Source organism: Musca domestica, unplaced genomic scaffold, assembly GCF_030504385.1.
Source record: "Musca domestica strain aabys unplaced genomic scaffold, Musca_domestica.polishedcontigs.V.1.1 201, whole genome shotgun sequence".
Classification (NCBI taxonomy): Eukaryota; Metazoa; Arthropoda; class Insecta; order Diptera; family Muscidae; genus Musca; species Musca domestica.
The window spans coordinates 508,522-780,816 of NW_026712252.1; the positions used below are offsets into that span (position 1 = coordinate 508,522).

The 272,295-nt window shown below is 36.4% G+C and overlaps 6 protein-coding genes across 7 annotated transcripts; 2 read left to right on the plus strand and 4 right to left on the minus strand.

The window, feature by feature from the left end:
• The first annotated feature begins 4,199 nt into the window (after nucleotides 1–4,199).
• LOC101892704 (retinal homeobox protein Rx-like) lies at nucleotides 4,200–12,132 on the plus strand. The gene is made up of 2 exons (XM_059122578.1): nucleotides 4,200–5,845; nucleotides 8,378–12,132. Exons 1-2 carry the CDS (start codon nucleotides 4,701–4,703, stop codon nucleotides 9,336–9,338), a joined length of 2,106 nt encoding a protein of 701 aa, XP_058978561.1. The 5' UTR covers nucleotides 4,200–4,700; the 3' UTR covers nucleotides 9,339–12,132.
• A 144-nt stretch (nucleotides 12,133–12,276) lies between these two features.
• On the minus strand, nucleotides 12,277–15,787 carry LOC131802385 (ribosomal protein S6 kinase delta-1-like). The gene is made up of 4 exons (XM_059122577.1): nucleotides 15,521–15,787; nucleotides 13,995–15,454; nucleotides 13,706–13,922; nucleotides 12,277–12,515 (listed from the first exon to the last, which is right to left on the minus strand). Exons 1-4 carry the CDS (start codon nucleotides 15,614–15,616, stop codon nucleotides 12,300–12,302), a joined length of 1,989 nt encoding a protein of 662 aa, XP_058978560.1. The 5' UTR covers nucleotides 15,617–15,787; the 3' UTR covers nucleotides 12,277–12,299.
• Nucleotides 15,788–17,772: 1,985 nt separating this feature from the next.
• LOC101894427 (14-3-3 protein epsilon) lies at nucleotides 17,773–34,463 on the plus strand. The gene is made up of 5 exons (XM_005181349.4): nucleotides 17,773–17,925; nucleotides 18,078–18,491; nucleotides 31,862–32,331; nucleotides 33,043–33,223; nucleotides 33,310–34,463. Exons 2-5 carry the CDS (start codon nucleotides 18,428–18,430, stop codon nucleotides 33,363–33,365), a joined length of 771 nt encoding a protein of 256 aa, XP_005181406.1. The 5' UTR covers nucleotides 17,773–17,925; nucleotides 18,078–18,427; the 3' UTR covers nucleotides 33,366–34,463.
• Nucleotides 34,464–37,479: 3,016 nt separating this feature from the next.
• On the minus strand, nucleotides 37,480–43,844 carry LOC101894262 (VPS35 endosomal protein sorting factor-like). The gene is made up of 12 exons (XM_011293309.3): nucleotides 43,694–43,844; nucleotides 43,349–43,625; nucleotides 43,109–43,292; nucleotides 42,724–43,054; nucleotides 42,522–42,662; nucleotides 41,937–42,105; nucleotides 41,718–41,884; nucleotides 41,374–41,653; nucleotides 40,986–41,299; nucleotides 40,270–40,928; nucleotides 39,943–40,211; nucleotides 37,480–38,245 (listed from the first exon to the last, which is right to left on the minus strand). The coding sequence occupies exons 1-12, from the start codon at nucleotides 43,705–43,707 to the stop codon at nucleotides 38,135–38,137; spliced, it is 2,916 nt and encodes a 971-aa protein (XP_011291611.2). The 5' UTR covers nucleotides 43,708–43,844; the 3' UTR covers nucleotides 37,480–38,134.
• Nucleotides 43,845–47,968: 4,124 nt separating this feature from the next.
• On the minus strand, nucleotides 47,969–194,999 carry LOC131802389 (uncharacterized). 2 transcript variants are annotated; one of them, XM_059122583.1, is made up of 3 exons: nucleotides 192,707–194,999; nucleotides 50,787–51,278; nucleotides 47,969–50,696 (listed from the first exon to the last, which is right to left on the minus strand). In XM_059122583.1, exons 1-2 carry the CDS (start codon nucleotides 194,227–194,229, stop codon nucleotides 50,912–50,914), a joined length of 1,890 nt encoding a protein of 629 aa, XP_058978566.1. In that variant the 5' UTR covers nucleotides 194,230–194,999; the 3' UTR covers nucleotides 47,969–50,696; nucleotides 50,787–50,911. The 2 variants fall into 2 exon arrangements, with proteins under 2 accessions (XP_058978566.1, XP_058978565.1); XM_059122582.1 differs by having other exon boundaries at nucleotides 47,969–50,717.
• A 71,934-nt stretch (nucleotides 195,000–266,933) lies between these two features.
• LOC101893919 (uncharacterized) lies at nucleotides 266,934–271,128 on the minus strand. Its single transcript, XM_059122597.1, has 5 exons — nucleotides 271,080–271,128; nucleotides 270,134–270,285; nucleotides 269,770–270,050; nucleotides 267,228–267,919; nucleotides 266,934–267,168 (listed from the first exon to the last, which is right to left on the minus strand). Exons 2-5 carry the CDS (start codon nucleotides 270,233–270,235, stop codon nucleotides 266,972–266,974), a joined length of 1,272 nt encoding a protein of 423 aa, XP_058978580.1. The 5' UTR covers nucleotides 270,236–270,285; nucleotides 271,080–271,128; the 3' UTR covers nucleotides 266,934–266,971.
• Between the last annotated feature and the right edge of the window lie 1,167 nt (nucleotides 271,129–272,295).

The following is a 272,295-nucleotide window of genomic DNA, read 5'->3' on the forward strand; positions in this document are numbered from 1 at the left end:
TTTTTTATACCTACAGCCATATGGCTAGAGAGGGAAAATACCATTTGATACGACCAAAACGTGCCTCATCGAAATAACAGTTTTGGACCCCAGGTCTCTTTGGAACAAATCCGTTTCAGGGCATTTGGAGTCGATCTAGTGATGTCCGTCCGTCGGTCTGTCTGGCTGGTGCGCACGATAACTCTGGAAGAGAGTATCCGATTTAGTCCAAACTTGGTACATCGTAATACTATTATCAAACTTAGATCAAATTCAAAGATGGGCAATATCGGCCCACTCCTTCTGGTACCTCCACCACAAAAGGTCGAATTTTTCAAAAAAATATATATATATTTTATTGCACAGAAAAAGAAAGTATAATCCGATTTTGCAACCAACTTTGCAAATTTTGTTCCAAATATTTGCATCAGTGCTAGGTCATGTATGAAAATATACGATATCGGTTCTCTGCATCAAGTACCTCCCCCATAAAGGGTCAAAATTTTTAATAATGGTAACTCTCATGAAATGGGATACCGTTTTTTAATTTCACCCTATATACCTCGTTGTGTCGTTTGGGAATGAACTATGTAATGCAAAGGAACTTTTCCCCCAAGTACCTACCTATTCACACTTAAGGTGAAAACACAAAAAAAACTCTTTTTTGACTGATTTCTGTCATCGGCTGGCTTCTTCGTAGATGAGTTTTAGGAGGTTGACTTAGTTCGATTTTGACCCTAAGTTCCTTTGTTCTTTTTCGAAGCGTGTTATATATTCTCACCTTTAGATATTTTTAGCTAAGCTTATTGGTCTATGACCTATGACCGTACAACTCTGCCTTTGACCCATCCTTGTCGATTTATCCTCACGGTGTTAAAACCAAACCCTCGTTAAAAAAATTTTGCTGCAATAGAAATAATAAATTATTCACATCTCAATATAATTATAAGAATTGAAGAAAACTACCTATTCAAATAGCCCTTATCATTTGTGTGAAACATTTTCTTTATATTCCCCACGCAAAAATATTCACATTTATATTTTCGGACCAGCATATTAAAACAGAGACGACCAGCTAAAGGTCGCGATCATGGCCCCGTAAAAATACTTTTTGGTCACACGCGTGCTAAGGGCACTGATCGTAACATTCAATAAAGTCACCCTCCCCTCATGACCCAGACACATACACACGCACACACATGTGCTCACTGCCAAATCCAACTAGATATCCTTAAAAGTTCGAGAGTCGCACACTTTTGTTTTTTTTTGTCATGCCGTCTGTTCGCGTGACGGCCCACAGTGCTCTCGGGTGGTTGCTATGAAATAGCGATGCTTGAAAGGGGGTTGGTGCACATAACAACACGTGTCCCACATGAGAACAACTGACAGCCGAGAATTCTTATAGGAATGTAAAAAACGGATTGCAGCATTGCAACTATCCGGGCAAGGCATATTTCGACCTAATGAAATTGGTTCACAAGGTTTTTTTTTCTACCCTCAGCCATATGGCTAAAGAGGGTATATATCATTTCATACGGCCAAAACATGTCTCATGGAAATAACGCTTTTAGACCCTAGGTCTCTTTGAACCAAATCAGTTTCAGGACATCTGGCTGGTGTCTTGCTGATAACTCTCGAAGGGAGTATCCGATTTTGATCCAAATTTGGTATATCGTAATATTATTGTCAAACTTAGATCGAGTTCGGAGATGGGCAATATCGGTCGACTTCTTCTAGTACCTCCCCCACAAAATGTCAAAATTTTCATTTACTGCACAGAAAGAGAACGGATAGACCGATTTTGCTCCAACTTTGCAGTTCCTAATATTTGCATCAGTGCTAGGTCAGGTGCGAAAATGGACGATATCGGTTCACTCCATCACGCACCTCCCCCACAAACGGTCAAAATTTGGAATAATTATAACTCTTATAAAATGTGATATAAGAATCCGATTGTCTTCAAATTACACACATCCCAATATTTTTATAAATTTAAGATATGGGGCTAAGATGGAATATATCGGTACACTCCTTCTGGTACCTCCCCCACAAAGGGTCAAAGTTTTGAATAACCAAAACGATCATAAAATCCGAAATAAGAATCCGGTTCACTTCAAATTACACACATCATAATTTTTTTTATTAACCCAAGGTCTGGTGTGAATATGGAATACATCGGTCCACTTCTTCTGGTACCTCCCCCACAAAAGATCGAAATTTTGAATATCCCTCAACCTCATAAAACACGAAACTAACATCCAATTCCGTTCAGACTTGGTACATCTCAATATTTCCAACAACACAAAATCTATTACAAGGAATGTAGAGATCGGACCATTTCTACTGGTACCTTCCCCACAAAGGGTCAAAATTTTGAATAACCAATACGATCATAAAATCCGAAATAAGAATCCGATTCTCTTCAAATTACACACATCACAATATCTTTGTTAACTCAAGGTCTGGTGTGAAGATGGAATATATCGGTCCACTCCTTCTAGAACCTCCCCTACAGAGGGTCAAAATTTTGAGTATCCGTGAATATGATAAAACGCGAATTTAACATCCGAATCCATTCAGACTTGGTTTATCTCAATATTTCCATCAACACAAGATTTGTTATAAAGATGGTAGAGATCGGACCATATCTTCTGGTACCTCCCCCACTAAGGGTTATAGTTTTGAGTAACTAAAAAGATCATAAACCCCGAAATAAGAATCCCGTTCTCTTCATATTTCACACATCCTATTTTTTATACTAACACAAGATATGCTGAGAAGATGGGATACATCGGTCCACTTCTTCTGGTACCTCCTCCACAAACGATCAAAATTTTGACGCTAATAAAACTCGAAATTAACATCCGATCTCATTCGGACTTGGTACATCTCCATATTTCAATCAACACAAGATCTGTTATAAAGACGGTTCAGATGGGTCCATTTCTTCTAGTACGTCCCCCGCATAGGGTTGAAGATTTTGGAAAACAAAACGCTCAAGGAAAGCGAAATAAGCATTCAACTCTCTTCAAATTTCACACAAACATTTTTGCTAACACAAGATCTAATGTGAATATGATAGGTATTTGGAACCCCTTTTGGTAACTAACCCACAAAGAGTGACAATTTTCATAAAACTAGAATAGACTCCAAAAACATATACGAATAACGAAGTAGAAAATAAATGAAACTATTAGGTATATATTAATGATTTTACAATTATGACGACGCCTGCATCACACTAACAAATTCGATATTTTGACAAATAATACATCGATTGGTTTGTCCAATAATTTTCATAAAGAAATTGCGAAGACAAGGAGGCAACAGTAGTAGGAAATAATTTCTTCCTCTCATTACTTACAAAGTAATAGTTTTCTTTTATTATTTAACTTGTTACCGTCGGATGGGACTTTTTGTACTTGTTTCTCTGTTATATGAAAGTACCTTATTGTTGCTTTTCATATTAAAATAAAAATGTATTAACAATTTACGCGTTAAATGTTGTTTTTGAAATGGAGTATTCTCTATTCACAATCAATAAATTCTCTCTCTCTCTCTCTCTCTCTCTTTTGATAAATATTTCCCTGTATTTGTTAGACAGGATTTTCCCATAACTTTTACTTTTTACCGCCAAATAAAAATCTAAATTCTCAGGATAATATTACTTCAATTATGCTGGCTGACGGCTTTCTGTTCCTGGGAACATTTGTGAAAAATGCAGGAAATGTAATAACGGTAAGTTTTCTGCATTGCAAACGAATGCAAAGAGTCAGCAGCCAGCATCGATAAAACTGACACACAACGCATCACAATATACATGGAGGAAGGAAAAAACACACACACACCACTCACAGTGGCCTATGCTGTAAACAATAGCAACAACAATGTTTGCTTGTGTGCTCTCCTTCTCTCTTACTCTGGCTTACTGTACAATGTATTTTGTTTACTCTTCTCTCTTGAATCTCAGTACAGCGCAACAACAGCACACATACACGAACGCACATACACAGCCAATCCAATGCTATGATTCGTGGTTGTTGTTGGGCACACACATTCAGACCTAGCGGGCGAAACGGCCATTGCTGAATTCTGATTGGTGGAAATGTAATTGAAAACGCTGTTCACCTAAATTGGGTATAAAAAGACAATCATCGCCCGTTTGCGATTCAATTAAGGGCCATACGACGCAGAAGAACAACGGTAGAGTGTGGTGTGTAGCCGTCGTCGTTGTTTTCTTTTGAGAATTAAAGTACATAGTGTAAAAATAAGAATAATAATAGAAAAACAGAAAAATCCCTTTGAAAGTGCAAAGATTTTTTGATAATATCATCATCCGTGTGACCACTTTATAAACGTTGTTGCAGTTGCGTTTAATGTAATTAATTAGTTTAGCCACTCAGCCGGACGGACAAACTGAGGCATATCACAATTGTACAAGTGCCGTGCCGCCCCGCCAATATCATCAATTTGATTAATTGATTTAATTTCACATTTTCGCGCACACTTTGATTAAGCAAAATGGATTAAGTTACGCCGCCGCCAACAGACATTTAAATAGTCGTGCGAATTTTCCAATTAAAAAAATAGTAATACGCGTAAATGTAATAATTGCAATTAACAGAAAACTATAAACAAACAATTAAAATACACACACATACATATCTATAAACAAAGTTCCTAGAAAAAAATCAAGTTAAAATCAAAAACAAATTTCAATAATGGAGCACACGGCTTTTGAGGATCAAATATTTAGTGAATTTTCGGGACCCTTAAGTCCTTTGGATGGCAAACCCCTGACACCAACATCTGTGGCCCATGGCATGCATTCGGTAATGTTAAGTTTGCCACCGGGAGCCACTGTTATGCAGCATCCCGGATCCGCCGACATGTGCTCCCAACGTTTGCCCGACTGTCAAACGCTGTTATCCTCAACCTCACCCAAAATGGATCCCTATAAGTCTTCAACGCCCGATTACGACAATAAAATGGAATATGTCACAAAAATGGGTTGTTATTCTCCCACGCAGAAATATGAATACTTGACCACGGCAAATGGTGGTGGATCGGCCCACAAATTGGACCACCATCATCAGCAGTACTCCTCAACGCCGCCACCAACACAACCCGGTAATCATACGCCAAATGGTTTGGCTCATCAGCAGCACAAGTCAATGGCCCACCATCAAACCCATCCCCATCATCATCATCAGCAGCAGCAGCACCAACAAATCCATCATTCCCCCAATGCCATGTTGGACTATGTCCATCATCACCATCAGCAACAGCACCAACTTCACAATGCCAATGGAAAAATGGATTATGATCCCCATGGACATCAACAGCAGCAGCAGCAGCAACAACATCCTCATCATCAACAAACTCACCCCCATCACATCTATGCCACCAGCAGTCCCCATCACAATCACCATGAAATTATTAATGCCAATGAACATAATATGTCGCCATTAACCGCTAATGGCTTAATCGGCAACTCGTCGGCTGTGTCCGCCTCATTGGGGGCCAATCCAAATACCGACGGGAGCCTCTTGCAGCAAACGACCATGCAACCAGCAACGCCTAATAATGTGCTAACTGGCCCAGTACCGCAACAAACCAATGGTGGTCTTAACCCACAACAGCAGCAGCAACAACAACAGCAACAGTCACCAACTGGTTTAACAAATGGTCTGAAACTTAATAAAGGTAAACATGATGAGATGTGCTCCCCACCAAATCCAGACGCCAGTCAAAACAATGGCTCAACATCCTCGTCATCCATGGCCAATAGTAATACACCACCTGCTGTCAAAAAGAATGACAAAAAGAAAGGAGATCCCAATGGCATAAAAAAGAAGAAAACGAGGTAAGTCAAAGACCGTTTTTTGGGACAAATAAAGGGTGAAGGATTTTGGGGTTTCCTTGCTGTTTTTGCAATAACCAATGAGTTTACCTCAAATATATTTGAATATAGTTAGCAATTGGAATTTGTGAAGAAAAATTTCTTTGTGGGGAAGGTACCAGAAGTAGTAGACCGAAATATCCCATCTTCACAGCATTTCTTGAATTAGTAGAAATAATGGGATGTGTGATGTATGAAAAGAACCGAATGCTTATTTGGGATTTTATATTCGTTTTGGTTATTCAAAACTCTGACCCTTTGTGGGGGAGGTACCAGAAGGAATGATCCGATCTATACGAACTTTATAACAGATCTTGTGTTAATTGAAATTTTGGGATGTGCCAAGTCTGAATGGAATCGGATGTTAATTTCGTGTTTTATGAGGTTCATGCATATTCAACATTTTGACACTTTGTGGGGGAGCTACTAGAAGGAGTGGACCGATATATCCCATCTTAATACCAGATCTTGAGTTTATAAAAATATTGGGATATGTAAAATTTTAAGACAATCGGATTCTTATATCACATTTTATAAGAGTTATAATTATTCAAAATGTTGACCCTTTGTGGGGGAGGCATTTAATGGAGTCCACTGATATTGTCCATTTTCTCACCTGACCAAGCACTGATTCAAATATTAGGATTTGCAAAGTTGGAGCAAAATCGGATATTGTTTCTCTTTCTGTACAAAAAATATATTTTTTGAAAATTTCGAACTTTTGTGGTGGAGGTACCAGAAGGTGTGGGCCGATTTATTTCATCTTCACACCATACCTTGGGTTAATGAAAATATTGTGATGTGTGTAATTTGAAGGCAATCGGACTTTTACATCACATTTTATAAGGATTATAAATATTCTAAACTTTGACATTTGTGGAGGAGGTACTTTATGGAGTGGACCGATATTGTCCATTTTCTCACCTTACCTAGCACTGACGCATATATTAGGATTTGCAAAGTGTGAGCAAAATCGGAATATCCTTTCTCTTTCTGTGCAGAAAATAATTTTTTTTTTTTTTTTGAAAATTTCGCCCTTTTGTCGGGGAGGTATTAGAAGGAGTGGATCGATTTTGCCCATCCGCTAACTCGATCTAAGTTTGACAATAATGTTACAATGTATCAAGATTGGACCAAATCGGATACCGGCTTCGAGAGTTATCGTGCGCACCAGCCAGACTGACGGACGAACGGGCGGACGGACATCGCTAGATCAACTCCAAATGTCCTGAAACAGATTTGGTCATTGCCTGAAGCTTTAAAGCATCTTTGCGTCGGCCATAATGCATCTGTTTTTCAATCAGCTGAGGTTACTGGACAAATGTCTCCATTAAACATTTTTTAAATGCTCAGTAACCCAACTGTCAAAATTGCTCTCTTTACTGGTACTTATTTACGGGACTTTATAGAAAATATTAAAAAATACTGGCTTATCGTTCATACCTAATTGCTTTGTTCCAGAACTGCAAGAATGTAAAAGTTTTTAACTACGATAACCGATGTTCCCTCTATGATATCAAAAAAAATTGCGAAACAAGTAGATTTTGGCAGGTTCTGGAACAGAAAATGATAGGTGTACATCATACATTAGGTGTTGACGGGAATAGTCAAACTCACAACAGTCGATCGCCACGGAGTCGGCATCCCTGATCAAGTGGTTACCTGCGCTTCTGCGCTCGGACATGTGTTCTTACTTGGGAAAGGGTTCCTTGGCAGCCTCTCAGCAAGCCTCTCAGATACGGCCTGCTATCACTGTAATGACGCACAAAGGGCAAGTTGTTGTTCGGTACTGGCTTTAAATCAAACGCACAATGGTTTCTCTTTAGTTTTACTTTTACTTAGCGCTTTAAATGATATTGGGGGCACAACTTTATTTCTACGACCTTTTTGGTCAAGTGCAAAAAAAAAAAACAAAAAATCAAAAACTAAAATAAGATTATTCTTCTTCTTCTTATCAAAACATTTGTTTCTCTTTTCATACTCTGAGAGTAAGGGACATCGATCAAAGGCAAAACCAATGATGTGGCATTGCCAGTATAGAAAAAAGGGAGACACGACGTATATGGGAATTGCCTTCAAGGGCGAGTATTAGTGCTGCCCTTGTAGCGCTTTTTCCATGAACATTAGGTCTTTACAAAAACATAATATTTGCACAAAATATTACAAAATTTTGTTCGATAGCCCAAAAGTTCAGTAAATTAAGGGGGAGCAAATGGAGAAATTTTGACAGTTGAGTTACTAAAACGTCTATCTGGTTACTTTTACTGCAGGACTTAATGTCCAGCAGCTTACGATGGCGTACTCACGAGGTTGTTAGATATCGATTATAGGGATATTGTTCTCTGGTGCAGTTACTCGAGTGACCAGCCCGTATTTATTTCCAAGGTAGACTAGTCGTTACTCAAGTACGTAACTCCTTTGCCAAATGCTATTATTCTAACTTTATTTTATGGCTACAAATTTTAATTTCTCTCCTCTTCTTCTTCTTGTTTTCAGAACTACATTTACCGCCTATCAATTAGAAGAACTAGAAAGGGCATTTGAACGTGCCCCATACCCCGATGTTTTTGCTCGCGAAGAATTGGCCATAAAATTGAATTTAAGCGAATCACGGGTACAGGTTTGGTTTCAAAATCGCCGTGCCAAATGGCGTAAACACGAGCCGCCACGTAAGACGGGTTACATTAAGACCAGTACACCGCCCACATCAACACTGAATACGACACTGGCGGCACCGTTCGCCACGTTTCCCCAGACAACGACAGTGACGCCGCCCGGCAGCATGGACAGCTGGACAAGTTATCAACCACCCTATGAGCTAAGCCCACAATTTAGTTTACTTTCACCGGCCGCAAGTCCTTATGGCACCTATACCAGTCAATATGGTACCTATGTCCATGAATCGCAAATATTTCCAATGCGTCATTTTGAATATGGTAGTCCGCCAAGGGTGGAGATGGGCGGTGGAGGTGGTGGCTCGGTTCTGGCTGGTCCTACTCAGCCGGATGATGTACAAAAACTACATAATCATGATGCCACGGGTTATATGACACAGCCGGGAATGATGGCCGAAGATGTGACCACAGCCACCCATTTATCTGATGGTACCACCACCACCACCGTACATTTGGTCCATCAACAAAACGGTGGAAGTTCTAAATATCTGGGTAGCGATGAGACGAAATATTTAAATGTTGGACCCGGAAATGGTCTGGAGCAGCAAAATGGTACCATATGTCATATCACATCACACGATCCGCAGCAGCAGCAGTCGTCGCAACAAGCTTCACATTTAAATGTGGGCACAGCAGCTGGGCCAAATGCCGATGACGCCAATGATGGTGGCGGCCTGCAAACCATAATAAAAAGTGAGGAAGCCAACGCTGCCCATCAGCATCAGTCGCAGCAGAATGGCGCCGTTTCGCATACCTATGTTTTGCCGCCTTTTTTGCATTAAAAGAAATGCTTGCACACCAGCATAAACATCCGTCGGCCACAATTTTGCAGAATCGTCAAGCCCAGCAGGTCCAAAAGCGTTGGCTTTTACGTAGACAACAGCAGCAGCGGCAGCAGCAAGAACAAAGGGAAAGACTACTAAAATGTCGAACTTTTTGTCGACCCTTATGAAAGGGAAGCAAATTGTTGAAAGACCCTATCAGGTACTACTATATTGGCAATTCATTATATTGAGGGTATTTTCGGAACTTCCAAGGTATTTTTAAACCCTCCACCATGCATAGTATGAAGGGTATATTAAGTTCGTCATTCTGTTTGTAAATAATCGAAATAACAACTTTAGACCCAACAAAGTATATATATTCTTGATCAGCGTAGAATTCTGAGACGATTTAGCCCTGTCTGTCCGTCCGTTTGTCCGTCTGTTGTAATCACGCTAGAGTCGAAACGAATAATGATAGGAAGCTAAAATTTGGCACCCATCTGTCTTTTGTCTGCAGGCAGGTCAATTTCGAAGACTCCATCGAAGTGCCCATGTAACGGCACCTCCCGAGCTTCGGTATTTTGATGATTTAAGCCACATTTTTCAATGGAATTATTTGAAAATCCACACAAGTAGTTCCCTCAGAGTACTTTACCCCCTGGCAGAGATTGTCTATATAGGTCTATGATATCGTATAGCCCCCCTATAATTGTACCTCCCTATATTCGGTATTTTGATGATTTTAGTCGCATTTTTCAACGGAATTGTTTGAAAATCTACACAAGGAGTTGTTTGTGAGTACTTTACCCCCTGGCAGAGAATTGTCTATATAGGTCCTCGATATCGTATTGCCCCTATATAACGGCACCTCCCGATATTCGGGTTTTTTTGATGATTTAAGCCAAAATTTTCAATGGAAATGTCTGAAATTCTACACAAAAAGTTCTTCGTGACTACTTTACCCCCTGGCAGAGAATTGTCTATATAGATTCACGATATCGTATAGCCCCCATACAATAGTGCCCCCCGATATTCGGTATTTTGATGATTTTAGTTACATTTTTAATGGAATTTTCTGAAATTCTGCACAAGGAGTTCTTTGTGAGTACTTTATCCCCTGGCAGAGAATTGTCTCTAAAGGTGTACGTTTTAGCATAGCACCCATATAACGCTACTCCAAGATAATCGGTATTTAAAGGATTTTCACGACATTATTCCCCCAGAATTGTGTTAAATTTCGTATTTGAAGTTCGTAATGGGTACTACAACCTATGATGGAAAATTCTCCATGCAGGTATACATTTTCGTATAGCTCCTATATAACGGCACCTTCCGTTTATTCGTTATTCTGAAGATATTAGCGAAATTATTCACCGAATTTTTTTCAAATTTGGTATTTGAAGTTCGTAATGGATACTACAGCCTCTGACAGAAAATTGTCTGTGCAGGTCCACGTTTTCGTATAGCACCCATATAACGCTACCCCAAGATATTCGGTATTTCCAGGATTTTCGCGACATTATTCTCCAGAATTGTCTCAAATTTCGTATTTGAAGTTCGTAATGAGTACTACAAGCTATGACGGAAAATTGTTTATGCAGGTCCACGTCTTATTGTAGCTCCCGATTCACCGGTACATCCCTTTATTCGGTATTTTGATGATATTAGCGACATTATTCACCGGAATTGTTTCGAATTACGTATTTAAAGTTCGCCATCGTTACTATAACCCGATGCCCAATGAAATTATTTATCCAGCACCACGTCTTTGTATAGCCCCCATATAAAGGTATTCGGGTGAGCGGTATTTGTCGACGATTTTTTTTTTTAAATTTTCAAGTTCCTTCTGTATGGTGGAAGGTATTAAAAGTTCAGCCCGGCCCGGACTTCCAAGGTATTTCGAAACTTGGCGAAATTTTTAGTTTTTGTCCAAGAAGTTAGGAGAAAATATTTATGGTTATCATGCTTTTCTCTATCCAAAAGCCCACAATTCTGCTTTTATGAAACCCCTCCCTGTGTATGAAGGAAATGCCATGCCGTGGTCTTTTTTCACCTTGTTTGTATGTATTTGTGTGTCAAGCATTTCTTTTGTTATCTATTTTTGTAATTAGTTTATAAGACTATTTTTTAAAGTAAACCTAAGAAAAAAAACAACAACAAAATCCAAAGTCTTGTCCAAAGTTTAGCCATAAGTAATTGTATGCCATTAAAGTTGTAGAATCTATTCCAAAAAAATGCATTCCAAATGTGCCTTAAATCTTAGTTTTAATTTTTTTTTTTTTTCAAAGCCTAAAAGAGGTTTATCAGAGTTTAGGATTACAATTTAAAATAGTTTACAAAATTAAAATTAGCCATTACTTTTAATACCAAACATGTTCCATATATAGCGGATAAGTAAGTAGTATATATAAAAATAAACAAATCAATTGTAAATTTAACAAAAAGACAATGCATTCCAAATGTGCCTCCCATTTTTTTCAATTATTTTAAAGTATCATTCAATTATATTAATGTCAAAATAATTATTACAATTTCTATTAAAAAAAACCCTTGTAACCGAAGAAAAGAAACACTGTTGTGCGTTGTGACAATAAATATTTATTTATATTAGATTAGATTAAAAACCAATGGAGGTCCAAGTTCACCCACTGTTGTCGTTTCGTTTCATTTTTTTTTTTTAATTTGTATCTTTAAAATTTTACAATTAGGTGTACTTTAAAAACCATAAATAATTGCTGTCTTATTTAAATTAATGTTATGTCTTTCCTTCTAGGCTAATGTCAATAAATATATATTTTTATAATTTAAAATTTTATTTTTTTATAATTATATATAGTTTGTTTTTCTTTTGTAAAAAAAAACTAAAACAAAAATAAGGAACATTTCGTAAAATATATAAAAACAAAAAAAAATAACAACAATTTTTAAATAATAAAAAAAAAGAATTTTCTTAAAAAAAAAAAAACAAATGTTATTCTTTCACTGGGTATTAAAACCTTGTTGTTTAACCTCCTCCCAATTGGTATCGGCAAAGTATTCATGCTGTTTGATACGCTCATAGTCGAGACGCTCTTCCGGTTCCTGTTGCAGTAACCTTTCCAATAAGTTACGCTTAACTTTGGGTATTTCAACATTTTCCGGATATTGCACAAAACCGTACAAATCAATTTGTCCCGGATGAGCAGCTTTGAAGGGCTGAAAGGTAAAAAAATACACAAATATTATAATTTTTGGCCGATACCTACTATGTTTCTAGGTCTAAGATTTCCAATTTTCTGAAATTTCCTGAAAAAAAGTTATTCGTGATGGAATTCAAGGGTGTGACTTCTTTATATTTGGCTGGAAAAATGTCTCGTGAGCTGAACATATCGCAATATTCAATTCGGCAAATATTGAAAATGAGCTCGGGGTAAAGCCATTGAAATTCCAAAAAGTGCAAGAACTTACACCGCAACAGAAAGAGTTGCTTCCTTGGCCGAAAGTGGTGAGCTGCGGAATTTGGTTTTCTCCGATGAGAAAACATTCGTTGTCCAGCAGTTTGTAAACAAACAAAATGATTTTCAGCTGCCAAAGAGGTCAGCTGAAAAAGTGCACCTTCAGTTGGCCACCAGAACTCGAGCTCCGGCCATGGTGATGCAAAACTATTTGTATGTGTGAAATTTGAAGAGAATTTGAGAGAGTTATTTCGCTTTCCTTGAGCGTTTTGTTTTTCAAAATCTTGAACCCTATGTGGGAGAGGTACCAGAAGAAATGGCCCGATCTCCACAATCCTTATAACAGATCTTGTGTTGATTGGAATATTGAGATGTAATAAGTCTGAATGAAATCTGATGTTAATTTCGCTTTTTATGAGCTTTATGAATATTCAAAATTTTGACCTTTTCTTGGGGGGGGGGGGGGGGGGGGGGGTTTACCAGAAGGAGTAGACCGATATATCCCATCTTCTCAGCATATCTTGTGTTAGTAGAAATAACGGGATGTGTGAAATATGGAGAGAACCGGATGCTTATTTCGGGTTGTATGATCGTTTTGGTTATTCAAAACTATGACCCTTTGTGGGGGAGGTACTAGATGGAATGGTTCGATCTCTACCATCTTTATAACAAATATTGTGCTGATGGAAATATTGAGATGTACCAAGTCCGAAGGAAATCGGATGTTAATTTCGCGATATATTAGCTTCAGGAATGTTCCAAATGTTTACCATTTGTAAGGAAGTTACCAGAAGGAGTAGACCGATATATTCCATTTTCTCATCATATCTTGGAAGATCCGATCGTACCAATATACCCATAATGTCATCACATGTCGTTGGCATATGCTTTCTCAGTCATACCACAATCCCATATTCAACCTTTCCCAAATACCTATACCTATGTACTTACCAAACCAACAAACAGTTCATACAAAATAACACCATAACTCCACCAATCTGAACGCAAAGTAAGTGGGCGTTCGGGTGCCACAAAGTGATTATCCAAGGCCTTGGGATTTAGGGCTTTGTGAATGAAACTATCCGATGAGAGGCCTTCATTTTGATAAAAATATGACAAAAGTAATTGACTATTTTCATCCAATAATAAATTGTCCATATGCAGATCACTGAAAGGCAAACATCACTCGATTATTATTTCATTCGAAAAAAAAAAAAACAAAACAAGTTTAAAAACTTACCACAAGATGACACTTTTCTCGTGTAGAGCGTGAATGGCAACCAGAAGTTGTTGGGACCATTTCTTGAGGAAATGTTGTGGAATGCTATACAGAAGTATGCCATTCATTCGACGGGGTATAAATTCCGATTCGTTTATTGTATTTGATACAGATTCAATTAGTTGTTTAGAGGACTCTACCAGGTCTGGCACCAGATCTAGCGCATCCATTGAGATTTTACAAATATCTGAAGATGGATCTTCCTCTTCATTGCATTTCTGAGCATTCTCATTGCTCAGATTTTGGGAATGTACGTAATCGATTAGTTTACCACCCAAGGCCAGCTTGAGAAGTAAAAAGATTTTCTGATCCGATTGAAAGAATGCCAACAGATCGACCATATACGGTATATGCTGTGGAAGGAATACTGTTTGGGTTGGCGAATTGCTGGAGGGTTTTTCAATGCCTTTCATTACATATTGCGGTTTCAATGGCTCGGTTATGCACGACACCAGCAATACCTTATTACCCAAAAGGGCATTGACTTTATATTTAGCCATGTGATGCCAAGGTCGTTCCAAATAAAAACCTGAACTTTCCGAATTTGTATTGCATGACACATCCAAAGCCAGTTGGAAGTTTGATGTTGAGAAAATGGAAGCAATTGATCTTTGAGAATTTTTCAAAAATCTCTCATGTATATCTTCAGCCCGAGCCAAATATTTGCTTATCTTAGCTCTGGCAATGTACACGCGATCGTCATTTAAATCATCTTTGCAACCTTTTAGTAGAATGTCAACGCCCGATTTATAACGCGTGTAGGCATCATTATAATCCAAATTAGCTTCGGCTTGTACAGCTGAACTGAATTCGAGAGCTGCATCGTAAATATAGTCGCTATCTTCGCTCTCAACCGAAGCCATGGGGGTCAAAAAGCGTAAATTACATTTTGTTGTTAGGCTTGTATCGAGACTGGTATCATTGTCAGAGCTTTTGCCATTATCAACAATCGCATCTCCTTCCCCCTCCACATCCTCCGCCTTCTCATATTCATCTTTGTCGTTTGGAAATATTTCTGCTATTATAATATTCTCCCTTGATTTCACACTGCTGTCCACAGTATCAGTTTCTATTTCCAAACTCCTTCCGACCAAACTACGTGCCGCCTTTTGTACAAGTTTTTGTATTTTATTCGACGGCGTTGCTTCGCTACTAAAGAATTGGGCAAAACTGTGTGACTTATACAATGCTGGATGCTGGGCCACAAAATCCAACAATGATACAATGTAGGCCTTGCGTTTTCGTATAACATCCTGATCGAAACGCTTAAAAAATGAACAATCTATAGGTTCGGGCATATAGCCGGATAGGCCAAGACTCTTATGCCTTCTCTTCAGTTCACGATGTAGCTTTTTTATGTCGTGGAAACGTCGCCATACCACCAATGTTGTTAAAGCCTGGGGCACCGCTCGGGGGAAAACCTTGGGTCAACGAAACAGGGAGGATTGAAAATATCTAGGGCCTTTCTTTAATTATTCAATACTTACAATGGATGTAATCTTGTAGAGAGTAAAGCCAGCCTTGTGGGTTTGAGTATCCGTCACAGCAAAGCTATGTATCCAGCCCCCCAAATCCGGTGCCATATTGTTGCTGTTGTAATTCAATGGACAACTAAGGTTTTAAATATTAATTTTTTAGCATTTCTATGTCTGATGATTGTTTTGAATCCAAAGAATTAAAAAAATTTAAGAAAGTTTAATTTTTAATTTATATTTTCCAAACAGACAACGATGTCGAAAGATTTTTTCGTCTGCGTCGGCTTTTGGCATATAACAGGCGTACCTAAAAACAGTCATACGCTTTTAACAGAATTTAATGTCATGTTTACGTTAGAACATTTTGTAGAGTTAACCAATTCTAAAAGGATTTATTTGAAGTTTAAATAATGGATATGACAATTTTAATTCAAATCCAGTTTGATAACCCATTTATATGTAAACGTACTGTAATATTGTTGAAAATCAAGGCAGCAACAAACTCTAGATGATTTGACTTTAAATTCGATATGCAATGCAACAACGGCCATGGTGCGGAAACATTTTCGCGGTACAGGAACAGAAACAGCGACACTATATTATATAATATAATATAATAATAGTCCTATATTTCATGCACGGTAAAATTAAGAAGATAAAGTCATTTCAAATGAGTATTCCCATCTTTGCATTTTCTGTAATTTACCTTGTGAAATTTAACTGCATAGAAAGCAGATTTCCATCTCTGATTTGTGTACAGGGTGAGATGAAAAAACTGCAACCAACTTCAGACTGCTGTCATTTCTAAGTCCCTCGTCTGACAGCAGTTAAAATTATTCACGCGACGGCTCATTACATTGTTTACAGGCGTACAAAAGCAACTTGGTGAGAATTTTCCAGAAAAAAAATTTATTCGTAATGGTATGCAAGCGTGATAGTGTGATTTCTTTATATTTGGCAGGAAAACCACAAGTGGATATCGTCCAGAATTTAAATATGAATAGATCTTTTGTGTCTTGTACCATCGCTCGTTACCGTGATACTGGTTGCATAACCCGACGTCAAGGAATTCGACGGAAGAAACCAGCAACATCAGCAGAAATGGTTCGAAAAGTGAAGAAGCGAAGTGATCGAAACACGCATGGCTCGTGAACTGAACATATCGCAATATTCCATTCGGCAAATATTAAAAAATGAGCCCGGGGTAAAGCAATTGAAATTCCAAAATGGTCCAAGAACTTACACCGCAACAGCGCACAATGGCTACCAAAATCTCCGGATCCCAATGCGTTGGACTATTGTCGGGAATGAGCCAGAATACCGCAGAGCAACAGTCGCGCAGCGTGTGACGATTTCATTGGCCGTTTGAAGGACATAATTCGTGCCAAAGGTGACCAATTCGAACAACTCTAAACTTATTCTAAATTTTAATGGTATTTCCGACATTTTTTGCTCTCAATCAATTAAAAAAAAAAAAATGTAAAAATATTGACTTGACTTTGTTGCAGCTTTTTTATCTCACCCTGCACATCCAGGGGAATAATATGAAAACATTAAAATTTAATATTTTAAAGAACTGACAGTTTAATTTCGAACATGACTAAGAATGTGTATTTTTTTAAAGCAGCTTATCCAGTTTTGCAACATTGACATGTCAACAATTTTAAAATGTTGTTTTTTTAAATAAGTAGATTTTTATATCTTTTTTTATACGACGTCAATCGGAGGTTGTTATGATGTGTATTTTTCAACAATTTTTTGTCGAATTTGAATAATATTTCATTTAAAACATATAATTGCAAAATAATTTTGACAGTTCATTATCCCAGCAGCTGTGTCGATGCGACAACCTGTATTTGTCTATCATGCAATCTACTTAAAACCTCAGACGACGTTCTTTTTTTTTTTTGTTTACAAAAATGTCACTCCTATTTTCTTAAATAGTTATTAAATTAATTTCATATTTATTTAAATGATAACGATAGCAGTGTATTACCCTATTCACAAAGAAACGTAAAATTTTTAATTATAATCCAAGAAATTGACAACTCAAATTAAGATTTTTTTTGGAGTTTTTCGAAAATATTTCCAATTTAATTACAGCCAGATAAAGTCGTACAGCATACGCTGTCATTTAGTTAAAAGCCGCATTGACATTTGACAGGCATTGCCAACAGTGCTTTTCTGCGCACTACTACAAAACTACAAAAAGGTGCGGCCATATTGGTTATATTACCTTTCCTTGTTCCACTCATGTTTCGGCCATATCGGCATGCAAAAAATTTCTCGTTGCCTTGCTTGCAATTGGCGACAAAACCACAAAAAAGGAACGAAAAACTAGTGTGACGACGATTCTATACAAATCAAATCGAGAAGCAGCGGTGTAAAGACGACGGCGATTATCAACCATTTTAAAAGTGTGTATTTTTTATTGTCACAAAAAAAGAAAAGAAATAATTTTCGCTGAATTCTAAGTAAAAACAAAGAAAACATTCATAAAAGTGACTCAGTGATATAGAATTTAAAAGAAAACACTGAAAAACCATTTCTTTTTCTCTTCTCCGACCAGGATTTCAGAGCGACTTTACCCTGCGTACACCCAACGACATTGAAAAACACACACACACACGCATACATTATAGAAGAGAAGCGGCGGCTTGTCAGAGAAACAGAAGAAAAAACGTAGTAGAGAAAAAAAGTTAAGCAAAAAAAAGCAAGAACAAGAACGAAGGCGACCAAGTCGTAACTGAAATACAGAAGCACAACGACCGACGCCGGGATTCAAACGAAACTGTTGTTAAATTGTTAAAAAATTAACAAACAAGAACGCAGAAAAAGGCATTAAAACACCTTTTCTCTACAAATACACAAAAACAACAACAGCAACAGCAACTCTACCACAAATAAACTATTTGCACAATGTCTGAACGGGAAAATAATGTGTACAAGGCTAAATTGGCCGAACAAGCAGAACGCTATGATGGTGAGTAATAGTTTAAAAAAAATTAAAACAGTAATCAACTTTTAAAAGATGTCTATTGGCCAAGTAAAAAGCATCGGATGCCAGCTTCCATCTATACCAAAGACTCGCTAAATGGATAAAAATGGAAAATTTTTCTCTGGAAGAATCTCATAATGTGTTGTGCGATGGGGAAGGGGAACAATGAAAAAAAGTCAAGAAAACCTGAATGTCTATCAGTCGGTCTGTGTTGCCTCTCCGTCTTTTCGTCGTTGGTTGGCTGGCTGGATGGATGGTGCGTCAGCAGTCAAAGCAATCAAAGGCCAGTAGTGTCTTGAACAAACCACCACATAGTAGAACATCCAGCCGAGCTGATGATGAGTAAAAAGTTTTCGTAGAAATCGCAATGATAAATACAACAAAACTAGTTTTTGGCCGGCAAAATTCTTCGGCGGCGTGTTTTTTTCCCTCAATTATGCCTTGTCTTAAACGACAAAAAGCTTCTTGTGGCTGCCTGGATTGACAATGACTTATTTTTTACCAAGAAAATCTTTTTTCTTTTGCTGTCAAATTATTTGAAATTGGTGAAGAAAAAAATTTTCTTGGTTAAAATCTCAAAGAGTATAGAGAAAATTTCCATAAATGTATATGACGACAACGGAGGCGGCGGCGGCGACGACGATGGTGGTGATGACTATGGAGTGACTGCTGCGTCGATGTGATGTGGATAATGTAGGGGGGTGCGGGGTTATGTTTATTTTAGGGTGGTGTCTTGCACATGAGTGTAATTTATTTTTCATATTCTCGAGAAGTGTTATATCTAAATTTAGATACATTTTCTTTTTTACTATCTTTAGAGTCGTCGTCGACGCCGTTCAAAATCCCAGTAATGAGGAAGTAAAATGTGCTGCATAGCAAACAAAACTTTTTTTTATTACTTTATGGTGGAGACGGCAAACGAAAAAAATTTTCGTCTTAAAATGTGGTTTTTGCAATTTCGAGTCATCATCAGCGCCGTCTTTTTCGTTGTCGTCGTCGTCGCCAGTCTCTCATTATCTCCTATTGCCATTTCACTTGCCATAACGACAAAGTTGTGCTTTAGTATCCTGTTTGCCGTTTGAGTGAATAGCACCGCTAGCTAGGTTACAAAATTCGCAGATTCGCAATATTATTGTTGTTGCCTTGTTTGTTAACTCTTTGGGCTTACTCAGTCTCCTTTTTTGTTTGTTCTCTCGTTTGATGAGAGTTTTTGTTGCCCCCCTTCCCTTGCTCATCATACATTTGGTTTGTTGAAATGTGTGTGATTTGCTTTGCAAAGGTGTGTGCGTCTGTTTGCGTGCGTTTTGTGTGAGCTGTTCGTGTTACAAGCGCGAAAAATCGATGAATGAATCGATCGTTGTTGCTTTGCGCGCTGCTAACAAGTAACCAAAAAGTTCGAAAGCACACACACACACACACACATGCACTTGTAATCAAAGCGTGCAGAATTTGGTGTATACACACAGAAGTTGGTTGGACTGTGTGTGTGTGCGTACGTTTGTTCGTTTTTTAAACAGAGTTGCCATGGTACATATTTGTTCTCCCCCCAAAAAAAGTTGGGGAAACAGTTTAGCAATAAATGAAATGAGTTTCGTTTCCCCCAAAATATGCATGCCATGCGCACATCGTCACCGCTGTCATTGCCGTCGTCACACACGCAAATGACTTAAAAATGAGTCATCAATTCACTCTCTTCGGTTTGTGTTTGACATAGGGGGAAAGGGGAAGTAGGTTTTTTTTGCTTAATTTAAAATTGAGATTTGTTTGTAAACAATAGTTTTTTTTCTTTTGTAAACTTTACTGATCGGTTGTAATAATTTTGGTTTGGTAAGGGGTGGGAGAAGAAGAGGGAAGTTGGTGGCCATTCATTGGCGCCAATGAATAAATGACAATATCGACGATTACACAGGGAAAATGAATTAAAAGATTTAAATGGTAAATATTTGTTTTTATAAACAATTTTTTAATGAAGGACTTGTATATAATTAATAAAAATTAGAATGCCTGTAAATGGGACACAATTTCGATAAATGTCAAGTCTAAGAACAGGCTCCCAAATTACTGATGTGTTTAATCCTCAATGTCAAGGCTAAGAATGTAATCCTCTTTAGGCACAAGTCAAAAAAAAAAAAAAAAAAAACAAATAATATTAGTTGTACCCCCAAAAATATGTGTAAAATTGAAAATAAAACTGTTGGCGTTAGTGTCTGCAACGGCCACACTTTATGAAAAAATTATTTAAGGTAGTTCCTGGTTGACGTCTTTTGGACAATCCAAATCATAATCTATCACTCCAATGTGAAATCTTTTATCTGTCTGTCTATTAAAGAATGTCCTCTGTCTTTAACTTTGACAATCAATCTAACTTTACAGAGGATCGTCCTAGATGGCTACATAATTTTTATGGTATTGAAAATGGGAGGCATATGTCTCCATGTTTTCGTTTAGTCCCTCCCCCATAGGAAGGTGCTTCACGATATTTGATATATTACCCCCCCCCCCCACACACACACACATTTGGTATTTTGATGACAATAGCCACATTTTTCAACAGTGTTATTGTTTCAAATTTCGAGTTTGTAATAGGCAACATTACCACAGGTAGAACATTTTAAGGCCCTTATATAACAACAGTACATCCTGGTATTTGGTATTTTGACGATTGTCGCCACATTTTCCATCCATCCATAAAGCGCTTATTTGGCTGGCTTAAGTCTTCGGCTGGATTCTTCGGAAATGAATAAAGGAACTTATGGCCAAAATCGAACTAAGTCAACCTAAAACTCCATTGTTCCTCTACGAAGAAGACAGCCGATGACTCAAGCCAGCCAAATAAGGCCTTTATGTATTCCCACCTTTACTCTATAAGTCCATGTTTTCCTATAGTTAGCTATCATATGCCTCCTTGTATGGCGTTTTTTGATCATTTCAGGTACAATTTTCAACTGAATTGTTTCAATTTTGATATTTGGAGTTTGTAATTGGCTACTACCATTCAATCTCCTCTGACCGAAAATTAGATAATCAGATCCTCGTTTTAGTAGAATTCTGCTTAGATGGGTATTAGGATCGCAGTTTTTTTATTGGCAATAGACCAAATAGTTCGACGTTCTGATATAGCCCCCATATAGTTGTACCGGCAGATTTAAGGTGTTTTATTTATTTATTTATTTATTTATTAATCCATTTGTAATAAAAAGGCCTAATAGACCATACATAATTATTACATAGCCTACCTTAAACCTGAGTTAAAAAACAATTCAATAATAAAAGTAAATAAATTCACAATTTCATGATATATACATACGTACATACATTATACTACTATATAAAGTACTTGTTATTATTATTATTATTATTGTTATTGGCTCCCCAGCCATAAAAATTTGAATACAAGGTAATTAATGTCCATGTTAACAATAACTTTTAGATTAGATAGCAAAAAAAAAAAAAAAAATCAAGTAATAAAACTGCTACATATAACAACAACAATTAGGATGCAAGATGTTGAAGCAGTTTTAATCGAAAAACATTGTTAGAATGTGAAAAAACTCTTAATTCCTGGGGTAATGTGTTCCAACATCGCGCGACCCGTACCAGAAACGATCGTGCATAATCATTTCTAAAGATCCTAGGAATAAAAATTTGAGGGTTTCTAGTTGAATGAGAAAATGTGAAACTCATCCTCAAAGAAACTGGTCTACCACTTCTTATTATATTATAAAAGGATACGAGATTACGACAGGTAATTAATTCATTAAATGAACATCCGATAAACCGTTTCACATATTCAGATATATGCTCTCTTCCACGGACCTTATATACAAACCGAACTATAGAATTTACGATTCTTCGTAAGTGGAGAAGGTGAATACCAGTAGCACCGGACACTACCTCAATGCCATATAATATTGTAGACATTAACAGAGCATGCGCCAACTTTTCCTTTACATAGCAAGGTAAATATAGGTTACATGCATAAAACCGTCGTAAATAAGACCACACCTTCCCAGATATGATGTCAATATGATTCTTAAAAGACAACTCATTATCAATTACCACTCCTAAACATTTATGATGGGGGACAAATTCCACATCATCATTAAGCAACTTTATATTAATAGTATGATTTTTAAATGCTCCAAACATCATGGCCTTTGTTTTGGTTGGATTTATTGTAAGTAAATTCATGGATGACCAATATGAAAACTGAACAAGGCACGTATTAATGCGATTTTCAAACACTGACGGCGACTCACGGTCACCACTAAAAAGGAGGAAAATATCATCCGCGAATTGATAAGTTTTGCATGAATCAGAATCAGTGACATCCTTAAGATCATTCACATACAAAATAAATAAAAGTGGTCCTAATACCGACCCCTGCGGTATGCCACTATAGGTCAAAATAGTATCCGACTGACAACCGTTCAGAGCCACAAACTGGGACCTATCACTGAGATAAGAATACATAAGCCTACACGCCGTGGACGAAAAATTAAATATATTCTTAAGTTTATTTATCATAATTATGTGATCTACGGAGTTAAAAGCTTTTGATAAGTCCAGAGAAACAAGTACACTTACTCTGCCCTCGTTGATATTCTGGCGTATATTATCCGTTGCCTTTATAAGCAAGTGTGTAGTGCTATGCCCTCTTCGAAATGAATATTGAGTGTCAGATATTAGACTCGAAGTATATTCCACAATTTGATTCTTCATTATAATCTCTACTATCTTAGATACAGATGGTAGTATAGAAATTGGGCGAAGGTCATCTGGGCAACTAACATTATTCGATTTGGGGATGGGGACAACACGAGCTTTTTTCCATGCAAGTGGAAAAGTTGAGCTTACTAATATATAGTTCACGAAGTGTAAAAATATATCCATGACGTACGGGTAAATTAACTTAATAAATCGTATGGGTATCATATCCACCCCTACTGATTTAGAGTGAATTTTGTGCAATGCTTCAAAAATTTCAGCCTCCTCAACGTATCGAAAAGAAAATAACGTGTTAGAATCAACATCCTGCATAAAGTCCACTTGCCCTGCAGGTCTATGGTCAGTGTTAATAAAGGAACAATTTATGTCATCCACATCAATATCAAAAACAGAATGATTTTGATTTACATAACCTGCATTACGCAACAATTTCCAAACGCCAGATGTATCTAACCTGCCAAACATTGCTACAAAATGTTTCCTCTTTGCCCTTCTAATAACGGTCCTTGCCCTGTTTCTATATTTACAGTAAACAGCCCAATTCTCCTGACAACGGTCTAATTGAAATGCATTAAAAGCTAAATCTCTAACGGATCTAGCAAATGTGACATCGCTAGCCTTAATCCATGTTTCTGTGCGAAGTTGTACCCTTTTCCTAACAACAGGTACACAGGCAAATAAGCTACCAATTAGAGAACTAATTTGAGAGCATTTGATGTTTACATCAGGTTCACTTAGCAGTAAATTCATGTCAAAAGCACGCAAGATCAACAGAAATCTATCCCAATCCATGTTGTTGTAATCTCGGTACTCCAGGAATTCAAGCGGCTTATAATAACTTAAGGAAAGAGACGCGAAAAGTAGGGCATGGTCAGAGACAGACGGACACTGAACTTGATCACTAAAGTTAACAAATGAAGCATCACTTACCAACATGAAATCTATTAATGAAGTTGTTCTTGTTCTTAAATCAAAATGTGTGGGCTTAGAATTGTGAACAATTGACAAATTATATCTTATGCACAGTGAGCGAAAATTACTAGACTTAGTATCATCAAATAGGTTATTATTAAAATCACCAAAAATAACTATATTTTGGTGCTCCGAAAATAAATCCATATGATGACACTCAAAATCATATAAATTACCAGTTGGTAAATAAACCACGCCAAACAAGATTTCAATATTATCAAAGCACAACTTAACGAAAAGCGATTCACATCCAGGAAAAGAGGTTTTCAACACCGTTTTGTAGGGGAGACCATTAACAATAAATAAACCTACACCACCTCCTCTACCTGGAGCCTGGCGATCATTCCGGCAAAGTCTATATCCAGGTAAAGAAACGGCTTTATTGCAAATTTCATTCATGAGCCACGTTTCTGTCACAGCAAAAATATGGAACACATTGCCCTTTAAAATAAGTCTCAGTTCATCAAGTTTGTTTTTAGGCTTGATGCTCCTGCAATTTAGATGAGCCACTTTTAAGTTATCACTATACGGACACAACACGGATTTAATGTACGAGTTATCGTTAATTATTGGACCTAGATTTTCACTAAAAGACATTACGACAGAGCCAAAAATTGAAAATGGGGAGCCAAAAAAAGATATTTAATACAAATTTTTTAAAATACAATAATATTTCCATAAAGAAGAACAATATTGCAATAACATTCATGCAGCTCTTCACTTTTAATATGAGTTCAATTTTCAATTCATTAATAAAGATTAAGTAGAACAGTCAATTTCTGAAGTTGTATTACACTAATTTTGAACTTGTTCAGAGTTATTTAACAAAGAAGAACATTTCTTAGCATCTGCAAAAATTTCGGTGCCATCTGTGAGTATCAGTTTGGCTTTCAGTATGTCTGAATTTAGAACCTTAAATTTGGTTATAACTGCTTGTCGGCGAAGCCTTATACAGAGCGAATTTAGATATGCCGCAGCAGGAGTGTAATGGTCGTTTAGGTAAACTCTATTTGACAGGTCACCACCTTCACCTTTAATTATGTCCGACACTTTAAGAGTCCTGGTTCTGAAATACTCCTTCATGATTAAATCGCGGGCATTAACATTATTCAGCTTAACTAGGATCTGTTTTCCGTTGCTTATGTAGCCAATATAATTGATATCATGAGTAGAAAGCGACACATTAAAAAATGAGCTTAACGCCATTACCGGGGCAACCAAGTCTGTTAACCCAGCAGGCAAGCCGCTGATTAAAAAGTCAGCTCTATTCAGTCTGCGATGTAACACATTCACTTCAGCCTGGAGATCTGATATTTTTGAATCTGTAGCAGATTTTAGGTTGCTCACTTTTTCATTGCAGCTATTAATATCGGATTTAAGTTCAGTTAAATAAGATCTCATCTCATTTTTAATTTCATCCAGAGCTGCTTTAATGGAGTTCTTTTCAGTCTGGTTACTCATTATTATGCCATCTAACTTAGCATTAAGACTCCGAAACTCGTCCGATATGCTATTCCTATTGGGATTGGTTCGTTGACAGTTCTCACATGAGACACAAGTAAAAATGCTGGATTTGACAGATTTTAAAGCAGCTAAATCTTTTTCATTGATATTAGCACAGGCGGCATGTATCCATTTATTACACATTTTACACATAATGCTTCCTTGGGATTTTGTTATAGAATTGTTGCAAATACCACATTTCTCCGCACTAGGCATTTTTGGTTACTTGGAGAAAAAAACAGAAGAAGCATCCAAAAACAAGGCAAACAAGAGCAACAATAAAATGCAGCAACAAAATCAGCAACCAACAGCACAGCAACAATTTAGCAGCAAAATAACAATTATGCAATATTGTGTATAAAGCGGTATTTTAAATTTAATTTTAACAACAAGTCATGCAACAAACTGCAATTTCCGAAGAATGTGTATAATGCGTCCGATTTATTAATAAATTCTATTCATTTGAAGAATGAAAAGCTGCGATGAACAAAAACCACGTTTATTCAGGCATAGCGTTGCCAGATTTTTTTTTTAGATGTTTTAATCATAATTTTAATGCTTATGTGCTATAAATTGACACTTTGTGTTCCCAGTATGTAGGAAACATCCTTGCAGAGAACTGTATATATAGGTCGATATTTTTAACGGATTTTTATATTTGGTAGAAAATTTTCTAAACAAGTTCATATGTTCGTATGGCCCCCATATAACTGAACCTCCCAAAATTCTCTATTTTCACAATCTTATTCACTTTTTTGTCGGAATTGTTTAAAATTTGGTAATTGGAGATTGTAATGGGTGCTCCCTTCTCTGACGGAAAATTGCCCATACAGATCCACAACTTTGTAAAGCCCCAAATTTATAATTTGGAAGTTTGCAAAGGGAACCACATTCATATGGCAGAAATTTGCCTATCAAGTTTCAGGACTTCATATAGCCCTCATACAATGGTATTTTCGCGATTATAGACAATTCAAGGGATTTATTTCAATTTTAGAATTTGGAAGTTCGCAATGGAAACTATATTCTATGACAGAAAATTGATTGTACAGTTCCAGAACTTTATATAGCCCCCCATATAATAGTATTTTCGCGATTTTAGGAAATTTTCTCAACGAATTATTTCAATTTCGGAAGTTTGCAATGGGGAACCTACATTCCAATGACAGAAAATTGTCTATTGCCCCATATAAAGGTATTTGCCTATATTCCATATTTTTTCGAGTTCGCAAATGGGCCTTCACTGGCAGATATTTGGCAATATATATTTTTGATATTTTCATGGTATCATGGATATTTTGCTCATTCCAAAATTCGTTCTTTTCCAACATTTTGTTGGCGAATTCTATTTCATTTCGTTTGCCAATTTTTAGATATTTATCTACTGCCTTATTCCTCCATGGCAACACTGTGCTAGATTTCGGTTTTATTACGTTGTAGAACTAATGCAGTATTACTCACTCATGTGGCCTTACTTGACTTTGTTTGTTTTTTTTTTTTTTTTTTTTTTTTTTTGCCTTTTTGGCCAATATAATTTCTTTGGAAACATTTTTGCTGTCGTTCCGAAATAATAGCGGAGAGATGGTGTGGTTTGTCCTTTATTCATTCTGTTATTGTTGTTTGCAGCGCGTAACCGTGGCAAATTTGAATTTAAATAATTTGCGTGATTATATATGTCTTGTATTTTTTGGTTAAGTGGGGTGAGGGGGCTCTCTTTGGTTCGTTGGTGGTGGTGGGGAAGTACAACCTCACTTCTCCATTAAATTTTCATCCCTTGTGTGTGCACAAGGAAAACGAATTAAATTTTACCATCTCCCACCTCCTACCCACTACGAAGCGAATAACATTAGCTAATCTATAGCCACCCAACTCCCCCCCGGTATTCCATGCCATTAGAGTTTTGAACACAACTCCCTTTACTATACCACCCATCTACTACCCCCAAATCTTTGTTGGGAAATTGGAGCATACCGAAACATATATATGTGTATATATTTCTTCAACAGTTTGTATGTGTGTTGGGGTAAAAAACAGATGTGGAAATGTGTTTTTTTTATTATTTTCTACAGGAGTAGACTTTTTGTCGTTGCCATCGCCACCGTTTCCCCATTCGAGTTTTTGGTTGTCGGGGGAGAAAAAGTACCCAATATGAAATGGCAAATTGGTAATTGAGAGCCAGTTTAATTAACAGCGGCGGTGTGTTGAAGGATATTTGTGGAGTTTATGTCACTCACCACCACTGCGCGCCACCAGCCACCATTAAAATGGTGGTGTTTGGTGACCATGCTTTAATACGCTCGATGTCTCACCTTAGTGTGGTGTAGTTTAGTTTGGTTTTCTTCTACCTCGTCAGACTAACTACAGGTAATGGTAATGGACACTTTACATTGCTTTTTTCATGCGTTTTTTTATTGGGACAACCAACATACGATACTGTTGTTGCACCCCAACTAGCCGATCTTTGTGACCAAGCTAACCATCCCCACCTCTTCCCCCTTTCTCCCATTAGCCCTCCACTTCAGTTTTCTCGCAATCTTTGCGAGTTTTTGTTTTCGCTGTTGCCAAAAAAAATTTGGTTTGGTTGTTGTACCATGCCGCCGCCGCCGTCGCCACATTTGCGGGCGCTGTTAGAAAAGTCTCCTCGTGTCTTAAGATTATGGCTGATTGTGATTTTGTGTGTGATTGTGTTTGTATGAGTCTCAGATGGATGGATTTGTCTTGCTCGCTCACACGCATGACTGAAATCTTGAGGTTTATTCTTCTTCCAGTGTGCAGACTTTTTAGTCTTGCCGAGCTGCTAAATAATAATGTTAATGTTAGTCGCCAACCGCGACTGCTGCTAATATTCTTGTTGTTCTTGTAGTTTTCAAGTTTGTTGCTGCTTTGCTTTGTTTCTTTTTCAAGAATTCTTCTTTGTTTTTGCGCTACTTTGTTCGCTAAGATTCTTATGAGCCGGCAAAAAAACAGCGAACATAAGTTGTTGCCCCTCACTTTGTGAGCGGTTTTCTTTTTTTTTTTTGTATTTTTATTATTGGAATGTACATTTTTAATACTTCTCCCCCCGAACGCCGGCCTGGCCTGTCTGTCCACTACTTTCATATTATTTTAGCTTTGTTTAAGTGGTGGTCGGTCGATCTCTGTGTATAATATGCCGCGCCGTCTATTTGTCTGACGTTGAAATGATGACGATGTTGTAAGCCTGTTTTCTGAGGTTGCACACAAATGTTAAATTCCCATTCTATATTTTCTCCTTGGTTACATCAACACAATATGGGTCTTTTTTCTTCTTCTTCTCCTGCTGCCCCCCTATAATTGTTTTATGGCCCAACCAATCATGGAGGCTTGTGCCAGCATTTTTTTCCTTTTGATTCAATGCTGCTGCTTTTGGATGTGATTTATAATTTTCCGCATTTCCTTTTCCATTGCGTGGCGGCGGCATCGGCAGATGGTGGTGATGTGGTGGAGACCTTTATACCTATTTTGTTTTTCTTTTTGTTCTTCTACTGCTGCGCCTGTCTGTCTGTCTGTTTCATGCATTCATGTTTGCATATTGGCGACTGAGTGTAAGTGAAAGGGTTTTCTTTTTGTGCTGGCTGGCTGGTGGCAGGCTGACTGACTGACTTTTCCCCAGCCAGACAATTGCGTCACGAGTTGCTGAAATTATTGAAGGTCATAATTTGTATTCTAAACTTCTTTTAGCCTAGTTTATTTGAGTTGTCTGAATAGAGAGGGAGGGAGGAGAGAGGGAGGACGGCTTTGAGTCTGCTGTTGGTTGGAGTAAATTGTTTGCCCTACGAAAGGGTGATTCTATAAGAGCTATACAAAAGTTTTTCAAAAAAAAAAAAAAAAAAAAGAAAAACAGGGTTGGGCACATCTTTTTATTTTAATCGATAGAATGGTCCATATAATTGAATGTTTAAGGATGATTTCATGCAAATGTTGACTGCGACTGGGCCCTTTAAGGAGTGTCCATCCGCTTAGCCCAATTTTGGCATACTGTTTGCTCATATAAATGCTTCAATGTTATCTTCCAATGTATTAATTGAAGCGGGTTCGTCCGCATCAACATGAGCGTGCCGTCTTATTGAAGCCACATGTCATGCATTTCTTGTATGGGCGAAAAAAAAAATCGGATATCATCTCAAGGTAGCACTCTTTGAAAAAATGCCCAACCAGCCCTAAACCGCACCAAACTGTGACCATTGGTAGCTTTTGCAAATCTTCTGCCTGATTTTCACTCTGAAATCGACAATTCTGCTTATTAACGGGTTGTACCCATTCAGCTTAAGATAAACTTATAGGCCACACAGAAGAAGTTTAGACAAGAAGAAGTTTTCACTCTTTGCCCTTGAGCACTGTTTTAGTTTAAATTGCCCATAAATAGTTATTCCTCTTACGTTGTTGTTATAACAGCTTCACATGGTTTGTTGATTCCTGCTAATCAGGCTCTAGCTCCAGGTTGAGGAATTCGGTCTGAATCCAAAGATCTTCTAGATTCAGTGGTGGGGTAGATTTGCCAGGGCAATTAAATAGGTGCAGCGCATTGTGCGATCCTGTATCATACGCCTTTTCCTCAAATCGTGCCCAATCCGAATTGAGGCTACTGCACCATTCTGAACGTAACTGCGCCAAGGAAAACCACCCTGCTTTGTCTAGGCAGCCGGTATTCTTCAGCTGTGGTGGATCTGCGACTACATCAGTATGAATGCCACTCCGATCTGTCTGATAGGCTTATTGATCTAGAGGCTCTCTCATATAGCGATGAACCTTCCTCGAGCTCATGTATGTCCTTCCTGATGCGCATGGGGTATGCTGACGTACGAGAAAGACCTCATGTAGACGATTCATTGGTGTCATGAGGCAACCTGTCACAGTTCTCATTGCAGCATTCTGGCAGGTATGGATGTTCCTTTACTGAGTACCACTTATATTTCACAAACCACACTGGGCCGCATTGCTGGGCCGCAGACCTCGACCTATCGCTTTATAAAGAGGTCATCGAGGTTTCCTTGTCCGCACCCCAAGTGCTACCGGTTTGTGCCTTTTCATTTTGTCGTAGATAGCTGTGTAGATACAGCAAGTTGTAAAGAATCGCTGACTTTTCGCAGATTAAAGAAAAAAAAAATCGAAAATTGTGACCAGAAGGGGTCCGCAGATATATACCATCTTCACAACAGATTTTGTATTACAAAAAATGTTTGGAATGTTTTAAATTTAAAGAGAACCGGATATTAATTTTGCTTTATTTGAGCGTTTCGGTTTTCAAAATCTTGAAACATATGGGGGGGGGGGAGATACCAAAAGGAGCGCGCTGATATATCCCATCTTCATAATGGGATGTGTGAAATTTAAGAGAACTGGGTGCTTATTTCGAATTTTATGATCGTTTTGGTTATTCAAAATTTTGACCCTTTGTGGGGGAGGTACTTGATGGATTTGACCGATATTGTCCATTTTAGCACCTGACGTAACACTGATGGAAATATTAGGATTTGCAAAGTTGGAGCAAAATCGTATAATCCTTTCTCCTTCTGTGTAATAAATTATTTTCTTTGAAAATGTTGACATTTTGTGGGGGAGGTAACAGAAGGAGTGGATCGATATTTGACCATCTCCGAACTTCATCTGAGTTTGGCAATAATATTACGATGAACCTACCGGAACCGGATACTCCATTCGATCTCACCAGCCAGACAGAAGGACATCGCTAGATCAACTCCAAATGTCCTGAAACTGGTTTGGTCTAACGATACCTAGGATCTAATACCATTTTTTCAATGAGGCACGTTTTGGCCGTATCAAATGATATATACTCTCTGTAGCCGTATGGCTGTGGGTATAAAAAACCTTTTTTGGTTCACGTTGATTTCCAAACAGGAAAGTCCTCTAATTTGTAATTTTAAAGATAGATAACAACGCTTTAAGGTGAGCTGTGTGAATAAGCATGCATAACATTTTTTTATTATAATACCACTCCCATAAATGCTACACCCTTGTTACACAAAAATAACCCTACCCTACCAAACCCACTATGGGTTTTTACTCCACGTCTTTACCTGATTGAAAATAATTTGTCCACCATAGAATAAAAAACATGTTTTTTTTTCATTTAAATTAATAATCTCTTTTTTCTATTTTTTCCCCTCTTTCAGAAATGGTTGAGGCCATGAAAAAAGTTGCCTCCATGGATGTGGAATTAACCGTTGAGGAGCGTAATCTCTTATCGGTTGCCTACAAAAATGTGATTGGCGCACGTCGTGCCTCATGGCGTATAATTACCTCAATTGAACAAAAAGAGGAGAATAAGGGTGCCGAGGAGAAATTGGAAATGATCAAAACCTATCGCGGACAAGTCGAAAAAGAATTACGCGACATATGCTCGGACATATTAAATGTTTTAGAGAAACATCTCATTCCATGTGCCACCACAGGCGAAAGCAAAGTATTCTACTATAAAATGAAGGGTGATTATCATCGTTATTTGGCTGAATTTGCCACCGGTTCGGATCGCAAAGATGCGGCCGAAAATTCATTGATTGCCTATAAGGCAGCTAGTGATATTGCTATGAATGATTTGCCACCAACACATCCAATTCGTTTGGGTTTGGCGCTTAACTTTTCGGTAAGTGGAAAATTACATTTATAATATCTTGGTGGTGAATAAGTTTTTTATTTCTTGTTATTTGTTATTATTATTTGGAAAATGTAAAAGATGTTGTCAAAAAAAATTCCGAGCCTAGGGTACTCCTCACAAGACTCCAAATATGACCGTCTTTAGAGATGTTCGAAATGTCTTCTATCTCCAAAGGGAGCTAAAAGTCTTCTCATATCACATATGCAAAAAATCGTATGAAACTCCAAAAGATCTTCTGTCAGAACTTCAAATCGACTGATCATAGAAGTTTCAAATGATTGAAAAATTTTCTCACGGAAGTCCAGGGTTCTTCAAATGTTTTCAACTATAACCAATAAAGAGGCACTCTTACAAGAGTCCAAATTAGGTCATTCTGTAGATGATAAAACTTTTTGTAGAATTCCAAACGAAAATGTTGCTTCTCATGGAAGCCAAAAAGTTTTCTTCAATGAAAACGAAAAGCTATTTTCATAGAAGTCTAAAGATAGAATTGATCTACCGATAATTGAGGCTCTTAAACCACAATAAGCTATTAATCAACTGCTTCCAAAATTTCTCTCTTTGTTTTCCATCAAAAACAAATAAATCGGAAAAAGTGAGGGAAGTTTTCTCCTTGAATATAAATACCATTTCTACTCACCCTTTACTTTTTACCAATCAAAATTCCCAACTAATTTCCAAATATTCCTATTTTTCCAGGTATTCTATTATGAAATTTTGAACTCACCCGATCGCGCCTGCCGTTTGGCGAAAGCAGCATTCGATGATGCCATTGCAGAACTTGATACATTAAGTGAAGAAAGTTACAAAGATTCCACACTTATCATGCAACTGCTGAGGGACAACCTTACATTATGGACATCGGATATGCAAGCCGATGGTGAGTTAACTGAACTGAAAAAATAAAATCTTACATTGAGATGCAATATTTATTAAATACTCGTTTTTTTTAAATTCTTTTCGCAGGTGATGGTGAACAGAAAGAACAAATCCAAGATGTTGAAGATCAGGATGTGTCGTAATTTAAGTAAACCCCCCACAAAAACAAAAAAAAAAAACAAAAACAAATCCTTAAAAACAAAACAAAAACATACCCCCTAAAAATACTATTTGCATTTCTTATTTTTAAAACTACAACAACAAGAAACAGAAAAGGAAACTGTTCTCCTCCAGTTACTACACCCAACTGCAGCAAACACCACCCACACAACTACAATCCCCCAGAAACAAACAATTCATATAATTCATGGCTCCCTTCTATATTCCTCCCCACCCACCCAACCACTCTCTCCAAAGCAACAAGTACATATAATTAATAAAAACTAATTTTCAATTCGGAAATACCAGAAACAACCCTCTTTTTTCATCTTCTCGTTTTCTTTTTGTATTAATTAAATCAATCAGTCAGTCAGTCAGTGAGTCAATAGATCGTTTATCGATCCTGCAGATGCATGTTTTTTTCTACAACAACAACAACTACTATTATTATTATATTATTATTATACATATGTATTTTTTAAATGTAGTCATTACAATTAAATGTAATATTCTATATTTTCCACTTTTTATAGAGGTCACATTTCTCATTCGATTCTTAAAAACAAAACAAAAAAAAAAGCAGTAAAAAAAGTAAACAAAAATGCAGGAAACCCTAGGGTTTTCTGCTCCCACTCCACCACTCTCTAAATAAAAGCAAAAAATTCAGCTCGTTGTCCTTATTATTTTGCGACAGGGTGCTGATACCCTGTGTCAGCAATTTGCAGCCGCCAACCCCATTCTCCAATAAAAATTACGTTCTCCACCACCACCACCTCTTTCTCCCACACTCCATCATTTCTCAATGTGTGAAAAAGAAAAGCATTTTTTTGCATTAAAATATATAATAAAAATTAAATAATAAAAAATATTAAAAAAGTAAAAATTATATATTAAATAAAAACAACAACAAGAATAAAGAACAAACAAACCAACATCTGGAAAAAATACATCAAAAAATAAACAACAAATAAATAAAAAAAGGAAGGAAAAACAAACAAAGAGATACTATCATTTTTTTTTAACATTGATGAGAGAGATTATAGAGCAATTGCGCAAAGTGAGAACAGAAATTGAATATTTGACACAAAACACACACACACACATACACACGCCTGTCTCTCCCACATTTTCCAATCCCCACAACCTACCAATCAATAAACCAACCAACCAACCCAACAACAGCCAGCAAAAAGATGAAGAAGAACAGTCATATAAAATTACATAAAAAGAATTTGATAATTAATAAAACAAAATGCTACGAAACACACAATAAAATAAACAAATTTATTATTAATTTCGTATATGTCGTAGTAGAAGAGAAAAAAAGTTCTTTAATTTTAAAGACTTCGGCGGGAATGATGCCGTTTTGCCGCCGGTTTGTTGTGATAAAATCTATCAGTCTATTATGGTTGAACGGAGTCGTCGTACGGACGGGGCCTGTCCTGTCTGTCGTGCCACTCACTAATATTAATGGTGGTGTTATTAAAGGAGGAAAGATCGTTGCAGATTTTGAAAGAAATGACACTATTTTTGCAATGGTGGACAAAAAATTGTTAAATTTTAATTTTTCAAAATGTTACAAATGGTGTGTCATCGTGTTCATTGACTGCGATCATTAGAAGTCCTGTCGTTTAACAACGACAACATGTCAAACGTTAAAAAAGGGGGGTGAATTGAAGGTAAAACAGCAGGAGGAGAAAAAGGAAATCATGGAAATATAAACTATTTCTGCAGACATTCCATGATACTGAGAAGGATAAGATGATATAAGGTGGTGGGTGGGACAAAAAGCATAGAAATATTTGTTGGGAAGGGGGAGGGAAGTCGTTGGACACATTAGAATACAAGATTTACATTGCCCTTAGCCCAAAATTTATTTTGAGTCGAATTCATTGTTTTCAGCGATTGTGAGAGAGAAATGTGATGCCGAATGGCCGGCATGTCGTACGTGCCGTTTTCTTTTTTCTATATTTCTATCCAAAATTCTAAACGATATGTAGGGGGGAAAATGCATCCTATCCCTGTAAAATTTGATGGAAGTGGTTCCAGATGGTCGAACAGAAAACATAGAAATATTTGTTTGGAAAGAGGGAGGAAGCAAATAAATTTGATTCGTAAGTCTCTTTGGACCAGATCTGTTTCAGGATATTTGGAGTCGATGTAGCGATGTCCGTCCGTCCGTGCGCATGATAACTCTCGTAATATTATTGTCAAACTAAGATCGAGCTCGAAGATGGGCAATATCGGTCCACTCCTCCGGTCCACTACACCCTGGGGTAATTTTAACTCCTCTCATAAATTCAGTTCTATTCAGGGATCGCGAATTGCAATATTTGTATTATCTTTAGATACACAAATGTTGAAATGTCCGATTTTGAATGCGAGAATTTCTCCTAAGGTAATAATTCCATGATTGGGATCGAAAAATGTGGTCATCACTTGTTGCAGTGATTGAATATCTTGAGGGGGACTACATGGATGGATGCGTGGCGTTTTGAGATTCTGGGAGTAGAACATAGTTTTTACACACAGAGGAACTGCACCCGAAGGTGTGGAGATGTGGGCCTTGCCTCCTCATAAGTGAATGAATTACATATGAACGAGGAAGGCCCTTCTTGAGGTTGACAGAACTCTATGCTTTCACTGTAATATGTACTCTTGGATGTTAACGTCGTGGACATACAGAATGTCTCCACTTGGGTAGGTTTGGCTTTGCAATTAAAGATGTGCAGCATATTGTGCCGGCCTATATCACATGCCGGGCAGACGTCACGCACATCTTCGTCAATTCGTGCCCATTTCGGGTTGTTATTTTGGAAATTTCTTTTTCGAGTGGGCGAGATCGAGGCCTTTTTTATAATATACACCTTGGGCGAGATAATCATGTTATGTAGGTGTCGAATATTTGCCAAACTTGATTTCGATGCATTTGCTTGCTTGTTGATCATTTAGCCTGAAATGTTGTGGTATAATATGATGAATTGAAAGGGGAAGAATGTGTTAGCTGTGGAAGTGAAATTAACGACATGAATGAAAGGAAAGGAAAGATGTCATGATTTCAGGATTTTCCCTTTTTATTTTCTTTGAAATTAAATTTCGATAGAGGTGTTGTTGATTTTTCAGCCAAGTTTCCAGCTAAATCGCTTGGAATAGAATGCAACATTGTTTGAAGGAATCTTAAGTGATTTTATTTTCTATGAACTCAGAAGAGCGGCGTAGTTTATTTGTAACGGCCCCGCCAGACTTCCTAACTTTTTTTTACTGGTTTTATTTAAGCATGTAGTTTCCTGCTTATGGTAGAAGAATACAGGTAGATGCATCAACGCTTGGGAATATTGATATGTCAAAAATGTTTAAATGTTTCTTCAAAAATAAGTAGATTTGTATATGTTTTCCTATACGACGCCAACCCGAGGTTGTTATGATATACATTTTTTTAACACTTATTACAAATTTGAATAATTTTTTATTGAACATTTTCAATTCCAAAATCGGTTTGACAGTTTCTTGTCCCTTGTATTCTTCTACCATGTTCCTGCTAAAAATAAGTAGACTAATGAATGAATAGACCATATAATACTAATTTTGTCTTGTTATCCAGGGCAGATCAGACGACATCTGCTGTTTCTAATCCCGTTGTCATTATATTCCTTATTCTATGGCATCTTGTTTTGTTTTCTTATAATAGTTTAAGATTTTCTCTTTATTGGCATTCCAAACAGGAGCCGCGCGCTCTCCCTTTGAAAATTCTCAGAGAGAGAATTCTTTGTCAATGCATTAATTTGACGTCTCTGCAGTTGTGTCTCTGTGTGAATTTCCTTGGGGACATTTGAAAAGTTATTCCATTTATTTTTTCTTGGAAGGAAAACAAGCTTGACTGGGTTCTCTATATAGATCTAATATAATTTCATTTAAAACACACATACCAGACACATACACACCAAAAAGCGATAACAAAGCTACACACGCCGAACCCCTTACAAAATAACTCTCTTTTGTTTTGCATTGATTTATTACATTAAGCTTTTGTGTAGTGAAGAGTTTATAAAAAAACAAAATACCTATAGTTACAAACAATGATGAACAGAAAACATGGTAGTGTATATTAATTATAATTAATATGAAAATAACAAAAATCCGTACACAAATTATAAAATATTTACTTTTACACTTCACTTCAAAAACAACAGCTCGCATTCATACAACAGACAAACACCTACACACACAGAGAGAACACTTCAACTTCATAATTCTCATAACGACAAAACAGAACATAAATTAAAATAAAAAAGAAATGAAAATAATACGAGCATATAATTACAGCAGCGTATCACACTTTGATCATAAGAATATATTTAAATAAATAAAACAAAAAACAACAAACGACAATTCTTTTCCAATAAAAAAACTTAGAAAAAACCGAAATTTTGTCTGGTAGTTTCTTTTTCTGGCCCGGCCAATATTTTATTTTCATTCATTAATACTAAAATCTCCATTATTGCGGAATCTTCATCTTTGAGGAATCAATCATTCAGAATGAAGTTCCAGCCAAATTCCTCCAATAAGTTTTGACGCAATAACAATCAACTCTCCTCAGTTGTGGTGTTATAATGTGTGGCTATATTTCATTCATAAATACTTGGTATTAATTAAAAGTCCTTAATACTAAAAACTTATGCTAATAACATTTATTGGTTGTCATATTTTGTGTCAATTTTTTTTTTGTTTCAAAATAGCGAGTGTTCTACACTCTTCACTGCTTCGGTTGTAGGCGTACGAGGATTTGCTGCAAATATGAGGCCTGTGATGGATATATGTTTTCCAGTATTTTTTGGTAATCTTCCAGAGATTTCAGGACACGCATCTGCAAGATATATAAACACATTAATTTAACGAATTGAGTTTTTGTTAACCTAAATTGCTTTCATTTTTCAAATGTATTAAATCTAACATTTATTATCATTTTTAGCAATAATTGTTGATAATAAAAGGTTAGGCTCTTATGTCGAGTTACTAGAAGGAGTGGTCAATCAATTCCACATTTACATCGTACCTCTGTTTAAGGGAAATACTTAGATATGTCAAGTTGGGAAAAGAATCGCTAACTGGTTTCGCAAGTTATGAGAGTTATAAGTATTGAAAATTGTGACCCTTTGTGTGGAAGGTACCAAAAGGGATCTATCATTTTCACACCAGATCTTGTGTTGCAAAGAATATTGGAATGTACGAAATTTGAAGAGAATCTGATGCTTACTTTTCATTTTATGAGTTTTTTGGTTACTCAAAATTTAACGCGTTTTAAGGGAGGTACCGGATGGAGTGGGCCGATACAGACCAGATCTTGTGTCAGCAATAACATTAGGATGTGCGAATTTGGACAAGAATCGGATGCTTATTTCGCATTATATGAGAGTTTTGGTTATTCAAAATGTTGACCCCTTTGTGAGGAAGGTCCCATAAGGAATGGGCCCATATATCCCGTCTTCACACCAGATCTTGTATTGGTTTCTACCAATCAGGATGTGTGAAATTTGAAAGTAATCGAACGATTATTTCGCATTTTATGAGTGTTTCAGTTATTCAAAATTTTGACCCCTTTGTGAGGGAGGTCCCATAAGGAATGGACCCATATATCCCATCTCCACACCAGATCTTGTATTGGTAGAAATATGGGGATATGTGAAATTTGAAAAGTAATCAGATGCTTATTCCGCATTTTATTTCGCGTTTTGGTTATTCCAATTTTGGACCCTTTGAGGAAAGGTTTCATAAGGAATGGGCCCATATATCACATCTTTACACCAGATCTTGTATTGGTAGAAATATCTGTATGTGCGAACTTGGACGAGAATCGGATGCTTATTTCGAATTTTATGAGCGTTTTGATTATTCAAAATTTTAACCCCCTTTTGTGAGGAAGGTCCCATAAGGAATGGGCTCATATATCCCATTTTCACAACAGGTCTGATATTGGTAGAAATATGAAGAAATGCGAAAATAATCCGAATGCTTATTTCGCATTTTATGAGCGTTTTGTTTATTCCAAATTTTAACCACCATTTTCAAACCAGTTCTTGTTTTAGCCAAAATATTGGGATGTGCGAACTTTTAATCATATGTTGTCCATACATATGTTTTCCTACCTGTCCTAATGGAGGTACCAGAAAGAGTGGACCGATATTGCAAGTCTCAGAATTCGATCTAAGTTTGATAATAACCAAGTACCAAGTTTGAGTCAATTCTGACACTCCTTTCGAGGGTTATAGGGCTTTTCTGGTGTGTAGTTTTCAAAATGAGAACTGGCAAAATTTGTCTTAAAAGCCAAATTTAGTTAGAATTAGAACAAATGAAATTTTCAGATCTTTTGGTCATTGGAATTTCGAACTTGACATTATGTTTTGCTTGGACGTTAAGTTACCCAAAAATATTGTTCTTATTTTGTCATATTAGTAGGCCCTGGAAATTAGTTACAATGAGACCCTTTTATGTTTTTCTAGACATCTCCATATCCACTGTTAACATCAACTAAACGAGTGTGTGAGAATTCCCTTTCAAACTTACAATATATTTCGGTTCCATGTGCGACTCATGTTTCAAAGCCAATAGGCCCAGGTTCAGAGCCAAAAGATAGATCTGCTCCTTCGATAAATCAGCATAGCGGACAATGCGTACCAAAAGTTCCAATGACAAAGTGGCTTGTAATTTATACTGTTGGATACCGCCCAATTGGCTTAGACATCGGAGGATTTCTTCAACAACAAATGCACAAAGATTGTTGACTTCGCCCAAAAATTTGGGATCATGGCCATACAATTCGTCATTTGATATAACTGTAGATAAAATCAAAATATAAAAAATCAAATTACTTTAGATAAACTATTAGCTTACCACCCGGTATGTGATAGGGAAATGTTTCCAAACTCTGGACATACAACATATCCAAGGCATTCAAATAGATATTCGCTGGACCACTTTCATGGGTAAACGAGTATTTTTGTATAACATCCAGCAGCAGACGCAACAAATACAATACACCCTGATCCGGGCTATCGGGTACGAGTACCAATGTGGCCAGCATATTGTTGAGAAACGAAATGAGATACACATCCATTGTCCGTGATTTACCATCAATATCGATGGTGTTCTGTAAATCGCCTACCAAATTTAAAGCTTCCTCAAAGCAAGCATCTGCCTGGCCCAAACAATTGTTGACCAATGCCACCTGTCCGCTCAATAAATATAAATCCATTTGTTGTTGTATCGAGGTAATACTTGGTATGGTGATAAAACAAAATGCCACACAGGCCTTGACAAAACTCAATGTCTTACGGCTGTGTTTGTATTTGACAATTTGACATGTTTCCATGGCCAATTTGTTGACGGAATGTACCAGTGTGTTGTAGACACTATCCAGATTGGAAAATGTACCCCTGGCCTCAACATAGAAACTTAGTTGTTTCTCAAAATCTGTGCCGAAATGAACTTTACGTATGAAACTGCATATCAGATGCGATATCTGGCGTCGTTCATCTTCAACGGTTAGGGCACTGGAATACATTTGGATATTATGATTTTGAATTGCAATAGATCTTCGAATAACTTACTTCACATAATCATTGAGTATCTTGCCGATATACATTAGGGCATTTATAACAACGGGATCATTGGTGGACTCATTGCCGTTGCGTTTGTAAATATCCAAAATGTGTTTGCAGGCTTCAACTTTGAGGGATTCCTTTTGAAACAAATCCAAATAACTTAGGAAATGTTCCTGCACCAATAACAGCTCAATGTTCTTTTGATATTGCAGCACTTTATCGAGTATGTTTCTCAATTGCTGATGATGCTTTTCGCATACGGCCTTGGAGATGGATATGCGGTTGTGGATTTCCCCCAGGAAGCGATTTACTTCTGCAATCTATGAACAGGGAGGAAAGGAGAAAAAACTTTAACTTTATGTTACACCACACGAAATTTATTCCTTGATCTTACCGGCATATTTGTGGCAATATATTGAGCCCACGATTCCACACTAATGATATATTCATTGGGATCAGTAAAGGTATTAATGGTCTTGAAAACCTCCAGCAAAAATGTTTGCTTCGATTCACACAGAGGAGAACAAGTACTCATACTGGTGCCCAAGGCCTTGAAGAGTTGAGATTTGGAAATACCCTCCGTGGAGGCCGATAGAATGTTGACAAATTCAAAGGCATGGGCAGCAATGAATTCGGGTTGAAATTCATGTAGAATTGCCAATAGAATTGTGCCACTGTAAGGAGTAGATGGTTGGATTAGAAGATGCCATAGAAAATCATTTGAGAAGTCCAAATTACTTATTTTTTATGCTCTGAACCTCTTTGAGAATCTCTTCATTGTAGAGACTATTTTTGTGCACCAAAGCTTCCAATATGAAATTCAAAGCAGGGCCATATAAAGTCAAATACGCTGACATATCAACCCTTTGTCTATTTAGTTCGGAACGTATTGAACCGCTAAATATCTGCAAGAAAACCAAATTTGAAATTGGAAAAATAAACATGGTCTCAACTTACGGTTTGATAAATGTAAAGGAAGTCCCGGAAATTTTGATAAATATATGCCTTGTTAGGTGTTTGCAAAAGTACTCCGGTACGCACTAAATAACAACGGGCATAAACGGCGACGAGGGGATCCCCAATACCACGCAGAGCCTTGGTTAAACGCAGTAAGGCATCGTCGTAACTAATTTATAGGGGAGAGAAGATAAATGAATTGGGATACATATTTTCTTTAAATGGAAGATTCGGCCAATATTAGAAGTTCTCTTATGTTATTGATGGGATGGGCTTCGGTTAGGGGCAACATAAACGTGTTTGGATGATTTCAAAACATAAAGTTTACATTTAAAGCAGAAGGTGGGAGGGTGCTCTAGATTATTTCGAACTTAATCTAAGGGCTATGAATCTGTTCGGAAAATTCGATCTAAAACAAAAGGTAATTTCTAAAAACGGCCGTATTTGGGAACCGGTTTCATGGTTGATAAAAAGATTTATGCCGTTGAATTCATTTCATATTGAGACATCTACAAAAAATAGAATTTTGCCACCAGTTCTGTCACAGATGGCAGAGATTATACCAAGAAGTCTCCTCCTAATTACCTTTCATTTAGAAATTCATAACACTTCAGTATGGCCATTTCCACATAGAGCCTTGGCAGAAGTTCACGTATTGAGGCGATTTTGAAAAACCAATTTTGGCATGTATCTCGGGCACTATCAGCATTGGCTTGACGCATGGATCTGCAATAAGAGTATCATTCATTAAAAAAAAATTGTTTTTGTTAAATATTCCATAACATACTCCGGTCCCGAAATCGATTTCTGTTTAAGTCGATCATATACCAACTTTCCGAATATATCCAAAATATCTGTGATCAAAACGAATTGACTGGGATAAAATGATAAGACCGAAGTATCGGCCAAAATTTTCGAACATTGTATGGCAATTTTCAGTGCCTTGACACGTTGATCGTTGTGCCAGGATTGTACCAATTCATGATTTAATTGCTCAATACGTTGTATATATTCCTGTTGGGTTAAGTCCATCATGTGGCGCACCGAACCATCCTCAAAGTCGTCCAATTGTTCCAAACGGAATTTCACTTTATCGGAGACGACTGTTTGGACTTTAACTGAAATTCAAAGGATATTTAACTTAAAATCATTCCAGAAGGTACAATACATACTAGTATCCGTGCCCAATTGTGAGGAAGTAGATGTTGTCAAGAAACTGGTGGATATGGACAATTTTTCAGAGGTTGTAAATTTGTTGAGTATTGTCAGGCGCCTAGAATTCCAATTTAGACTATCCTCCAGTACATCTAAAGGTTCTTTGTCACGTATCTTTGATTTGACTTTCTTAAAGGATTCCTGCAAAGAAGAATCTTATTTATTATACCATTTGGTTATAATAAAATAGTCCTTACATATTCCGAGGCCATTTGTGTCAACGGATCAATGGCATCTTGTTCCTGTTTGGCAAACTGTGACAATGGATCGAGGGCTGCATCCAATGTGCTTTGTGCCGCTAGGGGATCAGCCAATACTGAGAGACTGGATGAACGGCTACTGGCATTGCTACCTAAGCTGGGTGCCCTTGTTCCCTTGCTATCCACCACAGCAAAGAGTTTCAAGGGATGCTCAAATGTCTGATAGCTGGGAAAGTAGTTTTTGGTCACCTCATACAAGCGCGGAGCACATACCCTATTGGGAAGAAAAACGTATTCTTTGAGGAGATTCTGTGCATTACACTAGGGTTTTATAGAAATTACCATTCACTGGCCATTTTTCAATGGTTCCGCATAAATTTCTTCCAGAGTACAAAGCTCCAATGAGTAGAGTTCGTAACGCCGTAGAGTAAATCTGAGAAACATAGACCATAAGCGGGAATACGCGATGAAGATAATAATCAAAACAAAACATACAAAAAATCAAAACAGTGAAAATGAGAAGAGATGATATTTCTCACTCCTTCATTGCCAATTCTTCTAAAACTAGGGTTCTAGAAGATTAGTTTGTGCCAAATCAAATATGTGTGTGTGTTCACTGAATGAACTAGGAATCTAGTTGCTTTTTTTACTCAATGGCGTCTGAGGTAGAAATGCAGGGAATATAAGCATTGATTTTAATAACAATTTAGGGCTGCAAAGGTGGGAGCTCTTTAAGATTATTTTTAGGCGATAGGGCTGCATAGTCCTCAACTTTTCAGGACTATTTTCAAGCGAATATAGGACTGCAAGGGTGGAGACTTTTCAAGACTATTTTCAAGCGAATATAAGGAGGCATAGGCGTGGACTTTTTAAGATTTTTTTTCAAGCGAATATAAGGCTGTATAGGCGTGGACTTTTTAAGACTAATTTCAAGCGAATATAAGGCTGTGTAGGCGTGGACTTTTTAAGACTAATTTCAAGCGAATATAAGGCTGTGTAGGCGTGGACTTTTTAAGACTAATTTCAAGCGAATATAAGGCTGTGTAGGCGTGGACTTTTTAAGACTAATTTCAAGCGAATATAAGGCTGTGTAGGCGTGGACTTTTTAAGACTAATTTCAAGCGAATATAAGGCTGTGTAGGCGTGGACTTTTTAAGACTAATTTCAAGCGAATATAGGGCGAAAAGGCGATTTTTTTCAAGAAGGCTGTATAGGCGTGGACTTTTTAAGATTTTTTAAGACTATTTTCAAGCGAATATAGGGCTCCAAAGGTGGGGACTTTTTAAGATTTTTTTTCAAGCGAATATAAGGCGGCATAGGCGTGGTCTTTTTAAGACTAATTTCAAGCGAATATAGGGCGAAAAGGCGATTTTTTTCAATCGAATATAAGGCTGCATAGCCGTGGACTTTCAGGACTATTTCCAAGTGAATATAGGGCGGCACAGGCGTGGACATTTTAAGACTATTTCCAAGTGAATATAGGGCGGCACAGGCGTGGACTTTTTAAAATTATTTTCAAGCCAATATAAGGCTATATAGGTGTGGTCTTTTTAAGACTATTTTCAAGCGAATATAGGGCTCCAAAGGTGGGGACTTTTTAAGACTATTTTCAAACGAATATAGGGATCCAAAGGTGGCGAATATAAGGCTGCATAGCCGTGGACTTTGCAGGACTATTTTCAAAGGAATATAAGGCTACATAGGCTTGGACTATTGAAGCTGCATAGTAGTGAACTTTAACTTTTACCATGTAGTCTAAGATAAAAAACTGCAACAAAGTCAAAAGCCATAATCTGTACACTTTTTTTAAATTTTATTGAATGAAAGCAAAAAATTTCGGAAATAGCATCAAATTTTAGAATAAGTTTAGATTTGTTCGAATTGGTCAACTTTGCACGAACTATGGCCTTCAGACGGCCAATGAAACCGTCACACGCTGTCCGAATGTTACTCTGCGGTATTTTGACCCATTCCCTGCGAAGCGCTTGCTTTTCTTTCTGTTGTTTTGTTGCGGTGTAAGTTCTTGCACTTTTTGGAATTTCAATGAATTTACCCCGAGCTCATTTTGCAATATTCGCAGAATGGAATATTGCGGTATGTTCTGAAGTTGGTTGCAGTTACCCTGTATATTCGATGTACTTTAAAGGTGAGAGTACATGAGCAGCTTGGCATCATGGCTAGGGGTATTAATGCCAAAATATAAAGGGAAACGACGGCAGTATTCGAGTGCGGCTCCGACATCCCTTTATCATGTGTCACAAAATATGCCATGCGATCTCACCTTAAGCGTGGAAATACATAAAGCGTATATTTGACGAAGGAGCTTAATGTTGACTTAAGGGCTAAGTACATAAGAAGCTTGAAGTCATGGCTAGGCATATTTTGTGACATTTCACAAAGGGATTACACAGCCGCACTAAAATCCAGCCGTCGTTTTCCATTATAATTTGACATTAATATGCCTAGCCATGACTTCAAGCTTCTTATGTACTTAGCCCTTTAGTTCGATTTTGGCCTTAAGCTGCAAGTACATAAGAAGCTTGAAGTCATGGGTAGGCATATTTTGTAACATTTCATAAAGGGAGTACAGAGCCGCGCTAAAATTCTGCCGTCGTTATCCATTATAACTTGACATTAATATGCCTAGCCTTGACTTCAAGCCTTTTATGTACTTGCACCCTTAGGCGCCTTTGTTACTCCTTAAGGGTCTAAGTACATAAGAAGCTTGAAGTCATGGATAGGCATATTTTGTGACATTTCATAAATTACAGAGCCGCACTAAAATCCTGGCGTCGTTTTCCTTTATAATTTGGCATTAATATGCCTAGCCATGACTTCAAGCTTTTTATGTACTTCCACCTTAAGGATCCCAACATGTAGATTTTTCAAGAAAATCGTCATGGGCCCTTAGGAATGAATTTTTCAAAGTACTTTAATGTCCCATTGGTGCGCTTTTTCAACTTGAGAGAAAAAACAAATTTTTGGTTTAATTTTTCGCCTTTATTATTTTTATTTAAGTTTATTTTACTTAAACGAAATGATTTATTTACAAGAACACAATCAAATTTTACAATAATAAAAAAAATATATATAAGTACAAATACAAATTACTATAAAACACTCAAGAATACAGGGATACTTAACTAGTATAAATGCTTATTGTAAATAATGACTATATATTTTGAATTTGTGATAATTCCATTTAAATATGTTTTGTTCGTTATTCATAACCATTCTTGTTTGTTTGGGAACACTATGTGTACAATTTTAGTTAGTTGGTTTTTCTATAGATATATTAATTTTTAATATGTTTCTGTTGGGATTCGGAGGAGATGAAAAGCGTTCACATATTTTTTTGTTTTTTTTGGTATTTATGCTCCTTTAAACAAAATTCAAATTTTTGTAAGAAAACTTTTTGAAGAAAGAATGTTTTTTGTTCGATTTTAGCCCTACGCTCCTTTGTTCTTTTCCGAAGAAACCAGCTGATCTTAGGCCAGTTAAAAAAGGCGTTTTATGTATTCTCACCTTTAAAATGCAAAAATAGTTCTCTCTAACCTCCCACAAATAAATATTGGAATAATTTCTATTTTTTTTTTTTTTTTTTTGATTTAGTTCGATTTTGAAACTCTCGTTTAAACTAACATTAGTTTACATATGTATATTAATATCCATTTTCAATAATTTACTTTTGTATAAATTAAAGCATGAATAGACTAAAATGTATATTTTTTATAAATACTGCAGAATTAGAACAACGAAAAATTATTACAGAATTTCTAAAATTTAGCATGCATTTCTTTCTACGTCTATGTTTAAACGTGGGAAGACATAAAGCGCTTATCTGGCTGGCTTCTTCGGAAATGAACAAAAGAGCCTAGAGCCAAAATCGAACTAAGTCAACCTAAAACTCCTTTGTTCCTCTACGAAAAAGCCAGTCGATGACTTAAGTCAGTCAAATAAGCGCTTTATGTATTCCCAGCTTAAGTCTAAAGACTGTTTCAAGTGAAATATTTTTCTTAACATTATAAAATATATAGTTTTAAAATAAGTTTCATTTAGTGACATAGCATGTTGTTGTAGTTTTTCAAGTATGTAGAATACAATAATTAAAAATATTATAAGCAAGGAAAATAAGCCTTGAGGTGGGAATACATAAAGCGCTTATTTGGCTGGCTTCTTCGGAAATGACAACAGGAGCCTAGGGGCAACATCGAACTAAGTCAACGTACAACTCTACGAAAAAGCCAGCCGATGATTTAAGCCAGCCTAATAAGCGCTTTATGTATTCCGACCTTTATTTGGTTGGATTACAATTTATTTTTGCAAAGCATAATTTGCAATTTAATTAAAATTTGTTGTTGTAGTTTTTTTTTTATATTATTGTAGTTGCAGTAGTCCATATATTGTTACTCGATTTCTTGGGCTGAGTTGATATTCCTTGGCCAAGTAAACCCCAGTTCGTTCTGGAACGGACTATCTATTTTTTTCATATATATTTTATTATATTTGTATATAAATTATTATATTTTTTCTGTATAAGGCCACATTGATCATGGCACATTAAATGCAAGGCCCCATTCTCCAAATGTGTTGTGAAATAGGTTTGGCATTTGTATATATTTTTTTTTCTAGAGAATAAAAGTGAAATGATTAGCTGTGAATGGAGTAATTTTGTAAGAAGTTTGACATTGGAAAAAATATAGAGAGAGATTCAATAAATCTGTCCACCCTGCGAGCGAATACAACTAAAAGCAGCTGTTATTGTTACAGCTCAAATGTCAAATTTCAAATAGAAATTTTTAAATGTCAGATTATAAAGGTAAACGACGACAGGATTCTAGTGCGGCTCTGAAATCTATTTGTAGTATGCATGGTAAAATAATAAAGGTAGGTGCATCAACTCTTGGGAACATTGATGTAAAAAAATTTAAAACGTTTTTTTATATTAGTAGATTTTTATTCTTATACGACATCAATCGGTGGTTATTTTAATATGCGTTTTTCAACAATTTTTACAAATTTGAATAATTTTTCATTCAAGATTTTCTGTTCCAAAATTGTCCAAGTAGCTGCAGTCGACGCGTCTACCTATATTATTCTGCCATGGATAATACCTGGGATATTAATGTCAAATTTTAAAGGCAAACGACGGTAGGATTCTAGTGCGACTCTGAATTTTTGTGTAGTATGTCACTAAATATACCATGTCATGATGCCAAGCTGCTTGTGTACCATCACCTTTAGTTGTCGATTTTGGCTCTCTAAAATGTTCCGACATTAGGAGACTTTAATGTCCATGGGCGGGGATTTCTCAACATTAAAGGTGTGGGTACATAAGCAACTTGAAATCTTCGCATGGCATATTTTGTGACATATTATAAATTCTGCCATCGATTCCCTTTATAATTTGACATTAATATGCCTTCCCATGTTGCCAAGCTGCTTATGTACCCTCATCTTAAGGCGCCAATTTCTCAATACTAAGGTTCCGAAGACTTCGATTTCTCAATACTAAGAACCTATAGGCGTCGATTTCCAATACTAGGGTTCCGAAGGGGTCTATTTCTCAATACTAGGGATCTATAGGCGTGGAAGGCTCCGAAGTGGTCTATTTCTCAAAACTAAGAATCTCTAGAAGCGGCATATTTCACAATACTAATGACCTATACTGAGGCTCCGAAGTGGTCTATTTCTCAATACTAAGAATCTATAGGCGAGGATTTCTCCAAAGGGGCCTATTTCTCAATACTTGGGATCTAAGGGAGTGGATCTCTAAATACTAATGCTCCGAAGTGGTATATTTCTCAATATTAAGGATCTACAGGCATGGAGGGCTTCGAAGTGGTCTATTTCTCAATATAAAGATCTATAGAAATGGATTTCTAAATACTAGGGCTCCGAAGTGGTCCATCTCTCAATACTAAGCTCCAAAGACGGGAATTACTCACGACAAGGGATCCATAGGCGCAGATGTCCACAGTTTCAAGGGAACGTAAGACTATTTTTAAAGGATTTTCCAATAAAGTTTTTAAGGCACTATAAGTCTCTATGCGAAATTTTTCTTCTCTAAATTCAAGGGGGGGTCTTCAGAGTTAATTCTTATTGCGAAATGAAACAGAATTAATACAGATTGGCATATGGCAACCCTGTCGCAGATCAATCAGCTTTTGACAAATTGTTTACGTTTGTGAAAATCAAAATGCATAACACGCAACCTAACGAGAATGGTAAGTATTTTCATTGTTCTAGTCAATTATTTATTATACTTTTATTTCCAAATGTCAAAAGAAACATATTATGGCAAAATAATACAGGAAGACGCATGAGCTGTCAACATTTTTTTGAAAATTTGTTGAAAAACACATTTCATAACAGCTTCCGTGCGGCAACGTAACGTGCCGGTGACTTGAGATGTGCCAATAGAAAATGCTGCGTAAATGCAGAAACTGCTGTCTGTCAGGCAAATTTAAGATGCAAGAACATAAAAAGCTTGAAGTCATGGCTTGGCATATATTAATGTAAAATTATAATGGAAAACGACGGCAGGATTTTAGTGCTGCTCTGTAATCGCTTTGTGAAAAGTCACAAAATATGCCTAGCCGTGACTTCAAGCCTCTTATGTACTTAGCCCTTTTCTCTGCCGTCTGGGGTGTAAGTCTCCATGAGCGTGAATTGTTCAATCATATTTTATGGGCTAAGTAGACATTACTTGGCCACGAAGAATATGTCCCATTCCCGATCGTATACTCGAAAGGAAACGAGAAATATATGCTTTTTTGTTATTCCAGCAGCTCAAATGGTTGAATTATATGATTATGGAAAGTTTGAATCCGACCCTTACTCTAAATAAAAGATTATGAAATGAAATCCGAAATTCTACATAGGGACTTGAATATATTCTAAAAAAATCGAGCTACAAAAGGTCTTTAACTTAGAAAATCCATCCTGCTATGATTACCATAAAATATGTAATCAGGAAGTCTACATTTAATTTTTTTTGTAAAAAGAAGACATTTCGATTTTTTATGCCATGTCAAACGTCAAACAAAATAAATCCAATCATTGACTGTTAGGTAAATGTTTTAGATTTAGGCATTTAAAAATAGGACTTTGATTACTCCAGATACATACACACTATATACTATTACTATATACATACAATACATATCATGTTGTTCTTTTTTTCTTAGAAATCTTAAATCTAAAAAAATTATATAATAAAGACTACAAACATAGCAACAAATCAGCTGGATAAGCAGTGTGGACCTCATCTTAGAATCCATACATCTACAAAACACACACACACATATATACACAGAAATATCATAGTGGACCAGGTGAACAGCTGCAGAGCAAAAAAAAAACCCTGGAAAATACATTTGGGAAAAAAAAATCAAATTAATTGAACAAATATTGTTTAAATTCAAAATATTACCTAGAGAGAGAATAAGTGACATTTAGCTCCCAAGTTGATGATACGCCTTTCGCCATAAAAGAAGAATATTAATTTTGAATAAAGCAAGTGCTAATTTTTATTGGCTCCCTCTTTTTTTGTTCCCATCACACCACTTGCACTGTGGCAAAAGCACTAAATGTTACTTTCTTGGGGAACTCAGGACCGGGAGAGCCACGTGTTTTTATCACTGGCTTAAGGGTTGTGGTTTTGGTCTTCAGCGACATTAGGCCAGCCGAGGCTGCCAATTCCCGTAGCCTTTGTGAAAAACCATTCGAAGACGAACTGCCAGCTGCTGCAGCCTCTGTGCCATCGGTCATATCTGCTGTGGGGTTTGGATGATTTGTCACACCAGCATTGTGGTGTAATGCGTTGGCCGTTGGATGCATGCGATACATTTGTCCCGATGTACCCGGGTACATTAGACTAGCCGAGTTCACCGAATTCTGAGGGGCATTCGAGGGTGTGATATACCTGGAAAAAGAAAGAAAAGAATAAAAGTTAATTAGATGTTAATATTTTTTAGATAATCTATAATTTTTTTTTGATTTTATTTTATCACATGCTTTAAGCGATGTACACAAACTCAATGACTTGTTTATGTGAAATTTTAAAAGCTGTTAAAATTGGTTTGTTATAACAAAAAATCAAAAGAAAAAAATATTTTTTTATTCTCTTTTGTTTACTTTTAACACGGTTATAATAAATAGAAATATTACCAGCAATTTGTTTTTTGCTGAATTATTTGCGTTAATGTGTCATTGTTTTCTTTTAACACAAGTTAATGCATTGCCAATATTTTGTAAATATTTGCACACAAAATTACTCCTAAATAGCTTGCAGGATGATGGTTTATGTGTGCATAAAAAATGGCTGTGGAGTTAAGCCCATTCACTCCCTCCCTCTCAGGTTGGCTATGCAAATCTTGGAATTACGCCAAAACATAAAATCACAAAATTCTGTTATGTGCCACCTACATCGACACTCTGGTGGGGTTCCGACACACTCAATCGTGGCAATTTTTCCAGGGAAATTCTCAACCCTTAACACCAGCTTTCCTAGGGGCTTAACAACTAGGGAGGAGTTGGTCTCAACGAAGATGTTATATCCCGAATTATGTATAAATGTATATTGGCAACTATATGTAATTATAATACAGTGGCAACACTATAATCAAATGTCATTTCTATTCCTTTTCATATTCTATTCTCATTAGTCTGTAAGTCACGTTTAGAGTTATAACATGAATTCCCTAATAAAATAAGTATACATAAAAACGCGTGCAAGATCTATTTCAATTACTCCACAACAGAGTCTACTCGAAGCGACCACTTTCAACACAACAGAAGAACAAAATAACAACACACCACACGACCATGACAAGGGAACTGGATGATGTTTGGTCCCTCACATTGCCCGCCCAACCTTTGGTCCAAAAAAACAAATTTTGAAAAGGTTCCCAATTTTCTACACACATTTATCTCACGCGAAACCTACATCCTAGTATCCTTTCTCACAAATAGAAAATACAGGGTGAGATAAAAAAAAACTGCAACCAACTTCAGCCTGGTGTCATTTCTAAGCCACTCATCCGAGAGCTGTTAAAATTATTCCAGTGACAGCTCATTATATGGTTCACAAGCGTACGAAAGCATTTTGGTGAGAATTTTCCAGAAAAAAAGTTATTCGTGATGGAATTCGAGCGGGATAGTGTGATTTATTTATATTTAGTTGGAAACCCACAAGTGACTTTCGTTAGAGGACTCCAGCATTTAAATGTGAATAAATATTTTGTGTATCGTGCCATCGCTCTTTACCGTGATACTGGTAGCGTAGCCCGAAGTCAGAAATGGTTCGAAGAGCAAAGAAGCGACTTGATCGAAACCCGCGTCGCCAAATATTGAAAAATGAGCTCGGGGTAAGGCCATTGAAATTCCAAAAAGTGCAAGAACTTACACCGCAACAAAAAGAAAATAGACTCAAAAGAGCTAAAGAGTTGCTTCGCTTAGTCGAAAGTGGTGAACTGCCGAATTTGGTTTTCTCCGATGAGAAATCATTTGTTGTCCAGCAGTTTGTAGCAAACAAAGTGATCGTGTTTACTTGCCAAAGAGGTCAGCTGAAAATGTGCATCTTCGGTTGGCCAACAGAACTTAAGCGCCGGCCATGGTGATGGTGTGGGCCGCCATAACAGCCGATGATCGCTCTCCGCACGTATTCGAGCGTGGCATCAAAATAAATGACGAATATTATCGCGAAAATAAAAATTCTGAAGGGTGTATTAAAGCTTTGGACACGCAAACATTATGGCCGCAGACCTTGGACATTCCAACAGGACTCAGCACCATCGAACTCAACACCCGCCACCCAAGAATGGTTACAAAATTAGGTTCTTCGCTTCATTTCCATCGCACAATGGCCACCAAAATCGGATACCAATCCGAAGTATTTTGGAAAGCAAGGTTGGCACTAAAAAATAGCAAAGTGTCGATCACCTCAAGCATACCGCAGAGCAACATTCGGGCAGCGTGTGACGGTTTCATTGGCCGTTTGAGGGCCATAATTGGTGCTCTAAACCGAGATCAAAATTTAAAAGACGCAAAGTCTTTTCCGTTTGAGCGTTTGTAAGACACTAAATTTATTTATTAAAAATATTTCTTAAGAACTACTTATGATAATATGACTTAACCTAAATTATCATTGAGTGTAAATGAGAGAGAGATACCAACTGTACACATGCATATGCACCATAAACCGTAGGGAGAGGTCATAAACACGCATAGCTCTCTCACATGTGGCAAGTAAACATGCTGCACTTGCTTATCAGTCTGAGTAAAGATTACATCCCATAATCTAACTCCACCATAACACATGCAGCAATTGAAAATTCTGTATTATTTATTTCTAACTCGAAGGTCTGCTCACCACCATTTTCTTATCTTATTTATGTGGACTGTATTAAGAAGATTCCTGTTTAACAAATCCCTCTCATCTACACTAGGTAGCTCCGCCATTCTCTTTTATTATAAAAACATGTACACTTATCCGCGAACAGGTGCCAAAGGTAACGAATTCGAAAAAATCTAAACTTATTTTAAAATTTTATGCTATTTCCGACACTTTTTTGCTTTTTTTCAATAAAATAAAAAGTAAAAATTATGGCTTTTGATTTTGTTGCAGTTTTTTATCTCGCCCTGTATAGTAACTTTCGATCCCGACTGATTTTTGACCTTGAAGAGCGGAACTTAAATCCCAGTTTTGGGAACTTCAAGTTGCTTTATTGGGCCCCTTTTTATTTGCCATTTCAAACTGAAAGCCTTCCCTTTTTATTTCTGTAATTCCAAGGAACTTCATAAAAATACAAATACATTGTTTTATTGGTAAATCTCCTTTGTCTTATTACCTTTCGATTTATCCGTAGGGATGCTCCATAAATAATAGCCTTCATTTAGCTTGACACACATCAAATTGAATTGAAAAAGTAGTTAAACTTCGAACAAAGTTTAAGCGAATGTTCAGTTGATGGTCCGGCATAAATATTGGGGTGGATCGAAGGAAAAGCCAGATCACAAATAGCCGTTAATTCCCATACGGATTTTTATTATAAATATGTTACATTCCATCATAAATAAAATTGATGCCAGAGAGACGGCTGTCCTCTCCCCATTTATTTATGATGCCAACATTCATTTCAATCTGTTCCAGCCCAATATTCCGTACACTATTCAATGCATGAATGCATATATGTCTCTTGTAATGAAGTTTAAGGTCAACCAGTTAACTGTACAAGTTTAAAAAATCGTTTGGTCATTGCCTTTTCATTTTCGTTTTTCGAGATTTAAAAGTAATTCAACAGCGCTGTCAAGTTGCAAGTCAGAAAAAAAGAATAAAATCTCCCGAAAAGACCGCAGAACAAAATGTAAAGAGAAACAAAATACGTAACCGGCTTGAAAGAACTTTTAAATATTTATAAATACCGGTGCGATAAAAACAAAAAAAAAAAAAACAAGCAGAACAAATGTAAATCGATTGCGAACAAGGCTAAGTAATAAACTTGAATTATTTGGAGAAGAGGTGTTAAAAAAAGTTATTTTGAGATAATCTATTTATAGCAGCCCACTCAAGGAGCTTTCAGATGCAAGGCCCTGCTCAGATTTTCAATAAACCCAAAAAAAATTCTCAGTTTTTCTCTAGAGGACTTCCATGAGTGATGTTCTACCTGTGTTCTATAAACTTAATTTTTATAAACCTTCTGTTACAAAAACCTTTTAAAAAGGTCTTATCAAAATTTAGAAGAAATACTAGCTCTTTGTTGGGCTCATTGAAATTCTGTCATCATACCAAAGTTGGCCATAACTCTTGTATCTGTAGACAAAAGTCTCTGGGAAATTGCCCACTTTCTATATTATTTATTTGTTGCCAGCATTGAAAATTGTAACATGGATATACAAAGTTCATAACTTTTGTTTTGCGTGGAGTATCTAATCTTTACAATAACAAAAAAGTGCAATGTTGCTGACATTAATTACAGTGTTGATCTCTCTCTGTTGTTATTTCCCTTTGTACTCTCACATTGTACAATAAAAAAATATCTGTAATTAAAATTCCAAGCATGCATACTGCAAATTTAGCACAAATGACTTTTCAAAGAAAATGAAAAGTGAAAAAAAAAAAAAACAAGAAACATGTGTCTTTGACTGTGTTCTGTGCATATGAAATGTCATAAATAAATCAAAAAATTTCAAAACAACATACCGTCACAAAAATATGTTTGGTCAAAAATCATCTAAAATGTATCAAAGAAATTTGCTTAGCAAAAATCGTGAGCAGAATTGAGGTAGTTGAATTTTTGAGTTTAGAAAGCCAAAAGATTTTCGTACTACTTGTCCAGACTAGTTTCAAATGATTCAAAATGTCAGTCAGCTGATTTTTGGAGTAAAAAACAGTGTTGCATTCCAAAATATTTTAATTTAACATTGGTTTTAAAATAAATCCAAGTTGATATAATTTGTGTGGTAAAACATCTTAAAACTGATTCAGCACATTAATCGAGAGAATGCCCTTAATCATAGGGCATTAAGTTAACCTTGCATAACCTTTTGCGGAACGCTTGTCAGTAAAATATGAGATAGGCATGATTTATATATTTTATTTTCAAGCTGCATTGAAAGTGCATTTTTGCATCTAGTGATCCCTAATAGTTTATAATTCAAAGTCAAAAAGTATAAGGACAAATCCATGGTAGAAGAATATAGGAAGACGCATCGACACAGCTGCTGGGACAATGAACAATGAAAAGACATTTCAACATTTTTGACATATCAATGTTTTCGGAATACAAGAAGATTAAAATGGCAATCCAACTAAATGTAAAGCTCGTTTAGTAGCCAAGGGATAAATCCAGCAAAAGGTGAAACGTATCCATCCGTTCCAAACTTAACTACCATAGGTTTAGTATTTCCTGTTTCTATAGCTGGACGTAAAAAATACATTTCTAAATGGAGACCTTAAAGAGGATGTCTTATGTGGCAATTCCTGATGGCATAACCAAAAATGGTATGGCCGTAAAGTTAAGAAATCATTACACCCATTGTAAATAATAATGATAACAGCAACCATTGTAAATAATACGAAATAACACAACCATGTATTTGTAAGAGATTAATGTATGCATACTAAGATGGAGAATAGGGATTATAGAATAAAATACACACCATTATTTGTTCAACCGGAGAAGGATAAACTAGAGGGTATAAAGGAGATTAGAGGAAAATCAGAAGTTGCTTTCATGAAGTCTCAAAAAAAATTAACGAGCAGCGATCTGAAGAAAAGGTTTGTAGGGTGAACTCATATAAGGCAGGTGGCTTTGTAATAATCAAAAATATAGACACAAGGGTAGGCTTTAACAAAAAGTTATTGCCGAAATTCAGAGAGCCTTATGTACTTATACAACTGGCGAAGGATAAACTAGGGATTATAAAGGAAAATAGAGGAAAAGCAGAAGTTGCTATCGTGCGGTCTCAAAAAAATGAACGAGCAGCGATCTGAAGAAAAGGGTTGTAGGGTGAACTCGTTTAAGCAGCCGATAGGTGGTAATAAAAATTGTAGTTAGCAAGAAGTTATTGCGGAAATTCAAAGGGCATTACGTTGTGCGCAAGGTGCTACCAAATGATCGTTATGTAATCTGTGATATTGAGAATTGTCAGATCACTCAAAATCCTTATGATGGGGTGATAGAGGCTTGTAATATGAAATTATGGAAGACGGATGACCCAGGTGGAGAGACCCAGGGTAGCTTGCTCTGAACTGTAGTGTATATAGTATTAGCTTAAGGAGAATAATTATGTAGTTTAATAGTTTGTATATATTACCCATTTGATTAACATAACCCCCATGTGACCGGGCGGTTGCTCACTATTGTCAGGATGGCCGAGCTGTAGTCGATAATAGTAGAAACACACCCTTTCTATGTATTTGTGAGAGATTAATGTATGTCTACTAAGCTAGAGAACATAAGATGATGAAATAAAGATGAGAATACATAAATCTCTTTTTTGACAGGCTTAAGTCATCGGCTGGCTTCTTCGTAATAGAACAAAGGAGCGTAGGACCAAAATCGAACTAAGTCAACCTAAAACTCCTCTTAAGCCAGTCAGAAAAGCCTTTTTATGTACTCTCACCTTAAAAGACAACGCCATTACCTGTGTAACCGGCAAAGGATATCTACAAGATAATATTTTAAAGATGATAACATCTTAATATAAAAAATATCGGAAATTTAAATTAGATAAATATATCTCTTTTCATTTTGCCATTCACAATCACCAAAACATCTCATGGCTTATTAACAATTAAATTGACAATAAAAATAATTAGTTTTTTTTATTACTTTGAAGATTCTCGTTTAAATGTCAAACATGGAGAAGGCTCGTCCACATGTAACGTTCTGAAGACAAACAGTTATTGTCATGTCTGCGTGTGTGTTTTTCTTTTGGGTAGGTAGGAAACTAACGCCAATTATTATTGTCAATTAAAATTGCATTTCAATTCAAATTAACAACTTTATAGATTCATCGATAGACATCGACAAGACAAGACAAACAGGTGGATAGACAAATGTTCCACCATAATTATGATTGTGATAGGTAGTAGCCTGCTAACGTCTATCATCATTCACATCGCCGTCATCACCGCCATCACCATTGACATTCAGTGATTGAATGACTGAGTGAATAAATTTATAACAAATTACCTTGTCTCGTCTTTCACTTCAATATTCAAACAAAATTATTTTGACATTTTCGCACCAGGGAGGGGAGTCCCATGCTACAAAAAAAAAATTACAATAGCCATAACAAAAATATTTTGTTTGTGAGTTTACCACAAGATGACATTGAATGAATAAAGCTACTGAGCTACTATAATTGAGTATTGAATCAAAATGTGATGGAGTTTGGAAACGGTGTGGTCAGTAGAGGATAATTACATTAATTAAGAGTAGAATGAACAATAATTTTAACGGAAAATATATTTTTGGCAAAGATTCTTTTAGTTTCGGCATTAGGCTTTCTATGTCCAGAAGGTCTGGCATCTTCCTTCTCTCAACACACATGTTCAGATTGGCTAGTAATTGATCGTCATTAAAACTAACAGTTCATCCATAACTTCCCAGCCAGTATGGTCTATTTTATAAGGTGTTAAGAGACTTGGTTCAACTTCTCACAACACCACCACCATCAGCATTGCCGAACATAACATAAATATTCCAAAATTATTTTATTCTCCAAACCAACCAACCGCAGGATTTAAAAAAAAAACTATTTTTTTTAGAATTTTAATGGGAATGTCTTCATGTTGCTCCAGAAGTTTAAACGCTTAACTTATTTTTGCTCAATACTATTTGATTAGGCCGGGGAAGTATGGCCAGCCGATCAACACTGCCCACTGAGAAGCACATTCCTTTGTTCTTGGCCAAAGAATTGTGCGGTGTGACCGTTAAAATAGTTCATTCAACAATTTTTTTCTTCTTCTGCAAATGGCACAGGAGAACGTCGAACAAGCTCACGGTAAGTGAGCGGAGGATTTCCACAAGACTTCAGCTAACGCTGGCTGCTACATTTTAACAAATTTATTGGAATCGATGGTGGCAGGCAGCCTCTCGCTCTTCCCCCAAACCCCTTGTACAATAAAGAAAGGAGCCCCCAACCAATCGTCGAAGAAAGAAATGAATGAAATGTCTGTTGAACTTTGCTAACCTTTATCTGGTAACTCTTTGGTGGTGGTAACATTTCCTATCAACATAAACATTTATCATTGCAAGGCGAGAAGGAAATCAAGGCTTTAGTGGTCAGCCAGGTGGGTGAGAACGAATTGTTTTCAGCGTACCAGAGAGATATAACGTTCAAAAGGCCCCAATGGAAGTCTGAAGTCAACGAAACGTTTGGAACTATGCCACTGGATTCCATATAATAGTTTTATTAGAAAGAATTCGGGAAATTTCTGCATTGAAAGATGTTGCCAAATGTTATGAAGCAATTATTGATGAATTAGCATTTTTGAAAGAGAATCAGGTTTGGAAAGAAGTTGAAAATCCATGAAATGCAAAATTATTAAAATCAAAATGGATTTTTCGAATACAGGAAGATGAATGGATGATTGCAATCCAACTAAATATAAAGCTCGTTTAATAGCCAAGGGATATCTCCAGTAAAAAGGGGGCAGATGTTTTGGAAATTTATGCGTCCGCTGCAAACTTCAGTACCATACGTTTGATATCGGCATGAATCGGAATTGCATCTTTTTTCAGGTGGGCATAAAAACTTAATTTATACATGGGAACCTTAAAGAGGATGTCTTATGTGGCAATTTCTGATGACATAACCAAAAAAGGTATAACCGTATGGTTAAGGAAGTCATTATATGCGTTTAAACAGGTACCACATTGTTGGAATATATAGGAACACACCCATTGTAAATAATATAGATAAAAACAACCATTATAAATAGTACGAAATAGCACAATCCTATATTTGTAAGAGATTTATGTATGTATACTAAGATGGAGAACATAAGATGCTGAAACAAAAGACAACGCCATTGTTGGTGTAACCGTTGAAGGATAAACTAGGGGGTGTAAAGGAGATTAGAGGAAAAACAGAAGCTGATATTGCGAGATCTTAAAAATATAACGAGCAGCGATCTGAAGATAGGGTCAACTCGTTTAAGGCAGGCGACTTCGTGGTAATCAAAAATGTAGGCACAATAAGTTTTTGCCGAAATTCAAAGGGAATTATGTGGTGCGCGAGGTATTACCGAATGACCGTTATGTAGTCGGCAATATTGGGAATTGCCAGATCACTCATACTCCTTATGTGATAGAGGCTTGTCATATGAAATTATGTAAGACGGATGACCCAGGTTTGCTCTGCCCCGTAGTGTATATAGTACTAGCTTAAGAGGAATAATTATATAGTACAATAGTTTAAATACATTACCCATTTGATTAACTGAACCCCCATGTGACCGGGGCGGTCGATCACTATTGTCAGTTTGGCCGAGCTGTAGTCGATATTGGTAGGAACACACCCTTCGTAAAAAAAAACAAGATAATAGAAGGAACACATCCCTGTATTTGTAAGAAATTTATGTATATCCACTAAGATGGAGAACATAAGATGATGAAATAAAAGACCACGCCATTACTTGTGTAACCGGTGAAGGATAAACTACAAATATACGGTATATCGCTGGGATGCATCAGATCCAAAAATGACTACTGTCTTTATACAAAACTAAGTATGTTTTGGTAATTTTTCTGAACGTCGACGACTTGATTATTAAATTTTCTTCTATGGATGAAAGAGTTTCTGTAGGTCTACCCTAAGCATAATATTCTAAAAAAACTTTTAACGACCTCAAAATGTTAACGACCGTCCTACGGGTTTCTTTAGCATTTCCTTGCTAGATTCAGGATATTTTACAGAATACCATATATTTTCTATAGATAAAGAATCCCCTGACTTCTTCCTTAAAATATTACAAATCTTGCGATAAGCCAACACAACCCTTCGGAACAAAGTAAAGCCAGCCCACAAAGCACACACACACAGCAAAAAAGAAAAACCCCAAAAGAGAACGGTTGTCTGCCTAAATGTTACGATTCATTTTATTAACTCCACATTACACGATGATGGTAATGACCATGGCCACAATTGCCAATGTCGAGGAGCATGAGGAGAGGGAGATCCCGGTGCCAATGCCCAAGTGACGGCTGCCAGTACTTAGCTTTGAAAGTTAACAGGATGTTTGGTTTACCTCAATTTTTTGTTACCGTTTTGTTGGTTCTTTTGTTTTTTTTTTTTGTTTCGCTTTGGTGTTCTTCTTTTAGTTCTTTCTGGACCCAGATTATAGTTATGATGTGCAGCAATTGGCGTGGCCAACTATCAACAGAGTCATTATCATTATTTAACTAGGAAAAATATTTATTTGGCCAAGACGTTGGCGAGCAAACAACAACTACAACAAAATATAAAGTGAAAAAGCGATGAATTTGTGGCAGCATGATTAGCAGTAAAATTTATTACATTTTCCTTAAATAATGTTAACTGCTTAACAAAAAAAAAAAAAAAAGAAAACCAGGGTAATTTTCTTAGATTGGTCGTAAAGTACATTTTTATGACAAGCTGCTGAGATTTGTAATTTTTTTTCCATCCTTCTTCTTTTTTGATTAATAGGAAACATTTTATGTATGTTGGCAATGGCAGTGATGCCAGAATGGAAATTAAGTTAAATTAGAAGAATTTTGAGAAGAAATTGAGGTATTCTTTATGGAGAGCTTGAGTTCGTCTCGTGGATAAGCTGAAGGTCTTCTCAAAGAAGACTTAGAGGAGCTAGTTTTTAACTGATAAGCTGGAGTTCTTCTCATAGATGAACTGGGAATCTTCTAAGAAAATATTTGCAGAGATTTCTACCCACAGAAGTAGTAGAGAGCTCTTTTCCTCTGAAAAGAGAAGGAGGACGCATAAGCTCTTATCTGTCATAGAAGAGCGCAAGGAGTTCTTCCTTCCAGCGATGGGTATGCTTATGTGAAACGACTTAACCTTCTTAATTTTACTATGAGCTGGACGTAAAAACGGCATTTCTACATGGAGATCTTAAAGAGGATGTGTAATGTTGCAATTCCAGATGGCATAACCGTTAAGTTAAGAAAATAATTATATGGATTTTTCGAATATATAATAGTAAAAACACACCCATTGTAAATTATTCAAGATAATAGTAGAACCCCACCCATTGTAAATAGTACAAAACAACACAACCCTGTATTTGTAAGAGATTAATGTATGTATGCTAAGATGATGTATAACCGGCGAAGGATACTACAAATATAAGGTTCAATGACCATATTTTATTGAGTTATTGTCGTAGAAAAGCTAAAGGTCTTCTTAGAGAAGACCTAGAGGCGGTTGCTTACAACAGATGAGCTGGAGTTCTTCTCACAGATGAACGGGAGGACTTCTAAGAAAATATCTGCAGACGTATCTACCCTCAGAAGTAGTAGACAGCTTTTTTCCTCTGAAAAGAGGAGGGCGAAAGGAGTTCTTGCTTGCCATAGACAATTCATGAAGCTCTTCATTGTCATACAAGAACTGGAGAGGCAGAAGTCTACGTCTTGCTCGCATAGAAGAGCAGGAGGGTCAAGTCATAGAAAATCGTTGATCTTTCATGGAAGTCTTCTTCGAATAGATGGCCTTTGCTTAGAAATACTGTAGGTCAGGAATTCTTCCTGATTTCGAAATTCGGGAAATTCGAAAAGAAGTTCTGAAGGTTTTCTTCGCCTAAAATACATAGAGGACTGCTTCGTCTAGAAGATCTACGCATAGAAGGCCTAGGGGTCTTCTTCGCCTAAAATATCTGAAGGTCGTCTTGGCGCATGACTTTATCGTCTAGAAAACCTGTAGATCTTCTTCGCATAGAAGCTTGGAGTTCCTCTTTCTGCCAATAAGACCTGTTCAGTTGTGATGATCTTCTTCGCTGACAAGATCTGTAGCTATTCTTTTCTCAGAAGAACTGTAGAAGACTTGGAGGTCTTCTTCGCTTAGAAGTCTTCTCCGCCTAGAAGACCTGGGGACCTTCTTTGCCTATAAGGCCTGAAGGAGGTTTTCTTCGCCTAGAAGACTTTGGCGTCTTTTTTGCCTATAAGGCCTGAAGTAGGGTTTCTTCGCCTAGAAGACTTGGGTGTCTTGAGTTCACCATCTCCAAGAAGACCTGAAGGTATCCTTTGTTTAGAAGACCTTGGGATCTTCTTTGTCTTTAAGACCTCAAGGAGGTTTTCTTCGGCTAGAAAACCTGAAAGTCTCTTTCGCATAGAGGATCTGAAGGACTTTTTCGCCTAGGAGAACTGAAGTCTTCTTTGCCTAGAAGACCCAAAGATCTTCTTCCTTTAGAAGGCCTGGTGGTCTTCCTACTTTAGAAAACCTGAAGGTCTTCTTCTTTTAGAAGGTCTTCGTCTTCGCCTCAAAGACCTGAAGGCCTTCTTAGCATAGAAGATCTGGGCACTTTCTTTGCCTATAAGACTTGGAGGTCTTCTTTGCCAAAGATACCTTAGATTTTTCTTCTTCTCTAGGAGATCTGAAGGTCTTCCTCATCTTTAAAACCGGAAAGTCCTCTTCGCCTTAAAGACCTGAAGGCCTTCTTCGCACAGAAGACCTGCAGGCCTTCACCCAGAAGACCTGTAGGTCTTCTTCGCCTAGGATCCCTGACGTCTTTTTCGCCTAGAAGACCTGGAGGTATTTTTCTCCCAAACTCCCTGTAGGTCTGGAGGTATTTTTTGCCTTGGAGATCCGCAGGACATTTTATTTGCTTTCGGTCCTTAAAACTGGAAACTGGTAATTTACGTGAAAACTCTTTAAACGATTTCCTCATTTTCCCATCTTATTAATTTTAGTAATTGCTGCAAAATAGACGACGGGCCCGTTGAGTGTTTGTGAAACCTGCCAAAATATTTTTTTTTTTTTTGAAAACAAAACACACACCTCTTTTTGTGTTTTTTTTCTGTTACCCGATTCACAGCATTAAAATAATAACTGTAACAATAAACGAAAAATGAAACAATTGTTTGTTTAATAAACGTTTTTCTGGCCCACCAACAAACAAACAAACGAGCACCAACAATAACAACAACAAAACAAATATTGTTTTGGTCGTTTATTTTTGAAATGTTTATGGTTCGCGCCACAGATATTTGGCTGGCTGGATATTGCGTGCCAACATTTCATTTAGTCAATATGTTGTTATGGCGTTCTTGTTGGCATGTTGTTGTAAAAAACAAAACAATACACACAGATAATAAATAGTAATTATGACAATTGCTGTTACAATTTATACGGCAGCAGCTATTTTTAATAGACAGTCGTTGAGACAGCCAAACAGACAATGAATGGCATCGCACTTGCCAAGATTTTTTGTTTTTTTGGTTTTCGACTTCAGTTGTAGTTCACAGCAAATTAGGTGTATTACCGTTAGCTATGCTAGCAGCCAGCAGTCGATTGTGAATATGTGTGGCCTGTGAAGTTTGTGCTGCTTCTTCTTCTTGCCATTTTTTCAAAGTCAAAAACTGGCCCAACCACGAAATCGGAAAACAAATTTTGCGGTTTTGTATTTTTTTTTGATTGCCGGCAATATTTGCAGGCATGCAAAATTGTTATTCACCTTTGTTTGGGGTTTTAACAAGATTCTTCTCAAAACAAACAAAAAATCGTTTAATAATACACAACTGAATACACGGTTGTAAGGAGTGGTAATTATCATAACCAAAGGGGGGCGATTTTTTGCAATTTCTTAAAAAATGAATATTTTTTATGAAAATTCGTTTATGAAAACTTTGTTGTATACAATTATTATTTACGATATTTTTTCTGGTTTTTCAAAAAAAAAAAAAAAAGAAAATAATAATATATTATTAATAATAGTAATAATAATAATAATAATAATAATAATAATAATAATAATAATAATAATAATAATAATAATAATAATAATAATATAATAATAATAATAATAATAATAATAATAATAATAATAATAATAATAATAATAAAACATTACAAAAGGGAGGTCAAATTGTGACAAGTTTGTCGCTTAAGTCTTTTGTTTTTGGACGATGTCTTCTTTAAAGAATGTTTAGACTATTCCACTTAGTTTTTCGTGCAACTGGGTTGGTGTTTGCTTTGATATTCACAATGTTCGATGATTTAAATATATTTTGACTTATGTTATAATTATTCAAATTGTTTACCCCTCTATGGCGTAGGTTCCGAAGGAATGGACCAATATTCTCCATTTCGTATCGGACCTAAATAAATATGTTATAAATATTGTGACGTGCCAGGATTGGACTATATCGGCTATTTCCTTCACTTTATATGAAATATGGGATAATTTTTAAAAAAGGTTACAATGTGCCTGATATAGTCGACCGAAATATTACATTTTCCTACCTCATCTAATACAGATAAAAACATTTGTATGGGCAAAATTTCAAAAAAATCCGAACATTTGTATCCAATTTTATCCTGAAATCATAAATTCATATTCATCTCAGGTTTCTGGTTCAGAGAAATATTTAGGTATAGGTAGTTGTAAAGAATCGTTGAATTGCTGACGCAAGTAATGGCCGATAAAACTATTGAAAATTGTGATCCTTGGTGGGTGAGGTACCAGAAGGGTTCGCAGGTATATATCACCCCCACAAGAGATCTTGTGTTTGCAAAAATGTTTGTGTGTGTTATTTTTGAAGAGAGTTGGATGCTTATTTCGCTTTCTTTGGGCGTTTGGGTTTTCAAATGTTGAACCCATGTGGGGGAGGTACCAGAAGAAATGGTCCGATTCCTACCATATTTATAACAGATCTTGTGCTGATGAAAATATTGAGATGTACCAAGTCTGTATGGAAACGGATGTTAATTTCGCGTTTTATGAGCTTCATGAAATATTAAAAATCTTGAGCCTTTGTGGGGGAGGTACTAGAGGGAATGGACCGATGTATTCCATCTTCACAGAAAATCTTGTGTTAGTAAAAATAATGGAATGTGTGAAATATGAATCGAATCGGATGCTTATTTCGGATTTTATGATCGTTTCGGTTATTCAAAACTTTGACCCTTTGTGGGGGAGCTACCAGAAGAAATGGTCCGATCTCCACCATCTTTACAATATATGATGTGTTGATACAAATATTGAGATGTGCCAAGTTTGCATGCAATCGGATGTTAATTTCGCGTTTTATGAGCTTCAGGGATATTAAAAATTGTTAGCCCTTGTGAGGGAGGTACAAGAAGGAGTAGACCGATATATTCCATCTTCACACCAGACCTTGGGTTAGTAAAAATATTGTTATGTGCGTAATTTGAAGACAATCGGTATCTTACATCACATTTTTTAAGAGTAAACATTTTTCATAATTTTGACCCTTTGTTGGGGAGGTACTTGACGGAGTGGGCCGACATTGTTCATTTTCGTACTTAACCTAGCACTGTTGTCAATATTGGAATTTGCAAAGTTAGACCAAAATCGGATTATCGTTTCTCTTTCTGGGCAGAAAAATATATTTTTTTTAAATTTCGCACTATTGTGGGGGTGGGGGGAGGTACCAAAACAAGTAGACCAATATTGCCCATCTTCGAACTCGTTCTAAGTTTGACAATAATATTACGATGTTCCAAGTTTGAACCAAATCGGATACTGCTTTAGAGAGTTATCGCGCACACCAGCCAGATAGGCGGACGGACGGACATCGCTAGATCGACTCCAAATGTGCTGAAACAGATTTGGTTCAAAGAGACCTAAGGTCTAAAACCATTATTTCGATGCAGCACATTTTGGCTATATCAAATGATATATATATATATATATATATATATATATATATATACTCAGCCAAATGGCCCTTTTAGATTTTTTTGTAGCCTATAATGAGAAACTTGAAGGTGTGAGTCCATAAGAAGCTTGCTATCATGGCACAGGCATATTAAAGGTGAGAGTACATAAAACGCTTTTTTTGACTTGTTTAAGTCTTGGAAAAGAACAAAGGAGTGTTGGGCTAAAATCAAAGTAAGTCAACCTAAAACTCCTTTGTTCCTCCACGAAGAAGCCAGCCGATGACTCTCACCTTAATGTCATATAATATCATTATAACAACAAACGACGTCAGGATTCGATTGCGTCTCAGGCATCCCTTTTTGATATTTCACAAAATATGTCATTCCAAGACTTCAAGCTGTTTATGTACTCTCACCTTAACAGTGGCCCATCGGCATTTAATTCTCTCTTTTATCCGCATCACCCAATTTCTTCGCAGAAAGGAAATTGCAAAACATTACCGTTAATAAGGTTTTTAATTTTAAGTCAAACCAAAACAAAAAACAGCCAAATGATCTAAACTTTCATTTCAATTGGGTACTTCATATCCGATAATGGCCAGCGATAAAGCTAAAGTGCTACCTCATATCTAAAACTGAAATTCTGGGTCAAGCCATTAATATAGGTTTTTTTTTGGTGTAGATATGAAAAAAAATCTAATAACTGGCGAGATAATCTAAATGTTCTGTACACTTGGCCACAATGAACGGATGTGAGACAATAATAAAAATAGAGAACAAAAAACAACAACAGCAACAAAAACAAAGATAATAATACAAAATACCGCGGATTGTTATGGGTAAAGTGTTTGGGGTAGGGAGGATAGTAGTTTTGAGGGCCCCATGATAGGGATAAGTAAATCGATTTTTATTACTCAATGTTCTGAAAGTCGTAGTCGACTATGGACGCTTCGTTCTGGGATGGTCTTTGGTAAAAATGTAGTTGTGGTAAATAGCGAGAGCGATGAGATTTCGGAAAGAAAAAACAAAAATAAAATAAATGCATATGCGAATTAATGTGAGAGAGTTGTTTCGGACTGTAGAAACCTATTTCTGTGCTCAACATATATAAATTCAGGCTTTTTCCCACATCAACTGTGTATTTGATGTGCAGCTCGCATGTTTGGATTAGAACGCCAAGACCGCGGCAACACTATTCGATTTTATATTTTTTGTGCGATAGTTCACTCAGTTCGAACCGTAGACAGCGTTTCCAAGTCATTCCTCTACAACTCTCTCTCTCTCTCTCTGGCCTGTGCTGTTGTGACGGTTCTTCCAGTCAGAAGAGTAAAGGCTTTGATTGTATATTTACTCTCTTGTTCGAACTTGGAGGTCACCGGATAAAATAAACGGTGTATCTTTATACCCTCAGCCATATGGCTACAGAGGGTATATATCATTTGATACGGTCAAAACGTGCCTAGTCGAAATAACGGTTTTAAACCCTAGGTCTCTTTGGACCAAATCCGTTTCAGAACATTTGGAGTCGATCTAGCGATGTCCGTCCGTCCGTCCGTCTGTCTGTCTGTCTGTCTGTCTGGCTGGTGCGCACGATAACTCTCGAAGGGAGTATCCGATTTGGTCCAAACTTGGTACATCGTAATATTTTTGTCAAACTTAGATCGAGTTCGGAGATGGGCAATATCGGTCCACTCCTTCTGGTACCTCCCCCACAAAAGTTCGAAATTTTCAAAAAAATTAGTTTTTGCACAGAAAGAGAAACGGTAATCCGATTTTGCTCCAACTTTGCAAATCTTAATATTTACGTCAGTGCTAGGTCAAGTGTGAAAATGGACAATATCGGTCCACTCCATCTAGTACCTCCCCCACAAATGGTCAAAATTTTGATTAATTACATCTCTTATAAAATGTGATATAAGAGTCTGATTGTCATCAAATTTCACACATGCCAATATTTATGTTAACCCAAGGTCTGATGTTAGGATGGAATATATCGGTCCACTCTCTCTGGTACCTCTCACACAAATGGTCGAAATTTGAAAAAAATAAAAAAATATATTTTTTGCACAGAAAGAGAAACGATAATCCGATTTTGCTCAAACTTTGCAAATCTTAATATTTGCGTCAGTACAAGGTCAAGTGTGAAAATGGACAATATCGGTCCACTCCATCAAGTACCTCCCCCACAAGTGGTCAAAATTTTGAATAATTACAACTCTCATAAAATGTGATTTAAGAGTCCGATTGTCTTCAAATTTTACACATCCCAATATTTATATTAACCCAAGGTCTAGTGTTAAGATGAGCAATATCGGTCCACTCCTTCTGGTACCTCCCCCACAAAAGGTCGAAATTTGCAAAAAATATATTTTTTGCACAGAAAGAGGGGAAAGAGGGAGGGATTATAATCCGATTTTGCTCCAACTTTGCAAATCCTAATATTTGCATCAGTGCTAGGTCTGGTCTGAAAATGGACAATGTCGGTCTACTCCTTCAACTACCTCCCCCACAAATGGTCAAAATTTTGAATAATTACAACTCTCAAAAAATGTGATTTAAGAGTTCGATTGTCTTCAAATTATACAGATCACAATATTTTTATTAACCCAAGACCTGGTGTAAAGATGGAATATATCGGTGCACTCCTTCTGGTACCTCCCACACAAAAAGTCGGAATTTTCAAAAAAAAAAATATTCTACTGCACAGGATAATCCGATTTTGCTCCAACTTGGGAAATCATAATATTTGCACCAGTGCTACGTCAGGTGCAAAAATGGACAAAATAGGTCCTCTCCATCAAGTACCTCTCCCACAAAGAGTCAAAATTTTGAATAATTTTAACTCTAACAAAATGTGATGTAAGTGTCCGATTGTTTTCAAATTATACAAATCACAATATTTCTATTAACCCAAGGCCTTGTGTAAAGATGGAATATATCGGTCCACTCCTTCTGGTACCTCCCACACGAAAAGTCGACATTTAAAAAAAAAAAAAAAAAAAAAAAAAAATGTATATATATATATATATATATATATATATATATATATATATATATATATATATATATATATATATATATATATATATATATATATATATATATATATATATATATATATATATATATATATATATATATATATATATATATATATATATATATATATTACTGCACAGAAAGAGAAATCAAAGATATATAATCACAAAATCGGATACAAAAAGTCGACATGTGGATTTTCACCATTTACAGACGTTGTCGCCTAGTCGACCTACATATCCCTACCATGGATGGGTAAACAAAATGGTAACAGTTTTGCCGTTAACATAGTGAGAAATCCTCTCCTAAATACCGATTACTCTTTTTTTGATGATTCTCATTCCCATTATCTCCTGTTTAACCTTATTTCTTAACCCATTAAAATCCATAAACATTTATTTACAATTTCCCCCCTTGTTATTGACAGGCCATTTCCGGGCCATTGGCTGAAAACAAATCCACCATTAATTTCTTCACACAGAGTAGGCATTTTGTTATAGCTTCTCCGACAGCGGTAATAGAGTTTTGTAATAAAAATTCCCCCCAAAGAGATATCGATCTTTATTTCTTTGGCCAGGCAGCATTCTAAATGCAAGTGCAAGTCAGCCAAACAACCGACCAACCAGAAAGTCATGCAGCTCATTTTTCATTCGTAAAAGTTTTCATTTTGCAAGATCATTACATGGAAATTCTATGGCATTTTGGTGAGCAAGGTATGCTTCTTAAGGTTTCACACCATGCCACACCATCCTCCACTTGCCTCCCCTACCCTGCTCAATGGCAAACTTGGTGATTATAACCCATTGGCCTAGTTATTCGCACAACTCTATTCAAATGGCTGGTGAACAAAAAAAATATTATTGATCGATAATAAAACAGAAAGTTTTTTATTTGCCTGCCTAGTTCTCTCTCTGTCGTCTTCATCTACACCATTCACCTCATTTCCATGTTTGCGTAAAAAAGGGAGAGGTATGGCTGGCATTTGGAAAATGCATTGAAAACAGAAAATTATGAAATATTTTCGCAGTTTTGCAAATAGTTGGCATCTTGCATGTCCCACATTGTTTGTTGGCATTTTGTTCGCTGGCCAAGTTAGCTGTTAACACATCATCATTACCATACCACCATGGCAGTCTCTTGGCCAAATACTCATCAATCCATTGAGTCAATAGACCAAATAAAGTGACACACAGTAAACAGACTCCCCAATGTTGTCAATTCATTTGGTACAGAAACTGAACTGAGTACAAAAATTATAGCCAATAATTGTACACGGCAAGAAAATGCCTATTTATACCCTCAGCCATTTGGCTAGAGAGGGTATATATCATTTGATACGGTCAAAACGTGCCTAATCGAAATAAGGATTTTTCTTCTTTTTCTTCTTCTGGTACCTCCCTCACAAAAGATAGAAATTTTCAAAAAATATATTTTCTGCACAGAAAGAGAAACGATAATCCGATTTGCTCAAACTTCGCAAGTCCAAATATTTCCATCAGTATTAGGTCAGGTGCGAAAATGGACAATATCGTTCCACTCGATCAAGTACCTCCCCCACAAAGGGTCAAAATTTTGAATATTTACAACTTTTATAAAATGTGATGTAAGAGTCCGATTGTCTTCAAATTTCACACATCCCAATAATTTTATTAACCCAAGGTCTGGCATTAAGATGGAATATATCGGCCTACTCCTTCTGCTAGCTCCCCCACAAATGGTCAAAATTTTGAATAACTATGTAGTTTATAAAACGCGAAATTAACATCGAATTTCATTCAAACTTTGCAAATCTCAATATTTCTATCAACACAAAATCTGTTATAAAGATGATAGAGATCGGTCCATTCCTTCAGACACCTTCCCCACAAAGGGTTAAAATTTTGAATAACCGAAACAATCATAAAATTCAAAATAAGCATCCGGTTCTCTTCAGATTTCACACATCTCAACATTTCCATCAGCACAAAATCTGTTATAAAGATGATAGAGATCGGACCATTCCTTCAGGCACCTTCCCCACAAAGGGGAATAACCAAAACAATCATAAAATTCAAATAAGCATCCGGTTCTCTTCAGATTTCACACATCTCAACATTTTCGATAACACAAGATCTGTTAGGAAGATGGTAGAGATCGGACTATTTCTTCTGGCAATTCCCCCTCAAGGAGTCAAAGTTTAGAATAACAAAAACGATCATAAAATCCGAAATTAACATCAGGTTCTCTTCAAATTACACACATTACAATTTTTTTTATTAACCCAATGTCTGGTGTAAAATTGAGATATATCGGTCCTCTCCTTCTGGTAGCTCCCCCACAAAGGTCCATTAAGCTCATAGGACCCGAAATTAACGTCCGATTCCATTCAGCCTTGGTATATCTCAATATTTCTATCGACACAAGAGTTGTTATTATGGTGGTAGAGATAGGACCATTCCTTCTGGTACCTCCCCCACATACGATTGAAGATTTTGAAAAACAAAACGCTCAAAGAAAGCGATGTAAGCATACAACTCTCTTCAAATTGCACACATCCAAACACTTTTCTAACCCAAAATCTGTTGTAAAGATGATAGATATCTACCAATCCGTTCTGGTACCTTAACCACAAAGGGTCACAATTTTCAATTCCTGTTTCGGTCATATCTTGCGAAACATATGGGCGATTCTTTACAACTTACTATATCTACATATTTCTCTTAACCAGAAATCTGATATGAATATTTAATTTATCGGAATTTATAATTTTGCATAAAATTGGATATAAATGTTCGATTTCCTTCAAATTTTACACATACTGGTATTTTTATCTGTATTAAGTATGATAATGGAATACTTCGGTCTGCTATATTTGTTACCTCTCGCATATTTCCACATTTTCCAAAAAATTGCACATATCTCATATAAAGTATAGGAAGTAGTCGATATAGTCCAAATCTGGCACGTTATAATATTTATATCAGTCTTGAGTCAGATACGAATTGTTCAAATCAAATGACCAACTGCCTCGGAACCTCCCCCATAAAGGGTCAACAGTTTGAAAAATCATAACTCAAGGCTGGTGGTATACATCTGTCCGCTAAATCGACTGATACTATTTAACTTCTTTATTTAGTTCTTAGGGAAAATATTTCAAATATATTTTTAGTGCATTACAACCACTCAATGAATAAAGACCCAGTTTGACAAGTTCAATTTATTAATTCTCTGAAAGGAACCATTACAACTATTTCCATCATCTTATTCCCATTGTTTATTTAGTTACTTCAGTTCATCTTTATGTAGTTTTTTTCGTACCTTTGCTTTAACAACAAAGAGAGAAAAAGTAACAAAATTTTAAACATTTTAACGGACCTTATGAGGAGTTTTTATATTCTCTCTTCAAAGAAAATCGTGTTGCATTAACTCCATTAAAAATATCTGTCATTTTTTCTCCATGTATTCGAGATGCCAACAATGTTTAATCCAAGCTCTTCTCTTTCTCTTTTGTTTTACCACTACCTTTTGTTTTGTTTTTTTGGTTTGCACCTTTTTTTCACTCTCTGAGTTGTATTTGCTTTGGCATTAAGTAAATTGTGTTAACAATTGTCACTCAGTTGTAAAGATTTGTGGCCATTGGTGTTTATTGCTCAGCTTAAGCGTGATGGCCACTAAAGATGGATGGATGGATGGATTAACAAAGATTGACAATCTCTAAATAGCTTGGGCAATGATTAGTTATTTAGTTGTTGTTAAATTATTTTGGCAATATTTGTCCAACAAAACCAAAAAAATCTGTCACATTCACACATGTAAATTGACACATGACAGTGTATTGCTGGCAATGGTAATTGTTATTCAAATTAAAATATTATTGGAAATTGAAAATGAATTGTTGGCGCAATAAGGAAATTCCTTGGTGTAAATTGATGTAATCATTTTTGTTTTCAAATATTATTTGTTAACTTCATTTCCTAGTAGCTGGCTGGCATCGCATAATCAATAAGTGTAGACTATTTGACATTTTTTGTGAAAAAAAAAACATTAACTTGTTTTCATTGATACATTTTTTTTTAATTCATAAATATTTAGCAACTACTCGCTACAAGTTATGAACATTTTCCTTGAAGTTATTGGCTTCCGTACACAACACCACCACAACGCTCAGCACATTTATGCTACTCAACTTTACAAAAAAATTTTTTGAATTGTTTTCGATCATACCTCCTCATGTTTGTTGAAAATATTAATGGAAAATATCAGTTTGGAATGAATGAGAGGCTGTTGGACAATAAAATGCTGTAACTCGTTGTTGTTGATACAAATATTCCATTGATTAGACCCTAAGCCATATGTCTACAGAGGGTATTTAATACGGCCAAAACGTGCCTCATCGAAATAACGGCTTTAGATCCTAGGTCCAATTGAACCAAATCCGTTTCAGGACATTTGGAGTCGATCTAGCGATGTCAGATCGTCCGTCCGTCTGTCTGGCGGGTGCCTACGACAACTCTCGAAGGGTGTATCCGGTTTAATCCAAACTTAGTACATCGTAATATTATTATTAAACATAGATGTAGTTCAGAGATGCGCAATATCGGCCCACTCCTCCTGGTACCTTTCCCACAAAATATCAACATTTTCAAAGAAAACAAGTTAAAAAATATCAGTCGGTTTTGCCGACAGATGTATACCCCCAGCCTTGAGTTATGATTATTCAAACTTTTGACCCTTTATGGGAGAGGTTCCGAAGCAGTTGGCCAATATTGACCAATTCGCATCTGATCTAGGACTGATAAAAATATTATAACGTGTCCGATTTGGACTATATCGACTACTTCCTCTTACTTTATGTGCAAATTTTTGGAAAATGTGGAAATACAGGGTGAGATGAGAAAACTGCAACCAACTTCAGACTGCTATCATTTCTAAACCAATCGTCCAGCAGCTCCTAAAATTATTCCAGTGACAGCTTAATATATGGTTTACAAGCGTACTAAAGCATTTTGCTGTAAATTTTTTAGAAAAAAAGTTATTCGTGATGGAATTCAAGCGGGATAGTGTGATTTCTTTATATTTGGCTTGAAAACCAGACAAGTGGCTATCGTTAGAGCACTTCAGGAAGGAAGTGGACGGAGGAAACCCGCAACATCAGCAGAAATGGTTCGAAAGGTAAAGAAGCGACTTGATCGAAACCCGCGTCGGAGTGGCCGAAAAATGGACCGTAAGCTGAACATATCGCAATATTCCATTCGCCAAATATTGAAAAATGAGCTCGGGGTAAAGCATTGAAATTCCAAAAAGTGTAAGAACTTACACCGCAACAGAAGAACAGAAAGAAAATAGACTCAAAAGAGCTAAAGAGTTGCTTCGATTGGCCGAGAGTGGTAAACCGAATTTGTTTTTCTCTGATGGGAAAACATTCGTTGTTTAGCAGTTTGTAAACAAACAAAATGTTGGTGTTTACTTGCCATAGAGGTCAGCTGAAAATGGACACTTTCGGTTGGCCACCAGAACTCAAGCGCCGGCCATGGTGATGGTAATAGTGTGGGTCGCCATAACAGCCGATGGTCGCTCTCCGCAGGATTCAGCACCATCAAGAATGGTTACAAAAGGAGGTTCCTCGCTTCATTTCCAGCCCACAATGGCTCCCAAAATCTTCGGATACCAATCCGTTGGACTTATGTATCTGGAGTAATTTGGAAAGCAAGGTTGACACTAAAATATACCAAAGTGTCGATCATCTCAAGCAAGTGCTTCGCTGGGAATGGTGCGAAATACCGCAGAGCAACATTCGGGCAGTGTGTGACGGTTTCATTGGCCGTTTGAAGCCCATAATTCGTGGCAAAGGTGACCAATTCGAATAAGTCTAAACCTATTCTAAAATTTGATGATAATTTCGACATTTTTTGCTTTCATTCAAAAAAAAAAAATAAATAAATAAATAAAAATTAAAAAAAAATTAAAAGAAATTTAAAAATGATAGCGTTTGACTTTGTTGCAGTTTTTTTTTATCTCACCCTGTATATACTAAAATGTATATTTCGAGGTGTTGTATAAAATGGAATACTTCGGTCGACTATCGACTGATAGCTTACGCACATTTTAAAATTTTGTAAAAATTATCACATATTTCAAGGAAGTAGTCAATATAGTCCATACCTGCCACTTCGCAATATTTATATCATATTTATTTAGGTCCGTTACGGAATGGACAATATTGCCCCATTCCTTCGGAACATGCTCCATAGAGGATCAACAAAATATGTATGTAAATATTCGACGATATAGATCTGCCCGACTGATACTTTCTAACTTTGTTTTGTTAATAAAAAATTGTTTTGAATTTTCAAAAAAAAAAATATTATAATAATAAAAAATAAAAAAAATAAACAAAAATGTTATAATTTTACAACTGTTAATTTTTCTTTCATATAAGTAAAAGTTGAAACAAATAAAAGTGTTCACCCCTAAAAACCAGAGAGATTGAATAACACAAACGGGCTTAATAAAAAAAGGCTTAAAAAAGTACAGTGCAAAAACGAATTGCATAACAAGATGTGAATGCGGCAAAGAAAGTTTTTTGTTGTTCTTGTTTTTGTAATAAAAGTAAAATAAAAGGGAAAAATTATGAATTTTTGGGAAATAACAAAATTTTGGTTTCTTCACAACAAACCTGAAACAATGGCCAAATGAAATCAAAAAATTAAAAAAAAAAAACAATTTCTTGGGCCTTTTACTGGCAAGTCAACGTCAACTGGTGGTCGGACCTAAATGGCAAAAATTTTCTTGTTTTTTATTATTTTTCTTTTTTTTTTCAAACCAAACGTTTTATTAAATTGCAAATGCTGTCGTATGAGCTTGTTGTTGTTGGCTACCATTGTTGTTGTGGTTGTTGCTGTTGTCTTTCCCGTGCCATGATTACCGTTATTATTAAAGCATATAATTGAACACACCCAATAAAGTAAAATCATCACAATCGCCCCGGCCCGGCATCACATCGTCAACATCAGCTTCGTTTTTTGTTTCCTTTGCAGATCTTAACTTTTATTTGTAAGCCATGGTCATGCTTTTACCAAAAGGCTTTCTTAACTGTTTCTTTTTTTTTTTTTTTTTTTTTTGTGATTTTCTCTCCTTCCCTCTCTTCGCGTTGTTTAAATGAACTAAAAGTTGCCAAGCAATGCACCAATTTCCATTGTATCGGAAAAAGGTATTTTGTTGTTGTTGGTATTTTTTTTAATTCAGTCCACTCGGAAAGTCCATTCAATCGGCCAGACCAGACCTGGCCAGGCCAGGCCATACCCTGGCTCGTATGTAAGTACATTCATACGATTTGCAACAAAGACAGTAGGCAAGATTTTAACATATTATTGTCCAATGGCTAAATGGCCAAAGACCGAAACCGAAAAAAAAAAAAAAAACAAAACGATGTGAGTATTTGCAGTTATAAAGATTATGGCCACAAAAACAACAACAACAACAACAATCCCATCTCACCAATCCGAGTTTTTAATCTCAAACGGCACAGCAGGTTCCCTTTTTTGGATTTCCCAGTCAGGATAATCTCTTGGCCAACTGGGGCGAGTAGGGGAGGGAGGAAAGTGGAGAGACACCAAGCAAAGCAGGTGGAAAAAAGTGATTTTGTCAGATTTTTCATCGGCTTCTCATGGCCTTTGCCGGGAAAAGGAATTGTTTACCACAATTTCTCGATATACATATTCGAATGATATCTTTTTGTCTTGTATTTGGATTATCTTATTCGAGAGTCGTTTTGCCTTGCTTTCAATTCCGATTGTGAGGTCTTTTTCGACAAAGCAAAAAAAGAAGGAAAAACAACAACAGCAGCAGCATATTGGACACATGAAAGTTAATAAACAAAAATATATATTTTCCATATATTGTTAAGAAAATCTAAAAATGCAGCCACAATTTGAATACCCTGAACATATGCCTAGGCATATACAGTCTTGAATAAAATATAAATATTAAAACAATTATTTCAATATACTTCGACTTCTGTTATGATTATTCAAATTGTTGAACCCTCTAAGGCGTAGGTTCCGAAGGAATGGGCCAATATTGATATAGTAGCAGATATAGTCGACCGAAGTATTCCATGTTCATACTTCACCTAAAACACATTATAATATCGGTACGGGCCAAATTACATGAAAATCGAACATTTATCTTCAATTTTATGCTAAATCATAAATTCCATATTCATATCAGGTTTCTGGTTGAGAGGTATATTTAGGTATTGCAAGTTGTAAAGAATCGCTGAATTGTTCCGCAAGTTATGACAGATAAAGGTATTTAAAAATGTGATCCTTTGTGGGTGAGGTACCAGAAGAAGAGAACCGATATAGCCCATCTTCACAGCAGATCTTGTGTTAGCAGAAATAATTGGAGTTGCGAAATTTGAAGGGAACCGCATGCTTTTTTGGGATTTTATGATCGTTTTGGTTATTCAAAATTTTGAGCATTTGAGGTACCAGAAGGAATGGTCCGAACTCTACCATCTATATAACAGATCTTGTACTGATGGAAATATTGAGATGTCCTAAGTCCGTATGGAATCGGATGTTAATTTCGAGTCTTTTGAGCTTCATGAATATTCAAGATGTTGACCCTTTGTGGGAGAGGTACCAGAAGAAGAGAACCGATATAGCCCATCTTCACAGCAGATTTTGTGTTATTTTTAATTTCGGATATTATTATCGTTTTGGTTATTCAAAATGTTGACCCTTTGTGGGGGAGGTACCAGAAGGAATGGTCCAGACTCTACTATCTTTATAACAGATCTTGTATTGATGGAAATATTGAAATGTCCTAAGTCCGAATGGGGTCGGATGTTAATTTCGGATCTTATGAGCTTCATTGATATTTAAAATTTTCACCCTTTGTGGCGGAGGTACCTGAAGTAGTGGACATATAAATCCCATCTTCACAGCAGATCTTGTGTTAGCAGAAATAATGGGAGTTGCGAAATTTGAAGAGAACCGGATGCTTTTTTTGGGATTTTATGATCGTTTTTGTTATTCAAAATTTTGACCCTTTGCGGGGGAGGTTCCAAAAGGAATGGTCCGGACTCTACCATCTTTATAACAGATCTTGTACTGATGGAAATATTGAGATGTCCTAAGTCCGAATGGGGTCGGATGTTAATTTCAGATATTCATTGATATTCAAAATTTTCACCCTTTGTGTGGGAAGTACCAGAAGGAATGGTCCGGTCTCTATCATCTTTATAAGAGATCTTGTACTGATGGAAATATTGAGATGTGCGAACTCTGAATGAGGTCGGGTGATAATTTCGGATCTTATGAGCTTCATTGATATTCAAAATTTTGACGATTTGTTGGGGAGGTACCAGAAGAAGCATATCTTGTTTTAGGAGCTTTAAGGATATTCAAAATTTTGATCCTTTGTGGGGGAGGTAGCAGAAGGAGTAGACCTATTAATTCCAAATTCACATCAGACCTTGGGTTAATAAAAATATTGGAATGTGTGAAATTTAAATACAATCGAACTCTTACTTCACATTTTATCAGAGTTTTAATTATTCAAAATTTTGACCCTTTGTGGGGGAGGTACTTGAGGGTGTGGACCGATATTTTCTATTTTCGCACCAGGCCTAGCATTGATGCAAATACTAGGATTTGCAAAGTTGGAACAAAATCGGACTATCCATTCTCTTACTGTGCAGTAAAATATTTTCTTTGAAATATCTTGACATTTTGTGGGGGATGTACCAGGACCAGTGGACCAATATTGCCCATCCCAAAAAACAGTCTTCCTTCTAGAAAGGTAGTTTGATATTTTAAAATACAAGAAGACCTATAAAAAGGAAGACCATTTAAAACTGATATCTGACCTTTAATAGATCATCTAATATTAATTCTTCATATGGTGTTCTCTCTCTCTCTCTCTCTTAAAAAAATCTTAAAAAATAACATTCAAAAATGTTCATATGAAAATATTGAATTTCTCCTCTGCCCACGTTCGTTTCTTAAGTCTTTCGTTTTGGCAGCCAAAACAGATTCCCCCCACAGCCTTTTTAATTATTTTTATGAATGAAAAATTTTGCAATGCTGGAATTTTTATGATTCTCAAATCAATCTTCAATAAAAAAAAAAAAAACAACAACGAAACAAATAAAAATATTTTTAAAACAATAAAATTAACAAAAAAAAAAGGAAAACAACTTGTCATAAATATTTTGTGCGTTCACTGAGGAATGTCAGCCAGCCAGTCAGGCTGTGGCAACAAAATCAAGGCAGCAATAAACCGCAAATGCTAACAAGTACAAGTAAGTTGTTGTTGTTGTTGCTTTTATTTGTTCCCAACAATTCTCAGGCCGTTAGAAAAAGGAAAAACACATCAAATGGAGTGGCCCACAAAACTCAAGTGCATCACACATATAGAATACCAGGGGTATGATCTAAGGGGGAAAGGGGACCGGAGGGGGGTGGGGGGCACCAAAGAATATGAACTTCATTCATGGTTGGGATGATGAAAAAAAAAACTTAAGCTTGAAATGCATTAGTTAGCTTGGAACCACTGCTCCACACTTCTTCTTCTTCTTCTTCGTAGAGTGGTTGGCAGGTTACTTGATTCGTTTGTTTGGCAAAACTGACTTCAAACAATAAGTAATTCCAATTTCATATCAAAATCCGCTCGTGTGTGTTTGTGTGTGTCTTACACCAATTGAACACCTCGTGTGCCTCATTGCCTAAATGCCTCAACCAGCACCAATTGAAGCCCACACACAGCAGTTTTTTTTCTTCATCTCTGCCAAGAGACACGCGCTTCACACAGCCAGGGAAGGAACTCCTGAAGTGCAGTCACATCCAAGCTTGTCGCTCGCCTCCAATGCAGTGAGAATTGCTTGCAGTTCCAACTGCAACATCGTAGACACTGAAAATAATAGGTATGTCAGAATATATACACATATGTATGTATGATCGTGCTGGTGTCCCTGGCATGTGGTTAACGATTGCAGCAAAAAAAAAAAAAAAAAAACAAAAAAAAAACAAAAAACAAATAAAAAAAAGGTTCTCAAGTGGAAAGAATCGCAAACGAATGAACAACGACTGAATGAACAACGGAACCACTCCAAGCCCATGGTGAAGCAGTTACTCCTTCAGCAGTCTTGTGAAGACAACAAAAACAAAACAGTCGGTGAGCTTGTCTCAAGTTCAAGCTACAAGTAGAAGGTCTTTACAATTGCCTTAAATTTGCCTACTCAAGAGACAAGTCAAGGCAATGCCTGGCAAGTGGCAAAAAAATTGCCAGTGTTTTTTTATGATTTTCTTTTTTGCTTCTCCATCTGCAGTTCTTTTTTTTCGGGGGTAATGGTGGCATTAATACAACAAAATATACGCCTCCTTAAATTGTGTTCTCCCCATTTAGTTGGTGGCACAAAAATTGTTCGAGGATGATTTTTCTTCTAAGACCTCAGCTGCGGCCGCGGCCGGCCTATTATGCCATTTATCTTTATTTGCATTTCCTAAGCCCACCAAAAAAACGATTCTTGGGCCAGCCAGCCTCCCTAATCATTTGTGTGTGAGTGAGTGTGTGTGTTAGAGAGAGATAACAGTTTTGTTGTTGTTGGTGGTAGGAAAAATCTAAAATGATATGTTAAGATGTTGAAAAATATGTTTTTCATACCCGGCCCGGGAACACCAGAGGAAATTATGGTAGTTTCAAAATATAAGCAGGGTATATTTTTCCTCTACAGAAAAAAATCCTTTCTTCACTCTATAGAAAAAAATATATTTTCGCAACAAAAGGTATTGAAGCAAATATTTCTCATTCTCACGAAAATATAAAATTTCTCCTAATACCGCGTTCGTTTCTTAAGTCTTTTGTTTCTCCCGATACTCGGTATTTTGATGATATAAGCGGCATTTTTCACCGGAATTGTTTCAAATTTGGTATTTAAAGTTTGTAACAGATACTACATCCTATGACAGAAAATTGTCTGTGCAGGTCCACGTCTTCATATAGCCCCCATATAATGGTACCTCCCGATATTCGGTATTTTGGTGATTTTAACAACATTATCTCACCGGAGTTGTTTCAGATTTGGTATTTGAAGTTCGTAATGGATACTACAGCCTAAGACAGAAAATTGCCTAAAACAGAAAATCGTTTTCGTATAGCGCTCATATAACGGAACCTCCCGATTCTCTGTATTTTAATAATTTTAGTGACATTATTCACCGGAATTGTTTCAAATTTGGTATTTGAAATTCGTAATGCATTCTACAGCTTGAAGCAGAAAATTGTCTGTGCAGGTCCACGTCTTCGTACAGCCCCCATATAACGGCACCTCCCGATATTCGGAATTTTGTTAATTATTACCCATTTTTTTCTAAGTTTCGCATTTGAATATTGTAATGGCTTATGGCAAATTTTACCAATGCAGGTCCATGTCGTTGTATAGACCTTAATATAACAGCTACTTTCGGCATTTTTAAGATTTAAAAGAAAAACTTTTAACGGATTTTATTTTTTTGAAAATTTCCAAATTCGTTCCAAATGGTGGAGGGTATTCAAAGTTCGGCCCGGCCAGACTTACATATATATGGCCCCCATACCTCAAACCCACATCCCAATAATGACCTCTGTATTACATTTCAGGATTCAGCTCTATTCCTTCCACCACTACCACATTTAGTACCATTTGGTATTTTTCGTACGAATATAGTACACATTTCCAAAACCACCTACATAACTCAATTCCAGATACATAAAGAGACCTCTATATCAAATTTCGGGATTCCAGCTCTATCCCTTCACCCAATACCAAATACAGTACCATTTTGTACTTTTCGTACAATTATAGTACACATTTTCGAAACCACCTCCAAATGTCCAGGCTACACATTAACAGCGACCCTAATACCAAATTTCACATTTCAAGCACTGGCAGTGCACCCTACACCAAATAGTACCAAATAGGGTACTATTTAGGACTTTTCGTGCACTTTTTGAACACATTTCCAAAACTACCTCTTTTTCACAAACCTACCAGCAACAGGGATTCCTATACCACAACATCAAAATTCCAGCTTCATTCGTTCACCCTAAACCAAATAGTTCCAAATTTAGTACCATTTTGTTTATTGTGCACTTGTAGTACATCTTTCCAGAACCACCCTCATATATCAAGCACTATTTTCCAACCCTGATTCTCATACCAAATTTCAAGTTTTTAGCTCTTCATCAGTAACCCTCATTCCAAATTTGAGAGTTCCAACTCTATCGGTTCACCACAATTTCGATTTGTACCAAATTTAGTACCATATAGTACACATAAGTACAAATTTCCATAACTACCGGAATCATACAATCCAATAGAAAATTTTATTTCCCAATTTCAGGATTCCAACTCTACCGGTTCTCCCAAAATTTAAATTGTACCAAATTTAGTACCGTTTAGTACTTTTCCATATCCATATCTCCATATCTCAATTCTATTCACCACCAATAATGTCAATTACAAATTTAAGGATTCCAACTCCATCTGTACCTCCAAATTTAAATTGTACCAAATTTAGTACAGTTTAGTACTTTTCGTATACATGAGTACATTCTTCCAAAATTACCTCCTTATATCGATCGTACTGCTCAACCTTAATGCCCGTTTCAAATTTCAAGTTTTTAACTGTAACCGTTCACATGATACGAAATAGTACCAAATATAGTATGATTTAGTACTTTTCGTACACATATAGTGCGAATTTCCACTTCCACTTTCGTGCATCTATCCAGCAGTTCATCAGAGACTATCATTGCAAATTTCAGAATTCTAGATCATTTCGTTTGTCGACTACAAAGTATTCAATTTTTAGTACATTTTAGTTCGTTTATTAATACATTTTGCGCTTTTAGTACGAATTTTCAAAAACCTAGCCATCTTCGCTGGGCACTGTTTCTCAGTCAGTCATTTTACTACTCTTTTATATTAGAGATGAAAAATATGAGATGACTTTTTTCTTTTCCTCTCCTTCTCAGAGAAGACCTTATACCTTCCTCCTCAGAGATGCCCTTTTGCTCTCCTCCTATAGAGAAGACCTTTTGCTCTCCTCCTATAGAGAAGACCTTGTGCTCTCCTCCTATAGAGAAGACCTTGTGCTCTCCTCCTATAGAGAAGACCTTGTGCTCTCCTCCTATAGAGAAGACCTTGTGCTCTCCTCCTATAGAGAAGACCTTGTGCTCTCCTCCTCAGAGAAGACCTTTTGCTCTCCTCCTTGGAGAAGGCATTTACCTCTTCTCAGAGCAGATATTTTGCTCTCCTCCCCAGAGAAAACTATTGGTTCTGGTGAAAGTCTTTGCCGGCCACTCAAGCTGTAATTTTTTCTTTAGTGTAACATTGTTTTTTTTCTCGCTTCTTGGCTACCTTCAAGTAACCGTTTTATGATTGTAATCTCTTGTAGCTGTTTAATTTTTTTTTTGCTGTTACTGAGCTGAGCATGATTTCTGCATTTTGCCCCAGTCCCCATTTCCATTCCCCATTCCCAAATGCAATGGTCAAATGGGCGTATGAGTAATTCATGTGATATCTTTGATTTCCGACAGTAGAAGAAAAAAAAACCCAAAAAGAAAATAACTTGGCAAAGAAAGGAAATATTTTGTTGAATGTAACTTTAATTTAAATAAAATGGTACTGTTTTGCAGCCAAAATATCTACGATGGCCAAGTTAATGGCAACTGGAAACGGTTAACAAAGCAAAAAACAAAAGGGGGTGTGTTGATAGGTGCAACAATAAATTAAAGATCAAAGAGATTCCGTGTGGCCGGGGAAAATATGAGTTGGGTTTTTTTTTTTTTGGTTTGGTTTGGTTTGGTTTGAGGGAGGGTGTTTTAATATTTTCAATTATTGGAAATGAAAAAGAGTATGATGTCCCGCATTGGTCAGGATTTTCAATTGTGGGATATGTGAGGGGGAGGAAAAAGGTATCCAAAACCAACTCAACTAGCAAGAAGTTGAGTTAAGCTGATTTTTAGGGATTGTTTGGTATCGACGAAATATTTATAAAGGCACCACCTGATTTTACCTATTTCGAGGATCTTGACCACATTTTTCAATCGATTTAGCTAAAAATGTGTATTTCGGCTTCTACACATTTCTAAGCCACTCGTCCGACAACTGTTAAAATTATTCCAAAATTTCATTGGCCGTTTGAAGGTCATAATTCGTGCCAAAGGTGACAAATTCGAACAAATCTAAACTTATTCTAAAATTTGAAGCTGTTTCCGAATTTTTTTGCTTTCATTAAATAAAATTAAAAAAAAATGTAAAAATTATGGCTTTTGGCTTTGTTGCAGGGGATCTTCCCTTTTGAGAAGAGCGGAAGATCTTCTCCTCTGAGAAGAGTAGATCATCTTCTCCTCTGAGAAGAGCAGACGATCTTCTCCTCTGAGAAGAGCAGACGATCTTTTCATCTGAGAAGAGCAGACGATCTTTTCATCTGAGAAGAGCAGACGATCTTTTCATCTGAGAAGAGCAGACGATCTTCTCTTAGAAGAGTAGAAGTACTTCTCTGAGAAGACCTTCTCGCCTTCTATGAGAAGACCTTCTCGCCTTCTGTGAGAAGACCTTCTCGCCTTCTATGAGAAGACCTTCTCGCCTTCTATGAGAAGACCTTCTCGCCTTCTATGAGAAGACCTTCTCGCCTTCTATGAGAAGACCTTCTCGCCTTCTATGAGAAGACCTTCTCGCCTTCTATGAGAAGACCTTCTCGCCTTCTATGAGAAGACCTTCTCGCCTTCTATGAGAAGACCTTCTCGCCTTCTATGAGAAGACCTTCTCGCCTTCTATGAGAAGAACTTCTCGCCTTCTATGAGAAGACCTTCTGGCCTTCTACGAGAAGACCTTCTGGCCTTCTACGAGAAGACCTTCTGGCCTTCTACGAGAAGACCTTCTGGCCTTCTACGAGAAGACCTTCTGGCCTTCTACGAGAAGACCTTCTGGCCTTCTACGAGAAGACATTCTGGCCTTCTATGAGAAGACCTTCTGACCTTCTATGAGAAGACCTTCTGGCCTTCTATGAGAAGACCTTCTGGCCTTCTATGATAAGACCTTCTGGCCTTCTATGATAAGACCTTCTGGCCTTCTATGAGAAGACCTTCTGGCCTTCTATGAGAAGACCTTCTGGCCTTCTATGAGAAGACCTTCTGGCCTTCTATGAGAAGACCTTCTGGCCTTCTATGAGAAGAACTTCTGGCCTTCTATGAGAAGACCTTCTGGCCTTCTATGAGAAGACCTTCTCGCCTTCTATGAGAAGACCTTCTCGCCTTCTATGAGAAGACCTTCTCGCCTTCTATGAGAAGACCTTCTCGCCTTCTATGAGAAGACCTTCTGGCCTTCTATGAGAAGACCTTCTGGCCTTCTATGAGAAGACGTTCTGGCCTTCTATGAGAAGACTTTGTTTGTTGCAGGTTTTTTATCTCATCCTGTATTTTTGGGTTTTTTTTTTCCGAATATTGATGCCAATATTTTTTTGATATGCAATGGAAATTCGAAATTGTGTTCTTTGGTGTGTGTTATGGTGAAATTCGATGATGAATATTTTTGTCTTTGACGTCATGCTCCTAAAATGATGTTTTCTAGGAGATTTTTGCATAAACTCACATAAAGTACGACTTTAACCCCAAAATGGGTTTTTAATATTTCATAATTCCTGACATTTTGGTAAGATCTAGACTCTTGATGTCTTCTAGCACCCATAGTAGAATTTTATGACAAATAATTTTGTAGAATATTTTGACTCACTACGATGCCCTTTAAGGGGAGTTTTGGCCCACATTTTGAAAAAAGGTCCAAAAGACCCGTTTAATGAGTCGCCTGAGGTTTAAAAATCTCCACCAAAATAATGATCGTATTTTAAGCTGCAATATTGTCGAAGACGCTATATACCTAAAATGTAAGGATTCAAAGGAATCTTAACCGGAACATTTCCCAAATGGGTTAAAAATCTCCACCCAAATAATCTTCGTGTTTTAGTCTACAATATTGCCGAAGACACTATATACCTAAAATGTAAGGATTCGAAGGTATCTTAATCGGAAAATTTCCCAAAAGTGTGGAAGGGGGGGGGGTAACTTGCCCCTTTCCTATTTAGGAACTTTAAAACTTTCAAAACGCCAATACACTTGTCTTCTTTTTTAGCTCTACTTTCATAATATGCTGTATATTTCCCTGTAATTATTTTTTGAGTTACACAGTGTAATAATAAGTGCATAACAAATAAATAATTTATTAATTTAATAAATTTAAATAAATATTTTTTATTATTTGTTTTTTTTTTTTTAATTAGATCCTTCTCAAAACATATCTAGAATTTTGAGGCTCTTTATCCAACTCTCTCACTAAGCCTCTCCCCCTTTCGAATTTTCTTGCTTTGGCAGCATTTCATTTTCTCTCTTTTAGCAATTTTCCACTTTTCCAAAGGTAAAGTGAAATTTTCTCCTCTTTCGCTGGGTCTTCGACTCATTACTATTATTATGTTTATTAATATTAGAAAGGTCTATATTTTTCTTGTTATTGTTGTTGGTGCAGTTATTGTTGGCTTTTTATTCAAGTGCAGCCTGGTGCTTCTGTTGATCGGTGCATTGTCGCACAGTGGCTCTGAATCATGGTTTCTTGGTTCAAATACTCTTTCTTCTCTAGGGGAATTTAATTTTCTCTGATGCGGAATTTCGGATCAAAGTAAAATTTTAAAAAATGTTAAAAAAAATTTGGTTTAGGTGTAAGGGACCTTCAGATTTTTCATAGATTTCCCAAAAAATCTCAAAAATCTTTAAAAAATAGGTGATGAAAAAATTCAGAACTTTGGCCAGAAAAATTGAATTCAGAACCACGGTGCGTCGTTCAGACATTTTTCGCGTAATTGTAAACTATTGTATCACGTTTGAACTTAATAGGTTTTCGTTTGGCTTGGAGTTTGGCCTTTCTTGTCGTATTTTTTTCGTGTAGTTGCAGTTGTTGTTGCTGTTGCTGTTGTCTTGTGTTTGGTTTTATTAACAATTTAACACTTCATAGTTATGGTGCTGTGGTTGGTGTTGTTCTTGCTGCTGCTAGATCTCCGTTAAAGAACCTTTACTGCAACTGCAATTTATCTACCAATTTTTTTTCGGGCCATTCAATATTGGAGTTGCGTTTTTCTTTCGCCGAACATGCTATTTGAAGTAGTAATCAACTTAGAAAAGCAAACCCAAAAAACAACAAAAACCGAATATTTATTGTTTATGTATGTTTCGTTTTTGTTTTCTTTACAAAAGAGCGGATGTTGCCTGTAGAGGGTTCATAAATCAATTGGTGTTTGTTCTTTGTTGTAGTTTTCTGTGTGTGTTGGTTTTTTGGGAACAAATAAAAATAAATTAAAATTGATTTAAATACAGTCTTCAAATTACAAAATTTGCAAACTTAAAATTTGGTGGGAATGTGGGAAATAGTCTTGCCAATGAATATCAAATGGTCCTGGCATGGAAGAACATATGAAGAAGAGCATATGGTTTTCTCCGGAAAAAGAGGAAGACCTGCTCCGAGAAGAGTAGAAGGACCAGAAGATCGTCTCGGAGAAGAGCAGAAAATCTTCTCTGAAAAGAGTAGAAGCTCTTCTCTGAGAAGAGTAGAAGCTCTTCTCTGAGAAGAGTAGAAGCTCTTCTCTGAGAAGAGTAGAAGCTTCTCCTCTGAGAAGAGTAGAAGCTTCTCCTCTGAGAAGAGTAGAAGCTTCTCCTCTGAGAAGAGTAGAAGCTCTTCTCTGAGAAGAGTATAAGCTTCTCCTTTGAGAAGAGTAGAAGTTCTCCTCTGAGAAGAGAATAACATCTTCAAAACCTTCTATGAGAGTACCTTCTTGTCTTCTGTGACAAGACCTTCTGGCCTTCTATGAGAAGACCTTCTGGTCTTCTAGGAGAAGACTTTCTGGCCTTCTATGAGAAGATCTTCTGGCCTTCTCTCAGGAGACCTACTGGCCTTTTATGAGAAGACCTTCTGAACGTCTATGAGAGGACCTACTTGCTTTTTATGAGAATGCCTTCTCTATGAGATCTTCTCTTCAACGAGAAGTCTTCGAGTAGTCTTCTATGAGAAGAGCTTCTGGTTTTCTATGAGAAGACCTTCTGGCCTTCTACGACAAGACCTTCTGGCCTTCTAGGAGAAGAGCTTTTGGCCTTCTAGGAGAAGACCTACTGGCCTACTAGGAGAAGACATTCCGGCCTTCTATGAAAAGACCTTCTGGCCTTCTCTGAGAGGACCTACTTGCTTTTTATGAGAATACCTTCTCTATGAGACCTTCTCTTCTACGAGAAGAACTACTCGTCTTCTAAGAGAAAACCTCCTGGCCGTTCTATGACAAGACCTTCTGGCCTTCTTTGAGAGACCTTCTGGCCTTCTATGAGAAGACCTTCTGACATTCTAGGATAAGACCTTCTATGAGAAGACCTTCTGACATTCTAGGATAAGACCTTCTGGCCTTCTAGGAGAAGACCTTCTGGCCTTCTAGGATAAGACCTTTTGGCCTTCTATGAGGAAACCTTTTGGCCTTTTATTAGAAGTCCTTCTGGCCTTCTATGAGAAGACTTTCCGGGCATTTATGAGAAGACCCTCTGGTTATTTATGAGAAGAATTTCTGGTTTTCTGTGAAAAGACCTTCTCGTCTTCCATGAGAAGACCCCCTGGTTATTTATGAGAAGAATTTCTGGTTTTCTATGAAAAGACCTTCTCTCTCGTCCATGAGAAGACCTTCTGGTTATCTCTGAAAAGACTTTCTGGTCATTTTGGAGAATACCGTCTGGTCATCTCTGAGAAGACCTTCTGGCCATCTCTAGGAAGACCTTTTCGTCTTCTATGAGAAGACCTTCTCGTCTTTTGTGACAAGTCCTTCTGACCTTTTTTGTGAAGATCTTTTGGCCTTCTGTGAGAAGACCTTTTGACTTTCCGTGCGAAGACCATTTTGCCTTCTGGCCTGATGTAGGAGACCTCCTCGCCTTCTATGAAAAGACTTTCTAGCCTTCTCTGAGAAAAATCCTGGCCTCCTTGTCTTCTATAAGAAGGCTTTCTTATCGGCAAACTTCTCATCTCCTCCGAAAAGTCTTTCTTGTCTTCTATACAAAAATATTTTCGAATTCTGTACTACAATATTCTCGTCTTCTTTCCTATATTTTCCTTTTAGGTGTCTTCCATTTCATGGAATATGATCTGAAATTCTTTTTGCACTCTAGAAACATATTTACAAGCTCAATGGAGCAAACAACCAAAGAAGTTCAAATAGTACACCAGAAAAACAGTTAAACTCTGTCTACAAGAAAAAAAAAAAAAAAAAAAACAACAGCAACAACAACAGAAAAAAAAAACGAACGGAAAAATTCACATGCTATGGTGCGGCAAAAGCAATGTAATTCACTCATCAGCAGCAGCCGTACCTGAGTTCAGGGAGCCCAGGGAGTCGAAAAAATAGCAATCAAACATACCCACATGCCGCCAAGGCATTCGCATCGCTTTTTTTCCATTGGCTGGAGGAGGGGGAATAAGTTAAACGTGTGTGTGTGTGGATAGATAGTTGCTCACTCACTTGTTGGCCTGCTCGCCTGCCTGCCTGCAGCTTAGCTATTTAAGCACGTCGCGTATTATGGCGGGAAAAATATGCGAAAAATCATCGTCAACACCATTGTTGTTGGTGTTGTTGTTGCTGACATTGCAATCATCAGAATTAGAATGTGTTAGAAGTGTTGTAGATGGCGTCTGTTGTTGTAATTCTTGGTTGTTCGTTTTTTGGGACTCTGTACAGACACGACAGTCAGCCAGCCAGTCATCTAGCTACGTCAAGTGTGTTGCAACATAGAGGTTAGAAGGCGGACAGAAAACGTTCTAAGCCATAGGAACGCAGAGCGAGAGAGGGACTACAGTGATCTGTCGCGAAAGTTTTGAGGTTTCGGAAATAAGTAAAATTGTTTGAATACATTTCGGCTGAGATTCATTTTCAAAAAAGTTCTCAAAATGTGGAGAAAATTGAGTGAGTGAAAATGTTTGAGTTTTGAAACAGACCTTTTATTACGGCAAGGAGGCTGCGTTCCCACCGGCAAATAGGGGGAGATGGATGATCGCACTATTTTGCTCGAAGAATCGTGTGATCAATCGCCTCTAGAGTCTTCGGATTCCCCGTGGACAAAAAACTGACTATGGAAGAAGAAGTACAAAAGAAAAAAGTTACGGTGCAGGGTCCAAATAGCCATGCAACGATCGTGAGCAAATTTTTCCCGCAGATATGGGTTCTTTAGCATCTGCTTTTGAAGGTATTGCTACAAGCATACAGCCTTTGTGCAAATCTGAATCTGAGGAACTCCGAGGAAGCGTACGCTCGACCCAGCGTTTAACGCCAGATAGTGCCTCAGACTCCGAATCAGACAGTAGCAGCAGCAATACAACCGTTCTGCGAATGCCAACAAAGTAGGAGGCGCACAAAACGGTAGAACAAGTTAGCGAAAGCTTGGCGAAGCTCAAAAACGAAAAAGTGGTCTGGGGGTCAAGGACGAAAGATGAGAAAGCAACAGACGGGAAAAAATGCAGAGTCGCAGGATGCTCCCCGGCAGTACTGCCCCATTCCCTTGTCAGTCAGGGAAGCGGATCAGTATTGCGATTCTCTAACTCCATTTTTGAGTTACCGACAAAAATCGGTAACTTTGAAAACCAAAATTTTGATATAAAAAATAAATTAAGGTTAACAATATTGGTATCTATCGGTTGGTCTTAGCGACTACTTTGAATTCGTCGCTAACTTATCGATAAATTTCGTTAATTACCTGAATATATCAGATTTACAATTTTACCGAGTTTGGTTGGTAACTCAAAAAAAAAATTAAATAGAGAAAAGCCCTATAGGTCCCCTGAGGAACAGAACATTGCGAAGCCGTCGAAAAAGAAATGGAGCGTACCACTTTAAGTGCTCCGGGAAAATCCGGTCAAGGAACTCGCAAGAAACCTCGCAAAGAAAACTGTAAAAGGAATCCTTTGACCAAGGGCGATGAGGTTGGCCCCAACACCGAAAAGGAGAGCCCGGCCCCGAAATCAACTGCTATGCCTGAAGTTTTGGATAAGAAATCCCTGACCCGATAGAAGAGTAAGCGGCCTGAGGAAATGAATAAGAAGCCGCCTTCCTATGCAGAAACCGCCGGGAAACATTATAAGGAGGAAATGCACTATGCTTTGATCAATACGAAATAAAGGTTCTGGCAATTTACCCAAAGACCACCTGGAAACGATTTGCTTTGCGAGAAGTTAGACTTTTTTGGGTTTTCAGGTAAAAATGTTAAGAGTTTACCATTCTGGCTCCTTTCACAATTGAGGGTGCCGACATTATTCTATGCCAAGATTTTTTATTATCAAGAAGTGGTTAAAGGTAAAAGTAGATGGTTCTTGCCCATTCAAACACAGGCAAAATCTGTATTTATTATTTATACGTGGCGGAATACAATCTACTGGTTAAAAAATCAGAGAGGTCAAAAACAACCGCAAAATAATTATTTATGATTATACTACTTTTGCCTGCGATTTTTGTTAGGTCTGGGAAAGGGGTTTCAAGTTAAAAGTGGAAAAATAATAAAAGTAGATGATTTATGGGTGTTCTGGAACAGAGAAAATACTGGAATAATTAATGCCACCTACTTTTCAATAGTTAAGTTAAGATCGACAAGTAAAACTACATGTTGTAACGCTAGTCGGCGATAGATGGCGGTAATGTTATTGTCATTTCCTGGCAAAGATACAACTGAATTTTTTTATATGAAATATGTCAACTTAGTGTCCATCAAATAAGCGAGTCCCAGTTCCACTGCATTATATATTTATGTGGCTATGGGATGATAAATGGCACTTTTCTCCTTGCAATTTTTATCAGTTATTAGGGATAGGGAATTGGGTGTCAGGTTCAAAGTGCCGACAATTTTAAAAGGTACTAGATTTATGGACGTTCTGGAATAGAGGAAATACTGGAAATATTAATGCCACCTACATTTCAATAGTTACGTTTAGATCAACAAGTACATGTTGTAACGCTAGTCGGCGATAGATGGTGGCTATTGTCATTTTCTGGCAAAGCTATAACTGAATGTTTTATGCGAAATATGTCATCTAGGGGTCAACGAATTAGCAAGGACCAATCCCACTGCATTATAATTCTTGTGGCTATTGGATAATATATGGCACTCTTATCTTTTTCTCCTTGCATGTTTTATCAGTTATTCGGCTTTGGGAATTAGTTTCAAGTTTGAAGTGTTCACAGTTTGAAAAAGTAGTAGATTTATGGGCGTTCTGGAACAAGGGTATTACTGGTATTATTGATGCCATCTACTTTTCAATATTAGATATAGATCAACACGTACAATTACATGTTGCAAGGCTAGTCGGCAATAGATGGCTGTAATGTTATTGTGATTTTCTGCCGAGATATAACGGAATTTCACTGTTTTATAAATTTATGTGGCTATGGGATGAAAGATGACACTCTTCTCCTTTTCTCCTTGCATGTTTGTTTTATCAGTTATTCGGATTTGGGAACTGGTTTCAAGGTTAAAATGCCCACAATATGAAAAGGTAGTAGATTTATGGGCGTTCGGGAACAGATATGGTATCTGTATGATTTATTGGGGAATTTCAACCTAATGGTGCTTATGTGGCTATTGGAAGATAGATGGCTATCTTAACTTATTCTTCTTGCAAGTTTTACCAGTTATTTGGGGTTTGGAACTGGTTTGCCCACAAGTGCCCACAAAAAAAAGGTAGTAGATTTATGCGTGTTCTGGAACAGATGTAATATCTGTAAATTTATTTGAGAGTTGCCAAGTTTTGGTCAAAAAATCAGCGAGGACCAATACCAATTCATAGCGTTTATATTGTGACTTTACTAATCACCCAGAGATGGAGGTAGTTCATTTCCATAGATACAAGAATAAGAATTTTTCTATTTAATGTTGGATTCCTATGTCACTGTGTATCCTGGAAGTGAAAATTGTATGCGAAATATGTCATCTAAAGGTAAAAAAATAAGCGAGGATCAATCCCACTGCAATATAAATTTTTGTGGCTATTGGATGATAGATGGCACTCTTATCTTTCTGTCCTTAAAAGTTTCATCACTTATTCAAGTTTGGGAATAGGTTTCAGGTTAAAAATGGCCACAATTTTAAAACGTAATATATTTATGCGCGTCCTGGAACAGATGTAATATCTGTTTGATTTATTTGAGAATTGCCATCTACTGCTGATTATGTGGCTATTGGATGAAAGATGGCGCTCTTAACATTTTCTCCTTGCAACTTTTATCAGTTATTCAGGTTTGGGAATAGGTTTCAAGTTTAAAATGCCCACAATTTTAAAAAGTAGTGCTTTTGTGCGCGTTCTGGAACAGATGTAATATCTGTATGATTTATTTGAGGATTGCAACCCAATTCAAAACGATTATATTATGACTCTACTAATCACCCACAGATGGAGGTAGTTTACTCCGAGAAATGCCAATATTTGAATTTTTCTGAGAAAAGTAGAAGCTCTTCTCTGATAAGAGTAGAAGTTCTTCTCTCAGAAGAATAGAAGTTCTTCTCTGAGAAGAGTAGAAGTTCTCCTCTGAGAAGAGTAGAAGTTCTTCTCTGAGAAGAGTAGAAGTTCTTCTCTGAAAGAGTAGAAGCTCTTCTCGAGTAGAAACTCTTCTCGGAAACGAGTAGAAACGCTTCTCGGAGACTAGTAGAAACTCTTCTCGGAGACGAGTAGCAACTCTTCTCGGAGACGAGTAGAAGGTCATCTCTGAGACAAGCAGAGAATTTTACCACTCGTCGTATTCGTATTCCTATGGAACCTGGATTCTCTATTGGTCCCATTCCACCACTGTTCGAAACTCATGTCTGCTCATAGTTTTGCCGTAAATTCATTCATACATTCTAAGACAATGTGGAAACTGCGAAGCAAGTAGCTAAACTTCAGAGCAAACATATTCGTACATTAGCTGAACCACTTCTGGATGGCATAGTGTGGATGCCTTCAGAGATGCACATAGCATCTTGGGACAAAAAAAAAAAACGGCAACAACAACAACAGTACCGAAAGCAACCAAAATAGCGGAGGTTGCGGAAGCAAACAACCATGAATGTCAGTCACTATCACACTATTTCTTAGTTCTCACTTTTGGTAGCTGTTGTTATTGTTGTTGCTGTTGTCAAAGATGTTCGGTATGGCGCGATTGTTGTACGTAAAAGAAATTGTAATTACAGACTTTTGAATTGAGATTAACATGCAACGAGGCAAACAAAAACAACTAAAACAGCACTGCATTAGAAAACGACGACGAACAGCAAACTTTGACGTTGACTCTCGAACATTGTTCAGCCAGTCCTCCTCGAAATCAAAAGAAAAAACTTTCAAACCTAGAATTGTTGTTAGAATAGTTCCACACTAAATGTTTGTCAGTACATAAACTTTGAGGTTAGATTGTCAGTTTGAATTTACGGTGTGTGTGTGTATGAGACGATGTTATGTTGAAAACGTAGGCATCACACCAGCATCATCTAAGACAGCGTTTTTTTGGTTGGATTTTTGGCAGTTTTGGAAAAAAAAAACTTTTCTTAAATAGCAGATGCCAGAAGCCTGTGTGGAAGGCTTGCAAGGATAAATTTGCTTTAGTTTAGCGCCTAGGTTTGAAATCACTCCCTTTCGTTGATCTCCTGTTTGTCGATTGAAAATATTTTACTCCTCTGTTTCTTAGTTTGATGCTTTGATGGTGAGTGTTGTGTATAATTTGCAGGGAAATTTATGAACTAAAATTTCCAAAATTGTCGATTATTATCATAAACTATGGCGCAGAATATAAGTTTTGTTTAAGATTCCCACAGCTGATGAAAAAATATCAGTTACAATTTTGTGCAAAAGGAATGGTTGTGGGCAGAATCCACAGACATTGCAGTTAATCAGGATTATCTAATTCCGATTTCAAACTTATGGCATAATTTTTAAATCCGCAATTCGTCAATGAAGAGCATTTTGTAGAAATCCTCAGACTTACGCAGAATATTTCAAATGAAGCTTACCTGCAAAGAAAAGAAAGTAAATATTTAAAATTAAATTTTTTTCTAATTTTGAAAATTAAATAAAAAAATTCAATTTATTATAACAACACTAAAAAATAAGAAAAATATTTCAGTAGGTGGGTATTTCACGTTCTGGAACAGAGGTCAAATCTTTGTATGCAAGGAACGCCATTTACCATCTACTAATTAGCTAGGACATACAACACTACAGAACACTAATATTTGACTATACTAGTCGACAATAGATGGCGGTATACATAATACTATCTGGTCTTCTGGGAGAAGACTATGTGTTGTCTTCTATGAGAAGACCTCCTTGAAGACCAACTGGTCTTCTCTGAAAAGACCAACTGGCCTTCTCTGAGAAGACCTTTTGCTCTTCTCTGAGAAGACCTTTTGCTCTTCTCTGAGAAGACCTTTTGCTCTTCTCTGAGAAGACCTTTTGCTCTTCTCTGAGAAGACCTTTTGCTCTTCTCTGAGAAAACCTTTTGCTCTTCTGTGAGAAGACCTTCTGCTCTTCTGTGAGAAGACCTTCAGCTCTTCTGTGAGAAGTCTTTCTGCACTTCTCTGAGAATAGCTTCTGCTCTTTTCTGAGAATAGCTTCTGCTCTTTTCTGAGAAGACCTTCAGCTCTTCTATTACAATACCCTCTCCCTTCTTTGAAAAGACCTTCTGGTCTTCTGTGGCAAGACCTTTTGGCTTTCTGGGAGAAGACCTTCCGCTCTTCTATGACAAGACCATCATAAACGACCAGAAGTTTATGATAACACCTTCTGGTCTTCTATGAGAAGACCTTCTGGAATTCTATGAGAAGACCTTCTGGCCTTCTATGAGAAGACCTTCTGGCCTTCTCTGCGAATACCTTCTGCTATCTTCTATAGAAAATATTTTGCTCTTCTACGAGAAGACCTTCTGGCCCTCTGTGAGTAGGTCGTATGGCCTTTTATGAGACGACTTTTTGGGCTTTCATTAGAAGACGTGTTTGCATTCTAGGAAAAGACATTTCGACCTTCTATGAAAATGCGAAGACCTTTTTGCCTTATAGATGAAAACTATCCTGTCTTCTAAGAGAATACTATGAGAAGACTTTCTGGTCTTCTGGCCTTCCATTAGAAGACTTTTTGGCCTTCTAGGAGAAGACATTCCGGTCTTCTACGAAAAGATTTTCTGTCATTCTATGAGAAGACCCTCAGGCCTTCTATGAGAAGATATCTATTTGTAGGGCTGTGGGCGTTTCATAAGAAGGGCTTTTAGTTTTCTGTGAGTAGACTCTCTGGTATTCTCCTCACCCCCTTTTAGTTTCTCCTTCCCTTTTAGTTTCTTGTTCCCTTTTAGTTTCTTCTTTTCTACTCCCATGAATGAAGTACTTGCAGCTCTTCTTCCATAAAAGACCTTCTGGGCTTGTATCTCCACCCTCATCGATAGATCTATTCCCATTTTCTATCTCGTAATTAAAATATTGCAACTTTGCATTGATAAATCCGCAAAGTATAACATAAGCATTTTGCATTGAATGTCTTAACAAACACAGCGGCCGGCATCGGCTACAAAAATAATCGCTTACAGTTCCCACCAAATGCCAAATGGCATATCCGGCAGTCAAGTTTTAAATATTATAACATTTCAGGCATTTCCCGGACACCACATTCACCAGATTCCCATTCGCCGGTATTCCGTCATTCAGTCATTCGTTCACACACTAAGGCAACCAAGCAGCCAACACACAATTAACAGTTAGCCATTATAACCATAATGAATGAATGAATGGCAAGCAGTGGTATGGGGGAGGTGCGATGGGAGCTGGAGAACAAACATTGTATTAACCACAAATTTATTAGAAGTTTTAAAAGCAGTAGCCACAGCAGCAGCGGCATCGATACCGTGAGCGGTGTGAAAATCCTGAAAGCTATTTGCTTATCAGTTTTCAATTCCATGGCAGATGTTGGTTAATTGGAAACCCACAGCCACAACTGAATAACGTAATGCACTTGCCTGGGATCGGGTAACAGAATACCACACACGCACGCACACACACACACTTAAACCCCCAGACGGAGATTATTCAAAAGAGGTATTACGTTTTTGTTATTAGCTTGTTTAGATAGATCGAAAGGAATAACTGTCAAAAAAAAAAAAAGAAACAAAGAGGAAAATCCGATGTTATGTAGGAACATCGAAAATGCCAAATTGTAACGGGTTCTCCACTTTATCTCCCAGTGGCGCTATTACGCCAAGAAAAATAATTACCAGATTTGAATTTTGGCTAAGGTTTGGTGTTATTGCTGGTAATTAGGCAGCAAATGACCCAAATAAAGATTGCATCGATGGCGAGGGTATTGAATTTGGGAGTCAAGTAGAGGGCCCCTAGAGGCCTTAATATTTGGGACATCTGGAAGATTTTCAATGAGTAACAAATATCCAGCTCACTTGGTTCTAGAAATCAGGTATAGCATAGTCAAAAAATTACGATTATGCCCGATTTCAGGAAGTTGACTGTCTCTCTGAATGCCAGTTCAACTTTTGGCATGTGAATTTGCAGTAGCATCCGGATTTTCATTCGGCTTTCAATTGGGCCCCTTATGTAGTGATCAGATCAGGATCTCAAATCTCTATACAGACTTTGATGGTTTTTGATTTAGAATTATTTTTTAAATATTGAGGCTATGATCTCTCTTTTTGCAAAAAGGCCCATAAACCTCTTCCTCATTGGAGCCTCTGTGCCGCCTCTAAAATCCCACCACAAATTTGTAATAAAAAACCTACCTACATTCATTTTTATGTTGTTCTTTCTTGTCGTTGTTGTTGTTGCAAACCAATGCGATTGCAGAAGATTACAAGGCAAAACGTTTAGAGATTCTGCCTATGCACTGATATTTACACAGTTATGCGTGCGTGTGTGTGTGTAGGCTACCACATTAAGATGCAAATTGCAGATCTACCAGCTTCGCATTTTTATGTAGGCTCTAAAGTGCAGTTGCATAAATACGCAAAAATGCGTACAATAAATGTCAAATGTGTACTGCGGACTTTTCAGCACATCTTCGAAGGCCTTGATTTACTTTGTGGTGGTTTTGTTGTTGTGGTGCCAAGCTTGGTTGGCAGAACACACATGATCATGCGCTATGATTTTCACATTTACACAGTTGAAGATGAAGAGTTCATTGGCATTTGTGCGGAATGCTGAAGATATTTTTCGAATGAAAGATAGTCCCTTAAATCTTCATCTCAGAAAAGAGCCGAAGTTTTTTTAAGAGGAGAGTAGAAGCTCTTTCCAGAAGCGGAAGGTCTTCTCGTAGAAGAGCTGAAGGTCTTCTCATAGAAGAGCAGAAGGTCTTCTCTGAGAAGGCTAGAAGGGTTTCTCATAGAAGGCCAGAGGGTATTCTCAAGGAAGGCCAGAGGGTTTTCTCATGGAAGAGCAGAAGGTTTTCTCTGAGAAGTGCAGAAGGTATTTTCCGAGAAGTGCAGAAGGACTTCTCATAGAACGGCGGAAGGTCTTCTCACAGAAAAGCAGCAGGTCTTCTTATAGAAGAGCGGAAGGTCATCTCATATAAGGTCAGAAGTTCTTCTCATTGAAGGCTTGAAGGTCTTCGTATAGAAGAGCAGAAGGTCTCATCATGGAAGAGCAGAGGAGAGCAGTAGCTCTTCTCAGAGGAAAGCAGTAGCTCTTCTCAGAGGAGAGCTGTAGCTCTTCTCAGAGGAGAGCTGTAGCTCTTCTCAGAGGAGAGCTGTAGCTCTTCTCAGAGGAGAGCTGTAGCTCTTCTCAGAGGAGAGCTGTAGCTCTTCTCAGAGGAGAGCTGTAGCTCTTCTCAGAGGAGAGCTGTAGCTCTTCTCAGAGGAGAGCTGTAGCTCTTCTCAGAGGAGAGCTGTAGCTCTTCTCAGAGGAGAGCTGTAGCTCTTCTCATAGGAGAGCAGTAGCTCTTCTCAGAGGAGAGCAGTAGCTCTTCTCAGAGGAGAGCAGTAGCTCTTCTCAGAGGAAAGCAGTAGCTCTTCTCAGAGGAAAGCAGTAGCTCTTCTCAGAGGAGACAGGAGATCTTCTCTTAGAACAGGAAAAGCTCTTCTCTAATAAGAGTGGAAGCTCTTCCCTTAGAAAAGAAGAAGTTCCTCTCTGAGAAGAGTGGAAGCTCTTCTCTTAGAAGAGTAGAAGCTCTTCTTCAAGAAGAGTTGAGTTGAAGCTCTTCTTCAAGAAGAGTTAGAGCTCTTCTTCAAGAAGAGTTAGAGCTCTTCTTCAAGAAGATTAGAAGATCTTCTTCGAGAAGAGTAGAAGCTTTATCTCGAGAAGTGTAGAAGCTCTTTCTCGGGAAGAGTAGAAGCTCCTATCCGAGAAGAATAGTTGCTCTTCTCCGATAAGAGTAGATGCTCTTCTTCGAGGAGGGTAGAAACTCTTCACCGAGAAGAGTATAAGCTCTTCTCTGAGAAGGAGTACAATATCTTCTCTGAGAAGAGTAAAAGGCCTTCCCATTTAAGAGCAGACATTCCTCTCATTGAGGAGTAGAAGCTCTCCTCCGAAAAGAGTAGAAATTTTTCTCAGAGACCTTAAAAACCCTTTTTCGAGAATAATAGAAGCTCTTTTCTATTTTTCTTTCGATTTAAAAAACGCCTTTTTTCCACCGCCTTCCAAACATCCCTCATGCCCCTTAATTTTTTTTTGTCTTAAAATAAATCTTCTTTATATTTAAATAACTCGTTTAAAACACTTGTTATTTCTGCTGTGCTTGTTTATCTGTCATGTTTATTGATTATTAATTGTTGATTTACAATAAAGAAAAAAAAAATCGAAACAAAAACAAAACCAAAAAAGTTAACAAAAATTTTGTTTTCAAACTACAGCCACAATTCAAGGTCACCTCCGTCTGACTGGTGTTTGTATTTGTCCATTTGATTTTTTGACAGTTGACTTTCCTATTTGTCATAGTTTGGGCCAGAAGCAGCCCCAAAACAGAGTTGCTAATGATTTGTCATTTGTTGAAATTGTTTGTCAAGTGATTTTGAAATCCACCATGAATGGGGACCGGGATGATATGGAATGAGGTGATGTGTTTGGGTGGCGAGGGAGAGGAGAGGAGCACCACTAACTAGGTAGTCATATTTACATTGATTCCAATAAGATTTAGAGAAATATAATTTGCATAATTAATCATCGGCAGTGGCATCGATGCGAATGAGACAAAAAAAAAAAACGCTAAAGAAGCACTGCCAGTGAATGGAATTAATTATTAAAGCCGGTTTGAATCTTCAGAAATTAAAAAAACTTGAGTTTAAATACCAAAAGTGCAGCGAGGCTTGAAATAATAAAAACAACCAGCTATGATTAAAATGGGGAACCAATAGAATTTGCGAAGATGCTGAGGAGGATGGGTGGGATTCTATGGTGGCTTTTTGAATATAGCGAATAAATTCGTTAGGGAGAACGTTAGGGATATATAAAATATATAACCCCCACCAATATCAAAAAGAGGGCCAAAATACTTTAACGTATGGTATGGGCGTGTTCCAATAGACTCATGTCACTCTTGGCCGAATCTTTCATTTTGTATTTTTTTATAAATTTTTCACATTTATAATTTTTTCCGGAAAGAAGAGATATAGAATTATTGTTTTTAAGGCACTGAAGCTTAGTCAAATTCAAACTTTAATGGACTAGAACTTTAAAGAAGACACAAGGTCTCCTATCTGTTGGAGGTGTTAAGGCATCTTATAGGAAGAAGAGGGAGGAAAACGGATAGTGTCTTCTATTGAGTGGAGAAAAGGCTTTTAGAAGGTATTTTCTCCACAGAAGTCTCGCAAGGAGCTGTTTCTCTACAACATGACTCCAATACAAGACCTATAAATCGTCTTGTCTCTACAGAAAATCTTTATGATTTTCTCTCTATCGACGACCTTAAGACAGCCTTCTTTTTTATTGAAGACCTCTAAAGCGCATTTTTACATTAACGATCTAAAAAGGTTTTCTCTTCATTGAAGATTTCTAAAAAAAGACACATAAAGAAGACATTAAGAGACTTTAAGAGATCCAATCAACATGGAAGAACTTTTAGAACTCTTCTCTTAAAGTAAACCCGTTAACTATATTAACTAAATATAAGGTTTTTCCCTTTTCGTTTTTTGTCTCCACCCAAGACACTTAAAAGGTATGTTCTTCGACGAATATCCTTAATAGTTCTCAGTTAAGAGTTTGTTTTTGCCATGGAATATATTTAAGAGATGCTCTTTACTAGAAGACATTTAAGAAGTCTTATCTCTTTAGCAAAAAACCTATTTGAAAGCTGCACTATGAATGAAATGCTTTTCGATCACAAACAAAAGACTTAAGAAACAAACTTGTCTCAATAACTAAACGCGTCGTGGAAGAAAGAAAAAACTCTCTGAGAGAAAATTCTCAGGTCAAAAAAATAGGGATCCGGAGATCTGGATCAATATTGTTTTTTTAATTTCTGAGAATATTTGTGGGAAAAAAACATTTAAAAGCCTTCTAGGGAAGATCAAGAGTTCTTCAGGACTGGAAATTTTCAGTACAGAAATACTTCATATCTGTCAAAAATACCCCACAATCGCTTCAAACCATCCTCCAAAAAAGTCAACACCAAATGTTAGAATAAAAAGTAACGGAATAACATCTTCGCCCCCCACTATTTATTAATTTAAGAGAAGGTCTTAGAGCCGTCATCAGAGCATTTCGAGGTTGTGATTCCCTGCTCCCAAAAAATATACAGATTCAAGTGAAGATCTTCCATTCTTCATCAGATAATACGGAGGTTGCGTTAAAGGTACCTAACCGAGTGGTCTGATATATTCCATCTTCACACCAGATCGTGTTTTCTTAAAGCTATTGTGATATGCCGAGCTTGAAAGTGATCGGACAGGATTGAACCAATATCTACCATCCTTACACCAGATCTTGCATTAGTAAATTTAAAGAGAATCAGATGCTGATTCTGGTTTTATGAAAGTTCTGCTATTCAAAATTGTAACCCCTATGTGAGGGAGGTACCAGAAGGGAGAAAGAGAGAGAGCTGACTATGCAAAATGTTGTCCTTTTGTGTGGCGGTACCAGAAGTAGAGTTCCTATATATTCCATATTTACATCAGATATTGTTTCCGAAGAAAGATTGGGATGTGTGAAATTTGAAGAGAATTGGATGCTCAATTCATTTTTTTTTTCATCGTTTTGGTTACACAAAATGTTGACTCTTTGTAGGGGAGGCATCAGGAAGAAGTGGACGGATATATCCCATCTTTACACCAGAACTTGTGTTAATAAAATATTGGAATGTGTGAGATTCGAAGACAATCTCGATCTTATTTCACATTTTATAAGAGTTAACCCTTCATTCAAGTGTTGACCTTGTGTGGGGAAGATACTTGATGGTTTGGGTCGATATTGTCCACTTTCGAACCTAAGCAAATATTGGGTTAGTAAAATTTAAACAAAATAAGATCTTCCTTTCCCTTTCTATGAGGTAAATTATTTTCTGAAAATTTTGACATTTTGTGGGGAAGGTACCAGAAGGAGTGGGTCAATGTTGCCCATCTTCGAAGTGGATCTAAATTTGGCAATAATATTACGATGTACTAAGCTTGAAATAAATCGGATACTCTTTCTAAAATTATCGTGCGATATAGCCAGCTAGACAGACAAATGGATGGATACCCCTAGATCTACTCAAAAAATCCAGAAAGGGATAACGGTTTTAGAACCTAGGTCTCTTTGGAGAACCTAGGTCTCTTTTGTGGTCTAATTTTGGCCATATAAAATGATATGTGCCCTCTGTAGCCATATGACTGAGGGCATAAAAAGCGCCGAGAGACCAGCAGTTCCCTTAGAAATCTATTCTAGAGATTAGGGAGAAGATCTTCAAATGTTCTCAAATATTCTGACATCATTTCTTGGAGAAGGTCAATGGGTCTTTTCATGGTAGACCCAATTATGTTTTCACGGAAGTCCAAAAGGTCTTCCCATAGAAGACCAATCGACTTTAAATGTTCTGAAACGGATTTGGTCCAAAGAAACCTAAGGTCTAAAACCGTTTTTTTCAATGAGGCCTTATTTTGGTCATATAAAATCATATGTATCCTTTGTAGCCATATGTCTCAGGGTATGAAAAGTGGCGAAAAAAGAGATCAGCAGTTCCCTTAGAAACCTGTTTTAGAGTTTCAGGAGAAGATCTTCAGATCTTTTCAGAATTTTGAATTCATCTCTTTGAGAAGGTCGATGGGTTTTCTCATGGCAGACCAACAAATCTTCTCATGTAAGTCCAAGAGGTCTTCCGATAGAAGACCAATCGATTTAAATGTTCTAAAATGGATTTGGTCCAAAGAGACCTATGGTCTAAAACCGATTTAAAATTATGCCCGATTTTGGCCGTATCAAATGATAATACCCTCTGTAGCCATATGGCTGAGGGTGTTTAAAGTGGCGAAAAAGAGACCAGCAATTCCCTTAGAAACCTGATCTAGAGATTCTGGAGAAGATCTTCAAGTTTTTTCAAATATTCTGAAATACTTTCTTAGAAAAGGTCAATGGGTCTTCTCATAGTAGACCCAATTTTCTTCTCATGGAAGTCCAAAAGGTCTTCCCATAGAAGACCAATCGATTTTAAATGTTCTGAAATGGATTTAGTCCAAAGAGACCTAGTATCTAAAAATGTTATTTCAATGTATCAAATGATAATAACCTCTGTAGCCATATGACTGAGGGTGTTTAAAGTGAAGAGAGACCAGCAGTTTCTTTAGAAACCTACTCTAGAGATTCAGGAAAAGCTATGCAGGACTTTTCAAATATTCTGGGATCATTTCTCGGAGATGGTCCATGGGTCTTCTCATGACAGATATATGTTCTCAATATATCTCCTAATGGAAATCCAAAAGGTCTTCCCAGAGAAGACCAATGGGATTTCCCCTAGAAATATAATACGACTTATCTTTAAAGACTTATGGGTCTTCTTCTCATACCTTCTCATGGCAGACCAATACATCTTCTTATGGAAAGACCAATGGGCCATCTCCTAGAAATACAATAAGACATCTCTCAAAAGACTAATGGGTCGTCCTCCCATGCTAAAAGTTATTTTTTCCGTTTTTTTTATACCCTCCACCACAGTATGGAGGGTATATTAAGTTTGTCATTCCGTTTGTAACACCTCGAAATAGACAGTTTAGACCACACAAAATATATATATATATATATATATATATATATATATATATTCTTGATCAGCATAAAATTCTATGTCTATCAAGCAATGTCCGTCTATCCGTCTTTCCGTCTGTGGAAGTCACTCTAGCTTCCGAACGAAATGAAGTAAGTTGATAAAAATTTACTCAAATGTGTATAATGTCTGCAGGACTTTTGGTATTGAAAAAGGGCCATGTAGGTCTACGTTTTGATATAGCCCCCATATAACGGTACCCCCGATATTCGGTATTGTGATGATTTTAGCGACATTATTTACCGGAAATGTTTCAAATTGCTCAGTTGAAGTTCGTAATGGATACTACAGCCTATGACAGAAAATTGTGTGTGCAGGTCCACATCTTCGTATATCCCCCATATAACGGTACCTCCCGATATTCGATATTTTGATGGTTTTAGCGACATTATTTACAGGAAATGTTTCAAATTTCGCATTTGAAGTTCGTAATGGATACTACAGCCTATGACAGAAAATTGTCTGTACAGGTCCACGTATTGTACCTCTCTATATTCGGTATTTTATTTATTTTAGCGACATTATTCACCGATTTTTGTTTTCAAGTTTCGCATTTGAATATTGTAATGGCTTATGACAAGAGTTGCCTATGCAGGTCCATGTCGTCGTATAGGCCCTAATAAAACGGCTACATTCGGTATTTTTAAGATTTTAACCGAATTTTTAACGGATTTTATTTTTTTTTTTGAAAATTGCCAAATTTGTACCAAATGGTGGAGGGTATTCAAAGTTCGTCCCGGCCGAACTTACAGCTTTTTTACTTGTTTTTTTTTTTTAAGAAGTGTTATATATCGTCTTCTTCTTCTCGTAATTCTGCTGCATACACTCTCCCAAACAAATCCCAATTATCGGCAGAAACAGAGATGACAACAATTTCAACACCAGGCCCCCCTTTCGGACCAGTTATTATTTCTTCATTCAAATCCATGTTTCAAAACTCAATCCAGTTAGAGGCATCAGCTTCCAGTCATGTAAATCAAATAAAAATTTTGTAAATCCAATTTAAGACAGTTATAAAATTTTGAAAAAAAAAAAAAAATACAACATAAGCCCGATTAAGTTAATAAAAATAATTATTAATCAAAAATACAACATTTCATGGGGATGTTATCTTTCAACTGGTTCCCCTCCCCGTCCCTTCCCTCATGTGTGCTCACCAAAAAAAACCTGGCAAAATTAAAATGTAAAAAATCCAATTATTTAAGCGAAATTGGTTTTGAAAAGTAAATGTGCCGCCGGTCAAAAAAAAAAAAAAAACAAATCTGGCCATTTTACAGCAAATCCAACGGAAAGGCAATCAAAAAAAATTAAAAAAAAAAAATTAAAAACAAAAAACTGGAACTGGAACTTAAAGTCCCAAATGTTGAAGGTTAAACTTGTTTATCATCAGCATGTCATCCATTGTCTGGCTGGCTGGCTGGCTGCTTGGCTGTCTGTCTGTTACGCTTGCTATTATTATGATTAGTTAAAGCGTGTAAAGGGGGGTATTTTGGAGCTGGTTGTTATCTTTTTGTAATTCAACGGACAGTGAGCCAATTCACACGCGTGTTATTTGCATATTATGATTATTAATAAAAAAACTGGTGTTCATATTTTTTTATTTTTCAAAAGGAAATTTTGCAATTCGTTTCCTTTTCCATTCGAATTTTTTTGTTTTGATTTTTGTCAGATGGTGTCCAGTTCGTAAAGTTCGCTACCTGGCCATTCACATCGCCTAATAAGCTTATAAATAAAGTGACTCGAATAAAATTCTAGTAAACAAAAAGAAAAATGAAAATCCACAACAAAAACAATAACAAACCAATGAGGAAAGATCAAAAGTCGGGCGGGGCCGACTATATGATACGCTACACCACTATGCCAATTTTGTAGAACTCCCGTAACAAAAAAAAAAATTATATTGGGAATTTATGTGAAGTAGATCATACCAACTATGAACCAAGTAACATCGCTGTATAACATCGATTTTTATTGGAGTAATATATATGCCGGATGGAGTTTCACCAAATGGTAAAATTCGGCTGGATACGAAAAAATCTCTTTAATTTGGGCTAATATTACATATATGGTGAGCAATAACCGTAAAATCGCATGAAGATATATATCGAAGCCATATAAAAATCTGAAACGATCTCGATAAAATTTGGCAGAGGTATTTCCGAACTGTATCTTATGCCCGGGAGCTATGCTATATATGAACCGATTTTCGCCATTTGATGCGTAGTTAATCCGAAATCGGTTGGAGATATATGTGGGAGCTATATCCTAATCTGATCCGATCTCGATAAAATTTGGCAGATTTATTTTTGAGCAGTATCTGAGTGCATATTACGCATATGACGGACTCAAAAACCCCAAATCGGATGAAACATATATGTGGGAGCTATAGCTATATCTGAACCGATTGAACCAAGGAGTAATTCAGACGGAATTCCCAAAATTCAGCTCATTTGGACTGATATTAGCCATTTGGTGCAGAAATAACCCGAAATCGGTTGAAGATATGGGAGATATATCCAAATCAGAACCGATCTTCACAACATTTTAGGCACTTATTTCTGAGCTGTATTTGATATCTGGTACCAAAATACATTCTTGTGGAGTACATATTACAGATGTGAGGGACTTAAAATGCCAAATCGGATGAAACATATATATGGGAGCTATAGCTACATCTGAACCGATTTTCTCAAAATTGTATTTACGCGCCACCCAAGAGCAGTTACAAAATGAGGTTCCTCACTTCATTTTCAGCACACAATGGCCACCAAAATCTCCGGATACCAATCCGTTGGACTATAGTGTCTGGAGTCTTCTTCAATAGAAGAGCTGGGAGTCTTTTTCAATCGAAGAACTGGGGGTCTTCTCCAGAAAAACTTATGGTCTTCTCCTAGAAGAGCTTAAGGTCTTCTTCCCATAGAAGAGCTTAAGGTCTTCTTCCCATAGAAGAGCTTATGGTCTTCTTCTCATAGAATGGCTTAAGGTCTTCTTATCATAGAAGAGCTTAAGGTCTTCTTATAGAAGAGCTTAAGGTCTTCTTATAGAAGAGCTTAAGGTCTTCTTATAGAAGAGCTTAAGGTCTTCTTATAGAAGAGCTTAAGGTCTTCTTATCATAGAAGAGCTTAAGGTCTTCGTCTCATAGAAGAGCTTAAGGTCTTCGTCTCATAGAAGAGCTTAAGGTCTTCTTCTCATAGAAGAGCTTAAGGTATTCTTCTCAAAATCTCCGGATACCAATCCGTTGGACTATTGTGTCTGGAGTATTTTGGAAAGCAAGGTTGGCACCAAAAAATACCAAAGTGTGATTCACCTCAAGCAAGCGCTTCGCGGGAAATGGGCCAAAATACCGCAGAGCAACATACGGGCAGCGTGTGACGGTTTCATTGACCGTTTGAAGGCCCTAATTCGTGCCAAAGATGACCAATTCGAACAAATCTAAACGTATTCTAAAATTTGATGCTATTTCCGAAATTCTTTGCATTTCCGACATTCAATAAAATTAAAAAGAAAAATGTAAAAATTATGGCGTTTGGCTTTGTTGCAGTTTTTCTATTTCACCCTGTATATAGGAGCTTTATCTAAATTTGATCCGATTCTAACCAATTTCAATAGGGTACGTCTTTGGGCCAAACAAATATTGTCATATCAATGTGATTATCTGATGCGATCTGCATTTAATTCACAAAAGTACATGGACAGACGGACTGACATGCATAAATCTATTCAGAAAGTGATTCTATGAAGATCCTCCAGAAGTAACTATGGGTCCATCTCGCTTCCTTCTCCATGTTACGAACAAAGGCACAAACTCATAATACCCGTATCACTTTGTGGTGTAGGTTATAATAAAGGGGCTTATCAATCAAAAAATGTTGGATTATTGTCAGAAGTAGTAGGTCGATGTCATCTCGTCAAAATATGAAGGGGTTGTTTTAAGAAACGCGTTTGTTGCTTAAGTCTTTTGTTTCGTACATTGGCTGAGAGGCAGAGAAAGAGAGAGAGTGTGGGAGAGAAATAATAAAACTACGTGAGTAGTATTTTGCAAAGGAGAGCCTAAATAGATGAGCCAGCGAATTTTCCGACCTGCTAACTTTTCCTAACCTCTTGGGTTCCCAAAAAATCAGGAACGAAAACATTTTCGCCAAGGGTATGTGTCCATGACCACCTTAGCCAATCTATTAGCTAATGAATCACTCCTGAATCCCTGTAATATTCTCCATGGTGAAGCCAACTTCCTAAGTCCCCAATCTCTTATGCATTGTCAAGCATCATTTTTCTCTTCTTTTCCACTTCTTCATCCTAAGCAGGGCCACGGCCAAACAATTGCCTCCTACTTTGCGAAGCGTTTTCTTGGCAAAAGATAAGTAGCTGTCTGTTGGCTGTTTAGAGGCTGGCAAACACAAAAAAAGAACCGTAGCTGTGAGTGAGCGACTGAGGCTGCAAATGTTGTTGTTTTTGTTGCTTTGAAATAAATTGCCCATAATTTGCATAGCAGCAGTGGATTGTACGGCTATTTGCAGTCTCTCTTTGCAAGGCCTTGCAAATTTGTTAAGCGGCAGCAATGATGCTGGCGTTGTTGTTGCTGTTGCTGACTTTGCCTTTTTGGTGGGTGAATTATAATTGGTAACAATCGTGTTGCCACCATAGCCAGTCAGCCCATCAGCCAGTCAGCCAGCCACCACCACTTTGGCCGACAACAAAATAATTTCTTTGGCATCAAAGCCACAAAAATGGCGGCAAACCTGCTGTCGCAGCTGTTGTTCTTTCTTTACGTTTTTGATTCTGCTTCTTCTTCCTCCTTGGCTAAGCTCCGCGGTACACGTTAAGTGGTTTTCTGGTACGTGCCTGCCCTAGTGACCAAATGAACCACATTTGTATGCCAAAACCATTTGTCTGCCTACAAGAGTGTAAACACCATGCCGGTGATGTTGTTGGCTATGAATTGTGTTGTTATTGTTGGTGTTGTTCTTGTCATTATTGTTGACGATGGTGTTTGATGTAAGATTACAGTGTGTGGTTGAGGAATTGGGAAATCAGAAATGAATTTATCACAAGGCTTTGGAAGTTTCTCCGGTAGGGCTGGAGAGCTTCTACAGAAGAGCTGGAGGTCTTCTTCAATAAAAGAGCTGGAGATCTTATTCTTCAACAGAAGAGCTGGAGATCTTCTTCTTCTTCTCATAGAAGAGCTCGAGGTCTTCCTCGCATAGAAGAGCTCGAGGTCTTCTTCGCATAGAAGAGCTCGAGGTCTTCTTCTCATAGAAGAGCTGTGGAGGTCTTCTTCTCATAGAAGAGCTGTGGAGGTCTTCTTCTCATCGAATAGCTGGAGGTCTTCTTCTCATCGAAGAGCTCGAGGTCTTCTCATAGAAGAGCTCGAGGTCTTCTTCAGAAGAGCTGGAGGTCTTTTTCAGAAGAGCTGGAGGTCTTCTTCAGAAGAGCTGGAGGTCTTCTTCAGAAGAGCTGGAGGTCTTCTTCAGTAGAAGAACTCGAGGTCTTCTTCAGAAGACCTGGAGGTCTTCTTCAGTAGCAGAGCTCGAGGTCTTCTTCAGAAGACCTGGAGGTCTTCTTCAGTAGAAGAGCTCGAGGTCTTCTTCAGAAGAGCTGGAGGTCTTCTTCAGTAGAAGAGCTCGAGGTCTTCTTCAAAAGAGCTGGAGGTCTTCTTCAAATAGCTGGAGGTCTTCTTCAATAGAAGAGCTTAGGATCTTCTTCAGAAGAGCTTAGGATCTTCTTCAGAAGAGCTTAGGATCTTCTTCAGAAGAGCTTAGGGTCTTCTTTAGAAGAGCTTAGGGTCTTCTTCAGAAGAGCTTAGGGTCTTCTTCAGAAGAGCTTAGGGTCTTCTTCAGAAGAGCTTAGGGTCTTCTTCAGAAGAGCTTAGGGTCTTCTTTTAGAAGAGTTTAAGGTCTTCTCCAGAAGAGCTTAAGATCTCCTCATAGAAGAGCATAAGGTCTTCTCTTCTTAAATAGAAGAGCTGGAGGTCTTCTTCAATAGAAGAGCTTAAGGTCTTCTCATACAAGAGCTGAAGGTTTTCTCTTATAAGGGCTGAAGGTCTTATCCAGTCGACTTGATGGTGTTCCGTAGAAGACTCGATGGTCTTCTGTAGAAGATTCCATGGTTCTCTGTAGAAGACTCCATGGTCTTCTGTAGAAGACTCGATGGTGTTCTTCAAAAGAGATTAAGGTCTTCTTCTGAAGTCTCCATGGTCTTCTCCAGAATGTCCGAAGATCTTTTCCGGAAGACCCGATGGCATTTCCAGAAGATCCGATGGTCTTCTGTAGAAGACTCTTTTCCAGAAGACCCGATGGTATTTCCAGAAGATCAGATGGTCTTTCCAGAAGACCGGAAGGCCCTCTGTAGAAGACTTGGTGGTCTTCTCTAGAAGAACCAATGGCCTTGTCTAGAAGACCTAATGGTGCTCCCTAGACGACCTGATGGTGTTCTCTAAAAGACCTAATGGTCTTGCCTAGAAGGTCAAATGGTCATCCCTGGGATACCCGATGGTCTTCCGCAGAAGACCTGATGGTCTTCTCTAGAAAACCTGATGAACTTCTCTAGCAAAACTGATAGTCTTCTCTTGAAGTCCTGATATTCTTCTCTAGTTGACCTGATTCTCTTGAAATTAGATCTTCTCTAAACTACTTCTTGGTCTTCTCTCGAGTACTCGCTGTTCGTTCCAGAAGACCTTGTGATTTTGCCAGGGAGATCTGTTGTCTTTGGAAGATCTGTTTGTCTCCTCCTTTAAATACTTGTATTTCAATGTTCGTTCCCTTAAAATCAGGTATTTATTCAATAGCCCAGTGGCTGTAAGAAGAGCTGCGTCCATGATGATGTTGTTGTTGTTGTATGTTTATTGCCTTTGGCTGTGCCGGCTGATGTTTTGAGGCTTTTGGGTTTTGTGGTTTCTAGCCTCCCCTCACCCTCTCTCTCCCCCTTTTCCGCTGTTTGTTTTTGTTTCTTATCGTCTGTTTACAAATAGTTTGGTATGCAAAGCCAGCCACCCTTTTTCTAGTTGCAGCCGTAAATTATGGCTTTAGTGGTTTTTTTTTTTTTGGTTTTGGCCTAAAGAAGTAGAAACTGAAACAAAGTTCCATGCTCTTCCATAGCCTGTATTTATTTAGAAATTTCAATTTCTAATTTTGCTGTTTGTTTTCGATTCGTACCTTCTCCTCCTCCAATTCGATGCCAGAAGATGCAGAAAATTTGCGTGTTATTTACGTTTTGGGCTAGAAAAGAAAGTGTTTGTTTTTTTTTTGTTTGGTTTGGTTTACTTTCGTTAATTTGATATTCTTCTTCCTCCGGTCGGAAGGTATTGAAGAAGAAAGTTAATTTATTTGAGGATGGGTATTTTTTTTCGTTTCTGACTCAGCTTGGTGCTCAGCTGAGCTAAGGGTGTGGGTATTCAGAATTGGGTTGGCGGAATACCAATGAAGTCGATTAAAACAAAAAATGTTAATAATTCTATAATCTGCTTTTTTGGCCATGGCCATTAGTCTATGTTTTGGCATGTCATGTTGTTGTTGTTCGTATTTTTGGGGGTATCGTGTTTTATCTATGAAAAATTCATAAGAGATTTTATGCAAAATTCGAGAGGAGGAGGAGGAGAATAGAAATTTTATTTCTTTCTTTTCGAAATTCCGAAATGTCTGGTGTGGGAAGAATATTGGAATTTCGTTTGGAAATGCCAGATTTATAGGAAAGTTAAGGGTCTCTTTGGGAGGACACGAAGTAAATCATCGATTTTAAGCGCCCAAAATGAGGAATAAATTAATGCCGCAAGTTTCGGAATATGATGACCAGGTCTTCTCCATTGAACCTAGCTAGATATTATAAGGAGATAGATGTTTCAAGGCCAAAAAGGTGGATTCTAAGGGGTTCTCTGTCTGAAAGCCTTGACTTGTCTTTTGTAAACACCAGAATAGAGCTGTTCAATAAATTTTAAGAGGTATTCCTCCCAATAAAAACCAAATTATGAAATTATGAAAAACTTCAAAAAAATATTGTTTGTGGGGTCCCGGAGTCTATGAATGATTATCTCCTCCAAAAGGAGGAGACTAGAAGATAACAGCCTTCTTTACTAAATTTTGAGAAGTATTGCCCATAACAAGAATGTGGCTCTAGGATGTCACCAAAAATTTGATATATATTTTGTGGAGTCCCGGAGTCCTTGAATGCCGGCTTGATTAGAGGATAAATCTTCAACTGGAAATCTATATCTCAGTCGAGCTGTTTACGACCAGATATTGTCTCCGAACAAAACACATCTTCATTGCATCCAGGATTTAAGAGTATATGATCTTTGTAATTCGGTAAAACTCTGTTTAATCCTCCGAGAAAAAAATAATTTCCAATATGTCATTATGTCCAAAAAAAACAATTATGTCCTTTCGAACAATTATAGTACACATATCCTCGACCATCACCATATCTCAATTCCAGATACCAATGGAGACTTTAATATCAAATTTTAAGATTCCAGCCTTCCTATTCCTTCGCCGAATATCAAATTTAGTACAATTTGGTACTTTTCGCATAATTATAGTCCCCATTTTCAGAACCAACCCCATACCTCAATTCCAGATACCAATATCGACCTCAACATCGAATTTTGGGATTCCAGCTCTATCCCTTCTCCCAAAATTAAATTTAGTACCATGTAGTACTTTTCGTACATTATAGTACAAATATCCTCGACCATCACCATATTTCAATTCCAGATACCAACAGAGACCTTAATATCAATTTTTAAGATTCCAGCCCTTCTTCACCGAATACCAATTTAGTACCATTTGGTACTTTTCGTATAATTATAGTCCTCATTTTCAGAATCAACCCCATACCTCAATTCCAGATACCAACAGAGACCTCAACATCAAATTTTGGGATTCCAGCTCTATGCCTTCCCCCAATATTAAATTTAGTACCAATTAGTACTTTTCGTACATTATAGTACACATTACCATATCTCAATTCTAGACATCAACAGTGACCTCAATATCAAATTTGAGGATTTCAGCCCTATTCCTTCATTCAATATCTATTTAATCTCAAACACAGATACCATCAGTAATCTTACTATGAAATTTCAGAATTTTATCTCGATCCCTTCACCCAATACCAAATTTAGTACCACTTAGTACTTTTACAGTATGTACAATTATAGTATGCACTTCCAATACCACCCCCATATGTCCAGACTACCCATGATCAACGACGGTAACATAAAATTTCAGATTTCAAGCACTGTTTCTTTTCACCCAATACCAAAATGTGCCGAATATAGTACAATTTGGTACTTTTCATACAATTACAGTACACATTTCCAAAGCCACCTCCATGTATCAATTCCACACACCAACAGTAGCATCTATATTTATAGCTGTAATCTAAAGAGCGGCCCTAATACCAAAATTTCAGATTTCAAATACTATCTGTTTGCCCAGTACCAAATGTTACCAAATATAGTACTATTTAGTACTTTTGGAGCCCTTGAAAGTACATATTTCCAAAACCGCCTTTGAATCATCTAAAATTGTACTAAATGGTACTATTTTAGGAGTTTAGTACCATTTAGTACCATTTTAGAAATAAAACTCCTCTTGTGTTTTCAACTCTCAGGCCAATTTTTATTTTTTTTTAAGATGTAGGTCCCATTGAGCCATACCTCCTTCCCAATCAATATTGTCTGGGGGCAATCGTATTAGGTTTTTACAGTTAGTCCCTTCTATCCGTCTGTCCGTCTGTGGAAATCACTCTAGCTTCCGAACGAAATGAAGTAGGTTGATAAAATTTTACTCAAATGTGTACTATGTCTGCAGGACTTTTGGTATTGAAAATGGGACATATAGGTCCACGTCTTCGGATAGCCCCCATATAACTGTACCTCCCGATATAGCCCCCATGTAACGGTACCCCCCGATATTCGGTATTTCGATCAGTTTAGCCACATTATTTACCGGAATTGCTTCAATTTTGGTATTTGAAGTTCGTAATGGATACTACATCCTAAGACAGAAAATAAGCCATGTAGGTCTACGTCTTCGTATAGCCCCCATATAACTGTACCCCCCAATATTCAGTATTTTGATGATTTTAGCGACATTATTTACCGGAACTATTTCAAATTTAGTATTTGAAGTTCGTAATGGATGCTACAGCCTATCACGGAAAATTGTCTGTGCAGGACCACGCCTTCGTATAGCTCCCATATAACGGTACCCCCGATCTTCGGTATTTTCATGATTTTAGCGAACCTATTTACCGGAATTGTTTCAAATTTCGCATTTGAAGTTCATAATGAATACTACAGCCTATGACAGAAAATTATCTGTGCAGATCCACGTCTTCGTATAGCCCCCATGTAACGGTACCCCCCGATATTCGGTATTTTGATGATTTTAGCTACATTATTTACCGGAATTGCTTCAATTTTGGTATTTGAAGTTCGTAATGGATACTACATCCTAAGACAGAAAATAAGCAATGTAGGTCTACGTCTTCGTATAACCCCCATATAACTGTACCCCCCGATCTTCGGTATTTTCATGATTTTAGCGAACCTATTTACCGGAATTGTTTCAAATTTCGCATTTGAAGTTCGTAATGAATACTACAGCCTATCACAGAAAATTATCTGTGCAGGACCACGCCTTCGTATAGCCCCTATATAACGGTACACTCCGATATTCGGTATTTTGATGATTTTAGCGAACCTATTTACCGGAATTGTTTCAAATTTCGCATTTGAAGTTCGTGAAGTTCGATATAACAGCGTATGACAAAAAATCCCTTTATTTTTTTTTGAAAATTGTTAAATTCGTACCAAATGGTGGAGGGTATTCAAAGTTCGGCCTGGCCGAACTTACAGCTTTTTTACTTGTTTATTTTATGGTATAGTCCTTAATATAGACATACCTTCCAACAAATATCGGAAGATATTATTATATGGATCCATCATGAACTCCAAATACGGAATTCGAAGCATTTACCTCGAAAAATTTAACATAAATTATCGAAATACCAAATATCGTTAGGTACAGTTATATGGGGAGCTATGCGAAAATAGGTTGGAAGTACCATTACATATATGAGAGCTATATGAAGGCGTGGACTTTCATGTGTCATTTTTCCCATAGGTTGTAGAACCCATTAAGAACGTTAATTAGGAAATTTGAAGCAATTCCAGTGTTTCTAGAATCATTAAAATACCGAATATTTGGAGGTATCCTTATATGGAAGCTATACGTAGCCCTGGACCTGTATAGGCACTTTTCTTTCCACAAAGTTTTTTTTTTTTTTGAAAAAAAAAAATAAATTCCTTCAAAACCCCCTGTAAAATATCCCTTTGAATTTCTCCTAAAGCCATCTGGTGCATGAGGTAATTTTAAGGTGTTATATAATACGAAAATACTCCTCCCCCCCTTGGATTACTGCAAATTTCCAAATCTCTTTGAAGTTTGTAAATCTCCAAGAAAAATGCAGCGACTTTCACTTTAACAAAATTAATTGTTAATTATTTAATATTTCTGTGGAAATATGAAAATAAAACCCAAAGATAGCGACGCCTATAACAATTGGCCAATTTGGTCATAAAATCGCAGGTTTGTGTCTTAAGTCTTTTGTTTTTTTCTCTCTCACAAAACTGACCCAACGAAATAAATATCTTTTAACAAATGAATTCCTTTTATTTTCGGTTGAGATTACAAATATCATAAATTGTAATTTACTTACAAAATCCCCCTCTCTGCAACCCTCTTGTCCGCCTCTCTCTCTCTCTCTCATGGGTTTAGTCGTTTAGCAAGTGATTAACCTGAGGTGTGAAAAACTTTTACTTTCTTCTATGATCCAAACAATAACCCCGGCACGCATTTCTTTTGGTTACCCCATTTTTGTTGTTGTTTTTTTTTCTATTTTTTCAAAATAACAATAACAACAAACACCAAATAATAACATTAAGCAGAAAAGTGAAGATGCTGCGAAAATAAAAGACCGAAGAGGTAATTAAACTCTTTAGAAAAAGCAAACAATGTTGGCCACAATTAAAACGAGGTACAAATGGAAAAGAAATAAAATGGAGAGGGAGGTAGAGAGGGGCAAGAGAGATACCGCCTAAAATGGAACAACGTTTTAAATAAAAGCAAAAGTAATTAAGTTCGCAAAAAAACACTACAAACAAACAAACTTCAAAACCGACATAACGCTCCTAAAAAAAACGCCAACGTCCAGGGGTTAACAAACCAAGCGTAAAAGTTAATATCAAACAATAAAGTGAATTTTTTCAAAACAATACCAACAACAACTACGAGAAGAAGAAGAAAAAATTATCAATGCATTGAAAACCTTTGCAACAACTCCATTGCCAAGTCAAGCAACACCGGCATCATGCTGAGAGTTGCCAAGCCATCAAACCCCCTCAACTCAAAAAGAAAACAAGTTAAAAAGCAGTAAGTTCGGCCGGGTCGAACTTTGGATACCCTCCACTATTTGGAAGAAATTTGGAAATTTTCAAAAAATAAAATCCGTAAAAAATTCTGTTAAAATCTTAAAAATACCGACTATCGGGAGGTACCGTTATATGGGGGCTATACGAAGACGTGGACCTGCACAGACAATTTTTTTTCATTGGCGGTATTATCCATGACGAACTTCAAATGCGAAATTTGAAACAATTCCCGTAAATAATGTGGCTACAATCAACAAAATACCGAATATTGGGAGGTACTGTTATATGGGGGCTATATGACGACTTCGACCTGCACAGACAATTTTCTATCTTAGGCTGTAGTATCCATTACGAAATTCAAATACCTAATTTGAGACAATTCCGGTGAATAGTGTCGCTAAAATCTTCAAAATACCGAATATCAGGGGGTACTGTTACATGGGAACTATACGAAGACGTAGACCTGCACAGACAATTTTCTGTTTTAGGTTCTAGTATTCATTACGAATTTCAAATGCGAAATTTGAAACAAGTCCGGTAAAGAATGACGCTAAAAACATCAAAATACCAAATATTGGGGGGTACTGTTATGTGGGGGCTACACGAAGACCTGAACCTTCACAAACAATTTTCTGTCGTAGGCTATAGTATTCATTACGAACTTCAAATACCAAATTTGAAATAGTTTCGGTAAATAATGTCGCTAAAATCATCAGAATACCGAATATCGAGGGGTACCGCTGTATGGGGGCTGTACGAAGTCGTGGACCTGCACAGACAATTTTCTGTCACAGGCTGTAGTATCCATTACGAGCTTCAAAAGCGAAATTTGAAACAATTCAGTTGAATAATGACGCTAAAATGATCAAAATACCGAATATTGGGAGGTATTGTTATATGGGGGTATGTGAAGACTTGGACCTGCACAGACAATTTTCTGTCATAGGCTGTAGTATCCATTACGACCCTTAAATGCGAAATTTGAAACAATTCCGGTGAATAATGTCGCTACAATCATCAAAATACCGAATATCGGGGGGTACTGTTATATGGGGGCTATACCAAAACGTGGACCTACACATACAATTTTCTGTCTTAGGCTGTAGTATTCATTGCGAACTTCAAACACCAAATTTGAAATAATTCCGGTAAATAATGTCGCCAAAATTATCAAAATACCGAATATTGGGAGGTACTGTTATATGGGGGGTATAGGAAGACTTGGACCTGCACAGACAATTTTCTGTTACAGGCTGTACTATCCATTACGAACTTCAAATGCGAAATTTGAAACAATTCCGTTTAATAATGACGCTAAAATCAACAAAATACCAAATATTGAGGTGGACCGTTATATGGGGGCTATACGAAGACGTTGACCTGCACAGACAATTTTCTGACATAAGCTGTAGTATCCATTACGAACTTCAAATAAAAAATATGAAACAATTCCGGTGAATAATGTGGCTAAAATCATCAAAATACCGAATATCGAGGGGTACCGTTATATGGGGGCTATACGAAGACGTAGACCTGCATACACAATTTTCTGTCACAGCCTGTAGTTCCCATTTCGAACTTCAAATACCAAATTTGAAACAATTCCGGTGAATAATGTCGCCAAAATCATCAAAATACCGAATATTAGGGGGTACTGTTATATGGGGGCTATATGAAGACTTGGACCTGCACAGACAATTTTCTGTCACAGGCTGAAGTATCCATTACGAACTTCAAATACAAAATTTGCAACAATTCCGGTGAATAATGTCGCTAAAATCATCAAAATACCGAATATCGAGGCGTACCGTTATATGGGGGCTATACCAAAACGTGTACCCACATGGCCCATTTTCTGTCGTAGGCTGTAGTATGCATTAAAAACTTCAAATGCGAATTTTGAAACAATTCCGTTGAATAATGTCGCCAAAATCATCAAAATACCGAATATCGAGGGGTACCGTTATATGGGGGCTATACCAAAACGTGGACCTACATGGCCCATTTTCAATACCAAAAGACCTGGAGACATAAAATACATTTGAGTAAAATTTTATCAATCTACTTCAATTCGTTCGGAAGCTAGAGTGATTTCCACAGTCGGACAGAGGGACGGACATCGTTAAATCGATATAGAATTTTATGCTGATCAAGAATATGTATACTTTGTGGGGTCTAAAATGTGTATTTCGAGGTGTTACAAATGGAATGGCAATCTTAATATACCCTCCATACTATGGTGGAAGCTATAAAAAAAATATGTGTATTGAAAATGAAAACAGTTTCATAAAATCGGATTTTATTCGAAATTGAACGTTTGATGCCATTGTTGTCTTAAACTGTCCGTCCCTCTGCCCATCCATCACACCGGCATAAATTAGTAATGGAAATTGTAACGAAGAAGAAAAAAAAAAAACAGATAAATATATTTCAAAGTTTTGTTATGCTTGGCAGGGAAAACAATGCCGCTTCATCTTTGTGGCTTTCATCTACTTAGCCAGCTATTAATGGACAATGAAAAAATGAACTGTTTATATGTTTCAAATATTGATGTATGTTTGGCCACTGCTGCTGTATGCCACCCCCTTTTTCCTAAATGCTTCAGTTTTATTTATTATGACAGCCAATGTTACAGTTCGGTGGATGACTTGACTTGCAGAGTTTGCTTCATTGAAATCCCCCATTCATTGCTGCTGCAATGCATAATCGAAGAAAAAAAAACGAAACAGAAAAAACAGGAGGTGGAAAAGTAGGAGGGTCTTTAAAATTCAATTTAATTTTAAAACGTGTGTTACATTCAAATGTTCGTTCAACATACCCATAACTATTGGGAAAGGTTAAAAACGAAAACTATTTTAGATATATAACAATCATACACTATTTGAATGAAGGAAATTTAAGGAAAATTTATCGATTAATCGGTTGAAGAATGTGTGATGACAAATCGTTTTTACAATGAAAATGTGGATTGAATGAAAATTTTAATTTTATTATTGCAAAAATGGCCGATAGCGATTTCTGTATCGATAACAACTTTCCTATAACGAAAAGCTGTCACTTTTCTATTGAGAACTTTCTAATTGAAAAAAGTGGTCGATAACATCATTTATTTCAGAAAAATTTTCGATAACAATTTTATAATGGACACACATAATGAATAGTGGTCGATAACAACTTGTTACTTCGGAAGAGCTTTCGATAACAATTTCTTGATTGAGAAAAGTGTTCGATAACAAACTTCTAATTCTGAAAAGTGACCGATAACTGATTTTCTGGAACCCAAATAAGAATTTTTTTAAAGGATAATCTGTCAAAAATGAATTTAATATAATGAAAATTTGCCGATAATAACTTTATAAATGAGAAAAGTTTCCGATAATAACTTTCTAACTGCAAAAAGTTTGCGATAAACACATTCGGATTAAAAAAAGTGGTCGATAAAAATTTTTTAATACCCAAAGTTATATTCTAAACTAAACGTTTTTGGTAATATATTTTCTATAAGGAAAAGTTATCGATAACAAATTATATTTAAGAAAAAATTGTCGATAACAACTTTCTAATTCAATAAAAACATTTCAAATCAGAAAATTGATCGATAACATGTTTCTAATTCAAAAATATGCCGATAAAAGTTTTCTAGGTAAGAAAAGTGATCGATTAATTTTTTTGGGAAATATTGTTGACAATAACTTGACCATAATGAAAAGTTGTCTATAACAATTTATTAGTTCAGAAAATATTCGATAACAACCTGTTTTTTTTAAATATTGTCGGTACTAAATGTTCTACAAAGAAAAGTTGTCGATAACAATGTTTATTTCAGAAATTTTCGATAACAAGGAAATGTTGTCGATAACAACATTTCTACAACGTAAAGTTGTTGATAACAACTGTTATATAGAGAAACGATGTCGATAACAATATTTTCATGGGGAAAAAGGATTGACAAAAGCTTTTCTGAAGAAACTTGTCGATAATAACTATTTCATAGAGAAAAATTCTCAAAAGGAACTATTCCTAAGATCGAAATTATCGCTAGCAACTTTTTTGTGGGGCAAGGCGTCGATAACAACGATTCTGTTACATCAATTTATTGATAATAACATTTTTACAACGCCAAAATGTTGATAACAAATTTTCCATAGACAAACGATGTCGATAATAACAGATTCATAGGGAAAAACTATCGATAATAGGTTTTTGTTAAGGAATGTTGCCGATAATAACTATTTCATGGAGAAACATTCTCAATAGCAGCTATTCCTTAAAGCGAAATTACCGATAGTTACTTTTTTGTGGGCAAAGGTCCTCGATAACCACGATCCTCTTATATCAATTTATCGATAAAAAAAACACTTTTACGACGGGAAGATGTTGATAACAGATTTTCCATAGAGAAAATAATTCGATGACAGCTTTTTAATTGAAAAAAATGTCATCGATAAAAAAAATGTTCATAGAGAAAAATTAACGATTAGAATTTTTTCATAGTGAAAAATTATCGATCAAAACTTTTCCATTGAATAATGTTTTCTATTACTATTTTTCAATACGGAAAGTTGTCGACAGCAAAATGTCATAGGTGGCGATAACAACTTTTCCCGAAAGGAATTTTATTAAAAAAACTAAGTATTTCATATTAATGATTCCTCAGAGAATAGCTCTCGATAACAACTTCTCTATGAGGAAAAGTTTCGAAAACTAATTTTCCGGAACTAAATGTATTCCTATTTTAAATTTCTTTGGGGATAAATATATGATACTAATGTTTTCCTGAAGAATAATTGTCGATTACAATTTTTCTATGAATAAAAGTTTCCGATAACTACGTTCGTAAGGACAAAAATAATCGATAACCATGTTAATTATGAGAAAAATTGTTGATGACATATAGTCAACTAATAAAACTAATCGATAACAATTTTCCTCTGTTGAAAAAATATCTATACCAACATTACTTCGAATAATAGTTGTCGATAACAAAATTTAAAATCAACAAAGTATTGTTAAATATATATAAAGAAAAAAGCCAATAATAAGTTTTCAATGAAAAAAAAGTTATCGATAATAACTTTCCTCAAAAGATGATAAATATTCGTTGGCGATTATCTCTGCTCTACATCTCTTCTATGGCGTAATGTGACAAAAGTAAAACTTGGCATAATTGAAATAAAATTTTCTGTGGTTTTCTTTCGGGAATTATTATCGACAACTAAAACCCGCCTATTAACGTTCCCAATACGTAATTTCACGCTATGTTTATGAACGGTGAAAATATATGTCAACATGCGTTTTTACACTCAGTGACACATGTCAAATCGAAGCAAAAGAAAGACAAGTGTTATGGCCACATGTCAATTTTCTTTTAGTTAGCCTGTTATTACATCAATGATAATGGGAGGGGTATTGGGAGGTGGACTGGGAGGGACGCTTCTTTAATGTCTTTTGATTACTTAAGATGTTAAATGCTTACGCAGTGACGTTTAAAGATGCCGCAGATGCCGCCAATGATGACAACGAAGGAAATTTCTCCGCCAGAGACCACAAATATTTATTCATGTCTGTGCACAGCTTTAAGACCTGTGCAGAATTATGCAATCATGACTGTAGTTTTATATTTTGTTTTGTTTTTGTCAGACATACGCCAGATGACATGAACAAACAATTAAACAATAGCCGCATTTTTGCGCTTACCTTTCATTTCTACTGTGGCTCGTTTTTTTTTGCATAAACGCTTCCTACTATGTCGAATTCCTAAACATATCGGAGAGGTACCAAATCGGAAAGCAAAACCCAAAACGTGACAGTCTGCAATGATGCAGCGTAAAATGAGAAGAGAGAAAAAGGAGAAGGGGAAACACACAACAAACATCAAAGATGACCAGCCCCAACAACATATTCCCAAGTCATCTTTGGTGTGGTGTTTGAGTTGCGGTAATGGCAAATTTGAGACACACAAAAAATTATCCATAAATTATTTATAAACAAAATAGGTGACCGGCCACCAACCACATTGTAAATAATTTAATTGAAGACAAATCGATGTTTCTTTTGCGAAAAAAATTGGAAAAAAAATCTCCTCAACTGTTGAGTATTGTAAACAGTTATTGTCAATAATCAATATGTGTTGCTAAATGACTTCCTGCATTTGAAATAATCAATTTGTTATTGCTGTTGTCTTTTTTTTTCATTGAGGCCCATGGTATGGCATGAATAGCCTCGGGGTAAACAGGTAATGTCTTGAAAATTTATGTGAGAAAGTATAGCCTTAAGAAAGTCTCAAAAAGGAATGGTGGTGCTGATAAGCAAAAGTCATGTGAGGCATATGGTTATAAGGGGGTAATTTCTTAATGAGCAGCAATGAGAAAAAAGAGGGGAGGTTTGAGGAAAACATATCAAAAATTTGTTGACAAAGAGTTATCGATAAGAAATATTGAGAATAGTTGTCGATAACAATTATTCTATGGAGAATAGTTGTCGATAACAACTATTCTATGGAGAATAGTTGTCGATAACAACTATTCTATGGAGAATAGTTGTCGATAACAACTATTCTATGGAGAATAGTTGTCGATAACAACTATTCTATGGCGAATAGTTGTCGATAACAACTATTCTATGGCGAATAGTTGTCGATAACAACTATTCTATGGCGAATAGTTGTCGATAACAACTATTCTATGGCGAATAGTTGTCGATAACAACTATTCTATGGCGAATAGTTGTCGATAACAACTATTCTATGGCGAATAGTTGTCGATAACAACTATTCTATGGCGAATAGTTGTCGATAACAACTATTCTATGGCGAATAGTTGTCGATAACAACTATTCTATGGCGAATAGTTGTCGATAACAACTATTCTATGGCGAATAGTTGTCGATAACAACTATTCTATGGCGAATAGTTGTCGATAACAACTATTCTATGGCGAATAGTTGTCGATAACAACTATTCTATGGCGAATAGTTGTCGATAACAACTATTCTGTGGCGAATAGTTGTCGATAACAACTATTCTATGGCGAATAGTTGTCGATAACAACTATTCTATGGCGAATAGTTGTCGATAACAACTATTCTATGGCGAATAGTTGTCGATAACAACTATTCTATGGCGAATAGTTGTCGATAACAACTATTCTATGGCGAATAGTTGTCGATAACAACTATTCTATGGCGAATAGTTGTCGATAACAACTATTCTATGGCGAATAGTTGTCGATAACAACTATTCTATGGCGAATAGTTGTCGATAACAACTATTCTATGGCGAATAGTTGTCGATAACAACTATTCTATGGCGAATAGTTGTCGATAACAACTATTCCATGAAGAATAGTTGTCGATAACAACTATTCCATGGAGAATAGTTGTCGATAACAACTATTCCATGGAGAATAGTTGTCGATAACAACTATTCCATGGAGAATAGTTGTCGATAACAACTATTCCACGGAGAATAGTTGTCGGTAACAACTATTCTATGGCGAATAGTTATCGATAATAACTATCCTATGGCGAATAGTTGTCGATAATAACTGTCCTATGGAGAATAGTTGTCGATAACAACTATTCTATGGAGAATAGTTATCGTTAACAAGTATTCTGTGGAGAATAGTTGTCGATAACAAATATTCTATGGCAAATAGTTGTCGATAACAACTATTCTATGGCAAATAGTTGTCGATAACAACTATTCTATGGCAAATAGTTGTCGATAACAACTATTCTATGGCAAATAGTTGTCGATAACAACTATTCTATGGCAAATAGTTGTCGATAACAACTATTCTATGGCAAATAGTTGTCGATAACAACTATTCTATGGCGAATAGTTGTCGATAACAACTATTCTATGGCGAATAGTTGTCGATAACAACTATTCTATGGCGAATAGTTGTCGATAACAACTATTCTATGGCGAATAGTTGTCGATAACAACTATTCTATGGCGAATAGTTGTCGATAACAACTATTCTATGGCGAATAGTTGTAGATAACAACTATTCTATGGCGAATAGTTGTCGATAACAACTATTCTATGGTGAATAGTTGTCGATAACAACTATTCTATGTCGAATAGTTGGCGATAACAACTATTCGATGGCGAATAGTTGTCGATAACAACTATTCTATGGCGAATAGTTGTTGATAACAACTATTCTATGGCGAATAGTTGTCGATAACAAGTATTCTGTGGAGAATAGTTGTCGATAAAAACTATTCTATGGATAATAGTTGTCGATAACAACTATTCGATGGAGAAATTTGATACAAAATCTCTCCATTGAGAGATAGGCCTTTTCTGAACGTTTCTTTACTAAGTCGTTCGTTTTCTTAAAATGTGCATTAATTTTTTGGTCAACAATTTCTGTGTTGTTGCATCAAAAGACAAGTTAAAAACTTCCTGATTTGCATAAAATCTAAAAATTTATGTTTTTATGATCCTAGATTGCACTCCAATTAGAGTTACGGCCAGAGCATTGCTCACATTTTACGTAACTGTAAAAAGACGCTCATTATTAGAAGCGTTTTATTGCTGACATGTCTTGTCAAGCGTTTCGATTTTCAGAAACAAGATCGTCCTCCTCTTCGGAAACCAACTCGAACAAAAACCTCCAACAAATCCCATGTTCAATTGCTTTACAAGGAGGGTATGAAACCGCCACAGCACAGCACAATATCGAACATTTATCGATAGCTGCAGGCTAAAAAATGAAAGCGAAATTTGTGTGTATTTTAAGATCGGAGAGTCATATAGATTATGGCTATGGCCAGTTGATGTTTATGGACGGACGGACGGACAGACAGGTAGGGGGATAATAAGCAACAAAATATTGACATCATTATAGTTGGTGAGTCGGATCGCCTGAGTGAGTGAGTGAATGAATGAGTGCTCAAACATGATGCCAATATTTTTTGCCTATAATCATAAACTACAACAACAGCAACAACGGCCGTAATAACAACAATTGGTAAACAGTTCGAAAAACTACAACCAAAACAAAGCCAAACTTTTGTCTAGTCCATTAAACGCCAACATGACTATCCCCCTCATCCAACCAAAAAAAAAAAAAACGTTTCATTGGAAATTTGTGTGGATGCCTTGTCTGGTATTGTAACGAGACTTTGGTAATGAGGTTCACTCATTGTTGTCTTTGTTGTTGTCGTCGTCGTTTTTGTTGATGTTCGGCCACTTTGTGAAGTGATTTCTGAAGAGTGATTGAAAACCTCTTGTAAGTAAAGTGGATTTGCCTATCGTCCCCCCCCGCGCTCACCTTCTTTTCGTTGCTGGGGGGATGGGATACTTTGAGAGTTTGCCGCCACTAAAAAGCAGAATTGATTGTGGGAGATGTGTGATATAAGAGTTTACATCATTATTTTGTGTTGTTGTTGTTATTTTCTTCTTCTTCTTCCTCATCTTCTGGTACTGAAAGCTGCCACAAATTACTTGAAAGTAAAAGTTGGCTTAATGAGACTCATGTCGAAAGGGATCTGAACAAATCTGAGAAATTGTCGAAAATATGAAATGTTTTTTGAAAATTTGCGTGGGATGTTATTTGGAAACTGGACGTTTATTTGATAAGAAAAAGTGAAATCAATGCTGGGGATTAGGTGAATGAACTCGAAGCGAAAATAAACAAAAAATGCGTAAATTTGATTCCGTCAATTGTTATGAAGAGAAAAAAACTGTTAATAACAACTTATCTGTAAAGAAAAGTGTTATCGACAATTGTTTTCAACAGCAGAGTTGTTGTCGATAACTTTTCTCTATAGAAAACCTATTATAAATACTATTTCTCTTTAGAAATGTAGAAATCGATAAATTTCCTTTATACAAATCTTGTTATCGATATCCTTTGTTATCGACAACATTCAAATCGAAAACTTTAATTATAGATAGCTTTTCTTTATGGAAAAGTCATCATTGATCATTTTTCTTTACACAAAAGTTGTTATCGATAGCTTTTCTTTATAGAAAAGTTATTGGCGATATCTCTTCTTTTTAGAAAATTTACCATCGATAATTTTTCCATCTAGAAAAATAACTATCGATATAGAAAAGTGATTATCGATAACTTTCCTCATAGAAAAGTTACTGTAGATGACTTCTCGTTGTAGAAAAGTTATTTTCGATAACTTTTCTCTATAGAAAATTATTATCGATAACTTTTCTCTATAGAAAAGTTATTATCGATAACTTTTCTCTAAAGAAAAGTTATTACCGATAACTTTTCTCTAAAGAAAAGTTTTTATCGAAAACTTGTCTCTAAAAAATTGATTATCGATAATTTTTTTCTATAGAAAAGTGATTATCGACAACTTTTCTTTACAGTAAAGTTATTATCGATAACTTTTCTCTATAGATAAATTATTACCGATAACTTGTCTCTATAGAAAAGTTATTATCGATAACTTTTCTCCATAGAAAAGTTATAATCGATAATTTTTCTCCATAGAGAAGTCATTGTCGACAACTTTTCTCTATAGCAAAGCTATTATCGATAACTTTTCTCTATAGAAAAGTTATTATCGATAACTTTTCTCTATAGAAAAGTTATTATCGATAACTTTTCTTTATAGAAAATTATTATCGATAACTTTTCTTTATAGAAAATTATTATCGATAACTTTTCTCTATAGAAAAGTTATTACCGATAACTCTTCTCTATAGAAAAGTTATTATCGATAACATTTCTCTATAGAAAAGTTATTATCGATAACTTTTCTCCATAGAAAAGTTATTATCGATAAATTTTGCCTGACGATTTTGCAACAACAAAATAAGTTTTCTCTATAGAAAAGTTATTATCGATAACTTTTCTCTATAGAAAAGTTATTATCGATAACGTTACTCTGTAGAAAAGTTATTATCGATAACTTATCTCTGTAGAAAAGTTATTATCGATAACTTTTCTCTATAGAAAAGTGATAATCGAGTACTTTTCTCCATAGAGGAGTCATTATCGACAAATTTTCTTTAAAGAAAATTTATTATCGATAATTTTTCTTTATAGAAAAGTTATTATCGATAACTTTTCTCTATAGAAAAGTTATTATCGATAACTTTTCTCTATAGAAAAGTTATTATCGATAACTTTTCTCTATAGAAAAATTATTATCGATAACTTTTCTCTATAGAAAAGTTATTATCGATAACTTTTTTCTATAGAAACGTTATTACCGATAACTTTTCTCTATAGAAAATTTATTATCGATAAGTTTTTTTCTGTAGGAAAGTTATTATCGATAACTACTTTTTATAGAAAAGTCATTGTCGGTTTCTTTTCTTTGTACGTTGGCAGAAAATATGATATCGACAACTTTTTACAGTTATTGGTAATTTCCTTCAATTTAACGGTTTTAAAGTAATGTCTGGTATTTGCTTCACTTAAATGCTGGTATTATTCCACACATACACTTGTTTTCCCAGAAGAAAAGGGAAATGGATTATCTAACAAATTACAACAGCAAAACGTACGTTCACATGCATACTTACAAAAGTTTAAAGTTCACACTTCATTGCTCTGGGCCGCAATTACCATTGCAATTTTTGTTGTTGTAACACTGAGGCGATTGTAGAGCACATAAATGAATGTTCGCTGGTGTTATACATACCTGAAAAGATAAGAAAATGAAATGAGCGTTAGTTAACAACACCAACCATGGCTAAGTGTTAATTTAAAGTGTTGGCAAAAGAGACAGAAAAAAATAAAACAATTATAATTAAAACTAAAAGCAAAAAGATCAAGGCAAAAGTCATCATCTTCATAGCCAAAGAATTGCCTGGCCAATCATCAAACACCGCATCATCCACTTTATCGCCATAACCATGGCTAATGTTATCATGTGTGAGCTATGGAGCGATAAGGCCCCCCCAACTAACTAGGCAGCATGCGGATGATTCATTTAAAACAAGAAGCCTTAACCAAAGCAATAACCAACGAACGAACGGCACCTTTCCCTTCAGCCAGCCGCCGTTGTCAGATGCAGGTCAGTCAATAACCCCCTGACATCGAAAATTTATTAACAAAGCGTGCATTGACCCACACTCGGGTCTGAGAGAGAGAGACAGATAGAGCACATACGGGAAGTGACCTTGTAACGGCTTTGAGTCAATCGAATAAAAATTTAGATCTGCTCCATTAGAGGTAAAGTGTTGTGTACCTTGTAGTTGATCGCTCCTCCGACCGAACATGCTAAGTTGCCATGAAATTGGCCTTTTTAAGCATAGATTTGGTAAGAGGTGTGTTGTTTGCCAAAAACATTAACTGTATCCATTGGTGGCGGTGTTAGGTCGGCGGTGGTCTTCTAGTCATGTTATGTTCGTGACAAGCGTTTTGTTCGAAACAATCAAAACGCTACCCTATAAAGACTCAGCGGGACAAGTGGCAGCAAACCAAACACAGCCAATTAGTAAAACTTCTCATGCAGGCCGAGATTCGCACATGCTAAAGGCTGAATTGGTTGCTCGCTTTGCAAGGGAGGGAGAGGGGGTGGTGGAGGTAAGGTGAGGTGAGGGGACAACACCCACATAACATGAGATTTTGTTGTTGTGTCAACCACACAAAATCAAATAATAAATTTTAAGCGTCATGGAGACATGTTAACTATTGTTCGAAAAGTGATCGGAACTTCTGGGTAAAATATAAATAAGTTAAAAAATTGTTATCGCCAACCTTTTTGTTATAGAAATTATTTTATCGACAATTGCTTTGAAAGATTTGTTTGATTGAAATGTTTTTATCGTCCGGTTTTCATGATAAAAGTAATGCTATAGCGCAAAGTTTTAGGCCTTGTTTTTATCGAAATATTTTCATCGCCAAAAATGTGTTACAGGACACAAAAAAGTCCCCGTTTCTTCGTCAGCAAAAATTCCACCTTACAATTTTAGATTCGTTCCAAGAGTTCGTGTTAGGTCTTTTTAGAACTCAAATAACTTACTAAACCAGATCTCAATTCCAAATATCAACAGAGACCTCAAAATTTGCTTTCGGGATGCCAGTTCTATACACTCACCCAATATCAAATTTGGTACCATTTAGTACTTTTCGTACAAATGTAGGACGCATTGCCAAAACCACCTCCATATCTTAACCACAGACACCAGGAATGACATCTATTTCAAATTTGACGGTTTAAACTCCTCCCCTTCACCCAATACCAAATTTAGTACCACTCAGTACTTTGGATCAATTATAGTACACATTTCCAAAACAAGCTCCTCTCGCAACCACAGACATCAATAATGACATTTATATCAAATTTTACGACTTTACCTCTCTCCCTTCATATATACCAAATATTAAATTAAGTACCATTTAGTACTTTTTTGTACAATTTTAGTACACATTTTCAAAACCACCTTCATATCCCAATTTCAGATACCAACAGAGGGCTCAATATTAAATTTCAGAATCATGGCGCTATTCCTTCATCCAATACCAAATTTAGTACCACTTAGTTCTTTTCGTACAAATACAGGGTGAGATGAAAAAAAATGAAACCAACTTCAGACTGCTATCATTTCCAAGCCACTCGTCCGACAGCTGTTAAAATTATTCCAGTGACAGCTCATTATATTGTTTACAAGTGTACATAGGCATTTTGGTGAGAATTTTCCTGAAAAAATAGTTATTCGTGATGAAATTCAAGCGTGATAGTGGGATTTCTTTATATTTGGCTGCAGAACCACAAGTGGCTATCGTTAGAGCACTCCAGCATTTAAATGTGAATAAATCTTTTGTGCCTCGTACCATCGCTCGTTACCCGGCAGTGATACTGGCAGCGTAGCCAGACGTCAAGGAAGTGGACGGAAGAAAACTGCAACATCAGCAGAAATGATTCGAAAAGTAAAGAAGCGACTTGATCGAAACCCGCGTCGCAGTGGCCGAAAAATGCCTTGTGAGCTGAATATATCGCAATTTTCCATTCGCCAAATATTGAAAAATGGTCTTACCCCGAGGCCATTGAAATTCCAAAAAATGCAAAAGCTTACACCGCAACAGAAAGAAAATAGATTCAGAAGAGCTAAAGAGTTACTTCGCTTGGCCGACAGTGGTAAAGTGCTGAATAAGGTTTTCTCCGATGAGAAAACATTCGTTGTCCGGCAGTTTGTAAACAAGCAAAATGATCGGGTTTACCACCATTGGCCACCAGAACTCAAGCGCCGGCCAGGGTGATGATGTGGGCCGCCATGAAACCCGATGGTCGCTATCCGCTCGTATTCATCGATCGTGGCATCAGAATAAATACCGAATATTATCGTGAAAATATTTTGGAGGGTGGTGTATTAAAACCTTGGGCACGAAAACATTTTGGCCGCAGACCTTGGACATTCCAACAGGGCTCAGCACCATCGCACTCAGCATGCGCCACCCAAGAATGGTTACAAAATGAGGTTACTCGCTTCATTTCCAACGCACAATGGCCACCAAAATCTCCGGATACCAATCCGTTGGACTATTGTGTCTGAGTCTTCTTCAATAGAAGAGCTGGGAGTTTTTTTCAATAGAAGAACTGGAGGTCTTCTCTAGAAAAACTTATGGTCTTCTTATAGAAGAGCTTAAGGTCTTCTTTTCATAGAAGAGCTTAAGGTCTTCTTCTTCATAGAAGAGCTTAAGGTCTTCTTCTTCATAGAAGAGCTTAAGGTCTTCTTCTTCATAGAAGAGCTTAAGGTCTTCTTCTTCATAGAAGAGCTTAAGGTCTTCTTCTTCATAGAAGAGCTTAAGGTCTTCTTCTTCATAGAAGAGCTTAAGGTCTTCTTCTTCATAGAAGAGCTTAAGGTCGTCTTCTTCATAGAAGAGCTTAAGGTCGTCTTCTTCATAGAAGAGCTTAAGGTCGTCTTCTTCATAGAAGAGCTTAAGGTCTTCTTATCATAGAAGAGAGCTTAAGGTCTTCTTCTCATAGAAGTCTTCTTCTCAAAATCTCCGGATACCAATCCGTTGGACTATTGGCACTAATCGCCGGGAATGGGCCAAAATACCGCAGAGCAACATTCGGGCAGCGTGTGACAGTTTCATTGGCCGTTTGAAGGCCATAATTCGTGCCAAAGGTGACCAATTCGAAAAAATCTAAACTTATTCTGAAATTCGATGCTATTTCCGATATTTTTTGCTTTCATTCAATAAAATTTAAAAAAAAATGTAAAAATGATGGCGTTTGGCTTTGTTGCAGTTTTTTTATCTTACCCTGTAGAGGGTGTTATCGGTGATCTGGCTTAAAACCTTAATCTTAACTTTGTATCAAAACCAAATGATTTCAATTGAGGTGTAGCAGAAACTATCTTTAGTTTCTTGTTGTTTCTTCAATTTTTCATTTATTACAACAATTGATCTGGATTTAAATGCCTATACTTGTATTGAAAATTCAGATACTTGAATAAATAATATTTCATTTTTTTGTCCAAAAAGATAAAACCACAGCCTCCAGCGTTTGCAACAAACCCCTATTCCCCTGCAACTCATCATCCAACCAACCATTGAAAACCAAAAAACTAAAGACAATTTTCAACTTTGAAAGTTCAAATTATATCAACGAACGGAGAAAGTAAATCATACTTGTTGTACGAACGATTCACATGTTGTGTGTTTGTTTGTTTTTGATCCAAGTCCACTACCATATCGCTGCTGGACCAATGCAGCAGCAACTTTGTTACAAAAAAACAAAAAAAAAAAAAACAATCCGGCCGACCAACAATATTTGCCAAAAAAGGTAATAAATAAAATAATTAATAAATAATAAATAATAAACAAAACCTATTAAGCAACGTGAGAGACCTGACATGTGAAACCCTAGACACTATACTATATTGGAAATCCCCAATTCCATACAGTCCCGCGATGTTACCCTTGATTTTACGACCTCTGTCATCCTGGTGGATGTTCAAAACTATTTTACACACAACATGTGGTCAGTTGGTATTTAATTGTGGCCTGTAGGGCGACTGATCGCTATGTAACATATATAGTGGGAGCAAGTCACCCGCTCTTCCACACTTTTGGAAATTTTCAGATTAAGATTCCTTGGAATCTGATCATTATACCCTACAACACTGTGTGTTGGGGGTATTATAAGTTTGATTGGGCCAAAAATTATGTAACATCTCGAAATATTGGTATTCCACATAGGAAAGTATGTATGGATCGTCCTATCTCAGCGATCTGAATCGATCTAGCTATGTCAGTCCGTCCGTCTGTCCATGTTAATTTGTAATCTCTCTATAGATCGCAATTATGGCCCGATCTTCATGAAATTGAAAATGGAGGTGGGGTTAGGGCCAGTATAAAAGCCTATTGCTACTGGAGATGATCGAATAATATTTAGGGGTTGAAATGGACAAAAAACTGAAACAATTCCCGATTTTGCAGTTGCTCTACAGATTGCAATTACTAGACCAATCGAAGTGGAAGTTAGCATGGGGCTAGAGCTTAGCTAGGTGGTCATCGGGTAATATTTAGTGGGTGAAATAGACCATAACATTTGTGTTAAATAAAAGTCAAATTTTCCCTTAAAACCGCGAATATTTTTAGTCCCGGGAAAATCACAAATAGACGAACAGGTCAATTCTGACCGTTACGTAGAAGCCGATAGTAAATATATCGGATGTATATAGCGAAATATATACAGGGTTGCCCAGCGATATTCTCGGCCGATCGCCTTGGTCGACTTTTATTTTTCGTATAAACGCTTAATGGTGTTCTTAGAAGGCGCACTTCTCACATTTCTTAATGTTTTAAAAGCACGTTGAGTTTTCACAATTGACTTCTTCTGTTGAATGTAAATTTCAGAGCGCTCGCATGGCGTGTATTGGTTCATGGTAAAAATCTGCTTGGACTGACGCTTTAAACGCGGTATGTCATTAAGCGATGTGACATCTCTGTCAAAAGTTATGGCATTGTCAGATGGGTCCGTCGAATATGGGCAACCCTGTACAAAGGAAGGGGATGTTAGCCAAAATGCTTATATCTCAAAAATGACTGGACCGATTTTGACAAAATTTTGTCAATTCAGAATGCCCTCTTGGAATAAAGGCGAGTACCCACAAGGTTCTTTTCGGTCCCTTTTTGAAAATATGCTGAAAATCCCCCTGTAAACTAGATCCTAGCCAACTAAAATATTCTGCAATGTTATTTGTCATAAGATTCTGCTATAAGTCCCTGAATGTACAAAAGTCTAAGTCTTGCCCAAACGCCAGGGTAAGGTCTATACATACAGAGTGAGATAAAAAAAAACTGCAACAAAGTCAAAAGCCATAATTTTTACATTTGTTTTTAAATTTATTGAATGGAAGCAAAAAATTTCGGAAATAGCATCAAATTTTAGTAAAAGTTTAAATTTCTTCGAATTGGTCACCTTTCGCACGAATTATGACTTTCAAACGGCCAACGAAACCGTCACACGCTGCCGGAATGTTGCTCAGCGGTATTTTGGCTAATTCCGGCGAAGAGCTTTGCTGGAGATGATCGACACTTTGGTACTTTTTAGTGCCAACCTTGCTTTCCAAAATACTCCAGACATAATAGTCCAAGGGATTGGTATCCGGAGATTTTGGTGACCATTGTGCGCCCTAAAATGAAGCGAGGAACCTCAGGAAGCGTGCTGAGTGCGATGGTGCTGAGTCCTGTTGGAATGTCCAAGGTCTGCGACCAAAATGTTTGCGTGCCCAAGGCTTCAATACACCCTCCAGAATATTTTCGCAATAATATTCGACATTTATTCTGATGCCATGGTCGATTAATACGAGCGAAGAGCGACCTTCGGCTGTTATGGCGTCCCACACCATCACCATGGCCACCTACGCTTGAGTTCTGATGGCTAACCGAAGGTGCACATTTTCAGCTGACCTCTTTGGCAAGTAAATTTTGTTTGTTTACAAACTACTGGGCAACGAATGTTTTCTCATTGGAGAAAACCAAATTCGGCAGTTCACCACTTTCGGCAAAGCGAAGCAACTCTTTAGCTCTTTTGAGTCTTTTTGTAGCGGTGTAATTTCTTGCACTTTTTGAAATTTGAATGACTTTGCCTCGAGCTCATATTTCAATATTTGCCGAATGGAATATTGCGATATGTTCAGCTCACGAGCCATTTTTTGGCCACTGCGTCGCGGGTTTCGATCAAGTCGCTTCTTTACTTTTCGAACCATTTCCGCTGATGTTACTGTTTTCTTCCGTCCACTTCCCTGACGCCGAGCTACCCTGGAACAAATCCGTTTCAGGACATTTGGAGTCGATCTATGGGGTGTCCGTCCGTCTGCCTGGTTGGTGGGTACAATAAGTTTCCGATATGGTCCAAACATGGCATATCGTAATATTTCTTTCAAACTTTTAAATCGAGTTTAGAGATGGTCAAAATCGGTACACACGCCTTTTGGTACCTCCCCCATAAAAGATCATCATTTTCACAGAAAATAATTTACCTCATAGATCAAGAAAGGATCATTCGATTTTGGGCAAACTTTGCAGATCCCAATATTTTTATCAGTTCTAGGTCAGGTCCGAAAATGGACAATATCGACATTCTCTCATAACTTGTGAAACAAGCTAACGATTTTTTCAAATTTTGGTACATCCATATATTTTTCTCGTCGGAATTATATAAAGTGTGAAAATGGAAAACTTCGGTCCACTATATTTGGAACCTCAACCACATTTTGGAAATCTTCAAAATAGTTGATAAAGTCCAAACCTGGCATATTGCAATATTTATATCAGACTTAGATCAGAAATGAAATAAACAAATAATGGCCTGCGTAACCGAAAAAAAAAATTTAAAAATTAAAATTCCCAACAATTTTTTTAATATAACATTAGTTCCCAATTCCCCGGCCTTTGATAGCTTTTCCCCGATTCTTTTTTTTTTTTTTGCTTGATTTCTTGGACGAATCAAGTATTGGTTTTTCCTTTGTGGCCAGTACCTGTTATTTATACATTTGTTGATTTTTTTCATTGTTTTTGTTGTCATTGATGAGTTTCTTTGTTGTTGTTTATGTTTTTGCTTTGTATGTCTACATTGTACGCATATACGGATATATGTTTTCTTTTTTGTGCTGTTGTTGTTGTTGTCATTGCGGTAGGTGGCATTTGTCCAATCACGTTTTGCCGGTTGCTGGTCCAACCTGTTTTTGGTATTGCCAAAAATTAAATAATTTATATATTTTTTTCTAATAATAACAATATTTTGTCGTTTTGTTTTTCAATTTGAATTTTTTTTCGCAAACAACAACAATGCCTATGATCATCATATTCTTGTTTTGGAAGAAAATATTTTTTAATATGTGTTTTTTTTTTAATTTTTTTGTAAATTTATTTTTCTACGCAAATTTTATTAGATTTTTTTATTGGCCATAATTTTTTAAGGGAGCATTATTTGTGTGAGAAAAATTGCGTATTTTTTAAAACATTTTATTTTTGATTTTTAATACATAGTTTTGAATTTTTAAGTTGCATATTAGTTTTCATAGAAAGACTGTAAACCTTTCAGCTGAAAGAGGGTTTTGTTGGACTTATATTTTGGTTAGACTACGATGAGAGTGTGAACCTCCTCTAAATTCCACAAAATTACCAGAAAAAATACTGAATTTGATTTGTAACAAATTTCACCTCAATTCACAAACCCTTCCTAAAAATGAATCATTTATTGTTGTCTTAAAAATATTTGTTTTCCTTATGAAATATTCAATATTTAATTTTATAATAACATTAATAAAAAAATCTTTTAACTACTTAATTTTTATTGTTGCAAATGGTCAAGCTAAATCCCAATATTGTTGTTTTTATAAAAACAAAGTTTGTTTATTGGTGGAGAACCAGGGGTAAGGTTCGGAATACCTAGGTTTTGGAAAGAGCCACCAATCCTCATCAGTTCCCTTGTTTTTGTCTTATTTTTAAAATAACTCCTAGGGAGAATATCCCAGACAAAAAACCAGTCAAGAAAGTCTTAAAGTCGGGCGGGCCGACTTTATGATACCCTACACCACTTTGCTAATTAAGTAGAGCTCCACATAACAATGAACATTTTTATGGGAGAATTCAATCATACACGTTATGATTATAATTATAATTAAAAGTTCAAAGGACTAAATATGCCGAAGCATTTGTATCTTTTAAATTCGGAATTGTATTGCCCATTTGGTGCACAATTAATTTTAAATCGGATAAAGATATATATGGGAGCTTTATCCAAATCTGAACCGATCTCGATAAAATTTGGCAAAGATATTTCTGAGCTGTATTTGATATATTTCCCTGAATATCGTTGTTACGGAGTGCATATTACGGTTGTGGGTAACAAATATAACAAATCGGATGAATAATATATATGGAAGCTATAGCTATATCTGAACCGATCTTCACCAGATTTGACATACTAGCTTCTAGACTCAATTCGGTCCTAAGTGCCAAATTCCATCCCATTTGGACAAATATTAGACGTTTGGTGCACAATAAGAGGTAAATCGGTCGAAGTTATATATGGGAGCTATATCCAAATCTGAACCGATCTCGATAAAATTTAGCAAATATATTTCTGAGCTGTATTTGATATATTTCCCCAAATATTGTTGTTGCATAGTGCATATTACGGCGGCGGTGGACAAAAATAACAAATCGGATGAACAATATATATGGGAGCTATAGCTATATCTGAACCGATTTCGATCAAATTTGGCATACATATTTTTAGGCCTAATTTGGGTGTATATGCAAAATTCCATACAATTCAGGCTGATATTACACGTTTGGTGGACAATAAAAGGCAAATCGGACGAAGATATATATGGGAGCTATATCTAAATTGTGACCGATTATCTCCAATTTCAATAGGGTTCGACCTTGGGCCAAACAAAAGATCTTTGCAAAATTTCATCTGGATCGGGCAATAAATGCGACCTGTACTTTGTTTACAAAAATACATGGACAGACGGACAGACGGACGGACGGACATGCATAAATCGACTCAGAATGTGATTCTATGCAGATCATCAAAAGGAACTATGGGTCTATCTCGTTTCCTTCTGCCTGTTACAAACAAATGCACAAAGACATAATACCCTGACCACCTTGTGGTGTAGGGTATAAAAAGGGAACTGATGAGGATTGATGCCTCTTTACGAAAATAATAGGATTAGGGCAGACCATTTTGCAATTATGGTATCCCAAACAAACATGCCTACACTGTACTTAATTTTTATATGAATATTTTTTATATAAATGCGAAAAAATGTAATAAAAAAATTCGAAATTTTTGTTAAGACAATTAAAAATTTTTACATAACATTTTATAGCACCATCACCAAAAAAATAATAATAATAAATAAATAAATATTTCTATATTTTGCAAAATTGCTGTATTTTATTATCTCTTAAATTTCATCTAATAGTCATCTATCTTTTACACACTTTGTATAAAAATCGCTGTAAAATTTCGGGGCGACACAAAAAAAGAATATCATTTTGGACGTCCATTCATCAATCACACCTAAGTGGCAATTTAGGTCTGCCATATTTTTGGGTGCGGCTGTTATCATCGGAACCCGTCCACTTCGTATTTATTCATTCAAACTATGCCACAATTAACACGACCATCTTAAATAGATTCGTAGAGATTTTTTTTAGCGGTGAAATGCCATTAATTTCTTTTTTATTATTTTATATTTTTCTGTGGCCATTTTTAAAGGGGAGGTTCAATGAATTCAGGAGATTTAAGCCGGCGTTTTATTGGCCGTTTAATAAAAAGACTCTTTGTTTTAGAAAATTCAGAAAAATGATAAATAATTCATTTTTGGGGGAAAATATGGAAAAAAGGCAGCGGCCATTGATTGGAGGCAGTGACGGGAAAGTACGAACTTAACGAATTTTCAAGACAGTGCCATATATTTCTTGCATATATATTTGCTATATCAGGAAATCCTGAAACAGGAGTCTGGGGAAGGTACACCAAAAAAAAAAAAAAAAAAAAAAAAAAAAAAAAAAAATACAAATAAAAAAGCTGTAATTTCGGCCGGGACAAACTTTGAATACCCTCTACCATTTGGAATGAATTTGGCAATTCTCAAAAACAATAAAATCCGTTAAAAATTCTGTTCAAATCTTAAAAATACCGAATGTAGCTGTTATATAAGGGTCTATACGACGACATGGACCTGCATAGGTAACCTTTGTCATAAGGCATCACAATATTCAAATGCAAAAATTAAAATGCGTCCTATATTTGTACAGAAACTACTAAATAACACTAAATTTGGTATTGGGTAAAGGAATGAGGCTGGAATCCCGAAATTTGTTATTTAGGTCTCTGTTGGTGTCTGTGGTTAAGATATGGATGTGGTTTTGGTTATTCGTCCTATATTTATACGAAAACTACTAAATGACACTAAATTTGGTATTGGGTGAAGGAATATGGCTGGAATCCCGAAATTTGTTATTAAGGCCTCTGATGTTGTCAGCAGTTAAAATATGGAGGCATTTTTGGAAATGGTCCTTATTTGTACGAAAACTTCTATATTACGCTAAATTTGGTACTGGGCGAAGGATTAAGACTGGAATCCCGAAATTTGTTATTCAGGTCTCATCATCATCATCATCAATCATCAATATAGAGAGGTACAACTATATGGGGGCTATACCAAAATGTGGACCTGCATAGGCAATTTCCTGCCTAAGGCTGTAGTATCCATTACGAACTTCAAATACCAAATTTGAAACAATTCCAATAAATAACGTCGCTAAAATTATCAAAATACCGAATATCGGGAGGTATCGTTATATGGGGGCTATACGAAGACGTGGAGCTACACAGACAATTTTCTGTCGTAGGCTGTAGTATTCATTACAAACTTCAAATACCAAATTTGAAACAATTCCGGTGAATAATGTCGCTAAAATCATTGAAATACCGAATATCCGGAGGTACCGTTATATGGGAGCTATATCAAAACGTAGACTTACATGACCCATTTTCAATACCAAAAGTCCTGCAGATATAAAATACATTTGAGTAAAATTTGATCAATCTACTTCGTTTCGTTCGAAAGCTAGAGTGATTTACACAGACGGATAGGCGGAAGGACATCGCTAAATCGACATAGAATTTTATGCCGATCAAGAATATATATGCTTTGTGGGGTCTAAAATGTATATTTCGAGGTGTTACAAACGGAATGACAAACTTGATATACCCTCCATACAATGGTGGGGGGGAGGGGGGTATAAAAAGCAGAAAATTTACATTGCAAAGCAACATAAATCCTGGGGCCAAAGTTATCCCCTCTCCCACACTTTTGCAAATTTTCGAATTAAGATTCTTTGGAATCCGATCATTTTAAGTGTAGAGTGTGTTCGGCAATATTGCAGATAACAATACAATGATTATTTTGATCAGATATTGTAACCCTCAAGCGACTTAACAAAGGGGTCTTTTTGGTCCTTTTTTGAAAATATAGCTAAAAACTAGTTTTAAACGGAATCCTAGCGAATGAATATAGTCTACAAAATTATTTCTCATAAAATTCTATTATAGGTCCTAGAATAAATCGAAAGTCTAAATCTTACCTAAATACCAGAAATTCATATATATTTTAAAACCACATTTTAGGGTTAAAGCCATACTCCATATGAATTTATGCAAAAATCTCCAACAAAGCATCATTTTAGAAGGACGACGTCAAAGAGAAAAATATTCTTCATCAAATTTCACCATAAGTCGCTGAAGAAAAGAAATCTCTATTTCCATTTTATATCAAAAAAATATTCCAATCAATGTTTTCAATAAAACCCAAAAATATTTCCTCATTTTTTAAATTCGATTTTTCCTCGGACTTTTTTCGAATTGACACCTATAAGTATCATAAAATTTCATTTTAGGCAGAATGTGTCAAAAGAGGAAATATTTTAGACAACATTTCACCATAAATCTCAGAATAAACCATGTATCTAGGTACAATAGTTTTTAAGAAAATTACATTCGAAATTTATGAACTGACAAGTGAAAATTTTTCAGTTTTTTGGTTTTTTTCTGTTAATTTAACTTATTTCCAATACAAGTCAAAATCTCCCTTTATTCTTCAGTTTTTGGGGAAAGTGTCAAAAGAAGAATTACTCCAGATCAAATTTCACTGGGAGTCTCTAAAGGAAAGAAATTCGTATATTCAATATATATCATAAAAAATATCATCAATTTTTGTTAATATTTCTTCTTATTTCTGAAATAGCACTTTTTTCCCCAAATTTGATGGCCCTTCTAAAATTTTTCTTTTTAAGAGTCTTACATCCATTTATAAACATTATCAAACCCTATGCAGAACCAATCATACCATCTTAACTTAATTCTCAAAACTTCCAACAACTCGTGTCCAATCAATTAGCCAAACTAACACTCAGCCCTTCAACACCTTATGCGTTGGATTTCATTGTTTAACACAGAGTAAATATCAAGATCGTCATCGTCGTCGGCAGCAGTATCTAAACATCGATCGGCATTATCACCGGCCAGCAACAAACACCATTATTATTAGCGCCCTCTGCTTTTATTGTCCAGTTCGTAAAATCATCATCATAAATATGAAACGTATATTTTTGTAGCTTCGTAGCTTTTTGTGATTGATGCTTGGAAAAAGAGCAAACAAACAAACAAACAAACGAAAACAGCCAATCAAACAACCTTAACATATTTTGTCCACACACACACTTGGTGTTATTTTGCCGCTGTTGTTTGTTATTTATTTATGAAATGAAGAAGAAGAAAAAATAAAAGATTCAAAGAAAAAAATCTTAAAATATCTTCCGTTGACCAAAAATAAATGAATGGGTGGTGAATGGATTGATGTAGGGGCAAAAGCTAAAGAACTTAACATATATTTGTTTAACAAATATTTCTTAAGGTCTTGTGTAAGTAGAAGACCTCCCAAAAATTTTCTGTACAGGGAAGACAAACAGAAGGTAATTCAAGAATCTTCTATCTAGAAGAGACTTGTAAAATAATTTTTTTTTATTAAATTACACCATCTAAAGATCTTCAATAAAAAAATATCTGATGGGTCATCCAGAAATAGGAGAGCGATTAAAGGTCTTTCTTACCTAAGAAGTTCTATTTAGTCTTCTATAAAAATAAGAATTCCCAATGACCTCTTACACAAATTTAAACATTTTAAAGATCTCTCATGGGACTTCTGTAAATAGAAGACCTACCAAAGATCATCTATATCTAAAAATCTATCAAAGAGGTTCAAATTCATAAAAGACCTCCAAAGCGCCTTCTATATATAAAACACCTCCTAAATGTTTTCTACCCAAAGAAGACCGCAAGGAGATCAGCTATCCCGAAAATACCTTTAGGAGACTTTATTCTATCTATATATGACTATCGGGAGGCCTTCTATCCATAGAAGATCCCAAGGAGGTCTTCTTTTCACAGAAGACCTATAGGAGGTTTTCACATAAGGCCTTTAGGAGGTTTACTATTAATAGATAACTTTTTGGAAGTTCTCTATTCGTAGAAGACCCTTTGGAGGTCTTTGGTCTGCAGATTGCCTTTATAAAGTCCATCTAAGGGCCTTCTGTAGATACAATATAATCTTAAACTGGTTTTTCTATGTACTTGAGACTTTCCGGATGACTTCCATCCATAGAAGACCTTTTAAGGTGGGAACACTCATATGAGGACTGCTATTCAAGGGAGACCTTCTATCTACCTGGAAGGCTATGAAAAAATCGTTTACCATAAAAGATCTTCAGAAAATCCTCTCTCCCTTAGAAAATATACATAAGACCCTCTTACAATAGAGGATCGTCAAGCGGTATTTTATCCTTAAAAAACTTTTTAGGTTGGAAGTCCCATATGAGGCTTCCTATTCATGGTAAACCTTCTATCTATGAAAAGCCTTCATCTTCTATCCCTCAAAAGACCTACATGAGACCCTTTATCACTAGAAGCTAGTCAAACGATCTTGTATCCTTAGAAGATTTTTTGGAGGTCCCTTATCTGCAGTAAGAAAATAATAGAGATCTTCTATCCATTTAAGACTTATATATATCTGATGTCCATATAAGATTTTCAGGAGGGCAGATGTTCGCATAAGCCCTTCAGAAGATCTGATGTCCATATAAGAACTTTTGGGTGTTTCATGTCCATGTAAGAACTTCTGGAGCTCTGATCTCCATAAAATATCTTCTGGAAGTCTGATGTCCATATTAGACATTTTGTAGGTCCGATATCCATATTAGACCTTCTAGATGTCTGATGTCTCTATAAGACCTCCTGGAGGTTTTTTTATCCATAAAATATCTTTTGGAGATCCGATGTCCATGTAAGACTTCTGGAGGGTCTGATGTCCTTTAAAGGCCTAATGGACGTCTAATGTTTAAGTAAGACAATCTGTAGGTCTGACATCCATAATACCGCTTCTGGGGGTATGATGTGCATATAAGACCTACATGAGGTCTGTTGTCTATTAAAGGGCTTATGGACGTCTGATGTCTAAAAAAATACATTCTGGAGGTCTGATGTCCAAATGAGACGTTTTTGAGGTCAGATGCCCATAAAGACCTGCTAGAGGTCTAATGTTCAAAAAAGACCATCTGGAGGTTTGATAACCACATAAGACCTTCAGGAGGCCTGATGTTCATATAAGGGTTTCTGGACTTCTAATGTTCAAGTTAGCCTTCTGTAGGTGTGATGTCCATATAAGACCTTATGGAAATCCGATGTCCATATAGGACCTTTTGGAGCTCTGATCTCATAAAATACCTTCTGGAAGTTTGATGTCCATATTAGACCTTCTCGAGGTTTGATGTCCATAAAAGACTTTCTGCAGGTCTGTTATCCATAAAAGACCTTTTGGAAATCTGATGCCCAAATAAGACCATCTAGAGGTCTAATGTCCACATAAGAACTACAGGAGGTCCGAAGTCCAAAAAATGTCTTCTGAAGGTCTGATGTCCATATAAGACTTTCTGGAGGTCTGATGTCCACATAAGACCTTCTGCAAGTGCGATGTCCAAATAAGACCACCTGTAGGTCTAATGTGCACTTAAGACCTACAGGAGGTCCGAAGGTCAAACAATATCTTCTGAAGTTCTGATATCCACATAAGAACATTAGGAGGTCTACAAGACATTCTGGAGGAATGATGTCCATATAAGACCTCCTGGAGATCCAAAGTCCATGTTGGAGTTTCTGAAGGTTTTCATAAAAGAACATTTAGAGGCCTTCGATAAACAGGTGACCTTTACGATACAGAAGATATTGAGGAGGAGGCGTCTAACCATAGAAGACCTTGAGGAAGGTCTTAAATGGTCTTCTTTCTACAGATGACATTTAGGCGGTTACTTAAGGAGGGCTTACATATGCATTGAAAATATTTTGAAGGTCTTATATTTAGTGATGTCTTTTCAAGGTTTTCCAAAAGATATACGACCTCTCAGGCTGTAATCATATACTTTCAGGAAATCTTCTGTAGATGGAAATTAAGAAGGAGTTATTTTTTCGGAAAGCCTTTAACCAAAGGAGATTTTTGGAAGCTGGGACCTACGTTTGGGGGAAATCCTGGTAAAAGGGTCCATTTTCTGGCATTCTTTTTTTCCCCCTTCCGAAATGGTTTCGAAATGCTTTTCTGGCTTCGTATCGGTTTAGCATGTGTTTTTTAATCTTCCTCCTCCACTTAAAGGTAATATATGGATAGTGGTTTTTCATAAATCGGAATATTGATTTAAGATCTATTCGATAGTAGATTAGTACCTTAATGTTAAAGTTCAATCTGCAGAGGACCCTTTTGTGAGCTTCAAGTATATATTTTATTATTTAGCTCAATTTGCATTTTACCTATCACTCATATAAAATACATATATTTTTTTGAAAATCTGAAATTCCTACATATGACCAGCAAATCCAAATAGAGAAAATATTAACTTAAAAAGCTCACATCAACAAAAGGGAAGAAGGTCTCGGCATAAATGGTTAGTTAGCCAACATGGTATTAAATAAAGCCAAATTTAACAACCACACAGTTTTTTTGGGAGGGGCGGGGGTATTCTTTCAGCACATGCTCTGAGTGTGGGGGTAATGGAGGCAGGGGTTATGGCTCAAAAAAAATGAAAAAAAAAAAAAACAAAAACACATAAAAGAAATCTTAGTCAGAGTGTCTATGACAGTCAGACATTGTCTGATGATGATGATGGTCTTGGGCCATCATCATTTGTTGGTTGGTAACATCATCATCAGAAGATAACCAAAAACGAAGAAAAAACGCCGAGAGCGGAGTGTGTCCAAGTTTTAATGAAGTCAATCACAATGTTAAACAACAATTCTTGTTTGGGGATGGCTAGTTCCATCAATGATGCCAGCCAGCAGCCATGATGATGATGATGATGGTGATGATTGCAATTACGCTGTTTTGGTGTTGAGTTCGGACTAATTGTATTTACCCTGAATTTCATTCTGAAATATTTGGTTAGTGGCCCGAGTCATTTTTTATTATTTGTTTATTATTTTGAAGGGTTTTGTAATTTTTCCATTAAAAAAAACAAAATCTTATGAAATACCCCCGAATAGCAACAGCAACTACAACATCCATTCAGTTGTGTTAATTACCATCGTACCTACATGGTTGGCGATTATTTTACTTTTTTTCATCACTTTGTTTATTTTTGCACTCTCCGCATTGCATCGTCTTAATTCAATTAACACTTGGGGAATTTTTCGACGGATTACGGATTTCACATTTAATTTTGGAGGGTTTTTATTACATGGAAATGGGAGCGTCGTTCGCTCAGCCATATCGACAGGTTGGCTGTTTGGGGCCATGTGCTGATTACATGTGTTGCTATGGTTAAATATTGTTTTATTTTTATTATTGGGATTTCGTGGTCATAATTCAAGCGGTCAAAAAAAAAAATTAAATAAAAAAAATAAAAAAAATGATGATATTGAATTCCTCGTAATGAGGTTGCATTGACATGGAGGGCGTTGTAATTGGCCATGATTGCCTAAAAATCCCTTTTTTCATAGTCATCTGAGAGAAAGAACAAATTTATCATTTGCCAGTGCTAAATTAGGGAAATAGATATCAATCTGAACTCATCATAAGGAAGGTATTGAAAATGGGGTTTTGGATCACATGCAAAGGCCTAGGACAATTTTCTGTGACAAAATTCAAATTTTTTCCAAATTACTTGAAAAACTCCAGCGACAAAAACTACTGTGCGACAAAATACGATTTTAGGAGAAAATTGATAATTATGGAGAAAATCGAGCAGATTCTGAAACTAAAGCTAACAAGTAAATGAAAAAGCAGTAAGTTCGGCCGGGCCGAACTTTGAATACCCTCCACCATTTAGAACGAACTAAAAAATTTTCAAAAAAATAATATCCATTAAAAATTCTGTTAAAATCTTAAAAATACCGAATATTGGAAGGTGTCGATATATGGGGGATATATGGGACCTATATGGAGAAATCTATTTCTGGGGGTAAGGTACTCACAAAAAAGTCTTTGTGCAGGATTTCAGATAATTACGTTAAAAAATGTGGCAAAAATCATAAAAATATCGAATATCGGGGGATACCATTATATGGGGGCTATATGATATAGTGGACCTATATAGATAATTCTTTTTCAGGGGGTAAAGTACTCACAAGGAACACCTTGTGTGGATTTTCAGATAATTCTATTGAAAAATGTGGATAAAATCCTGAAAATACCGAATATCGGGGGGTACCGTTATATGGAGGCTATACGATATCATGGCAGTAAGTTCGGCAGGGCGAACTTTGAATACCCTCCACCATTTGAAACGAATTAAGAAATTTTCAAAAAAAAAAAGTATTAATAGCCATTAAAATTCTGTTAAAATCCTAAAAATACTAAATATCGGAAGGTGCCGATAAATGGGGGATATTTGGGACCTATAAAGACAAATCTATTTCTGGAGGTAAAGTACTCACAAGAAACTCCTTGTGTGGAATTTCCGACAATTCCATTGAAAAATGTGATAAAATCATGAAAATACCGAATATCGGGAGGTACCGTTATATGGGGGGCTATACGATATCAAGGATCGATGTAGCCCATCTTCGAACTTTACCAGCCTGCAGACAAAATACAGACCTGTGCAAAATTTTAGCTTCTTATCTTAAAAAGCATCTTGGTGAGAATTTTCCAGAGAAAAAGTTATTCGTGATGGAATTCAAGCGTGATAGTGTGATTTTTTTATGCAGGGTGAGATAAAAAAAAAAACTGCAACAAAGACAAACGCCATAATTTTTACATTTTTTTTTAAATTTTATTGAATGAAAGCAAAAAATGTCGGAAATAGCATCAAATTTTAGAATAAGTTTAGATTTGTTCGAATTGGTCACCTTTGGTACGAATTATGGCCTTACACGCTGCCCGAATGTTGCTCTGCGGTATTTTGGCCCATACCCGGCGAAGCGCTTTGGCGAAGGTGATCGATATTTTGGTATTTTTTAATGCCAATCTTGCATTCCCAAATACTCCAGACACAATAGTCCAACGGATTGGTATCCAGAGATTTTGGTGGCCGTTGTGCGCTGGAAATGAAGCGAGTGACCTCATTTAGTAAGCATTCTTGGTTGGCGCGTGGTGAGTGCGATGGCGCTGAGTCCTGTCCAAGGTCTGCGGCCAAAATATTTACGTGCTCAAGGCTTTACTACACCCTCCAGAACATTTTCGCGATAAGATTCGGCATTTATTCTGATGCCACGGTCGATTAATACGAGCGGAGAGCGAAAATTGCGCTTGAGTTCTGGTGGCCAACCGAAGGTGCACATTTTCAGCTAACCTCGATAATTTTGTTTGTTTACCAACTGCTGGACAACGAATGTTTTCTCATCGGAGAAAACCAATTTGGGCAGTTCACCATTTTCGGCCAAGCTAAGCAACTCTTTAGCTCTTTTGAGTCTAGTTTCTTTTGAGTTGTGGTGTAAGTTCTTGCACTTTTTGGAATATCAATGGCTTTACCCCGAGCTCTTTTTTCAATATTTGCCGTATGGAATATTGCGACATGTTCAGCTCACGAGCCATTTTTCGGCCACTGCGATGCGGGTTTCGATCAGGGTCGTTTCTTTACTTTTCGAACCATTTCTGCTGATGTTGCTGTTTTCTTCCGTCCACTTCCTTGACGTCAGGCTACACTACCAGTATCACGGTAACGGTTACGAGCGATGATACCAGACACAAAAGATTTATTCACATTTAAATGCTGGAGTGCTCTAACAACAGCCACTTGTGGTTTTCCAGCCAAATATAAAGGAATCGCACTTTCACACTTGAATTTAATCACGAATAAGTTTTTTTCTGGAAAACTCTCACCAAAATGCTTTTGTATGCTTGTAAACAATACAATGAGCTGTCACTGGAATAATTTAAACAGCTGTCGGACGAGTGGCTTAGAAATGACAGCAGTCTGAAATTGGTTGCAGTTTTTTTCATGTCACCCTGCATGTTTATGTTTTTGGCTGTTAATATAACGCGAGTCCATTCTGAGCCAAATTTAGCTTAATTCTTAATTTTTTGGAAAAAATGTCAAAGGAAGAAATATTCTGGATAAAATTTCAATGTGAGTCTCAGAACAAAAGAAATGCTGAAATTTATTTTATGTATTATTTATTTTATTTTATTTTTTTATTTTTTTTTATTTTATTTATTAAGTTTTATTATTATTATTATTATTATTATTATTATTTATTTTATTTTATTTTATTTTATTTTATTTTTATTTATTTATTATTTATTTAACTATAGATAAAAACCATCAATTTTGGTTTATCAAAACCCCTGTTTTTATTTTTCACAAATTTAACACTTCTTCCAAATTTCCTGCAAAGTTTTTTTGAAATTCCAAGACAATGGAGTTCAGTCTTTTCGGTTTATAAATCAAAAACTTAAAAGATTTTGGGTTCTGAAGCCAAATTCCCAGGACTTTCCTTCTAAGAATAGTTGGTTTTTATGTCATTAGCCATATGGCTACAGAGGGTATATATAATTTTAGACGGTATAAGACCCTAGGCCTCTTTGGACCAAATCCGTTTCAGGACATTTAGGAGCGATCTAGGGGTATCCGTCCGTTTTTCTGCCTGTCTGGCTGGTGCGGATGTTTTTGTTTTCGATTTATAAATCAAAATTAAAAAAGAGTTTTGGGTTCTGAAACCAAATTCCTAGGACTTTCCTTCTAAGAATAGGTGTTTTTTTATACCCTTAGCCACATGGCTACTGGGGGTATATACATGATTTTTAGACGGTTTAAGAACCTAGGTCTCTTTGGATCAAATCAGTTTCAGGAAATTTTAAAATTGACCTAGGGGTATCACTCCTTCTGATTGCCCGCCTGGCTGGTGCGCACGGCAACTCTGTAATCAGATTCTCGTTTTGATCCAGACTTTGTACATCAAAATTAAATCGAGTTCTAAATTTGTCAATATCGGTGCACCCTTTCAATATCGGTGCACCCTTTAATTTTTCACAAAAAGTAATTTACCTTGTAGAACAAAGAAGGACCTTCCAATCATTGTGCAAACTTTGCAAATCTTCATATTTTTATCAATGCTAGGAAAGGTGCGAAAAAGGACAATATCGGCCCACTCTGGGAAAACATTATTTTTATAAAGACATTTTTTTAATATTGTGATATTCGGATGCAAATCTCATCATTCCATCTTAGGCTTATTTCCTAGCAAAGCTTAATTTCCCATTTTTCAAATCTGCAATTAAATTCCACCAAAGAAAAAAAAATCACCAACAACGAACATGTTGTATGGCCTCGCTGTACAGCATGTTTCAATGAACTTCCTGATGCACTCGTGGATGGATGGATGGTTGAGGTAGCAGCAGTGGTTCATTTGCCTGGTTGCATCATTAATTTCATATCATTAACGGTTTTCAGTCAATTTCATTGCAATGAATTATCATTAACTCTTCATTTTGTAATGAAATTCCCCAACAGATTTTCCGAAAAGATTTTCACCATCCGCGAGGTTCGTTTGTGCTGAGATGAGAGGCAAAAACCTATGCCACAAAGGCAAGGTGGCCGTTCAGCGAAAGTTGTTGTCGATGTTGTTGATGGCGGTTTACAAGACAAAACAAAAACTAGCCACACCACAACAACTCCAAAGAAATGCGAAATTATGAAATTTAAAACACATGGAATGTATAGTTGGATGCTGGGATGGCAGAGAGTGTGTGTGTGTGAGTGTGTGTTGGATCGCTTCCCATTGCCACCAAAATGCCTTACTTCAAATGTTAATGAACTTTCCTTCTCCTTTGGTCTCTAATGTGGCTGATGTTGTTGCTGCTGTTTGTTTGTTTTACTGGTTGGTAATTTTGTGCTCCCAACATATGCACCAAACCTATCCATCGAACCGAACAACCATCCAACCATCTGAGACAAGCACCTTATGTTTGCATTGTCTGATTTGCCTGGAGATTAGCATGAAAGCGAGAAATGCCATTTTGAGCCCAAAATGATAAAGGAAAGAAATAAAAATAAGCTGGCGTTTGGTTTTTTTTTTGCTTCCTCTTTTCCATTTCGTTGGCAAATTGTTTTGTGTTGTTGTTGTTGCTAATAATGCAGCCATTGCAACCGTTAATTTGCAAAAAGTTCATCTAACTTGGCGGATGTGATGGGGTGAATATTACTACCTTTACTCCAGCGTTTTTTTTTTTTCGTTCGGTTTGAAACAAATCTCAACAACAATAAAAACAACAACGAGAAAAAAGAAATTAGAGTGCATTGTTTCCATTTCGTTGGAGGTTAAAGGCAATGGAACTGAATGCAAAAAAAAAAATGGAAAACAAACCATAAAATTGCTTTCATTTTTTATGAGTTCATAACTGGTGGAACCCAACAAGGCCATTAAAAAATATAGCTTATGGCTAGAGACCTCTCCAAAAGTCTTCTCTAGTCAGAGGAGGTTTTCAGAGGGTTGATCTCTCTATTAGATGTACATTGGCAGCTCTTCCTGAGTTTATGGAAGAGCTTCCAAAGTGCTTCTAATAAATGCTCTGTTCCAGAATCTGCAAGAATCTACTAGTTTTGCGATCTTTTTCGATATCATAAAGAAAAAATCGGTTGTCGTAGAAAAAAGTTTTACATTCTTGCAGTCCAGGAACAAAGCAAAAGAGAACTACTTTTTGTCAACAAAAAAAGCTTTTTTAAATCCTTTTATGGACGACATGGTTTTTTAGGAAGTTTTCTTGCTTCTAGGAAGTTTAAGAAGTCTTCTTTCGCAAATAGATCTTTGAAAGGTCCAAAAAGAATTGTCAGAGCTCTTCTATGTATGGGAGGCTTTCCAAAGGTTTTCTATGAAAAAAAGGCATTTATAGGTTTTTTACGAACAGAAGGTCTTCCAAAGTCTGTTAAGAACAGAAAACATTTGAAAGTTCTGAAAATAACAACAACAGGAAGTTGAAAAGTTATGAGATCTTTTTTTTTTAACAAAATACCGTTGGAAATGCCCATAAAGGAGTTCTGAAAGCTCCCTATGACTAGAGGACAGTTGAAGGCCCTTCAGAAAGCTTAAGATGTTGAAAAGTACTTCTATGGAAAGAAAATTTAGGTCTTTCAAAGCCTCGACATTTGAAAGCTCTTTCTGATAACAATAGGACATTGAAAACTTATGATATATTTTTTTTAACAAAATATCCCTGAAAGTGATCATAAAAAAAACGTTGAAAGCTCTCCAATTATTAGAAGACCGTAGGAGACCCTTAAGGAAACCTAAGATGTTGAAAAGTTCTTCTATGAAAAGAAAATTCTGGAAGGCTATTTTATTTACAAAGGAGTTTTGAAAGCTCTTCTGTAAACATCAAAGAGTTGAAGGCTTTGTTATGATTAGAAGTCTTTTGAAGGTTCTTAAAGAAGACCATTGAAACATCTTCTATTAATTGAATATATCTGAAAGACCCTTGAAAGTTCTTCTATAAGCACATAATCTTTCAAAGCTCTCTTATGATTAGAAGTCTCTTAAAGAATACCATTGAAACCTCTTCTATTAACTGGCTACCTCTGACAATTCTTCTGGAAACAGAAGACGTTTAACAGCTCTTCTATGAACCGAAAACTTTTGAAAGCTTGCCTATGAACCGAAGACCTTTAAAAGCTCTCCTATGAACCGAAGACCTTTAAAAGCTCTTCTATGAACCGAAGACCTGTAAAAGCTCTTCTATGAACCGAGGACCTTTAAAAGCTTTTCTATGAGCGAAAGTCCTGTCGAAGCTTCTTTATGAACAGAAGGCCCTTAAAATACTTTTCCAAGCTCAGAAGGCCATTGAAACCTCTTCTAAGAACTGGATACCTCTGACAGTTCTTCTGTGAACAGAATACATTTAAAAGCTCTTGTATGAACAAAAGACGTTTGAACGCTCGTCTATGAGCGAAAGTCCTGTGAAATCTCTACTAGGAACAGAAGACCCTTAAAATACTTTTCCGTGCTTAGAAAAACTTTAAAAGCTCTTTTTGGTCAACATAAAATCTATGAAAAACTTTTCTAGAAAAATAAGACATTTCAAAGCTTTAAGAAAGTATTTTACAAATAGAAACCATTTTTAAGGTCTTCTATGGAAATTAGTCTTTTTTGAAGTATTTCGGTCAACAGAACTCATTTTGCAAGACTTTCTTGAAAATCGGATCCTCCAAAGCTCTTTTATATCAGAGGCCTTTCAAATTTCTTCTATGGGAAGAAAAAGGTCTCTTATGGACACACGATTTTTTTTAAAAAAAACTGTTATGGACTGAATTCTCTTGTAAGCTCATCTAAATGTAAAAGCTTTTCTATAAACAAAAGAACTTTAAAAGCTTTTTCCAGATTTCTAGCAATAGGTCACTAGAAACTCTTCCAAGAACAGAAGGCCTTTGTGAACACTTTTTGGAATATACATCCATTAATAGTTTATAAGAACAGAAGAGCTTTAAAATCTCTCCAATGATGAGACAGCCTTTAAGAGCACTTTAGAAGCTCTTGTATGGACCTCACAGACGACGGACCTTTATGGAACTTCCTTTGAAAGGTTTTATGTTCACATACGTTTTTTAAAAGCTTTTACGTTAAGAGAGGATCTTTAAAAGCTGTTCCATGAACGGAAAGCTCTCATATGAACATATTCAAAAATACTCTTTTAAAGCTATGGGAAACTTCTGACAGGTGTTCCGGACTTATATCTATAGAAGACCGGTTGAATATTTTTTACAATCGAATATCTCTGAAAGGTGTTTTGGCCTTAGTAGAGCTCCAGAACCGTCTCTAGAAGATAACCAAACCGAACAAGGGCTGTAGAAAGTCTTGTAGCTGTGAAAGACCTATCTATGAAAGAGCTTAAGACTTCGTGAAGATTCGTTAGCTCAAGAATAGTCTCTAACTATCCATTAATACTGAAAGGTATTTTGGCCTTCAAAAGAGTACTGGAATCTTCTCTATTGTTTATCAAACCCTAGAAAACTTCTGACAGATCTTCCGTTTAGGCATTTCAAAACGGTCTAATTATCAATAGAAGGTCTGAAGAATATGAACAGAAAATGAAGACCTTTGTAAGCTCTCTATTAACATAAGATCTTTGGAAGTTAATATGTGAACAGAAAGCTCTCATATGAACAAGAAATAGACGACATCTTATAGGTTCTGCTAAAGGGAGGGGATCTTTTGAAAAATATTCTTTTTATCCATCTAAATTGACAGACGGTCTTTTATGGATAGCAGGCCTTTTTTAAACATTACTTGTTGGTGGATGGAAGACATGACAATAATATTCTATAAATATAATTTTTTCTACAAAATCAGAAGCCTGGTATGGGAAAACCCCTTCAAAGGATATTTTATGGCCAAAACTATACCCTAAAATTTGAATTTATGAAATAAGTCGTCTCAAAAAGGTCTTGTGTGGAAAAATGTCGCAATGGTGATTTTTCAAACCTGAAATAATAACTCAAATGTGAATAATCTCCTAACTACTTTGCCTGCCTCCTAATCCCTTAATACAAAGAGTCTCAACATCATTCTCAAATAAAATTTGATGATCTAGTACCCCAACCATGCCATTCTCACACTGTCATTAAATTGTTTACACCTCTGGCTGGCGTTAGCAATTAAATTCAATAAAACAAGTGGAAAATCACTTCCCCTCTCCTTTCCCTTCCCCCACCACAAAAGCTTTACACTCTTTAACTTAAAGAAAACCCTATGTGCGCAGGTCCTCCCCAGTAATTTTGTCGTTTCCACTTAACTTTATTAAGGCAACAATGTTGCATAAATTCGCTGGATAACAACAACAAAAACGCACTGCAAAGTATTTAAATCTCATGAATCAATAGTTGGTGTGGCAATTTAACAATCAATTGTTGTTGTTTTCCTATTTTTTTTTTTGGTTCTAAAACCCAATGAAAGGTAAACTGCTGCTGATGCTACAACTAAAGCAATAACACTAATAACAGTTTATAAAAAAATATCCATTTTACAGTCACCACCATTACCATCGCCAGCCATAGACCAACCGAACAAGCTTTGCAATGAAATTTATTGGCGCAGTCGATGAGCAATCAATGGTTTATGCCGCTCAAACACGCAATTTCTGCGAGACTTGCAGTCGCTGTGACCGTGGTAGAAAGGAGATGGAGAGCCACAGAAGGACCACCATAAAGGAAGGTGGATTGCAAGGCAAAAGTTGCTGCTGCTGTGGTTGCGGAAAGAGCTGGTATGGGAAAGAGGATGTTTGGCTGTAGCCGGAATGGAGTTTTGCAGGAGACACGATGGCACTGTGGAATAGTTGGCTTAAAGCTGTAGATTATAAAATTTATTCTAAACTCTCCCACCTACATTTTTATGGAGAGACGATTATTGGGGACTTTTTGAACGACTAAACCTCTTGAAAGCTCCTCAGTGAAGAGGAGTGCACAGAGGTCTTCCATTCAGAATACCTATGAAAACTCTTCTAGAAGTGGGCTACTTTCCAAAGTTCTTCAGTGAAGAAAAGCTCACAGAAGTTTTCCCTTCATTTATTGGTGACTAGATGAGTCTTCTACATCTTGAAGGCAGGCATAAGTCCTTTGGGTCTTCCCAACGAAGACTTGTACCCTTAAAAGAGCAATGGGTCTTCTTGGTCTTGGAAGACTAGTCTGTATCATTAGCTCTTTTCCTAGAAAACCACTACGTCTTCGGGGAGGACTAGTAGGCACGACTTCCTGAACAAAACTCTGGGAAGTCCTCCATCTATGGAAAACTCCTGCAAGGTTTTCTATTTACAGAAGACCTTTTTTCGACTATAGAAAGCTTTTGGAAGTTTTTCCCTTTAGGCACCTCCAAATGGTATCATTTCTATAGAAGATCTGAAGAATATGCTCAAAACATCGAATATGTCTGAAAGGTAGTTTGGCCTTAGTAGAACGTTGAAACCTCCCCTAGAGATTATCAAACTCTGATTCTCCTGTAGAAAATTCTGGGAATTCCTCTTTCTTTGTAGAACTTCTGCTAGTTCTTCTATTCAAAAAATACTCTTATTGAAGCTATTGAAAACTTCTGAAAGGTCTTCCGGTTAGACGCCACCAAACGGACTTATATCTATAGAAGACCGGTAGAATATGTTTAACCATCGAATATCTCGGAAAGGTGTTTTAGCCTTAGTAGAGCTCTAGAACCGTCTCTAGAAGATAACGAAACCAAACAAGGGCTGTAGAAAGTCTTGTAGCTGTGAAAGACCTATCTATGAAAGAGCTTAAGACTTCTTGAAGATTCGTTAGCCCAAGAATAGTCTCTAAACCATCCAATAATTCTGAAAGGTATTTTGGCCTTTAAAGAGCTCTGGAATCTCCTTTAGAGTTTATCAGACCCTAGAAAATTTCTGAAAGATCTTCCGTTTAGGCATCTCTAAATGGTCTCATATCAATAGAAGGTCTGAAGAATATTCTCTTGTCATTGTATATCTCTGAAAGGTTGTTTGGCCTTAGTAGAGCTTTGCATCTCCTCTAGAGAATATCAAACCCTAGAAGGCCTGTTGAAAGTCTTGTAGCTATAGAAGACCTCAAGACTTCTTGTAGTTTATCTTGTCCAAGAATATTCTCTAAATATCGAATATCTCTGAAAGGTATTTTGGCTGTAGTAGGAATCTCCTCTAGAGATAATCAAACACTAGAAGGCCTGCAGAAAGTCTTCTGGCTATGAAAGGCGTTGGGAATATTTTTTATCTATAAAATACCTCAAGACTTCTTGAAGATTCTCTAGTCTAAGAAGGTCTGTGGAAAGTCTTCTATATGTGAAAGACGTTCGGAAAGCTCTTTTCTTTTGGAAGACTCCTGTAAGAACTTTTATCTAAAGTAGACTTGTGGAAGGCCTTCATTTTGTAAATGGCTTCTGTGGGTATATTATATTCGGGGGTCTTCTGTCGATAAAAATCCTGCAGAGGACTTCTATGAATCAATAAATTTTCAGAGATCTGCTACATTTTGGGTCTATCCCAAATATAGCAGATCTCTGAAAATTTATTGATTCATAGAAGTCCTCTACAGGATTTTTATCGACAGAAGACCCCCGAAAGTTTTTCAAACCCAAAATTCGTGGGAGATCTTTTCTATCTGTAGAGGATTGCTAGAAGTTCTTCAAGCTATAGAAGACCTTTAGAGGTTCTTATAGAAAGTTGTGTAGCTGTGAAAGAATAATGAATGCTTTCCATCTATGAAAGACCCCAAGACTTCTTAAAGATAATCTATCCCAAGATGTCCTGTAGGGTGTCTTCTATCTGTGAAAGGTATTGCAAAAGCATTCTATCTATAAAAGACCTCAAGAAGATTTAGTTCTCTTTGGATGATTCTCGTAAAAACTTCTATCCACAGAATACCTGTCGGTGCTTTTCGGTTTATAATTGGCTTTTGCGTGTATTTTCTGGTCTATCCTAAATACAGCATAACCCTGATAATTTAATGATTCATTAAAGCCCTTTTGAAGATTTTTATCCATAGGAGACTCTAAACGAAAACTCTCATAAAAACTTCCATCTGTAGAAGACTTGTGGAAGGTATTCAGTTTATAAATGGCCTCGGAGGATATTTCCTTGTCTCTCTTAAATAAATAATAAAATTTATTGATTTATGGAAGTCCCCTGGAAGATGTTTATTCATAGGAGACCCCCCAAACGTGTTTCCAATCACAAATTCGTGAAGGATCTTTTCTAGCTGCAGAAGATTCCCAAAAGTTCTTCAATCTATGAAAGACTCTTCATAATTAAAAATGGTCTTCATTTTATAAATGGCTTCTCTGGGTATAATCTGGTCTACTCCAAATATAGCAGATTTCTGAAAATTTATTGATTCATAGAAGTCCTCTGCAGGATTTTTTCGACAGAAGTTTTTCAAACCCAAAATTCGTGAAGGATCTTTTCTATCTGCAGAAGATTCCCAGAAGATCTTCAATCTATGAAAGACTCTTAGAGGGTTTTCCTATTTAAGAGGAACACTTAAAGATCTTCAATCTATAAAACATCTCCGAAAGGTTTTTTTTCGTATAAAGGATCTCTAAATGATCTCCTAAACATGTATAAGTCATCTGAAAGCCCTCCTCTAATTAAAAAACCTCCATATGGCCTCTGATTATCTTCCCTCCCGTAGAAGGCCTCAGAAAGGTCATCAATTTAGAAAAGTTTTTTTCCAGGAAAATTTTAAATTTTTTTCTGAAGGACTTTATTTTTGCCATTTCGCACCACTGTGCAGTTTCTCCACAATATTGTGGACCCCTTGCTTATTAGCTTCAGCAAAGTATTTATATAAGCCCAGAAAAAAAAACAGCAAATGCAACAACAAAAAAGCAACATCAAATTTAGGAGTATTTAAATTAAATTACAGAGCAGTCAAAATAAATGCAATCTTAGGCACTTCATAATTTTGTTTGCATTTTTTGTTGTTGCTGTTGTTTTTTTTTGTTGTTGTCGGTTACCAACAATGCAGTAAATTTGTGGTATTTAGTTTGGAAAAGGAAAGGGGGTAATTTGCAAGTTACTCCATATTTTTTTTTTCATTTAATTTAGATAAATAGTTTATTGCAGTTGTTGTAAATTTTTCCAATGGAAGCTGGTGCTGGTTGATGTTTCCTATCTCTTTGATATTGATGCTGACGCTGACGCTGATGATTGTGGCATGCTCCATTAGCTATCACAAATCGAGTGGATGTGGATGAAGGGGAGGAGGAGGAAAACTTTTACTTGATTATCGCTTCCATGTTTGTGTTTTGTTTCACTGCCTCTATGTTGGGTTTCCTGAACATTTGTTTAGCCTGGCCCGGCTTCTTCTTGTTTCTCTCATTGCCCGGTGTTTGAGTTGTCACGCATCAGCGACTGCTGCTGCTACGGCTGCTCTATATCATGACAAAACAGAATGTCAATAATTTTCTTAATTAAACACGGAAACACATTTTTCGAAAGCAGAGCCAGAGCCAAGGAAGAAAGCCAAACAAGAAGCAGAAGAAAGACCATAAAGAAGAAAGAGATTAAAATCCATAAGCCGGTAAATGTCCAAACAAGCTTTGCCTGACGACGACGGACGATGATATTGATGATGATGATGGTGATGCTGTGCTGCCAGATTTGTGGCATGTCCAGATTTGCTTTTTCCATCTCCATGGCATTCAAAGTGACCAATGAAATGTTTACACTTTCGTTTTCAATTAACACGGCAAACACTGATGGTCGTAAGCGTAACAGATGGATAGATGGATGGATGACTGGCTGGCTGGTTAGATGGATGGAAATTCGAAAAAAAAACTATGGCTAAGGTGAACTAAATATGCCGGCAACAAAACCAAAGAGGCCAAATGAAATGGAAATTGTTTTCCAAAACAACGACAACGACGAAGAACAAAAAAAAAAAATCACTTTTGATTTGCTGCCTCACCAAAACCCAAACAAAAGACTTAAGACACGAACCTTTGAAAATTTAATTCAAGCATTAAAACATAATTGAAATTTCGTTAGCACCCATTGTTGTTGTTGTTGGTGGTGGTGCTTTTTTATTTCCTTTGTTTTAAACAAGAAGCCACAGCAACAAAACAAAAAACAAAAACAGTCATAGAAATAGAAAACACCAACATTACAACGCTCCACTGCACTTGTCTTTGTTGCCAGACGCGCTCCAACGGCCGGCCAGCCAGCCAGTCAGTCAGCCAATATCATGCAAATGTTACAATGCCTCAAAGGCAATGGCTGGAGGGAAAAACATAGCCAGCCTTTTGACCATATGCTGCCTTAGTCATTCATTCATTCATTGATTCATTCACTTCTTCAGTCAGTCATAAAGGAAGTTGGTCGTTGTTGTCGTCGTTTTCGTCAATGATGGCTGTTGTTAGCCTCAAAGGCAAAAAGAAAAACAGCAAAAAATAAAAACAAAAATTTGCACTGCAACAAAGGCAAGGTTCCTTTCGACTGCCAACCAAGAAATGTTAAGGTTTTAACATTGAATTTTAAAATCGTATTTTTTTTGTTTCGAAATATTATTTTTGATTGGAAAATTATTTTTGTTTTCAATAATTTTTCCTGTTTGTTATTGTTATGGCCAATAAAATAAAGGAAAATTAAAAATTACGTGGTTTGATATGGGAGTCGTGTAATTCTCATAGAGTTGGAGGATATCTTGTTTACAGAAACCTACTGAGGGAGAAGTTCAATAAGCTAGGGTTTGACTGTGAATGATTGCCTGACAAGAGATTTTAAGGTCTTAATATTGAATTTTAAAATCGTATTTTTTTTCAAAATATATTTTTTGATCGGAAAGTTATTTTTGTTTTAATTATTTTTCCTGTCGCCAATATTTGTTGTCGCCAATAAAATTAGGGGAAAATTGGATGTTTGATAAGAGATCCAATGAATTTTCTTAGAGTTGGAGGAAATTTTGTTTACAGGAACCCCCTAGGGGAGGGGTTTAATAAGCAGGGGCTAAAGAACTATTTTATTTATTTGTGAATCAGGAAGTCTTATGTCCCTTTGTATAGTCAGAAGCTCATTGGTGGTTTCCTTTTTTAAGAAAACCTAAAAATTAAGGTCTTTCTTGAAAAGAGAAACCCCATTAGGCTTCTACCTACACCTCTAAAATTTCCTCCATCTGCTTTGATGATCACATGCAGTTTTAATACCTAAAAGTGGCCTCTACATGGACATGAATTAATGGAAGGCACTTTGAATGCCTTTTTTGGACAAGGACATTTGAAAGCCTTCACCCATAGAACAGCTGATGAAAGTCTGGCATCCACAAAAACCTCTGAATGGTCTCTTACCTTTATAAGACCAATAGAGAGTCTGGGATCTACAGAAAAGCTACTAAAAAAATTATAAAAAAATGTCTTCCTAAATTGGCCTTTTTCTGGAAACCCCATTGGCGTTCTTTCAAAGGATCGCCAAGCCTTCCCATAAAAAGCCAATACATTTTCTCATAAAAGACCATTAAATGTACTCACTGAAGATTAGAAGGTATTCTTACATAGGTTACATAGGAGACTAGTAAGTCTTCATATAGGAATTCCGGGTGTTCCCTTAAAAGACCATTGGTCCTGTTATTGAAGGAGTAATGGTCCTTTTCAGGGAAGAAAATTAGGTCTTCTCATAGACGACTAGTAGAACTTCTCATAGAAATCCCGTATGCTTTCTCAAGATTGACATGTACATGTTCCCTTAGAAGAACAGTAAGTCTTTTTTAAGAGAGGATGAGTAGGTCACCTTATAAATGTCCAATAGGTCTTCTCGTAGAGGTCCAAATTTATTGCTCTCATAGAAGAGTATTTGTCCTCTTAATGGAAGGCCAGTAGGCCTTCTCGTGGAAGTCTGGAAGGTAAGTTAATAAAAACGAGTTGTTCGTTAATTTCATTTTTACCAGTAGAATTCTAGCAGGAAGACATATAGAAAATTTTTCATCCATATACGAATTTAACCAACTCCCATCTGGGAGTCCTCCGCAAGTAGAAGATGTTCAGAAGGTCTTAAATCTATGAGATCTTCCCTCTACAGAGTTAAAGTTAGTTTTCTAAACAAGCGGATCAGTAGATCTTCTCGTCATTTCTAGTAGTCTCTCTCGTGAAAAAGCAGTAGATTTTTTCACAGAAGACTTTAGACTATCTTAGAAGACCAGCAGAGCTTCTCCCAGATGATCAAAAAGCCTTCTCATACAAATAATGTGGTCTTCTTACAGAGGGCCTGAAGTCCTTTTCCTTGAAAGACTACAATGTCTTCTTATTGAAGACAAGTAAGTCTTCTCATAAAAGACCCGGGAATTTTTTCACAGAAGACTACTGGGTCTTCTAATGTAATTCTAATCCTCTCCTTCCCTCTTCTCTCGTGGTTATCAATTCCCCTTTTATCTGTAGAAGTCTTGCAGGAAGTCCCCTCGGTCATAATCCCAAGAAAGTAATTCACATAATCTCCATAATAATAGAGGATTATGTCCAAAACAATTGCGGACACAAAACCCCTTTATGGGATATAACATAATTCGACAAGAAAATTCGTTTACAAAATCCGGGTTTTATCCGGTTCAACGATATGGGTATCATTTGAAAGCTTATGGAACGGTCCCGGAGCAGTACAAGACAATTGTGATTTGTACCGGAACTTTTTGAATACGCCCTAAAAAGTCGAAAATGAACACATTTTAGGGTATAGAGTATACTCTGATCTTCCCAAAATGGTGCAAAATATGCCGATATCTCTTGTAGTTCAGAAGATATTAGCGAAAAAATTCCCAAATATTTGCGGACGTAATCCATACAGCTCCCCATGCTGATTATGTCCGTTTTGGAAGCGGATATTCTCCCCACAAAAATGTGGTATAATCCCCATAAATGCAATGGGGTCTTTTATAGAGTACAACTCTAAGATCCTCCACCTATAGAAGACTTGAAGATATGTCATTCACACAAGAGCCCTGAAAGATCTTCCGTTAATAGCTGACATGTAGAGGGGCTTTCGCCTCTCTAAAAAGATTTTCACAAATCGAAGTCTCCGTAAAGTTTTTTTCCCCGTAAATCTGTCATCCGCAATGAACTTTTGTTCTTGACACCTTATTTTTATGAGAACTTTTTCATATTTTTTTTGTCAAAACTGTCTTCTTTGCATGCCTTTCTTTTATTTTCAGGTTTCCAAGATTTCCTTCAATAATTGTCAAATATGAAATTACCAGAAAAGGAGGGTGACTTTAACGTATTTATTTATTTCCCAATCAAGCATATTGAGGACATTCTGGGAAGTGTAATTTTGCGGTGGGTAAGCTATTTACAAGTAGACCTTAGAGCACTGCTTAAACAAGTCTTCATGAATAGTCTGACCTTATGTTAAAACTTTTTGTAGAAAGGGGCTTATTTTGCACAAGCAGTATACATTTTTTAGGGTTCTCCTTATATATGACTGCGAAAAGGTGGTACCTGTTTCAATTCTACTTTTACAGAAGATACAACCCCCTTTTTAATAATAAATATAGCAAAATACAAAATTTGCATGCCACTGTCATGCAAAAGTGTCATATGTACTCCCAATGAGTCATTCAAAGCTCTCTGGACACACACACGCACATATTTACATATATTTGTAAGTCATTTCCTGTATTTATTTTAATTTGATGCGTTTTTTCACACACTGACTCACACACACCCACACCTCCACATTATTAACGTCAAACGAAGCTCAAAGGTGACTACGGGTTGCTGTCACTGGAAGTCACCTCTTAACAACTGACGATGAGGGTGTTACAATTATTTAGTCATGTGAGACTCGGAGTGCAAAATGCAAAAAAAAAAAGACTCCAACCCCACTGCAGGTTGGCTTCGACAAAATGTTTGCAAAACAAAAAGGTTTGAATGAAATTAAATTTTTGTGACGTTACAGTCTACTTCACATGGACAAGTAAACATCACGAAAAAAAAGAGAGAAACAAACAAACACATGACACACGAAACGACGACAAAAAAAAATTGAAATGAAATGAAATAAAAAGTGAATAAAATTAACGCACACACTGGGGACAGATGACGTAAATGTTATTTTATTATTGGAGCGTTAATCTCATTTCGAATGACCAAAAATTTAAGAAAAAAAGTTAAAAAGTACTTTTTTGTTACTGGGGAATGAGTAAATGTTTTAATTAATCAAATACGACTTCTTTCTGGAGAACACACCTCTTCACTGAAAAAAATCAGATGGTGTTCTCATAGAAGAGCTAAAGGTTTTCTCATAGAAGTCCTGAAGGTCTTTTCAATTCTCTTCGATGAGAAGACCAATTGCTCTTCTATGAGAGCAGACCAATTGCTCTTCTATGAGAGCAGACCAATTGCTCTTCTATGAGAGCAGACCAATTGCTCTTCTATGAGAGCAGACCAATTGCTCTTCTATGAGAGCAGACCAATTGCTCTTCTATGAGAGCAGACCAATTGCTCTTCTATGAGAGCAGACCAATTGCTCTTCTATGAGAGAAGACCAATTGCTCTTCTATGAGAGCAGACAAATTGCTCTTCTATGAGAAGACCAATAGCTCTTCTATGAGAATACCTTCAGCTCTTCTATGAGAGGACCACTTTCTCTGCTATGAGAAGGCAGGTTGATCTTTTAAAAAATGCCAATTTTCTCTTCTTTGAGAATTTCGATTGCTATTCGATGATAAGTCCCCATTGCTCTCCTATCAAGTCACCTTCTTCGATCCACTATACCGACTTTGGCCTCCAGTGCTGCGATTTCCCACATAACTGAAATGAAATCATCACTAATTGAGGTTTTCAAAATTTAACATTTATAAAATTTCTATTAAGAAGCAAAAAAAAAAAAAAAATGAAAAACAAAAATAACAACGCCAGACTTTTATTTTATAATTTTAGATAATTAGTAAAAAGCAATAAACAATGCATTCAACTTAATTTGCGAAAGCCATTACACAACGTGGCCAAATTATAACTCAGGGTCCATTGTGCTCCGCAAAATTTATAATGTTTTTCCCATTGGTCGCCGGTGAGTGAGTGAGTGTTTTTTTATTACGCAATTTGTTCGTTTTTTTTCTACTTCTTCTGCCTTAGCTTCTTTTGAGCATTTCGCCAGGGCAATTACCCGTAAAATGCCATGAGCTATGGCCAATGTTGGGCCACACTATTCGATTTTAGATATAAATTAACAGCAAAACAGGCAATCAAATTGCTATAAATGGCATTATAGTGTAACGCCTGGCTTGGCCGTTTGGTCGGTGCTTTGGTGCTGCTGTTGTTGTGGTTGATTTTCATTAGCAAAACACATAAATCATGGTCAGCACCGAAAAAATCAACGTTCTACGTTCTAAGCTTGGCAAACTATGGCCAATAAAAAAAAAAAAACAAACTAATTAGAATAAGTTTTTTGATAACAACACCCCTAAAAATGGAGAAGCCAAGACGTCATCACAACAAAAGACTTAAGCGACAAACCTGTTTTGTAAAAACCAAACACAACTTGAAATCATCTTCTTTTTTTGTTATTTCTGTTTTGAAAAATAATATCTTTACCGACATTACCAAATAATTCGCAATTGTTTTATTATTATTTTGTTTAATTTACGATAATTACCCACGTTTTCAAAATTCCCCAAAACAACTAAAAAAGCTTCTGGGTTTCTAATTATTTTTTTTTGTAGTTCTAATTTATTTTAAATTAATTTTAATTTTTTTCCCGCTCATTTCATTTTAAACTTCAATCTTTTCAGATGACTTTTGAAAATCGTCTATCTAAAATGGATTTTTTTTTCACATCGACCACAAATTAGTTAGTTTAGTAGTCAAGAACATCTGCCAGCGATTTTTTCCCGTCCACTCTAAAGGCCAGCTAGACATGTGTTGAACCATAAAAATTAGAAATATTCATGTTGAACTAAATTAGAATTTATGTGCAAAAAATCAAAATATTTCAGATCATTATTTGCATAAACTGGTCATGCGATATCCAAAATTGATCCCCTCGAAAAGTCATTAAATTTAGTATTCATGCATCAATTATCATAAAAGAAGAATATTAGTAAAAAAAAATTCCTTTAAGTCATTAAAAATTGAAAAACATTTTAAATTTGACTACGACGCATGCGCTTGTGGTTTGAATTATAAATGGAGCGACTCAGTGGGATAACCCACTGTTTTTTCTCAATACTAAGTAGATAAAATGCTCTTTTTACAATGGGAAGAGCAATTGCTCTTCTCTACAATGAGAGGACCGATTTCTCTTTTCCCTAGCGCGGAAGAGAGAGAGAGAGGGAGAGGGAGAGAAGACCTTCTACTGCCTTTCTAAGAAAAGAGCTTGTGTTCTTCAACCAGAAGACCTAGTCGATGAGTAAACATTCTGGTCTTCCAAGAGAAGACCACCTCCTGGTCTATGATGAGAAGACATTCAGCTCTTCTCGGAGAAGACTACCCACTGGTCTTCTATGAGAAGACCACCCACTGGTCTTCTATGAGAAGATCGCATACTGGTCTTCTATGAGAAGACCTTCAGCTCTTCTCTAAGGAGACCTTGCTGGTCTTCTATGAGAAGACCTTTTCTGGCCCCCTATGAGAAGACCTTCTGGTCTGCTATGCAACGACTTTTTCTGGCCTTCTATGAGAAGACCGTTTTTGGCCCTCTATGAGAAGACCTTCTGGTTTGCTATGCAAAGACCTTTTCTGGCCCCCTTTGAGAAGACCTTTTGGTTTTGGCCCTCTATGAGAAGACCTTCTGGTCTGCTATGCAAAGACCTTTTCTGGCCCCTTTGAGAAGACCTTTTGGTCTGCTATGCAAAGACCTTTTCTGGCCTTCTATGAGAAGAACTTTTCAGCTCTTCTAGGAGAAGACCTTCAGCTCTTCTAGGAGAAGACCTTCAGCTCTTCTAGGAGAAGACCTTCAGCTCTTCTATGAGAAGACCTTCAGCTCTTCTATGAGAAGACCTTCAGCTCTTCTATGAGAAGACCTTCAGCTCTTCTATGAGAAGACCTTCAGCTCTTCTATGAGAAGACCTTCAGCACTTCTATCAGAAGACCTTCAGCTCTTCTATGAGAAGACCTTCAGCTCTTCTATGAGAAGACCTTCAGCTCTTCTATGAGAAGACCTTCAGCTCTTCTATGAGAAGACCTTCAGCTCTTCTATGAGAAGACCTTCAGCTCTTCTATGAGAAGACCTTCAGCTCTTCTATGAGAAGACCTGACCTTCAGCTCTTCTATGAGAAGACCTCAGCTCTTCTATGAGAAGACCTTCAGCTCTTCTATGAGAAGACCTTCAGCTCTTCTATGAGAAGACCTTCAGCTCTTCTATGAGAAGACCTTCAGCTCTTCTATGAGAAGACCTTCAGCTCTTCTATGAGAAGACCTTCAGCTCTTCTATGAGAAGACCTTCAGCTCTTCTATGAGAAGACCTTCAGCTCTTCTATGAGAAGATCTTCGGCTCTTCTATGAGAAGGCCTTCAGCTCTTCTATGAGAAGACCTTCGGCTCTTCTATGAGAAGACCTTCGGCTCTTCTATGAGAAGACCTTCGGCTCTTCTATGAGAAGGCCTTCAGCTCTTCTACCTTCAGGTCTTCAGAAGATCTTTTCTAGTTTTTTATGATAAGACCTTCAGCTCTTCCATGAGAAGACGTTCAGTTCTTCTGTAAGAAGACCTTTAGCTCTTCTGTCTTCTATGAGAAGACCTTCTGGTCTTCTTTGAGAGGATCTTCTGGTCTTCTATGAGAAAAATTTTTGGTCTTCTATAGAAGACTTTCTGGTCTGCTATGAGAAGACCTTCAGCTCTTCTATGAGAAGTTCTCTTCTATGAGAAGACCACTGGTTTTCTATGAGAAGACCACTGGTTTTCTATGAGAAGACCACCTTCTAATATTCTATGAGAAGACTTTCTGGTCTTCTAAGGGAAAACCTTATGGCATTTTCAGAGAAAACCTTTGAAACCCTTCTGTTCATTTATGAGTAGACATTTTGCCCTTTTCCTAGTGGAACCTCGTTTTTTTGTATTTATTGTATTGTTTCCCCTCTGTTAGCGAATTTCAAGGGCTTTGATATTTAAACCTCACATTTTATTTCACAAAACCCTTCTTTAAAAAACACAGATATGATTTTGATATCTAAAAATAATTTGACATCTTAATTTTTGTAATTTAAATAAATACAAAAAAACAATGGAATTTGAATGTTTCAGACTTGAAGTGCCGTGGACGTGTAGGTGACATGCCGAGTAATGGGGATTTAACCTCACCATTGAAATGAAGTGAAGTGATGGTCAGAATATTTATTAATTTTAATACCTTCACTAAGGCTATTATACAGATGACGAGCGAATCAAGTGGTTGTGGCGAATGATAATTGGAAGTAGTCTACAATTATAAAGCGGCTCACAAGTCATTTAAATGGGGTGTTTTTTTTTTTTTCTCGGCTCTACGAAAATCTTGTAAAACAAATAAAATTTAATTATTTTTAAAATGGTTTCTCACAATTTTTTTGGTAGAGGTTTGGCTTTTGCTTTGAAATTCCAAATTATTTTAAAGAGCTCCATTACATTGTTTGAACTTTACATCACTTTAATGATGGCCCTTCAGATAAACTCCGTGTCTTTGTTTTATTTACTCATAATTATTATTAAAAAAATATTTGTTTAATAATTGTCCATTTTATGTTTTTTTTTGGTATTTTTGCCTCAAGATAGAAACAATTTTGGGAATTTTTTGTTGTGAGTATTTAATTTAGTGTTACTCTAAAAATTAATAATCGGTGTGAAATCAACAGCAGCCACAAACAAAACACCTTCAAATGGACAACGCTTTAAAGTTTTTCAATGATAAAACGTTTCTATTTTTTTTGTGTCTTGTTTGTTCGGATGTTTCTTAATATGAGATTGAGATGGCTTTCAAACAAGCCAAAAACAAAAAAAAAAGCTGTGTAAGAGATTATTCAAATAAATGTCAAAACAATTTGAAAAAAAAAAAAACTTAAGGTTAATCAAATTTATTTATTTTTTTTTCATATCTAAATCTTTATGTTGCGGAAGAGATCTTCCGTTTTATTTTAGAGAATTATATTTTTTAATTTAAATTAAAAGGCCATTACCCAGGGGTAGTATTTAGAGCTGTTACTTAGAATATATAGCCAAAAGAATGAAGTTGCCTGTGTATTCTGATTATCTTAAAAGAAGGTGTGGAAGAGAGTTCTACTTGGCCTTAGGCAATTGAAGTGCATCAACGTTTCTTTATCTCAGTAGCCATGAGCAAGGCATTAGAAGATTTACGAGGTGTGAATTCAAGGACTAACTTTTAAAAGTATTTTTTGAAAAATGATAGCACGACCATAAATACCTTAAGTGTGTATTTTGGATTTTAAATTCATTTGAATTGTATTTTTTTAATCTTATCTCAATTTTTTTTTCGGAACATTATAGCTGCAGCTCCCATTAAGGTTAGCATTATTACGCCTCGTCTTTGGTGATCCTATGGTAATTTCTTTGTAGGGTATATTAAATAATTTATATGCAGCTGCAATTATTATGAACAAAAGACTTAAGACACAAACGTGAACTGAAACTCGGCGCAGTGAAAGTCTCTCTTTTCGAATAACTATAATTGTGCTAAACAAAAGACTTAGGACACAAACGTTAAAATACTACAACACTGTAAAAATCTCTCTTTTTGGAAAGAGCACAATTCACAGAGATGCTCCATGTAAGATCCTCTCAGGGAGTGTTTCCACTTTGCTCAGTGTAATTTACGAAGAACGTCAGTTATTGCCTTAATATAGTTCAGAGTTTATTAAGACACGATTTTTGTTTATAATAAACAAAAGACTTAAGACACAAACATGAAATTAAACACTGCTCAGTAACACACTCTCTCTCTCTCTATCATTTATGAGCCCTGGGATAGAGACAAACAAAATACTTTAGACTTCAGGGAAAATTTTTATTTTAAGAAGTCTCAGAGACTACGTCCGCTTATATTCAGAACTCGGGTTTCCTGGTTAAATTTGTTGGGGACACGGCTTTGCTTCCCCGATAAACCAAAGACTAAAAACAAAAAAAAAAACTTTATTTTGAAGAGTTGTGCTTGAGTCAAAAACAAAAGACTTAAGACACAAACGTGAGAGTCTCTCATTTCGAAGGACAGCTATGAGGAATACTGCTAAGAGGTAACTTACTTATAGAACAGAGCTGAGCAAAATCAGACAAAGAAATTATTTAAAAAAAAAAAAAAAAAATACAAATTGAATTTTTCATTTCAAGGTGAGGTGAAGAAACTGCAACCGATTTCAGACTGCTGTCATTTCAAAGCCACTCGTCCGACAGCTGTTAAAATTATTCCAGTGACAGCTCATTATATTGTTTACAAGCGTTCAAAGGCATTTTGGAGAGAATTCTCCAGAAAAAAAGTTATTCATGATGGAATTCAAGAGTGAAAGTGTGATTTCTTCATATTTGGCTTGAAAACCACAAGTGGCTATCGTTATAGCACTCCAGCATTTAAATTTGAATAAATCTTTAGTGTCTCATACCATCGCTCGTTACCGTCAAGGAAGTGGTACTGGACGGAAGAAAACAGCAACATCAGCAGAAATGGTTCGGAAAGTAAAGAAGCGACTTGATCGAACCCAGCGTCGCAGTGGCCGAAAAATGGCTCAAGAGCTGAACATATCGCAATATTCCATTCCGCAAATATTGAAAAATGAGCTCGGGGTAAAGCCATTGAAATTCTAAATTCCAAATAGCGCAAGAACTTACACCGCAACAGAAATAGAAAATAGACTCAAAAGAGCTAAAGAGTTGCTTCGCTTGGCCGAAAGTGGTGAACTGCCAAATTTGGTTTTCTCCGATGAGAAAACATTCGTTGTCCAGCAGTTTGTAAACAAACAAAATTATCGTGTTGACTTGCCAAAGAGGTCAGCTGAAAATGAGGTTCCTCGCCTCATTTTCAGCGCACAATGGCCACCAAAATGTCCGGATACCAATTCGAAGGACTATTATGTCCGGAGTATTTTTGAAAGCAAGGTTGGCACTAAACAATACCAAAGTGTCGATCACCTCAAGCAGGCGCATCGCCGGTAATGGGCCAAAATACCTCAGACCAACATTCGGGCAGCGTGTGACGGTTTCATTGGCCGTTTGAAGGCCATAATTGGTGCCACGGCCTGGATCTTCAAAAAATTCCCAAATTTTTATAGTCTTCTTCGAAATGAAAAAAAAAATTCACACTTTTATAAACTTCTTGAAAAACTTAGTATTTTGCCCGAAGATCCCCAGCCTCTACGCCGAAATGAAACTGTTCTATCCAAAAAAAAAAAATATTATGAGGAAAATTGAAAAGATTGTGAAAGTTGAGGTAAAGATTGGAGGCACGTGTATAGACAAGTAAAAAAGCAGCTGAGTTCGACCAAAGACTTGGTTCTGCATAAGTAATTTTTTGTTCTCGATTGTAGGACCCATTAGGAAATTTAAATCCCAAATTTTAAACAATTCCGGTGAATAATGTCACTAATATCATCAAAATACCGAATATAGGGAGATACCGTAATATACGATATTGTGGACTTATATAGACAATTCTCGTTCAGGGGGTAAAGTACTTAGAAAGAACTTCTTGTGTAGAATTTCAGACAATTCCATTGAAAAATGTTGCTAAAATCATGAAAATACCGAGTATCGGGTGGTACCGTCATATGGGGGCTATACAATATCGGGGACCGATATAGCCCATCTTCGAACTTGACCTGCCTGCAGACAAAAGACTGATCTGTGCAAAATTTTAGCTTCCTATCATAATTCGTTTTGACTTTAGCGTGGTTTCGAGGGAGATTACGTCACCCATTTGGAAAGAGGTTCCTTTCCTAATGTCTCTCAGGGGTTTTCCCCCCAAAATAACCTTCCCGAGATATAAAGAAATACTCTCCTTCGAAATGGACAACTTTCGTTGAATTAAGGTTTTTCACGTTTGTGCCTTAAGTCTTTTGTTTCCCCAACACCCCTAGATCCACTTATAAATTATTTATTGCCTCCAAATTTGGCGCAACGTTTTTCAAACATTTATTTATTTGAATACTCTCTGTTGTCAAATTAAACTTGACCGATATTTGAAAATATTCCAATAACATAAATCGTTTTTTCTGTTTTTGATAAGAAATAAGTCTCTAAAGGTCATTCCGCCTAAAAAAAATTGCCACAACAATTATTTGTTGTGGGTTTAAAATTGCCCAATTACTAGTGGCTTTTATGCGGAGCCTTTGTTTTTTAAATGAAAAGAGATTTGTTCGAATTTCAAAAAGACACACACGCAAAATATATGAATGTTGTTTGGGAACACCTTTGCTAATCAATTTTTGTTGGTGTTTTTTGAGTCCAAAAACTCAAAAAAAAAAAAAAAAAGATTTGATGTTTGGTCTTCATATGTCATGTACAAAGAGATTATAATCTCTCAAGGTTAGAGCTTCCCCTCAAATAAAATATAATTCACAATTTGCCATAAATTGCAAGAGAATTTTTGCCAAGAATCATTTTTTTTTCCAAATTTTGTCCCATCATTCCAAATGATTAAGAAGATAAACGAGATTGTCATGTCACCCAATTCCAAGACTTGAATCCGCAAATTGCTCATTGTTTTCCAATACGTAATTGGTATTCATAATGCAAGCCATGCAAGAAGCAATAAAAAATCCAATTTTATTGTAGCTCTCATTTTTTGCATTTCAAAGCACTTTGCTTTTGCATTAAATTGTGGGAGTCCGTTTGGTTAATAGAATTTTAAACAATTGTTTATTCTATGAGAATTTCGTTATGGAATTTTTATTTTATTTTTTTTTTTTTTTTGGTTTCAAACACTTCACAGCTATCATCATTAAAGAAAAACCAACAAAACGTGCCAAAAAACCAAGGGGGTAAACAAAACAAATCTAACCGGAACATATCATGAGGTTAATTTATTTTTATTGCTTTTTATTTTCAAATTTTATTTGTTTAATTTATTAATTTGAAATGTTTACCAAATTTGCTTTGAAAAAGTGAATGTGAAGTCTCGAAAATGTATGCCAATTATGGTTATAGATTTAATTTTGCTGTGAGATTGGTATTGGGGATGGGGTTAAATCTAAACGAGCAACATCAGAACATGGTTTTTAAATAAAAGGAAATTATATCTTTGCATGTTTTTACAACAGTGTCTCATTTTGAAAAACACTTCAAATATATCAATTATTTCAAAATGACCTTGCACTAAAATTTTGTGGGTTTTTTTTTCCGTACACGATCACACCTACCCTCACTTCTGGGCTCTTCCTCCTTTTCAACCCTCTTCCACCTTTTCCGCCTTTTCCGCCTTTTCCGCCTCTTTCCACCCCTTCCCGCCTCTTCAACAGCCCACAGCAACATCAAGAGAGTAGAATTTCACTCTGAAGAGTAGACTCTCTTTCCGAGCAAACCTGCTCCTGAAGGTATTACAATATTATTGGTTTGAAGAAAATAAGATGCTGATTTTGGATTTGGCGAGAGTTATTGTTATTGCAAATTTTTAACTTTTGTGGGGAGAAACAAGAAGTAGTTGGCCATCTCAGAACTCGATCTAAGTATGGTGAAAATATTACAATGTGCCAAGTTTGTACTAACTTAAATATCCCTCAGCTGTCCAGACAGTCGCACGTGGCTCGGATAGACTTACAATGTCCTAAAATGGAATTCGTCCAAAAATACCTACGGTCCTAAATCATTACTTCGATTAGGCTCATTTTGAGCTTATCAAATTGGATATATATATTTATAAGTGCACCTAAAGTATATTTGGCGAACCCCAATTTGTATACTCTCCACCATAGTACAAAGGGTATATAAAGTCTGTCATTCCACTTATAACTCGAAATATTGTAAAATACATTTAAGACCCCGTAAAGCCTATGTTGATTTGGCGATGGCCGTTCGTCTGTGAAAATCGCTCTTTGGAATAACTCCGGATCGAATTGAAGTAGGTTGACGAAATTTTAGTCAGATGTGTTTTAGGTCTGCAGGACTTTTGGTATTGGTTTAAGTCATAATTTAGACGCGGACCTTTTGTCTATAAAAACCCCAAATTTGAGGCTTAGGTTGTAATTGAATAATATTTTATCTAGCTTGATAATGTGTTGGACCTTTAAAAGTATTCTTTACAAAATCCACGTTGTATGGTTTGTGGGTTCTTGAAAAATATTCTTTAAAAAATCAATGTTGATGCGTTCGATAGTCTTGACCAGATTTTCTCTGAAAAGAAAAACGTTTGATGATCTGTTGGTCTTTTTTAAAAAAAATCCTCATTGAAAGATCGGATGGTCCCCGAAAAAATATTCTTTAAAAAATCCATACTTGTGCGAGTCTCTAAAAATATATATCCTTTTTAAAATATGTTTCAGGTCTGCTAGTAGCTTGGTCTTTGAACAAATTTCTCCCTTACCTCACGTAGCTACCTTTTATTACTTTTGACTTGTTTTTCTCAAATATGCTATGAAATATTCGTCTTCTTATTCTTCTTTGGAAAGCCTTTCACTTTGTTGCACAAATAACATCACATCACACCACTCACACACCGACACAATAATACAACTGCAACTCCTGGTTAAACAAATTATATTTTCATGTTCATCTCACACATTTCCCTCGCTACAAATTGTAAATATATTGTTGTTGTGATTGTTGTTGTTGTTGTTATTGCACTGCCAATAGATGTTAGCACCCCATTTGATTTCTTTGCTTGGCATTTGCTATTAACAAGGTCAAATTGGGCATAGACAGCCGAGCGTTTGGCATGCCTTCTTGCCACTCGGAAATGGTTGCATGTCAGTTGGGAACATAGAATTTTTAATCTCTGCCAGATTGGCATTAGAAGTTGTGAAAACCAAACAACAGCAACAAAAAGGTAAAAAAATGAAGAACATTTCTTTGGCACCATCATAAATATTGTTAACACTCTTTCATGACTGCCAATAGCTGGCCGATCGGATGGCTGGCTGGCTGGCTGTCTTCGCCGTCATTACTGTTTGTGCAACATTAGCTGATGATGCATTTTTATTGATAAGCGTCAGGCAATGTCTGAACGTTTATAGTCTCGTTGCTGTTGTTGGTTTTTATTTGCCAGCTAACAAATATTGTCTAATTAATAATGATTGGCGATACGATGATGGTCCGCTTGTTGTTGTTGGGTTGCTGGTTGTTTTGGTGATGATGTCGATGACATGAATGACTCCAAGATTTGTTTTGGTGCCTTTCATTCCTCAAAGAAGATGGAATTCCTTTAACAAAAATTCGTTAGGAAATTCTTAATTCCAAGAATGGATGGAAAAACGTTAAATAGAGCAAAGATGGATATCGGAAAATTTTCTAATAATTGGATGTTGGTTTTGTGCTTCGCCAGGGAAAAAATCCATTATTTGAAATAATTACCTTTTCAAAACAATCAAAAACCAGGCAAAATTATAATGGCCCGCAAATTAACCTTTTTCGAAAAAGTCATGCTAACCATATTATGTTGCATTATATTGAAATTATGCTCTAATTTGTTTTATAATGGCATTGCATAACAAAGAAGTATTCATTTTGTGATGTGTTTATTATTTTCATAATTTGCTTGTCAAACACACACACAAAATATGGTGGCCAGTTGTAAATTGTGTCTATTTCGAAAATAGTGCTTGTGTCTTAAGTCTTTTGTTTAGCTTTGAATGCAACCACTATGCACTTTATTAGCTTTGATAATTTGTTGGTTTGGAATATTAAAATTATAAATAAATGAAATCATTTTATATGGAAGGGTGTTTTTGAAAAAGCGCTTGTGTCTTAAATATTTTGTTTTGCTTAACATGCATCCACTATGCACTTCATTATGTTTTATAAAATTAAATCATTTTAGATATTTTGCAATGCGATATCATGGTTTATGTAGGCTACCAAAAATGTGCCTTGGGTTTTGAATTTTGGTTATTGGGACAAGGTCGAAACCTTGGATATTTAAATGGGAATCAAATGAGTTTTTTTTTTTTTTAAATATGAGAGATTGTACATCGAGAGCGCTTTTCTCAATGAAATATGTTTTTTTTTCTGCGGGGATCTCATAAATATTTCAATATCTAGAATATGTAGCAGTAGTTTGGTACGTAATTGTAGTCTATATTTTTCAAGTCCCACCAGGATTAGTAATATATATTTAAAATTGATACTACCACTAATATTACAAATTCCATTTAAATCGAGCACACTTCATCTTCTTGACGAGTTTGTGTCGAAACCCCATTAGTTTTATATTTTTGCTTCCGATGAAAATCGATAAAAATCCTAAAATATGGACCAAAGCTATATAACAAAGACAAGAGCTATTAGAGATGCCACATGCCATGGATAGAGATTATTTTTTTTTTTGTTCAGAGACTCGTAATGAAATTTTATGTGGAACATATCATTTTTTTTTTCACAGCAATATCCAATAAAGAACATCCAAATTGAATAGGTCTAACCTCCAATACAGCAGTCTGTGTGAGAAGGAAGGAGAGAGAGAGAGAGAGAGATAAAACAATTGAACACATTTTTTGCAACTTTCCTGGTCAATGATGGGAAAGACTCCGAGCATTCGACTCATGATCTCAGTGTGCATTTAGACATTTGTAATCTATAACTTCGCAAAATGGCTCTGAAATTCGATTCTATTCGACACTTTATTTTTCTCTACCAAGATCTATCTCCTTTCATATCTATGAATTTTTGTTTCTCCTTCCTTTTTCTTTCTCTATGAAGTTTTCCTCATAGTTCTCTCTCTCTCTCTCTCTTTCACAGACAATTACTGACTTTCACTGAGTCATAGATTATTTTACATTTGTCTTCCTTCTTTTTAAAAGCTGAATTAAAAAATAGAGTTTTTACTCATATATTTTAACAAAAACTGTCATCCTTCGATGTTTAGAGTTATTCTTCGATTTTTAGGGAGTTGATTTAAATTTCGTGTTTGCGTCTTAAGTCTTTTGTTTGTGATTGTTGCAGACCCTTATAATTTATCGATTTTTTTTTTGTTTATCGAATGACACTCTTCCCACACTTCAGAACCTTTATTAAATCGGTATTTTCTTTGAAGTCTTCTTAACAGCTCTCCACCGAAATGAGATACTTTCCCTGAGTTGTCGTTTTATTAATTTTGTGCCTTAAGTCTTCTGTTTGTTTCAATATTTGAAGTTCGTAATGGGCACTTCAACCTTTGTCGGAAAATTTCGTATGCAAGTCTATGTCTTCGGATAGCCCACATGTAAGTATTTCCATTTAAGAGGTGTTTTCGACGGATTTTTTTTAATTTTTCAAGTTTCCTGCCAATAGTGGAGGGTACAAAAAAAGTTCGGCCCTTGCGAACTTTGCTGCTTTTTTAATTTGTTTTGTTTTGGTTTGTTTTTTTTGTTTTGTTTTTTTTTTTTTTTAAACTTTTAAAGATGTGAATTCACCTTGGCTTTATTCTTCTGTTTTGATTTCTCAATTTTTAAATTATCAATGCACTGAAAACAAGTGAATTAAACTAAGAACTTCAACCAAAATCTTATGGCAAAACTCTTTCCCCACAACCTCTTCCTTCAGAGTCACCAGGGCTATGGTTTTAGAGGTCAATATTTTTCTTTTCTTTTATATATAAATATATATATATTTTTTTTGTACATGCTCTAATTTCACTTTTAGGTGCAAATTATACACCTCATCTTTGTTATGAATTTTTGAGTTGAACACACGTTTAGCGCGCACAGCCAAACAGAAATGAAGAAGAAAAAATATCCAAATTATACCAGAAATATTTAACGTTAATTTGTTAAACACGTTTTTTTGTGTTTTTCTGTTTTAATTTCCTATTCATCTTCTGGCAACAAAATTGTTTTCACCTGCCTCCGTTCGTTCGTGCGTTCGGTGACTTAGTTTGCATCTCTCTCTGTGTGTTCTAGCGAGAAATAGAAGTGGCAACAAAAAACATTTTTTTGTTTTTTTGATATCTTCGAAATCAAGCTCCGAAAATGATGAGTGTATTTAAGAATTATAAATTTAGAAATGATTTTATCTGATATTAGCATTTCAAGTTTTTGTTTTTTCGTTGTGTTCTTCTGTATCTCTCACTCTCCTGATTTACATTTTAAATGAAAGTTTGTCTCTTTCATTATTTTATCGCCTTTGCATTTTGTATAATTATGTGTAAACACATGGGGAAAGAATTCCGGTTAAGAATTATAATTTAGAAATTTAATTAGATATTTAAATTGCCAATGAAAGTTGCAGGAGAAAATAAATATTTTTTTTTTTTTTTTTTTTTGAAAGGGCAATATTTTGAATTAAAACTATTTTTTGTAGGCTTTTCAAAGGGAGTTATATCTAAAAGCAGGATTGGATTAATGTTCTGTGAAAAAAATTTAATGAAAGATATTTTCTTAAAAATATTCTATTTTATATTTCTGTATTCGAAAGGGAAGTATTTGTATTTGAAAAAATTGGTGGACTGAAGAGATGTGAAATATTTTAGAGAGGAAAAAAATAAAAAATAGGGTCTGTTCTTTATACAAAAGTGAATTTTAAAGAAAAAACCCATTCCTTGCATTACTTTAAATTTAATTTTTTCTTTTTTTATAATTTGCAACAACAAGATAATTTTTTATTTATTTATTATTTTTTTTTATTTTTAATTTTTTTTTTATTTTTTTTTTTTTAATTTCTTTTTATACCCTCTACCATAGTATAGAGGGTATATTAAGTTTGTCATTCTCTTTGTAACACCTCGAAATATACATTTAAGATCCCACAAAGTATATATATATATATATATATATATATATATATATATATATATATATATATATATATATATATATATATATATATATATATATATATATATATATATATATATATATATATATGTATATATATATATATATATATATATATATATATATATATATATATATATATACATATATATATATATATATATATATTCCTGATCAGCATAGAATTCTATGGCGATTTAGCGACGTCCGTCAGTCTGTTGGTCTGGCCGTCTGTGGAAATCACTCTAGCTTCCGAACGAATTGAAGTAAATTGATAAAATTTTACTCAAATGTATATTATGTCTGCAGGACTTTTGGTATTGAAAATGGGTCATGTAGGTCCACGTTTTGGTATAGCCCCCATATAACGGTACCTCCCCATATTTGGTATTTTGTCGATTTTAACGACATTATTCACCGCAATTGTTTCAAATTTGGCGTTTAAAGTTACATACTACAGCCTATGACAGAAAATTTTCTGTGCAGATCCACGTCTTCGTATAGCCTCCATATAACGGTACCTCCCGATATTCGGTATTTTGATGATTTTAGCGACATTATTCACCGGAAATGTTTCAAATTTGGTATTTGAAGTTCGTAATGAATGCTACAGCTTGGCACAGAAAATTGTCTCTTCACGTCCACGTCTTCGTATAGCCACCATATAACGGTACCTCCCGATATTCGGTATTTTGATGATTTTAGCGACATTATTTACCGGAATTGTTTCAAATATGGTATTTGAAGTTCGTAATGGATACTACAGCCTATGACAGAAAATTGTCTGTTAAGGTCCACATCTTCGTATAGCCCCCATATAAGAGTACCTCCCGATATTCGGTATTTCGATGATTTTTTTAAGTTCGCATTTGAATATTGAAATGGCTTATGACAAAAGTTGTCCGTGCTGGTCCACGTCGTCGTATAGACCCCAATATAACAGCTATATTTTAACATTCTTTTTAACGGATTTAATTTAATTTTATTTTTATTTATTTTTTTTTTTTTTTTGAAAATTCTTTCCAAATGTCTACCATTCAAAGATCGGCCCGGGTAGTCAAAGGTCAGCCTGGCCGAACTTAGAGCTTTTTTTACTTTTTTTTGGAAATTGCCAATTTCGTTCTAAATGGTAGATGGTATACACGGCCCGGCCGAACTTTCATCTTCTTTTTTTGTTTATTTTGTCGTTATTTTTTTTTTTTTTTGCTTAAAAAATTATTCATAGAATTTTTTGTTTTTTTTTTCGAGTTCACTTTCAAATCATCAGTCAGAAACAGTCCCTTATTCATTTCAAAATTTTCCTCTTTTTAAAGACTTCTCATTTTCTCAGAATACCGTAAAATGTGTTTGAATCCCAATCCCTAACATAATTGGTTTCGGAGTACATCTTAATTTCCCACATTCTTCTCGCCAATTAGTGGTAGTAGTAGTAGTCCGTCTCCAACCGCCTATGGTATTTTCTATTATTTCTAAAGCCCCCAAACGATTTCAACATAATTTCCCATTGATGATTAATAGCCATGTTAACAGGTTGGCGTGTTCAGCCAACCAAAATCGAAAATCGAAAAAATGCTAAAATTTATTTATTTGTGACTGACTGGCTGTTCAGCTTTAAATAAGATTTGCAAATGATTTGAAATTTGAATGGTTATTTTTTTATTTGGATGGCTTTGGCTTAAATAGGCAATTGGCTTTGTTTCCGTTTTTCTTTGTTTGGTTAAAAAAAAGAAAAAAAAAACAACTCACCAATGGCCACTCTTTTTTGTTGTGTCTTGTCTGTGGTGGAGACTGATGAACATTTGACCAAACAAACACTCTGATGAATGAGCCATGTCGTCAGTGACTTCTCCTCTCTGGCCATTTTATGGTGTGTAGGCAGACAGTTGGCCCGTCCGTCAGCCGGGTATCATCTTCAATAAAATTTTCCCAGCAACATTAGTGTCAAAATGAAATTGCAAAAAAAACACAGAAACGGAGCAAAAAATGTGGCTGCTCTTTTGTGACTCTTTCGGTTTTCGTGTGGTGTGTCGCTGTGTGAGTAGGTCTGCTGAAGAGACATCTCACACAAAATAAAGATGCCATGTTGAGTGTCTCTTTTTTTGAATAATGATAAAAATCTTTGGCCCATCAGCCAGCAGAAAAAAACTTTTACTTTTCGTTTCGTGGTTTCACATGTAATTACAGAAAGTAATTTTTTGGTTGAAAACTGAAAAAAATGCAAATGCCCAGAGAGGAGATATATATGAATGTGTGGCTGGCTGGCTGGATGGGCATATTATTAAGAAAATATTTATTTGATTGTATATTTTATTTCTTTCGGTTTGAGATTTGCAATGGAAATAGAAATTTATATGGCAATTTAAAGGTCATGAACTTTTGTGGGGAAGGGAGATTTCGTCAGTCAACAATTTGAGGGATTTTTTTTTTTTTTTTTTGAATTAAGAGTGGTGAAACAATAACCTACCTTGGAGAAAACATTTCAATAATAAGAAGTTAAAAAGTATCAGTCAGTTTTGCTGAGAGATGTTTACCCTTTGAATATGTGCACTTATTAAAATTTATTTGCCCTGCGATTATTCAAACTGTTGACACTCCATTTGGAGAGGGGGGGTTGGTTTGTAGGTGTCTCCAAAGGATTGGCCGAATATTTTCTACTCTTGCAAGACCTGTTTCTAGTAAGTGAATATTTTGTAGTAGACATTTATGCAGAAGAAATGATGAGAGCATTCTATTATCTTATTAAAATGTCTACAGAAGGTATTTTATTTACACTAGTTTTTAGCAGGTCTTATGTCCATAGACAATCTCGGATGGGCATTTTTTTCAATATACATACGGTCCTTTTATTGAAGGCCTATTTGGAAGATCTTTCCAAGGACTACTTAAAGATCTTTTGGAGATCATTTAAAGATATACGAACTATATGTATAGAATCCTTCTGGAAGCCTCCAATAGAAAATAGGATACATGTCATAGATTTTATAAAAAAAAGACTTTTTATCGGTTATCAAAGGCCTACTTCTAGAGAGATAATATTTGGAAATGCCTACAGGAAAATTGGTGTGCACATTCTCTTCTCTAAATGGAAGGTCTACAGAATGGAATCTATCTTCAACAGTTTTAAGGAGATTTTTCGTATATGGATAATCTTGGAAGGATATTTTTTTACGATTCCTTAGATGGGGTTTTTGTAGAAGACCCATTTAGGAGGTCTTTTCAAAATCTCCAGGTACCAATCCGTTGTACAATTGTATCTGGAGTATTTTGGAAAGCAAGGTTGACAATAAAAAATACCAAAGTGTCGATCACCTCAAGCAAGCGCTTCGCCGGGAATGGGCCAAAATACCGCAGAGCAACATTCGGGCGGCGTGTGACTGTTTCATTGGCCGTTTGAAGGCCATAATTCATCCCAAAGGTGACCATTTCGACCACATCTAAACTTATTTTAAAATTTGATACTATTACCCACATTTTTTGCATTCAAAAAATTTAAAAAAAATAAAAATTATGGCGTGGGACCTTGTTGCAGTTTTTTTATCTCGCCCTGTATTTCGTCCATGGACAACCTTTGGAGGGTATTTTTTTTCTATAGGAACCTTAGACAGTATATTTGTATGGAAGTCCCTTAGATATTCTCCATTATTTTACAGCATATTAATAGGGTGCTCCTCTCGTTATTCTCATTCCATAGAGGAGCAATTGAGTATATCCCATTATTAAAAGGTGCTTGGAATGTTATTCATTTTTAAAGACCTCCGAAATGAATTCGATAAATAGAAGATTTTTAAAAGCCTCTACTCATATCAGCCTTCTTTCCAACTAAAGCAACTCCTTTACAGCTTTTCAATATCTTCTGCACCTATTAAGTATTTCTATGATTTTTTTCATTTTTTTTTTTTTAAACAGAAACAGTTTTTTTACGAACTACCTTTTACCGCTTTTTTATACACCTTTTGTTATTTCCATCGATAATTTGTATTCCCTTTCTATTATGTTTAATAATATTTTGCATTTTTATTAAATTACTATTATTTTTTTGGTTTTTTATGAAATTCATCAATCATTTGTGTTCATTTTGGCTTTTTATAAATCACCAAAGAATCATTCTTGTGATTCACACAACACCACAAAACAAAAGACTTAAGACACAAACCTATTATCGTTTATTCAATGCAAATGCGAGTTGGCCACACATAAATCATTTCCTCAATGATTTTCTAAGAATGAATATTAAAAATGAGAACATTTTTGAGGATACAAATAAAAACAAAACAGATCAACCTGATTTGAAATTCTAACTGTCAAGTTGATCTTTACAAATCATTCAATGCTGACTCTGGCAAAAACTAAGTCTCAAAGAAGGGATTTTGTCGATAAACGTTTTTTTTTTACTTTAATTTTCGGGGAGAATTCTTGGTCAATTCGAAGAGAGATAAAGACAGGGGGTCGATCTTCGTTGGGATATGAGATCTATTGCAGCCTATATTTCTCCGAAGTTACCGAGAGTTCTCTCCGAGAATTAAAGTTATAAGAGCCTTTGGTACTCCGAAATAGCCAGTTATCAGATATTCTCAGATAATTTAGTTAGAAAATCTCATTTTTGCTGGTCGAAGGGCATTTCTGGCTACATCGGTTTCTCCCCTCTCTCAGCCACAATATGGAGAATAGCTACAAGCAATCAAAAATCCTGAAAATAATTTTGATTCTTACTATTATTGCTATTTAGGCAATTTTACTGCAATTCAATTAATTTTCCCGCCCTAAATCTGTCCGAGAATTTTATTTGAGAATTCGGGAAGAATTCTTAATCAATTCCGAGAGAGATAAAGATAGGGGGTCGTTCTTCATTTGTGTATGAGTTCTATTGCAGCCTATATCTCTCCGAAGTTACCGAGAGTTCTCTCCGAGAATTAAATGTATAAGAGACTTTAGTACTCCGAAATAGCCAATTATTACATATTCTCAGATAATTTTGTTAGAAAATCTCATTTTTGCTGGTCGAAGGACATTCCTGGCTACATCGGTGTTCTCACCACCCCCAGCCACGATATGGAGAATTGCTACAAGCAATATTGGTTAGGGTGGATCAAAAATCCTGAAAATAGTTTAGTTTTTTACCAATCTGGCCATTTAGACAATTTTACTGCAATTCAATTAATGTTCCCGCCCTGAATCTGTCCGTGAATATTATTTGAATTCTAGTGGGGGAAATCTTAGTCAACTACGAGAGAGATAAAGACAGGGGGTCGGTCTTCGTAAGGATAGGATATCTATTGCAGCCTATATCTCTCCGAAGTTACCGAGAGTTCTATCCGAGAATAAATGTTATAAGAGACTTTAGTACTCCGTAATAGCGAATTATCAGATATTCTCAGATAATTTTGCTATAAAATCTCATTTTTTCTGGTCAAAGGGCATTTCTGCCTGCATCGGTGTCTCACCTCTCTCACTCACAATATGGAGAATTGCTACTAGCAATATTGGTTAGGGTGAATCAAAAATTCTGAAAATAGATTTGTTTCTTACTATTCTGGCCATTTAGGCAATTTTACTGCAATTAAATGTTCCCGCCCTATATCTGCCCGAGAATTTTATTTGAATTCTCGAGGGAGAACTCTTAGTCAACTACGAGAGAGATAAAGAGGGGGGTCGATCTTCGTTGGGATATGATTACCGAGAGTTCTCTCCGAGAATAAATGTTATAAGAGACTTTAGTACTCCGAAATAGCCAATTATCAGATATTCTCAGAGAATTTTGTTAGAAAATCACATTTTTGCTGGTCGAGGGATATTTCTGGTTACATCGGTGTTCTCACCTCTCCTATCCACAATATGGAGAATTGCTACAAGCTATATTGGTTAGGGTGAATTAAAAAATCCTGAAAATAGTTTTGCCATTTAGGCAATTTAATTAATTTTCCCGCCCTAAATCTGCCCTTAAAATAATAAAATCTCTTGAATATGACAAAATTAGTCACCATTCCAATCTCAAACCAAATTTTCAATTCCAATGGAAAAATCTCTGAAATCTGTGCTATATATTGCCGCATTATAAAGCCATAAAAACAAAAGAAGAAAAATTCATGTTTTTAATTACAATTTCCCAAAGAGTGGTTCCCAGCTCATCTCGTGGCATGGCATGGTATGGACACCAAAAAGAACAACAACAAAAACATTCAGTCATTGAGAAAATATATTCATCACATGGCTGAAGAAAGAAGAAAAAATATTTCAAGTTATTGTCATGAAGTGGCTTGTTGGCTGGCTCGATGGCTTGCAAAGAGAAAGTGCAAATAATGTAACCATGCAAGTACCCAGTACCCAACTCCTTACCCCCACTGCCCAGATTCCCCCGAGAAAAAAAGAAACAGAAAGAAAGACCTTTTGCAATGCTCCTAGTTATTCCCTGCTCGACAACAACAATAAACAATCAACTTTAGATGTTTGTTGACGTTGTTATAAACAATAAATATATGGATGTTGGATGGATGGATGTGTTGAAGGCAAGCAATGGAGAAAAAAACAATAACAGCAACAACAACAAACACCAGACAATAACCATAAGGCTACCGACTTGAATCTGAATATGGGCTTATAAATAATTATCTTTTCGTTTTTTTTTGTTGGGCTTTCTTTTGTTATTGTTTCAATGCTGCAGAAGCAAAAAAAAAAACGCCAAAGGGTAACTTTAGAAATAAAAGAAATTTATGAAAAAAGTACAAAAATAATAACAATGATATTTATGGGGGAGCCTAGGGCAAGATAGATAGTGGGGGAAGGGGGGCGATTTTATTAAAGGCAATTTCAATGTTTTCGAGTGTTTTAAAACACTAATAATAGCAAAACGATTTTATTTTAATCGTTAGCTCAGATTTCCTGGAACAAATTAGTAGCTTCAATAAAAATAATATTTGAAAATAGTTCTGGGAATAGCCATCATTCAATCAATCAGAATCAATTGAGAAATTAAATGAAAATCGCTTAAAATCGAAGAGTTTTATTGAAGGCTTCTAAGAAATCCATTTTCGCATCAAAGAGAAGATGGAACTTGAAAAGCATTAAAAATTGAAAAGAATGAAGCAGATATCCAAAATCTAGATATATTAGATTTTAATGAGTTTCTGAAGCCAAAAGACATTCTAAAGGTCTAGTGGGAAGAGAAGGTTTTCTGAGAAGTGAAGGCATTTCGCATGTCTTCTAGATATATGTGAGTGTTATAACCCAATGCACTCACATATCTATAGAAGACATGCAACAATTATTTTGGCTTGTATAACTAGAAGACATGTTACAGATCTTCCAGCATCAAAAGATTTCCAACAGATCTTATACAGGCTAAGACCTCTCACAAGTCTTTTAAAGGCTGAAAGTCTTTCACAAGTTTCCTAGTGCATGACAAACCTTTGCTTATCATCTAGGGCCAATCGACTTTTTACAGATCACAAATGGCTGAAATTCTCTTCATGGCTCTCGTTTGACTGGACTTTTATGGCTGATAGACATTCTAGAAGTCTTCTGTCATCGGAATGCCATATTACTGGGTTATAGGTCTAGAAGGGCCTTTATCTCTAAGACCACTGGGTCTGGGGCGGTAAGACCTTTTATGTGACATTTAAGGTTAAAACAGGTTTTACAGGTCCTCTATACCCAAAGGTTTATCTATTAGTAGAGGAAAGTTGATGGTGAAAATACCTTACGTTTACAAGATTATTCTGTAGATCGTGAAAATTTTTAAAAGGTCTAGAAGATCTCTTAAAAAATTTCTGACAGATGGCTATAAGACCTTTTACAGGTCATAACTTTTTACAGGTCTTTTCTAAGTGAAAGAGATTATCAGAAATGTTTCTATGGCTATAATAGGGGTTTTATAGCTAGAAGTCATTTTACAGGTCTTCTGTGGCTAGAAACATTTTCCACATCCTCTTTTGTTACAACATAATTTCCAGTTCTTCTCTAGACAGACCACCACTTATAGGTCTTCTATGAATGAAAGAATTTTAAAAATCTTCAAAGACAGGAAGATTTCTTAGGAGAATTTCAATGCCAAGATACCTTTCTCAGATCTTCTATAATGAGATGAAGTTATGCATGTCTTATATGGCTAGAAGTACTTTCCATGTCTTTTGTGACCCGAGGACTTCTATGACCTTTGTTAGGTCTTATAGGAACCATTATTTATTTTCTATGGCCATTAGACCTTTTACAGGCCTTTAATGGAGGAGGAGGTTTTAAAGCCCTCATAGATGATTATTTACAGATCTTTCATAAGTTGAAGTTATTTTCCAGGTTCTCTATGATCAAAAGTGTTTCTATGGCTAGAATAGGGATTTTGTGACTAGAAGTCATTTTTCAGGGAGCTTATGGCCAGAAAACATTACCAGATCCTCTTTGGCTAAAACACCATTTCCAGCTCTTCTCTAGACAGAACACCATTTAAAGGTTTTCTATGGATAAAATACCTTTGACAGATCTTCAAAGACTAGAGGACTTCTTAAGAGATTTTCAAGGAAAAAATACGTTTTTCAAGTCTTCTATATTGAGATAAACTTATGCATGTCTTATATGGCTAGAAGTACTTTCCAGGTCTTTTGTGACCCGAAGACCCTTTACAGAGCTTCTATGAACTTTGACTATTAGAACTTTTACAGGCCTTTCATGGAAGAAGAGGTTTTAAAGACCTCCTAGATTGTTATTTACAGGTCTTTCATAAGTTGAAGACATTTTCCAGGTCCTCTATGATCTGAAGTGAAATAGGGAATAGGGGTTTTATGACTAGAGGATCTTTTCACATCTCCTATGGCTAGAAAACTTTTCCAGATCCTATTTCATGGAAACATCATTTCCAGCTCTTCCCTCGACAGAACACCACTTAAATGTTTTCTATGGATAAAATACCTTTAACAGATCTTCAACGACTAGAAGACTTTGTAGAGGACTTCCAAGGTCACAATACCTTTTTAAGGTCTTCCATAAAGACACAAACTTATGGCAAAAAACACTTTCCCAGGTCTTCTTTGACTCGAAGACCCCTTACATGATTTCTATGATTAGAAGACCTTCGTCAAGTCTCTCTGAGAATTAAAGTAGTAAAAGCCTTTAACTCTCCGCAATAGACAAGGGCACATGTCAACGTGCCTAGTTTTCAGAAAATTTTGCTTGAAAATTACATTTTTGTGGTCGAAGGGCATTTCTGGCTACACCATAAGACAGAAGACTTCTTAGGAAGCTTCATAGGTCAAAATACTTTTTTTAAGTTTTCAATAATGAAACGAACCTATACAGGTCTTCAATTGCTGGAAGCGCTCTCACAAGTCTTCTCTGGTTAGAAGGCCATTGTCAGGCCTTATAGGACCCATTTTTCTATGGCTAGAAAATCACTTACAGGTCTGATATGGATAGAAAACCTCTTACGTATCTTTTAATGCTACAAAAACTTTAAGAGACCCAGGACTATAAGGCACTTTTAAAGATCGTTTATAGAAATTCCATGCCTAGAACACCTCCTACAGATCAACTGCAGCCGGAATACCATTCCCTGGTTTTCTATTGCTAGAAGACTCTCAACATGTCTTTAAGGCTAAAAGGCGTTTTACAGGTCTTCGATGAGACCTCTGACACGTTTTCTAAGGTTGGAAGGTATTCTGCAGGTCTTCTAAGAGACAATTTTCAGGTCTTTTAGGAAAAATTGAGTTGGTCAAAATACCTATAACAGCTCTTCTGTGACTAAACGACTCTTCAAAATTCTATTCAATCTTAAGTTAAAACCAACAATTTATTTTAAAAGGTATTTCTCTTCACATTTCTCTAAACCAATAATTCTTGATATTTTCCACGCCACAAGGTCTCCCATTGCTGGAAAACCTCTAATAATAAAAATATTTTTTACAGCTCTCCCCTGGACGGAAAAACTTTTATAGGCCTTCTTTATCTGATAGAAAAGTTAACAAATTTTCTTTCTGAGGTCCTATTTGCAGATCATTTCCCGATAGAAGACATTACAATTTAGCAATCCGTTAGTTAACTAACCCCTCCCTCACATCTCTTCCTTCCGTTAAATTAATTCCTTAGCCAAACAAACTAGATCTCTTGCAATTCTAACCAAAGAGAGAGACATAGAAAAAAATTCCAAATATTTTTGCCATAAAAAGTTTGACAACAAAATCCAAACACAGCAAGCCATTCTTGGACGCCACTTACACACATACATACATACATCCATACACACACACACGCAAAAATTCCAATAATTTTTCTCAAACGGCTAATTAACAACTCTTGGCGAAAACAACTTTTCAAAACAAATAAAAAAAATCGAAAACACAAAATGTTTGAACCCTTTTTTGTCCACAAATGCAGCTACTGTTGTTGGCATACAAGCTGCCTGGCTGACAAACTCACTGGCAGCGGTGCTGCCTTAGTCTCAATTTTCAGAATGAGGCAATGCTTTGGTTCCGTCTCTCTAAAATAGACAACTTTAATTAAAAGCAATTTCCACATATTGCCAACCAAGCAACCAACCAAAAAAAAAAAAAAAATAGCAACGAAATCGAATCAAATCTCCTGGCATCTAAATCCGTACAAAATTGAAACTGGGTGGTGTTTGGAGCCAAGAAGAAAAAAGTTCGTGCTGAAACAAATCAGCTTAAAATTGCCTATTAACAAGCGAACAACAAAAAATAGTAAATCTACTTATAGACAAAAACACACACACAAATGTAAAATCATTTTACGTTTACATATATTGGGTGATCCAACATAAAACATATTCTAACAGGTTGCGGAAATTCGTCTCACACACACACACACACACACTAATACACCTTTAAATTGCGGTTTGTTTTCAATTTTCCACTTATTGGGAATATTGGAAGTTTTCTGCAATTTTTACTGCAACTTGAATATTTTTTTTCGATTAGAAATTAATTTTCTGTCTGCTTTGAAAATAGTTTGATCTGCAAGGGAAATACTTTTAATACAGAGAACTGGAGAAACTCAAACAACCAAAAAATTAGCCACAAATTATATTTAATTAATATAAGTTGCTATGCATTGCCACTAACTATCAATAATTACAATACGAGGGAGGTGTAATAATTTTAGGAAAATTAAAAAGATTTTCAAACCAAAACGTTCTCAAGCAGGAGAGAACATTTTTCCAAGGTATTGACAGCCAGGGGTAGCGCTAATACGGATAGCGCTATTACAAAAAATTGTGTTGAACTTATATCAGCGCCATCTAGGTTCAAATAACAGAATACATATTATCAATCATAGCACACTGTTTAACAATACTGTCTAGATTTTCAGAAAATAAGTTGGGCGCCAGTCGCAACTATCTCGTCACACTTCCTTTCGGCCATAGAAGTGTTTTGGCACCAGTCGTAAGTAGTATTCGGAGTCAAAGTTTGGCAGGGAGTTACTTAAGGCGGAGGACTTTAAGACAATTAAATACGATTTAATAGATGAAAGTCAGATATAAATTGGTTGGACAATGTTGTTCGGTCAGCATGTGCGTAATTCAGAAAAATTAAAATATCTATAGCACAACATTTCACGTCATATAAATTTAAAATTGGGCGGGACAAAGAAAAAAATATAGTTTTTTTTTTTAAATCAGGTAGCATGAAGCATGCTTCCATCGGGTCCAGTCTGAAAAATTGCAGTGTTGTTGTTAGGCGCCAGTCGAGACAATCTCGTCACACTTAAATTCGGCCAAATACATTTTTGCGCACCAGTCGTAAGTAGTATTCGGAGTCCAAGTTTGGTAGGAAGTTACCCAAGACGGGGGAGGTATTCGAAAATGTTTAACCTCTAAATGTGACGCCCTTTACACTTATTACAGCTACATAATGTTTACTTAAATACAATTTAGTGGAAAAAATCCAGATAAATAATAGACGTCTTAACTAAAATTGGCCTAGCAATTAAAAAAAAATAGGACTTTAAATCAGTCAAAGATTGGGCGCCACGTGTATAAAAATTTTCCCATAAATAATCCAAGTCCCTTTGACTCAAATACGGAAATCCTCAAGGTAGCATGAAGCATGCTTCCATCTGGGAAAGTTTGAAACATTGCAATGTCAAATAAATGCTTGGGCGCCACCCATATGGGGGAATTACGAAATAAAAACCCAAGTCGTTTAGAATAAAACAAGAAATTCCTAAAAAGGCAAAATTCAGATAAAAATGCAGGTAAACCCAAATATCTACATCAAAACATCCCTCGACCCATATCAACATATAGCGGTACATATCTTAACAAAAACTGGTGGTAGCCAAAAAAACGATATGCATACCTTAAATAATACGTGGTTGAGCGCCACTTGCATTGATAAGACAAAAACTGGAAATGTATTTTTTTTGATGAAGTCTATCACACAATGCTTGGGCGCCACTCATATGGGAGAACTCCTCAAAAGACAAAATTCAGGTATTTATAAGCGCAAATATCTATATCAAAACATCAATCGACCGATATCAATATATAGTAGCTCGAATTTTAACAAAAACTGGTCGTAGCTAAAAAACAACATTAATACATTAAACAAGTAATGGTTGGGCGCCACTTGTATTGATAAGACAAAAAGTGGCAATGTACATTTTTTCTCGCCACTTTTATGAAGAGTTCCGAAATAAAAACCCGATTCCTTTTGATTGAAATCCTTAAGGCAGCATTGAAGATTGTTGGAAAGTTTAGAGCGCCAAATAAATGCTTGGGCGCCAGTCGTCTAAAAAATTACGGGAAAGACATTCAAATCGCTCAAATGGAAACATGTAATTTCTCAAAAGACAAAAAGCAGCTATGTATAGTACACATAAATATAAAAATCTATATCGCAAAATATCACGCCATTAAAGACTCGAACAAAAACTGGTATTTGCCAAAACAAAAAGTGATACCGAAAATCAGATAATATTTGGGCGCCACTTAAATGAAAAATTCATTCTCTTAAATTGTAAATGGAAAATTCCGAAGGTATCAGTCAATAATTGGTTGCCACTTTAATTCAGAAATAAATCTACAAGTCCCGTAGATTGTCATTGGGAAATCCTCAATATTGCGTTGGGCGCCACTGGTATTGGGAATTTCTTAGCAAGAATCATAAAATCCTCAAGGTGACATAATATTCTACTTTTCGTTGGCTTCTCATATTCCGCACCCTGGTAGTGCCCTGACTTATGCGGATAACTAAAGGGTCATGGAATCCAAGAAGTCCGTTTTTTTCTAAAAGCAAAATGGTATTAAACAAAACTGACGATGGCCCAAAAAATTTTGAAATTAGTCAATGTTTTGGCGCAACTTGTGTGAAAAAGTCTGGAATAAAAACCCAAATCGCTTGGATTAAAGTACGGAAATCATACAGGTACCATCTGACGAAACATGGAAGTTCAAACAATATGCTTGGGCGCCCCTCATATGGGGAATTGCGAAAAACTACTCAAGTCGCTTAGAGTGAGTTATAAAATTCCTCAAGGTGATCTTTCACACTTTTTTCCCTGAACTTACTTATGAGTATTATTGAGCGATCAAGGCACCCAATAAGTCCAGAAACGTTTTTTCTCAGGACAAACTCGAAAAAAAAAAATAGATCTGTGACAATTTAAGTGAACTTCAGGATAGAGTGAAAAATTTAGGTCTCTGTAATCGAAGCCTAGCCCGGGGTACCAAATACTCCCTTTTTTGTTCTTAGTTTTTTTTAAATTTTTACACCGATTTAAAGCCACATGGATATGCTCGACCCTCGTTACCTCAAAACCAGAAACTGAACTTTTCTTTCTCCAAGTCTCCTTAGGGGTAATAGTTCAATTAATTAAGCCGCTTAAGAAAAACACACACATATACACCTTATAATTAAACGATAAATCTTTCCATTTTTAGAGTCTTACATTGAAATAGAGAAATCTTCCTGGTAGCATCTTGCCATGTTTGAAGCGTTGGAGTGTCAAGTAGATGCTTGGGCGCCACTCAAATTGGAAACTATGGAATAAACATCCAAGTCGCTTAGATTGCAACTTGGAACTCCTCTAGATGGTCTTTTACATATTCCACATACTCATGTCGTCCTTGCAAATTATTGAACGATCATGGAACCCAAGAAGTCCTGAAATGGTTTTTGTGAAGACAAATTCGGAAAAAGGTTAAAGTTTTGTAGAACCTAACATAGGTTCTTATTTTCAAATGAATTATGAAAACATTGAACACAGAAAGAAGAAGCTAAGCAATCTAGGGTTCCGCAAGTGAATCCTAGCCCCAGGTACAAATAATGTTCGGTATGGGCTTTTAATCCCTTTTATCTTTTTAATTTTTAAATCGATGCTCGACCCTCGTTATTTGAAATACCTTAACTTATATTTTCTTTATCCAAGTTTCCATAGGTGTAATAGCTCAATTAGTTAAACAGCTTAAGAAAAACACAAACACACGCACACACATCTACACTCCATAATCAAACGATAAACGTTTCATTTTTTCGGAGTCTGCGTTATATCTCTTCACCTCTCTCTCTTTTGGTACGTTTCTCTAACTTACCTTCTTGTTTGCCTTGGTATCGACTGGGTCCAACAAACTGGTGCCTTATGCGTTTGTAGATTACGCGATGACTTATATGTCAAATCGCCACACTCCGATTGCCATACTTGTAGATTACCCTCGGCTGGATAAAATGTGTAGAGACTGTTCGTGGATGAGGCAATAACCGGTGATCCACCGGCTGCTGCCACCAATGCAGCAGCGGCATCACCAACATTCGTTGAATTGAGAACGGTTGTGGCAGGCGGTAAAGCTGATACGGCACTGGAGGCCAGCGTAGCACTGGATATGGGCTGGACGAGCAGTGCCTGACTTGTGGCTCCGGGTGGTAGTGTGGTGACCATAGGATTCTGGGCAGCCGTGCCGGGGAATTTGTAGTGTTGCATACGACTGGGCGTAGAGGCGTGATTCGCCGTTGCCCCGGCCGGGGATTCATGTTTGAGTATGAGGGCATTCGAGGGATCATAGCCATGACGTTGACGCGAAATGGCATCCACTGAATGGGAGCGTATGGCTGCACCGGAACGATGCATTAGTAGGAGATTGTTGCGATTAGAGGAGTTGGAGGCGGAGCCAGAGTTGCCCGATGTTTTCAGTATTGAGGGCGACATGGCCCGGGTCTTGGCTCGACGAAAACCACTGCTATTGGAATTCGCGGTGTAGCGATGATTTTGTACCGCTGCCGAAGCCACCACAGGTTGACGTTGCTTTTGATACTGCAAACGTTGCACGCTTTGGGGAGAACCCATGGCCGTGTTGGAAGAGGCAGAGGACACAGGAGAGATGCCATTGCCCGGACATGATAGTGTTGTCTGTAGAGCTGGTCCATACCTGTTTTCGGTTGAACCCCTCCTTTGCTCTTTGAAATATTTTTCCAGTAGCTGCTGCTGTTGTTGAATGGATGACGAGCCTACCACCATGGGACGCCTGGTGAGTTGGGGAACACCCATGGCTCCGGCAATTACACGATTTTTGGATAAATCCATAGACTTGGCTGTGGCCAAAACATGACCTGTAGACGATGCTGCGATGGGAGCTGTGGCCGGAGAAGAGGTGACGGCCGTCGCCACTGACGACGACAACGAAGATGAGATGGACGATGATGATGTCGTCGTGGTAGCTGACAAATCAGCATTGGCTGACAGGCCGCCAGTGGCAGCTGATGACAATTGTGCCAATGTAGAACCACCGACATTTTGATGTAATTGATTGTGTTGTTGGCTATGGTATTGTTGTTGGTGTTTGTTATTTGCATTTGCTATTGTTGTTGTTGTTGGCTTGCCAATATTGCCATTGTTGTTGCTACTGTGTTGATGATGATGATGACTGCTGCTGCTGGCTGGGCCATTGTTTGCCGTTCCACTTGTTGGATGCTCTGAATCCGTTGAAACCCTATCCGGATCACTTTCAAAACCTTCGTCGAGCGATCGTGTTGGGCTCAAGATGGGTTTCGAATGTTGCTGTTCCAGTTTCGTTGTTGTGCTGTGCATGGACGTCATTATTACATCTTTTTTATGTGACATATTTGCTAAAAGAAATCAACAACAACAACAATGTGTGATGAGGTGTTGGGTGGAGTGGTGCGGTGTGGGGTGTCACTTAACACTTGACAACTCAACGAATGGGGGGCACTTTTGTATTCTTACAGAAGATCGAATTACTTGAGCAGTATTTTCTGATTCTTCTTTTTTTTTTTTTGTTGCTGTCACCGTTTGCAATTTACACTTGAGCGAATCTTTTTGTAAGCGAGTCGCTTGGTCAAACGGACAAACACAACACCGAACAAAATAATACGTCTTAGCCTCTGGCTTATACAACTTTTGCAAATCCGTAAAACCGGCAGATATTCAATTTCGTTAAAGTGATTTTCTTTTGCAATTCTCTTTTTTTATTCTTCACAGTTTGCGATTTTCAAAATTATATTTATTTTATATTTTAATTTTAAATTTTCAATTTTTTTTTAATTTTTTTATTTTTTCCCAAAACTTGTCACTTTTTCTAAATTCTCTTTTTTTAGGTTTGATTTTTCATTTTGTTGTTGTTGTTGTCATAACTTTCATTTATTGCTCTATATTTTTTTTCTCCAAAATTCTCTTCAAAACTTCATTTCACTATTTTTTCAAAATTTTATTTCTAACGTATCCGCTGTTAGATATTCAATCACTCATTATTTCGTCTTCTTTTCTTTTCGGCCGTTACGTTTTCTCTGTTTTGTGTTTTGCGTTTGGGGAGCTTGTCTTGTCTTGTTCTCCGCTAACTGTGTCTTGTGCGCACGAAAGTCGTTTTCATACTAAACATGCATCGGAACGTATGGTTGGTACGTTCGGTGGTGGTTCAGTGGTTCGCTGGTGCTCTGTATATTTTTTGCTCTTACTGTTGTTGCTGCTGCTGTTGTTGCTTCTTCATCATCATCGGTTTTTTAGCGTTTTTTTTTTGTGTGTTTTGTGGGCTTGCGGTTCATCTAACAGCAGCCAACAACTGGCACTTGCTTCATGCAGCCAGTGTTGGCATGGGAGAATTGAAAATAGTACCTCGTGAAAATGAAACAAATTTTTTCGTACCAACCTAAGTGGGATGAGATAGTTGTGATTTCTGTTAAAGGTTTATTTTTTGTAGGGAGTTATCACATAAAATGGCCAATCCATTCCAACTTCGAACTTAAATTAAGTTTGATCGTAACACTATGATGTATGAAGTTTGAACCAAATTCTCTAATTTAGATTCTTAATAATAATAATAATGTGTGAAAAAGTCCGGAATAACAACCCAAGCATCTTTGATTAAAATAGGGAAATCCTAGAGGAACCATCCGGCCAAATGTTAAACATGGAGGGTCAAATAAGAGCTTGGGCGCCACTCATATAGGAAACAGCCTATCCATTCCAACTTCGAACTTAAATTAAGTTTGATCGTAACACTATGATGTATGAAGTTTGAACCAAATTCTCTAATTTAGATACTTCGGAATAGTGTGTGAAAAAGTCCGGAATAACAACCCAAGCATCTTTGATTAAAAAAGGGAAATCCTAGAGGAACCATCCGGCCAAATGTTAAACATGGAGGGTCAAATAAGAGCTTGGGCGCCACTCATATAGGAAACAGCGAAAAATATTTGTATGCTTAAAATCAGTCAATCAATACCAATACCAATACCCAATACCAATTGTTTGGGCCCAACTTTTATGAAACATGCAGGATCAAATTAAAGCTTGGGCGCCACTCATATGGGAAATTGCGGAAATATAATTGTATGCTTTAAAACAGTCAATGTTTGGGCGCCACTTGTGTGAAAAAAAACTGTCATAAAAACCCAAGTCTTTTAGACTAAAATAGGGAAATCTTAGAGTTACCATCCTGTCAAATTTGAAACATGGAGTGTTAAATAAATGCTTGGGCGACACTCATATGGGGAATTGGAAAAACGTAATTGTATGCCTTGAATCAGTCAAAGTTTTGGCGCCACCCAAGTCTCTTAGATTAAAAAAGAGATATTCTCCTGGTACCTGGTCAAGTGTAAAACATGGAGAGTCAAATAAATGCTTGGACGCCACTCATATGGGAAACGTAATTGTATGCTTTGAATCATTCAATGTTTGGGCGCCACTTGTGAGAAAAAGTCTGGAATAAAAACCCAAGTCTCTTAGACTAAAATAGGGAAATCTTAGAGGTAACATCCGGTCAAATGTGAAACATGGGGGGGTCAAATAAATCTTTGGCGCCACTCATATGGGAAATTGTGAAAAAAATGGTATGCTTTGAATCAATCAATGATTGGGCGCCACTTGTGTGAAAAAGTCCGGAATAAAAACCCAAGTCCCTTATATTAATGTAGGGAAATCATATAGGTGAAATGTAAAACATGGAGGGTCAAATAAATGCTTGAGCGCCACTCGCGGGAAGTTGCGAAAAAATAATTGTCTGCTTTGAATCAATCCACATTCGGGCGCCACTTGTGTGAAAAATTGTGTGGGATAATAATCCGAGTCTCTTAGATTAATATAGAAAATCTTAGAGGTACCATCCAGTCAAATATGAAACATGGAGGGTCAAATAAATGCTTGGGCGCCACTTATATAAGAAATTGAGAAAGAAGCATTCCAGTCGCTTAGGGTGAGATATGAAATTCCTAAAGGTGACTTTTCTCATATTCCCCAAAATATTAGGAAAATTTTGGTTGAAAATGTTAACCTTCAAGCGAGCCAACAATAAGACATCAAGACTCCAAGCCTTACCTAAACGCCAGGAATTTATACAATCAATTTTTCCTCAACCTTTTTCGAGTTAACGCCTGAAAATGTAATTTTGGTGGATGGTGTGAAAAGAACAAATATTTGACACAAAATTAAATTAAATATCTAGGTTTATTATCGGAATCTTTTTGTAACCCTTTTCCAAATTGAATTCATTGTCCAATAGCTAGTTTGGTTTGTAAAACATTTAGTACGTTCAGGATTTCAGCCCCCTAAATTCCCTGACGATCAAATTTAGTACAAATATAGTACATATTTCCCAAACCACCTCCAAATCTCAATCACAGATACCAAGAGAGACATACATATCAAATTTTAGGATTCCAGCCCTATTCCTTCCCCCAATAGCAAATTTAGTACTTTTCGTATAATTTTAGTACATATTTCCAAAACCAGCTCGGTCTCTCAACCGCAGACACCAAGAGATCTTTATATAAAATTTCAGAATTACAGCTCTATTACTTCATCCAACACCAAATTTAGAACCATTTAGTACTTTTCAAAAACTTAAACTTCACATCTCCAAAAACACCTTCACATCTTAACTCCACAAATCAACATGGAACTCAGTATCAAAGGTCATGATTCCAGACCTATCCCTATGCCCAACATCAAATATAGTACCATTTAGTACTATTCGTACGAATATAGGACGAAACTTCCAAACCACCGTCAAAACTCAAACACAAATGTCATCACTAATCTAAAAATTAAGTTTCAAAACACCTAGTACTAAATTTCAGATTTCAAGCACTACCTGTTCACCCAATACCAAATTGTCCCAAATATAGTACTATTTAGTACTTTTCGTTCACTTGTAGTAGAGATTTCAAAGCCACATCTTTACCTGTACGAACCCTAAAACAAAATTTCAAAATTCCAGCTTTACCAAAATGTTTCAAATTGTAATTTTCGTACACATTTCCAAAACCAACATTAATTTTTAAATCTATCACCAACAGTGATCCCAATACCAGAAAATCGAAATTCCAGGTTCATCCGTTCACCCTTAACAAAGTTAAGTACCATTTAGTACATTTCACACACTTAGTACCAAAACCACCTCCATATATCAAACTTACCTTTAAATCTTCACATACAACAAATGGGACCATTTTAGAAGTTCAGTATCATTTTATAACTTTTAGTAATAATGACTCGCATTCCAAAGTTCAGAATTCGATCTCCTTGCTTTTATCCGATAGAAAGTATACAATTTTTAGTATATTTTGTACTTTTCGCACCATTTTAATACGAATTTCAAAAAACCCAACTTAATCCCACACCTACGCACTAAGACTGACCCTCGTGCAAAATTTCTCAGTCAGTCAATTCTTGTAGAGCCACTTATAGGACACATTTCAATAAAAATTTGCTATAATTAACCTCTGTATGTCAGCAGAGACCTACCCAAAATTCAGAATATCTGTTTAACTATTTTCCTCAATATTTAGTATTTGGAACCATTTCGTCTGTTCTTTATACCCTACAACACTATGTGTTGGGGGTATTATAAGTTTGATTGGCCCAAAAATTATGTAACACCTCGAAATATTGGTTTCCCACATAGGAAAGCTGAGTCGATCTAGCTATGTATGTCCGTCCGTCCGTCTGTCCATGTTAATTTGTAATCACTCTACAGGTTGCAATTATGGCCTTATCTTCACGAAATTTGGAATGGAGGTCGGGGTCGGGCCAGAATAGAACCCTATTTCTTTTTGAGGTGATCGCCAAATGTTTAGGGGTTGAAATGGACCAAATACTGAAAAAATTTCGGATTTTGCAGTAACTATACAGGTCGCAATTATAGACCAATCGACGACGGAATTTCGCATGTAGGTAGAGTTTAGGGCGGGGAAGAAGCCTACCAATTTGGGTGGTCATCGGATAATATTTAGCGGGTAAAATAGACCATATATTTTGTGTTGAAAAAATTCAAAATTTTTCATTAAACCGCGAATATTTTAAATCCCGGCGAAATTACAAAGCCATGACAAGGTTACTTCTGACCTTTACATTGATGTTAACATCCAACAAATCGGATATATAGCAAAATATGTGCGATATATATGTCTATTAAAGAAGATATGCTTGAAAGATCTCTTATATGTCGAGAACGGCTGAACTGATTTCGTAATATTTCTACAGCTAACAAAACTAAGTAGTTAGGATTTCAGGATATCATATACAGATCGCATTTATGGCCCGATCCTTACCAAATTTTGCATGGGGATAAGTTGAGGGTCAGAATAGAAGCCTACTCTTTTTGGAGATGATCGCCATATATTTAGGAGTTGAAATGGACCAAAAACTGCATAATTGTCAGCAGGTCGTAATTATCGCCCGATCCTCATGCACATTTGAATGGGGCTTACCGGACATTGCAAAAGCCAAGCAGTTTTGGATGGCCATCCAAAAATATTCAATGTGTGAAGGATTTGCCAACTTTTGTAGACAAAATACGAAATGTCCATTCCAGTGACTTTTTGGAGAATTCACAAATACAGGAAAGACGCACTTCTGACTATTTCGTTAACGCTGATTTCGTTGAAGAATATAGTCAAATGTCTGTATCTCATATAGATGCGTTTCAGTCAAAAACCAATAATAAATGTTAATATTTTGCCACTTCTGAGAGATTATAGGTCTTTGGGAAATATTGGTTCCAGATCTAGGAAGACCATTTAAGTGCAACATCTACCAATAAATTCGAAATGAGCAAATTAGTTTAAGTTGCTATTGTTCGAAAATTAGAGAACGAAACCTGATGGTTTTCTTTTATTATTTGTCACAATATCTTGTGGAATTCTTTCGAGTATCTCGCCTATATAAACTGTATCGTTTATTATAGTGTTGTAGGGTATTCAACGCCTTTGCTTACTTGTTTTATTTAGCCTTTGCTTACTTGTTTTATTTTAAATTCGAAAATTTTAAATTTTTACCTCATCAACGAAAACAGAAAAATTCAAGGTTGTACCTTAATGTATATCAGTCATTAGCCACTCAGTCATCTCTCAACAATTTGTCATATCGCAACGCAATTATCATCGAATTTAACAACATTTCTGTTACTGTCTTCAAATTTTACCTACAAATATCTCTCAGTGTACCTCCAACATTCCACAAAGCTCTACAACAGTTGCATTAAACTCCCTCTGTTAACAACATACCACTGTTAAAAACATTTACTCTCTTGGCCAAAAACAAATCAACCCATTTTCTATTCTCTTGAGAAACAAATATTGAACTCTCACTCTCTCTCTCCGGGCCATTGCATGTCGACTGATTGGTGGGCTTTTTTTATCAATGAACAACAAACAACGCATGGAAAACATGTGGTTCGTTCCGTTCATTCGTTTGGTTCGAAGAGCGAGTGAGTGGAGGATGTTGGGAGATATTTGTTTTGGTTGTTTTAGTATTTCTTGTTATTGCTCTACAACCGCTCTCAGGCACCTGTTCGGCCAAATGTATTTTATGTGTATGTGTGTGTGCTTATACCATGTTTTATGTTTCTGGCCATGTTTAAGCCTGCAAAACGCTTACTCATGATAATGTTATTGTCGACCGATACCATAGTGGAGTGGAGTGGAGTTGTTTGGGGGTTTTCTCGTTGCTTCTCATTGCGATTCTTTTGCCTCCGTTTTTTCTGTTGTTGTGGAGTAAAGTCTGATGTTGTTCTTGTTGTTGCTGCGAATGTTGTTTAGCTCCAAGCATTGCATCTTTTGTTTTGTTTTGGGAGATACTTTCATTGATTTCTAAAGCAAGTTTAGGTTACAACATTCGAATGCAGTTTTATTGTTGCCATCAAGCAACGTTTCGACGGGAATCACCGGCGGGCGGAGAGAAAGAAAGAGAGTGTGTGTACGCCGGAATATCTGCAAAGAAATGTTGAATGTGTATTTTATAACGGTGTTGAGTTGTGTGTGGCAAACAAAAAAGAAAGATACGTTGCAAAGATGCAACTGAGGCAGGCATGTGGGATACGGAGACACTGTGGGCCAAGGAATAAATGGAAAATTGCCAATTAACTAATTTTGTGGTCTGCTATCGAAGAAGAAGAAGAAAAACTTCTAGAATATATGGAATTCTAGAAAAAATACCTCTCCAAAATTTTTCTAACAAAACAGACGTATCGAAACATTTTCTAAGGTCCTTTAAGGTATAAGTTCCTAACAAAAAAAGACACCATAAATGCTATGAAGAAAGACCTCTTCTAAAAGATAGAAACTTCTAGGAAAAAGTTGTCTCTCAGAAAATATTCTAACAAAGAACTCCCAGATTTTCTGGAAAAAATCTCTCAGAAGGTTCATTAAGAAAAAATGTCTCAGTGAAGGTCTTCTAAGGAATAAGTCATCTTAGGAGGTATCCTATGACAAGGTCAATTTCTTCTTGAAGATGTGGATTTTTAGAAAAAATACTTCTCCAAAATTTTTCCAGCAAGGAAAACTTTGCAAAACATTTTCTAGGAAAAATTATTCTTCTAAGTTCATTTAAGAAATAAGTTTGTAATAAAAAATATTTTTTCAAATATCTGCATTAAGAAAGACCGCTTCTAGAAGAAAAGGACTACTAGGAAAAAGATGAAAATATTCTAGCATAGAAGACCTCCAAGATTTTCTGACAAAAAAATGTTCTCAAAATGTCCTTTCAGAAAGGTGAACTATGAAAGAATGCATTTTCAATGTTTTCTCTGGTCTTCTTCTATGAGTGACGAAATCAGAATATGTCTTTCATGACAGGCACCTCTAAAAATCTATTGAAAAGGTCTTCTATATGCGGTTATTTATTTATTTTTTTTTATTTTTATTTATTTATTTATTTATTTTTTTTTTTTTTTTTGAGAGTGAATGCCTCTTAGAATATATGCTATGAGGGATGACATTATTTGAGATATATCTCAGATGGACTGCTATAAGGAAAATTCCCTTCCTCCCCCTCTTATAATCCTGTATGAGAGAAGAACTCTAGGAGAGAAATAATTCAAAATGTCTTACAACCGAGAAGCCTTTTAGAAGGCCTTCCATCATAAACGAATTCCCCGCAAAAGACTTCACCAAAGAGAAAGAGAGCGTGATGAAGGACTCTCAGTAAAATTTCCATGAGACAAAACCTTTTGGAAGATCCTATATGGAGATCCAAAAAGAGAGAAGATCCAAAAGGAGATGTTCTGTTGGAATTCTGTCTAAAGGCCTTTTCTGCAGGAAAACACTCTCAAAGGGGGTATGGTAGATATTTAATGAAAGAAGATCTCTCAAAATATATTCTAGATTATACTATATCCTGGAAGAAGACCTACACGAAGGTATTCTATGAAAGATGTTTCTATCCTCCCTATAGTTATTTTATTAGGAAGCCTACGTAACAAGTTCTCTCAAAAGATCTTCTAGGGAGAAAAGTCTATCAAAAGAACTTCTGCAGCATAGGCCTCTCAGAATGTCTTCTCGAAAGAAGATCTCCCAAGGCAACACCCCGTTTTCTATTAAAGAAGACCCCCAGATGGTCTTTCATGGACGACTAGCTCGCAGAAGGTTTTCAGGGTCTTCTAATAGAGAACCAATTAGAATTTTATGAGAAGAAGACCTCTAGGAGAGAAACCCTTCAGAATGACTACCAATCACCTCTCAGAAAGCCTTCTATGAGACATACCTCTGAGAAGGCCTTCCAAAAATACTTTCCAGAAAAAGACTTATCCAAAGTGTGTGAGAGAGAGAGAGAGTTAAGAATGACTCTCAGAAAAATTGCCATGAGAGAAAACCTTTTTGAAGAGAGAAACCCAAATGAACCAAATTGCCTTCTTGGCTTCTATGAGAAGACCAACAGGAAAGGCCAACTGCTCTGCAATTAGGGGACCAACTGGTCTTCAATGAGAGTATCAACTGGTCTTCTAGGAGAAGGTCGTTTGGTTTCTACGAGAATACCAACTGGTCTTTTATGAGAAGTCCAATTGGCCTCCAATGAAAAAGAAAAACTGGTCTTCTTCGAGAATACCAACTGGTCTTCTATGAGAATACCATCTGGTCTTCTAGGAGAAAATCAACTTGTCTTCAAAGAGAATACCAACGGGTCTTCAAGGAGAAAGGCCAACCGGACTTAAATGGTCTTCTGCAGAGATCTATCCTAAAGAGAAGTTGTTTCAAAGAGTCTTCCCTTTAATAAGAGCATCTGCTGAAAATAGGCTTCTCCCGAGATTTGGGAGAATACCTCGCAAAGAGACTTCCTTGGGAGAAGACTTTACTGAGGGTATTTCAAGTGATGCCTAAATCCCCCTGTGCAATCAGCCACATGCCTCTTGGGAAGGGGGGAAAAGAGCACCACCGCAAGGGTATGTGTGTGTGTGGTCACTTGGAGGTACATAATGTGGAAAGCAACAGTCTGGGGTTGCTGTGGCATGGGACTAAGTATCGGCATGGCATGGCATGGTGGACAATAAAGTGAGTGCGCAATTCAATGGGCGGCTGGAAGCAACGTTTTTTCATTTTCTTTGGTTGCGGAGGATAAAAATTGCAGCGCACCGAAGAATTGAGTGAGTGCGAGCACAAGTGCAGCGGAACTTGTTGCTGGAAAAGTTTGCATTGTCGCCTTGCTTGATTTTGCCGTTTCATTATTTTCTTTTGGTGGCGCTTTGTTGGTGTTCACCTATGTCGTTGGTTGGACGGCAGTAAGGCTGAATGACGGGATGGCTGGCCGGTCGGCTAGCTAGTCTGAGGTTGTGTGTACTGCCGCTGATGTTTGCTACTTATGACCATTTTGCGGCATTTTGTTTGCTGCGGTAAAAGAAATGAAAAGCTAAGTCACACACAAACGCTCAGACACACACACACTACTCTGGGGAAGGCGCTTGCTTAGGAAAACCAACAAACCGTCGTATTGACAGGATGGACAGACAAAGAGACGGACAGACAGTCAGACAGACTGAAAGGCATGCTTAGTGCACACTGCGCTTTTGTGCAAGAGAATGGAAAGGTAATATTATTTTTTTCCAAGCCTAGCTTTGTTTTGTTGGCTTAAATCGCTAAAGCGTACAACGAGAGTTGGGTTCGAGATAAGGCCAAGTTGTTGTGGTTGCTGTTGTATGTCAGCTTGTAAACGGCTAAACTTACTACCAGTGTTAATGTGAATGCTAACGTTTTTTTGCTAGCCAGGCAGTCAGACAGCCAGCTACTCATCGTACGTATTGCCCTTATTGCTGTTACGATGTTGTGTGTGATTGATTTCCGGGTAAAATGTCTGAGGCGTTTCAGCTGTGTAAATGGTGTTTAGTTACTTCAGCCTTAGCTGGGACTGGGTCTGGCTGATCTGCTTTTTCTTTTCTGTGTATTGGATTTCTGCAATGTTGTACTGCTCCTCTTGGCTGTTGTTGGTGTTGTTATTACAGTTGTTGCCAACATCTTTGCTGTTGTTGTTGTTGATTTGGTAAATGTTACACACCAGCAGCCATTGGAAAGAAAAAGTGTTTATCACCATTACGGGGTGGCTGGCTAAGGACAGAGAGCCGGGTAGTTAGCCATCCAGTTAGTTTGTAAGCCAAAAAAGTAAGTTTTAATAAGAGAAATTGTTTTAAAGACTCTCTCTCTCCCTCTCTCCCACACCCACACCCCCTCCCCCTTTGTTCATTGCCAAATGGATGGGCCTATCCACCGTTGATGAGTAGCCGGCATATATGTATTGAACGAACGCATTGCAACCAAAACTACAACAAAAACAACCACAACAAAAATGTCGTCCTGTTATCACCACCACCAATACAGGTTGAGTCGGATGCCATCATTGAATGTTTAACTGGTGTTATTCGGTCTGATGTAAGGTCAATATTAACGGTTCATTGCGAAATGTGGCACAGTGGTGAGAAGAGGGTGGCACATTTTTCGAAATAAAAAGGAAATGGGGAAATTCGGGATAAATATGTTGAAGTGAAGAAAAAACGAAGAAGAGGTACGAAACTCGAATGGAACTTTTAAAGAAACCTCTCTGGAAAAAAATACAGATTTTAGAGGGAGTCTTCCCTCAAGAAAGTCTTCTCGGAGAATCTTCTCCAGAAGAGCAAGCAAAGGGCATTCTGATTAATTGAAAACAAGCTTTCATAGATCTTTTCTGAAAAATGTATTTTCAAAGGGTCCTCTTGGGGAGAATGGCCTTTTAATGGCTCTTCTCTGAAAGAAAATCTTTCAGAGGATCATCTTTTAAAGCTGACAACTCAAAGGGTTTAGTCTTCAATGAAGGGGGATATTTTAAAGAGTCTTCTCAAAAAAAAAAAAAAAAAACAAGTAAGAAAGTAGCTAAGTTCGGCGGTGCCGAACTTTTAATGCCCTTCACCATATGGAAGAAATCTGAAAAATTTCAAAAAAAATCCGAAAACTACCACTTTAATGAAAACCGTTATATTGGGACGATACGAAAACGTAGACCTCCATACGAAGTTTTTTTGTCATAGGTGTAATACCCATTAAGAACTTCAAATACGAAATTTGAAATAATTTCGGTAAATAATGTCGCAAAATCGTGAAAATACCGTGTATCGGGAGGTACCTTCATACGGGAGGTACCACGCATACAAAAATTTTTGTCATAGGCTGTAGTATCCACCACGTACTTCAAATTCGAAAATTGAAACGATTCCGCTGAAAAATACCGAAATATAGGGAGGTACCGTTATGTGGGGGCTATACAAAAACGTGGACCGACATGGCCCATTTACGAACTTAGCCTACCTACTGGTAAACAAGCAATTCGTTCGAAAGATGGCGTGATTACGACGGACCGACAGGTCGTCTTAGAATTTTACGCCGATCAAGAAAATATATACTTTGTAGGGTCTATTATAAATATTTCGAGGAGTTACAAACGGAATGAAAAAGGTAATATACCCTCCATAGAATGGTGGAGGGTATAAAAAATAATGATGGCAATGTTTAGGGTATATTTTGAGGAACATACTTTTCAAAGGGTCTTCTCAAAGTGAAAGAACTTTTAATGGCTTTCCTAAAAGGAAGATCTTTCAAAAGTTGTTTCTTATAGAAGACCATTCAATGATACATTTCTTAAAAAAAGACTCCGAAAGATCTTCAACGACAGAACAACTATCAATGAAAATAAAGACATTTCAAAGGGTCTCATCTGAAGGAAATATCTCTCAAAGGGTCTTTTCAAAGGTCCTCTCTAAAAAAAAGTAAAAGTCAATGGATCTTCTCTGAAAGAAAACCCTTTATAGGGAAATTTCTTTAAAAGACTTTGTCTTCAAAAAAATGTCAAAGGGTCTTCGTTGGAAAAAAAAGAAGAAGCAAAAAAAGAAAAGACAAAACATTTCAAAGGTTATTTTTAAAGGACTTCTCTAAACAAAGTCAAAGTCAATGGATCTTCTCTTAAAGAACACCCTTTAAAGGAAAATTTCTTCGAAAGACATTTTCTTTAAAAAAATTAAAAGGGTCTGCTATGGACAAAAAAATAAACGGAATACCATTCAAAGAGATCTCTCTGAAGAAAGACCTTCCTGAAGAGAAAGAATTTTAAAAAGGTTTTCCCTAAAGAATGACCTGACAAACGTTAGAAGTTAGAAGTTATTTCAAAGACTTTCTTCGTAATATGACATTTTGAAGGGATTCTTAAAAAAAACATTTGAAAGGGTCTGAATGCGAAAAAAAACTCTTAAAAATTTTCCAAAAGTGAATATTTGCAAGATTTTTCATAAAATAAGTGGAAAGAGCTTTCCTTAAATCAGATTTTAAAAGGTCTTAAAAACCGAAGAAATATCTGAAGGAAATGTCTCACAAGGATCTTCTCAAAGTAAAAGAACTTTCCAAAAGTCTCAATTAAAAGGCCTTCTAAGGTGTCTTCTCTTATTCTCTCCTGAAAAAATTCACCGAAAGGACTTCTCTGGAAAAATGACATTCAAAGGCCATTCTCTGAGAAAAGACCATTAATAGATCTTTCCGAAAAGAAAGACAGAAAAGAAAGACACATCAAGGGGCCTTCTCTGCATAAAGGCCTTTTTATAGGGTCTTTCCAAAGAGATCGAATATTTAAAAGGATCTTCTGTAAAAATCCTCTATAAAAGAAGACCTTTCAAAGGCTCCGTTAGGGAAGAAAACACTTCAAAGACCATTTCTGGATTATGAAAATTCAAAGAAAAAAATCATTGCATAGTCTTCTATTTGTATACCCTCCACCATAGTATGGAGGGTATATTAAGCTTGTCATTCCGTTTGAAACACCTCGAAATATACATTTTAGACCACACAAAGCAAAAAATTCTATGGCGATTTAGCGATGTCCGTCCGACTATCCATCTGTCCGTCAGTGGAAACCACTCTAGCTTCCGAACAAAATGAAGTAGGTCGATAAAATTTTAGTCAAATGTGTACTATGTCTGCTGGACTTTTGGTATCGAACAGGGGTCATGTAGGTTCTCAATTTTGGTATAGCTCCCATATAAAGGTACCTCCATTTCTTCGGTAGTTTGGTGATTTAAGCGATGTTATTCACCGGAATTGTTTCAAATTTGGTATTTGAAGTTCGTAATGGATACTACAGCCTGTGGCAGAAAATTGTATGTGCAGATACACGTCTACATATAGCCCCATACAACGGTACCTTCCGATATTTGGTATTTTGATGATTTTGGGTACATTATTCACCCGGAATTGTTTCAAATTTGGTATTTGAAGTTCGTAAAGGCTATTACAGTCTTAGGCAGAAAATTGTCTGTGGAGATCCACGTCTTCGTATAGCCCCCATATAAGGGTACTTCCCGATATTTAGCGACATTATTCACCGATTTTTTTTTTTCAAGTTTCGCATTTGAATATTGTAACGGCTTATGACAAAAGGTAGGTCGACGTCGTCTTATGGACCCTAATAGAACGGCTACATACCCTAGAATTAAAAAAATACGGATTTTATTATTTTTTAATTATTATTATTTTTTTTTTTTTTTTTTTTGAAAATTGCCAAATTCTTTCCGAATGGCGGAGGGTATTCAAAGTTTTTTTTAAATATTTTTTTTTTTTTTTGTATCCACTATCCATCAATAACATCCTTCAAAATCCACATTCATAACTGGAAAATAAGAATGTACGAGATTGAAAATCAATAGGACCGGGCCTAATGACCCCATGGCAAAATTTCTGGCAATTTTTAAACGCCTATATGATTTCAAAATAAATTTTCCCTCGTCTCTCTAGAAAATCACAGACATTTTTCTTTATAACTTTATTTTCATGGATCAAAGAAACTCCGAAAATCTTTTTTTAGAAATCCCCATTTGTAGCTCCAAGTATCGCTGAGAAGTTCATCTTTAAAGGCCCATTTTTTATGACTCAGAGTATTCCTCGTAAATTCTTCAAAATCTTTGTTTATTGTTCCGAAAAACCCTACGCCCTTTGGATTATTAAATTTCCATTCCTCTTCCACTCTTCACCCCTCCCCCCTGTGCCATAAAAGTCCGTGATAACGGAACTCCCAACGCGTTTTTTTATAGGCCATTTCTTTTCGTAACAATTTACTAAACAGCTGCACTTGTTCTGCAATTCGAATTTCTTTGGCTACTGGATTTGGCATTTTAAGGCCTAAACAGTTGCCACGAGATGGCGATGATGATGATGGCCATGAGGAGGATGATGATGATGGCTATAATTAAAACGAATTTTCATTAACCACTTTTATAGGCTCCATTAAATTCTTTAATGGCCAAGCCCAAAGGGGCATTTCCATATGAACTCCATTATTAAATGGCCAAGACCGGCAGATGATATGTGTGCTATGTGTGTGTGTGTGTGTTTAACATATATACACATACACATTTTGCTGACGGTAAACTCGCTTCAGTGATTTAAGAAGAAATTTCTTTCTTTCATTTGTTTGGTTCGTTTTTTCTTGTGGTTCAATTCAATGACTTAGTGTTTACCTCTATATCTGTCTGTCCGTCCATGCGTCTGCCTGCCTGGCTGGCTGACTGCCTCTATTAGCTTTAGATGATATCACAAAATTCTAGACATTTATATTGCACTTCGCTCTACTGTTATGTCAGTTGAGGAAAAGGCTATTAATTAAATAATACAGTTGCCAATAGCAGTCAGCCGGCGAACAACAACCACAACAACAAGACAACAGCGTTGGCAACAACAGCAAAAAAAACAAGTTAACAATTAACGTTGATGAAAAACACATAAAAACGCTTTAAACATAACGTAACGTCAAAGCATTTTGGTTTGTGGCTTACCCGTTTTGTCTGCTGCACCGACAGACCGACCGACCGACCGACACACTGGCACGCACGATCACTCGCCTAGCAGCTAAATACCTCCCACCAAATGGCACTACTTTCATTATTTAATTCTTGTGACCATAAACGTAAAATCTGCCAAAGAATCTCTTCAATCCATTCTAGAAAAAAAATCCGACCAACCAACCAGCCAAGCATCCAGTGTTGACTGTTACAATTACCTCATATTATTAATGGCAAGTTCAGTTCTTGGCTTTCATCACAAAAAGAGAAAGATGCACCGAAATCTGGCAAGGAAAGACCACCACCATTCTGAAGGCTTAAATTTTCCGTAACACCAGCTAGCAACAAAAAAAAGAGAACTGAAAAGCTATGCCAGTAACTGTGAAAAACGTCGCTTTAGTTTTGAGCCAAACATTTGCCATTCTTTTGGCCTTAAATGAGGTAAAAGTTTTCCGAGAAGGGGGAAGAGGGTAGGAGGGTAAGAGAGGGATAGAGTAAGAATTATGATTGTAGATTCTTCATCTGATAGCAACATTGTCTTCAACGCAACATCGGAGGTATCATCAATGATCACATTGGAAATTGTTGTGAAAATATGGTGGAATGGCTAATAGATAACATGTTGTGTTCTGTGACAGGAACGTAGGCATGGAGGGGGGAGGTTGATCACTTGAACCCGGACCTCTATTCAGGCATTTTTTTGTATATTTGGCATGTTTTTTTTTCCATTCGGTACCTCCTCCCTTAAATTGTTTCGAAAGGCATATCCGCGTACATCCCTGTTACATCACAAGGTAAAGCATAAATGTTGTCATCTTTTATCGGAGAAAATAGTACTGAGATTTGTTGAAATCTTCTTAATTTTAAAATTCTGAATTCCTTATCCGAATATTCTTCTATGAGTATATCGAATATGAGCTCCAGCTCTGAGAATACGTTTAGAGATTGTCTGTTATACTCCACAATTGAAGGAGGTTTGGAAATACCTCTGAAAATGTATTTTGACTCTAACATTTTAGCATCCCTGAGAAGTCCTCAGGATATTTGCTCTAAAGTCAGAAATGTGGACTTTAATGATAATATCCTTTAAAAATCTTCAAGACTGACAATCTCCATCGAAAAATAGGCCTTGATAATGGGCTTTAACGTCCTATTATTGTTGGACTGAAATTTGCAAATTTCGCATATTTTCCAACCCCTCGGAATATTTGCTTTAAAATCCACGTTTTTGACTCCGAAGAGCTCCTTTTGAATTTTTAAGTGTAAATTTAAGAATATTTCTTTGAATATGAGTTATAGAACTCCACGCTTGTAAACCTGAAAATCTGCCAGAAAATCGTCCTTGAAATGTGTTCCAAACTCCACGATTGCAGGGAAAATATGTGGAAATCGTTCTTAAGAATAAGGTTTTAACTGCCACGATTGTCGACCTAAAAATCGGGAAGAAAGTTGACTTTATATGGGATTAAAAACTCAAAGGTTGTAGGTCCGATAATACCATCATCCTTAAAAATGACCTTTAGCAAACTTCTCAGAATTTTATTTTTCAAATCCTATTTCCAAATCTAAGAACTCTTCACCGAACCTCTCAGGAAATATTTAAATATCCACGTTCAAAACCTAGGATTCCAGTAAATCCTATTTCAAAATTCCTCGTCCAAAACATCGGAATCCCTTACCAACAATCCTGCACGTAACCTCTCTAAAGATCTTTTTTTACCGAATTTCTTGGAAAACATTTCTTAAAAATCAACATTCCTAACCTAGAAGACCTTCAACGAACCTCTCCGAAAGTCTTCTTTAAAATCTAGATTCAAAACCAGAGAGAATTTAACCGATTCTCTCAGAAAATCTTATCCTCTGAAATTCTCAGAAAATTTTCTTAAAAAATCAAAGCTGCGAACCTAGGAATCTTATACCGAGCCTTCCAGGTAATTTGTTTTAAAAAAACCAAGATCCAAACCCAGAAGTCTTTTACCGAACCTCCCAGAAAATTTTCTTTAAAAAACCACTTTTAAAATAAACGAGACCTTCACCGAAAATCTCAGAGGGTTTTTTTTTTAAATCCCTTAACCGAACTTTTGAGAATGTAGCATTCTAAACCTATGAGAACTTCACCGAACCTCTCGGAAAGTCATCTTTAAAATATATATTCAAAACCAGAGAGTATTTTATCGAATATCTCAGAAAATCTTCTTTGCAAATCCACAATCCAAACCTATGAGACCTTTATCGAAAATCTCAGAGTGTCTCCTCCGAACATCTCGGAAAATTCTTCTTTAAAACCAGATTCAAAACCAGAGAGGTTTCACCAAATCTCTCAGATTTCACCAAAAATCTCACAATGCCCCCGAAAATCTTCTTTAAAATCTAGATTCAAAACCAGAGAGTATTTTATCGAATATCTCAGAAAATCTTCTTTGCAAATCCACAATCGAAACCTATGAGATCTTTATCGAAAATCTCAGAGAGTCTCCTCAGAACATCTCGGAAAATTCTTCTTTAAAACCAGATTGAAAACCAGAGAGTCTTCCGCTAAATCTCTCAGATTTCACCGAAAATCTCACAATGTCTTCTGAGAAATTCGTCTAAAAAATTCACATTCTAAACCTAGGAAAACCTCACCGAACCTCCCTGAAAATCTTCTTTAAAATCTAGACTCAAAACCAGAGAGTGTTTTATCGAATCTCTCAGAAAATTTTCTTTGGAAATCTATGAGACCTTTATCGAAAATCTCGGGTGTCTCCTCTGAATATCTCGGAAAATTCTTCTTTAAAACCAGAGAGTCTTTCACCAAATCTCTCAGATTTCACCAAAAATCTCAGAAGGTCTTCTTGAAAAATCCACTTTCATCATCTAGGATACCTTCCTTGAACCTCTCAAAATATTGTCTTAAAAAATCCGGTTTTAAAAACATGGAGTCTTTCTCAAAACCTCCCCGAAAATCTTCTTTAAAAAATCACTTTCAAAATATATCTGTCCTTCAGCGAACGCATTCATCAAACTTCAGAGAATATATCCTTTAAGAACCGCTTTTAGATTCAAGGAGTCCTTTGCTAAGATTTAGTAATTCCCAGAAGAGGAATTCCTTAAAATGCATGTCACGGCTTTCGGAATTCCTTAGAAAATCTTCCCTAAGAACCCACATTTGTGGCTCACAAAATCCTGTAGAAATCCCTTTGAAAAGTCCAACTTTATGGGCACCAAACTCTTTTAAAGCAATCTTCTCAAAACCGCTCATTTATGAATCCTTTATGAATCCTAAAATTTCGCAGAAAATCTCTTTAAAAATGTTCGTTCGTTGTTCCGAGAATTCCCTGCAAAATCTTCTCCAAACATTCACGTTTATGTATCCCTAATTGCTTCATAAAATCCTTTGGAAACGCCATGTCCTTAAAAAATCCCCTTTAAAAATCCACGTTTGCTTTAAGAGTTCCTCAATAAAATCTTCTTCAAGTTCCATGTTCGTGGGTTCCTCAAAAACCCACGTCAAGATCCCAAAATCCATCAGAAATCTCTTTTGGAAAGAGGTCTCAAAATTCCGTTTCTTCTTTCAAACTCACGTTTATGGCTTCAAGAATCCCCAAGAAAATTTTCAATTTTTTTGTTTTGAGTTTTTTTTCAAAAAAATGTTACTAGGGCTGAGAATACCTCAGAAAATCTTTATTAGAACTTCACTTTAATGAGAATGCTACACAAAATCTACATGTTTATGTCTTCAGGAACTCATAAAAATTCTTCCTTATAATTTATATTACGGCTTCCAAAATCCCTTAGAAAATTATCTCTCAAAATACCTTTTATATCTCAGAAACTCCCCGGTTATGGCTCCCAAAATCCAACAAAAAATCGACCTCAAAATAAATTGTTATAACTCCCAGAATTACTCAGAAAACTCTTTTGTAAAAATTCTCTTTTGTTGCTCAGAAAATTCCTCAGCATAGCTTCGAGAATCCATTGGATTACTTTCTAATCCGATAGTAACTTTTTCTCCCAATCTCTCTCTCTCTCTCTCTCTCTCTCTTTCCAATAATACCTCTCTCTCTATCTTATCTCCAGATCAATATTATCAGCATGATCATTATTTAATTACAATTTTGTTAGCAAATTACATAAGTTATCTACACAAGAGATATGATATTTACAGCCACAAAGGAACCCCCCTCTCTCTCCTGGGACAACAACAGATGGCCGGCCGGACAAAGAACAAATTCAAAAAGAGGAAGGAGCATCCCAGCAGCCAGAAGATAATCAATTAAGAAATCTTACAAATGACTAGAATAGAGGCATGTGCCGACAGCCAACAGCAGATACAGAGATGAGGGGAGGGGGTCGTAGAACATAAAAAGACGCGTGCCATCACAAAACATTATTAGAAGCTAAGTAGAAAACACACACAAAAACAATAAATAATGTAATAGCAGCAGCAACAACAACAGCAACAACACGAACATGAACTGCTTTTGCCACCATTAATGCGCTCGAAGCAGCAACGGAGCAACGCAGAAGCGCAGTGGTTGGCAGCCAGCAATTTAACAAGTTTATAACTATGACAAGGCAAAGTAAACAACAACAACAACACCAACACCACCGATAGACAATAGTCTGACCGGCAGCAATAACATGAATAGCAACAACAATAACTACAACACCGGCAACACCAGAGTGATGACAGAATCAAACAAGAACCAATGCCTATGGCAACTTGCTGGCCAACACACAGCGATCAGAATTGTATAACATCGTCATTACGCTGATCATCTGAGTCATGGCCAACACCACAAAGAGCCAGCCAGTCAGCCACCCGTCGTCTTCAGCGGCGGCAAAGCAAAGCAGCTGAAGGTGTCACACAGCCATGCTCTCCTTGATGGTTGGTCAATGCTGGCGAAGAATTTTTGCCAGCCATTCCAGAATAACGTGAATCTTATTTAAGAAGCAAAAGAAACGAAAAAGAGTCTGTGATCTTGAGAAAGTCTTCATACGACAGAATGTGTGATGCATACTTTTAGGCGCCATATCATAAATTTCAGTGAATATTTGATAAAGCATTCACAGGGTCTGAAGGACTCTAAGAGTTTTAACCTTGGGGTTTTAAAGACGATTTTTCGAGAGACTTCCAGAGCTATAAGCGAGGATCTGTAAAAGGGATTTTCAGATGGATTCCGAAAGTTATCAGAGTCGATTTTAAAGGTGATTCTCTGAGGGGATGGAGAGTTATAGGCGTGGATTTTAAAAGTAATTTTTAGGGGCTTTAGGGGAAAATTTTCTCAAATCCTTACAGAGTTATAGGCGTGGATTTTTAATGTAATTTTTAGGGGCTTTAGGGAAAATATTTCTCAAATCCTTGGTTTTGTAAAGTAATTTTTAGGGGCTCCCAGAGTTATAGGTATGCATTTTTAAAGAAATTTTTCTCAAATCCTTCCAGAGTTATAGGCGTAGATTTTTTAAGTATTTTTTTTTTCAAAAGAACTTAGTTATGCGCAGAATTTCTAAATGATTTTTTAGGAACTCCCAGAGCAACAAGCTTTGATTTTCAAGGAACTCCCAGAGCTATAAGCGTGGATCTTTAAAGTAATGAAGGACTTTTTAAAGCAGATTTTTAGAGAGGCTCCAAGATATAATGATATTCGATTTTTTAGGATTCAAAGCACTGCTATAGTTATAAGGATTCCTAGAGCTATAAGAAGTGTTTTTTTAGGAAATTTTCCGAAGAACTCATTGACCTATAAGAGGGCGATATTTATAGGAGATTTTCCAAAGGACTCTAAAAGGTGATTTTTAAGGAGATTTTTCGAAGAACCCCTAGAGCTATAAGAGAGGGGATTTTTAGGAGACTTCTAGGACTAGGACTTCCATAGCTACAAGAGGGGATTTTTAGATTTTTAGAAATTAGGAAGGCCTCATAGAGATATAAGAGGGCGATTTTTATAGGAGATTTTCTAAAGGACTCCTAGAACTATAAAATGTGATTTTGAGGGATTTTTCGAAGGACTCCTAGAGATATTGGAGGGATTTTTTACGAGGTTTTCCGAAGAACTTCCAGAGCTACAACAGGGGATTCTTTTAGGGAATTTTTCGAAGGACTCCTAGAGCTATAAAAGGCGATTTTTTAGGAGATTTCCTGAGCTATAAGAGGGTATATATTAAGATTTTTTACGAAGTACACCTAGAGCTATAAGAAAGGATTTTTTTACGAGATTTTCCAAAGGACTTCTAGAGCTAAAATAGGGATTTTTTAAGGAGATTTTCCAAAGAGCTTCTAGAGGTATAAGATATGATTTTTAAGAGATTTTACGAAGGACTCCTGGAGCAATAAGAGGGGATTTTTATAGGAGATTTTCTAAAGGACTCCTAGAGGTATGGGAGGGGACTTTTTATGAGATTTTCCGAAGGACTCCTAGAGCTATAAGATGGGATTTTTCTAGGAGACTTTCCGATGAACCCCTAGAGCTTTAAGCGTGGATTTTTTAGGAGATTTTCCAAAGAACTCCTAGAGATATAAAAGGTGACTTTTTAGACGATTTTCCGAAGGGCTCCTAGAATTATAGGAGGGGATTTTTTATGAGATTTTTCAAAGGACTCGTATAGATATAAGAGGGGATTTTTCTGGGAGATTTTCCGAAGGACTCCTGGAGCTTCAAGAGATGATTTTTTAGGCGATTTTCCGAAGTACTCCTGGTGATTTTTTAGAAAAATTTCCGAAGGGCTCCTAAAGCTATAAAAATGTATTTTTTTAGGAGATTTTCCGAAGGACTCCTAGAGCTTTAAGAGGGGATTTTTGAGGCGATTTTGCGAAGGACTGCCAGAGGTATAGGAGGGGAATTTGTATGAGATTTTCCGCAAATTCCCAGAGCTATAAAAGGAGATTTTTCTAGGAGATTTTCCAAAGGAGTCCCAGAGCTATAATAAGGGATTCTTTCAGGGGATTTTCCGAAGGACTCCTGGAGCTATAAAAGAGAATATTTTATGAGATTTTACGTAGGAATCCATGAGCTGTAAAAAAGGATATTTTAGAAGATTTTCCGAAAAACAGCTAGAGCTATAAAAGGGGATGTTTTTTGAACATATTTCCAAGCATTCCTAGAGCTATAAATGGGGATTTCTTAAAGATGTTTTCCGCTAAAAGAGAGGATTTTTTGAAAGATTTTCATAATGTGGATTTGAAAGGAGGGTTTCTAATGATCTTACAAAAGGCTGTTGGGTAGAGATAAGTTGGAGCCAAAATAGTTTTCAAGCCGATTTTTTGGTATAAAATTTAGTCATCAATTTTTAAAGGTGATTTTCTGAGGTGTTTTGAAGGTTTTTGCCTATTTTTTTACAATTTCCAAGTGGGAGGATAAAACCTCGCAAAGACAATCTTTTCAATTCAAAATTTATCTTCAATTCACACAAAAGCGAGGACAATTAAAACAAATCCAAATGCATCTTAAAATCCAAACCGAAAACAATTGCAACTTACCCACGCACACACACCGAGCCAGTAAATCACAGATTGCGCACAACACGCTTTTGTGGCTACATAAACAACTCCACAATTGAGCGTGTACTTGCACTTGTTACTTTTTCCGAATGCAGTTAGGCAGTTGTGCATGCCCAATTCACCTTCCAGTTTTCAAAAAAAAAAAAAAACTTGCACCCAAAAAAAAACAAACCAAAACAACAAAAACTTGGAACGCAGACGACATTCAGTGGAGAATGAGATAAAAATGCCAACATTTCCCTAATTGTGCTGGCGTTCAATGCTGTCACAACAAAAAACCAACAAAGACCTGTGAAAAATGTTGAAAATCCAAATAATGCCACTGCAGCCGTGGTATGACGATGGCCGCAACCAGCACCACCACCACATTCAAGTGAACTTTCTTTTTTCGTTAAGTTTTTGGCATTGCACAATGGCTTGGAATTTTTTTTTTCTGAGATGATTGGGAGAAGTGAAATGAATGAATGAAGGGTATTTGTGTATCATAACTTATTTTTTCTGTTTTAGAAAAAATTCGAGGCAGCTCAATTTAAGTCTTATCCAGCCCATCGTGCACAGTTTGCTTGCTTGCATTGCATTATTTGTTTAGTATTTTCGCACTGTTTTCTTCTGCTATTTTTTTTTTTTTTTTTTTGTTCATCTGATCAAATTGTTGAATTTGTGGGCCTGTTTTCCATAACAGACTTGTAAGTCGGGGTATCCCCCTTAACGCCTCTGCATACAATGGTGGCTGTGACATTGCCATCTCCACCACAACCACCTTCAAAAAATGTGCATTGGAAACACATTTCTAGCGAAGAAATGATAAAGTCGACCAACAACCAAGTAGACTGCTTAGTCTGCTCTCAAACCAGCCACCAAAAAACAAACGACAACTTTCTGACTCTGTAGAAAATTAAATAATTTCAAATATTTATTACTGAATTGTCCCCCAGTCAACGATAATGAGAAGCTGAATTTTCATTCATGCACTCAAAACGCACGGCCGAGCCTTACCACCAACAACAATGAGACCGTCTGGCAGTGATAATGTTAACTTGGCAAATAATTTATGGCATTACACGACAACAACTGTAATGATTCGTTGTAAATTTAGTTGAGTCGAGACATATGAGAGGGGAATCGGATAAATAATATACAGAAAAAATACAGCCTTCGATGTTCTCCAAGTACTTAAGAAAAATTTCTTTGAAAATCCATGTTCATATCTATTCCAATCTCTTACAAGACCTTCTTAAACAATGATGTTTATGTCTTTCAGAATCCCTAAGAAGGTGTTCTCAAAAATCAAACCTTTACAATGCTGGAACATATATAGCTCTGGGAGCCTCTCTGAAAATCTGCTGTATTAGTCTGGAAGCCTCTCTTAAAATCCGCTTTACAATGGAACTCCTATAGTTCTGGGAGTCTCTCTGAAAATCTAGTTTAAAAATCCCTGGCAATAACTCTGGAAATCTCTCTGAAAATCTGGTTTTCTCTGAAATTCTGGTTTAAAAATCCACGCTTATGGCTCTTAGAGTGTCTCTGAAAATCTGCTTTAAAAATTCCAGCCTATAGCTCTTGAAGTCCCTGTGAATCTGGCTTAAAACTACATGCTTATGGCTCTTGAAGATTTCCAAAAAATCTGCACATCTTTAACTCATAGAGTCTTTACTAAAATTTACTAAAACAAACCCCTCCTATAGCTCTAGGATTCCTTCGGCAAATATCCCAAAAAATCCCTCTTATAGCTTTAGGAGTCCTTTCAAAAAACTCCTAAAAATCCACTATCAATGCTCTTGAAGTCTCTCTGAAAATCTGCTTTGAAAATCCACGCTTATAGCTATTAGAGTCTCTCTAAAAATCTCCTAAAAATCCACTATCAATGCTCTTGAAGTCTCTCTGAAAATCTGCTTTGAAAATCCACGCTTATAGCTATTAGAGTCTCTCTAAAAATCTCCTAAAAATCCACTATCAATGCTCTTGGAGTCTCTCTGAAACTCTGCTTTGAAAATCTACGCTTAAAGCTCTTAAAGTCTCTCTAAATATCTGCATTAAAGATCCACATTATAGCCCTTGAAGTCTTCTATAATCTGCTTTAAAAATCCACGTCTATACCTCTGGGCGTGGACATCTGCCTTAAAAAATCCCCGCCTATAGCTCTGGGAGTCTCTGTGAAAATATCTTTTAAAAATTCACGCCAATAGTTCTGCAAGTCTATCTAAAAATCTGCATTTAGAACTTTGGGAGTCTCCCTAAAAATCTGCTTTAAAAATCCACACCAATAGTTCTGCAAGTCTATCTAAAAATCTGCATTTAGAATTTTGGGAGTCTCATTAAAAATCTGCTTTAAAAATCCACGCTTAAAGCTCTGGAGTTTCTATAAAAATCCACGCATACAGCTCTTGGCGTCGCTTCACAAATCCAAGCATATAGCTCTGGAAGCGTCTTTTTAAAAATCCTCGCTTATTGTCTTTGGTGTCCCTTAGAAAAACTCCATCAAAAATACACTTTTTTGGCTCGGAGAGTCAGTCTGAATAAAAAATCCACGTAACTCTAGAAGTTCCTAAGAAAAATTTCTTAAAATCCACTTTGCTCTGGGAATTTCTCCGAAAACGTGCTTTGAAAATCCATGCTAAAAGACCTGAAAGTCCCTGAGAAAATACCTTTATATATAACTCTGGAATTCCGATAGTCCTCTTGAAAATATTTTTAAAATCCACGCTTATAGCTCTGGAAGTTCTTCAAAAAAGCTTCTTAAAAATCCACGTTTATAATTCTGGAGTCCCGTCTACAAAATTCCCCTAGGAAATACACTCTTATATCTCTGAAAGTCCTTGAGAGAATTCCTTCAAAAGTCCACGCTTATAACTCTAGAAGTCTCTCAAAAAATGCTTCAAAAATCCCCGTTTGTAGCTCTACGAGTTTCTCCGAAAATCTGCTTTAAAAATCCACTCTAATAGTCCTGGAAGTCTCTGAGAAGATACCTTTACAAATCCATGCTTATAACTCGGGGAGTCCCTGAGAATAAATCCTCAACTTATACATCTTGTAGTCCCTTAGAAAATCTACTTTTAAATCATCGCTTATAGTTCTGGTAGTCCATCAAAAAATCTGAATTGAAAATCCACGCTTATAACTGTGAATCACCCTCAGAAAATCTCCTTTATAAGTCCACGCTTATAACTCTAGATCACCCTCAGAAAATCTCCTTTATAAGTCCACGCTTATAACTGTGGATCACCCTCAGAAAATCTCCTTTATAAGTCCAAGCTTATAGCTTTGGGAGTCCTTCAGATAATCTATTTTATAAGTCCACGCTTATTGCTTTGGGAGATCCTTCGAATGTCCATTGATTAGCTCTCGGATTTGCTGTGAAAAAATAAATATATATAATCCTCCCTTTCAGTATTGGGAGTGACTCAGCAAATATTCCTTAGGAATACTCGCTAATAAATCTAGAAAATCCCTTAGAAGTGCCCTCAGAAAATATAATATAAAAATCCTGCTTATCCTTCTGAAATTCTCTATTAGAAATCCACGCTAATAGCTCATTGAGTGCCTGAAGAAAGTATTCCTTAAAATTCACGCCTGTTACTCTAAAAGTCTCTGTAAAAATCTACTTTAAAATTCACAATTATAGCTCTTGGAGCCTCTCAGAAAATCGCTTTTAAAAGTCCCTGCCTTTAGCTCTTTGAGTCCCTCAGAAAATTTCCTTTAAAAAATCGCTCTTATAACTCTAGAAATCCTTCCAAAAATGTTCTTCTTAATCTGTAATTATAGTTCCTCTGAAAATCGTTTTAAAAATCCACACTATGGAGCTCTTCTGAAATCCACGTTTTTCCGGATCAGAAAATTTTGAAATTTTATGATTAAAATAGTTCTACTAAAAATCTTCTTCAAAAATCCGTATTCGTTGCTATGGAGATCCCTTAAAAAATCTTTTTTAAAAACTCACGTTTATTGCTCTGAGAGACCACAAAAATTTGTTTAAAAAAACTCAAATTTTAGCTAAGGGAGTCCATTAGAAAATCTCCTTTAAAACTCTACACTATAGCCCTACGAGTTCCTCTGAAAATGTCATATAAAACCATATAAAAATCCGCTCTGGAATTTTCTTTAAACATTCAATCTTATAACTCTGGGGCCTTTTCTCTTTTTAAATCCGCTCTGGGAGTATCTCTAAAAATCTACTATAAAAATCCATGCCTATAGCTCTGGCAGTCTATCTGAAAATCTCCTTTGAAAATCCACGCTTATAGCTCTTAGAGTCTCTCTAAAAATCTGCATTAAAGATCCACCATGTAGTCCCCGAGAATCTACTTTAAAAATCTACGCCATATGGTTCAGGGAGTCTCTGTAAAAATGTGCTTTAAAAATCACGCCATATGGCTCTGGGAGTCTCTGTAAGTGTCTCTAAAAATCTGCTTTAAAAATCCACACCTATAGCTCTGGGAGTATGTCTAAAAATCTGTTTTAAAAATCCACGCCTATAGCTCTGGAAGTCTCTGTAAAAATCCGCTTTAAAAATCCACGCCTATAGCTCTGGAAGTCTCTGTAAAAATCCGCTTTAAAAATCCACGCCTATAGCTCTTGGAGTCTCCGTAAGTGTCTCTAAAATCTGCTTTAAAAATTCAGACCTATAGCTCTGGGAGTATGTCTAAAAATCTGTTTTAAAAATACACGCCTATAGCTCTGGAAGTCTCTGTAAAAATCTGCTTTAAAAATCCACACCCATAGCTCTGGGAGACTCTGTAAAAATCTGCTTTAAAAATTCACCCCTATAGCTCTGGAAGTCCTCTGTTAGTTCATCAGAAAATCGTTTAAAATATCCATGATATGGAGCTCCTCTGAATTCCACGTTTTCAGTTCCGTGAGACCCTCTGAAAATCTTTGGTAAAAATCCACTCTTAGTTAGAGTTCTGCTAAAAATCTCCCATCAAATTCCATTTTGTTATGTTGTTGGAAGTCTTAGAAAAATCTCCTTAAAAAGCATACATCTATTGCTCTGTGAGTCCCTCAAAAAAAATTTTTTTAAGAACCCACGTTAATAGCTAAGGGATTAAAATCTCCTTTAGAACTCCAAGCTTATAGCCCTAGGAGTCCTTCTGAAAATGGCATGTAAAAATGCACGTTTATAGCTCCGGAATTTAATTTAAAAACCCAAGCGTATAACTCAGGGATACCTTCTAAAAATCTCCATTTAAAATTCGCCCTGGGAGTTACTTTGAAAATCGTTTTTTGTTTTAAATCCATGCTTTTGGCTCAGAAAGTCCTCCGAAAATCTCCTTAAAAAATCCCCGCTTATGGCTCTGAGAATACCTCAGAAAATACTTTTAAAATCCATGATTAAGAATTTAAAAGATCTCCTCTCTTCTCTTAACCTACTCTCCAAATACCCCTCATTTTAGTTTCTTTTTTTTTGTCAATTATCCTAACAAAACCGGGCTTACGAATATCCAATAATAATTCTTATGCAATCTTTAGCCAGAATAATAGCTTACCAAACTTGTATTTGTTGTTGTTCTTTTTTTTTCGAACAGCACGAATAATAATATTTGTCGTGCTTTCATTGAAGCGGCTACCAAACGGGCGTGTGTAGAGCGGAGTAGAGTTCCAAAGAGAAATAGCTGGCATTGTTGGGCTAGTCAAACCGCATATTAGCAACGACGATGCTATTAAGCGTGCAAAAATCTTAAACATCTTCAAAGATAAAATAAATACTATTTAAACCAGGGCTAGGCAAAGAGTATCCCTTGGGATATCTGTGTGTTCACCAACACAACTGTAAAAAATAAATTGTTTTGAATTTTCTGTCAAATTGGTTTTGGGAGAATATTTAGTTTTGTTCGAGCAGTCGATGAGGAAGGTGCTGTCGGATATTTCTATGAATACACCGTAAGAAATATTGGAGCACAAATATATCTTACTACATATTTGAAACAAATATTTCCGAAATTATAAAAATTACAACTATTAAGATTTATATACTTGATTGATTTATTTTTGACAGAATATGTATAAAGAGGGAATTAATTTCATATTGACCGACAAATTAATTGTCCTTCTAAAGTAGTAGATATTTTCATATCCCCCGATTTCTATGAAATGTCATGTACAATTTTAGTCAATTTTAGGAAAAATAGCAAGATGCGATGTTTATCATTATGTTATTAATTCACAGAAATAATCTTTTAGGAGCCAACACAGGATATGAGTTTTTGAGTAAAATTCTAAGACTATTTGCGTATGTCAGCCTGTGGAAATCGGTATTACTTAGATGGTTAGCATGTTATGTCCGAAATTATTAAACACAAATAACATCAAAATTATATAAATTTTCTGAAAATGTCAACTTATATATTTTTTAATTTTAAAATGAATCATAATTGAAATAATTCTGCAAATATATCTTCGAATTGTCTGTCAAAATATTAATTTTTTTACCAACGAAGTTGTTTTGAAAACAGAAAATTTTAAATTGAAAATTTAAAGATAACAAATTATTTCTCACTCTGTAAAGAGAGGCAAAAAAACACTTGCAATATTTTGTTATTTCAAAACACATACAATCACAAAAATTTTTTGAGGCTCTCTGCCTTGCCCTGATTTAAACGCTTCTGTTGGTGTGTGAGTGTGTGTGAGTATATGAAAGTTTGTCTCTTGATGTTGGAAGCAGGATTTCTGTGACCGCTGTTTTTCTTTTTGAACGTCGAGCATGAAGACAAATATTATTGGCAAAACAAGTCAATATTTTCAAAATTCACTTCCTCTTTGCACAGAGACCAGAAAAAACATATGCGGAACTTTTCCTCACATCTTTACGCATTTGATTTCCAATCCGTTGTGGTTTTTGTTGTTGTTGTCATTATTTGATTTCAAAGGTTTTCCTAGTTTGAGCACTTCCAGGCCAGTGACAAATAGGAAGTTTGTCGATGCTGTGGCCTGTGTGATGGCAAAGGAAAATGTACAGGAATCTATTGAGTGGTTCCAGGCGGTGAAAGTAACAGCTTGTGTCAATGATGGCCATGTTGAGGAGGAAAATGGTTTTCCAGGAAATCGGTATTGATTTGTGGGGAAAAAGACTATAATTTAAATTATAATAATTATTTTAATTAAAACTCCCACAAAGAGTCAAATTCTCTGAGGAACACCTGAAACCATAAAATTTTAGAAAAAATTCCTAGAATTTGAGAGATGTAAAAGTGGATTTTTAAAAAAAATATTTTCAGGGGCACTCCCATAGCTATAATCGTGGATTTTTATAATTTTTTTGTTAAGGAACATCCAGAGAGGTTCATCGAGGAATTAGAAGAGAATTATATGTACAGGATGAGGTAAGAAATCTGCAACAAAGTCAAACGCCATAATTTTTACATTTTTTTTTTAAATTTTATTGAATGAAAGCAAAAATATCGGAAATAGCATTAAATTCTAAAATAAGTTTAGATTGGTTCGAATTGGTCACCTTTGGCATGAATTATGGCCTTTAAACGGCCAATGAAACCGTCACATGCTGTCCGAATGTTGCTCGGCGGTATTTTGGCCCATTCCCGGCGAGGCGCTTGTTTGAGGTGATCGATACTTTGGTATTTTTTAGTGCGAACCTTGCTTTCCCAAATACCCCAGACACAATAGTCCAACGGATTGGTATCCGGAAATTTTGGTGGCCATTGTGTGCTGGAAATAAAGCGAGGAACCTCATTTTGTAACCATTCTTGGGTGGCGCGTGCTTTAGTGCAATGATGCTGAGTCCTGTTGGAATGTCCAAGGTCTGCGGCAAAAATGTTTGCGTGTCCAAGGCTTTAATACACCCTCCAGAATATTTTCGCTATAATATTCGGCATTTATTATGATGCCACGGTCGATTAATACGAGCGAAGAGTGACCATCGGCTGTTATGGTGGCCCACACCATCACCATGGCCGGCGCTGGAGTTCTGGTGGCCAACCGAAGGTGCACATTTTCAGCTGACCTCTTTTTGTTTTGTTTTGATTGTTTACAAACTTCTAGACAACGAATGTTTTCTCGTCGGAGAAAACCAAATTCAGCAGTTTATCACTTTCGGCCAAGCGAAGCAACTCTTTAGCTCCTTTGAGTCTATTTTCTTTCTGTTGTTCTGTTGCGGCTTAAGTTCTTGCACTTTTTGGAATTTCAATGGCTACAATATTTGCCGAATGGAATATTGCAAGATATTCAGCGGTTTCGATCAAGCTGCTTCTTTACTTTTTGAACCATTTCTGCTGATGTTGCTGTTTTCTTCCGTCCACTACAACTTCCTTGGCGTCGGGCTACGCTATCAGCATCACGGTAACACGCGAGGGTACGATACACAAAAGATTTATTCGCATTTAAATGCTGGAGTACTCTAACGATAGCCACTTGTGGTTCTCCAACCAAATATAAAAAAATCGCACTGCCACGCTTTAATTTCATCACGAATAACTTTTCTTCTGGAAAATTCTCACCAAAATGCTTTTGTACGCTTGTAAAAAATATAATGAGCTGTGGATATTTAAAGGAGACTCCCAGAGCTTTAGGCGTGTATATTTGAAGGAGATTTTCGGAGAGACTCGTAGAGCTATGGGCGTGAATTTTAAGAGATATTTTCTTAGGGACTCTCAAAGTTATAGGCGTGGATTTTTAAACGAGATGTTCGGAGAGACTCGTAGAGCCTATAGGCGTGGATTTTAAGGGATATTTTCAGAGAGACTCGTAGAGCTATAGGCGTGGATTTTTAAAGGAGATTTTCAGAGAGACTCTTAGAGCTATAGGCGTGGATTTTAAGGGATATTTTCTTATGGACTCTCAAAGTTATAGGCGTGGATTTTAAGGGATATTTTCTTATGGACTCTCAAAGTTAAAGGCGTGGATTTTAAGGGATATTTTCTTATGGACTCTCAAAGTTAAAGGCGTGGATTTTTAAAGAAGATTTTCAGAGAGACTCTTAGAGATAGAGGCGTGGATTTTTAAAAAAGGTTTTCAGAGAGACTCTTAGAGATAGAGGAGTGGATTTTTAAAGAAGATTTTCAGAGAGACTCTTAGAGATAGAGGCGTGGATTTTAAGGGATATTTTCTTAGGAAAATTCTCACCAAAATGATTTTGTACTCTTGTAAACAATATAATGAGCTGCCACTGGAATAATTTTAACAGCTGTCGGAAGAGTGGCTTAGAAATGACAGCAGCCTGAAGTTGGTTGCAATTTTTTCATCTGGCCTTGTATGCTCGCGAAGAACCTCCTAGAGAGGTTCTTCGTGGAATTAGAAGAGCTTTTAAAGTATATTTTTTAAAAGTTTGTCTAAGAAACTCCCAAACATTATTAACTATTTCTCTGGAAATTCGAAGCTATTAACGTGAAATTTTGATATATTTTCTGTGGCACTCTCATAGCTATACCCCTGGTTTTTTTCTGAGGCCTTCCTATAGCTTTACTCATGAATTTGTATCTTTGTAAGAAACTTACAGAGCAGTAAAATTACATCTTTCGAAATTTTTCTGATGAAGTCCCAGAGATCTTTAGAAAGATTTTCCGAAGGACTCTCCAAGAATATATTTTTTTATTTTATTTATTTATTTATTTATTTATTTATTTATTTTTTTGAATAATTTCCAAATGAATTAAACAAAAATATTTTTTTAATAATTCTAGTTATAATTGGCATATATTAAAATTATATATTAAAAATTCTTATATAAATTCTTAAAATCATAATTGTTTCCTAATATTCCTAACATTTTGCTAGCCAGCACTTCCTTTATGCCACATTCACAATTCCTCCATAGCACAGCACATCATGTAATGAGATTTTTTCATCTAATGATTTTATAATTACGTCTCAGCCGCAAAGCCATTCTAAGACTAAGAGCGCCGAAATGAACGTCAAGATGTACCCACCTGTCCAGAATCCAGAATAGAAAAGAAGATGACGTTATTATCAGTATTATTGTTGTTGTTGTTTGTGTTATTCTTTGTTTGCAGAGCGGCATTGTTAGTCGCCGGCATTCATTTGGCAAAAGGCTTTTTCGTACTTAAAAACAAATTAAAGATTATTAAAGAATTATTATAATTTCGACAATAGAAAACAATACATTCGCCTTTTAGACGCTGTGCGAAAATGCGGACTAGGAGCTTAGAAATACTTTGCAGCTGAGGCGGAAAAACAAAGACCATAGAAGATGAAAACAACTACGAAATCTATTCGAAATGCAATCGTGAAATTTTGTAAGCTGTTGTGGAATTTAATTACAGTGAAAGAAATGAGATGTGTTTTTTAATAATCGACGCCTATAACTCTGGGAGTCTCCTTTAAATATCCACGTTCATTGCTCTGAAGGTCCTTCTGAGTATCTCATTTATAAATCCACGCCTATAGCTCTGGGTGTCTCCTTTAAATATCCACGTTCATTGCCCTGTAGGTCCTTCTGAGAATCTCCTTTAAATATCCACGTTCATTGCTCTGAAGGTCCTTCTGAGTATCTCCTTTATAAATCCACGCCTATAGCTCTGGGAGTCTCCTTTAAATATCCACGATCATTGCTCTGAAGGTCCTTCTGAGAATCTCCTTTAAATATCTACGTCCATTGCTCTGAAGTTCCATCTGAGACTCTCTTTGAAAAGTTCACGCCTAAAGCTCTGGGAGTCTCCTTCAAATATCCACGCTCATTACTGTGAAAGTCCTTCTGAGAATCTCCTTTTAAAATACAGGCCCATAACTCTGGGAGTCCCTAAAAGAATCTCCTTTAAAGCCCCGTCCTATGACTCTGGGTAATGATCTTCTTTAAAAATCCAGTCTTAGCCTAGTTTGGAAGTCCTTCTAACAATCTCCTTTAAAACTCCACGGTTATAGCTCTGGAAATCCTTCTGAGAATCTCCTTTAAAAATCCACGCATACACGCCTATAACTGTGGAACCCCCAAGATAATCACCTCTAACAATCCACTCGCATAGCTCTGGGAGTCCTTCTAAAAAGCCTTTTCAAAATCTATGGATATAACCCTCAGAAAATATCCTTTAAAAATGCACGCCTACAACTCTGTGACTTCTAATGAAAATCTCCTTTAGTTCTTTCAGGTGAAGGAGAAGACCTTAAGCTCTTCTGGGAGAAGACCATCAGCTCTTTTAGGAGAAGACCATCAGCTCTTCTAGGAGAAGACCATCAGCTCTTCTAGGAGAAGGCCATCAGCTCTTTTAGGAGAAGACCATCAGCTCTTCTAGGAGAAGACCATCAGCTCTTCTAGGAGAAGACCATCAGCTCTTCTAGGAGAAGACCATCACCTCTTCTGGGAGAAGACCATCAGCTCTTCTAGGAGAAGACCATCACCTCTTCTGGGAGAAGACCTTCAGCTCTTCTGGGAGAAGAACTTCATCTCTTCTGGGAGAAGACCTTCAAGTCTTCTGGGAGAAGAACCTCAGCTCTTCTGGGAGAAGACCTTCAACCCTTCTATGAGATGACCTTCTGGCCTTCCATGAGATGACCTTCTGGCCTTCTATGAGAAGAAGACCTTTTGGCCTTCTATGAGAAGAAGACCTTCTGGCCTTCTATGAGAAGAAGACCTTCTGGTCTTCTATGAGAAGAAGACCTTCTGGTCTTCTATGAGGGGAAGACCTTCTGGTCTTATGAGAAGAAGACCTTCTGGTCTTTTATGAGAAGACCTTCTGGTCTTCTATGACAAGACCTTCTGGTCTTCTATGAGAAAAAGGCCTTCTGGTATTCTATGAGAGGAAGGCCTACTGGTTTTGTATGAGATGAAGGCCTTCTGGTCTTCTATGAGACCTTCTGGTCTTCTATGAGAAGAGGACCTTCAGCTCTTCTAGGAGAAGACCTACAGCTCTTCTTGGAGAAGACCTTCCGTTCTTCTTGGAGAAGGCCTTAAGCTCTTCTAGATCTTCTGCTCTTCTAGGAGAAGGCCTTCTCTTCTTCTATGGGAAGACCTTATGACCAGATTTTCCTATACCAGAAAGGACCCATTGAATCATTTTCCCCGTGTATTTAGCGCTTCAAATAATTTCTAATTGAGAAAAGCTTCCTCGTCGCCGTCATCATTAGCAAATACTCCATCTGCAGTTATCAACTTCATCAAATACTAACAACTGCTGTTGTTGTTGTTGCTTTTGAATCTTCCTGATATGACGACTGGATCAAATCGGTTTCGGAATGAAATGTTGGAACTTTTGAACAATGGCAACATTGTAAACAATTAAATGTTGCTTCAGCCTGAAAAGAATGAAGCGAATGCTTTTGTTGCACTTTCCTTTGAAGAAATGATTTGGGTGTTGTTGTTGTTGTTTTCACATGGTTGGATTGGATACCTGCCGTAGTGCCAAAGTTCTCATCTTCATCTACTCATCACCAGCTAGCAGCATGATCATCATCGCCTTTGTGTGATGATGAATTAAAGATAATTCACCACCACTGGCACTGGCTCACAAATATCTTCCGGTCCATCTTGGTGTTATGGCTGGGCCTTCCTTGGCAGGCAGCAGGCAGGTTGGCAGCCATACAGCAACAACAACAACAATTAGTTGCAGCATTAATTTTTGGTGTGCGCGTGTGAAAGTTTTGTTTGTTTCTTTCGCCTCGTCTAACAATTTCTGGTCATATCAAGATTGTCATATGTCAGCGTTCTAAGCACTGAATTCCATGTTCGAATGGATACCCACTGGCACATCAAGAATGAATTATGTCTGATGCTATGGGACGGGATGAGGCGATGTGATGTGATGCGATATGAAATGATATCTCCCTAATGCAATGATACTCGTTAGGGCATCAAGGTGACATACTTAGTAGTCATCAACTGGAGGAGGAGAGAAGATGAGGTTTAATCTTGTATTCCCGAGGAAGTGGTGGGGTGAAGGGAAATGATTCTCAGCTTTGAAAATACAATTCTTCGGCTAATGATGAGAACGTTATGATAATTCCATCATAATTTATGAAGATTAGAAGGAATTATTTTCTAATGTCTTTGTGCGGTGCTTAAGTTTTCAAATTATTTGAATTAATTTGGGAAAAATTGCCATAAATTTGCTAAAGAAAATTTTGAAAGATTTTTGAAATCCTTAAAAATGGTTGCTCCTGCATAAAAAACCATCGGAACTTCCTTCTGAAAACCTAATTAAGTGCCTATTTTTCGCATAAAGTTTAAATAAAACACTTTCAGAATTCATACTATTTGTTACGAATTATAGTATCCTATTACCATAGCACTATTTTAAATCGGATGAACAGTATATATGGGAGCTATAGCTATATCTGAACCGATCTTCACCAAATTTGACATACTAGCTTCTAGACTCAATTCGGTCTTCTAGGACCGAAATTCCATCCCATTTGGACGAATATGCACAATAAAAAGTAAATCGGACGAAGTTATATATGGGAGCTATATCTAAATCTGAACCGATCTCGATAAAATTTAGCAAAGGTATTTCTGAGCTACATTTGATATATTTCCCCAAATATTGTTGTTACAGAGTACATATTACGGCTGCGGAGGACAAAAATAACAAATCGAATGAACAATATATATTGGAGCTATAGCTATATCTGAACCGATTTCGATCAAATTTGGCATACTTTTTTTCAGGCCTAATTTGGTTGTATGTGCAAAATTCCATAATATTCCGGCTGATATTACACGTTTGGTGCACAATAAAAGGCAAATCGGATGAAGATATATATATGGGAGCTATATCTAAATTTTGACCGATTATCTCCAATTTCAATAGGGTTCGTCCTTTGTGCAAAATTTCATCTGGATAGGGCAATAAATGCGAACTGTACTTTGTTTACAAAAATACATGGACAGACAGACGAACATACGGACGGACATGCATAAATCGACTCAGAATGTGATTCTATGCAGATCATCAAAAGGAACTATGGGTCTATCTCATATCTTCTTTTGCCTGTTACAACCAAATGCACAAAGACATAATACCCTGACCACCTTGTGGTGTAGGCTATAAAAATGGTTGTTTCTGCATAAAAAAACTCCATCGGTACTTTTTTGAAAACCTAATTAAATGCCTATTTTTCAAAAAGGTCAGCATAATTTCTTCAGGATGTGCTAACCAAGATGCACCCATTTTCATTATTTCCAGCAAGTAAAGAATAGCCCCAATTGCTAATGGTCCTACGGCTGGCTTAGCAAAGTATACTTCTTTAGTACTTTTTGTACCCTTAAAGTACCATTTTCTAAAAAGCCCTTCTTGTCCCACAATTTACAAAAATCCCTTCTTGTTTCTCAATATCCATAAAGGTTGAAAAGTTCGAAACTCGATCATTTGTGCCTTTTCGTATTTTTCGTAATCAAATTTCCAAACAAAAATTTATGATGTCAAGATAAAAGAGTGAATCGACAAAAATGTTGTACTATTTAGTACATTTTCGTACTATTCATATTACAAAATTGCAGATTTCCAAAAATCTCTCTCATTACGAGTGTCGTAACTTTTCGTACATTTTAGTACTTTTCGAAAATTTGAAAATAAAAATTTTCCAAAATTCTGCCTTAGCTTGCCAACAGTAAATGCCCCCACAAAATTGTAATGTTTTAACTAATTTTGATCGCTCAATAACACTATTTGTACTATTTTGTATCTTAAAGTACTTTTTGTGGTCTTCAAATAAGAATTTTGAAAAACTGCATCAAACCTTACGCTAATCCCGTCCAAAAGTGTGTCTTATGCAAAATTTTCAATTTGTAGCTTATATCGATCAACCAAAAACAATGTGGTACCATTTAGTTCCTTTTAGTACCAAAATACCTAGTTGTGAAATTTTCTGTCACCCAATATTGACATTCAAGCCAAATTTCCACACTAAAACTGTTATTCATATCTTTACACGAATATTGTACTATTGTGTACCTTTTAGTACTTTTCGAAAATTGAAAATAAAAATGTTCCCAAATTCTTCCTTAGCTCGGCAGGATCAAGTCCCGTACAAGTTTGTAATGTTTTAACCAATTTCGATCGCTTAACAAGAATATTGTACTATTTTGTACCTTAAGGTACTTTTTGTGGTCTTCAAATAAGAATTTTGAAAAAAATGCGTCAAACCTTGCGCTAATCCCATCCAAGAGTGTGTCTTATGCAAAATTTAAAATTTGTAGCTTATATCGATCGACCAATACCAATGTGGTACCATTTAGTTCCTTTTAGTACCAAAATACATAATTTTGTGAAATTTTCTGTCATCCAAGATTGGCATTCAAGCTAAATTTCAAAACTACAACTGCTACTCATATCTTTACGCGAATATTGTACCATTTTGTACCTTTTAGTACTTTTCGAAAATTGAAAATAAAAATGTTCCCAAATTCTTCCTTAGCTCGGCAGGATCAAGTCCCGTGCAAAATTGTAATGTTTTAACCAATTTCGATCGCTTAACAAGAATATTGTACTATTTTGTACCTTAAGGTACTTTTTGTAGTCTCTAAGTAAAAAGAGTGAGTCTAATACAAAATTGTAAAATTATAGGTGATATGAAACGACTATTAACAATATGGCACTATTTAGTACCTTTTTGGTACTTTTCGTATGACAAAAATAGCATTTTGTGAACTGGTCGACATGAAGCAAAATTTCATAACTCCAACAGCCATTGATCGCAATCATTTGTGCCTTTTCGTATTTTTCGTAATCAAATTTCCAAACAAAAATTGAAAACAAAAATTTTCCCAAATTCTGCTTGCCAACAGTAAATCCTCCACAAAATTGTAATGTTTTAACTAATTTTGATCGCTCAATAACACTATTTGTACTATTTTGTACCTTAAAGTACTTTTTGTGGTCTTCAAATAAGAATTTTGAAAAATTACGTCAAGCCTTACGCTAATCTTATGCAAACTTTTAAATTTGTAGCTTATATCGATCGACCAATAACAATGTGGTACCATTTAGTTTCTTTTAGTACCAAAATACCTAGTTGTGAAATTTTCTGTCACCCAATATTGACATTCAAGCCAAATTTCCACACTAAAACTGTTATTCATATCATTAAACGAATATTGTACGATTTTGTACCTTTTAGTACTTTTGGAAAATTGAAAATAAAAATGTTCCCACATTCTTCCTTAGCTCGGCAAGATCGAGTCCCGTACAAAATTGTAATGTTTTAACCAATTTCGATCGCTTAACAAGAATATTGTACTATTTTGTACCTTAAGGTACTTTTTGTGGTCTTCAAATAATAATTTTGAAAAAAATTACGTCAAACCTTGCGCTAATCCCATCCAAGAGTGTGTCTTATGCCAAATTTTAAATTTGTAGCTTATATCGATCGACAAATAACAATGTGGTACCATTTAGTTCCTTTTAGTACCAAAATACCTAGTTGTGAAATTTTCTGTCACACAAAATTGACATTCAAGCTAAATTTCTAAACTACAACTGCTATTCATATCTTTACACGAATATTGTACCATTTTGTACCTTTTAGTACTTTTCGAAAATTGAACAAAAAAATGTTCCCACTTTCTTCCTTAGCTCGGCAAGATCAAGTCCCGTACAAAATTGTAATGTTTTAACCAATTTCGATCGCTTAACAAGAATATTGTACTATTTTGTACCTTAAGGTACTTTTTGTAGTCTCTAAGTAAAAAGAGTGAGTCTAATACAAAATTGTAAAATTATAGCTGATATGAAACGACTATTAACAATATAGCGCTATTTAGTACCTTTTTGGTACTTTTCGTATTCCAAAAATAGCAATTTGTGACATTTCAAAATTAACTCCACCTGCCATTGATCTCTTTAAACTAATGTTGTACCTTTTAGTACTTTTCCAAAATTCAAAGTAACTTTTTACGAAAATCCCACTGTTTTAACCAATTTCGATCGCTTTACAAGAATATTGTACTATTTTGTACCTTAAGGTACTTTTTGCAGTCTCTAAGTAAAAAGAGTGAGTCTAATACAAAATTGTAAAATTATATCTGATATGAAACGACTATTAACAATATGGCACTATTTAGTACCTTTTTGGTACATTTCGTATTCCAAAAAAATACCATTTTGTGACCTGATCGACATTCAAGCAAAATTTCATAACTCCAACTGCCATTGATCTCTTTAAACTAATGTTGTACCTTTTAGTACTTTTCCAAAATTCAAAGTAACTTTTTACCAAAATCCCACTGTTAGATACCGTTTGGTACTTATCTCACCCAAGAGTGAGTCTAATACAAAATTGTAAAATTATAGCTGATATGAAAGGACTATTAACAATATAGCACTATTTGGTACCTTTTTGGTACTTTTCGTATTCCAAAAATAGCAATTTGTAACCTGATCGACATTGAAGCAAAATTTCATAATTCCAACAGCCATTGATCTCTTTAAACTAATGTTGTACCTTTTAGTACTTTTCCAAAATTCAAAGTAACTTTTTTCCAAAATCCCACTGTTAGGTACCGTTTGGTACTTTTTGTAGTCTTTAAGAATGAATATTCAAAAATTCCCTAGAATCTTACGTTTATCTCACCAAGAGTGAGACTCATGCAAAATTATAGCTTATAACTATCGACTGTGAACAATGTACTTCTATTTAGTACTTTTTTGTACTTTTCGTATGCCAAAAATCCCGATTTGTAAAATTTTGTATCACAAAAGATTGACATTCGGGTAAAATTTCAAAGCTCCAACAACTCCACCACCATTTCGTACCATTTATCGCTCAATAACAATGTTGTACTATTAGGTACGGTTTGGTACTATTTGTATTTTTCGAAATTAGAAGTTTTAAAAATGCTCCGAATCTAATCCTAAAATAACAATTTTTACACAATGCAGACCTGCAGAACTTCTAGAGTTTATATCATTCTTATTATACTATACAGAAGAACATTAGGTGTCTTCTTTCCATTCAGAGATTTTTTTTTTGTCTATTTGTGATACACGGCCAATTAGGCCTTGATAATTTCAAAATTTTATTCCAAAAACAAAAAAAAACAAGTAAGCAAAGGCTACAGTCGAGCGGGGCCGACCGTTGAATACCCTACAACACTACAATAAACGATACATTTTATATAGAGATACTCGAAAGAATTCCACAAGATATTGTGACAAATAATAAAAGAAAACCATCAGGTTTCGTTCTCTACTTTTCGATTAATAGCAACTTAAACTAATTTGCTCATTTCCAATTTATTGGTAGATGTTGCACTTAAATGGTCTTCCTAGATCTGGAACCAATATTTCCCAAAGACCTATAATCTCTCAGAAGTGGCAAAAGATTAACATTTATTATTGGGTTTTGACTGAAACGCATCTATATGAGATACAGACATTTGACTATATTCTTCAACGAAATCAGCGTTAATGAAATAGTCAGAAGTGCGTCTTTTCTGTATTTTCGAATTCTCCAAAAAGTCACTGGAATGGACATTTTCGTATTTTGTCTACAAAAGTTGGCAGACTCCTTCACACATTGAATATTTTTGAATGGCCATCCAAAACTGCTTGGCTTTTGCAATGTCCGGTAATCCCCATTCAAATGTGCGTGAGGATCGGGCGATAAATACGACCTGCTGACAATTTTGCAGTTTTTTGGTCCATTTCAACCCCTAAATATAGGGCGATTATCTCCAAAAAGAGTAGGCTTCTATTCTGACCCTCATTTTATCACCATGCAAAATTTCGTAAGGATCGGGCCATAAATGCGATCTGTATATGATATCCTGATATCCTAACTACTTAGTTTTGTTAGCTGTAGAAATATTACCAAATGTTTAATTCAAAATGGAAATATGCCAAAAATATGACAAAATTGAAAAAATATGAGAAAATATTACAAAATCAATATTTTCATCTTTAGAGAGATATTTTTATGCGATTTTTTAGACGTGTTTTCTTTCCTGCCAAGAGGCAATTCTGAGTTAATAAGAACTGTCGAAATCAGTTCAGCCGTTCTCGACATATAAGAGATCTTTCAATCATATCTTCTTTGATAGACATAAATATCGCACATATTTTGCTATATATTCGATTTGTTGGATCTTAACATCAATGTAAAGATCAGAAGTAACCTTGTCATGGCTTTGTGATTTCGCCGGGATTTAAAATATTCGAGGTTTAATGAAAAATTTTGAATTTTTTCAACAAAAAATATATGGTCTATTTTACACGCTAAATATTATCCGATGACCACCCAAATTGGTAGGCTTCTTCCCCGCCCTAAACTCTAGCTACATGCGAAATTCCGCGTCGATTGGTCTATAATTGCGACCTGTATAGCTACTGCAAAATCCGACATTTTTTCAGTATTTGGTCCATTTCAACCCCTAAACATTTGGCGATCATCTCCAAAAGAAATAGGGTTCTATTCTGACATTAACCCCACCTACATTTTAAATTTCGTGAATATCGGTCCATAATTGCGACCTGTAGAGTGATTACAAATTAACATGGACAGACGGACAGACGGACAGACGGACAGACGGACGGACGGACATACATAGCTAGATCGACTCAGCTCGGCGAGCTAGGAAGATCCATATATACTTTCCTATATGGGAAACCAATATTTCGAGGTGTTACATAAATTCTGGCCCAATCAAACTTATAATACCCCCAACACATAGTGTTGTAGGGTATAAATATGACAAATCACTCGACATGAATATTAGCCAACAATGATGTTGAATAACAACCCAATGTCGATGTTGTTCGCATTGTGGAGACCACAAACCATTGACTGAGAGCCATCCATCCATCCATCGTCCATCATTCTTGGGCTGCATAACATCCAGCTAACATTTTTGATATGGCCAGCAAAATTCCAGCCAATCACTCTACCCCCCCCCCCCCCCCCCCCCCCCCACCAAAACTCGATTTCAATAATTAAAAGAATCATCAAAACCAACAACACCAAAAACCCCAAAAATGTTGTTGTTTTCTGTTGATTTTAGCATTGGACAATGAAGGCCAACAGTCCACCACCATGCCATGGGTTTGATGCCTACCTCGTTCACGCATGTGCGTATTATGGCAAATCAATCATTTGGTGTGAATTTGATCGATCTTCCCACCAGCCCAGCCAACCATTGATCGATCAATTCATCCATCCACCCATGGTCCGGACTATCGTCTTACATAACCGTCAACCATGGAACATAGCCATTGAAGTACTTTTGGGCAAATAATTTGCGTTTCGCTTCAAGTGTCTGGTCTCATGAATGTAACAATCGGCAATTTTGCAATTGTCTTCTTCTTCTTCTTCTAAGAAACAATGGGAAGCAATAACAACAGCAACAACACCAACATGAATGGACAAAATAACTTTCTAAACACAAACAGATAGTGTTTTAAAACAAATGATTCATAATTGAATTGTGGTCCAAAAGCACCTTCTCACACTGCTATTATCGGCAGAAGCACCAGCGTGATTCAAATTTTGCCAAAATCTTCAAAAATGGCAATTGTGAGTTTGAGTGGCGAGAGGTATGGGTTTGGTGCATGGGTATGATGAGTTCGGTATGGGATTTGCAACGACATGGGGATTGTTTAAATTAATATATTACGGAAAAAGAAGGTCTTCTTCCTCATCTCCCAGAGGAGGATGAGAAGAAGTTCTTCTTCTTCATCTCCCCGAGAAGGAAAAGAAAAAGGACTTCTTTTTCGTCTCGCAGAGAGAGAAGAAGGCCTTCTTCTTCATCTCCCCGAGGAGAAGAAGAAAATCTTCTTCTTCATCTCCCCGAGGAGGAGGAGAAGAAGGTCTTCTACTTCATCTCCCCGAGGAAGGGAAGAAAAGTTTTTCTTCTTCATCTCCCCGAGGAGGAGAAGATGAAGGTTTTCTTCTTCATCTCCCCGAGGGAAGAATAAGAAGGTTTTCTTCTTCATCTCCCCGAGGGAAGAAGAAGAAGGTCTTCTTTTTCATCTCCCCGAGGAGAAGAAGAAGAAGGTCTTCTTTTTCATCTCCCCGAGGAGGAGAAGAAGAAGGTCTTCTTCTTCATCTCCCTGAGGAGGAGAAGCAGAACGTCTTCTTCCTCATCTCTCAGAGGAGGAGGGGAAGAAGAAGGTCTTCTTCCTTATCTCCCAGAGGAGGAGGGGAAGAAGAAGGTCTTCTTCCTCATCTCCCAGAGGAGGAGGGGAAGAAAAAGGTCTTCTTCCTCATCTCCCAGAGGAGGAGGGAAAGAAGAAGGTCTTCTTCCTCATCTCCCAGAGGAGGAGGGAAAGAAGAAGGTCTTCTTCCTCATCTCCCAGAGGAGGAGGGGAAGAAGAAGGTCTTCTTCCTCATCTCCCAGAGGAGGAGGGGAAGAAGAAGGTCTTCTTCCTCATCTCCCAGAGGAGGAGGGGAAGAAGAAGGTCTTCTTCCTCATCTCCCAGAGGAGGAGGGGAAGAAGAAGGTCTTCTTCCTCATCTCCCAGAGGAGGAGGGGAAGAAGAAGGTCTTCTTCCTCATCTCCCAGAGGAGGAGGGGAAGAAGAAGGTCTTCTTCCTCATCTCCCAGAGGAGGAGGGGAAGAAGAAGGTCTTCTTCCTCATCTCCCCGATGAGGAGGGGAAGAAGAAGGTCTTCTTCCTCATCTCCCAGAGGAGGAGGGGAAGAAGAAGGTCTTCTTCCTCATCTCCCAGAGGAGGAGGGGAAGAAGAAGGTCTTCTTCCTCATCTCCCAGAGGAGGAGGGGAAGAAGAAGGTCTTCTTCCTCATCTCCCAGAGGAGGAGGGGAAGAAGAAGGTCTTCTTCCTCATCTCCCAGAGGAGGAGGGGAAGAAGAAGGTCTTCTTCCTCATCTCCCAGAGGAGGAGGGGAAGAAGAAGGTCTTCTTCCTCATCTCCCCGATGAGGAGGGGAAGAAGAAGGTCTTCTTCTTCATCTCCCCGAGGAGGAGGGGAAGAAGAAGGTCTTCTTCTTCATCTCCCCGAGGAGGAGAAGAAGAAGGTTTTCTTCTTCATCCTCTCCCAGTGGAGAAGAGGAAGAAGGTCTTCTTCTTCATCTCCCAGTGGAGAAGAGGGAGAAGGTCTTCTTCTTCATCTCCCAGTGGAGAAGAGGAAGAAGGTCTTCTTCTTCATCTCCCAGTGGAGAAGAGGAAGAAGGTATTCTTCTTCATCTCCCAGTGGAGAAGAGGAAGAAGGTCTTCTTCTTCATCTCCCAGTGGAGAAGAGGAAGAAGGTCTTCTTCTTCATCTCCCAGTGGAGAAGAGGAAGAAGGTCTTCTTCTTCATCTCCCAGTGGAGAAGAGGAAGAAGGTCTTCTTCTTCATCTCCCAGTGGAGAAGAGGAAGAAGGTCTTCTTCGTCATCTCCCAGTGGAGAAGAGGAAGAAGGTCTTCTTCGTCATCTCCCAGTGGAGAAGAGGAAGAAGGTCTTCTTCGTCATCTCCCAGTGGAGAAGAAGAAGAAGGTTTCTTCTTCATCTCCCAGTGGAGAAGAAGAAGAAGGTTTCTTCTTCATCTCCCAGTGGAGAAGAAGAAGAAGGTTTCTTCTTCATCTCCCAGTGGAGAAGAAGAAGAAGGTCTTCTTCTTCATCTCCCAGTGGAGAAGAAGAAGAAGGTCTTCTTCTTCATCTCCCAGAGGAGAAGAAGAAGAAGGTTTCTTCTTCATCTCCCAGAGGAGAAGAAGAAGAAGGTTTCTTCTTCATCTCCCAGAGGAGAAGAAGAAGAAGGTTTCTTCTTCATCTCCCAGTAGAGGAGAATAAGAAAACGACCTTCTCCTAAAGTAGACAAAGAAGAAGGTTCTTCTTATTCATCTCCCAGAGTAGAAGAAGAAGAAGGTTCTTCATCTTCTTCTACATTTCTTATTGAATGGTATAACATATTCGACTTTCCGCTTCATTTCGAAATCTCCTCCATTGGCCACAAGCGTAGTCTCAAGATTTATCACTTCTTGCCACCACCTAGTGTCGAGCTGGGGTGTAATTAAGTACTCAATTGTAATTATTTGCTTTGGCCAGCATGTCGATGTGTGATGACTTATGGCCGCAACTGTTAATTATGTCAAGGATGTGAGTCTTCAAAATCAAATACAGACATGCATATTCATGTTTTTTCAATAACATCGTCGCACATCGTCATTATTTTACCAATATTCAATTGAATTCAGATTAGAGTGAGTCGATACGTGCCAGCAATGCCTAATCTTCAAATGTTTTGGCTAATCGGATGATGGCTGACTGGCTCGGTTAATGCTTTGTTTATTTATTCACCCCATCCGAGGCACTTGCAATGCGGAAATCTTTTTGTTGTTGTTGTTGCTTTTCGGTTTGGTTATAATTTTGGTTGTTGTTTTAACTGAATTGGTAATTTGTCAAGTTCCGTACAATTTTGTATCGGTTTTTTCATTTGGGTCCGGTTGATTTCCTTGTCGTTGAGAGAGTGGTGGCATGGGAAGATCGGCTGAGGTGCAGTTGTTTGGCCATGACAATGGTTATCGGGATTTTCTGGTTTCAGCTGAAAGTTTGTTGATGTCGTCAGCTATTCGTATTTGTTGTTGCATTTGTTAAATTGTTGCAGTGTGTCCGGATGTGCATGGCATCGGCGTTTTATTAATATTTTGTGGTTGCTGCCCAATCAGGCAGGCTGTTGGTAATGATTTCAGGATTCCATGCCATAGACCGCCTTATGTGATCTTTTGATCGATGCAATAATTAATGGTCATGCCTGTTTGCCAGTTTAGGAGATGGATGTAGGAATTACAAACCATGGGAGAAGAAATGATGCGGGAAGCTGTGAGAATATCTGAGAAGACCTTCTTCTCATCTCCTTAGAGAAGAACTTCTGCTCTTCTCCTCAGAGAAGAACTTCTGCTCTTCTCCTCAGAGAAGAACTTCTGCTCTTCTCCTCAGAGAAGAACTTCTGCTCTTTTCCTCAAAGAAGAACTTCTGCTCTTCTCCTCAGAGAAGAACTCTTCTATGCGAAAACCTTCAGCTCTTTTCTATGAGAAGACCTTAAGCTCTCTTCTATGAGAAAACCTTAAGCTCTCTTCTATGAGAAGACCTTAAGCTCCCTTCTATGAGAAGACCTTAAGCTCTCTTCTATGAGAAGACCTTAAGCTCTCTTCTATGAGAAGACCTTAAGCTCTCTTCTATGAGAAGACCTTAAGCTCTCTTCTATGAGAAGACCTTAAGCTCTCTTCTATGAGAAGACCTTAAGCTCTCTTCTATGAGAAGACCTTAAGCTCTCTTCTATGAGAAGACCTCAAGCTCTCTTCTATGAGAAGACCTTAAGCTCTCTTCTATGAGAAAACCTCAAGCTCTCTTCTATGAGAAGACCTTAAGCTCTCTTCTATGAGAAAACCTCAAGCTCTCTTCTATGAGAAGACCTTAAGCTCTCTTCTATGAGAAGACCTTAAGCTCTCTTCTATGAGAAGACCTTAAGCTCTCTTCTATGAGAAGACCTTAAGCTCTCTTCTCGGAGAAGACCTCAAGCTCTTCTCGGAGAAGACCTCAAGCTCTTCTCGGAGAAGACCCCAAGCTCTTCTCGGAGAAGAAATCAAGCTCTTCTAGGAGAAGAAATCAAGCTCTTCTCGGAGAAGACTACAAGCTCTTCTCGGAGAAGACTTCGAGCTTTTCTATGAGAAGACTTCGAGCTCTTCTATGAGAAGACCTCAAGATCTTTTATGAGAAGACCTCAAGATCTTTTATGAGAAGACCTCAAGCTCTTCCCTGAGAAGACCTCGAGCTCTTCTATGAGAAGACCTCGAGCTCTTCCATGAGAAGGCCTCGAGCTCTTCTATGAGAAGACCTCAAGGTCTTCTAGGAGAAGACCTCAAGCTCTTCTCGGAGATGACCTCGAGCTCTTCTATGAGAAGACCTCCGAGCTCTTCTATGAGAAGACCTCCGAGCTCTTCTATGAGAAGACCTCCGAGCTCTTCTATGAGAAGACCTTCGAGCTTTTCTATGAGAAGACCTTCGAGCTCTTCTATGAGAAGACCTTCGAGCTCTTCTATAGGAAGACCTTCGAGCTCTTCTATGAGAAGACCTTCGACCTCTTCTATGAGAAGACCTCAAGCTCTTCTAGGAGAAGACCTCGAGCTCTTCTAGGAAAAGACCTCGAGGTCTTCTCGGAGAAGACTTCAAGCTCGTCTATGAGAAGATCTTCAGCTCTTCTTTGAGATGACCATCAACTTTTCTCTGAGAATACCTTCTGCTCTTCTCCGAGAGAATCTATTGCGATTCTCTGAAGAGTTTTTCTGTTTCTCTGGAAAACCCCATGTGCCTGATCGACATCTCTATTTATTCTCGCTTGAATCTCTTCATATATGGCATTGATCCTAGCAATGCATTTGTTTGTTTGTATCCATACCAAATATAAGGGACCGTATCTCCATTTCTTCGTTGAGAATGGATTTTTGTTAACTTGAAACTGTTAAACTGACATTAAATTGATTGCTGTTAAGTTAAGGACCGCAATGGAATGATGACGACAATGCAAACGAGCCGCAAACTGAGTGAGGCCACGGCGGCAAGAATCTGCCAACAACAACAACGGCCAAAGGCAGATGTTCCTTTGGTACATCTTCCGATCGTTGGCTTTGACAAATTGTTAAATCAAAGATGGTACCTTGCCACACACAAACACCCATCTTAGAGGTAAATAGTAGCTGGATGGGCTGTCAGACAAGGAAAGACAAGGAAAGGCAAACATTTGACTGGGAGGCATCACAAAGCCCGCCATGTCTCCAAAGACAACGACGACGATTGTCGTCTCCCAGCCAAGGCGATTTACATGAAGGTGGCACTTGACATATGCTTTCCGTCATTCCGTTTGCTTGTAAAAGGACACATTTGTCGTCATTCGAATCCGTTCATGTTTTATGTGGGAAATTTTGAAATGTTTGTTTTCGGATAACACAACAGCTATAACAGCAATAACAACAACAACAATGACAGCGGCAGAGGTTAAATAAATCACACATTTGTCTTTTTCCTGGAAAATCGCACACACAGGGAAAATAAGGTAACTGATTTGCATAAAATAAGCTGGGACTTTTCCATCAAAAAAAAAAAACAACAAACGTTTACAGTTACAGTTATTGTCAATATTGAGGCTGAGGATATCAAGTGTAGCAGCTAAACTCACACACATACACACACACACTCATCCTTTGCACAAATAAATGGAATAAATTTGACAGAGCCCATGAGTGTGTGTGTGTGTCCATTTTCATGGAGTTTTTTTGCCAATGATTTAATGCCCTGGCTTGGGATTTTCTGCGGTGGTAGTGGCGGTGAAATGAGAAAGTTCGTTGCCTAAGTCTTTTGTTTTGTTGTTTGTCACCGCAAAATGATATAAGGTTTGCGGTGCAACCACCAAACAGGTGTCAGCATATAAGGGTCGTTGCCCAGATGCTCTGAGGGGATTTTTAATGTGACGGAAACGGCTTTGTAGGAAAGTTAGATGAAATATCTTTAAATATGGGGTGTATCAAAACATGGACCTGATAAAGTTTTGTTAGTAGCTTTTTTCTAATAATAAGAACTCAAAATTCTAAATATATGACGCAAAAGTAAAAAACTAACCTTGAAAAAAGTTCTTACCTTTGCAACTATTCCAAAAAGAGGACCGACATGAACCTCTTTTTAAACCAAAGCTTTCTTCTATGAGAGAACACCTTCTGATTTACGAAAAAAAATGTCTGCTTCTGAGAGACGACATTCTGCTTTTCTCCGTTAAGACTTTCTACTCTCCTCAGGGAAGACCTTATGATCTTCACAGGGAAACCCTTATGCTCTCCTCAGAGAAGACCATCTGCTTCCCTCCGAGAAGACTTTCCTCTCGGAAAAGACCTTCTTCTCTCTCCAGAGAAGACCTTAAGCTCTCCTTAGAGGTTACTTTATGCTCTCCTCCGTGAAGACCGTCTGCTCTTCTCCGAGAAGACCTTATGCTCTCCTCCTCAGAAAAGATCGTCTCCCTTCCTCCGAGAAGATCTTCTGCTTTCCTCCTTCGGCGCCTCTATGAAAAGACCTTCGTCTCTTCTATCAAAATTCCTTCGGCCCTTCATGAGAAGGCATTCACTCTTCTCCGAGAAGACATTCTGCTCTTGTCCGAGAAGACATTCTACTCTTTTTGGAGAAGACATTCTACTCTTTTCCGAGAAGACATTCTACTCTTCTCCGAGAAGACATTCTACTCTTCTCCGAGAAGACCTTTTACTCTTCTCCGGGAAGATCGTCTACTCTTTTCCGAGAAGATCTTCTACTCTTCTCAAAGAATACCTTCTACTATTCTCAAAGAATACCTGCTACTCTTCTCCGAGAAAACGTTTTACTCTTCTCTGAGAAGGCTTTCTTCTCTTCTCCGTGTAGCCTTCTACTCTTCTCCGAGAAGACCTTCTGCTCTTCTGCCCATTTTCTGAGAAGACCTTTTACTCTCCTCTAAAAATACCTTCTACACTTTTTCTCTTCTCAGAGAAGTTCTGCTCTTCTCCGAGAAGTCCTTCTGCTCTTCTCCGAGAAGACCTTCTGCTCTTCTCCGAGAAGACCTTCTGCTCTTCTTCGAGAAGACCTTCAGCTCTTCTTCGAGAAGACTTTCTACTCTTCTTCGAGAAGACCTTCTACTCTCCTCCGAGAAAACATTCTGTTCTTCTCTGAGAAGGCTTTCTTCTCTTCTCCGAGAAGACCTTCTGCCTCTTCACTGAGAAGATGTTCTGCTTTTCTCCGAGAAGACATTCTACTCTTCTCAGAGAAAGTTTTCTTCTCTCCTCCGAGTAGCCTTATACTCTTCTATCCTCTTCCGAGAAGATCTTCTGTTTTTTCCGAGAAAAACTTCTATTCATCTCTGAGAAGGCTTTCTTCTCACCTCTGAGTAGTCTTCTACTCTTCTATCCTCTTCCGAGAAGATCTTTTGATTTTTTCCGAGAAAAACTTCTACTTTTCTCTGAGAAGACCTTATACTCTTCTCTGGGAAAGCTTTCTTCTCTTCTCTGAGAAGATCTTCTACTCTTCTCTGAGAAGGCTTTCTTCTCTTAAAAGATACAAAATTTAACCCTTAAAGATTCAGACTTTTGATGTCTTCTAAAACCTATAGCAGAATTTTATGGCAAATAATTTTGTAGAATATTTCAACCTGCTACGATCCCATTTAAAGCGGGTTTTAAACAATATTTGTAATAAAGGACCAAAAATATCCATTTACCCATTACCCATTAAAATTTTAATCCAAAATAATCCTCGTATTGTTATCTCTTATATTGCCAGGGACACTACATACCTAAAATCAACGGATTCCAAGGAATCTTAATTCGAAAATTTCCAAAAATATGGAAAAACCCCCCTTACACTATTTTGGTTATTATGCAGTGCTCTTCTTTTATAATCTGCCGGATTCTCCTTGAATTTTTTTTTTTTTTTGCACAATGTTATCAAGGCTATTTTTACGAACTTCAAACACCAAATTTGAAACAATTACGGTGAATAATGTAGCTAAAATCATCCAAATACCGAATATCGGGTGGTACCGTTATATGGGGACTTTACAAAGACGTGGACCTGTACAGACAATTTTCTGTCATAGGCTGTGGTATAAATTACAAACTTCAAATACCAAATTAGAAACATTTCCGGTGTATAATGCCGCCTAAAACGCCAAAATACTAAATATCTGGAGGTACCATTATATGAGGGCTATACCAAAACGTGGTTCTGCATGGCCAATTTTCAATAACATTGTTATTAAGGCTATTTTTCTATAGAAAAATCATCGGCCGTTTTATTTTTTCTATTCGAAAATGATCATAGATCAAGATTTGTCTCCTGAAAATTTTCCAATATTTTGCCCGCGGTCAAAGGTTCATCGATGTAATGTTTTGGACCACCAAGTAGGTGTTAATTTCCCATTTTCTTCAACATGCAATTTCTCAAAATTTCATTAATCATTTGATTTGAAAAATCCAAACGATTTTCAAACATCATCCACATCGAAATTTTGCATTGTTCAATACTCATCCTCGGGTTATTAAACTCGCCTAAAGTTCATTTTGTATTTCTTGCAGACACACACACACACACCACAACATCCATATTTCTCGGTGAGAAGAGTCTTCATGCAATGAACTTTGTAACCTCAGACTGTCAAGCGGTCTTTTCAACCATATGACTGGCTGGCAGGCTGGCTGCCGGGTTGACTGTTATTTAAGCTGATTACAAAGCCACGGCTGGGCCTATGCAATTGCAATTATGATTGCTTTTTACCGCACTCACACCGATACTCACACACACACACACACCTATACTCAGATGGAAATTTCACTTTCTATTTGCATGCAATAACCAACCACACGACCGACGCTGCACATCTCACCCATCCAATGCTGTGGTTTTCTTCAAGTATTTTTTTTTTTTTTTTGGGAAGATGATGCATCTTCTTCATCGCCTATCGGTTTTACCAACTTTTACCTGAGGTAAAAATTACATTATTGCACTGCTCACAGCTATTCACCGAAACGCTGCATAATAGAGAAATAAAAGCCCAAAGCAAAAGTGCGCGTGCCTGGGCATCGTCCATTTATCATTTTCAAAAAAAAAAAGAAGACGAATAAAAAACATTTGAAATGTGTTAGAAATAAATTATTGCCTGCTTCGATTTGTTCACTGGCTAGCTGGCTGGTAGGCAGCCAGCCAGCACGCATGCGCCGACAGTTTTGCATATGAGGCACGAAATAATGATTTCTATTCCAATTCCATTGATGATTACATATCGTCGTCGCCTCGTTAAATGTGATATGCTATGATCCATATGTCAGTCAGTCTGTCTGTCTGACCATCGGTCTATTTGTCGGCTTGCAAATTCATTTGCCGGAGAGAAAAAAACAATAAAACGTAACGAAATTCCTTAAATTGCATGGCTGGAGATGGAGCATCAAGTAATCGCACAATGCAAAGATATCTGATCTGATAAGACATCATCGGTCAGCTATTTATGTAATTATGCTGGCAATGCAATGGATATTGTGGATTCGCTTTAATGTAAGTGTAGTAGACCGGGCAGACGGACAGACAGACAAATGATTAAAAGTGGACTCTGATGATGACATAATTACAAAAGATAATGCCAAATGATGAATTTGTTATAGATAATCGCAAATTTGGCTGTTATGCAAAAATTTATTTGCGAAAAAAATACGGAAAAAAATTTTGATAAACAACAACCACAACAAAAATCAAGCATGGCATATTTTTAGAAAAAAAAAAGAAACAAGTAAAAATGGTGTAATTTCGGTCGGGTCGATCTTTGAATACCCTCCACCATTTGGAACGAATTTGGCAATTTTCAAAAAAAAATTAAATCCACTAAAATTTCTGTTAAAATCTTAAAAGTAGCGAATGTAGCCTTTATATTAGGCTCTATAGGACGACGTGGACCTGCATAGGCCATTTTTGTGATAAGCTATAAGAATATTTAAATTCGAAACTTGAAAAAAAATTATTGAATAATGTCTCTAAAATCATCAAAATACCGAATATAGGGAGGTACCCTTAAATGGAGGCAATACGAAGACGTGGACCTGCACAAACAATTTTCTGTCATAGGCTATAGTACCCATTACGAACTTCAAATACCAAATTTGAAACATTTCCGGTGAAAAAATGTCCATAAAATCATTAAAACGCCGAATATCGAGAGGTATCGTTACATGGGGGCTATACGGAGTCGTGGACCTGCACAGACAATTTTCTGTCTTAGGCTGTACTATCCATTACCAATTTCAAATACCAAATTTGAAAGAATTCCAGTGAATAATGTCGCTAAAATCATCAGAATACCGAATTTAGTGGGAACTTTTATATGGGGGCTATACGAAGACGTGATCCTGCACAGATAATTTTCTGTCTTAGGCCGTACTATCCATTATGAACTTCAAATACCAATTTTGAAACATTTCCGGTGAATAATGCCGCTTAAATCGCCAAAATACTGAATATCGGGAGGTACCATTATATGAGGGCTATACCAAAACGTGGACCTACATCACCCAAGACCAAAGTCCTACAGGCATTATACAGTAAAATTTTATCAACCTACTTCAAGCTAGAGTGATTTCCACAGACGGACGGACATCGCTAAATCGACATAGAATTTTATGCCGATCAAAAATATATATACCTTGTGGGGTCTAAAATGTATATTTCGAGGTGTTACAAACGGAATGACAAACTCAATGGCGATCATTTTTATATAGCAAAAATGATTTGAGATAAATTTCTGCTGAAAAATATCATTGGTAATATTTTTTTATAAAAAATATCATTAGTGAAATTTTTTCTATAGAAAATATCATTGGTGAATTTTTTCTTTGGGAAAATAACAGTGATAATTTTTCCATAAAAAATATCATTGGTGATAGTTTTTCAATAGAAAAATATGATACCTACGTGATAAAAATATGTTCGATAAAAAATATTATTAGAAAAATAACATTGGTGAAAATTTTTCCACAGAAAATTTATCATTGGTGATAATTTTTCTATCGAAAACTATCATTGGTCATAATTTTTTCTATAGAAAAATATCATTATTGAACATTATTCTATGGAGAAATTTCATTGGAGAAACATTTTTCAAGAGATAAATATCGTTGGTGATAATTCTTCTATTGAAAAATATCATTGGTGATAATTTTTCTACAGAAAAATATCATTGGTGATAATTTTTCTACAGAAAAATATCATTGGTGATCATTTTTCTATAGAAAAATATCATTAGTGATATTTTTTCTATAGAAAAATATCATTGGTGATATTTTTTCTATAGAAAAATATCATTGGTGATATTTTTTCTATAGAAAAATATCATTGGTGAAAAGTTATCAGCAATGATATTTTTCTATAGAAAAATTATCACCAATGATATTTTTCTATAGAAAAATAATATTTTTCTATGGAAAACTATCATTGGAGATAATTTTTATATAGAAAACTATCATTGGTGATATTTTTCTATAGAAAACTATAATTGCTGATCATTTTTTATAGAAAAACATCGTTGGTGATAATATTTCTATAGAAAAATATCATTGGTGTTATTTCATTTTATTTTTTCAAAGTATCATTAGTGATTATTTTTCTATGGAAAAATATCGTTGATGATCATTTTCTATAGCAAAATATCATTTGTGATAATTTTTCTATAGAAAAATATCATTGGTGATAATTTTTCTATTGAAAACTATCATTGGTGATAATTTTTCTGTAGAAAAATATCATTGGTGATAATTTTCAACAGAAAATAAAATTGGTGATAATTTTTCTACAGAAAAATATCATTGGTGATAATTTTTGGATAGAAAAATATGATTGGTTATAATTTTTCTATGGAAAAATATCAATGGTAATAATTTTTCGATAGAAAAATATCATTGGTGAAATTTTTTCTATGGAAAAGTATCACTTGTGATAAGTTTTCTTTAGAAAAGCATTACTTTATATATATTTTTTTCATATTTTTTTTAGAAAATATATTTTTTAAATTGTTTTTGCTTAACCCTTTTCCATAGAAAACTTCCCATCATCGCTAATGAGCATTTCTTCCATATAAGAGTTCCTCAGTTATCCCTTTTATCTACGTTCCACTGTCTTTAAATTACCACTCATTAGAATCATTGCGGAACCCTTTTTCCTACCTTTCCCATAACATTTGTGGATGTCATTAAATTTTATTGACATCTCAGGGCTGGCTTTTCGATTTTCCAATTGCCTCCTAACATGCAGAGACAAAACAAAACGTAGCTAATCTCATTGCTCTCACCTTGCAATTTGTTTCATTAGCATTGGCGGGGGGAAAGAGCTACAAATTAATCCATGAAATGGGAAAAAAACCTAAACTTCCTATTAGAATTTTAAATCTAAACTCCAAGCAGCCATAACTAATTCCGGTATTAATCTAATTACTGAACATCTATCTATCCATCCATCCGAACAATTTTTATGGCAAGGTTCTAGGAAGAAAACAAGAAAATAGAGAGAGAGGGAGAGAGGGGAACAACACCAAAACATTCATAAAGTAAATTGGCATAAAATTAATGGTTATTATTCTAATACCACATATCGCCATTGGAGGCATTCGCAATATCCGCATGAGCCCTTTTGCATTTATTCTAATTGGAAAAATTCTCTAGCGGCTGGGCTGGTCATCTCCAAGACTGCCAAGTGGAACTAGAAATTATTTTTTTTGCCAGTGAAAGCATTATGCAAAGGTTCTGGTGCATTTTGCCAGCTTTTATTGTTATGACCAGCAATTAAGGCACATTAGCTGCCTAGATTCTCTTAGTTAGCCGCCTCACCCGTTAAGAGCTAACCAAAGAAGCCGCCGCGGCCGCCAACTGATTTAGGTATGGCATGATTTCTACAAAAGATGAATGTTGTTCTTGGAGTGCAATGTGCGGAATTTATTTCTTTCTTTCTTCAGATGAATGCGCTTGCATTCTGCCAGTCAGTCAGTCAGCCATTCATTCAGTCGTTCTTTCAACCATTTGAGCCCTTAATTAACGGCTTACGATTTCGAGCCATAAACTTCAATACACAAATGAACCACATTGTGAACAGTGGATATGAAAGGGCTGCTAATTTTTAGGAAGATTTGAATTGATTGAAACTTTAATCAAGGAAAGTTTAAAAATCGATTATTTACAATATTTACCCCCTCAAAAAAATCCAAAAAGAGGCACGCTCGACTCTTTGTGGTCGATAAGTTAACCCACAGCTCCCCCACAATGCTCTCGTAACAGTCTTTTAGGATCAATTTTCAAAAACCACAGACTGGGACAATGAACTTATACTTCAAGGTCTATCTCAAACAAATTCATAGCACCTGAGATAGCTATTGGGAACCACAAACACTCCGCTCTGGAGAAAATAAAGGATGGATAAAACAACTAAATGTGCTCTCTTTAACTACTCTGCTCTTATGCCACGAAATTTAAACTGTCAACTTTAAAGTTTGAGGTCGTCCACTACTTCACACTTTCACCAAGAGAGTAGAGCATTCTCTCTCGTCACGAGAGTAGAGCATTTTTCTTGTTCTCTAACCACTGTCCATGTTTGCATGTTTTCTCGCCGTCTATCAAACCACAACCAAATGATGATGTTTTTTTCTCAGTCGAACATCATTTAAGTCCAATTCAGGCAAATAACTTTATGGACAACATTCTTAGAAAGCAATTTTCCGAAGATGCAAAAATTAAGTTGTTCCAAAGGCCTCATCAGCAAAAAATAACCCCCTCCCCCGTTAGCACTCATACATACACTCACTCCCGGCGATCTAGAAGGCGGCAGGAATTTTTTAAGGCTGGGAATGAAATGTCATTCCTGAACCGCCTCTTATTAATTCCACTGTTACGAGGTACTGTGTATCATATGGCACGGTCTTGATGAAACCACATGTCATGCAGAAGCTCCTGCATTTTGGGCAAAAAAGTATAACAGACTAACTGACTAGAAACTCGACATTTTGCACGAGGGTCAGACTTGCCGCGTAAGTGTGTGATACGACTATGTTTTTGGATTTCGTACTAAAAGGGTACAAATAGTACTAAAATGTATTAAAATTTAAGATTTTGTATTTGATAAAGGGAATGAGCTAGAATTCTAAAATTTGGAATGAGAGTCACTTATGGAGTGTAGGATAGATGTACCAAAGGGTTTTTGGAAAATTGAAAAATATGGTTACGAAAAGTTCGAAAATTGTACTAAACTTGGTATTATTCAAACGGATAGAGCAAATTTTTTTGTATAATATTCAAGGTTGGAGAGTAAGTTTGTTATATGCAGATTTCTTTAGAAATGTGAACTAAGCGTGCGAACTGTACTAACTGTTACTAAATTTAGAAAAGGTTGGTTTAGGGTGAACAGCTGTATGTTTGTGATAAAGAGGTGGTTTTGTGGAAATGTGTACTAGAAGTGAATGAAAAGTACTTAATAGTACCATATTTGGTACAATTTGAGAGAAAGCGCGTGATATCGGAAATTTGGCATAAAGGCTACTGTTCATGTATAGCCCGGACATATGAAGGTGGTTTCGGAAATGTGTACTAAATTGTACAAAAAGTACTGAATGGTACAAAATTTAGTATTGCGTGAAGGGGTAGAGCTGTAATTCTGAACTTTGATATTTAGATGTACAAAAGGTTCTACATGGTATCTGATTTGTTACTGGGTAAAAGGATAGAGCTGGAATCCAGAAATATGATATTAAGGTCTCTGCTGGTATCTGGAATTGACATATGAATTTGATTTTGGAAATGTGTAATATGATTTACGAAAAGTACTTAATGGTACTAAATTGGGTATTGGTTGAACAGATAATGCTTGAGATCTGAAATTTGGTATTAGGGTCGATATTCATGTGTAACCTGGTCATATGAAGATGGTTTTGAAAATTTGTACCAAAAATACTAAATTATTTAAATTTGGTATTGGCTGAAGGAATAGAGCTGAAATCCTGAAATTTTCAATAGATGCCACTGTTGGTGTCTGTGATTAAGATATAGAGGTTGTATAATTATACGAAAAGTACTAAATGGTACTAAATTTGGTATTGGTCGAAGGGCTGGAATCCAGAAATTTGATATTGAAGCCTTTCTTGGTATCTGGTGGTGGTTTTGCGAATGCGACCTATATTTGTACGAAAATTAGTGAATAGTACTAAATTTGTTTTTGGGTGCAGGAATAGGACTGGAATCCTCAAAATTGAAATTGATTTCACTATTGTTGTCTGTGGTTAATATATGTAGGTGGTTTTAAAAATGTGTACGAAAATTACAAAATTGTACTAAATTTAGTATTGGGAGAAGGAATACAACTGAAAGTCTGAAATTTAACATTGATGTCACTATCTGGTATCGGGTGTTGAGATCTGGTGGTGGTTTTGCAAAGCAGTAAATGTTATTAATTTTGTATCACTGTTAGTGTCTAGGGTTTGGAGATGTAGATTGTTTAGGATATGCGTACGAAATGTTGCAAAATTTGGTATTGGGTGAGGATTAGAGCTGAAATTCTGAAATCTGATATTGAAATCACTCTTAGTTTCTAGGGTTTACATCTGGAGACGGTAAAATAGTTTTGGACAGAATAATTAATGATCTGTCTGTCCGTTTGTCCGTCCATGTATTTTTTTGAACAAAATGCCGGTCGGATTTATTATCCGATTGAGATGAAATTTTCCAAACAATATTTGTTTGGCCCAAGGACGAACCCTATTGAAATTGCTGAGTATCGGCTCAAATTTAGATATATAATTGTGCACCAAATGGCCAATATTAGTTCAAATGACCAGAATTTAGGCACATCCGACTAAATTCAGTCTAGAAGCAAGTTCATCAAATTTTGAGAAAATCACTTCAGATATAGCTATAGCTCTCATATATATATATATATATATATATATATATATATATATATATATATATATATATATATATATATATATATATATATATATATATATATATATATATATATATATATATATATATATATATGTTTCGTCCGATTTGAGGTTTTAAGTATCTCAAATGCCTACTGTGCACTCCACAAAAATTAAATTTGGCACCAGATAACTTATGGAGCTCAAAAATAACTGTGTCGAATTTTATCGGGAGCGGATCAAATTTGGATATAGCGCCCATATATATCTTTATACGATTTCAGTTTTTTTCGTGCACCAAATGGCTAATACCAGCCCAAATGGAGTGAATTGTGGTAATTCTGACTGAATACATCCTAGAAACAAGTGCTTCAAATTTGATGAACATCGGTTCAGATATAGCTGTAGCTCCCATATATATGTTTCAACCGATTTGGGGTTTTAGGTCCCTCACATGCACTCCACAAGAATAATATTTAATACCGGCCATCAGATACTGCTCAAAAATACCTCTGCCTAATTTTATCGAGATCGGATCAGATTTTTATATAGCTTCGATATACATCCTCATCCGATTTTACGGTTATTTTGAACCATATATGTAATATCAGACCAAATTGAATAAATTTTTCATATTTAACAGAATTTTACCATTTGGTGAGACTGTCGGCCCGGTATATCTATTGCTCCAATAAATATTTTTAAATATAATCCTCATCGAAGTCATATCAGCAATCTTATTTGGTTCATACATTTTACATAAATTCCCAATATAAACCTTTTTTCTTACGGGAGCTCTACTAAATATGCATTGTGGTGTAGGGTATCATATAGTCGACCCCGCCCGGCTTTTCACCTTTCCTTACTGTCTATCTCTACTTCCATAATCTACTAAATTTTTCCTGTAATTACTAAAAAAATTAAATTTTGTTGCACAGTGTAATTATCGTTCTTATTAGTTATGAAAATTATGACAATAATTGCCTAGATGCAGATGATGATTGGAATGTGTGTGTGTGTACCCATTGCATTGCCTGCTCAAGAAGTTGTCCATTTGATTAGGTAATTTGATGGCACACCACCAGCACCATCATCATCGACGTCATCCCCATCATCATTGATGTCGATTATTGTCAAATGCGCCGTCATACGCCATTGTCCATCACTTGACCATCGTTAGGTGCCACCTTAGCCTTTTGAAAATGGCAACGGAATTTAAATAAAGTGCCGCTTTTAACAAGCTGCCATAATGAGAGTTTTGCAGATGAGTTTTCGCACCAATCTCAGGGGCTGGAACCTCAATAAAGCGGGGGTAGGAGGCTGGAGGAAATTAAGTGCAGAAATATGCCAACTATTAAGGAAAAAGGTGTTGATGGTGATCAGCACGTAAGTTTTGTTGGAGAGTTTTTTTTTTTGCAAATGATGACAATGACGATTTAATGTTATTATATAATAAATTATAATTGCATTATATAATAAAACTCAGTTTGAGGTGCATGTGAAAAAATGTTAAATATTTCTTGCTGGAAATGTCTTTGATGAGAAGTAGGCAGTTCATTGGCGATGGGAGAAGAAAAGCATTTGAGATTGGAAGTGGTTTTCTATGAAAATGAAAATTTCCAAATGAAATGGAAATGAAATTATTAATAAAATTAATTATTAAGAAAATATTTTTTCTATTTGAAATTTTTGCCTATTAAGGCGAAGATCATTTGTTGATGGGTATTTAGTAATTTGCTCATTCGGGTTGACCTTTTAATGCCTTAAAGAAAATATTTTCTGCTCGGGAAAATTTCTGTGGTCAAGTTTCATTGAACAGATGAATTTATCCTATAAAAAGTACTTCTTTGAAATTTTTATTTTATTTTTATTTATTAAGTTTGTCATTCCGTTTCTAACACCTCGAAATATACATTTTAGACCCCACAAAGTACAGGCTGAGATGAAAAAACGGCAACCAACTTCAGACTGCTGTCATTTCTAAGCCACTCGTCCGACAGCTGTTAAAATTATTCCACTGACAGCTCATTATATTGTTTACAAGCGTACAAAATCATTTTGGTGAGAATTTTCAAGAAAAAAAGTTATTCGTGATAGAATTCAAGCGTGATAGTGTGATTTCTTTATATTTGGCTGGAAAACCACAAGTGGCTATCTTTAGAGCACTCCACCATTTAAATGTGAATAAATCTTTTGTGTCTCGTATAATCCCCCGTTACCGTGATCCGTAGCGTAGCCCAACGTCAAGGAAGTGGACGAAAGAAAACAGCAACATCAGCAGAAATGGTTCGAAAAGTAAAGAAGCGACTTGGTCGAAACCCGCGTCGCATTGGCCAAAAAATGGCTCGTGAGCTGAGCATATCGCAATATTCCATTCGGCAAATATTGAAAAATGAGCTCGGGGTAAAGACATTGAAATTCCAACAGAAAGATAATAGACTCTAAAGAGCTAAGCAGGTGCCTCGCTGGGCCCAAAGTGGTGAATTGCCGAATGTGGTATATTCCGATAAGGAAACATTCGTTGTCGAGCAGTTTGTAAACAAACAAAATGATCGTGTTTACTTGTCAAAGAGGTCAGCTGAAAATGTGCACCTTCGGTTGGCCACAAGAACTCAAGCGCCGGCCAGCCATGGCGATGGTGTGGGCCGCCATAACAGCCGGTAGTTGCTCTCCGCTCGCATTAATCAATCATGGTGTCAGAATAAATGCCAAATATTATCGCGAAAATATTCTGGAGGGTTATTGAAGCCTTGGGCAGGCAAAGATTTTATCCGCAGACCTTGGACATTCCAACAGGACTCAGCACCATCGCACTCAACACACGCCACTCATGAATGGTTAAAAAATGAGGTTCCTCTCTTCATTTCCCGCGTTGAACTATTGTGTCTGGAGTATTTTGGAAAGAAAGGTTGGCACTAAAAAATACCAAAGTGTCGATCACCTCAAGCAAGCACTTCGCCGGGATGGGCCAAAATACCGCAGAGCAACGTGTGACGGTTTCATTGGCCCTTTGAAGGCCATAATTCGTGCCAAAGGTGACCAATTCGAACGAATCTAAACTTATTCTAAAATTTGATGCTATTTCCGATTTTTTTTTCTTTAATTCAATAAAATTTAAAAGAAAAATGTAACAAATTATGGCGTTTGACTTTGTTGCAGTTTTTTATCTCACCCTGTATATTCTGGATCAGCATAAAATTCTATGTCAATCTGTGGAAATCACTCTAGCTTCCGAACGAAATGAAAAAGGTTGATAAAATTTTACCTAAATGTATATTATGTCTGCAGGACTTTTGGTATTGAAAATGGTAATGTAGGTCCACGTTTCGGTATAGCCCCCATATAATTGTACCTCCCTATATTCGGTATTTTGATGATTTTAGCGACATTATTCACCGGAATTATTTCAAATTTACAATTTGAAGTTTGTAATGGATACTGCAGCCTGTGACAAAAACTTGACTGTGCAGGTTCACGTCTTCGTATAGCACCCATATAACGGTACCTTCCGATATTCGGTATTTTGATGATTTTAGGGACATTATTCACCGGAATTGTTTCAAATTTGGTATTTGAAGTTCATAGTGGATACTACAGCCTGTGAGAGAAAATTGTCCGTGTAGGTCCACGCCTTCGCATAACCCCCATATAACGTTACCTCACGATGTTCGGTATTTTCATGATTTTAGAGACATTATTCACCGGAATTGTTTCAAATTTGGTATTTGAAGATCGTAATGGATACTACAGCCTGAGACAGAAAATTGTCTGTTCAGATTCATGTCTTCGTATAGCCCCCATTTAACGGTACATTCCGATATTCTTAACCGGAATTGTTAAAAATTTGGTATTTGAAGTTTGTAATGGATACTTCAGCCTAAGACAGAAAATTGTTTGTGCAGGTCCACGTCTTCGTGTAGCCCCCATATAACGATACCTCTCGGTATTCGGTATTTTGATGATTCTAGCGACATTATTCAACGGAATTGTTTCAAATTTGGTATTTGAAGTTTGTAATGGATACCACAGCCTATGTAAAAAATTGTCTATGCAGTCCACAGTTTGGTATAGTCCCCATATAGCGGTACCTCCCGATAATCGGTATTTTGATGATTTTAGCTAAATTATTCACCGATTTTTTTTATGTTTCGCATTTGAATATTCTAATGGCTTATGACACAAGTGCAGGTCCACGTCGTAATAAAGACCCTAATATAACGACTACATTCGGTTAACAGAATTTTTAGAGGGTTTTATGTTTTTGAAAATTGCCAAATTCGTTCCAAATGGTGGAGGGTATTCAAAGATCTGCCCGGCCGAACTTACAGTTTTTTTAATTGTTATTTTATGAAAAGATCCTCTTAGAAGATTTTTATTTTACAAAAATACTCTGAGTTCTTCATTTAAATTTGTTGTCTTAAAGAGGATTGAGTACTCCTTTAGAGTGATTTTTTTTCAAACCCAATATTTTATTCTTACCTTCAATAAAAATCGCATTTCACACCAAAGACGATGCTAAATAATGTCAAACCACCTCGGCTTACTTCACACCATCTTGCCGGCAAATCTGGTTCCTTGCTGGTGTTAAAGCCGATACTTATGGCAAATAAATATGAACGGAGAAAAAAAAATCGAAAGTTAATCAATGTAGTTGTTGCTCAGTATCCTTATGGTGGTGCAGCGTGATTGCCACTGTTGTCCAACTTGCTGCAATACTTGTTGCCTTCATCATCACCATCAGAGCCTGCAACAGCAGCAAATGTTGCAAAAAAATCGGAGGCAAAATCTCAATTTATGGCTGGCGTAACTGGTAGTATATCTGCTTGACCGGTATGAACAAATATATAAAGGGGGAGATTTGTATGTGTCTGTGTGTGTCCGCTTGTTCATCAGGTTGTATGCAACACCAAACAAATGAGATCGAAAGCTGTCTGACCAACAAGTATGCAAATATTTGGAGTTGTTACAGTGCCAGGGCAGTGAGGTGAAATCAGCGGAATGGGATTTTTGGAATGATTATTTCTCGAAGCTGCAAAGCAAAATATGAAGAAAATATATACAAATAATAGAAATATAGAAATAATATAAAGAGCTCCCAATATCTATGTATATCATTGGTGTATATGAGAATCCACTGGTGCCACTGTCTAAAAAGAGAGCATTTAAGAGAAAACCACAATTCGATTTTTCTTTACATTAAACTATTAATTTCAATAGTTTTTTTTTACCATGAATGTTCTCCGAGAATATTTATAAAGCATATTCATAAAAAAGGTATAAAGTTTTAACATTCCCTTATTAATGATTTAAAATAACTTAGAGAAATTAGACTGGAGAGAGATCTTGTTCTTGAATAACTTTGATAGATGTAAAAGAGTAAAAAGGGAGAGAGACAACTGACTGACTGAAAATCAACACCCAGAAGAAAAGGCTGAAGCTAGAGTCTTGAAATTTTGCACGAGGGTCAGTCTTGATTCGTAGGCGTTAGATTAGGAATGGTTCTTGGAAATTTGTACTGAAAGGTTACAAAAAATATTAATTTTTACTAAAATTAAATACATTGCATTGCAAAAATGGAATGAGCTGGAATTGTGAGAGTCACTGCAGCAGATGTGTATGAAAGGGCTTTTTGAAATTCGAATTTAAGGATTACGTATTATATAAAGGGATAGAGCTAAAAACTTGTAAGTTGGTATATGAGAATCAAGGTTAGATATTAAGTTTGATATATGAAGGTGTATTTAGAAATGTGTACTTAGTGTGCGAACTGTACCATAATGTACTAAATTTGGAGCACTTTTGTTTATGGTGAACGGCCGAGGCTGGAATTTTAAAATTTGGTATTGGATTTACAATTTGTATTAGGCTTATGATAAAGAGGTGGTTTTGTGGAAATGTATACCACAAGTGCACGAAAAGTACTAAATAGTACTATATTTGGTACAATTTGGTATTGGAGGAACAAAAAGTACTTGAAATCTGAAACTTGGTATTAGGGACGCTTTTCATGTAAAGCTGGACATGTGGAAGTGGTTTTGCAAATGTGTACTATAATTGTACGAAAAGTACTATATGGTACAGGGTGAAGGGATGGAGCTAAAATTCTGAAATTTGATATTTTTATTACTTATGGCATTTGCGTTTGAAATTGGGCGGTGGTCTGAACATATGTCCTATCTTCGTACGAAAAGTACTACAGGTGTTGTGCTGAAATACTGAAATTTGATATTGAACTCTCTGTTAGCATGTGAAATTGACATATGGAGGTGGCTTTGGAAATATGTTCTCTATTTGCGTGATTTTGGAAATATGTACTATAATTGTACAAAATATATTAAATAGTACTAAATTTAGTATTGGGTGAAGGGATAGGGTTGCAATCCCTAAATTTGATATTGAGGTTTCCGTTGGTATCTGGAATTGATGTATGTAGGTGGTTTTGTTGGTGTCTGTAGTTAAGAGAAGAAGTTAATTTTTGAAATGTGTACTGTACGAAAAGCACCAAATGGTACTAAAATTGGTATTGGCTGAAGGGATAGAGCTGGAATCCCAGAATTTGATGTTGAGGTCTCAGTTAGTGTCTGTGGATGAGATATAGAAAAATATGCTGTTGAGTGAAGGAATTCCCGAAATATAAAAGCTGGAGTCCTCAAATTTGACATTGGTGTTACCGTTAGTGTCTATGGTTAAGATATGGAGGTGGTTTTGTTTCCCATACAAGGTGAGATAAAAAATATAATAAGTTTAGATTTGTTCGAATTAGTCACCTTTGACACGAATTATGGCCTTCAAACGGCCAATGAAACCGTCACACGCTGCCCTAATGTTGCTCCGCAGTATTTTAGCCCATTCCCCGCGAAGCGGTTGCATGAAGTGATCGACACTTTGGTATTTTTTAGTGCCAACCTTGCTTTCCAAAATACTCCAGGCACAATAGTCCAACGGATTGGTATCCGGAGATTTTGGTGGCCATTGTGCGCTGGAAATGAAGCGAGGAACCTCATTTTGTAACCATTCTTGGGTGGTGCGTGCTGAGTCCTATTGAAATGTTTAAGGTCTGCAGACAAAATGTTTGCGTGCCCAAAGCTTTAATACACCCTTGAGAATATTTTCGCGATAATATTCAGCATTTATTCTGATGCCACGGTCGATTAATACAAACGGAGAGCGACCATCGGCTGCTATGTCCGGCGCTTGAGTTCTGGTGGCCAACTGAAGGTGCACATTTTCAGATGACCTGACCTCTTCGGCAAGTAAACACGATCATTTTGTTTGTTTACAAACTGCTGTACAACGAATGTTTTCTCATCGGAGAACCAGTTAACCAGTTAACCACTTTTGGCCATGCAAAGCAACTCTTTAGCTCTTTTGAGTATATTTTCTTGCTGTTGCGGTATAGGTTCTTGCACTTTTTTTGAATTTCAATGGCTTTACCCCGAGCTCATTTTTCAATATTTGCCGAATGGAATATGGCGCTGAGTTCAGCACACGAGCTATTTTTCGGCCTCTGCGGGTTTCGATCAAGTCGCTTCTTTACTTTTCGAACCATTTTTGCAGATGTTGCTCTTTTTCTTCCATCCACTTCCTTGACGTCGTGCTACGCTACCTGTATCACGGTGGTACGAGACACAAAAGATTTATTTACATTTAAATGCTGGAGTGCTCTAACGATAGCCACTTGTGGTTTTCCGGCCAAATATAAAGAAATCACACTATCACGCTTGAATTGCATTACGAATAACTTTTTTTCTAGAAAATTCTCACCAAAATGCTTTTGTACGTTTGTAAACAATATAATGGGCTGCCACTGGAATAATTTTAATAGCTGTCGGACGAGTGGCTTAGAAATGATAGCAGTCTGATTTTGGTTTCAGTTTTTTCATCTCACCCTGTATAAAAAGTAGGAACTAGTTTCGGTTTATTTTATTTTATGATATTTTTTTTTTTTTAAATTGAACTGAATATTGGTTTATTTTTTCTTATGATTTGAAATAAACTGAACTCGGTTTATTTTATTTTATGATTTTTTTTTTTCAAAATTGAACTGAATTTTTTATTCTGACAGTTAATTAAAATAGATATTTTATTTTCATTCTTATTTTTAGTATTGACAATTATTTAACCCTTTTAAAAAATATGTCTTTCAATGCCAATGAGTTTTGGACTGAAAATCCTTTTAAAAAATTTTTTTTAAGACATCCACAATTTTTAAATAGCCAGGGAGTCCTTACGCCAAAGAAAAAATTCAATTTTATACTTGCAACCGTTCTAATTGCATCGCCTACGACTGTATTGCCTTAACATCTTTCTCCACAAATACACAGATAAAATGCAAAAGACTTGTTTCTCATCCCGTTATTGATATCTGTTATGATTCTTTGAATCACGTTTTTTACACTTACACATACATTGACAAATTATGCCAGCCTCGCGCAGACGCACAGCCATGCAAACCTGTGAGACGATGGTAAATTTCTGCTGCCTCCGACGATGGCGATGTTGCTGATGATGATGGAAGAAATTGCAAAATATTGAAAGTGCAAGTAAAAGTCGGCGAATCAGTTTATCTCAAGAAAAAAAATGAAATTATGATGATGAAATATTCATTGTGGGGGGCGGCTGAAGTTGATTGTGAATCAATCAAAACCTATTTGGATACATTCCACTTTTGGCCTCCCACACTCTCACACACAGAGAGTAACAAAACAAAAGACTTAAGCGACAAACTTTCAACTGCAGCAACTCTTAAGGTCTATTTTTGGAGGGACTTTTTTCGTTGTTATTGTTGCTGGTGCCATAACCAATTACTGTTTTCCATGACCCAAATATGTCTCGGTAATCTATAAACATATTTTCTTTTATTATTGTACCAAATCTCCAAAAACAACAACAGCAACAAAGCATAATTGCATTTTATGTCGTTTTACTTTCTTAACTGAGTTTTTTTTCTTTCTTTCCTCTTCCTCTTCTTTAATGTGTCAACATTCACCTGAACCAATCAGCAGGTTAAGGTGATTTTTGCTTTTATCTTTTATTCTGTGTTTTTTTGCTCTTTTCTTCTTAACTTTCATCACCTGTCAGTCACTCAGCCAGCCAGCCACTGAGGCAGATAGTGCAGCCTGCACTCTGTTCGGGTTATTGTTATTTGTCAGCCGAGCATCAAAACCAAAATGAAATGAAATTAAACGACATGGCCTTTTTTCGGTTCAGATTTTCTGTGGCAGCTGTTGCAGCCAAGATTTTGGCCAACACAAAGGCAGACATATGCATGCCTTCATTTTTTTGAAGGGCAAAATGACTTTAACACAATTTTGAGGTTGACGCGAAATTCAATGTGAAACAGTTTGGTGGCAATGAAAAGCTCAAAAATATTTCTTATCCGATAAGGAGTTTAAAAATTTATTAAAATCTATTTTTTTCTTTTTTAAAGACAACAAAAAAAAAACTTTGAAAAAAAAATTGAAATGTTTTTTTTTAATTTTCCATGAATTTAACAAAAAGAACTTAGTCTAGATATCCCTCATTCAATAGCATCGGCAACAATTGACGCATTTCCTCTACAAATTCTGGTCTCTTGTAGGTGGTTGCAAGCATGTCAGGGTTTTCAATCATTTCAGCGGTATTCGTATCCTTCAACTCCTCAACAGGTTTATCCCAAAAGCCAGCAACCATGGGATATATAACCACGAGGACATAGATAGCTGTACAAAATATAAAATATTAATAAAACTCTCCTAAAAATGTCCATCCCATAGAAAACAAGTAAAAAAGGTATAAGTTTGTCCGGGCCGAACTTTGAATACCCTTCACCATTTGTAACGCATTTGGCAATTTTCAAAAAAAAAAAAAAACCGTTAAAAATTCTGTTAAAATCTTAAAAATACCGAATGTAGCCGTTATATTAGGGTCCATACGACGACATGGACCTGCATAGGCAACTTTTGTCATAAGCCATTACAATATTCAAACGCGAAACTTGAAAAAAATCGGTGAAAAATGTCGCTAAATTCATCAAAATATCGAATATCGGGAGGTATCGTTATATGGAGGCTATACGAAGACGTGGACCTACACGGACAATTTGCCGTCATAGGCTGTAGCATCCACTATGAACTTTAAATGCCAAATTTGAAACCATTCCGGTGAATAATGTCGCTAAATGCTTCCAATTACCGAATAATGGGAGGTACCGTTATAGGTGGGCTATATGAAGACGTGGTCCTGCACAGACAATTTTCTGTCTTAAGCTGCAGTATCCATTACGAACTTTAAATACAAAATTTGAAACAATTCCGGCGAATAATGTCGTTTAAATCACCAAAATACCGCAAAATAGGGAGGTACAATTATATGGGGGCTATACGAACATGTGGACCTGCACAGACAATTTTCTGTCTTAGGCTGTAGTATTCATTATGAACTTCAAACACCAAATTTTAAACAATTCCGTTTTTTGGAGTTTTTCCCAAAGGAAAAATTTCCATCCCCGGGGATGGAGTTTTTTCCATAGGAAAAATTTCCATCCCCGGGGATGGAGTTTTCCATCCCCGTTGATGGAGTTTTTTCCATAGGAAAAAATTTCCATCCCCGGGGATAGAGTTTTTTCCATAGGAAAAAATTTCCATCCCCGGGGATGGAGTTTTTTCCATAGGAAAAAATTTCCATCCCCGGGGATGGAGTTTTTTCCATAGGAATTTTCGGCAATGCTTCTGTGTAAATGCCAATTTCGGTTTCGAAAACTTTCGATTCCTTTAAGAGGTCTTGTTTCATACCCTCAACACTGGGCATGGTTTTTATGATCAATGATTTTTCGGATATCGAATTCGCTCCTAGGCAATATTCCACTTTACAGCGAAACATGACACTGGCATAGTGGTCACCTTTCATGCTGGCTGGACTTAGTTCAAATTTTAGAATATAAAGGAGTTTTTTTCAAATCAGACTCCAATTCCAACTTCAAATTGCAATTCATTTATCAAACCTACCTCAACTTGTTCATTATTATTGTATTCCCTCAAAACTTTTTCCAAAAATTCCTTGTTTATCCAGTTGGGTGCAACCAATTCATCTTCGTTGTAATAACTCATTTTTGTGGTAGTTTTAATTTATTTATTTTTTTTTTTTTTAATTTTAAAGATCAACAATAGTTATTGCTTTCTAAGCAGATGTTTTAACAAAACTGAAAAAATAATTGTGAAACAGATAATTTCAACTACTACTGATTAGTTGTTTTTTTTTCGAGAGGTTTATAACCGATAGCAATTTTTCTGATAAGATATCAAATATAGACTTCTAATTCGAGCCACTATCGGGCCAATATCATTTGTAGTGACCCAAATAAATCATAGAGTCAAAATTTGCAAGGTCATTCTCAATAGATTTTGTTATGAAAAAAGTCCATCCGAAAAATAGTCCATCCGCAGGATGATTTTTTTTTTCCTATTGAAAAATGTCCGTCCATCCCGTGATGATTTTTTCCTATGGATAAAAGTCCATCCCCGGGATGATTTTTTTCCCATGGAAAAAAGTCCATCCCTGGGATGATTGTTTTTCCTATGGAAAAAATTCCATCTCCTGATGAATTTTTTCCTATAGGAAAAAGTCTATCCTTCCCGGGATGATTTTTTTCCTATGGAAAAATCTCCTCTGAACGGGGATGAACTTGTTCCTATGGAAAAGTCTATCTTGGATGAATTTTTCCCGATTAAAAAAGTATATTTCGGATGAAGTTTTTTCCTACTGGTTTATGGGACGCATAATTGCCATATGGGACGCAGATACCATCAGAGACCTCACTATAGAATTTCGGAATTCAAGATCTATACATTCACTCAATACAAAAATTTAGTAGCATTTAGTACTTTTTGTATATCTCAATCCTAAACGCTAACAGTTACCTCAGCTCCATTCCTTCACCCAATACCCCAATATAGCACACATTTCCAAAACAAACTCCACATCTCAACTGCAGACACCTGCAGTGACCTCAATATCAAATTTGAGGATTCCAGTCCTATCCCTTCTCCCTATACCAAATTTAGTAACAAACGCCATCATTTTTAATTTTTTTTTTTTATTTTTTGAATGAAAGCAAAAAATGTCGGAAATAGCATCAGATTTTGGAAAAAATTTAGATTTGTTCGAATTGGTCACTTTTGGCACGAATTATGGCCTTCAAAAGGCCAATGAAACCATTATACGCTGCCCGAATGTTGCTCTGCGGTATTTTGGCCCATCCCCGGCGAAGCACTTGCTGAGGTGATCGACACTTTGGTGTCTTTTGTGCCAACCTTGCTTTCCAAAATTCTCCAGACACAATAGTCCAACGGATTGGTATCCGGAGATTTTGGTGGCCATTGTGCGCTGGAAATGAAACGAGGAACCTCATTTTGGGATGGGACTTTGGGCCCGAACTTTAGTACTATTTGGTACTTTTCGTATAAATTTAGTACTCATTTGCAAAATCGGTCCATATCTCAATTCCAGATACTAACTGAGACCACAATATCGAATTTGAGACTTTCTGTCCTACTCTTCACCCAATACGAAATTTAGTACTATTTAGTACTTTTTGTACAAATATATAGGACACATTTTCAAACCCCCTTTCATATCTCAATCCAAGATACCATCAGTACTCTAAATATCAAATTTCCAAATTTTATCTCTATCTCTTCAACCAATACCAAATTTAGTACTATTTAGTACTTTTCGCATAAATTTAGTACTCATTTGCAAAATCGTTTCATATCAAAGTTCCAGATACCAACAGAGACCACAATATCAATTTTGAGGCTTCCTACCCTATTCCTTCACCCAAATACCAAATTTTGTGCCATTTAGTACTTTTCGTACCAATAAAGTACACATTTCCAAAGCACCACCAAATCTCAAAAACAGATACCATCAGCAATCTAAATATCAAAATTCAACATTTTCTCTCTTTCCTTTTACACAATGTCACATTTAGTACTCTTTAGTACTTTTCGTACAATTACAGTACACATTTCCGAAACCACCTCCACATGTCCGCGCTACCCATAAATAGCGACCCTAATAGCAAATTTCAGAATTCAAGCACTATCTGTTTACCCTATACCAAATTGTACCAAATATAGTACTATTTAATACTTTTTGTGCACTTGTAGTACACATTTCCAAAACCACTTCTTTATCACAAATCTACCACCAACGGGGAGCGCAATACAAAATTTCAACATTTCTGCTTTACCAGATCACCCTAAACAAAACTGTACCAAATTTAGTACCCTTTAGTACAGTTCGCTCACTTAGTATACATCTCCAAAATCGCCATCACATATCAAAATTACTTTCAAACCTTGATTATACCACCTAGAGGACTATTGGTTGTCCATTTCATTTCAAAATTTCCGCTATATCCATTCCCCCTAAACAAAACTGTTCCTAATTTAGTACCATTTTGTACACTTAGTACACATTTCCAATTCCACCTGGATGTAGCAAACCTTAATTTCCAACCTTGATTCTGATACCAAATTTCAAGTTTTTAGCTCTAACCGATCACATAATACCAAATGTTACCATTTCCGAAGCTTTGTACCATTTTGGAAGTTTTCGTAACCTTAAGGTTGGAATTTACAAAAATAATTTGGTACAGCTATTCTGCACTAAATCACTGACTCCCATTGCAAATTTTATAATTCTAGCTCATTCCGTTTGACCAATAAAAAGTATGATATTTTCAGTACATTTTAGTACTTTTCGTACCCATTTGGTACGAATTTCCAAAACCACGCCTACCCACCAAAATTTCAAGATTCTAGCTTCAGCCTTTTTTCGTCTGGGCGTTGATTCTCAGTATGTCAGTTATTTCACTACTGTTTTATACAGACAGACTTTTTGATATTTTCAATAGTTTCCGAATTTCTCTCTCAATTCGAGATTTACATTTCTCTCCATCAAAAATTTAATATTGAGCAAATAAAAGACTTTTGAATGAATTTTTTTATAAAAATTTGTTTCTAAAACTTATCGCCTTATACTCCTAAAAAAAGTACTTCTAATCCATATACCCTTCGTTCAAAAGCTGAGGCAGAAATCTCTTCAGTTCCTCGGCATAGACGGGTAGTTTATAGTTCAAGGCGTTGACGTCGGGATTTTCAAGCAGTTCATTGATGTCGGTGTCCTTTAATTCCTCCACAGTTTTGCCCATGAAATCGACGACCATGGGCAGCATAACCACAACCATATAAATTACTGGGAAAAAAAACAAATAATTAATAATTAAAAATTACAAAAATTAGAAAATTTCCCACCAAAATGTCGGTATTTCAATGACGAAATTTGAAAATCCGAATACTTGGGCAATTTTCCCTGGTAATTGATTTTCTTGAGAATTCTCAAGAATTCACTGAAATAATACTGCATAAATTCATGGCGTCTCAAACGCATTTCCGCATCGAGTATCAAAAACTGGGAGTACAGCAAATCAATGACCGACGGAGCATAGCAACTGATTTGAAAATCCACCATTATCATATCCTCCATTTGATTGTGAGCATCGAATTTGAACATTAAATTCTTCATGTGAAAATCGCCGTGATTCAAAACGAAAATATCACCCTGACCCTTATTCAGACGATAGGCATTGAAGAGATCCTTGCACGCCGGCTCAATTTCATTTTGCATTGCTTTGGCCTTGTCCACATAGATTTTAAGCTCCTCATGCGATTCCAGGACATTGATGAAATTTTTAAGACCATTTGCGAGCAGACTTTTCACCATAGGCATACTCAAGCTCATGAAACCTTCTTGGTATTTGGTGACCACATCGGGTGTTTCACTATGGCCCAACATGTAGGATACGGCATGCAACTTGGCCAATTTGGTGTAGACTTGTTTCACTTCATCTTCGGTTAGACAACGACCACGAACCGTATCGTAGCCTAGTTCACAAAGATCTTGGAAAATGATCACCTTGTTGGGGCTCAGGGAGTAATAAATGATTCTAGAAAAGGAAATAAATCGAATTAAAAAGTAGCAGTCGGTATTGCCGATAAAGGTATACCCTCAGCCAATGGTCGTTTATTGAAATATACTTTGACTTGTTTATGATTATTTAAACTGAAGGCCCTTTATGGGGGGGGATTTTCCGAAGCAGTGGGCCAATATTGCCAGTTCGTATATGGCCTAAGTCAGATATAAATATTAAAACATGCTAAATTTTGACTATATTAACTACTTCCTTCACTCTATATATGAGATATCTGATAATTTTTGGAAATGTTAAAATATGCGTGGGACACATTGTGTCCTATTGTGGGGGTGGTACCAGAAGGAATAGGTGGATATATATCATCTTCACACCAGATATTCTGTTAGAAAAAATATTGAAATATGTGAAATTTGAAGAGAATCGGATGCTTTTTTTGGATTTTATGAGTCTCAGGGTTATTCAAAATGTTGACCCCTTTCTGGGGGAGGTACCAGAAGGAGTGGTCCGATATCCACTATATTCACACCAGATCTTGTGTCGGAAGAAATGTTGGGATTTGTGAAATTTCATGAGAATTGGATGCCTAGTTCAAATTTTAATATAGGTTAAATTATTCAAAAATTTTGACCCCTTTGTGGGGGAGGTACCAGAGGGAGTGTTCCGATATTTATCATCTTCACACCAGATCATGTGTCGGAAGAAATATTGGAATGCGTGAAATTTGAAGAGAGACGGATGTTTATTTCGCGTTTTAGGAGCTTCAGCGTTATTCAAAATTTTGATCCCTTTGTGGGGGAGGTACCAGAAGGTGTGGTCCAACATTTATCATCTTCACACCTGATCTTGTTTTGATAGAAATATTTGAATGTGTGAAGTTTAGGAAGAATCAGATGCTTACTTCGCATTTTATGAGCATCTCGTTTTTTCAAAATTTTGACCCCTTTGTGGGGGAGGTACCAGAAGAAGTGGGTCGATATATTCCATCTTCACACCTGATATTGTTTTAATAGAAATATTGACATGTGCCGAGTTTGAAAGTAAGGGGGTGCTCATTTCACGCTTTATGAGCTTTTTGGATATTCCAAATGTTGACCCCTTTATGGGGGGAGGTGCCAGAAGAAGTGAACCGATATATTCTATCTTCGCACTAGATCTTGTGTTTATAGAAATATTGGCATGTGCCGAGTTTGAAAGTAATCGGATGCTAGTTCCGCGTTTTATGAGCATTTGGATATCCAAATTCTAACTCTTTGTGGGGGGTGGTACCAGAAGGAGAGAGTCGATATCTATTATCTTCACACCAGACCTTGTTTTGGTAGAAATATTGAGATTTGGGAAATTTGAAGACAATTGGGCTCCTATTTCACATTTTATATCAGTTATAAATATTCAAAACTTTGACCTTTTTTTTTTGGGGGGGGGGGGTTGATACTTAATGGAGCGAACCGACATTGCCCCTTTTTGCACCCAAGACTTGCAAAGTTTGCAGAAAATCGAGTAATCTTTGCTTGTTCTATGAGCTAAATTATTTTCTGTGAATATTTTGACCTTTTGTGGGAGAGGTATCAGAAGGAACGGACCTTTATGACCCATCTCCGAACTCGATCTAAGTTTGATAATAATAATACGTTGTACCAAGTTTGGATCAAATCGGATACTCTCTTTGAGAGATATCGTGAGCATTCGCCGGCATGGAGACGGACAGACATCCATAGATCGCCTCCAAATGCCCTTAAATGGATTTCGTCAAAATGGAACTAGGGTCTTAAACCATTATTTCGATAAGGCACGTTTTGGCCGTAGCCTCTGTAACCATGTGGCTGAGGATATAAAAAAATAATTTTTTTATGTGCATATCTTACTCAGCCGATAACGTTGTAGGCTCTCCGCATTGTGCCAAAATTTTCGAAATCTTTGGCAATGCCTGGGTATACATTTCGATTTCAGTTTCAAATACTTTACTCTCCATTAACATTTCACGTTTCATGCCTTCGGCAACGGGAAGAGTTTTAATGATCAGAGATATAGTTTTAACTTCAGCGGGCTGCTTGTCCAAGAAACGATATTCGACTTTGCAACGGAACATGGCACTGGCATAATGATCGCCCTTCATGCTGGCGGGACTCATGTCAAATTTCAATACCTAAATGATATTGGAAATATATTTATTTTATTTTTATTAATTTTTTTTTATTTGTTAATTTTTATTAATAATCAGAACATTACCTCAACCGGTCCATTGTCCTCATAATTACCGAGAACCTCTTCCAAAAATTCTTTGTTTATCCAATCGGGTGCCGTTAATTCATCGTCATTATAATAGCTCATTTTTATGGACAAATTATTTTCCGTACACAAGTACTCGGTCTGAAATCAAACTAATAAAAAAGTTACTTTGCATGGTTTTCATTGTTTATATACACGCGAAATGACACTAGAGTATGTTTTGTTAGATTATTTAAAAAAAATGAAAAAACCCGCTCTTCAAACGATAAGAAATTATCAATTATAGATTTTTTTCGTTAGAGACACCCCCTAGACGGGCTAGAAAGGGAAGCATAGTAATTAAAGTTCTATGTGACAAGATCCACACGTAAACATTGTTTCAAAACATATTACGACGTCATAAATATACGTCATTAAAATTCAAAACACCTCTAGAAAAATTAACATATATATCTGATCAGATTTTAACCGTTTGATGAAGTTATGATTCTCTTTTTCTCTTTCTCAAATAAACACCTTTAAAAGGAGAAATTTGTCTAGGCACGGTGACTCTCTTTTGAGAAATAAGAGATTTTTTCATTTAACCAAAGGTGAGAGCGTAAAGAGGTTATTGAGAGAAGAACTAACATCGAATTTATTTTATTATTTATTTTATATGTTTTATTATTTATTTCAATTGTTTTTAAGCATGGTTTTATTTAATATTTATTTATGTTTAATTTGAAATAATTTATTTATAGTTTATGTTGATTTTTTATTAAAATATTATTATATATTTAAATTATTAAACGTAGATGGTAATCCCTTTAGTGGTGACTTTAAAAATTTTGTTTCTACCACTTAGTCCAGACGTTTTTTTTTTTTTGTTTATATTTGTTTGTTAAAATTTTATTTGCACATATTTTTTGTCGAATATTTATTTAATAGTATTATTTATTCACTTTACATTTTAATCTGCCTTTGTCGATATTCTAAAGTTCGCCGTAAGCTATATTCACTTAGCTGTGGATGAAATTAAACAAACTCGTCTTTCGCTGAGAACGTTGTATTTATAGTTATGCAAAACCAAATAGAACGATAGACGGGTGTACACTTAGAGAAAAGAGATGTGGATTCTTTAATAATTTTGAAAAAAAATATTCCAAAAATTACTAAAAAGTGTCCGTCGTTTAGGTTGTCAGATTCATCAACGCCCAGACGAAACGGTTGAAGATGAATCTTGAAATTTTGGATGAGGGTCACTTTTGGTCCGAAGGGGTCAGATACGGCTGGGTTTTTGGAAATTCGTACTAGAACGGCACGGAAAGTATTAAAATATACTAAATAAAGTACCCTTTGTATTTGAGAAAGCAGTAGAGCTAGAACTCTTAAATTTGGAATGGGAGTAACTGATGGAGTGCAGGATGGATGTACTAAAGGGTTTTTGGAAATTCGCACTATAAGTGTACGAAAAGTACTAAAATGTACTACTGCCATTACGGTTAGAGCTAAAAACATGAACTTTGGAATGGGAATCAAGGTTGAGGAGTAGAGTCGATGGAAGGAGGTAGTTTTAGAAGAGTACTAAACGGTACTAAATTTGGTACAAATTGAATTTGAAGGAAAGGATGGAGCTGGTACCTTGAAATTTTGACATTAATGGTGGAGTCTAGGATTGGACTATAGTAGAAGTTTTCAAAAAATTTTACTCATGTGCACGAAATATTTGAAAAATGATTAATATTACATTCTGGGACTAAAAAATTTGGGTAGTTTTAGAAAGTAGAGGGTTCCCACTATAAGTGTACAAAAAGTACTAAAATTTACTACATTTGGTACCATTTCGTGTCATGTGTTAGAACTAAAAACATTAACTTTGGAATGGGAATTAAAGTTGAGGAGTAGAGTCGATATAAGGAGGTAGTTTTGGAAGTGTGTACTCATGTATACGAAGAGTACTAAACGGTACTAAATTTAGTACAATATAAATTTTGGGAGAACCAAAAGTGTTAGAATCGAGATGTAGTAGTTTTGAAAATGTGTACAAAATGGTACTAAATTTGATACAATTTGGATTTGGGTGAACCAATAGAGCTAGTATTCTTACCTTATCCAGAGCCCTAAACATGGATCTTTTTTAAAGAATTTTTAACGACCTTATCCAGAGCCCTAAACTTGGATTT

What these genes read in the sequence shown, in the direction of transcription:
- LOC101892704 (XM_059122578.1), top strand. Translation starts at nt 4,701, where the DNA reads ATGGAGCACACGGCTTTTGAGGATCAAATATTTAGTGAATTTTCGGGA. An exon ending in ATAAAAAAGAAGAAAACGAG is followed by an intron (nt 5,846 to 8,377) that starts GTAAGTCAAAGA and finishes TCTTGTTTTCAG; the next exon opens with AACTACATTTACCGCCTATC.
- LOC131802385 (XM_059122577.1), bottom strand. Translation starts at nt 15,616, where the DNA reads ATGGCACCGGATTTGGGGGGCTGGATACATAGCTTTGCTGTGACGGAT. An exon ending in TCTACAAGATTACATCCATT is followed by an intron (nt 15,455 to 15,520) that starts GTAAGTATTGAA and finishes CGTTGACCCAAG; the next exon opens with GTTTTCCCCCGAGCGGTGCC. An exon ending in ATGAACTGTTTGTTGGTTTG is followed by an intron (nt 12,516 to 13,705) that starts GTAAGTACATAG and finishes TTTACCTTTCAG; the next exon opens with CCCTTCAAAGCTGCTCATCC.
- LOC101894427 (XM_005181349.4), top strand. Translation starts at nt 18,428, where the DNA reads ATGTCTGAACGGGAAAATAATGTGTACAAGGCTAAATTGGCCGAACAA. An exon ending in GTTTGGCGCTTAACTTTTCG is followed by an intron (nt 32,332 to 33,042) that starts GTAAGTGGAAAA and finishes CTATTTTTCCAG; the next exon opens with GTATTCTATTATGAAATTTT. An exon ending in ATCGGATATGCAAGCCGATG is followed by an intron (nt 33,224 to 33,309) that starts GTGAGTTAACTG and finishes TTCTTTTCGCAG; the next exon opens with GTGATGGTGAACAGAAAGAA.
- LOC101894262 (XM_011293309.3), bottom strand. An exon ending in ACAATTGGGCACGGATACTA is followed by an intron (nt 43,055 to 43,108) that starts GTATGTATTGTA and finishes TTTGAATTTCAG; the next exon opens with TTAAAGTCCAAACAGTCGTC. An exon ending in TCCCTATCACATACCGGGTG is followed by an intron (nt 40,212 to 40,269) that starts GTAAGCTAATAG and finishes TTTTATCTACAG; the next exon opens with TTATATCAAATGACGAATTG.
- LOC131802389 (XM_059122583.1), bottom strand. Translation starts at nt 194,229, where the DNA reads ATGTCACATAAAAAAGATGTAATAATGACGTCCATGCACAGCACAACA. An exon ending in ATACCAAGGCAAACAAGAAG is followed by an intron (nt 51,279 to 192,706) that starts GTAAGTTAGAGA and finishes TTCTTTTTCCAG; the next exon opens with GTATATCACACCCTCGAATG.
- LOC101893919 (XM_059122597.1), bottom strand. Translation starts at nt 270,235, where the DNA reads ATGAGCTATTATAATGACGATGAATTAACGGCACCCGATTGGATAAAC. An exon ending in AGGACAATGGACCGGTTGAG is followed by an intron (nt 270,051 to 270,133) that starts GTAATGTTCTGA and finishes AATATCATTTAG; the next exon opens with GTATTGAAATTTGACATGAG. An exon ending in ATTGAAATACCGACATTTTG is followed by an intron (nt 267,169 to 267,227) that starts GTGGGAAATTTT and finishes TTTTTTTCCCAG; the next exon opens with TAATTTATATGGTTGTGGTT.